Genomic DNA, 278567 nt, shown 5'->3' with positions numbered 1-278567 from the left:
GGACTCGGCCCGGGCGCGGGAGAGGCGGAGCCGGTGGCCGGAGCCAGTGGGCGGAGACGAGAACGCGAAGGTGGGGCGGGGTGGAGGAGGAAAAAGAGAAGTGTTTGTCGGGAGGGGCGGTGGAGATGCTCGTTCAGTTCGTCGCAGTTTGTTTCTCAACCACTGATTGGCAGGCCTTTTGCGGGTCTGCCCCGCGGTCTCATGCAATTGAGCGTTCGTTTCCAGTATCTGGACTTAAAACGGTTAAGCCGCCTAAAATGGCTCATGTTGGCCTCACGTGGCTCTCTGTTCCCCCCTCTCCACGTGCGCAGAGAAGGGAGGGGGGTTCTCGAGCTCCGAAGAAGGTGAAAGACGCCGTTAGAGCGTTGCTCTTGTGGTTTAGGAGGAAAACTGCCGAAACCTGCCCCGTGCATCATTTTAACCTTACTTGTAGAACACAATTTTTATGGCAGTCCGCCACTCAGGACCTTAGACCCTGGGACCTGTCCCTTAGGTGGTTCCTCAAAATATGAAGAGCGTATGTGTAGGACGGACCCACATGTCTTCGAATCACACGTCTTTGGCTCCAAAGAGCAATTAGTCCCATTTTTCAGAGATCCAATGTACCTATAAAACGAAGCTATATAAATAAGAAATCCGCAAAGGTCAACATTCAACAAAAGCAAAGGCTAAATAATCTTTTATGAGCTACTCTGTGATGAAATTTTAGAACTCCATTGGTTCCCCCAAATTATTGTTCTTCACTTGGTAAAATCAAAATAGATTATCTGTAATGACTCCCCCCACCCCCTTTTTAACCCATGAACCAAAAGATTAATTATATCCACCCTTCAAAATAAATTGTTTGCAACTAAAAGATGATATTTCTGGATTTCCAAATTATTACTGTGTGTGTTAGTCAATCAGACGTGTTGGACTCTTCGTGACCCCATGGGGTGTTGCCCACCAGGCTGCTCCATCCATGTGATTTTTGAGGCAAGAATACTGGAGTGGGTTGCCATTTCCTTCTCCAGGGGATCTTCCTGACCCAGGGACCAAACCCGGGTCTCCTGCATTGCAGGCAGACTCTACTGTCTGAGCCACCAGAGAAGCCTTAACAGTAAATACAACATTTTGCTAGTGCTTCCCTGATTGATTTTCACAATCACATAGTAATAACTGCAGAAAACTCACAAGGATAAAACTGAGGATTTCAGGTAGTTTAGGACACTGGTTTTAAAGAAAGATATTTTAAAAATAGCAAAGGTTCATGTCTTCTTGATCTGGGCTTGATTTGTATCCATGATCAGCTCCTTAGAAGAATTTTTTTAAATACCAGCTTTATTTGAAATATAATTCACACACCACAAAATGTACTGACTTAAAGTATACATTTCAATTGATTTTAGTATAGTCACAGAGTTGTACAGCCATCACCAGAAATTTCAAACATTTTCATCACTTAAACAAGAAACCCCATACCCAGTAGCAGCCACTGGGCTCCTGCCTCTTCCAGCCAACCACTACTCTGTGTTCTGTCTCCATAGATTTTCCTGTTTTGGAAACTTCATGTAAATGGAATCATGGTCCTTATGGCTGGCTTCTTTACTTGGCCTAATGTTTTCAAGGTTCATCCATGTTGTAGCATGTCTCAGTACTTTTTTTTTTTATTGCTTAAGAGCATTCCATTGTATGGCTCTTCCATATTTTGTTTATCCATTCATCAGTTTAGGGACTTTTAGGTTATTCTGCTTTTTGACTATTAAGAATAATTTTGCTATGAGCATTTATGTAAATGTTTTTGTGTAGACGTTTATTTTCAGTTCCTGTGGGTAAAATTATAGGGGCAGATGTTAACTCTTATCTTTAACCGGTTGAGAAACTGCCGAACTATTTTTACAAAGTGGTGACACCATTTTACATTTTGGCTAGCAGTGTATAAGGGCTCTAATTTCACCACATCCTTGTTATTATGTGTCTTTTTTATTATAGTTATTCTACTGGGTGTGAAGTCGGTATCTCAATGTTGATTTCCATTTGCCTTTCCTTAAGGATTCATTGGAGAAGGCAATGGCACCCCACTCCAGTACTCTTGCCTGGAAAATCACATGGATGGATTTTCTGCAGCCCGATAGGCTGCAGTCCATGGGGTCGCAAAGAGTCAAACACAACTGAGCGACTTCACTTTCACTTTTCACTTTCATGCATTAGAGAAGGAAATGGCTACCCACTCCAGTGTTCTTGCCTGGAGAATCCCTGGGATGGGGGAGCCTGGTGGGCTTCCGTCTAATGGGGTCACATGGAGTCGGAAATGACTGAAGCGACAGCAGAAGCAGCAGCAGCAACGATTAATCGTGTTGAACATCTTTTTGACCATTCTTCTGTCTCCTTTGGAGAAATTTCTAATCAGAGATTTTGTCCATTTTTGGAGTTGGGTTTCTTGTCTTTTTATTATTGAGATGTAGGAGTTCTTTATTCTAGCTACAAGTCCCTTACCAGATATATGATTTGCCAATATTTGCTCCCATTCTACAGGTTGTGGGTTTTCCCTTTCTTGATGGTGGTCTTTGGAACACAGAAGTTTTAAATTTTGTTGAAATCCATTTTATCTGTTTTCAATTTTGCTACTTGTGCTTTTGGTGTCCTAACTATGAAACCACTGAAATTTTTTTATACTACTATGGTAATTGTTTCCTTCCAAGGAGTAAGCCCAACCACTACTTACTTTAATTTCATTTCACCATGAAATTAAAAGATTACTCCTTGGAAGAAAAGTTATGACCAACCTAGACAGCATATTAAAAAGCAGAGATATTACTTTGCCAACAAAGAACCATCTAGTCAAGGTTATGGTTTTTCCAGTATTCATGTATGGATATGAGAGTTGGAATATAAAGAAAGCTGAGCGCCAAAGAATTGATGCTTTTGAACTGTGGTGTTGGAGAAGACTCTTGAGAGTCCCTTGAACTGCAAGGAGATCCAACCAGTCCATCCTAAAGGAGATCAGTCCTGAGTGTTCATTGGAAGGACTGATATTGAAGCTGAAACTCCAATACTTTGGCCACCTGATGCGAAGAGCTGTCTCATTTGAAAAGACCCTGATGCTGGGAAAGATTGAAAGCAGGAGGAGAAAGGGACGACAGAGGATGAGATAGTTGGATGGCATCACTGGCTCAACGGACATGAGTTTGGGTAAACTCTGGGAGTTGGTGATGGACAGACAGGGAGGCCTGGCATGCTGTGGTCCGTGGGATCGCAAAGAGACACGACTGAGCGACTGAACTGAACTGAACTGAACTGATAATAATCATGAAAAAATAAGATGGAGCAGATGTTGAGGTAAAAAAAAAAATGAGGTTTTCAGTTTCCGCTACCATGAAATAGAATTGGAGACACCTGGTCACAAGCTGAACAAATCCAGAGACACTGTGTGCTGTGGATCTGTGTCAGCTCTGGGTGAGATGGACCAAGAAATAGCAACACTGTGTCCTGGAGGAAGGAAACACTTGTGGCTTGATTTTCTCTATAACTACAATCATGGCCAGTAAGCATACTACCTGTTTCAGGAATTCTCAAATATTTTGTCTCCCTTCATCAATGCTGTTAAGTCTATCAGACATGGGCCTTCATTGTGTATGGGTCATATGTATGACTGATAGTTTAATACGCATGATAAGCATCTATACAGAACAAGTTTAGACTTAAGTCAATCCATGCCTAGAGATCTAGTTCTGAAACTCTCCAGTGTGATCCTAAAAGCAGCACACCAGGGGTCTGGTCTCCAGATTTCGACATTACAGGTGTACTATCTAAGGTAAATGATAACATGGGGCAATAAAATTCCACAGTTCAGTAGGGTTTGTTCACAGCACACACTCTGATACATACAATCCTCCCATCCACAAGAGAGTCACGTTTACATAATTTTTAAACGGAAATGGTATAGAAAGGGGAAATTCTATTAGTTTTGAGGCCTTTTCGGGGGTCGAGGGGAGCATAAGAAAATAGTTAATTTCTCCCCTGAAAAGAAAAAATCAGTTGCTCAGTCATATCTGACTCTGCTGCCCAATGGACTACAGCCCTCCTCCTCTGTTTATGGAATTCTCCAGGCAAGAATATTGGAGTGAGTAGTCATTCTCTTCTCCGGGCGATCTTCCCCACCCAGGGATCAAACCCAGGCCTCCCGCATTGCAGGTAGATTTCTTTATCATCTGAGCTACCTCTTACCCTAATTTCACGTAGACTCAGATCTGTGGAGATCAGTACTTAGTTGCAGCCTAATAGTTGAATATTTACTGAAGGCCTAAAGTGAGTTACAAGTTTGGTTTGGGAACATAGTTAAGAACCAGGGGAATAAGTTAGAAAGTACGTATATTGCACTACAGTTTTCTTTATTGTTTAACCTCTACTTCTTCCCCCAGTTCCTTTCTTCCTCTATCCTAACTTTGCTTTTTTCTTTTCTACTTTTCATGCTTTATGCCTACAGGTTTTAACCAAAAGTATTACTGAGCCCTCTTCTGTTTATACTTAGAGTTAAAGCTGAATTGTGAATGACAGGTACAGAGTTGGATAGTAGAAAGGTGAAGGAGTGGGGATCCATGAAAGCTGGATTAAACACATGGGATTCATGGAGGAAGTGTTCTCAAATTAGCTTCAAAATGGGGAAGAATTTCATTAGGCTTAGATGGAAGAAGAGAGGGATGAGAAGAAGGAAGTTTCTGGAAAAGAAACACAACTGAGGGCATGAAGGTTGATACTAGCTTGGTGTATCCATGAGACAGTAAGGATATTAACATGAATATAGTGGAAGACGCCCACGTAGAAAGAAAAGGAAATAATTTTTAAAAGATAGATGTGAAAGTCACTCAGTCGTGTCTGACTCTTTGCAACCCCATGGACTATACAGACCATGGAATTCTCCAGGCCAGAATACTGGAGTGGGTAGCCTATTCCTTCTCCAGGGGATCTTCCCAACTCAGGGATCAAACCCAGGTCTCCTGCATTGCAGGCGGATTCTGTACCAGCTGAGCCACAAGGGAAGCCCAAGAATACTGGAGTGGGTAGCCTGTCCCTTCTCCAGGGGATCTTCCTGACCCAGGAATCGAACTGGGGTCTCCTTCATTGCAGGTGGATTCTTTACCAGCTGAGCTATCAAGGAAGCCCCAATAGATAGATGCTTTGGTTCAAAAGAGCAGCCTGAGCACATTTTCTCTCCCCTCCCTTACAAAACACAATTTGAAAGACCAGTAAAGAATTTTTTAAGTGAATAAAGTCATAAAAGCTAAGAGAAATGAGAACAAGACAATAAACAGAAATATCTGTAAATACTGATGAACTAATGCTAAGGTGAGTAGCAGACCCCAAGTAAACCCTCCTCTTTTTGGCTCCCTGCCTATCCTTTCCTTATAACTGGTGAGCAAACTGTGCGCATGAACACAGAACTTCCTGTTAATCTCTTCTGTTTTCTGGGCAATTAACTAACAGCCTGATATATAACAGTAGAGAAAAAAAGTCAGCCTATTTCCTCTTTTTCAAATATTTTTAAAAAAGCACCCCCACATCACTGGACACACAAGGGAAATTAGCTGCATAAACTAGGGGGGAAAAAAAAAACAGACTAAGCAAAAATAAAAGCTGACCTCACAAGAAACAATTTAGGTAACAGGAAAAGATTTTTTTTTCAAACCTCCAATTAATATTCTCAGAGGTATTCTAGATGACAAAGAATACATAATGTAAAAAACAGGGCGCTATAAATAAGAAACCAATGGAAAACAAGAAAGTCAAGAACAATGACTTGGAAATTGAAAATATGGTTGCGAAACTGAAAAGTTTTCTAGAAAGAAATATCGTTAGGAAAAAAAAAGACAAACAAATAAAAAATAAAGTGAAAAATAAAGAACTAGAGGTCCAATATTGATCCAAGATCTAATCAATGGGAGTTCCAGAAAGAAAGCTCAGAGAAAGTGCAACCATAGAGGATTCCATAGAAATCATTAAGAAAATGTGCCAAAGCCATGATAGCCATGAATCTTCGGACTGAAAAAGTATACTGAAAGATGAGCAAGATAACATTAGATGTACTAAGGAAAAGAGAAGATGCAGAAGGCCCTCAGAGATGAGGGGAAATAGGTCACCTTCAAAGGAAGAACAAAAGGCTTCTTCCCTAGAGATCAGAGAAAGCATGCCCTTCCCAACACCTTGATTTCAGACTTCCAGAACTGTGAGGGAATAAATGTATGCTGTTTTACACCATCTAGTTTGTGGTAATTTGTAATAGCAGCCCTAGGAAACTAGTATACCTCCTAAAAAAGAAAAAATAATCATTAGAAGCTATAAGAATAATTAGAAAATGTCCAAATATGAATTGAACTAAAATATGGCAGATTTTTGCAGTGACAGAGAAGAGGATGTATTTGTATGGCTCTTAAGAGCACTTTATTTCAGATGGCCCAGGGACTATTACAGTGGCTCCTTTCTCCCGCTTTTTTAAAATTACATATGGACCTTTAAGAAACATATATGATGAATATATACCAAACATATGCCAAGAATATACCACTATTCAGTAAAAAAATCTATCCTAGTTTTTGGAACATGTATGTGTCACAACCTATCTTGCTTTTAGTCTCTAAAAACAGTGGATCTTAAGGAAAAAATGCACTCTTGGCAAAGTCTTTGGCTCAACATGGAGGCTACACCTGGGTGATGGGCCTGGGGTTAGGGCAGAGGATGTTCCTTCTTATTAGTAGTATTTATGTTTCTTACATAAATGGCTTCCCTGGTGGCTCAGATGGTAAAGTGTCTGCCTGCAATGCAGGAGACCTGGGTTCAATCCCTGGGTTGGGAAGATCCCCTGGAGAAGGAAATTGGCAATCCACTTCAGTACTCTTGCCAGGAAAATTCCATGGACTGAGGAGTCTGGTAGGCTACAGTCCATGGGGTCGCAAAGAGTCGGACACAACTGAGCGACTTCACTTTCTTTCACTTATGTTTCTTACACACATGAATGGCTTTGATAAAAATACCAAAAGAAAAGATAAGATGAGTCATTATAAGGATAAAAACAAGGCAAGGAAATTTAGATTAATTAGGATCTGAGAATGGCGGTAAAGATATAGATTTAGACATTTAACAGGAAAAGTCTAGAAGACTAAATGTCTGGATAAAAGATAATGAAGATAAATCAAAAGAACAGCAAAGTTTTATGGCCTGGGTGACTATAATGAATTAAATTATGTTCCTTCCAAATTCATATATGGCAGTCCTAACTCCCAGTACACTTCAGAATGTGACTGCATTTGGAGGTAAAGCCTTTAAAGATGTTTTTAAGGTTAAATGAGGTCATTATGGTAAGCCCTAATCCAATAGGACTGGTGTCCTCAAAAGGGAGAGACACAGGGATGTATGTGGATACAGAAAAGACCATATGAAGACCCAACAAGAAGGCAGCTGTCTGCCAGCCAAGGAGAGAGACCTCAAGAGAAACAACCTGTCAAAACCTTTATTTCGGACTCCTACCCTCCAGAGCAGTTAAGAAAATTAATTACCACTGTTTAAGCCACTTTAAATTTCTGTTGTTTCTGGCAAACAGCAGAGACTAAGAAAATGATGGTGCCACGACCAGAGGCAGGAAAATGGGAAGGGGTGCCAGTTTGAGACAAGAGATGTTCATTGAAGTCCCAGTGAAATATCCGAGAGTAAAAAAGCAGTAAGCAGTGGGGGACTTTGGGCTTCCTTGGTGGTTCAGCGATAAAGAATCTGCCTGCGATGCAGAAGACGCAGGAGATTTGGGTTCAGTCCCTAAATCAGGAAGGTTCCCTGAAGGAGGGCATGACAACCCATTCCCGGTATTCTTGCCTGGAGAAACCCACAGACAGAGAAGCCTAGAGGGCTACAATCCGTAGGGTTGCAGAGTTGGACACAACTGAAGTGACTGAACACAGTACAGTGGAGGACTACAATTCCTGTGAGAAAGTAGCACAGAGGTAATTGTTGAGTCCTGCCCCAAGGCCACAGGTGCGCGGCCTTACACCAAGGCCTCAGAAGTGGAGCCCAGAACCGAGGTCACCTCTGAAGCTGACTGAGCCCCTTTGTAACCTTGCCAAAAGCACCTAAGAATAACTTAACAAGCTTCTTGGCTCCCAACGCTATAACGTCCCAACCAGTCAACTAACGCCAACCTTCCAGCAGGAATTTTCTTTGTCTTGAGACTGTAAAAATTGGCTGTTAACCCATGAAAAATGTCGATTCTCCCGGGTCTGTCAGGAGTGGTCAGCTCGCTGTGCTCGCAGTGCCCACTTAATCTCTGCTCTTCGTTCTTAATCAGCTCACTCCCTTCTGAAATGCTCTGTATCTGGAAATTCTTTTCCAATCCCGCGCTCAGGCTGCCTCAACAGTAATGGCTCTAGGAAAGTGGATGTGACCTTGAAAAAATAAAGAACTTAGGGAGTCAGGGACTGGGGAAGGGGAGTATCCAGTGAAGGGACGGCAGGAAGAACCAAAGGCAATAAAAAGAGAAGGTTGTTGTTCAGTTGCTTAGTTGTGTCCGACTCTGCCACCCCCACAGACTGCAGCACACCAGGCTTCCCTGTCCTTCACTATTTCCCAACAGAAAAAGAGAAGGAACTGCTAGCAAACAGAACGGAAGCCAAGGAAGAGAGCATTTGAGGGTAGGAGTAATTGTTTTCTAAAAATGCAATACAGAGGTCAAGAGAATGAGGAACCAGAAAAGAGTCATGGATTTAGCTGAAAAGAGGTCATTGTTGATCTTTAAGTGAACAGTTTCAGTGTAGCTGTGGGGAAAGAAAGCGGACTGCCAAGTATGCAGTGGGTGAGAGCGTGGACAAGAGAGAAAAGAACCCCAGGGCACATATCCCAAGTTTAGGGGTTAGATTGCCCTAGGGAGGAACAGTGAGGGGGGAGTGGGGATTGATCTCCCACAGAAACCTGTCACACAGTTCAAGATAAAAGGGGAAAGGAACCAATGAAGCAGGAAAACCAGAGAAAGAAGCCTGTGCAGAAGTGAAGTCCTCTAGGGTTGCATTGACAGGGTGTGAGCACTGTGGATGAATTTATTTCAGAAATGAATGTGGATTAGACATCCAGGGAGCTAGGAGGGAAGACGGCTGTGAAGATTTACGGGAAATAAGAATTAGAATAGTTTTAGGAGCTTGAGGGTTACTGGGAAGTCAATGACTAGCCACTCCCTTGAGTGGAGAGGGAGCTTGAGGAAAGAAAGTCTGTTAAAAGATTACAAATTTAGTGGATGTCAAAAAGAAATCAGTAAAACATCCCAAGTAATAGTAATACCCAGTGACTAACAGGAGCTTGAGCATTTAGAAGAATAAAGAAGAGCTGCTTGGAGCAGCTTATGTAATCCATGTGTGTGACCTCAAGAAGCTCCTTCCTCAATCATTTTCTGTTATTGCATTGCCATTTCCAGTGTTCTGGAATTCTATGCCACAAGCTAAAGGTCATTTATGTAATCCGAAGCTGGGAAGACTCTCTGCTAGGGAGAATTTTAGTACAAAGTCAACTCTTCTCTGCTACAAGTGAAATATCTAAATGGTCTGCAAAAGCATTACATGGTTAAAAGCTTTGGAGAGGAATATTTTGCTAAGCAAGATTAATCATGACCTCTTTGTATTATAGAAGAAAGAAAGAAATGAGAGTTGCAAGGAAGATATGAGTCACTCTGCAACTTGGTAGCTGGCCTTCATTCAGCAATGTCATCAGATCTCAGGCTCCTTCCCTCTGTCGGCCAGCCCTTATTCTTGTTGATTCATGAGCACAAGATGGTTCCCACAGCTCCTAACATCACAAGCACCTTCGAAGCCAGAAAACAAAGGATAGGGTAAAAGCCTTTATCCTCCTGGGGCTGCCCTTATCAGGGGAATAAAATGATATTTCCCAGTAGCCCTGCAGTAGATGTCCCCTTAAATCTCATTGCCCACACAAATGGGTCATATACCTGTGCATAAAACAAAACAACTATCTATCTACCCTGAGGAGAGTTCAAGATGGAGAACAGGACACTAGCCCTAGATAGTTAAGATACACATTAAGGAGTAATGTCAATGAGCCCAGATTTTTGCATCTTCCTACACATAGAAAAGCACTAAAATCAAGAACTTGAAACGCCTGCTTTTTTGTGATTAGCAGTCATCTTTTGCTGTTTGACTACATGGGTTTGTTTTTTTTTTGGCGGGGGAAGGTGTTTGTTTCCCAAAAAAATGTCCTATATACCCTGGCTCCTTCTTTACTTCTCTGGAACATTGATCAGAGCTATCTGAGAAGCTGTCTCCTGAGCACTAGTCTTCAGGAATTTTTTTTTTTTTTTTTTTTTTCTGAAGTGCAACCCCATGGACTGTAGCCTGCCAGGCTCCTCCAGCCATGGGATTTTCCAAGCAAGAATACTGGAGTGGGTTGCCATTTCCTTCTCCAAGTCTTCAGGAAGGTCCCTGACTAACACAGAAATTGAAACTTTTAGGTTGTATGTTTTTCTGCAGTAAACTCCTGGCTAGTCTTAGGTGTAACGGGTGCTGACAAAAGGACACAGCATACCCATGTTTGGCTTAGCCCATAGTGACTCATCCCATAGGGCTGGGTACATGCCCCACAACAAGAGCAGGGTGGGCACCAAAAAAATAAAAAATGAAAAAGGGAAGAGGCCTGTTGGGTAGGCAAGCCTATACACATATATGTTTGGTCTTAATGCAGCATCACATTTTGTGTAATGTTTTCTAAATTGGTTTTTTGGGGGGGCTCATTTGGGGTGTTTTGTTTTGTTACTGTTTAAATCTTTCACTACTTGGACTGCATTTTATTCTGTGGCTATGGATGTGGGTACAGGTATAGTGCAGATGGGTATTTTTTCTTATAAGGAAATACATATTTGCATTTTTGTTGTAGTGGTTATCTTAGAATATAATTATAGTTGATTTACAATGTTATGTTAGTTTCAGATGTACAGCAAAGTTATTCATATATATGTATCTATCTATATACATATATATATGCTCTTTTTCAGATTCTATTCCCTTATAGGTTATTACAAAATATTGAGTATAGTTCCCTATACTATTAGTAGGTCCTTGTTGATTATCTACTTTATATATAGTAGTGTATAAATGTTAGTCCCAAACTTCAATTTAGTGGTACCTTTATAAGTATACATTTATATAATACACTTAATCTTCTATTCTTTCTTTAGACAGGACCAATTGACCCCATACTATCAGCACTGATAAAATTAGCGTATTAACAATTTCTTCCCTCTTTCTGATCTTTTCAGTATTTATTTTTATGTTTTTAAATATAGTTTCTCCACTACTTTTGATTGATCAAATAAAAAAATTATTTTATTCCTGGCTATTAAATGATTGAATCAACACAACTTAATGACCTCTCTCTCTCTGTCACTTTTCATCTCCCAACTATTTTTCATTACAGTATATATTTCCTGTATTGTCAGATAGGGACTGGGATGAATGTAGGCACTTGGGACTTCTAGTGACGCACAAGGGAAATTTTTCTTGCTTGGGAAATTGGTAAGAAGATGGCTTTTCACTTTGATAATGGAACTAGACATATGGCCTATTCATGAAGGAGGGACAAACTTCTGCCCCAGATTTCACCTGTGTCAGTCTTTTGATATAAAGTCAGAAAAAATTGTTACAACTGGGCTACCATTTCATAATAAATCAGGCATAAAAGCTTAGTAATTAATTTAGTCTCTAGTTAAATCAGAAGTAGATTACAGTCACAGGGTATATCTTTATAAGGACTCTTTCCTTAATTAAGAAGCCCCGTCAAGATTATTTGATTATTAAAAAATTCTGATTGGTATCCTTTAACTAGATTTTTGAGGGAATTTAATATGTAATGTGGAATGGAAAATAAAAAGGGCAACTGTTTTTTTTTTAAAAGCCAACAAAATCTAAAACCAGTGCTTTTGTGACTTCCTAATAGCATCATCTGTTTTACTTCTGTTAAATCTGGAGCTGCTACTGTTTTACCATATTTGGTAAATAAAAGAAAACTATCTTGCTTTAAAGTATTTCTTTTTTTAAAAACTTTTTTCCAATAATAAATATATTGCTAATTAATGCCTATCTTGCACATTAATTTATATTCTGCACTTTGTTGATTTAAATATCCAATTTTCTTATTCCATTAAAACACACACACATAAACTGACTGAAAGACTCAGCTTGTTTCTTTCCTTGTTCTTTATCTCATGTATCAACATTGTACTGGTTCTTTTTTCTCTCCTAATCTCAAGGTCCACTTCACCTCAGTTTAGGCTTAATTCTCAAGACAGGTGTTACCTTTTTAATAGCAATGGACTCCTGGATGGAGGATTTACCTACCTACCATTCAGGTAGCACAGAGAGTTGGACTTGCTTTTCTCTTTTGCTTCTGGATTAGCACTCCATTCTCTAATGCTTAAAGGATTAGATGCAGTCCTTTCAAGCAAAACAGACTGATTCACTTTGTGAAGCACTAGGAGCTGAGATCAAGGTACACTGTATATTTGGGATTACACTGTGTACTGTGTTAATGGGGTTTACAATTGTCCACTCTATGTGTGGAGATGGGGGAGACAGGACTTTATCATGAATAAATGACATCTCTGATGTTATAATTGAGAAAGATGATATTCTGCCTCATTCACCATCAAATCTTTTCCCTGAGTCTCTAACATGCATAATCAGTTTTTCTTTTTACCTACATTCCTTCCTCTGAATAGCTTCAGCATATGGTTTTTTAGCAAACACCCAAAGGCCAGTACATTCTCTTGAGTTCTTCCACACAAAGCAGTTTCTTTCCATCTTCTTATTGATACCTGGTAGTTAATCCTTTGATAAGGGACAAAATGTTTTAGTGCTTAGTTGGAGATAAAGATGGAGCTGGAGCCATTTAGAATGCCTGCTTCAAGGGGCAAACAGAAGGCAGAGTTGGTGAAAGGTCTTGAGTAGTGACAATTAAAAGCCCAGAAGGAGGAATTTCCCTAGTGGTCCAGTGGCTAAGACTCCAGGCTCCCAACGCAGGGGGCCAGGTTCGATCCCTCATCAAGGAACTAGATCCTGCATGCCGCAAGGAAGATCAAAGGGATCGTGTGCAGAAGCTAAGACCTGGTACAGCAAAATAAATAAATATTAAAAAAAGAAAAAAAAAAAAGCTCAGGAGGAAAGGGAAGAAAAAAGGAGCAAAAGTGTCATGAAGCATTGCAAATTGTTCAGTTAAAAAAAATACCATAGGCAGAGAGATAAAAAACATGGGTGTTGAATCTAGGTAGAGGGTATACAGGCTTTCATACTGCTAGTCTTTCCATCTTCATGTACAGCTGCAATTTTTAAAAATGAAAAGAGCATAAGAAATCTGTGGATAGATTTATGTATGTTTGAAAGATTTCTTTCAAAAATATTGGGAGGTATTCAAATATTTTGTGAAAATAAAATTACAACTGAAAAGCTATGATTCAGTGTTCATAGTCATACCTAATGGAATGCAGATCATATTGAGACTTACTGAATTTTTCCACTTGAATTTTTTCCCTAGGTACCTAGGTGTTTATTTAAACTAAGAGAAAAAGGGCATGTCTTCTCACAATACATATTTGGATCTTTAAATAACAATTGTGACAAACAGCAGAAAGAATTAAGGAATGCAGTAGTTGATAACTGTTCAAAACATCAACATTTTGGATTGTACATCAAGAAATGTCTCAAACACTTTTTGAAATAGCCAATACCAGAGGCATGCTTTCCATAGGCATGGGAATGCAGTTTAGAAAAAAGAAAAAATAAACCATGCAGGACTACTCAATTTCATTAAAATCACTGAGCAAGAAAAGCAACACTGGGAACTTCCCTGGTGGTGCAGTGGTTAAGAATCTACCTGCTAAGGTAGGGGACAGGGGCTCAATCCCTTGTCCAGGAAAATCCCACATGCCTCGGAGCAGGTCAGCCCCTGCACCACAATTTCCGAGCCTGTGTACTGCAGCTACTGAAGCCCATGAACCCAAGAGCCATGCAATACAACTACTGAAGCCTGCTTGCCTAGAGCCTGTGCTCCACCACAAGAGTAGGCCCTGCTAACCACAACTAGAGAAAGCCGGCGTGAAGCAACGAAGACCCAGTGCAACCAAAAAAAGAAAAGCAACATCGAACTCCACATACTAATTTCACACGATGTGTACACAGCACCTTGACTTCCATTGGAGAGAAAAACTAAGACGCTCCTCTATTTTTGGTGAACATGGTAAACTTAGATGACTTTCCCCCCTGGATTTTACCTAGGAGTGAACTTTTAAATTTTTAATCTGAAAGAAGGCAGGTGGGGCACTTGTATACTTATATCGCCACCACTGATAGTTCTTGGATTACAGGGAGATTCGCATTTTTTTACAGCTCATACACATATACCACAGGCTGGAATTCCTGTTATGCTAGTCTTAGAGTTCTTCAACTTATTTTGTGCATCAATTTATGTAATAATTTCATTCCTATTGATCTCTAATATCATTATCCCATCACCATTTCTATACCTTCTCTATAGGGAAATTAAATCCAGTTCACAAATACTTTCAAAAACACGTGTCTAAGGTTTCCAAAATACCTGAATTAGATCTAAAATGCCAGGTCTCTCTGATGATTTGCTGTTGTGTCTTAGTGTCCGGCTGGTAGAACTTGGAGAGCTCCCATGTGTATGATCATGATCAGGCAACTCAAGATGGATGTTCTGTTCTCCCCTACATTACCTGTCAACCAGTGCCTGCTTCACCTACATTCTACCCATGACTGACCATTCTACATACTTGTCCTGGCCGCAGCTAGTGACTTCTTATGTTGAGATCAGAAGATCTCTACCTTGATAGCTTAACAAAGGGGCAGTGAGGGGCATGCCTCTCTGCTAGTTTCCCTGGTAACCAATGAGCCAACCCAAAGTCAATTTCCCCATAACTGCTTACTTCCTTGTCCCTCCTGGAATGAAGAGTACTGCCAGGTAGCCTTTCTCTGCTCCAGACTCCGACATCTTGGTCTGTTTTGATCTCAGTATGCATCGGGCACATGAACTTGGGTTTGACATTACCAGTTCCTGTTTTAAGAATTAAATTTTTTCCTCTTTTTATCAAAATTGGAGATCTTTTCCCCCAGTTTTTTTGTTTCTCCTCACATGTCCTATAATTTCTCAAAGAGCAATTACAATGACCCAGAGCACAAGGACCAATTCCTGCAGTATCCCTGGAATGCACTTTGTCTAGTTCCAGACACTTAAGTTCATTTAAAACATCTGCATTATTATCTGATGCTCTTACACATTTTTATTAAGTTTCCATTGCTTTTTCTTTTTTAAAACTTTGCATATTACTAAACCTTGCTTTAAAGAAAAGATGAAGAAAAACAATTGGCTATTTTCCTTGCTTATTGTTATCTCTTAGTATTTATGCTTACTTTAACAAAGCGTTAGGTAGTTAGAATAGGAAAAAGGAGTTCAAAATGGCAGTGGCTAAAAGACAAAAGAAAAAGCCCGTGAAAATGGGGGAAAGAAAAAAAAAGGAAATCCACGGACCAGAATGAGAACTTCAGGTGAAACAAACACACTTGGCTAGCCCAATTTGCACAGGGCAGGCTCAGGAGGAAGGAGACAAATGTATAAAAGGAGGAAGTCTAGAAGGATTGAGGCCTCTCCTTTGGGGTTGGCCCATCCTCATGCCTCAAGGGTGTACTGTCCTTTGTTTTTCCTAATAAAACGGAGCTGTAACACTACCGTGCGTGGACAGAACAGAGGAAATTACACACTCCCCTGACAAAAGCAACAAAGAACAGTGCTTTTCCTGTTCCTCTTTCAATTCAAATATACTTTTTAAAAGCCCTTTCCCTCAGGATGGGTTAAAGGAACTGAAGAAAGTCCTTTTCTCACCTCCAATTTTGATCCCCTCCTAGAGGAGATGCTACTGATCTGACTGGAGTTGTAAATAGTGAACAGGATGCTTTGGCCACAGGGAGAGGTCTTTAGAGCTGGCTTTTCTCTCTGACTTAGCCGGTGCCTTCAGTCATTTGCTCTTTTCCTCTCTTCTGTTTACATAAACTCTCAGGCATTCTCAGTTCCATTTGGCAGAGAGAGAGCTGTCTTGAGCCTCAAATGTGTCCCGCTGCTGAGTTTACCAGAGAGCGCTGTGAAAGCAGTTACAGGAACTACTGAAAAATGATGGGGGATCTGGTGTAGTGTGCTTTCCCGGTGGAGCAGTGGTAAAGAATCCGCCTGCAATGCAGGAGACACAGGAGATGAGGGTTCGATCCCTGGGACAGGAAGATCTCCTGCAAGAGGCAATGGCAACCCACTCCAGTATTCTTGCCTGGGAAATCCCATGAACAGAGGAGCCTGGCAGGCTATTGTCCATGAGGTGGCAGCGAGTCTGGACACACCTGAGCAAGTAGCCTGGTGCAGTGTTTTCTACATCGTATCTTGCATAGCTCCCCTGAGAACATTAAAGCGGAGCTGGCTGGGCTGAGGCAGAGTTTGATCAGTCTTGTGTCATCCGCCCAGGGCCGGCTTCCTCAGCGTGCACCCGAGTGGTCATGCGGAAGAGTCCTGGACTTGGCTTACTGCTCTGCTGTTGCCATCTTAAATTGCTCATAATTTTTTAACGAGGGGGCTCCCGTTTTCATTTTGCGCTGGGTCCCCCAAACAGGCGGCTGGCCCTGACCCAGCCTAATCACTACCTGTCCTCAACCCACCACGACTTCTAACCAAAACCTTCAGCTTCTTAAGGGGGTGAATATAACTTCTGATTTGTTCTTGGTTTTGGTTTTTTAAACACTGTTCATGTAGGCTTTTGCTGATGTTGCATTCATTTTGAAGAATGTATTGTCTTTCACCTTTCACAGAAATCTTTAAAAATTCTGAATTCCTAGGGAAACCCACATTGGTCCTTCAGATGCTCTCTTCTCTCCATTATCACTGAGATTATTCACTATCTAGATTGGAGCTTGTGTCTTTAATTTTCTTAAACACTTTAGGAGTTTTAAATCATGGGATATATTTGCTTCTTTTCATTTGTTTTTCAGTCCATTTCCCAAAAACCTGTTTCTTATCTAATCCGTAAATTCCCCAAAGAGGAAAAGATGCATTGAGCAAAATCTAGGACACAAGTAAGACATCGTGTAACTTTCTCTAATTCTCCTCCCATCTGAAGGGGCACCTGCCTTAGTTCTTTTTGAAAATAAGCCTACTTGTTGTACTTTGCTTGCCCATTTGTCCCTTCTCTTTCTCACTCATATAGAAGAAAAACTAATCAGTCAGTCTAAGAAAGAAATGGGAAATTTTACTTGAGCCAAATTTGAGGATTATAACCTGGGAAGAGCATCTCAGAAAGCAGGCGTCAACAGGTAGCCAGGGTAAAGGCAGAGATCCCCGCTCCTCAGAGAGGGCTCAGTGGAACTCCTCCCAGTAGGGATGCTCGATAAAGTGAATGTCAGCAGATCCAGCCAATCAGACCCTCTCCCAGTGAGGACAGATGCTTACATGAACTCAGATTATCCATCCAATTCTGAGGCCTGTTGTTCCTCTCAGTTTTCTAAGGGACCCAGAGTGACTGGTCAGCTGCTGAGGTGGTCTCCCATGCTCTTTCTGGATCCTACGCCTCCGTGCAACGTAATTTCACCCCCTTCTGGACCTTTTCCTTGCCACCTGTGAGAGCCTTAACAAATGCACTTCTGCTACAATCACCACCCGCTTCAGCTTCCCCTTATCTCGCAGAAGGCTTGCTCTGGCCACCTTGCTAAGCTTCCTTAGGCTTTCCTTCTGCTACAAGGGCAGAATGTCTTGGTGGCCTACCAAGGGAGAGGGGAAGGAGCAGTCACCCAGGTGCAAGCAATGAGGGGTGTGCAGTCTGTGGCTATTTAGAAAACAAAGTCCCTTAGTTGGTCTGCTTTTTTTAGAAAACAAAGTCCGCTTTGCTTAGAAAACAAAGTTGCTTAGTTGGTCTGAGTCATCCCAGGTGACTCAGTGGTGAAGAATCTGCCAGCCGATGCAGGAGACGCAAGAGATGCGAGTTCAATCCCTGCGTTGGGAAGATTCCCTGGAGTAGGAAATGGCAACCCACTCCAGTATTCTTGCCTGGGAAATCCGATAGACAGGGGAGCCTGACTGGTTACAGTCCATGAGGTTGCAGAGAGTCGGATATGACTGACTCGACTTAGCACGCACGTGTATACAAAGTTCAATATGAGAAAATTTTCATTATCTGCATTTACTTTCTGGTCATTTAATTATTTGCTTCATTTCATGATTCCTGGAAATAATGTGTTAAAAATGAGCCACTCTAAAATGCAAATCAAAACTACAATGAGATGTCACCTTACACCAATCAGAATGACCACCATCATCAAAAAGTCTACAAATAATATCTGTCCATGAGGTTTTACCTCCCGAGTTCACCTGCCTTCCCGAATGCCACAGCTGCCCCACAGCCTCACTCTTCTCCCTCACTATCTGTGACCTCCCCTGTCTCCTTTCCGGCAGCATCAAAAGAAGCACAATCCTTTTCCTACTTTCACTGTCAGATTTCTTTAGAGTCTTCTGTACTTGCTGGCTCCACGGATTCACCTCAACCCACTGCAGTGTGGCTGCTGCACCCAGCAGGCCACAGAGTCTTCTCCTGCTAAGTCCAATGGCAGCTTCTTATCAGTATTAATGGTCACTTTGGTCTATTCCTTAAATTACTTGACTTCTGACAGTTGATCAATGCTAAGTTCTTAAAATGCTTTGTCTCCAAGATACCACACTCGCCCAGCTGCTCCTGCTTCTGGCGCTGCTGATTGCCAGGCTTCCTTGCAACTCTTTTCTCCCCCTGTCTCTTAAGTTTATCTGCATACTTAGACCTTGAGCCCTTTTATCTCCCTCTCCCCAATCTCCTTAAGTGATCTTATTCACCTTCAGAGTAAGGACAGCTGGGCTCAAGGAAGCGGCATGATCTGTCCAAAGTCTTCCTGTGTGACAGCACCAGACGGTCATGTTTAACAAAAGTTCCCTGTGTGCTAGACACTGTGTTGAATGCTGGGGATACAGATTCAGATAAGACACTCTTCTTTTTGTTTGGTTTTTAGTTATCACTTTTATGTTTTTAATTGGAGGATAATTGCTTTCCAATGCTGTGTTGGTTTCTTCTGCGCAACAACGTGAATCAGCTCTAAGTATATATCTGCTTTGGAGAAGGAAATGGCAGCCCACTTCAGTACTCTTGCCTGGAAAATCCCATGGATGGAGGAGGCTGGTAGGCTACAGTCCATGGGGTCACAAAGAGTCGGACATGACTGAGCAACTTCACTTTCACTTTCACACATATATTTCCTCCCTCTTGAGCCTCCCACCCACCCCCTTCATTCCACCTCTCGCGGGTGTCACAGAGGACAGAGTTGGTAAGATGCTCTTCTTCCTCTTCCAACTTCTGCAACCTGCATGGCCCTTCCCCCCCTCCCATTCCATCTGCTCCACCCCCCACCCCACCCCCTCTCTCCTGTCTCAGTGTATCCTCCTCTCCTGTCTCAGTATCCCTCACGTGTCAGTTTAGGATGCCGCTTCACCTGGGAAGCTGTTCCTGACTACTAAGACTGGCTGGGCTCTTTCCTCCTCCTGTGGGCTTCACAGCACCCTCTACTTACTCCCTCACATTTCTCACCTTACCTGGTAATGATTTGCTTGTCTGTTTTTCCTTACTGGGCCTCCATTTCTTTTCTTTTGTTTTTTTGGAGGCCTCCATTTCTTATAGTTGTAAGATCTTTCCTCCGCTTGAGCTGAGAAGAGCAGAGCAAGCACCCTACAAGGAGCCACATCGACTTTTCCATTTTTTCAGGAGGGCCAACTGCCAGGGCAATTGATGATAAAATCTCATGGAGGGCAGCGGACTGTATCTTTGGGCACCATCCTATCCCTAATACCTAGCAAATTACCAGGCATGTGGTAATTGCTTGGAAATTGTTTGCCTTATGTAGAATGAATGAAGAAATGAATGAGCCACTTGACTTTATGCTAAATGTTGAAACAGAACTTTGAGAAATGTCCTATTTCCCAGGCAAAGAAAAGATAACAGAGGAGGAGGGTTGTTCTGTTTGATGATAGGGAAAGGGACTAGCAGACTTCTGGAAGTCCCCACCAACCCAGTGATTCTGAATTTAATATAGCCCATGGGTGGGAAAACAGGATTTTTTTTTTTTGTTATTAAAGTTCTAAAGAACATCATTTTGCATAGACATGAATGAAAATCTAGTTTGCTCAATAGGTGAGAAAATCAATGTAGCATATATAGATTGTTAGATGAAGGAGTCTTTCCAAGTTCTGCTTTCAATTAGGCTAGGGAACATTGCCATCTAGTGGATCGTAAAAAATTCTTCCTGAAATTATATGCTGTGAATTGTGGTTGCTTAGTCGCTAAATTGCGTCTGATTCTTTTGCAACCCTTTGAACTGAAGCCTGCCAGGCTCCTCTGTCCATGGAATTCTCCAGGCAAGAATACTGGATACTGGAGTGGGTTGTATTTCTTCTTCCAGAGGATATTCCTGACCCAGGCATCAAACACGCATCTCCTGCATTGCAGGCAGATTCTTTACCACGGAGCCTCCTGGGAAGATGGTATATGCCATGAATATGCTTCGCCGTGCACAATCATTCAGTCGTGTCTGACTTTTTGCGAACCCAAGGACTGTAGCCCGCCAGGCTCCTCTGTCCATGGGGATTCTCCAGGCAAGAATACTGCAGTGGGTTGCCATGGGATCTTCCCAACCCAGGGATCCAACCCAGGTCTCCCTCACTGCAGGTGGATTATTTACCATCTGAATCACCAGGGAAGCCCTGAATACTGTTTGGTAAATTACTGTGAAGAAGGTGCTAACATTCTGAAACTGAGATGAGGAAGAATCTGTCTCCAAGCTCATTCAGGTTGTTGGCAGAATTCGTTTCTTTGGGGCCGTAAAATTCATGGTGGCTTGCTTCTTAAAGGACAGCAAGAGAATGCTTCCACCTTCAAGAAAAGTCTGAGCCTCTGCTGAAGAACATCCTCCTGGTTAAGTCAAAGTTATCAGGATCACTCCCCTTTTGATTAATTTAAAGACAACTGATTTGGAACCTTAAATATACTCATAAAATCCAGTTGTCTTTGCTATATAAGATAACCTATTCAAGGGATAACTCTATAGAGGTCAAACATCATACATGGAGGCACTTTAGAATTCTACCTACCACAAGGACTTTTGTCATCTTTGGAATATTTGCTAATCTGATAGGTAAGAAATAGTTTCTCAGTGTTTTAATTTGCGTATCTCTTACTTTGAGTAGAGTTTTGTTTCATATATTCAAGCACCATTTGTATAATCTTTTTCTGGGTACTGACTCCTGTCTTTTGTCCAGTTTTTCTATTGAGTTGGTGGCTTTTTTCTCTCACAATATTTTAGAACTCTGTAAGTTAGAGAAATTAGCCCTTTATCTGTGAAACACATTACATATATTTTCTCTCAGCTTGTAGTTTGTCTTCTGTCTCCAAAAATTAATTGGTGCAAATATTTGTGGTTGTCAAGGTTTTTATAGTCAAACACCTTGCAGTATATCTATTTTTTAATCCATTTTAAGTTACTATTTTAAATCATTATTAAAAGTTTCAAATGTATGTAAGAGTAGAGAAACAGAATAACAAGCCCTCATGTAATCATCGGAGAAGGCAATGGCAACCCACTCCAGTACTCTTGCCTGGAAAATCCCACGGACAGAGGAGCCTTGTGGGCTGCAGTCCATGGGGTTGCAAAGAGTCAGACACGACTGAGTGACTTCACTTCACTCACTTCGTACTTTATCACTGGAGTATGAAATGGCAACCCACTCCAGTACTCTTGCCTGGAGAGTCCCATGGACAGAGGAGCCTGGTGGGCCAAGGTTCATGGGGTCACAGAGGGTAGGACACGACTGAAGTGACTGAGCATGTATTCATATGCACTGATGTTAACAGTTACACATTGGTAGGCCAATCTTGTCTTACAATAAAGACTCTCAACTGGGGGTATTTTGTCCCACAGGGGATATTTGACAATGTCTGGTGACATTTTTGATCATCATAACTGGGGAGTGCTCCCGGTAGCTAGAGGGTAGAGGCCAGGGACGCTGTTGAACAGCAAACAATGCAGAGGGCAGCCTCCGACAACAAAGAGTTATCTGAGTCAAAATGTCAATAGTGCCCATGTTGAGAAAGCCTGATTTGTACCTTTACTCTTCCTTCCCACAATGATTATTCCAAAGAAGAGATCCATAAGTTTCTATAAATAGCATACAGATAAAGCCATTACAGTAAAAATCACAATACTGGGACTTGTATGGAGGTCCAATGGTTAAGAATCCAAGCTTCCACTGCAAGGGTCACAGGTTCAATCCCTGGTTGGGAAACTAAGATGCCATGCAGTGCAGTCAAAACAAAACAAAACCACAAGTATTTAAAATGGATAACCAACAAGGACCTATTGTGTAGTACATGGTACTCTGCTCAATATTATTTGGCAGCCTGGATGGGACAGGAGTTTGCAGGAGAATGGATAAATGCATATATGTATGGCTGAGTCCCTTCGTTGTTCACCTGAAACTATCAGAACATTGTTAATTGATGATACCCCAATACAAAATAAGAAATTTAAAAGAAAAAAACCCCACAATATTGATATTATACCTAATACCTAAACAACATAAAATGTTCAGTTGGCATTCAGATTTCCCTTACTTTTTTTTACATTTCATTAGTTCACACAAGATTCATATATTGCCTTTATTATTATGTTTCTTTGTACTCTACAAATCCATTCTTTTGCTTTTTTTTTTTTTTCTTCTCATCTTGCCACTTAGTTGTTGAAGAAACCAGGTTATTTGTCCTGTGGCATTTCCTATACTTTGGATTTTGCTTTTGGCATCCTTATGGTGTTTCTCATATTTCTAGCCCCAGTATTTCCTTAAACTGGCAGTAGATTTCCAAATCACATTCAACTTGGGGGTAACAATAGGTGGTGCATTATCTTTAAAGAAATTTCCAGGAAAAAGTCAGTGAGTCTTTGTTTCTAACTATAACCTTGTTGATCGAGAAAATAAGTTCTGAACTCTTGACATTCTCATATTAGCAGATTTAAGAGCAGAGTCTTTAGAGTTCATCGGCAGTTTTCTCAGATGGCAGATTCACCTGGGATGATGGCCCTTCTGGGCACTTATCGAAGCCTCGAGAGTCCCATGTAATTTCCCTGTCGACAGTCAGGGCCTAAATGAGATAACCTGAGGCTTCCAATCTCCTGACAGCCTCTGAGCAAGTTGTATCTAGTCTCTTGGGGATAAAATAATAAACTCTACCCAAGGGAGATAGAAAAGACCATCTGATTCAAAACAAGGTGTTTATCCTTCTCGTTAGAGGTAAGGATTTAGTCAGAAGCAAGTTCTGAAGGAGATTAAGGGTCTTTCTGTGTGGGTGAACAGGTGTTCAGGCATCCACACACCCCAAAGTCACTGCAGTGGCAGCAGTTAGAACAACTGCTGTCCTGCAGGTTCATGTATAGAAGGAGACTTTGCTGGATGAGCTACCAAGTTTCCTGTTTACTACACGATAGAGCCGGGGATGCAAGTCTGCAGAGGCAATGGGCTGCCAGCAGCTTTCGTGACATCACTCCTCACTGCCCCCTTGCCTCGGGCAATATCATTGTAGAATTCCCCTCTGGTGTCTGGGGAGATACTTCCCAGGGAACAGCTTTCTCTGGCACCCTAGAGAACAGATTTCAGGGAAGTACCAGAGGGAATATTTCCATCAAGTTCCCTGGGTACAGCGCCCCAGGGACATCCCTGTCCCTAGCATGCCTGCTCCAACAAGGTCTAGATCTCAGCTGGGTGGCGGGGTCTGCCTTGGATGCTGTTTGTTTTAGCTGGAGGAACAGTGGCTGCTTCTTATAGTATACTCTTGAGAGCTGTCTTTACTTCCTTGGGTGCTGAAATAGAGTGTCTGAGGAATTTCCTCCTCTCTGAGATCCAGACCTTATTGGAGAGGAGGGAAGTGACAGTAGTCACGGTGATGCTGTACTGGTGGAACTCGTGGGAAAATCTTCCCTCCGGAGCTTGGCAGTGAATTTGGGGCCAAGAGGAAATAAATCGATGCCTGGCACACATTCAGACACCAGCCCTCCTTTTCAGAGTTTGCCTGTGGCATGCAGAAAAAAAATAATTGTGTTCACTTTGCAGGTTTTTGTGCTGATGAAAGTGAAATGGCACGTGTTAAATGTTTTGGGACTTACCTGGTGGTCTAGCGGTGAAGACTCCGTGCTCCCAATGCAGGGGACCTGGGTTCAGTCTCTGGTTGGGAACTAGATCCTACATGCTGCAACCAAGACTTCACATGCCACAATTAAAGATCCTGCGTGCCGCAAGGAAGATGGAAGTTCCCACATGCCGCAGCTAAGACCTCGTGCTGCCAAATAAATAAATGTTTTTTTTTAAAAAGGAATGTTTCAAAGACACCAATGTTAAGATAGGATTAAAAATTATTTGGCTTTAAGGATGCCTGTGCTTGGTTTTCAGGCTCTCCTATGATAACTTTGTTGACTTTTCTCAGGCCACTTGAAGTTTTTCCTGAGCCCAAGTTCTGTTTCTGATTTGTTGTTTGCTGAAGCACAGTCACTTGGTGGCAGATAAGGCGGCTCTAGCCTCCCACAAATGAAGGGTTCTATCTGTATTTTCCTTCAGCATCCAGGCAGTCCCTCTCAGGGACTGACCTATTTATTTACTTATTTATTTTCATTCCTTCTCCTTTAATAAATCAGAAAATACAGATGTTCAATATCCATCATGTGGCTAGTGGCCACCCAACTGAATAGCACTTAGAGATCTGAATTAATCTGTCACATTAATTAGTTGATCATTTAGCAGGCAAAGCAGGAGGGATCTAACCTAAGCTGGTGACACAGTTTTTTCAAACTCTGGGGGTTTCACAGTTTTTGCTAAAGGAAACATCATCTCCTTTGAATTAAAAGGTAAAGCAACACTAAAATGTATAAAGTAAAAGTTTCTTCACACCATCCCCAAACTAACCAATCCTCTTAGCAACTACAGATAACATCTGGGGAGGTGGGCTTCATAAGATGCTTAGGAAATAAATTCTCTTCTTGCTTCTGTAGATTTTCAACTATGGTAATCTCTAAATTTTACCTCTCATCATTTTAATATGGAAGACATTTTCCTTTCCCAGCTTTTTAGTTCTGGAAAGAAGTAACATTGTATATTTTGCTTTATATAATACTTGTTACAGACTACCTGAATATAATTTTTTATACATTTTTAAAATATATACTTAGTATTTGGGCTCTTTTCATCAGTGATGCCGTTTTAATCATCTGGCTGAATGAAGAATTTAGAAGTCAGATTTACTGTTTTGACTGACTGGCTAGAAGTCAGATTTACTGTTTTGACTGGCTGGTGTTTCAAAGTCAAATTACACAGTGGTCATCAGAATTCTTACTCTGGAAACTCAGTCATCTATTGATAGCTTTCCAATGAATGGATTGTTTCTTTATTTAGAATTTAGATTTTATGTTACATTTCACCCAAAGATAACTAGAATCATATGATATTGCTTTGTACATTTTGAGCTCTGTCAAAAGGAAATACAATGTGGTAGGGGGCAGGAGATGGGCATGCAGTGTCTGGAGGGTACACAGTTGAGAATGCATTGCTTTCAGAAAGGTGATGCTGTGTGTAGTTACCAGCTATTTCCTTCCTTCTGAGAATGATAGTTCCGTGAAAAGTTAAGAAAAGGGAAAACAGACTTGTATTAACATTGACAGCTATGATAGGTATAAACAAAAGATTCAACAAGACTCTGGTTATCTGAAGTGTACTATCCCCACAAAGAAAGTTGAGAAATTTGTAAAACGACTAAAAGTAATAACAATAATAAAAAGCTAGAGGTAATTATTATTAGGGCTTGCCGGTGGCTCAGGGGTAAAGAAGCCGCCTACAACACAGGAGACTCAAGTTCGATTCCTGGGACGGGAAGATCCCCTCGAGGAGGAAATGGCAACCCACTCCAGTATTCCTGCCTGCAAAAACTCAAGCACAGAGGAGCATGGGGGCCTACAGTCCATGGGGTTGCAAAGATTCAGACACAATTGAGCGACTAAACAACAAAAACAATTATTATTAAGGTTTTCCTGCTCCTTCAAATTGCAATGGCAGCTGTATTCCAGTGCCTAGAACAGTACTGGTACCTACTAGGCGCTCAGTCAATGGGTCTGTTGCACGATTAGGCCTTCTAGTACTACTGAAGTGAAGTGAAGTGAAAGTCGCTCAGTGGTGTCCGACCCTTTGCGACCCCACGGACTATACAGTCCATGAGATTCCCTAGGCCAGAATATTGGAGTGGGTAGCTTTTCCCTTCTCCAGGGGATCTTCTCAACCCAGGGATCGAACCCAGTTTTTCCGCATTGCGGGCGGATTCTTTACCAACTGAGCCACAAGGGAACTAGGGCACCACAATTTAGTCAACATGAAAAAGCCAAAATATAAAAGCTCTTAATACAATGAGGAGGCCGCGGAACAAGGATTTTCAGAAAAATACAATACTTTTTTTTCTCGGTGTTTACATCTAGTGGGGGCAAAAAAACCCAAAATCATTCACTTTGAACGGAAGTTGAGACCGCAGGACAGAAGCCGCGACCCAGAACCCACTCGGGCCCAAATACACGCCACGCCCACCACGCAGGCGCAGGAAGGGGCGGAGCCGAAACGGGCGGAGGCGAGAGGCAATTCGTCGGATTCCGATAGCTCCGCCCTACGTCTAGCGTCAGGCGGTTACGTGATCGTCCCCGGCCGGCGGGAAGAGTTTCAGTGTTTTCCCAGCAGCTCGCGCCCTCACTCCAGCGGCAGCCGGCAAACGTGGGTTGGCTGTCAACCCCGCGCGAGGAGCAGCGGTCACAACTTCCTGAGTTCGCTACGAGTACTGCACGCTTCCATCCGGTAAGTGTGAGAGGGGTGCCTGGAGGGGGTCCGCAGGGGTTGCTAGATGAGGCCTCTTAGGGCTGCCGCCGGCCAGAAGTCGCATACTCCTCTGATGACTGCCTGGCCAGTGTCGGGGTCGGGTGAAGAGGCGATTAAACGGTCGCGGGTGGGGGGCGGGGGCGGGGGGGGAGGTGAGACTGGACCCCGTCCGATTAGTTAGGTCGGTTTTGGCGCGCTTTCCCGTCCGCACTCGCTATTGGCTGGCGGGCGCCGTCCCCAGACGCACCCGTGGGTTGGAGGGCCCCGGCGCGTTGAACCTTCTGCCGCCTCTTTGGCGTCTGGGTCTCTGTCCCGAGGACAGATTTGCGGGGTTATGGGGCGGTTTCTGTGCAGTTGGTTGGTGTGAGGGCATCAACGTTGGTGTACCTTGTCAAGAGGAACATCATCCGTCCTCATGACCAGGAATTAACTGGTGGAAATCCATTGTTGTTGTCTAGTCGCTAAGTCACGTCCGTAACCTGCCAGGCTCCTCTGTCCATGAGATTACCCAGGCAAGAATACTGGAGTGCGTTGCCATTTCCTTCTCCAAGGGGACCTTCCCGACCCAGGGATCGAAGCCGCGTCTCCTGCATTGACAGGCTGTTATTTTACCACTGAGCCTGCATAGTGGTCCGCTAACTGGGCTCGGGGGAGAAGATCCCTGAATCCTGCGTTTGCTCGTTTAAAGAAAAAATGAAAGTGGTGACACTTGGTTTCATCATTTTATCAATAGTTTCTTGGACTCACTCCTGTGCTAGAGTTTTCAATCTAGTTGTTTAAAATAACTAGATAATAAAAAGTAAGGATGTCGGCGGGAGTGTAATGAGCAAGTTAGGAGTTAGGTTTGACCTGTGGCTTTCAACTGTTTAAATCATGACGTGTACTAAATCATTTTTTACATCGCAATTTAGGACGCATTCCTCAGCTAAATTAGAACCTTCAGGAAGCAGTATTTATTCCTCCTATGCCATACACTTTGATGTTTTAAACACCCGCTAAGTGATTTTGGAATCCCAGGCCTCGACCCGCAGTTTGAAAACCACTGCCCTGGCTCAGCCCGACCAGCATTTGCTTAACATGAAACAGACTAGAAAATAGGATGAGTCACAGCATTAGACTTTTTTTCTAAGCTTTTATGATTTCATTTGTGTGTGCTGGCACACAGCATAAAATGTATTCACATGGGATGGGTCATAGTCAAAGTTTAGAAGTCACTGCACTGAGTAAAGAAAGGCATAGCTACAGAAATCAGTGAGATCTGTATGAGAGAAGAGAGACGGCTGAGGAGTTCAAATTTGGGTTCGGAGTGAGTGGAGCCAGTGTCCTGGTTAATAAGATTGCATAACCCTTTGTCTCCTCCCTTTTCTTTGCATCCATCAGTGCCTCAGTTAATGGTGGTTAAACATTCCCTACACATGGAAATGCATAATCTTACTTGATTAGATATTAAGTCAGTATTAAGTTATTGCTGGTTACCAGAGCCAAGATTATTATAGCTTAAATCTGCCTTTGAAACAGCAAAGTTAGGATGCTGTTTTTGACCTGATCATACCTGAATGTCTGTGTTTTACTTTTCCCACTGACCATTTTTCAGATCTTTGGGAGCCCTGCATTTAATATAGAACACCATCATGTTTTGTAAATTTGCTTAGACTACATATTTTCTCATATGTAACAAAATTTTACCAGCCAGAATTATTTTGTGTGTGTGTGTGTATGTATAAAGTAAAGATATTAAGAGTCATTAGCTTTAGTCACTTGTCATTGACAGGGCTGAGTTTGGGTACAGTGAGAAAAGATTCTATCTTTTTTATCGTTATGATTTTTTAATTTTTATTTTTATGTTGTACTTTGAACAAAAAACTAAATTTCACTTTCTGATGCAGATTGTTCTGTTTTTGAATTGCTAGTCTTCTGCTGTTCATCAAGTGTGTAATGAGTCACAGCATGAAGCAGAAGCAAGAAGGACTCCAAGAGAATGTAAAGGTATGTGATGCAATCGCTTTCAGCTTTTGTAGAAAGCAGGTAGTTAGATGTTTTTGACATAATTTGGTCAAATTTAACTTGGCTATAATTTCTAAGAACCTTGACTTAACTAAATTTTGAGTCTGAGGGCAAGTAACAATAGAGGACTGTTTAAAAATGAATTATGGTTGAACATTAAGTTTTGTGATTCAGGCACATAGGATGGTTTTCCATTTATTTAGGTCTAAGTATTTTGTTGTTTTTAATGCTTTTGTAGCTGGAATCATTTCCTTAATTAAATTTTTGGTGTGGTCATTGCTGCTATATAGAAATGCAATTGACTTGTATCTTGATCTTGTTTCTTTCAGCCTTGCAGAGCTAGTTTATTAGTTGTAATAGTTTTTTTTAGTAAATTCCTTATGGTTTTCTGTATACAAGACTTTTTATTCCTTTGTTTTTACTCTTACTACATTTCATGAGATGGTTTTATTAAAATCCTTTAAGTGTATATTCAAGTTAGATCTTTGATCACAGAGACATTTTGCATTATTACCTTGCCTTAGTATCTTTCTTGCATTATTTTTCTTGAATAATAGTTTGTACTGATAATATGTGAATTTGATCCCATCATCTTCCATAAAGGGTAATAACATCTTCCAATTGTGCTTTGTATGTGTGTGTTTTTAAACTTTTTATTAGGAAAATATTAAAAAATAGTAATTTAATCTCAATTTACTTCCCCCACTTTCAGCAATTATCAGTATATCAGTTCAGTTCAGTCGCTCAGTCGTGTCTGACTCTTTGCAACCCCATGGACTATCAGCATATGGCAAGTCTTATTTCATCTCCGTCTCTATTCGCTCCTTCTTTCTTCCACTGAATTATTTTGAATCAAATCCCAGACAGATAATTTATGTAATTCCAGCAGAGTCTAACATTTAAAGAGAAGTCTAATATTTAGTAGTTATAGTACAACTATCTGGAATATAAAAGGACCTGGGTTCTGCTTGGTTCTGCCTCCAAAACTGTGATGTTGGGTGAGTTATTTAGCATCTCTGCCTCAGTTTACTCATCTGTAAAATGAGCGAGTTGGACTGAAGCTAGTCTGTAAGAGTATATTTTAGGAGTTCATAGATTCCTTGCCAGTCACACACAAAATGCTGTGTGCATGCTTGTTTTGTTGTTACTGTTTCTTGAGGGGGTTTGCAGAATATAAAATTGTTTTCTAAAAAGATTAAGACTCATTAATATATGAGAACCTTTCTGGTTGTAAAGAGCTTATTCTAAATGCAAGATCTGTATGAATAAAATGATAATAGCAATGTTACATTTGGGTGGCTGGATGCTATAAAGCTTACAGTTGTGAAAGTTAAATCTTGGAAATGGTCATTTAGTATTTCAGTCATTTATCTTAGTAGCAAGTGTTTAAATAAATTAACATCTATTATTAAAGGGTTTCAAAGTTGTATTTTCTTCTGTTTGTCTGGAGACTGTTGACTAATCTTAAATTATATCTGAAATGTTGGTGTAATATTTGTTCTCCCAGTAGCCAGCGTTTGTTCTTCAGTTCAATGGTGAGATAATAATCAGCAGTAGAAACTTTACCGTGGGAAAGGTGAGCTCTAGTCCTGTGGAGTGCAGTGTGGAATCAGTAACTTTCTCACGCTGCTCTGGTGTCATGTTCTTACTAACTTTGTTTGAGTATTCACTATTGTTTGCTATCCCATGGTGGCAGTATAACTAATGATTTTTTGCAGATATAGTAGAGAGATCTTTTAGATCAGGAAATATGCAGGAAGGTATTTACATATTACAAGGAAGGCAATTTTTTTCCCGAAACAATAGCTTGGGCATTTTGGAGTTGTAGTATGCCTCAAGCACTGACATTTTTGCTGTCTGCTAATGAATGGTCTTGAAGCAAACTGCTTCTACACTCAGGTAAAGGTTGAGGGGGAGAAGCAGGTCTTCTTACATGTGTAATATTCTTAAAATTATATTCTTGTGGTGAATTCATATAAATATGTTAGGGGATATTCACAATTTAAAGAAAGCCTAAGAGGAATCCTTTTGATTAGGGGAGAGAAATATTTTGCAGTTAAATAATTAACCCTTTCCTCCAATTTGCCCCTTTTGTGGGTTTCTGCCATGAATGTAGTGATATTTGGTACATTTCTAGTTTCTGTGTGGAAGATCTTTTTTTTTATAAGATGGAATACAGATATTTCTGGTATTCTGGAATTTCACCATATATGAAGTATTAGAACTTAAAAATGTTGTATTTTTGTTTTAACTAAACAATGACTGTATGACTGTAGCAAGAACATATGTTGAAATGGGAGAAGAGTCACTTGTTTGTGTCAAGTTTGAGTAATATGATTTATTTTTAGAATTTCTTCAAACTTTATTAGAATTTTAGGGAAATAATAACTTTGCTAGTTGATCAAACCATGTGTAATTTTATAAAATTATATACCATATCAAACATTAATGTCCTTTGGGTTGTTTTGTTTTTTTGTAAATTATAGTAGGATTAAGTTAGTAACAGTCCATATAGTAACTTAGTAACCAGATAATTTATTATGTTGACTTTCAGAGTAGTCCTGTTCCAAGAAGAACTCTGAAGATGATTCAGCCTTCTACGGCTGGATCTCTAGTTGGAAGAGAAAATGAGGTGTGTATTGTTGTATTGCTGAGCTAGAATGGGGTACAGATGATACTGCAGTTACATTAAAAACATTTCAAAGACTTACTTGGTCAGAAATACCTAAATCACTGAAATTTGGAAATAATTTAAGGATAACAATTGTATATTCCCCACAGAAATGGTTTTTGTTTTAATTTCAGTTTAGGAAGTTGAAAGTTGGTATGGATATCTGTAGTAGAACTGGGATAATAAATTATGAGTTAACCTATAGGCATAATTTTGATTTCTTTCTCCTTTTTTTTTTTTAAAGAATAAAATGTTACATTCAATCATTTACCCCTGTATGTAAATAATGAAATCATGAATGAGGGTTTCTAGACTTTTATGGGTTGAAAATCATGCCTTCCCTTGGTACTGAATTATTTAGGTAATGAAAATGAATTCAGCTAAGCCTTAGACCCAAGTCTAATCTAAAATAATTGCTGTAAATAAAATTCCTAAAATATGACTATATATTTTTGTAGAGTTTTGAATTTATAATTTCTTAAAAGAGCCAAAGATATAAAAAAGAGATATGAATACTTTAGTTTTAATTCAAAAGAGACAAAGCTATTCAGCTTTTTTGTTCATTAAACAAAATGACTGATGTACATATTTTCATTATAGTTGGTTAAAGGCTTGTCCAAACAGAAACATTGGAATGACCAGTTAATATCTAAGACTTCCAGCTCTGGAGTTGTTACTGACCCAGAACATAGTAAAAATAAAACTCTTGGAGGAGTCAGCCAAGAAGCATTTGATCTTATGATTACAGGTACAAAAAAATATGTATATATGCAGCTTTTATCTTAAAAACCTAAATTATAATAAGGGTAAATATTGTTTGTTGTTATGAATTCTGCCCACAGCTTTTTAATCTATTAAACTATTTTGCTTTAATGTTTTTGATAATTTAAAATTTCTTATGGTTGGAAATATATAAAATGTAAATTTGGACAGGTCCTACGGTTTGGTAAGATCCATATATGGGTTTAATATTAAAGGAAAGGATAGTGAATAATATGGCAGCTTTGATATTGGACATGTAAGACTTAGAAATAGTCTCTTCTCAAGAAAAGTGTCTAGAGAATGAATTTGCGGAGAGGAACTTGAAGAAAAGATACCAGGAGAATGATATAAGGGAACAAGAGGAGTGAAGATGAGTGAGAAGCATGTGCCTGTGATAATTACTGGTTTTAATGGAATGGCAGTGGAATTCAGAAAAGGAAGCTAGTGATGTTTTATAAGTATTATGGAAGGTGATTACTTCTATTCTAATAATGAGTCATTGGATATTATTACTGAGAAAAAAATCTGAGACCTAGAGAAGTTAATGGCCTCACCTGAGATTAAAGTGGTGTTTGGGCTCATTTTGAGTTGCCTGAATGACTGGGGGAAGAAATAAGTAGATAGTGGGTTTTTTAGGCAAAATAAAGAAAGGTTGATTGCATACAAATAAAGAAGTTTTAATAATAGTGTAAAATAAGCAACAGGATTTGTGATACTCATCTGATCTGGCTAAAATTAATGAAGATTGATAGGAAATAATAACTAAAGTTAAATATGGAATTAAACAAGTCAACTATACATTGTATTGCTATCATAACCACACAGAAAAAATTAATTCATTTAACTTGAACACAGAACTCTTGACTATACAACCTCAGTGGGATATACTGTGAGGACTAAAAGAACTACAAAGAAATCTTGAATTTAATTTTTGCTGTTAGTGGTATTGCTATAGTAGCAGTTATGGGGGAAATTTGAGTATATTTTAGGATTGAGCAAATGAGTAATATGTTGATATTTTTGGGTTCATGGTATGGTGAAGGGTGATACAATATGTAATGGGGAAGGAAAGGAGGAACTCTTGTGGAACTGGAATTGGAAGTGTTGGTATGAACTGATTTTTTTGTTTTTTAAAGAATCTACCTCTGCCAGTGAAAGAGCCCAGAAACAATGGCACCTAAATAACAAGAAGCACAATCACATCCAGTTCTTGGTGTGTAAACAGGATTCTCCACTACAGCTCCCTGGAGAAATGGCTGCTTCCAGGACTGGGGCAAGCTCACTATAGAGTGAGCTTGTAATCTCTTGTGTTAGAAAATCAACAACTGATGCAGAGGTTAAACGGATAAGGAGACTGCTTTAAGGGATCCCCTTGGCTAAAGTAGGGAAAGTTTGAGCATCAAAATGAATGATGACAAAAATGGATTATAATACACTGAATTAAAAAAGAGTACATGAATCCATACTGGTAATTTTCTTCGGAATTGGGAGAGGGGATGTTCTTTGACAGAATAATGCCAACTACTGAATGTAGAAGGAACTACATAAATGGAAAGTCACTACTTTTTTTATCCACCATGAAACAGATTTAAGAAATATTAGTGGAGCTAAAACTGGAGGAAAGGTTGTTAGGGAATTAGATATTAATACCACAGACTCAAAAGTTTTACTCCATAGATCATTTACTTGTTACTGATGGAAAAAAGTGTCTTTACAAGGGAGAAATCATCTTAAACGATTGAAGATAACGTCTAGGATTGTGACAAGTTAGTATGTGCTTCTTCAGAGGTACACTGGGAAGGATACAACATATTTACACAGTGTCCTTGCCAACATGTATAGCTTGAACCTAATAATGAAAATGGACAAATGCAAATTTAAGGGCAATGTAAAAATAACTGATCTGGACTTTTCACAAATGTCACTGTTAAACAACAAAAAAGTATGAAGACACATAGCAAATGCAGCAAACAACCTTTAACAATCTAGGTGAAAGTTATATGTGTATTATACTGGTGTTGGAATTGTTTTGAAAGATTGAAAATCTTCAGAATGTTTGGAAAAATAAGAGAAAAAACTGATTTGGCTTTCTAACTTTAATCTTTTTTAAAAATGGTATTACTAAGTACTGAATAAGACTAAATTTTTTTTTTAATAGACAAAAAGTTACTGGGTTTTCACAGCAGTAATGATTTCCGAAGTTGCACTGTAAAACATTCATTTATTTTAGAAAATCCATCCCCTCAATATTGGAAAGAAGTGGCGGAAAAACGGCGGAAGGCTCTCTATGAGGCCCTTAAGGAAAATGAGAAAGTATGTACTGAATATAATTTGTGACATTTTTAAACATTCTGGGATCATTTTTCTTCTGCTGTCTAAGATATTTTACTAGAGCAATGTAAACCAGATTTAATATTGGCCTAGTAAAAGTTTAATTAGGCAGAACTGTTACACAAAAAGAAGCCTGTTGTGTTGAGAGTCACTTGGACAGCACCTTTGTTGGCAACTTTGTCCTAAATGTGCTGTCAGGTGTATACTTGGAGGCATATAATTTGGTTTACAGTGTCGCAAACCTGTGAGATATTGAACTATTTTGATTTATGTCACATAGCTTCATAAAGAGATTGAACAAAAGGACAATGAAATTGCCCGCCTGAAGGAGGAGAATAAGGAACTGGCAGAAGTGGCAGAACATGTTCAGTATATGGCAGAGATGATACAGGTAAGTGTCTTAACCTTCACCTGACCCAGAGTCTTCTGTTTTCCTATCAAGTCCAGGGAGTGTGATCAGAACGTGTTTGGGCTCTAGGATCAGATCTCCCGGTTTGAGTCCTAGCCCCTGCCTAGCACCATTAAGTCAGAGTTAAGCAGGTTGTTTATCCTGTCAGGGCTCCATTTTCCTCATCTATAAAATGGGAGTAATAGTGCCTACTTTATAGGCTTCCTATGAGAATAATGAGTTATAATAGGGAAAAAATTGAGAGAACTGCCTGTATATAGTGAGAACCCAATAACTGTTAGGTGCTGTTGTTTACTATTATGAAACACAAGAACACCTGTTTTCTTGTAGAGATGTAAAAAGGAATTATATCTGAAAAATATAGGGAATTTATTATATTTCACAGGTGTCAAATTTTCAGACAGGCTTTTTTAAACATTTTTGTTGGAGTCTGGTTGATTTGTAGTGTGTTAGCTTCAGGTACACGGCAGAGTGGATCAGTTACACATACATATATACACACAGACATACAGTTTTTATTATAACTAACGCTGATGAGACATGATGGGCACTTATAAAACTGGTATTAATAGTTGGTGTACTAAATAGCTTTGGTCATCTTACCTTTTTTTAAAATTTGGAAGTAACTAATGTGTTTATAAGTATTAACCTGATGACCCTTAATTTACCAGTCTTAAAAACTAGGTCTTAAATTTATTCATGTCTGCAAAACATCATCTTATGGTTAGGAAGGAAGGTTTTCAAATCACAACTTTTCTTGTACTGAATTTCTGCCTTACATTTTAGCACCATGACAGAATAAAGTTTTCATTTGGAAGCAGTGTAGTAGCTCTCTTAACTGCAGTGGGAGTATTGGTCCAAAGCAGATGGGAAATTAGGAAACCTGGTCCTTTACTGTAGTTTGAGAAGTACTGGTTTGAGTTGTATTCTGAAAGCATCTCAGTACTTAAAAATAAGCAAATTTGTAAACACTGACTTTGCAGAAATAGGATCTAATATGGTTAGCACTTTGATATAACACTTGACTGCTTGTAAGTGAATTTAGTAGAGACATTATGAAACCTTATTACAACATTGAGGGTTCCTTATATCAGCATAGTAATAATGGACTTGGATTGTAAAGTTTTTAAAATAAATTATTGGTTTATTCTTTAAAAGAGGCTGAGTCATGAACCTCTGGATAACCTTGAATCACCGTATAGTCAGGAATTTGATCCTGAACAGGCAACTGCTGAGGATTCTGAATGAAGTAGAAGACTCAGAAATTGCTGGTACATGTGCTGAAGAAGTTGTGTCTTCCTCTACAGATGTAAAACCGAGTATATGAAATTCAGTAACTGCCAAAGTTTACCTCCACTGTAGTTCTTTGTAGCAGAGCAAATAACTTTATTATATACTTTTTTTTTTTTGCAAATAACTTTATAATGAAAACTTGTTATCAGATTCTCTTGTTTGTATCCTGGAACCCTACTATTGTATTAAAATACAAATACTATGTATTTTTAATCTGTGGTGTTTTGTGTAAATAGCATTTTTTCAGTTGTCAGACATGACTTGTGTATATGATAAATAAACTTCATTCTATTGAGTTTTGTGTGTATCTTGGAAGAATGAAGTATAAAGTCTGTGTAGAAAATTTGTCTGTTTCTGTGCTTTTTGTTTCGTTTCTGTTCTGCTAACTAGCTTGGAAGAAAACAAGGGAAAATGACTTCTCCCTCTTTAGACTGAGATAGCTGAGGTTTTCCCTCATAAACCTGGTTGCACCTCAAGCTCACTGGAGGGAAATTTGATTTCTGGACCCAAAGCCCCAGTAATAGGACCAAGTAGAAAAGAAGTGTGGACATCTAGATATCCAAAAGCTCCCCAGGTGAATCTAATTAGCCATGAAACGGCTCAACTGGCTGGTAGGATCCTACTCTTCTTGGAAGGTTAAAATGTTGGGGTGGTGTTGGTGGTCTTAGAAAAGCAGAGGGTGGAGCACATAAAGAAATGCAGGAATAACTAAGGGTTCTGAAACTTCCTGTTAACACATTTCACGTACTGGAGTAGACAAAGTGTGTATATTGAAGTAAGAGGGTGAAATGGAGGGTGTACTGTTTTGTAGTACAGGGGAAATTGAGAAGTATACCGCATTGGGATTGAGTTAAGTTCTGTGGACAGCATACAAGCAACTTGGTGTAAATTGACAATAAAGAGCAATATCAAGCTTTTAAGGATTACTTTAGGCATGTTATTCTTCTAGAACTCCAATTTTCTTATCTCTAATATTGAGGTAAAGTCCACCTCTGTGTTTGTGAGGACTAAAAATTTTAAATAATGGAAACTTATTAACCTATAGCAACATTGTCCAATAAAGGTTTTTGGGATGCTGGAACTGAGTTGTCCAGTATAGTACCCAGGTATCCTTGAGTACCAAATGTGGCTTTATGAATGAGGAACTAGCAGTTTATTTATATTTTAAAGAGCCATGTGAGGTCAGTGGCTGTGTGGCACTTTATATATTTATATAAAGCTGTCAGTGGCAGCTTTATATATTTTAGATTTGGTGTATTGGCCCAAAGAGAGAATTGAGGAAGAATAGATAAATTTTACATTGTTTTTTACCACAATAAAAATAGTTTTTAAAAAGAATTAAGGATATTCTTAATTAGAGGGAGAGGGGAATCAGAGGAGTTTAGAATGAGTGGTAAAGAGGAGAGCTAAGTAGAATAGGATGACTTGGCAAATAGAAAGTATTTCTGGAAAATGTCAAAAACGGATTGCTAGGATTTGGTAGCAGGGAGCAAAAGGGGAGGGAACTGAGGATTTTAAAATTTAATGTCAGAGCTAAAACTATTAATCTAGAAGAAAATAGGAAATTTTAGTGACCTCAGGTTTGGTAGATTTCTCCAAAAGGACACATCACTAATTATACCATAAATCGGATTGCATAAAAATAAAAAACTTCTCTTTGAAAGACTTAAGAGAATGCAAAGACAAGCCACATACTGGGAGAAAATACTTGTAAAACATACCCAACAAACGATTTCTATCTATAAAGAACTTAAAACTTATTAAGTAGACAAACTTTTCTTTACATGGAGGAAAGGTTTGGACACCTGGAGAGCATATGTACAGATGGTAAACAAGCGTGTGGAAAGATGGCATTGTTAGTCATTAGGGAAGTGCAAATTACACCAGCGAGATTCTGTTAGGTGTGCATCAGAATGGCTCAAGTTTGAGAAAACCTTCACAACACTGAGAGTTAAGGATATGAAACAATGTCGCATAAGGATATGGGACTCCGGCAATCCTGGTGGCGATATTAAATGCTACAGGTGCTGTTGAACTGTTAAACCGTTCCTTAAAAATTAAACACACATTCTGTATGATCCAGCCATTCTACTCTTAGGTATTCTTACCTGAGGGAAATGAAAGCATAAGTCCTTTATGAAGATGAGCAAATAAAGCCCTTGAGCTCAAATTGTTATCTAGCATTTGCTTCTAAGAGAATCCTTACAAGGGACATCAAAGGAAAATAACCATTTGTTAAAATTTTGGTAAGCCAGTGTAAAATCACAGCTTAGCATAAAAATGCCTCAAGGCCGGAATCTGAACCTGTTTTTCATCAGAGACCCAGCATTATTTGACTCTGAATTACAAAAGCATTTGGAATATGTAATTTCTGTGACGCAGTTTCTAAATGGGGCTTCTGATTTCCAACCCTAATCGCCTATGAACTGAGTTCTAGTTTGAGAAACAGTTACACAATCCACAAAGGGTGAAAAGGTACAGTGACTCAGCAGCAGAACACAACTTTTCCTGTTTTGAGACAATTTCCCCAGGGAACCTCATGAATCCACATGATGTGAATAAGCATCCCTAACAACATTCCTGTAATAAATAAAGATCACCGACCTAGACTTTCTCCAGGCCCCTCAGGTGAAAGCATGACACTGTTTAGTCAAAGGCATGTCTGAAAGACGAAAGTATTAAATCTCTTGATGGCTCGAATTTAAGCTAGAGGCAAATATTAGGGTAGTTACAGACACAAAAAGCTACAAGTCCTTTAAGTGCTTTTTCATAAATATTTTTTGTAACAAAGCTTTTGATGAGGCTGAACAGTATGGAAGTGTAAGTTTTCTTTTAAATATTTTCTAACAAAATACAGACGGTGAAAATCTAAGAGCCGAGCTTTAGGCTGTTCTTTGGGTATCTGTACACATAATACTCCATCTCTTTCCAGAGCTGGACCTGGTCAGCCTGATGTGCAGTAAGATTATGTCTGAAAGCCAAACACGGCCTCAGCCAAGGATGTGGCACCTTGAAGGCTGGCACTGAAACAACGCAAAGATGCATATGAGTAGGGCGACAGCGTCCACTACAAATCAACAGCATCCATCTACATCCCCTGTAGCATCTGTTGTGGCTGTGAGCTGGGTTTAGATTTGGCATTTCTGGGTACCTTAGCTAAATGTCATCAGTAACCCCTCCCCAGCAAATACACCACTGCTTCTAACAGTTACATAGGTAATGTGTCTTCCAGTGAATTCTCATTTTATAAACTTAATTTTTACGAGGTTATTTCAACAGGGGTGCTTTTCACAAGTTTGGTTCATCACAGTAATGTTGAAAACGGAGATAGAGTTTTTCAACCACCTAAAAGAAAATGCTGAAGAATAATGTTACCAGCTCTTGTTATTTATTGAAAATTTCCAGGGTAATACAGTGGGGTGCAGACAGAGGCATCAGGTAGCTGGATTCAGAGAAATTAATGCCTGTGAAAACCAATGAGGAAATATAGCACCTCTGCAAAATTCTCGGGCCATCCAGACCAATTCTCATTGGCCAATATTTCCAAGTGATATTTCAGAGAACTGCAGTGTTTAAGCTCCTGCATACAAGGCAAGTTATTGCATGTCATGACGGAGAGAACATAGCAACCCCAAAATTTAACAAGGAGGCTGCTGTTTGTTTCACTTTTCATAGTAGACTCAAGTTTGTCATCAAAAAGATTGACGAGAATAGGAATAAACTGCAAATGTTTGGCTCTTCTCTGGCTGACAGGGTTTAAGTAACACCAAGAGGCGACACTCTGGAGCAGCAGGATCTTTATTTTGGGTACCATCTCGTAATCTTGCAACAAGTGTGCTACTTCTTTCATGTACTCAGCTGCAAAATTCCCAGCAGTGGGTCCTCCTGTAAAACAAAGCATTTGCATTTCCAGAAGTATTTGATATGTCTAGTAGCTAGTAACATGAGTGCTCCTGTGTTCACACTGTTTTCCCGTCCCCCGCCACCCCAGTCTCCATGTGCTGCTCTGAAATTGAGAAAGCGTACGTTGATCCGCGTGGGGTTACATGAAGAGCACTGGGAGGTCCCTGCCTGCTCAAAGCTCTTCCCTGGTTCCTTCATCAGGCACCTGTCAGTAATGCAAGATGAATAAAGCCTGGCTGTGTTCACCTTGCAGATCTCCCTCATGGTTTCATTCCAGAGTCTTGGTCTTCAGTGCTTGAAGAAGTACCAGAACATTAGAGCAAACAGGAAAAACCAACAGACTGAGCTGCAAGGTCAGGATCTTAACGGCAAGAAAGGTTTTTCCCAAGTTGTCCATCATTATTCTGTTCTTAAGGTGTTAGCCCAACTCGTGCAGATCTGGGGCCAACCTGGTCCTTGACTCTACTCCCATCCTATACCTGGACCCCAGATCTTCCTAGTTCAAATCTTGAATTCTGAGAAGGTCATAGATAAGAAGGCACTGAGGAAGACAATTTAGATGGTGAGGAGCGTCTGGTACAGTTGTCTGGATTCTTAGCCACTGGAGTTTTGACCTCACTTGGATTTCTCTTATTTGTACTACCACAGTTTCATGGTTTGAAGAATTTTCTCTTTGATGTAAAGTGTTAGCAAAAAGCTGGCATGAGCCCTTTTTGTTGTTCCCCACATGAAATTAAAGGATTCTGACCCTTTTGTAATTAGCTAATTCTTGCCCCCAATGGTGACCATGGCTCTGTAGTGAACTGAGCCTGCCTCCTTGGTGGTTACGGTTTATCCTCCCGCACACGGGCGTCTTCCTGAGTTCCTGTCCTCTCTGGTCCTGTGCTAGTGCTTCTTAAATCATTCTGGCACCTTAGGACCCATCGGTCCTTGTAAACTCTAAATGTTTTCTCTCATGGACACCGCTCTGTTGGAAGCAGTCTATCAAAAGGCATCAAAATAATTCATTTTCCCATTTAAAAAATAATCTACCAATGACACTAACAGCTACCAACAACAGCTTCTAATTAGGAGACATGCTATTGAGGGCTGTCTATAAAATTTTTTTTACACGTCCTGACATTTATTAGGAAAAAAAAGTGAAGCAAGTTTGGATTTGACAGAACAGTGCGTCTTTAAAAATGGTTTGTGTTAGTCGCTCAGTCGTGTCCGACTCTTTGCGACCCCATGGACTGTAGCACACCAGCCGCCTCTGTCCATGGATTCTTCAGTAAAGAAAATGAGTGGGTTCGCATTCCTTTCTCTAGGAGATCTTCCCAACCCAGGATAGAACCCAGGTCTCCTGCATTGCAGGTAGATTCTTTACCATCTGAACCACAAGGGCCCTTAAATATAATTTCAACCCTTACCACTTAATTCTCTAGCCAAGTGTACATTAATAGCTGTTTTTCACTAATACACCTATTGGCTTTCCTGGTATTAATAAGTGTTTTAAGAGCCTAAAGTTCTTACTGATTTTTCTAAACTATTGCCTGTGTAATGCATTTTTTGCAACATAAAATATAAAATATCAAGTAGTTTTTCCCTGTGAAAGGGTTGACAAATGAATTCAGCATAGTCTTTGATTTTTTTTATGATATTAAAAAATTTTATAGACAATTTCAGTGTATATGTGTGTATACATAATTTTAATGAATAAAAATTAGAAAGTTCCTAATTAGTCATATAGCTGATGGCCACATTCTTTTAAAACATGAGATCCTTGAGGAGAAAGTAATTAGCAATCATCTGGTGGTACAAAGAGGAGAGACTAATAATTTAGGCAAAGGGAATGTTATTGGACTCTTAAGATGAGTGCTAGGAGACTCACTCACTGAGAGCGTTAGAACAGGCAGAAAGGCTGTGGAACACTCCATCAGTACCGCTGGTTAAATCAGTACCTGTAAAGGCCAGCAGTCCAATCCTGTAGGCAGCTTGAGCTCTCTGTTCAAGGGCTAGAGAATTATCTGTCAAAATATTGCCAAGCATCATTATTTTTTCTTTATGAAAAATACTCTCAGCTGGAGGAATGTATTCTTCCTCCTTCTTAGTGCAGAAGCCCTTAAGGGCAGCCCAGCATTTCTGGAGGCGGTGATATAGCCCCACGAAATACTGAAGAACCTGAGTCCAAAACTGCACATAATAAGCCTGAGTCTTTGCCATTGTGTGAAAAGGCCAAGGGTGCTTCAGTCACATCCCTGGCAGTAACAGAGGTGAACAGTCGAGAACTCGGGAACTCATCACTTAGCAACACTGGAATGGCAAACACAAATCCGGGCGGGGGAGCCATGCATGCCGGACTTCTGTCTTCAGCCGGGCATTGAGGCCTTCTGCACTTTGAGCTAAACCAAGCTTACATTTGCTTCTCTGGTGCGCAGAATCTCACCTCAAACTGAACCCCTCACACACACTCAGTGAGTTCCTCTCTTCATGCCTTGTTCAGGCGATGTCTACTAGGAACTTGCTCCTTCTGCTTTGACTGTTCCAACGTGTCAAACTTGCCACTCATCTTTCATAGTATTATGCCAATTTTGCTTACTTGTTACATAGAGTTTTTCTGTACATCATAGATTTTCTATGTTGATCCTGTTTTGCTGAGAAAATGGAAGCAGTCAAAAAAAGAACTTCCAGGACTTCCCTGGTCATTAAGTAGTTAAGAATCTGCCTGCTAATGCAGGGGACACAGGTTCCATCCCTGGTCCCGGAAGATTCCACATGCCCTGCGGCAACTAAGCCCACAGGCTACAACCACTGAGCCCGTGACCAGGAGTCCCAACAACGAGAAGTCTGCGCACCACAACTAGAGGACTTCATGCAGCGACAACCAAAAAAAAGGGGGGACTTACATCAGTTCTCCCCATTATATCCACCCTCTGATCTGTGTGTGTCCATATCCTCTGACTTTCCTCCTGTTATGCTCCCTCCATTTATGCAGCTTTCAACCAATCCTCCTCACTGCATTCAAGAAGATTGCTCACAATCCTTCTTTTGCCTCTAATTTTTCCATCTCAGCTGGGACCTTTGCATCATCAAGAAGCACGCTATACCTTTTCTCATTAAAAAAAATTAAAACAACTCTCTTGACCTCATAGAGCCCCTTCCTCTGGTTATTCATTTTTCTGCTCCTCTTTATACAAAAACTCTTCGAAGAGCTGCCATACTTGCCATTTGAAACATTCTTTGAACTTCTCTTAAATGTACTCCAAACTGGATTTCCACCCTATGGCTCCACTGAAATTGTTCATCAGGGTCACTGGGGACTTTCACTCTGCTGAATTCAATTCTCAGTCCTCGGCATTTGTCACTCATTGCTCCTTGGAACACTTTTCTCACTTGGTTTCTAAGATGTCATATTCCTTTAACTTTCCCCCACTGGCCATCTTCCTTTTCCTTTGCTGTCTCCCCCTCTTCCTTATGACCTCTGAATATTGGAGTGGCCTGAGGCTCAGTCCTCGTACCTCCTCTTGTTTTTTATATATACTTCTGAGATGAAATAAACCAGTCTTGGTGGCTTTAAATACCATTCACATGCTGAAGACTCCCAATTTTTTTATTTTTAACTGGATTTCTCACCTGAACTCTAAACACAAGTACTTTCAATCACCAAGATGGTATCTCCATTTCCATGCCTAAGAGGCTTCCCCAACTTAACATACCCTCAAAGCAGAATTCTTGGTCTTTCTCTCCAAACCTGCTGCTCCTCAGTTTCCCTGTCTTGGAAGATGGCATTCCATCTTTCCAGTTTTTCAGACTGAAATTTTTGGATCCACCCTTGGCTTTTGCCTGTTTCATATCTCAGTTCTAATTTATCAACAAATCCTACTGGCTATAATTTCAAGGTAGAAATTTGGATGCCTGTCCAAACTTGGGACATTCTACAAAATGTACTTGTCTGTATTCTTCAAATATAGTAAGGTGTGGAAGTTTAAGGGGTGGGGGCACAACTGTTCTAGATTAAAAGAACCTAAAGAGGAGAGTCACCATAGGATCCAGCAATCTCTCTCCTAGCCATATATTTGGAGAAAACTCTAATTTGAAAAGATATATACACCCCAGTATTCATAGCAGCACTATTTGCAATAACCAAGACATGAAATCAACCTCAATATTCATCTACAAATGAATGGATAAAGAAGATGAGGTACATATATTTAATGGAATACTACTCAGCTATAAAAAGAGTGAAATAATGCCATTTGCAACAACATGAATGGACAAAGAGATTATCATACTAAGTAAAGTCTTAGAGAGAAAGACCAGTATCATATGATAGCACTTATATGTGGAATCTAAAATATGACACAAATGAACTTATTTACAAAACAGAAGCAGGCTCACAGACATAGAAACAAACTAACTTATGGTTATCAAAGGGAGAGTTGGGAGAGGGACAAGTTAGGAATTTGGAATTAGCAGATAAACACTATTATAAATAAATGAAATAAATAAACCACAAAGTCCTACTATATAGTATTGGGAACTACAATATCTTGTAATAAACCATAATGGGAAAGAATTTTAAAAAGAATATTTTTATATCTATATGAGTCACTTTGCTCTGATTCAGAAGCTACACAATAGTGTAAATCAATTAAAAAAAGAAAAGAACCTGAAGAGGCATGACAATTAAACATGTAACCCATGGTTGACTCCTGTATCCATGTGTGTGCGTGCATGTGCGTGAGCATATGTGTATGTGTGTATATTCTATAAAGGCTACGACTGGGACAACTCAGGATACAAAGAGCCTGCATTATCCAATATGGTAGCCACTAGCCACACATGGCTACGGAGCACCTGAAATGTGACCCATCTGAATTGTGATGTGCTGTAATTGTAAAATATATACTCTATGTCAAAGTATGAGAAAAAGAATGTAAAATATTTTATTAATAATTTTTATATTGATTACAAGTTGAAAGATTTTGGATATATTAGGTTAAATAAAACATATTAATAGAATTAGCTTCCCCTGTTCTTGTTACTTCATGTGGCTACTAGAAAATCTAAAACATCAAGCATGGTCCCTTTTTAAGGCTTTTGCATTTACTGTTGTATCTGCTGGAATGTTTCTTCCCAGGGGTATCCACATATCCACATCTGTCAGTTCCTCAGATCATCCTTGAAAGTCATTTTCTCTTAGGCCTTCCCTGACCACGCTCTTTGCCACTTGTGATCTTTGCCCTATCCCATTTCCCATCTCCAGCGTTGGCCTTGGGCAATTACATTCCTTTTTTCGGTCTTTTTTTTTTTTGGCCACACTGCATGGCTTGTGGAATCTCAGTTCCTGGGCTCCTGGCAGTGGAAGCGCAGAGTCCTACCCACTGGGCCGCCAGGGCATTCCCTCCTTTTCTCTGTCTTATTGTCTTCTCTTTCCAGGATATGAGCCCTGTGAGGGCAGGAATTTTTATGTCTCACAGCAAGAGACCAGCAAAGCCAAAAAATAAATAAATAAATTTAAAATATACCAATAGCAACTTAGACAAAATGGGGCGGCACAGGAATGTGTTCCAGATGAAGGAATCAGATAAAATGTAGCTCTGTTTTTCCTCCAATTAGCATTACAACAAATCTGAGAAGTAAATATCATTCTCATGTATGGATAAAGGAATTTCAAGATAAGAATAAATTCAAGTTGAGAATGAAGTGTAGTGTGTTGTGTAAATACCAACTCAACAAGGACATGTGAAAAAAGATAGCAGACCCTGAACACGAAACTAGTAATTCAAAAATAATTTTTATTTTAACTTACATGATTGAAAGAGTGACGAATACAAATGCCACAAAACTAAAAGCACCCCTTTCAACCAAAAATAAAATGCAGAAGTGAATACAAAAGGTATAGAATTAATTATTCATGCAATACTCAAAAAAATAAAAAACCCAAACAACAAAACGGTTCTGTGACATTTGTGATTTGACTTTCTATTAAAAAAAAATCACTTCAACAATTTGACAGGGACTACAGACTATACATACTAACTGTAGGCTGTACAATGTACCTTTAAAAGGAAAGATATGCATATATATAATATTTATAAATTTACAAATTTATATATACATTGTAACTTCACAGTTGAAAGAACTTATCTACCAGGAAGCCTGATAAACAATTTACACTTTAAAAGAAATAAGAATTGTTTTTAAAGGTCTTGCTAAAATGTAAATATTTCAAATAACATCTAAATGATTATACAAGCACATTCAGAGAATAGTAGATATTCCACAGTTTAAATTACACGCACACATATTATTTTGATATCTTGGCATATCCCACCTTATATACTCTTAACAGGAAGAAGAGTTATTCAGTAAGAGCTACTGAATGGACTTGTACTTTATTTAAAGGACTTATTACCCTGATATGAAAGCAATGACAGAAACTGTTTTAACTATTTGGCCAAAGGTTCTTATCCAGTGATGAATGATTTCTCTAGGGCAGTAGCCATCATTCAGGGCATTCTTCTTCCTTACCTTACAGTAGCTTCTATAAAAGCGAAGACCACTGTTATTGATCCTCTGTTTTCACCCCACTGTTGTCGTTTACTCACCAAGTCGTGTCTGACTCTTTTTGACCCCATGGACTGTAGCCTGCCAGGCTCCTCTGACCATGGGGTTTCCCAGGCAAGAATAGTAGAATGGGTTGCCATTTCCTTCTCCAGGGGATCTTCCCAACCCAGGGATCAAATATGCATCTCCTGCCTTGATAGGTACATTCTTGACCATGAGCCTCCAGGGAAGCCCCTTTCACCCCATTAGGATTCCTCCAACTTCTATGTTCTTCTTCAAGGAGCATCATAACTTTCTGAATTAAAATCACAACTTTCTGAAAACTTCTGGTTTTGATCTGCCTTAGCAGCAAAATACTTCTATTATAAAAAGTATCATTTAAAAAATGGCTCTTATTTAAAAAAAAGCTTAAGTTTTGAGTATCTTCTTAAAAATGAGTATGGTATAATCTTAATAAGGTAATTTTTAGTGATCTACCCATCTTTTTTTTTTTTTAATCCATCTTTTTTTTACATACTGGAAACATGCCTTTGGATTTTTCACAATAGAGAAACAAAAGAAATTGTGGAGGCTTGAAAAAATGAAAATAAAAAATCTTATAATGTGTTCTTTTACCAGGTTCTACAGGCAAACTTGTATTTGAAGAAATCGTTTTATTTTTTTTTGCTTCGCATTTAAGGTAAAATTAGGTACCTAAAGGGGCCACTCAACCCTGAGAACACAACAGAGGAAAAACTGCAAAGCATATGATATTTATCAAAGTATCATGTGACTATTTCAAGCTTATTGAAGAACTTCCAAAAAAGTACAAAGATGGCTGTTTTAAAATTCCACACATACTAGATAAGACAGACTCTTCTACTAAGCTTTGTCAGCGGCAATCAATGATGTAATCTACTGAAATATACATAGCCCTATTCTATTGGCCAAAGGAAAAGTAGATAAGCACTGTGAAACTGGACTTTGGATTCCTTCCATAACATTTTAAATTTCCAGACAACCTCAACAGCTTCCAGCTAAGTCACAGCACCATCTTGATTAACAGGGCCATTTATTAAGACAGCTGTTAGGCAGAGTCAGCTTGTAATTAAAAGGCCGTGGCAACTTCACTTGCAAGACGACCTCCAACTTTTACACAGTCTCGAGGAAATTTGTCCAACTGTTCATATGCCAGCCGCCCATCTTCTCCTGGATACAGAACACCAAAAATAAATACCAGTTTGAACTTAACATTTTTGTTCATCACTCAAAATAATAAATTAATACCAGTTGGTATTAATTGATCAGTTCCTCATGCTGTGTGTGTGTGTGTGTGTGTGTGTGTATGTAACTGGTTGAGCAGATAGCCTATAAGAGAAAACTTGCTCAAACAAGGCACATGAAAGTTTTTACCGTTACCTTTGCGAGTGTCAGAAATAAACAATCATGTTACCAAAAAAACCCCAAAAAAACTCACCAAGAGATAAGAGAGTTTCTGAGGCCACATTTCTGATTTCTTCAGTATCAGACTGACACAATGTCACCAGCATTTTAATGCTTTCAGTAGCCTACAAGGAGAAAAGAGTTAAAACAGAGTTCTGACATTTAGGTGTGGGACCACATGAGACTTAGCATTTTCACAGCTGGTAGGGACTTTAAAAACCACCCAGGTCTTCCCAAACCCAGCTGAGTATCAGGATCACTCTGGGAGCTCTTATGAAAGTACAGATTCCTGATGCTACTCAGACACATCAGATTAGAACCTCCTGGATGGAGCCCAGGATGTGCACTTGTGGGAACTCTGATGAACAGGGAAGTTCCTCATTTCACAGGGGACTCCAGGCCGAGAGAAGGGAAGTGACCAGCCTGATTTTCCAGAATAGAATCCACTTCTCCTACTTCTTTCTACTGTATCTCATTCCTTCCGAAACAGCTCTAATTTAAGAATTCCTAATTTTAGTTTATGTATTAAAATAGAGGAGATGAATAAAGGTCAAGGATGGAATTCGTCTATTTGTTTCTGAGCACTCTGAATCAGGCAGTTCACAGGGCCTGGGAGACTCAGCCATGAACATGACATGGTCCTGACCCTTAAGAGTTTACAGTCCGGTGGAAAGACAGACAGTGAAATAAGTAAACTAATTATTATGATGAATGACAGGCTGAGTCAGGGTGCTGGGACCAAACACAACTGGGAGATGCAGAGTGGTCTGATCAGGGAAGTCTTCTTGGAAGAAGTGTATCTTAGAGGAGTTGGTCAAGTTTGGACATGTGGTAAAGATGTGTATGTGTGTGTGTGTATCTGTGTATGTAGGGTTTGAGGGTGTGGAGAAGGAAATATAGGGACCAAATCAAGGGGAGGCTTATAAGCCTTATTAACGGTTTTGGATATCATTCTAAGATCACGGAAAGTCATGTAAGAGGTTTAAATAGTACTTGTTTTTTAATTCTGAGCTTTCTAACCACAGAGGAGAGGACGGACTGCAGGGAGCCAGAGAGACTGGTGGGAATGTGGCTGGAATCCAGGTGACTAGAATGGGAATGAATAGGAGAGAGATTCCGGCTACCAAGGAAGTGGGATGTGCAGGATGAGGAGGCTGGCTGGAGGTGGAGGCTGAGGGCAAGGGCAGGTCACTGATGGCTCCTAGGTTTCTGGCCTGAGCTCCTGCGAAGTGGGTGTACAATCCACTCACACACCGGAGACAAGGAGAAGGGGTGAGATGGGTGGAGTCTGAGGTGACTCCCTAGGGGAGATACCTGAGAGCAAGCTGGATCAGAGGTGGAAGGGATGACATGGGCTGGAAACATGGGGAGTTATTAGCATAGGCATGACCATGGAAGGGAGGACACATAGGAGGAGAGAGCCCAGCAGAGTGTGTCCACGAGCGCCAGTGTTGAAGGCCGGTAGATAAAAGAGGGCCTGCTGTGAAGAAGATGCTCTTCCAGTGATTCTGAAGAGCTGATAATGAATAACACATTATGGTTTTCTCTCTTGGAGGAAAGTGAGGCTTATGGAGTGGTAGTGCTGGTGCTGGGCGCCGGCAGACAACAGACGGAAGCAAGCACAGGCGTTTCTATGGGTTCGGGTGGCCCAGCGAGACAGAGGGGGAACTACAACTGCATTTGAGAACCCTGACCTCTCAAGCTTGTTTCCGGTATGGTACTAGGAGAGAAAGATGTCGGTTGTCTGTTTGCTGTCATTCATTTTAAAAAATATTTTTTTTCTCTTGACACGTTAACGAGAGTTGACTGGTTGAGTCTGCACTGTTTTTTTACATCTTGCTACTTGGAGCCCTTTTCAAGAGCTGGGGGGCTGTGGATGGTTTAGAAGGAGGTCTTTGCTTCAGCACAGAGGATCCTACCCTAGGAGGGAAGAGGAATGGGGAGGAATTGCTGCTCCCAGACTGTGGACATGCTGGAGTTTAAAACTGTAGCTTTTAAACCTTCACAGCATGTATATCCACAAAAACTGGTGTCGATCACGTATCCTTAAGTCTTACTTTACATTAACTGTGTCACAGCCATCATCGCTGACCTGTCACTATCAGGACATCACCCAAATGCGCAGCAACCACTGTGGGCCTTTTTTGGCCACCTGAAGGTAACTTTTTGACCAAGTAACAAGGAAGTCAAACTTTCCCAGAACTGTTTTTCTTCACAGGTCATTAACTTTTTCTTTTGAGGTGTTAATCCCTTTCTTCATGTCCCAATAGGTCTGCAGGTCCGCGCACGCATCCAAGATTTTAGCAGATCTCAAGGTGTGGCCTTTTCATTCTTTTCTCAAGGATGATTAATCTTATATTTTGTGATTAAGGTCAGTCAGACATTAAATCTTGACTACTAAAAGGCAAGCTCCTTAAAACATTGGCAATTCTCAGCCCTCTGACACAATGAAGATGGACGAGCTGTTTAGTAAAAGAGTTTCCAGGGAAGGATTTGGAAGTTATTGGCACATTGGATTTTAGTACTTCTTCGCCAATTTTATTTATCTCTGCTGTACTTCTGTACACAATAAAAATTGATGAAATCAGCATGTCATCTCTTTTTCGGCATGAGAGACGTTTTTCTAATAGTGGCCCTGAAGCAAACTAATTCCTCTGAGTTACTGAAAAAGGGATTTGTTTTCCAAAAAGTATTGACTTTAACAAAACCAAGTCACATTTAGGTACTATTTGAAGACAAAAAGGACTCCCAATTAATGCACAGGGTAAACGAGAGGAGAAAGGCTGCTAAAGCAGGTACTTCCAAATATGGAAAGAAAGCTGTCTATGCACCTGGCTTAGTTTCAAAGCCAAAGTCAGCTCAAAGCTGACCTGCTGGGGGCTCCAAGGCTGGGCCTTACCTTCAGGCTTTTCAGGGCCAGGCAAGCTGCCTTCTGGAGCCGGAGGTCAGACTTTGTTAGGGCTTCACAGTAATAGAGCAGGGCCTGAAAGAGAAGGAAAGATGCCATGAAGACATTCTGATTTGTTTGTACTTTCAGGCTTCCCTAGTGGCTCAGTTGGTAGAGAATTTGCTTGCAATGCAGGAGACCCAGGTTCAATCCCTGGGTCGGGAAGATCTCCTGGCGAAAGGAATGGCAAACCAACTCCAGTATTCTTGCCTGGAGAATTCCATGGACAAAGGAGCCAGGCTGGCTACAGTCCATGGGATCACAAAGAGTCAGACATGACTGTGTGACTAACTTTCACTTTTTTTTTTCAGACGTATGTATCATTTTTACTTCCTGAGATAAGCTACAGGTAAAATGAGACATTTTGCACTACCTTCAGAGTGGGGGGAAAAAATCCATTAAAATTCATGCTGATTAAAAGAGCTTGATCTTTTTATCCAGTTCATTCATGCCTTCTATTCTATGACTGGCATCGCATAATTCATGGTCTCTTATGTCTTGCTCTTTCAGCGTGGGTGAGGGTATTTGGCCCAAAGAAGAGCATTTTGAGCAAACTCTCCTAAAAGACTGGAGCTTTGTAGGAAAGAACAATATGAAGTTCATGTTTTCGGGCCAAAATGTGTTAGAATGAAATGTCTTCCCAGGAGTACATCCCACCACACACTAACTTAGATAATTAGATAATGCCTTAAAAAGGTTCAGCAAACCCTTCTCTGAATCCAAGAGTGGACCCCCACAAGGACAAGAAGGGCCAACTTTTATTTTCTTTCAACTGATCTGAAAGTCGACGGGAGATGGGTTTTAGAATGACTGTTTAGGTTGTAAAGGGCTCTCAGGTTGTAAAGGGCCTGCTTGTACTAGGCCCCAAAGTACTTGAATTGCATATGCTTATTACACTTGGATGACTGCTGAATTGAAGCAGAGAGAGGTAAACTGTCTCCTCCCTAGCAACAGGAGAGATGGCTTTTAAAGTAAAAAGAAAAAAATAAAATAAAGTAAAAAGTATTCTAGCGCTTTGACCCAATAGTCTGATGACTTAACTGCAAACTATTCGTAAAACATGTGTGCGTAAACATGCATATGTATGTTCATCATAATATTTTTCAGAGTTGGAAACTACATAAATGCTCATCAATATGCAATACAAAAGTAACAGGTTATTTATATACTGAGATGCCACTAATGTATCAAATAGAATAAAGTAGACCAATATGTTCTGACATGGAAAGAAAATAACCATGATATATTACATTTAAAAAATCATTTGTGCAATAAAATAGTGTGATCTCATTTAAGAAAAAATAATTATATATGTTAGCATATACATAGAAAAGATCTGAAGGAATGTACACTAAGTTATTAATAGTTTTCTCTGGGGGCTAGACTTACAGGACCTTAACTATTTTCAGTATATTTTTATAGTTTAAATCATTTTACAGAGTGTATATCAGTAATAAGAGAAAAAGGAACTTCCCTGGTGGCCCAGTGGTTAAGAATCTGCCTTCCAATGCAGGGGATGTGGGTTCAATCCCTGCTTAGGGAACTAAGATCCCACATGCAGCAGGGCAACTGGAGAAGCCCCTGAGCCAAAACTGTTGAGCCCGGGTGCCCTCAGAGCCAGTACCCCACAATGAAAGAAGTCCGCTGCACTGCAGCTAGAGAAGGCCCATGTGCCACACAATTTTTTTTTTAATTTTAAAAAACAGGAGAAAGAAAATTATTTTTAAAAAGGAAGAGATGACAGAATATTAACAGTAAATGGCATAAAATTAGACAAGCTTCTGCCTTGCCGCCCATCATCTCACGCCCTACCTTTTCCCTGAAATGCTCGCTTCTGGAGGCAGCTGCCAGGTAAAGCGTCACCGCCTCACTCGCTCCGCGGTCCTCCCCGGTTAGGAGCAGAGCCAGCGTCCTGAGAACTTCCTCCTGCGGGGCCGGGAGGCTGCCAGGGGCAAGGTCACTCATGGCCTGGAGCAGCTTCTCGTCTCTCAGTGACTGCAGAGTCTGAACCACCGAAACTGGAGAGACAGGAGGAAACAGAAATCACTTTCTGATGGTAAAGTAGCATGCTCATTACAGATACAAGGAAGAGTCAAGGATGTACTTAATAAAAGACCCACGGATATACGAAAAATTAGCATATGAGAAAGGCGATGTTTCCGATTAGTGACAGTAGAGGAAGATTTTCTTCTTCTTTCTTTGATGCCAATTACCGCGCTGAACATGGTGTCTCGGGGTTTAAAGAACAGGACCAAGCCTGAACCTGGGTCAGGGTCAGAAGCATTTCCGCCACTAGCAAGCACTGTGCCAACCTATCTACTCCCAAGAACACACCTTGCCTCACCCTCCTGCTGCCCATTGTCAAGCGTGGGTGGAGAAACAGCACAAACTTGGGAACCAGAAGCCCGCCCCTCACAGCCTGGCTCCACTCCTGAAGAGGTTTTCACTGGAGGCAGATACCGGGTCTGTTTCTCATAACTGGAGGGCCACACGAGAAGGCAGTGACAAGCTTCTCTGCCCCTCCCCTGCGCTGGTGTCTGTTTTCTTCAGTCCCTGAAGATGAAGCCTTAGATTTCTTTTCTCGCCTCTCCCTTCTTTCTGTTCCCAATGTGTTACCCCATCCGCTTCTTTGGAACCTCACTTCTGCTTAGTATTATGAAAGTGCCACCAAAAAGGCATTATAAAATAGCATTGCCTGCAGGCTCGATCCTACAAATGGCAAATATATTCACGATAGACAAAAACTTCAGCAGGGCCTTAAATCATTTACCAGCTTCCTGTTAATGGTACACCCCTGTTGAGCGAAAAGAATGTGTTCAGCAAACCCCTGTTTCATTGTCAAAGGGCTCACTCATGGTAAAAGTCCAGGAGCCATCTAAAAGACAAATCTTAGCTCACCTGTTGACTTGGGGGAAGAAAAAGCTATCATCACTAAAAACCATGATTGAAGAGACCAAAGATCATCCCAGATTGAGCACCCCCCCCCCCCCCCCCCCCCAGTGTGAGCAAAGAACACGTCCTACCTTGCTTGGCCAGCTGGTTCAGGTAACTCTCCAGGTCACTCACGCCGTGGCTCGTAAAGTAACTGTAATACTGGAAAACAGTGATGACTTCGGAGGACAGGCTGGTGGGGAGCAGGGGCTCAGCTCGGTCCAGGATTTGGGACACCAGGGTGTGAAACACTGTTTGGAAGAGGAAGATATGAAGCAGTTTATAAGAAACACAATCAATCATTCATTCATCCCTCATTCATCTATCTTTCTATTGAGGTACACAATGGAGTGAAGTCTGGAAAGTGAGTTCAGTGGACAGCATATCTATATACCCGTGTAACTATCATTTGGATCAAGATACAGAAATCGCTGGGATGCCATTGGGTTCTCCTGTGCTCCCTCCCAGTCTACTCCAACCATAGGGAATCAAACTTCTATCAACTATCAATAATAGTCAAACTTCTATCAATACATTGGCTTTATCTGTTCTTGAACTTCATATAAATAAAACTATATAGTATGTACTTTTTGAATCTAGCTCCTTTTGTTCAAAAATTATGTGAGGTTCATCCAAATTATTGCTTGCAGCTGTAAATTTAGTCTTTTTGAAAACTGCTGTGTAATATTACCATTTATCCCTTCTCCTGTTGATGGGCATTTGAATTGTTTCCATTTTTGGCTCCTGTGAATAAAGCTGCTATGAACCTTCTTATACATGTCCTCTTAAAAAAGGAGGATAAGCTTGTATTTCTCTTGACATATTTAGGAGTGGAACTGCTGGATCACAGGGTAGGAGTATACATATTCAGTTTCTATAGAAGCTCAAGCAGTTTTTCGCAAGTGGTAATACCATTTGACGCTCCTGTGTTGGTGACTTTTTAATGAGGAAAGGATACATACTTCAATAGCAGTACAGACATATGGTCCTTTTCAAAGTCACTGCTGATATTTGGAATGAAAACATGTTCCCTGTCTTTCCTTTGATTTTTCTGAGTAGATGATGTTTTCTCTGGAGGGGAAGCCTCTCTTCTGGGCTAGCCGTGGTGGGGAGTGTTGAGGGAACCCCACCAGCACTTTCTACTTTCAACCCAAAAGACGGAAATATTTCTCTCGCTCCTGCTGCCCTGTACCTGGGTCTGCAAGCCCGGGGTAGTCTCTGTTGACGGTTCTGGCGAAGCTGGCTTCTAGCTGCTTAATCACTCTGTCCGCGGAGCTGTGGTAGACCCCAACCGGCGTGCAGCACTTGGTCCAGAAGGACAGCAAAGACAGCTTTTTGTGAAATTCCGGTATGGCTGGAACAGAAGAGCAACCCCCCATCCCACGACTCAGTGAAACAGATGCAGACGCGGACCTGGGTGGGGTGGGGCAGGCATCACCAGGGGCCTTTCTTTCTTCTTTTTTTTTTAAGACTAGTTTTTAATCAGAACTACAGGATTCCCCTGTTGTTGGCAGGTGGTCCTGAGGGCAAAGAGGAGATGAGGAGCTCATCCAGCCTGGGCACTAAAGAAAACACGCCAAAAGCAAACTGTTTGCTTTCTGTGATAGAAAACAGCAGGTCTACCCTCGGGAGAAAGTCTAATCCCCTCATCTCCTGTAACTTAGCAAATAAAACTGTACGGAATCAGAGAATCAAACCCCAGGAGATTTTCTGCAGTGGGGGAGCAGAGCAGAGGGTGACTGAAGGCGTTTTTCACTCTTCCCAGGTGGCTCTCCAACTGAAATGATTGAAGAGCCAGGCGCCACAGTCAGCATTTCACTCCAGAGGCTCTGATCAAGCCGAGGGGCCGGGGGAGGAGCGGACAGGAGCCTGAATGTCCTGCCGCATTCGCATCTCTCAGAGACCTGTCAAGGTCACCAGCTCCTAGGAGGACCGGAAGCAGGAGGCAGAAAGAACCTACAGGGAATTTCAAGCTTAACTGGAGATAATCCAGAAGATCCTAGTTTCCCACTATTTCCACTATCTGACAGGGGAAAAAAAAGACACAAATTCTTGTCTCTAGGAGCTAGTCCTGTAGGCGGACCACACAAGTTCAAAGGCATCTCTCTGTCAAGTTTTCCATTTAAAACTCTGAAAAAAAAAAAACAAAAAAAAAAAACTCTGAACCAGGGATTCTCTTGAAGGTATTTGACTCCTCGTATTTCTGCCTTTCACAGTAGGTTTGGGAGCATCTTGCCTTTGACTGTCAACTGCTATGGGGTTTGTCTCGGCCAGCTCCACCGCACAGGGGCAATCCTGATCACCTATCCCCAGGGGGAACCACACCACCAGAGGAGGAGGGGGTTCTGTGTATACACTAGAGTCTGCCTCCTGGAGGTGGAGGCCCCTCTAGAAAAAGTTAGGTGTCTGCTGCTTTGACTCCAAAGGCTGAAGCATGATGTTAATTATGACCACACTCGTGTGGCAACCTTCCTCTATTCTACAGCCCAAGAGGCTTCTCTGCCACCCTAATAAAGCCATGAATAGATGCAGGTGGGGATTGGGGTGGGGTGGGGTGGGCGGAAGGCTCGTGGTGTTATTGTTTGTAAGAACCTGGCAGTGTCACTACAGGGGCTCACCTTCAATGACAGAACTGATGTTTCCAATGTTCTCATCGCTGACGGCCGAGAGCTTCTCCATCACCTGGATTTGCCTGGAAAGCTTCTCTAAGAGATTGCTGGCCACAAATGGGGTTTTGCTTGAAAGAACAATTTGCTGATAAAACAAACAAAACCACTGGGTCAATCATTGTTGTCAATAGGGCTCATCCTCATCCTTCTGAATGAAGAGGGAATGTTAAACTCATACACATTTCTGTTCCAGGATAGTGGTCCTTATTCCAGGCCGGTTACAACATCTGATGAAATCAGACAAGTTTTTATTGCTTTCAACTTTTTCATGCCTGGGCAAATTCTAGAGTTTTCTCAGTAGTAGGGCTGCAAGGTTATTATAAAGTTGCCTTTCTGTACGTACTGTCAATCCATAAGACCTAGTTGAAACTTGAAGAGCATATTTAGGTTGCCACTGGTGTGGAAACAGAAAAAAGGTTTGTTTTACAAGTGTACTTATTTTTCATGGCCTGGATTCATATAATTGTTTTCAAGCTGAAAATTAAGAGCATGTTGTATGATAATCATAATTACAACAAAAGTTATCTCATTAATGAGTGCTTACTATGTACCAGGCATTGGTCTGGGCCTTATACATAAATTAGCTCATGTTATTTTGCACACCAACCCAGCTGTGGCTACCCAGAAGTGGGTACTTTTGGTTTTCCAGTTAACTGATGAGGAAACTGAGGTACAGAGAGGTTAAGCAACCTGTCCAAGAGCACCTTAATGGCAAGTGATTTCATTTGTGTGCAGGTCATGAGAATAAAGAAAGACCTGAGAGGAGAAAGGACAGAAATCAGTTACTGTCTGAAGGTTCTAGTCCTTTCTGTGTCTCTGTCCCCTTCACTTGGCAGGCATGGCTGCAGGATACCTGTACCTGTACCATCGTCCTGTATGGTCTCAAGCATTTGGGCTCTAAAGCAAAATGAATTTTTCAAATTCAAAAGTCAAGTGCAGCAATTATATACAAATGCCTTTCATGTAAAAAAAAATTGAGTAGAAAAGAACTGCTCTATTTTAAACATAATTACAGCTATTATAATTCTTACAGAATACCCATTTTTATCTCTTTACAATTATATACCAAATGAATAAGCAAGCTTACTGATTCAGGTTGTTTTGTTCAGTTGCTCAGCCATGTCCGACTCTATGCAACCCCATGGACTGCAACATGCCAGGCTTCCCTGGCTTTCATCATCTCCCAGAGCTTGTTCAAACTCAGGTCCTTTGAATCAGTGATGCCATCCAACCACTTGTGAATTAGAAATCAGGTTTCTACCTTGATTTCTACTTTATTCTACATCGCCTTTATTCTACACCTTTATGTCTATCTCTTTTTTCTTTTCCCTTTTTAAATTTAAAGATCTAATTGGCTTTATTAAACAATTCATGAATTGGGCGGTGTCCCATGTACCACGTAGAAACGGACTAGGTGGGACTACTCCCTCTTGTTTTTTCTAGTGTTGTTGTTCCCCACAGAAGAGTTGAATTTGTTTTAACCATGGCCTTACTGTAGACAGAAACACTGCACTGACTCTTGCATGCCCATTAGTCTTTGAGCGAACACACCTGCTTCCTTCATGGAAGAGAATTCTCCCATGTCTCATGAAGTAAACAGGGACTTTAAGCCTGAAAGGTGAACTTTAAGCCTGAAAGGTGAACAGGGAGTTTGCTTAGCAGAGTCTTGGACTCACCAAGGACAAAGGGCTGTGAACACCATCTCATTCCAATGCTTGGTGAACAGAGAATAGCTGTAAGTCAACAACAATCCTTGTTCATTTTGGTCAGAAAAAATCTGCACCATCTGCCAGACTGGTTGTCAGTACCTGGCTTGTAAATTAAACACTCAACAAAAGAGATCCACCGGGGTACTGGCCAACCTAGCACAAGAGTCATGACTGCCTACCAGCTTCCCACAGAACGTGAGTGTCTGAGGCGGCTTTGAGGGTCTCTATTCATGGAGAGGCAGATTCTTCTACATCTCGTCATGAGTGTGTTACTTAAAAATCAATGTTAACCCACTCCCAGCCTTCCAGGGTCCTTCCTCCCCACCCTGCCTCAGGCTTCCAATTGAACACATGCTCTTAGAAGCATGATTTCTCCTTTTTTTGCACTCTTCCTGCCTGACCCAGCCCCTTAAAACCATTATACATTTGCTTTCACTTTCTGTTCCTGATTCCCACACATTGAGGCAAGGTGAGAGAACAATAAGATTGGGAAAAGATCAACCACTGGGAGAGGAGGAAGCATTCATGCAGATGATTGGGGGAAAGTGCTTTGTTCGAGACAGTTGAAACCCTCCCTGCAACAAAAGAATGTCAAAATAGTTGTTCCACTGCAGACAGTGACTGCAGCCATGAAATTAAAAGAAACTTGTTCCTTGGAAGAAAAGCTATGACAAACCTAGACAGCATATTAAAAAGCAGAGACATCACTTTGCCGACAAATGTCCATCTAGTCAAAGCTATGGTTTTTCCAGTAGTGGTGTACGGATGTGAGAGAGGGATCATGAAGAAGGCTGAGCACCAAAGAACTGATACTTTCGAATTGAGGTGGTGGAGAGGACTCTTCAGAGTCCCTTGGACTGCAAGGAGATCGAACCAGTCAGTCCTAAAGGAAATGAACCCTGAATATTCATTGGAAGAATTGATGCTGAAGCTGAAGCTCTAACACTTTGGCCACCTGATGCGAACAGCCGACTCACTGGAAAAGACCCTGATGCTAGGAAAGACTGAGGGCAAGAAAAGAAGGGGGTGATAGAGGATGAGATGGTTAGGTGGCATCACTGATTCAATGGACATGAGTTTGAGCAAACTCTAGGAGAAACTGAAATAAGGGGAAGCCTGGCATGCTCCATGGAGTGGCAAAGAGTTGGACACGACTGAGCGACTGAACAACAACTGTGGCAAAATCTTAAGTGGTAAAGCAGCCTGATATGAGAAGAAAAATGAGCCCCAGGGTGTCCCAGAATGAAAATGAACTGGTAAGGCGAATGCCTGTAAAATATTCTTTCTCATCGCTTATTAGTACTTATTTGCAATCTGGGAAACTGTGGTTATATTCTGTAGCATTTTGCCTTTAGCTGTCCAGGTGATGGAAAACTAACTAATGTGTTGGGTTTATGTTAACATAAGTTCAGTAATACTGGCTTTCAAAGTCCATTCGTAGATGGCAGAATGCAAATTCCTTTTTTAAAAAAATCACAGGACTTCCCTGGTAGTTCAGTGGTTAATACTCCTCGCTTCCACTGCAGGGGGCATGAGTTCCATCCCTGGTCAGGGAACTAACATCCCATATGCTGTGAAGTGTGACCAAAAAATTAAAAGAAAAAAATCACATTACTCTCACCTATTATCAAATAATTTGAAAGCAAGAGTTCACTACATGTCACTTACTACCTGTTAAGGTCTGAAGATCTAGACTTTTTTTAAAATTTCTAAAAATTTATTTTATTTTTTCGGCCATGCTGTGAGGCATGTGGGATCTTAGTTCCATGTCCAGGATGGGATTCATGCCTTCTGCAGTGGAAGTGTATAGTCTTAACCACAGGACCACCAGGGAAGTCCCAGAGATCTAGATTTTAAGATGAAAAACCCAGGGTTGAAGGAAGATGACCATGCAATTTAGAGTTTTTGAGTTCAAATCAAAGCAGATGAGATAGGGCACGTTCAGGGAGGTTTGGCCATAGATGATTATTCTCACATTCCTGAATTCTCCTTTTCCTGGGAAAACTGAAAAAAAAGGAAGCACACATTCTTGGTGCATCAACAACCTGGGCTCTAGAAACCTGGTGCGTCGCCAGTCCTACCTGGACGAGCTGCGTGCAGTACTGGAGGTGCCTGATGATGGTAAGGTCCAGACTCTCATTCCCCGTGGTCAGCGGGAGAGGGCTTCCTGCCACACTAGTCCCAACTCCCGTGTCCTCAGTCAGGGCTTCGCTGAGATGCCCCCTGGCTTCTGGGTGAACCGATCTGTAACTGTTGAAGCAGGAAGGGGAGCGAAACGTTAGCTGTTTCTTTCTGCATGGAGACCACAGGTCAAAACTCAACATGGCTTGTGTCAGGCCCCCACAGCACCCACTGATCTTGCATTTGCCTACCTCAAAAAATTGAGATACCCTTCAAATACTACTTTATCACTAAGCCTGGTCACCAATTTGCCTAATATTAAAAAGATCCTACAAATAGATTGCTTCCAGAGTTCTCTGTTTGCTTCTCAAGCACAATGAACTATTTGTAAAGTCGTCTCACCAAGAAGTCTTCTGAAATGTGACCTCATTTGGGGGCACTTTCCTGCTCTGTTGACGGGGTGATTTGCCAAATTTCTGGGATAAAACTGTCCTCTTTATTTGTGGTTTCCCAAGAGCAATACCATTAAAATAATCAGTCAAGGCTTTTTCCTGGCCTTGAATCAACTGCCACTTGAAAAAGAGGAAGCAAAGCCACTGGGAAGAAACATGATGTTCGCAAAAAGGGGCATTTGCATCACCTTCTTCTGCCTTGCAAGTGCTGTGTAAACTCCACTGCTGAAATATTTAAAGTTGTATCATGATGGGCACTTACATTTAAAGGAAAGTGTGTTGCATTTATTATCTAATTTTATTCTTATAATGAACCTCTGCAGAGGGGAGAGAGGGAGGAAAGAGTCTCATTTCACCCATGGAAGGAATGACCAGCAGAGACGTTAACCAGAGCATCCTAGTTCACACAGCTAGGTGATTTTGGGGTTCTAGTTTCACGCTCCCTCATCTCCACAGTTTAAAAAGATCATACACTAGAGTTTAAAGGCGTTGAATGCTTTACTCTGATTCACACTGGGTTTCCAAGAGGGAAACACTCAGATTGTGGCCTGGTAGTCAACCCACATTTAAAACACACACACACACACACACTCTCTTACCCTAAATGTCTCATAACACACAGTAGGGCTGATCAAACTAGACATCTTTAATAGGAATGTTCTGTAGAATTTACAAAGGCTATGATATTTCTGTTCTTAAAATGCTTATATTAGGAAGAAAACCCTTGATCTATTATGAAATAGCTTCAGCTAACAAGTATACAAGAAGAGTTTGATTTAAGAAGCATTTCACAAATGCAATTAAGTTAGAAAATCTCAGTGTAGAATGCAGAAAGATAACTTAAACATGACATTCATTTCATAAATTCTCTTTGTTACACTCCCAGTTTGCTCAAGGGATAACTTCTATTTCTCCTTTTTCCTTCTCCTGGTTTCATTTTGGCAGAAGAAACCCTCCAGGAATAACACAACTTCAAAATATTAACACCATTCAGAGAGGTCTGTGAAGGTTGAACAGTCATAGTTTGTTGTAATTTGAAAACCTGTGCATATAACATGTCAAAAGAAAAGATGGAAGGAAATCCACCCTTTCCTTTGGGAAAGTGTGCATTTTTTTTTTCCAGCAAATTAATGGAGCTACGTTCACTGTGCTTACAGAATGGACCCCAGGCTCTAGCTCTAAGCATGTGGTTTGGTACAACAAAGCCCAGTGAAGAAAGTGATAGGATTTCATCTTTATCCTCCCTTCCCACTGCCCTGATTCATCCCCATCCTAGAGAAGGCCACATTCTCCACCCAGAGGCCTGCAGATCCACTGGCAGATATCAGTTATTAGTCATCCCTTCCTACATTCTAAGGAAAATATGTGCCATGGGTTTTAAGCCTGGCTTTGAAACAGGCACTGATGAACTTAATGAACTGCAAAGACCCAATAGCCAAAAGGAATAGAGAGATAAGGGGTTGGAAAAGAAAAATCTAACAAAATGAAGAAATTAGGAATAAGATGTAAATCAAGGAGAACCAAGTCAAGACTGATCATCCAGTAAGAGTTCTCCAGAAACATAGTATGTGGAGTTAATTTAAAATTCATTACACTGGGGCCAAGCTGTAGACACTGAAACCTACAGGATGGATATGTACACATCCATACTTATAATAAGTGTACACATGCTTGTACAAAAATTTGCCTTTCATTTATAAAAAGGAAAATTTCATTTTTCTTAAACAACACCAAAAAAGGTGAACTATATTTAAAAATTGTACAGGACAGTGAAAAGGAGCTGTAAACCAATTCAGGTAGAGAGTTTTATCTTCCTGAAGATGTGTATTAAGTCCTATCCGGTAGCAATAAAGAGCTGCTGTACCAGCAATGACAGTAGAAATAGAAGCAGATGCTGACTTCAAGACTTACCTATTTTTCTCAGTCTCAGTGTCTGAAAATACTGAGTCAGCACCTCCTCCAACATTACAAACCTCATCACCATCCTCCTCCTCCTCGTCAAAATCAGAGGTGTTCAGGAAATCAAAGCTTTCTAAAGCACTTTCAACAGTAAGACTTAAACTGGAAGACCTGCTTCGGCTTACTGCTGGCTTGCACTGCAAAGGCAGAAGGTACCAAGGAGAATATCAACATATTCAGAAGGAGAAACACAACAAAGACACCCAATGGGAGATGCGACACTTTCTTTTTTTTCAAGCTTTTATTTTTATTTTTTTGTTGGCATTAAAAGAATTCATTAAAAAAATCTTCTTATAAAAAAGTACAACCGTGGATAAAGTGACACAGTATCTGGAATTTGTTCCGAAACAATCTGGGGGGAAGGAAGCAGGTAGAGGAAGACAGGTTTGGCCATGAGTTGAGCATTGTGGAAGTATGCTGATGGCCACATTGGGATCCATTATTTGATTCTTTCTATTCCTGTTTGAAATATTTATAATAAAAAGTTTTAAAAATACTACAATCAGAAAGTCTTGGGAAACAGAATGGCTATTCTCTCTCTTCACAGGGCTCAACCCCAAATAAAGTTCAACTGGCAGACAAATCTAAAGGGTCAATACCAACTACCAACCAATCTCTTAACTCCAAGTGGCAACGTGGTCTGTGCCTTGAGACAGGGCGAGCTAACTAAGGCACCTGTCCCAAAGGATTCACAAAACAAATCCCAGAAATAGAAAACTACTCTAATGCACACTCTCTAAGTAGATTTAAACACTAATTTTACATTCACAGCATGTAATTTTCCTTTGAGCATCGAGGAGAAAATAAATGGCACGAGCATGACAAGGAGTAGCTATGCTTCCTTTACAACTTTGTCTTTGAGGGAACAACATCCATCTCTTCCCTGACTGGGCCCTGGAATTATGTGAGCAAATCCATGCTATGGCCTGGTGAATTCTGTATTTCTGGACATTAAACAGAAACATTACAAACAGGGTCATGCCCGTTGCTTTGGGCACAGAGATGGGGAGCGGTTCTTCCAAATAGTCAAAAGGATGTTGGGAGGCATTGAACGGGACAAATCCTGCAAGTAAAAGGAGCTAAATGTCCTCCATCCAGTTAGGTGGCACTCCCTGCTGACTTCGTTACACAGGGTCGGAAGGGCCTGGCAGGAGTCTGAGTCTTTTAAATCAGAGTTGTTTCATTCGCCCTCAGTGATCTCCATCCAAGAGGCAGCACCATTTAGTTTCTGATCCTCAAGGTGTTTAGCATCCTAGGAATGTGAAGGAGGAAAAAAAGAGAATGCTTTGCCAGCAGATGCTTTAATCCTGGCTGGAGACAAAGCCACTTGCCCCAGACCTTGACTCTAATGTCATTTTCCATCTCAGAGAGAAAGGAGGAGCCATTCCCAACTCAATCCTCTTCTAGGGTCTTCTTTCCTAAGCTAGACTGCAGAATCTGATCATGCACAGTATGGATGTGCTTAAATACGATCAAAAGAAAGAAAGGGGGCAGTTAAGAAATTTAGGACAGTTTTGGAACAAGAGCAGATTGAAACAAAAATCTTGAAAGAAACTGACAGCCACCAGGTTTTTAGAAGACTAATGGATGACTTGCTCAGTGCTTCCTGGTGAACTGGGCACCCTAGATGCCTGGAAATAGGGGCTGCCATCACCACTAGCTTTCTTTGAGGCATTTATTTTAGGTGGATTGTGTCTTGGCTCTTCACATTTAACACTTTTCTGCCCACTAAGCAAAGCTGGTCAACTGTGCAGATAAGCACTTGTTGAAGGGCTCAAAGACGTTTTCACTGGGATGCTAGACAAGCAGCCTCCATCCATGAGCCCTGAGCTGATGCTCTGGAGTTAAGTTTGATAGGAAGCAGATTCAGAGTGCCCTCCCTGCTGCTAAGAGGCTATACCTACAGCAGAATCAATCTGTCATAAGCAATAGAGGACGTGGACAGTCAGAGCCTGAATTCTCCTCCGCCCTGGGCAGACATGCCCTCCAGAACCAGGTCAGCATGACCGCAACTGTCAGAATAGCCTTGGGAAGGTAGTTCCAGATGCCACAGGGAAGGCCACATTTTCAAACCGTCATATCGAGGGATGCAACAGCCTTCTGCGGGCTGACTCTCCGCTTGCCCCTGGCACTGTATTTTCAAGCGAATCTTATAGAACAGGTCCCCAAAGAATTGCTCTTTCAAGAGAAAGGATCCAAGTTCTCTTCTTTATGGCACTAGACATCAGAGTGGCAAAGCAAAGAATGCAAGAAGTGGTAGTGGGTTTTAGGACAGAAGTTCCAGTTCTGTCTTCTTGTGCCATGTTTTTAAAAAATTAATCTGTATTAAATTTTATCTACCAAGTGGAGGCAGATATATTCTGGGGTAGCAATAATGACCTTATTATGGGGCTCTCCTGACCAAGAGGAAATCACCTTTCTGAATTCTCTCTTCCCACATCTATCCTGAGTGGTCTAATTGGGAACAGGAGAGAGGAAGATATCTCTAGTGGAGTCAGGGTCCTCTGGCTTCTAGATTATTTGGGGTGACTACTCTGGGATCTATTTCACTGATTTGGGCCAATGGCTGAGGAGGGAATCCTCTAGGAGGTAGTGCCCTGGGCGAGGAGAGATGCCTGTGGTCCTCACATCCTGGCTGCCCAATTCTGTCTTCAATCAGGGAAGGGCCTTCCTGCTTCCTGGAAACTCCAAGAGGGACCCTCTCCAGTAACATCTCAATGAGATATGATGCTCAAAAGGCCACCATTTGTTTCACATTTGGGATCTGAACGATGAACTCTGGGGCTGAGGGAGTCTAGATATTCTCTAGAGCTGTTAATTTAACTCCCAGTCATTCTCCTAAAGTTGATCCGTTGTCAGGAAAATAAAAATTAATACATGCCACTAGTATTAAATGGCAACCCACTCCAGTATTCTTGCCTGGGAAATCCCACGGACCGAGGAGGCCTGAGGAGTTACATACAGTCCATGGGGTTGCAAAAACTGTCAAATATGACTTAGCACCTAAACAACTAGTATTAAAAAATAAATGCCATTTGGTGGTGGTTTAGGGGCTCCCCTGGTAGATCAGTCGGTAAAGAATCCGCCTGCAATGCAGGAGACCCGGGTTCAATCCCTGGGTCGGGAAGATCCCCTGAAGAAGGAAATGGGAACCCACTCTAGTATTCTTGCTTGGAGAATCCCATGGACAGAGGAGCCTGGTGGGCTACAGTCCTTGAGGTCACAAAGAGTCAGACATGACTTAGCAACTAAACAACAACTAGTATTAAAAAATCAGTATCATTTACATATTGATTATCTACTGATCCTGTGATAGGGAAGGATTAAAAAAAAACGATAGGCTATTTTAAATAGACTGTTGGTTTAAGAGACTGTCTCCGAAACTAATCCAATTTCCCTGAAAAGGTACTTACTTTTAGAATATCATCCAGGTGCATGACTTCTTGGTTCAGATCCTGAAACTCTTTATACTGCTCTTTGTGTGGTTCTAACGCAAGGAAAAGCCCATTAAAGGCGTCCTCTAGGCTTCCATCCAGGAAAGACCTACAGCCTTCCGACTCTGCACTGACCGAGCCCTCAGACAGCAGCCTCTCCGTGGCCGCTGGCACCTCTGCCGAGGTGAGCCTCTTGACCAGCTGCTTTGTGATGTTTCCTTCAAAAGTGTCCAGCTCCACGGGCTTGAGTTCAGAGGCCTCTTGCAGAAGGGCCTCTTGCAGAAGGGCCTCTGCGACTCCCTTCTGCAGGAACAGGCGCTCCGGCCCGGCACCCGTGGCTGCTCGGCAGCCCTCAGGCTTCCCCGGCCCCTGGGTCTCTCCCTCGGGGTGGGGCCGGGGCTCTGAGCCTTCTCTCGAGGAGCTGCTGCAAGAGGCCGAGCTGGAGTCCTCCAAGCCCTCGTTCTGGGAGGACTGACTGCCTGGGGGCAGCTCTGCGGAGGTGATGGTGATTTCTGGATTTGCCGCGCAGGCACCAGGGAGAGAGTCGGCTGGGCCGGGGGCGAGGGTGCAGTCCCCGTTGGGCAGGTCGCTGAAGCTGAGGGACAGTGGCATTTTCTCCTCCGCTGCCTTCCCGTTTTCAAAGATGTCATCAGGTAGATTTGACTGTAGATAAAAGGCAAATCATTATGATTTTGGAAGAAAGGGATGCCTTTGGCCTTGGTTCATTTCCAGACAAAATGTAAGACAATTAAAATAAGAAACAGATCTTTCACGACATTAACATTGTATTTCTTGACTGTGTGTGTGTGTGTGTGTGTGTGTGTCTGCAAGCATGGCAAAACAAAACAAGCCTTTAAAAACTCTATTTCCATTGTTGAACCTACGTAAAAGTTCACTGTACTGGTCTCAGGTTTGACATTTTTAAAACGAAAAAGTTGGAGGCAGGGCAACAGTGCTTGTTTCCTAAATCTCAGGATCTCACAATATCTGGCAGCCATAGTTAAGAACACCACCGGTTTTTTTTTTTTTTTTTTTGGCAACGATCTTAAAGGGCTTTCCAGCATCCATGCTATTTCATTCAAAATATGTGATGCTTTGTTCTGCTTCAGTTCTCATAAATTATTTTTTAAAAATCTCTACCCACAAATCCCAAGCCCTGGAAAATGTTTTATTAATTCAGTAACCATGCCACAAATAATTCAAGGCCAGAAATATGTTTGCAGAGCTTCTATAAAAAGAGCAGAAAAAGACTGATGAACTAAATAACTGTGTTCCAGGGCTGCAAACCCCAGAGCTCCCAGGGTGTCTGAGAGCCCCCGGTGCTCTGCCGGACAGCCCCAGCTCTGTGATCCGTGAAGCAGAACTCAGAAGACAGAGGTCAAAATACCCAGGTAACCAAGATAATTCATTTATGCAGGCATCAACAATCTCCAAGTCATCTTTCCTGACACTGTGGTCTGCATAGTGTTGAAGTGCCAAACACTGTTCAGTGGGAAAAGTTTTCTAGTTATTTGAGATCGACTCCTTCAAAATGAATACTTTCTCTTGGATTTCAGGTTTGGTTGTTTCAGTAAATGTAAGTACCTAGTTTAATTTCATATAAAACAATGAGGGACTTTCCTGGTGGTGCAGTGCTTAGGACTTTGTGCTTCCACAGCAAGAGGCACAGGTTCGATCCCCAGTCCGGGAACTAAGAGCCCACGTGCCACATGGCATCGCCAAAAAATAAAAAAATTTAAAAACAACAACAACAATTGATCACGACAGTGCTGGGAATACACCCAGGAAACAAAAATGTTACAGCAAGTGAAGTGGGGAGCAGAGAGAATGCGGCTCCCCACTCTCCTCCAGCAGTGTCCCTGATCCCAACACCTGCAGTTTCAACCCAAACTCTCCAGGATGTGTCACTGGGACCCTCAGGTGACCTCTGCAGGCTCCATTTCTTTGTGTCTAAAACGGAGAAGGTTTTCCTGGATTACCGAAAAGTGCTCCCCAGAGTCCAGGCAGCGGGGTGGGGTGGAGGGGGGTGGAGGAAGCTGCGGGGACTGTTGGTGGGGGCCTCCAGCTCCTTCACTTCAGTTTCCTTCCTCCTCTATCTGTACCCCCCTCTCTTCCCCCGCAAACAGGCTTTATGCCTCCAAGGAGCTGATGCAAGAGGAAGCTTCTGGGGAGAGATGGTGGAAGGCTGAGTCCTGCTCCCAGCACCTCCTCCCTGGGGTCCCCTGGGCATCTCACAGAACCCCTGGTCCTCTGAGCTGTTCGGCCCAGCCTCAACTCGCCTGCAGAACACACATTCCCAGCAGCTCTGAGGAAGGCGGAGGCCCTGGCTAAGTAAGGTGGCAGGGGTGGGGGCCTGGGTGATCTCGATTCTTATTTAAATTCCAAACTCCACTTCAGCCCTTTCTCTGCAGCCTCACATTCCCAAGCCCATATTTGCTTGGACTTCGGCGGCGGCAAAGGTCGAGTTAGACCGAGCTGCCTGCTGAAGGGGCGGTACTGGCTGCCAAGAGGCTGAGCCTACAAACAGGCCCCCGAGGGCAGGCGTGATGTAACTGACCCGTGATGTGGGCGCTGGAGCTAGGGGGTGGCTGCGGCCAGACAACCTGGAACTCAGCCCTAGAAGACAGAGAAGAAAGGAAGGAGGGGGAGGAAGTGTGTTCTAGAAGGAACAACAGTCTGTGGGAGATCCTGAAAGGGAGGGTGCATGGGGAAGCGGGGCGCTGGGCAGAGAATGAAGCCTGGAGAGATGAGAGGTGGGCCTGGAGAACCTGGGCCGGAAGGGAGCTGGCTGCTCTGAGAAGACTGTTCATCAAGTTCAAAAGGCTTTATGAACATATAGTTCAAAAGGCTGTAGGAAGCCATCACATTTTTTTTCTAATCTTGCTCTTGTTTAAATGATGTGACTGAAATCACTGCCAACTCCCTTCTCACCCCTCTGACTTGCAGTGTATGAGCATGAATATACACTTGGCATTGGTAGTTTCTCTGTCAGCTGGTGCCTGTTTTATCTTTCCCATATCGTCTTCCCACCTCCCTTGGAAATTTTATTGGAGTTTAGCCTCATCCATTTTACCTGTTTTTTTTTTAACTCAATGAATAAGAGGTTATTATTATTATTATTAACCAGAAGACTTTTAACCCTTTCTTCTCTGGACATTCAAAGATTACTTTATATGTCTGTAAAGGGCAAAACATTCCATGTATGTATGTACATATATGTATGTGTATTCTCCTGCGACATAAAGGGCAACACATATCACGTAGGTAATTTATTACATCTTTGACTGAAAATTAGAGTCTCTTTTACTATGACAGTATAAGGCTAAGAACCTCTTTCAATAAAAAGAGCTCTAGGAAAATTGATTTAAATCTTTCTGACTTCCTCAAATGCCAGTTTTTGAAGGTTACAACTGTAAAGATTGATATTAGTGATACATTCGCTTAACTTGTGAATGACAACCTTATTTGACTTCATGTGTAACTGTGTTTTTTTAAATGACAATCTTGTTACCATGGATATCTTTGCCACAGTGGAGAAAAGTCACAGCACAAAAGCAGAGATCATGGGAAGGGAAGGACAAACGGCCTCTCTCACAAAGGTGCATGCAAGCCCAAATTTCCCACCCTGGGGACAGGAGACCTGTAAGTGTTAGCCAGTGAGCATAAAAGCGAAGATAAAACAAGAGGCATGCCAAAGCATACATGCCACCAGCCCCCAAAGGCAAGCACGTCACACCCGGGCAGGCCACCCACACTCACATAAAACTCTAACACGGCCTTGGGTCTCAGCCTGAGGGAGGGCAGGTCACTGAAAGAGCGGCTGCGGTGCAGCTTGGCAAAGAAAGAGTCTTGCAAGGCACTCAAGACAGACAGCCTTGGCTTGTCTGGTGAAGGATGCAACCATCTCTTCAGAAGTCAAAGCAAGATGGGGAGTTAGTGGAAAGCAGCAGGTTACTACGTTTCTGTCAGCTCTTAAGCAAGCGTTTCTGATTAAAACAAGGGGCCCTTATTTACATCTACTTCTTTAAAAAGCTGATCTCAGAGAAGGGACGGAAAAGTTGACATGCGTTGATCAAAGTAACAGGTAAGTGGGGGGGAGCAGAGCAGGGACAGAGTGGGTTGACCACTGGGCGCTGGTGGTCACGGACATCTAGGCGTGTGCTTTCCTTAGTCACCACTGGGTTAGGGTGAACTTGAAGATGACATCACAGTCGGCCCTCCCCTCTGTATCCGAGGGTTATGCATCCATGGAAAAGAAATTCCCGAAAGGTCCAAAAAGGAAAACTTCAATTTGCCAATTTGCTGGCAACTATTTACATAGCATTTACACTGTATTTACAACTATTTACGTATCATTTGCATTACATTAAGTATCATAGGTAATGTAGAGATGATCTAGCTTACAAAGGAGGATGTGAAGGTTATGTGCAAACACTCTGCCATTTCATACAAAGAACTGATTGGAGCATCCTCGGATTTTGCTATCAAAGGGGAATTCCCAGGACGAACCCCCAAGGAGACAGAGGGATGATTGCATTAGGAATTACAGAGACTCCCTAACACTGTACATTAAGCATTCCAGAGGCTGGATGCAAACACTGCCTCGGGTTCATCATCTCTCCTCCAGAAAGCACACAGAACTTACGAAGAAGGAGTGATCTTTGAAGGTGGGCGTTTCCGGGGTACCCTGGCTGTACATGGACATTCTTCTCTGGAGGGCGGCCACCTTGTTCCCAGCGCCCGAGGATGGGGTCATGTCCTCCACATCAAACGGACTGCAAAACAACAGGACCCCATGAACACGTGCTTGTGAAAATCACCCGTCGTCACCAGACTGCAGGCCAAGAAAGCACCTCGTTATACTAACGGAAATGCGAGCCAGTGGGAACTGGGCTTGTCATTTGCTGTTCAGTCACTAAGTGATGTCTGACTCTGTGACCCCTTGGATGGTAGCCGGCGAGGCTCCTCTGTCCAGGCAAGAATACTAGAGTAGGCTGCCATTCCCTTTTCCAGGAATTTTCCCAACCCAGGGATAGAACCCGTGTCTCCTGTGATGGTGGGCAGATTCTTCACCACTGAGCCACCACGGAAGCTGAAGAGCTGGGCTGGTTTTGGCCAAATCAGTCTGTCATCAAACAAACCGTGATTTTTAAAAAGTGGAGCAGAAAAAGAAGCCTAGACTCACCCAAGGGACCACAGATTATCATCACAGCTTTAAGCACAATTTATGTGCACACCTGGATACCAGTTACATCTGCTTCTTCATTCATATTAGAGACATAAACATAAAAGAATCTGCCTGTGATGCAGGAGCCACAGGAGATGTGGGTTTGATCTCTGGGTCAGGAAGATCCCCTGGAGGAGGGCATGGCAACCCACTCCAGTATTCTTGCCTGGAGAATCCCAGGGACAGAGGAACCTGGGGGGTTACAGTCCATGGAGTCGCAAAGAGTTGGTCACGAATGAAGTGACTTAACACAACACAAGATGTTGAAGAAGTCTGTAAAAATTCCTGGAGCTTTGCAAGGACAGACGCTTTAATGACACAGGAGGGTAATAGATTACTGTTTGGTTCTGAAGAAAACACTCCTGTTCATTTTAGTTCACCCAGAGCCTGCTGCGTGATTGAAAGGACAACAGTCTGTTCACAATGATGCCATTTGTCATCGCTCCATGGGTTCATCCAGCGGGAGCTTGCATTTGAGATGTCAGTCATTACAAATTATGAGGAGAGACGGGCTGGGCAAATCGTGTGGACACTGTTCCGGTGACAAGGCTACACGTCTTTGCCGCCTCCATGCCTGACCCTCTGTATCGTAAAGGGGCCCGATGTTAATATTGGACAGGCCCTCGTTACTTGGTAACAGGGACGTAAGATCAACTGTTGTGAGCAACCAGTGTTTCATAACTTATTAAGACCTTTCTCATGGGACGACTTCAGAAAACCACTTTTTATTTGGAGGATAATTGCTTTACAATGTTGTGTTGGTTTCGGCCATACAACAACGTGTATCAGCCATAAGCATATATATGTTCCCTCACTCTTGAGCCTCCCCGCCACCCCCCACCCCTCTTAGCAGAAAACTACTTTTAAGTTCCTTACTTTGATAAAAGATTTCTCTTGCCCTTTGGAAATATTCTATTTCAGCATTTAGAGTGTGGAGAGACTAAGGACATCCAAAGCTTTCCAAAGCAGTGTGTGATGTCTGAGATAAAGATGGTTAAGCAATTAAGACACCACAGCAAGCATCAGGATCTTTCTGCAGACAGACTGTCTCATACTGGACCGTATCTTTCCTTCACATCAGTTGACTCGAGAGATACATTTCTTTATATACGTTCAAGGGTTGAGAAGGAGGGATGGAGGCAGAATAAAATGTTTAAATATAGAAAGTCAAAGAGGAGAGTAGTGATATGATATTAACATGTGTGAACACCTAGCAATCCTGTTATAGAGATTCCTGGGCCCTGGGGTAGGGCCTGAGAGTCAGCATTCATGCCAAGCTCCTTGGTGATTCTGATGGTCCACACGCCACCCCGGGAACAGCACGAGCCTGTGACCCGTATTTTTATCGCGATGATATAAAAAAGGGCAACTTACTACCAGGTGATTTCCAGGTTGAGTTTGATGGTGCCAAGGTCATTGATGTCCACAGCCACCACCTGAGGTCGGGCTGCAAACAGCTCTTTGGTCTCACAGGTCACGCTGCCGACCAGGAGGTGAGTCGCCAGCCCTTTGAGTTCTGTGACCTGGTGAGAGAGGGAAGGGAGAAAGGCCTTACAGGACAGCGCTGGAAGAAGGCATCCCCTCTCCTTTGTTTTTCTGGGCCAGGGCAGGCATTTCAGAATCATATCTGAAGCTGGAGGTGGGAGTTTCCCAAGCCCGTCTCACATTTACACTGCCCGCTCTGACATGATGGTGGGTCTGGTGATGTGCCTCTAGCACAGACAGCGGTCTGGGGGGTGGATGGGCAGCAGGCAGAGGTCTCGGGGACAGGTCTCCAGGACAGACCATTCAGCTGTGGCAGCAGCAAAGACAACACACAACAGTGCTGATACCCTACCTTGATGGAAATGAACCCGACTATCAGCGGCAGGAACACCATTTCTTCTCCATCCCAGCTCTGTTTGCCGTTTACCTCTATCCTGCCTTTCAGTTTCCACCTCTGTCGGCCATACTTCATGAAAATCTAGGGAGAAGACATCAAAGAGTCCTCAGGTTCCACTGCCTTCACCCGCCTCCCCTCCCAACACCAGGATCGAAAAGGCAGGTAAAAACCGCGGCCGCTCTTCCCCTTCTCCAGCATCCTCACGCCACATCCTGACTGTGGCTTCTTCCAAAGTCTCGGGGTGGGGGTGGGTGGAGCAGAGGATCAGTGGAGAAAGACTTTCAAAAGGGAATAAGTTCTGCTTCTCTAGGACCGGGTGCGAAGGGCTTCCTTTAAAAAAAGGTTATTGTATCAAGCCCTTGAGCTCACTCAGGTCAACCAGCTCTTTCTCTCCTTAGTTCTGCTTAAGCAGAACAACCACAGGATTGATTCTGCATACTCCCCAGCCCCTTCAGAGAGACAAGGAACCAACAGCTAAAATCTATTCAGTGGCCAGAGGCAAGAAATAAAACAACCTCCTTCTGGGAAAGGGAGATGGAGCTGGACAAGGATTTTGAAACCCGACACACTCTGGGGAGAGGGTGTGCAGACCCCTTGGTCAGACAGCTTTACTGGTTAAAGGAAAATACAATTCCCCCAACCTCGCACCGAGATGAACAATTAGAGAAGGTTCTGGAGGTGACGATTAGATAAAATAATTACGGAGGTTCCCTCTTGAAGAGGAAAAAGATGAAAAGCTTTTTTTTACTTTATGGAGTATACTTTTTTAAAGAAAGATCTAGATTTCACTATTCTTCAATACTGATACCTATAAGAAGTCATAATCCTGGATTGGATCTTGGGTCAGGAAAAAAGCTGTTATTGAGTACAATATTGGGACACAGAATAATATGACTGTAGATCACATATCTAACGACACGAGCTAAGGGATCAATGCTAAGTTTGCTCATGTCAAGAACTGGACAACGTTTATATGAAAGAATGTCTTCCTGTATTTAGGAAAACAATTTAGGGGGTGAAGGGTCATGATATCTGTGCATTAATCTACCATGGTTCAGCAAAATAACAACAGCAATATTAATAATAATAAAGCAAACATGGCATAATGTTAAAAATTAGTGTCTAAATGACCCATATGTGAGAGGTCTTATACTAATCTCTAAACTGTCTTATGGGCCCAAATTTCTTTTTCAAAATACAAAAAAAAAAAAAAAAACCCCACAAATAAAAAGACAATTGAAGAAGTAAAATAATGACAACTGACTCTTGTCTCTCAAGTCCAACGCCCAGATTGACACCATACTTACTTCATATTGATCTCCAGGACAGAGGCGAGCAAAGCCAGCCAGACCTGTAAGCAAGCAGTTGGGGTCAGAGACACAGTCGATTTCCCCTCTTTACAAACCCTCACTGGCACATTTATAAAACTCAAAGTGTCAGGCCTTTGTGAAAACTCATTAATATCTTCTGGGGACCATCTGTGGGCACAGCTACTGCTGGGAATTTCATCTATCACAGCGAGAGAGGACATTCCTTGCTGGGATGATGGGAGAGGTGCTTGCAGAGAAGGCTGTTTCTTCTCTGAAGAGTCCCATTAAGTCATGAGACTGTGAGCCAGATGAATCTGCTTTCCACCAGTTCCGAGGGCGATGCCAGGGTTAAGACAGAGGTCCATGGAGGCTTCACGAAGCACCTGCTGTTACCACTCTCTGTCAGAAGATGGCAGCAACTCACCAGCGCCTCACACCTCTCTAGCCACAGAACCACTCCATTGAGGACCAGTTTCTACTAACAAGTAGAACATTAACAAGCCTCTTAAAAAGATTTACTGAAATAAGAGCAGAATTAAAGAAGCCAGTTTTCACTAATAGTTTTCTGGAGGATTAGTCTTTTATTTTTAGTACTTCTGAACCAAAGCACAATCAACTTGTTTTTATAAATCCAAATTGGCTAGATATGCCGATTCCAATAAAATCCTAAGCACTCTCTAAAAACCTCTACAGACTATTCAGAATTCATCTACTGCCTGTTTACCTACCTGGGTTATTACAGTGGCAGCCTGGTTAAAAAAGAAAACAAAACAAAAAAAACCTTAAAAAACTGATCTGATATCCTTGCTGGATAAAGGAGAGTAAAAGTGAAAATCCTTTGAATTTTTTTTTCTCCCTTTCAAAATCACCAGAAATTTTGTATTGGAAGAACTTATCCAAATGGGAGAAAGCTACTTGGTACAGATGTTTTTGAGCTTCTCAGCTCATGTTATTAAAGCAAAATATTTTTGGAATTGCTTGTATTTGCATTACACTGATACTGTGATTATCACCATAACGTGGCAATGTGGCAGCAGGTACGTAAAAACAGGCCTGGGGCTATGCTATGCTTCTTCAAGTCCTATCTGCTCATGTAAGCCTTTACAGTACTGACGGCATAACTGAAACAACTGCATTTACTGCCTAGTGAGTATCCTTTCAACCTGGCCGGGTTTCTTTTAGACTCTGGTCTGAGGCCTGCTTGGACCTTCAGTTGGGGGAAGCTTCATGTTCCTCAGCGGTTTGGGGATGACTGCAGCACTGTCCACAGAGCTTTCATGATGACCGCTCCAAAACCCACCACAGGGGTCAGCATCAGGGATGGACATGGGAGGTGGGGGGCTGAGGGGCCTTTTATCTCCACAGTGCGTCTTCCTGCCTCTTGTGGATGCTTTACTGTAAACGCGACTGACTGATGAAACAGCTCTCCCACGACCTCCTTCGGAAGTCCCAGATACTACAGTGAGCAGCCGCCCACCCTGCTCTTCCTTTGTTCAAGGGCCATTCTGGCAGGAGAATGCATCCCTTTTTTCCTAGTTCTATGAGGATCTTCTTTTCCAAAGATAAAAGGATCACACGTGTTGGCTGGCAGCACGTACACAGAGAAAAGGCCGGTTGGAAATTCATGACAATTTTAACAAAATTTAGCACTGCGGGGACCCATTCTGAAGCGAAGGAAGTCACACTTTCTACTCCAAGGAAAACAGCCAAACAGCTGAATAGCTGGGAGCTCCCATTACAGGCCTGATGGATTTATGCTGAGACATAAATAATGCAGATTTACTGGTTCCCTTGTAGATGTCCCCTCTCTTGGGCTGGACCTGCCCTGAAAGCTGCAAGGGCCAGGACAGGCTTTCGGACATAGACACTGCCTGGAACTTAATTTGAAGTAGGTAATAACTGGGAGAAGAAGTTGTTTTCGGTAACGGACCAGATCTTTTCATGTGCACATTGGTGGATGGCTCTGCACTCTTGCTCTTTAGCCTGGCACCGGAGCCTCTTTAAAAGCTGGCACCAAGGAGCCCACAACTCTCCTCCCAAGGTCCCCCCCTGCTTGCTCAGTCGCTCAGCCGGGTCCAACTCTGTGCGACCCTATGGACTGTTGCCCGCCAGGCTCCTCTGTCTAGAGGATTCTCCAGGCAAGAATACTGAAGCGGGTTGCCATACCCTCCTCCAGGGGAATCTTCCTGACTCAGGAATCAAACCCGAGTCTCTTGTGCCTCCTGCATTGGAAGGCAGGTTCTTCACCACTAGTACCACCTGGGAAGCCCAAGGTCCTCTCATTCTAACGCAAAAGTTACATCCGAGAAGCCTTTCTCTTCCCTGCTTCTGGCCCCCTTCTCAGCCCTCCCCCCAGGCTTCTATGCAGTTGGCCACATTATTGGTTAGGCAGGTTGGTTATTCCACTGAATTAGGCTGGACTGGCTCATGCATCCATTTTCTCCAGGAGACTGTGTGGAAGTCACGGCCAGGGACCGTTTACCAGGATGCAGCTGGCCAACAGCAGGAGCTCAGCGAGCACTTGATCAATTGCTTTTACCACCATCACCTACCCCGCCCCCACCAAAAGCCCCAGAGAATGATTTTGTTGTTGTGTGCTGGGGTGGGGTGAAAAGGGAAGTGGGGAAGGGTGTGGCAGGAAGAAGCTGAGTTACCAGGTCTGAGAATATTATGAAAGATCCTCACTTTATGTCACTATGTATTTGGGAGCGGTAATTTTTTCTCACCAGAATGAATAACAGATAAAGTAGCTAACTGCAAAGATGCAAGATTTCTTGGCAGCGTGAGTGGCTGGCTTCCTTTTATCAAGAGAAAGGAAGATTTTCATGGGGATATTGCCCTTGAAAGGCTTCACAGAAACAGTTCAAGTTTTCATGTTAGATTAGGAAAGTGGAAGTGAGCTTGCAGGTTTGAGTGATCCCTGAACCCAGATAGAAGCCAGGGGAGCCCATTGGGTAGGAGGAGAGGACAAAGTCAAGGGTAGTGATGGAAGAGCAGTAGCCAGCAGAAAGTTCAGTCCATCCATCATGATAACTCATCATAACGCAGATTTGTTCTTCAGCTGGGCAGCCAGTCCCCCAGTGGACGGCAGGGTCCCCACAGCATCCTCACTGACCACCAGGCCTGAGGTCCAGATCTGCTGGGTGGGGTTCCTCTTCCTCCCACACCTCTCCCGGGATGCCTGTGTGCTGGGTGGAGGATGACCATCCCATGTAGAAGAGAGCATTCTTTGAGCAATCGTTTATCATATCTGCTCAACTTTGTTCGAACTTCCCACCTCAGGAACTTCCCTGATGGTCCAGTGGTTAAGACTTTGCGCTTCTACTGCAGGGAGCATGAGTTTGACCCCTGGTTGGGGAACTAAGATCCCACATGCCATGCACTGCAGCCAAAGAAATAATAAAGTATTGTGTGACTTTGGGGGCAAGTCACTTAACTCCGCTCCCCATGGCAGAAATGGGGAAATTACCATCCCACCCCAAATTGGTGCATTTGATAACAGTGTCAGAAACAGGGGATGTATGGTACTTCCTGTGTTAACAGTGAGAAGATGGGTGTGACAGGAATTTCTCTCAGCTGTGAGACCCTGGACTATGCTAGCCTGCGTGGCTGGTGCCTCGAGAGTTGGGGGAAGGAGAGAGAAGCGTTCTCTGCGAAACGCTGACCCAGGACAGTGGTTTTCCAGAAGCAGGCTGTTGACAGAATCATCCTGAGGGTGAAAAACACACACACTCCAGGGCCCCGCCCTGACGTGCTGAGAGGGGGGCAGGGCCCGAGTGGTTTTAGAACCACTGACTCAGGTGAGGACTCAAAATGGAGAGGATGGACCGGAAATCCGGAAAAGCAAGGTGCCGCACCTCAGCAGTGACGTAAGTGTTGAGACTTCACACTGAATAACAGACTGACTGGCAGTGGGATTTGCTGGAGAGAAGAACAAAGCCGCGTGGGCAGCTGAGCGTCAAGGTCGTGTGGACCGGCAGGTATACTCATACAGAGAAGCTCTCCAGGCGTCGACCTTGACAGAAAAATCTCTCTCCTGAGATAGGTGACTCATCGGAAAATGAAGCTCTCCTGGTGAAGCCTTTTTAAAAAAGCGCCCCTTTCCTACTCCCTTGGTGGCAAAAAGTAGGCAAGAGGGTGATTAAATCCCCATTAGCGACCCAGGGGTGCAGCTGCTAAGACACCTCAGCAAAGGGAAGGCACACGGCAGCCATTTTCCCCGCGGTGAGTGGGCGAACGGCCCAGACTCAGAAGGAAGAAGGCCCTGCTGTGATGGCTGCTGGTCTGAGAGCCCTGCCGCCGCTGGGCTGTAAGCCTGACACCTGGGGGATGCTCTGTCTTCTAATACCAGAGCTTCTTTTTGTTTTGAAGATGCTAGCGGTGCAAACTGGCACTGCTTCTAGGGTAGAACTTTCTGGAGTCGGTACCAGAAAGGTGGTGGTTAAACACACAGTTCTCTGGGAACGTTAACACTAAAAAGCATTTAAAAATAAAGAACTTGGTAGGTCATTTACAGGAAAGTAGAGCATAAAGGAACGAACTTAATGACACCAAGAAGCCAAAAGACAAGTTTAGAACATGGTGGGATATTCTGTACAACAGTGGCCTCAACACAGTAAGTCAACGGTAAGAAAACAAAGCAAAACAGAGTGGGGTCTGGTTTAGATAAAAAGGAAACTAAAAAAAGATACTTGATGACCAATGATAATGTGTGAACCTACTGTGGATCCTGATTTGAACAAACCAACTATACAACTCATTTTTAAGATGACTGGGCCATTTGCCAATGGAATGGATTCATAACAAAGGCGTGCTCATTTTATTAGAAGTGATAATAGTTGGCATGTGGTGATGTAAGATGCCCTATTATTTTTTCCCCCGACAGCACCACACAGCTTGTGGGACCTTAGTTCCCTGAGCAGGGATTGAACCTGGGCCCTCAGCGCTGAGAGCACAGAGTCCCAACCACTGGACTACCAGAGAGGTCTCAAGATGTCCCTGTTCTTTAAGAGAGGCATATTGCAGTCTACAGGGGGAGACTCCCACATATGAGTTTTATTTCATCAAAGGAAAAACAAAGACAAGGAAGCAGATGAAGCAAAGGTGGCAAAACCTTGCCAATTATTAAAAGGTGATGGGTCTATGGGGGTTCCTTGTAACATTCTCTCCATGTCTGTGTATGTTTGAGATCTTGTTATAGTAAATATTGAAGTGTGTAGGCAAGGCTCAGGATGAGAAGGTTCTGGAGCATCAATAAATTAAGTGGGGAGGGCTGAGAGAGGGAGGCCTAGTATCTCTGCAAGGACAATAGGGTGTGTGATGTGGCACTTGGAGGAGCTCTGCAGAACTGACGCCTGCCTCTCTAAATAGGGGGGAGGATACCTTTCATCTTGATGGAGAACTCCCCCAGCTGCTTCTCCAGCTCCGCTTCAATGGCGCACATGTTCTAGAAAGAGCACAGGGGTCCAGTGTTAGAACTAAGCTTCTCTCAAAGCACATCATGTTCTCATAGCGGAGCACAACCACTGCTCAAACCGGAGGCATTTACTGTTTGCGATGAGTTACACAACCCTGCCCATGGAGCAATCTTGACAAAATGTTCTACCTAAGCCTAAATGAGCCTTCCAGTGTACGGGAAATTTAGAGCACAGTAGACCAAGTTAACTTATAAACAGTCAGATAGATCCAGAATGTGGGAGGTGCTAAAACAACTGGCCTGGATTCTATAAATAGGCAGTAGTACTGTGGGATACAAATTCTAGTTAAAAGAGATTAAAGAGACATAATAACCAAATGTAATGTGTTAACTCTGATTCCATCCTGATTTGAAAGTAAAGAGTTACGAAAGATATTATTGGACCAAATAAGATAAATCTGAAAATGTACAGGATGTTAGATCATTCTATAGAATGACTGGTAATTAATATTCTTAGTTGTGATAATGGTGTGTGGTTATGCAAAGAATACATGTGTTACGTAGGTTCTCATTAAAGGATCCGTGCTAAAATATTTATGGGGTGAAGTGTCACATTATTTACCACTTACTATCAAATGACTTAGTAAAAAGGGAAAAAAACGGAGCATATGCAAGAGAAGGAAAGCAAATATGGCAAAACATTAGCAACTGGTAAGTCTAAATAAAGTGATATGACGGTCAACATATTGGTCTTTAGTTTTCTGTAGGTTTGAAAATTTTCTTTACAATAATTTGGAGTCAAAAGAGCTGAGAAGTTCAACTGTACTCCAAGTGAGTGAGGCAGGGTTTCTGCTGCTGTGCCAGGAGGCCCCCGAAATGATTCTTGGGTTTGACAAGCGTCCTCTCCTCGTCTAATGTGGAGGGAACTGGGGAGGCAAAGGAGCGACACCATCTCTGCCTGTGGTTAGATATCTAACCACCCAGCCTACTTCCTCAGTGTCTGAGGACCTAAGCAACAGAGCAGCCCCAGTCAGAAGTCAAGAGGAAAAGCGCCGTGGCCGGGGGCTGCCCCCATGGAGGCCCTCCTGCAGTGTCCAGTTAAGCTCTGGATGGTGGCTCAGCCGGTAAAGAATCCACCTGCAATGTAAGAGACCCCAGTTCGATTCCTCGGTCGGGAAGATCCCCTGGAGAAGGGATAGGCTACCCACTCCAGTATTCTTGGGCTTCCCTAGTGGCTCAGACGGTAAAGACTCTGCTTGCAATGCAGGAGACCTGGGTTTGATCCCTGGGTTGGGAAGATCCCTGGGAGAACAGCATGGCAACTCACTCCAGTATTCTTGCCTGGAGAATCCCATGGACAGAGAAGCCTGGTGGGTTACAGTCCATGGGGTCCCAAAGACTCGGACACAACAGAGCGCCTAAGCACAGCACACAGCTGACCTCTGCTGTTCTGAGCAGGAAGCCCTGTGCCAGCCTCCTGCGCGCGCACCCACGCACCCCTGCCCCACACAGACACCCCGGGGCAGCATCTGCAGGCTCCTCCCCCATCACATTTTGGGGGCTTGGGCCTGTGGCCTGGGCAGATTTTTTATTTTGTATTGGGGTACAGCCGATTAACAATGTTGTGACTTTCAGGTGGCCAGGGAAGGGGTTCAGCCATACATACATGTGTATTCATTCTCCCCTAAAGTCCCCTCCCAGCCTGGCCGAGGGTTTGCTTCCATTTGGATTTTTTGTTTCCAGAGGGCTTCAGGATTGACTTGCAAGCTAGGGGTTCTGACTCTTAAACGCCAGTACCTCAAATAGCTCAGCTAAGCTGGGGAAAACTTCCTGAGGTTGAACTCTGTGCAGCTGGAAAGTTTTAAAAACAAAGTCTCAGTTTTGTAAACCAATTTTCTTCCTCTGAGCACTGGGTGTCTCTGGGAAGGAATGCATTACTGTTTCTAGAAATATATCAACGATGTTATCGTACACGTCAGGACTGTGACCAGAGTCTTTAGGAAAATTGATGGGGGCAGGGGACAGCTAGTTTAACAGTTGAGGACACCCACAGTCAGAATTGTCTTCTGTATCCCCCAGGCAGCCCTGGATGAACACTGCTGCCATTGCAAAAGGCTCCCAGAACCATCGATTCCTAAACCCTCTTTGTGATAAAATCCCTGTTTTTTTGTCGTTATGTGAAGACACAAATCCACTTGATGTCAAGTGAGGTAGGAAGCTACTGATGTCCTGGCCTTCCTTCTCCTCTTGCTGAAATTACACTACACAACAACCTTGAGTTTGTGAGCAAACATGATGTTGTGTCTTGGCACCTGACCACAGGTGGTTCTTTCTTTTTTTTCCCTTAAAGCTTTTTGTTTTATATTGGAGTATAACCAATAAACAATAATGGTGATAGTTTCAGGTAGAGAGCAAAGGGATTCAGCCATACACATACAAGTATCCATTCTCCCCCAAACTCCCTTCCCATCCAGGCTGTCACATAATATTGAGCAGGATTCCATGGGGGGGTGTTTCTGAAACACCTTAAAAAGTTTTAGGACAGGCACAGGCTGCTGCTCTGTCTTCGGTGTGTGTATTGAGAATGGCCACTGTCACTGGCAACTGCTCTTTTGATTTCAGAGATGTGTGGAAATGAGGTCTCCTGAACTAGGACTGCTCCTAAGCCAGAGATTCTTAGCCTGTGCTCCATCAACCTGGATGGGGAAAAAGAAAAAGTCATGTTGCTATCTCCACTAACCTCTAACTGAAATCTAGTATGTCTGTATATCATGAATGAAGAAAACAAGCCACAGCCGTACGACTGGGACCCGTGACTGGGACCTAGTAAAAGTCCATGTTTATGTCACATCAACTGTTGCAGGCACCTTGAGAAATCGTTTCAATACTTGGAAATTTCAATAGTTCTTGGAGCCACTGCTAAATCTTATAGTTTGATGTATTCATAAAGCAGCAGTCTTGTACTATACCACACATTTGGTTTTAAAAATATTTTGATCACTGTGCTGACAATACTGAATTAACTATATTTCAATATAATTTGTTTCCTTTGAATTTCTATGGGTTTTATTTCATGCATTCAAAAAGCATTCTCCCGAAAGGGGAACTTAGGTGAAGAAGCCCTGCTTTAGGCCATGAAAAAAGACAAAGCTGGTTCAGACAAGAGGCGGGGCTGGAGGGTTACACAGGAAATGATCCTGTGGCAAGTCATCTGAGATGTCCCTCCCATCCCAGGGCTGAGACGGATGCTCAGACCTGGGAACTGTCCATTAGACCCTCATCAGGTAGATGACTTCATTCATGACATTGGATCTCTGAACAAAGACACATGGGGCAGTGAGAAGGTTTTAATAATTCAGTCATTTCATCTCAGACACTGCTATCAGGTGACCCCTGGGGGAGCAAAGACCTCTCTGTGTCATATGTTTGTGCTCCAGAGACAGTCAGAAAGCAGGAAAGTGTGCTTCTGTTCATGACGCTTTTTCTTGCCTCCTTTAAGATAGAACGGAAATTTCTTACAATAAAATAAGCATAGGCAGGAGGTTAGTGAACCCAACATCCAGGGGGGCCATCTTAACCACAAGGTCTGTTCAGTTTGCAGGGATAAAGCTAGAATGTATTGTACACTACAGAATCTGGAAGTGCATTTCAATGAGCAGAACCAGCCCATTTGTGGCTCATTCATTTGCTGACATTTTTAACATGTTTTTGTAGTCTACTTGTACATAGACTGCACACATAAAGAAGTAGAACACTTGTCCTACGAACGGCTTCACAGCATTTAAAATCCTGTGGATTTGCACTTCTGTGAACAAGCCTATTACAACTACACTAGGAGAGGCATGCCTGACAGGTGATGCTCACAGACCAAGAAAGTCATGTGCTCTGGAGTTTACAGAAGGCACTGAATCAAAATACCACGAACGATACCACCCAAGAGCCATTTTAAAAAATTGCACTGATGGCCTCAAGAAAATGCAAGACAGACAAACAGCAAAACTTCTCCCTCTAAAGAGTAGAACGAGCTTGCAGGACGCCTGGTCCTTGGGGTGCAAGTGTGCTAAGTCCCTTCAGTCGTGTCCGACTCTTTGCGACCCCATGGACTGTAGCCCACCAGGCTCCTCTGTCCATGGGATTCTCCAATCCACTGGAGTGGGTTGCCATGCCCTCCTCCAGGGGATCTTCTCAACCCAGGGATGGAACCTGTGTCTCTTACACCTCCTGCATTGGCAGGCAGGTTCTTTACCACTAGCACTACCTGGGAAACCCAATGGTTCTTGATAATTCAATTCAGGTGAGGCCAGGTGGAGTTCAGCAGCTGAGCAGGCTGGCACATACCTCTGTGTACTCTTTGTAGCTCCGGTTGATCTCCGACAGGCTCTCGCGGGCAGCTTTGCTGGCAGGGGATGTTGCAAAGGCTTGCTTCATTTTACTGGCACCATCTTGGAGGCGTCTTTGGATACAATAAGCTTCATAGAGTTCATCTACCTGCCAGAATCAAAACAAAACAAGAACGCGATCAATATTTATCACACTTGAAGGAAGTGACACTGACCATTGCTAAAAGTTCAAGATGCTTTATGTTTCTGAACTCAAAAGGAGACTCTTGTAGCAGTGCCATCCTTTCTAGACAGACCCATCATTTTTGCTTTAGCCACTAAGATCCATTTTCTATTTCAAACCAGATTTTACTCTGAGCTTTCTTTTCAAATGGCATGAAATGAAAATGAACTTAACATTGGTGGAGTGAGTGAGATAAGGTTTAGATAATGAAGACAGGACTCTTTTACACAAGGAACAAACACTGGAAGAGTGTGCACGGTATCACACTGATGTGAAGACTTTGCATATACTGGACTATTATCATTTTATTTTAAGAGAGAGTGTGACCAGCTGATATTCACGCATCCAGATTTAGAATTCTTTTTAAAAAGAACTTGAGACTGTTTATCGAAAATGGTTTTTGTAAAGATGCGGCTCAACAAAAGACAGAAAACAATGGTAAGTTATTCTTAAAATTAGAGTGAAGCATGGTTGTCAAAACTTATCAAACTGAACATAACAACTGTGACATTTCTGGCATGTAAATTACACCACAATTAAAAACATAAATGCGAGGAATGGAAATGAACATTTCTCTGTAACACCTCTATGCCTAGGCTTTTAAATAATAATATACTCTTTGCAAGTGGTTATTGATCATACTCATTAGATAAGCCTGACAGTCACTTAGTACTTCTCAGGCAGTGATTCTCAATCAATCCAGGGTGACTGTGATATTCAAGGGACATCTGGCAACATCTGGAGACATTTTCCAATGTCACAGCTGGGAGGTGCTGCTCTCATCTAATGGGTAGAGGCCAGGGATGCTGCTAAACATCACAGAGGACAGCCACCTACAATAAAGAATTATCCCCAAATGTCAACATCCCCAAATGTCCGTGCCTACATGGAGAAAACCTAAAGTTATTCCTGATATTTATCTCTACAGTCTCTTGTAATATTTCAGTTATCAATACACCAACCTCAGTTAACTATAGGCATTTTCAAGCAGATTAAAAAGCATGATATCACTAGATGTTCTATTTTCTGGGAGATGGTTATTGACCCAGGACTACTTGAATTTTTCATTTCAGTACAAACTTTGTTCTTTCTAAAAGGAGGCTATAAGCTGTGGATTCAAAAGAAGGTGGAGATGAATATGATGCATTTCAGGGTTTAAGATTCCCCTTTTGTCCTGAAGGCAAACTTTTGGCTGATCACTAAAAAGCATTATTACTACTACCTGTTAATGGTATAATTTTCCATAGTTGCTCTCTCTATACAGATATCAGTGATGCTTAGCTGAGTACATGAATGTTAAAGAGACTGAAGATGATTCTCTTGGGTAAAGGATTCTTTGTTGCTATTCGACAATTCACTCTACTTTTCTGAGAGGAACAGTCAAAACTCTGGAAGGAACAACAGTCTTTCTTTGGGGTTGGTGGATTTGTCCCTGAATAAGAGGGAGGTATAGGACCCAAGGGATGGTGGCATATCTGCTGATAAGATCCTTTGGCTGGTGACTGGCATTGAGGGTGGTTTCCATACATTCAAACTAAGACTCACTTGGTAAGCTTGTTAAAATGTTGATGCCCAGGCCTCACTTTGAGATGCTGATTTAGTAGGTTAGGGATGGGCAAGGAGTTTGAAAATTTAAATAAACGGTGCAGACTGTCCAATGTGGCTGGTCCCCTGGAGACTTAGAAACACAGGAGCCGATACCTCTTCTAATGCAGGTCTGGCTGCTTCACCTGTGTGGCCTCCTGGGGGACTGGCCCTTCAACATCTTTTCCAAAGTCGCTGAGACTATAATCCTCTCAATAAGGAAACTTCTCACTGGACCACTGGTATAGCCCTAATGATTAGTATACGACTTTGCATTTAAAGAACAGTTTGTTCTTGTTTTCATTTATTTTTTAAATACCTTATTTTTATTTTTAATTTTTATTTTATATAGGAGTATCACTGATTAACGATGTTAGTTTCAGGTATACAGCAAAGTGATTCATTATACATGTTTATTTTCATTTAAATATTAGTCCATCCTAGCCAAATGGAGTTAACCTTTCACATAAAGGATAACTAAGCAGGGGTTTAGTTATCTTTGGGGTTGGTGGATTTAGCTGGTTGCACTCACCTAAGCAGAAACTGGCCCAGCTGTAGGTAAGAATTTGTCTTACCTCTAAGTTAGCAGTGTATGTGTGTGTGTGTATGTGTGCGTGAGAGAGTTGCTCAGTCGTGTCTGACTCTTCGTGACCCCACAGACTGTAGCCCACCAGGCTCCTCTGTCTGTGGGATTCTCCAGGCAAGAATACTGGAGTGGACTGCCATAACCTTCTCCAGAGGATCTTCCCAACCCAGGGATCAAACCCTGGTCTCCTGTATTGCAGGCAGATTCTTTACCGTTTGAGCTACAGGGAAGTCCTATAAGTTAGAACTGGCTCTCATCAAATAAATGGAGTCAATAAAATGTAACTTGTTAGGATTTGTTAAGAATCCATGCATAAGATGCCACAGATAGGGGGTTACTACCCTTTAATAACCACTAAGATTGTTATATCTTACAATGATGGCTATAAGACGAATAAATACACTTTTTCCTAATACCAATTCTGTTTTCTTGCTATTTTCCCAACTAAACAGAGTAGTTTCAAGGCACGCGTGCCACATCAATATCTTCTAATGGATGTCACTGTTTTACTTATTGAGTTGAACAGAAATAGGAGCAATTTCAGATTTACCAAGGTAATAAAAACCTTTCAAAGTAGGAATGTACAAAGGCACTATCATATGTTTACAGACATATAAATCATCATAGAATTCTAAACTGGAAAGGATTTTTAGGATCATCTAGACTGACTACGTGCAACTCCAGGCTCACTACACAGAGTGGGAAGTCAAGGTTCACCTAGATGATACAGCCCAGTGAGTATGTCGCAGAGAATGGAAGTAAAACTTCTGACTCCTAGTAGAGAGAATAGCTAAAACCTCCAGTCTCCACACTTGGAAGATGAGTGGGTGCCTCTGATGGGCACAGATGAGAACAGGAATTGCTGCTAGTGTTGATTCAGCTGCCCTCCCAAGGAAATTGTTTCTAGGCTATGCCAATATTGCCGACAGTGTCCAGAGTGACAGGGATAATCCCACTCATTGCTAGGGTGGTGGGACCATCAGTCAACTATTTGTAGGGTTCAGAGCTGGATATCAGGGACCCTAACAAACTGGAGAACACAGAGGGAAGCAGTGAGGATGAAAAGGAAATTGGAAACCAAGCCATGTGAAGAAGAGTGGAAGAAACTTAAGTGAGCATGAGAAAGATTGAGGGAGCTATACTGCAGCTGTGGTTAAGTATTTTAAAGGCCTCGATAAAGAAGATTATGGGGGTTCCTTCTTTATCAAGGAAGGATACGGAATCTTGTTGCATGTGGGACCCAAGTATAAAGTTAAGCAAGTGTGAAGATCTTTGCAGGGTCAGTCTGGTGCAATCTTATCTCTGACCAGACCACACTGAGGCTGTATCCTACACTAGTCACTGGGCACATGCACAGGAAACACTTACTAAATATCCGTTGAACTGAAGCAGAGTAAAAAATGTGCTAGATCATCAGGCTCTCCATTCTTACTTTTTTCCTCCAGCTTTACTGCCTGTTGGAGGATTTAACTGCTAATCAGGCTAGGAATCAATTGGACAAGAAGTTCTCCATGGACTAGACGCTACGTTCAGGCCAAAGGTATACTGATTAGTGACCGAGAACTGAAAAACAGGCAAAGACAAGAGGAACGTCAATTACCTTACTGATGTGAAATTCCAGGCGTCTCATGTATCTTTCGATGGTTTTAATTTGCTGGAATTAAAAGAAGAAGTTTGAAAAAGTACAGACATTTACAGTTTCACTGATTAGACATGTGTAGCTATTTATTAAAGACTTTTATTTTACAACTTTCTGTATTTATTTTTGGCTGTGCTGGGCCTTCGCTGCTGCCTGGACTTTCCCCTAGTTGCAGGAAGTGGGGGCTGTTCTCTAGTTGTGGTGCACGGGCTTCTCATTGCGGTGGCTTCTCGTTGCAGAGCATGGGATCTAGGACACCCAGGCTTCAGTAGCCGCAGTTCCCAGGCTTCACAGCACAAGCTCAACATCTGTGGTGCACAGACTTAGTTGCTCCACCGCATGTGGGATCTTTCTGGACCAGGGATCCCAGGGATGGAACTCGTGTCCCCTGCACCGGCAGGTGGATCCTTTAACCACTGAGCCACCAGGGAAGCCCTGTGTGGCTATCTTTATTATCTCATACTCAAAAACGCCAGAAATTGTTCACTAGTTCCCTTTTCCTTCTATCTCTGTTACTACTTTAAAAGATTCTCTAGTATCAACTTAGACAGTATTTTTTTAAAAATACTGAATACATACACTGAAAGATGAACTTCAGCTAGCTTTTAGAATCCTTATGCTTAACATCAAAGGAGGCCAAAAAAATAGAATTTCCTGGATTTCTGGCAGGACAGTATCATATTGGAGCATATTTAAATTCCTTCATAAAGACATTTTATCAGTTCAAAGATAAACTCAGCCCCATTTTAATGTTTCTGAAATTGGGGTGCATTTTACAACTGCTGCTGTCTGTGCCTGCTTCAAAATAATCACAGTTGGTTACGTGTCACCTCTTCCATTTGAGTTATAAATATTAAACTTAATTACCCTTTAAAATATTTGCAAACAGTGGATTCAGCATCAAAGGTCTCAAATATACAGAAAGGCATGGAAAGAGACAGCATTGCATATAACTTTAAAAAAATACGTACATTTAAAATAGGTCTAAGAGAGTTTGTCACTAAATGTAAAATACACATTCTCAGCGAAAAGAAAAAAATGCGCCATAGTTTAACTGGAATCACTCTTTTTCTTAGTGGCACATAAGATAATGATTTTCTAATCAAAGACGTCTTCCATCTGATGAAATATGATAATTCCCGTTTAGAGAGAACACAGGTATGGACCTTTAAACCCTTGGAAAATTCTTAAACTTACCAGCACACGGAGAAGCCCTGAAACCAGGTGGCATTTTTACAAATGGGACCTTAAACATATTATTGAGTCTGTAGATCATAGTGTTTACATCATCCTCATTAGATAAAAGTATGAACTCTTTCTCTAGGACCTTAACTGGATCTAAGAGGAGATCACTGACTTCTCAAAGATGAAGGGTTTTTTTCCCCAGCAACACCCCAAACACAGAACAATAACTTACCTTGTCTAGGTCATATAGCACACCCTAAAATTAAAAAAAAACAAAAAAACAGTATCCGGGTTAAAACACATTTCCCTCAAAACCATTACTGACATGAATCGAAGGGTTTTGTCTGCATTTCTGCATTATCAGTGAAATAATGATCAGCTCTAAAATGTTTTGTTGGACTTTTTACATTTGCTTTAAAAGAGTAAAAATCTGGGTTATTTTAAACACCACTAAGAATATTTTTAAGAGCTAGTATTTATTTATATTCTGTTGTCTCCAGAACCCTGCCCAGTCTCCTCGCTGCCCCCTGGGAGCTGTAAAACGTTCACTTGCTTTGAGCTCTCCTCTCTTACATAGTGAGGGGCACAGAAATTCATCTTCACTTAAAAAAAATTTTTTTTTAAATGTTAACATGAAAAATAGCAGTGATTAAAAAAAAAAGCAAAATAGCAGTGATATATGTGTTAAAAAAAGACTTGCCTTCCTGTTTAAACACATAAAAATTGATATTTAAGAAGAGTCCTTGAGAGTGGTGACGGGCTTTCCACAAATTGTCTTTAAAGCATGTTTATTCCTGGGTCACAGTATCACAGGAGCATCAGTACACTAAGCCACAGCCCCCATCAGAAGGGTTTTTATGGAACACTTGGCCCCGCTGGAAGCTCCTCCATCCACACACCATTGTTCTCCAAAGAGGAACATTTGTTGCGGTTGAGGACTGTCAAGGACATTCAAAAGCTCTGAAGGCCACTCCACAGTGAGTTCCACATAAATGGGAGCACTTTATCATTTAATATCACTAGAATGTAAAACCTCAACTTTTATGAAGAATTTAACCTCTACCCAAGCTTCTCTGTCCATGGATTTCTCCAGGCAAGAGTACTGGAGTGGCTCCCATTTCCTTCTCCAAGGGACCTTCCCAACTCAGGGATCGAACCTGGGTCTCCTGCATTGCGTGCAGATTCTTCACCAACTGAGTCACTAGGGAAGCCCCTGACCCTGCATATTTCAGGCTTTGCAGGACGACAACATACATTTTAGCACATCTTTTAAAAAAGATAACAGCTATTCATGTATATCTGGACCTTGTGTATGTAGACTTTTCCTGGGCTTTCTGATGCCTTGGGACATTAAGGCATAATATCATTTAGGACTTAACAGAATCATTTAAAATCATTAGAAACACCTCCTCAAGCAGAGAAGCCCTCACAGATTCATCAGAATAGAGGAAAGTTGTAAGAATCTCCAACAATACCATGTGTAGTTGAAATGGCTCAAGGACTCCTCCGATTTCTCCTAACAATGGCCTCTTGAGCTTCCTTCCCCTTTCTGATATCACTCACCTATTACTTTTTTAAAAACTGAGATAAAACAAAAGTTCTGGGCTCCAAATTCCAACACTAAAAATATGGTGGTGGTGTTGTTCAGTGGCTAAGTTGTGTCCGACTCTTTGTGACCCCACGAACTGCAGCACGCCAGGCTTCCCAGTTCATCACTATCTCCTGGAGGAAAATCCCAACTTTTCATTTCCTTATATTACTTGGGAGGAGCGGTATAGGGAGTTTATTTTTAAGTATTTCTTTCCTGATTACAAAGTTTGCGTGAATATGCTTGGAAACTACTGGAACATATTAAGAATAAAGCATTAAAATACACAGCCGGAAGCAGATGGTACTCTGCCCCTTGGATCTGCTTTTCTTGAAGCTTCTTCCTCATCCTATGCCTATCAGTAAGATAAGTTACTTAGCAGCGCCTCCTCTCCCACCCCAAAACCCCACTGCGTTAACATCTTAATGATGAGTACCTACCAGGCGCGAGTTCCTTCTCATATCTTTTAACTGAGTTGTCAGCTTGTCCAGCTCTGTCTGGTGACCCTCCAGATACTCACTGTGAAGATAAGAGAGATGTGATCATGAACTCCATGGCCGATGAGTGGCCTTGGTGCTGATGCTGACCTGAACAGGGGCATTAAGAACCTGGACCTTACTCCGTGGAGGGCAGAGCTGGTGAGGGAGAGGCTCTGCATTTTCCCAAACTTTCCACATTTTGAAAGCTCCAGCAGTTGCCTCTGATACTATCCAGATGGTCTAAAATGAGAACCCCATGAGGCTGGCAGTGCAGGAAAGCAAAACCAATGAAGAGGGAGGGGTGAGTACTGTGGAGTCAGTCTTGGGTCTAGGCTCACGGAATCCCATCTAAGTTCCACATGACATTGACTGTACGCATCTCACCACACACTTGGGAAGTTCTATTCTGGACAGACCATTACTATAATATACTTGGGAAGGTTTTCGAACCCTTCTTTAGCAGTCTCTAGGACAGATATGCCTATCTACCATTGTTGAAGTGAAATCCAATGCCAAGTTAAATATAAATATACTACTTTTTCAGGCTTCTTTTAATGTTTGGCTATGATGGAAACCGACAGAGTTCATTATCTTTTGGACTCAATTCATTTAAGGTTTCTTCAATTATGGTGCAATCATGCTACAGAAATAGACATTCTAAAATTATCTCACAAGACTAGCTTCTCTGACCCTCCTGAGGATTTTAGAAAGGAAAAAGGTTTCAATGTATCATTAGGTTTGATGTTCTTACTCAAGTCCATTTTTCAAAGCCCTGTAGACCTCTTCCACCCTTTTAGGCTGAGGCTCTTTGGGAGGGCTGCTGTTTTTGTGTCCTAAATTGTGCATTTTCTTCAGTTTGGCCTGAGGCTTCTTGAGAGCGGAGGAATTTTCAATGAAGGAGTTACATCTATGGAAAGAGAAAAGAAAAGCCGAAATGGTTTCAGTCTCTGGCAGCCAAAGTGATCTGATCAAAGAAATGCCTTTTAATCATCTTGGGTTTGCATTAGTGTCTTTTGGGGTAGGTAACATTCCCTTGCATATTAATAGATCTGAGCCATCCTACATTTGGTTTTGTGGTATGAGATTTAACTGCTGAAATCTGGAAGTTTGGCTGGGTAGTGGCTACCCAGAGTCAAAGCCTGGCTGTAGGTAATGTACACTCTGAATGAAAGCATGTCACATCACTGAATCCTCATGGGAAGCCGAGGACACACACTTCTAGGTAGAAATAATGAACAGGCAGAAGGATAGAATCCAGCTAGAAAGATATGTTCACCATGTGACATCACGTGTAAGCGTCTACTGAATTTGACTGGGGGCTGTCAAATTTGTCCCTGGTGGCTCATTGGTAAGGCGTCTCCCTGCCAATGCAGGAGACATGGGTTCGATCCTTGATCCAGGAAGATCCCGCATGCTGAGGAGTAACTAAGCCCATACTCCATGCCCTAGAGCCCATGCTCCACAACAAGAGAAGCCACTGCAATGAAAAGCCTGAGCACTGCAACTAAAGAACAGCCCCTGCTCGCTGCAACTAGAGAAAGCACACCAACAAAGAGTCAGCACAGCCAAACGTAGATAAATAAATAAAATTATAAAAAGAAGGCAAATTCGACTGAGATGTGAATGAATACTTCTTAAATAAAGGGTCAGAGCATGACAAAGGGCTAATTCTGTAGGCAAGCACACCTTATTTTATTGCGCTTCAAAGATACTGTGTTTTTTCACAAATTGAAGATGTGCAGCAGTCCTGTGTTGTTAGATGATGGTTAGCATTTTTTACCGATAAAGTATTTAATTACGATATGTCCATTTCTTTTTAGACATAATGTTATTATACAGTTAATAGACTACAGTGTAGTATAGACATAACCTTTATATGCGCTGGAAAACCAAAAAACTTATGTGACCCACTTTATTATGACATTTGCTTTACTGCAGTGGTCTGGAATTAAACCTGCAGTATCTCTGAGGATAGATTTTTTAAAGTTTTATTTATTATTTATTTATTTATTGACTGCACTGTGAGGCTTGCAGGATCTTAGTTCCTTGATGAGGGATCAAACCCAGGTCTCAGCAGTGAAAGCACTGAGTCCTAACCATTGGACTACCAGGGAATCCCCTTAAGCTTTATTTTATGGAATAAATTTTGTTTTGGTATAACATGAAATGCAAAATCTCTATTAGTGGCAGGCAGGCAGCCTACAGTGGTAAGATGGACACCTGATAACTTAACCCCAAACTACTGGTCTGATTAGGAAGCTAAGAGGCCAGACTACTCACTGACCCAGCTGTCAAGTGGAAAGCCATGACTTCTGGTTGCGGCAGGTGTGCCCCTTCCAGGTAAATTCTTAGTTACCCTCCTCTGCCATTACTGTGTGTATCAAAGGGGACAATGTATGTCAAAACACATAAACCCCCTAAGAATGCAAGACCTTTATCATGCCAGAAAACCTGAAGACCAACTTTATTCCATGTTACTTATTTCACTACCTGTCTTTTCTTTCTTGAGTTCCCCTAGGTTCTCTTTTAGATGAGAGGAGATACTGGGGAAAGTGAAGACTAACTTTCCCAAGCCTGTGTCTGAATGACATCTGCTCCCCAGAGTCAGTCTGCAGAGGCAGTCTTTATCCACTGCATAACTTCATACCAAAAATAATCCTCCAACTACAAATACAATGCAAATTCCCCAAATACAATGGAAATGTGCTTCAAAAAGGGGTATGGGGTGATTTCAAACTTTATTACAAAGCTACAGTAATCAAAACAGTCTGACATGGGTCAGACTGTGACCAGTGAATAGAGATCAATCAATACAATGAATACAATAGAGATCAATGAATTGATCTGGAAACAGATCAATGAATAGAGAGCCCAGAAATAAACCCTCCCATATATGGTCAATTAATTTATAACAGAGGAGTCAAGAATATACAGTGGGGGAAAGACAGTCTTTTTAATAAATAGTGCTGGAGAAACTGGACAGCTACATGCAGAAGAATGAAACTGGACCCTCTCTTACACCATATAAAAAAGTTAATTCAAAATGGATTAAAGACTTGAATGTAAGACCTGGAGCCATAAAACTCCTAAAATAAAACATAGGCAGTAAACTCCTTGACACAGGTCTTGGCTGTGACTTTTGAATCATACACCAAAAGCAAAAGCAACCAAAGCAAAAATATACAAGGAAAACTACATCAAACTAAAAAGAATGAAAAGCTTCTACAAAGCAAAGGAAACCATCAACAAAATAAAAAGGAATACTATTCAGCCATAAACAATAGTGAAATCTTGCCATTTGTGATAACATAGAAGGACCTTGAGGGCATCATACTTAAGGAATTAAGTCAGATAAATGTACAGTCTGAAAGAAAAAAGAAAAATAACAAGCTTGTAGATATAGAGAACCAGCTGGTGGCTGTCAGAGGCAGGGATTGAAGGCTAGGTAGGAAAAACAGGTGAAGGGGGTCAAAAGGTGAAAAGAAAAAAAAGAACAATTTAAATTGCCAGGAAAAGACTACCATAGATGGTGCTACAATGGATATATAAAGAACCTTTACTATTCTGTAAGAAAATATGTAAATGTCCACCCTCAAAATAGGCAATGGATGTAAATGAACTGGTTATTCCCAAAGTAAAGACAAAAGACAAGTAAACTTATGAAAACACATTTAACCTCAATTAAGGATGATCTAAAAGATTTTTAGAAAATGCTCAGTATCAGCAGATGTGTGGATAAAGGCAAATCTGTTGTTACTGGTTAGAGGATAAATGGGCTCAAACGTTTGGAGGCACTTTAGCCACAGGTATCAAAAGATCTGAAAAACATGGAGTGGGGGTGGAGTGGGGGTAGGAAGAGCTATGCACACATTGCTAGCTTGTCCTAAATCTTCAGCCATCTTCTTTGCAGGAGCAATTCTTAAATGATAGAAACTTGGGGAACATTACATCTTTTTCATGAAAGAGATTAAAATAGCACAGGTGTGTGTTTTGACCAGGCCACACGGACGTGGACCTTGTTCAGAGCATCACGGTTCGCATCCCTCTCCAGCTGTGTCCCAGGAGAGAATCACACATGACTTGCCTGGATCGCCGCTCCTGAAGGCCACTGAACCCCGCAAAGGACTGGCTCCTGATGATCCCATTGGGCCCTCCAGGCGAGAAGGACTGGGATCCTACCAACATGATTTCTGGGAGTCTGGCTGGTAGTCCTGTAAGACAGTGGAAAGATTAAGGCAAATAACAGGCAGGTTCAAACAGAAAACATGCTAGGCCTATCAAGGATAATAGGAGGTGACATGGGGTAAGGTGAGTCATGAGGCTATTAGATGCTTGTAAGACTTCTTTCCTATGACATGTTCTTTTTAACCCAAAGGGTTCAGTTCTTAGGTAAAGAAACACACGAAGACATAAATAAATATAAATTAGACACCACTATCAGTTACTTTACGGTTCCTTCAGGGATTTTTTTTTTTTAAACAAGGTTCAACTATACCTTCCAAATACACGAAAACTCTGGAATGTTTCCCTCCATTTAGGACAGCAATAACAACAGAAGAAGCACACAAATAGGCCAAGTCAAGTTTCAGGCAGGCTCTGTGTCACATTCAAAACACGGCTCAGTCTTAGGGTGGAATTCTACACTTGGAAGTCACAAGGCAAAAAACACTAGGTTTCCTGAGAGATGAACTTACTTAAACTTGTTCTCCCTTTTTCTACACTTAAGTATATTTTGAAAGATCAGATTGTGCTGCTATTGTGGCAGTGAGAAAAAAAAAGACGCGCACAGGGAGTGCTCACAAGAGTAGTGATAACCTAGATTATGATAAGAACCCATGAGAAGAGGCAAGGAAGGTAAATGGGAAAATATAGCAGAAAGCACACGCCCCATTTCAGTTACCAGCTCGCTTTTTGTAAAGACTTGGCACCGCTGACCAAGATGTGTTGTCAAAACACAACTTCAGGTGCTTCCCTGGTGGTCCAGTGGCTAAGACTCAGAGCTCCCAATGCAGGGGGCACAGGTTCAATTCCTGGTCAGGGAACTAGATCCCACGTGATGCAACTAATGGTCTCAATGCCGTAGCTAAAGATCCCGCACGTCACAATGAAGATCAAAGATCCCATGTGCCCCAATTGAGACCCAGCACAGCCAAATAAATAACAGAGAAATAAATATTTAATAAAAAAAACAAAACTTAAGCTGGACAGAAGCCTAAGATTAGTTTCCCCAAAGGACTGCCCTAGAACAGTTAGGTAATTCTATTCCTTTTATATCAGGATGAGTCAAAGCACATACCATTGTTTTAGCAGGTAACCTCAGTCCAGAGAGGGGGACAGGCCAGCAGGAGGAAAGAGACACAGCCACTGTCCAGGCTAAAGACTTCCAAAGTGGGCAGATACCAACAGCATCAATAGTTGCCCTTAAAAAACCCAGCAAACAAGCAAGCAAGGCTGAAAAATAGCAGCAGAACACCCTGGAAAAGCCAATTTCACTGAGACCGGCTCAGAGCTCTTGGAAGCAGCTCAGTCATAGGCGGAGGTCTGAATGAGTTGCTTCCCCAGAGAGAAAAGAACAAACAGCCCCTTCCCCATGAGGCTGCAGGCTCCTAAACCCCCTCCTCCCCACCCACCGAGGAGAAAGCAGCTCTGGGTTGCATGCATTCTTGCATGCACACTAGCGCTGACTCACTTGGCAAGAGGCTTTGCAGTGAGCAACAGGTTGCTCTTTGATCTGGGTGGGACAGGCATCCCACCCATTCCAGCTAGGGATGGGGGCAGGGAGGCTGAAATTTGGGAGCATTCTCCAGAATTTTTAAAGTGATGATGTAGAAGTATGCACATTCAATAATATTAATATCTAATGCATGAATGGCAGGACAAAATGTAATGCAAATAGATTCTTTCTGATTGCTTCTCTCCACCCCCAACATTCAAAAATAACCATGATTTATACATAAATCCTTAATAAGGTCCTCCTAAGTGTTCTTTGTTGCTTACTAAGAAGTCTGTCCAATTTTCATTAAAAACACCTTCTTAGGTTCATAAAGCAGGCCTGTGCTATCTTTGCATCACATGTAAATGTAGCAAATATCAAGAAAATGTAATAAATATAAAGAAAAAGTTCCAGAAAATTTAATAAATATCAGGAAAACATGTTATTTTTGTACTCAATAATTTTGTTATATAAAACATACCTTAAAGTCTCAATTTGGCAAATTTGTCAGTTTCATATCTCATTTTGTCAATTATTGTTCAGTAGGTCTGTTGCATCCTGGCAAGCTTTGGTCACAGGGAAAAGACTTAAAAGTGTGTGAAATTTTTTAACTGTGTTAATTCCTAGAGATTATGTTTTTTCAAAAAAAGATTTTTTTCTCTTACCCACTGGATCAGTAGTTGCACGGACTCCTAGGTATACTGATATAACTAATATGGACCTGAATATTGGGATTTTGAAAAGGACCACAGGTGGTTCTGATGCTCAGCCAAGAAAAGAAAAAAAGGATGATACTGAATTGGTTGAAATTTTCAAACTCAACCAAAGCAATTTGCTACAATTTCTCAAATATCCAACTTTTTAAAAAGAGTCTTAAATAAGCCTCTCTTTGGAAAGTTTAAATGTTAAATGAATTAAACATTAGAGCTGGATAGTGAAATAATTATCCCCCTTCCCTTTTTTCAGTACCAGGTAAGAAAGCTGCTGCTGCTTCTTTTAAAGAAAAGGATAGTTTTATTGCTTTGCCAGGCAAAGGGAGACACACCAGGCTTCTGCCTCAAAAAACTATGTGTCTCCAGGCACACTTCTTGAGAACGAAAATGTCTGTCTTGGATTCTGAGTTTGTAAATTGCTTCAGGATGTCCTCAGATGCTTTTCATTACAGTTACTTGTTGAATAGATGCCCGCTGGGAACAGGAAGAGGGGTAAGCGGTTTTGTGAATATTCTGTTTTGCCTATCTGGTCTGCGAAATGATCATTATCTATAAGAGAAGAATTTGGTTGATAGCTGGCTTAGGCTGAGATCCCTATCCTGCCATCAGCTCCACTAGAGGCTGACTCACTGACTGCCTAAGGAGAGTCATAAAATAAGTTTGAGGGCTTCTGCACAAAGTTAGGCTCTTGAGAAAAAGGAGTAGGTTGAGAAAGGGAAGAGCTGGAGGGATGATGGGTAAGGGTGCACAAAGCACCCCCTGCCCATAACTCTGAAGTGGGGGTGACTATTGGCTACTAGTCTTCCAGCAGCCTCAGCCATTCCCCAGTGATTAGATACTCTGTAACTCTGCTATCATCTTTTTGATGACACCACTCCCACCTCCTGGAGCCTTAAGTCCTCAAGCTGCTCAGAGGCTTCCTAGACTCACAGACCTGCTTTCTTCCAGCAAAACTATCCCTAAAGCCACGTACTCATTTTCAGACTTTAAGGACTTGAAACTGGTTTCTTGTCATTTGCATTTTACTAGCAGATACTTCTTTGAACCAATGCCTTCCCCTAAAGAAAGGGCTGATATACTAATATCAATAGAATTGCATTATCACTGCTAATAGCGGTGTTGGAAGACAACTGGTAGTATCTTCTATTTAATATGTAAAATACATTTATCCTTCAATATGTCACATCTACTCTTTGCTATCTCCTGTGTAGAAATACTCAACTTCACAAAAAGTTATATACTGGGAAGTTAATGACAGTCAACTATGTAATAGGGGAAAAGTGGAAATGATATAAATATTAATCATTATAGGAATGATTACTACATTATGGCATAACCTGAGCAGTTATAACAATATGCCCACACAGAAAGACCCTTCTCCCTCAGGACAAACTGGAGGAGAGTATGATACCAAGAATGCTGAAAATAAAATATAAAATTATGTACATGAATCGAAAAGTTCTGAAAGTATACACAGACAGCTCATGGAGAGGTGGGATTGAGTGGCAGTCAGAAACATTTTAATTTTTCTATGTTGTTTGAATTTTTGTAAAGGAAATGGATTTAAGTATGATTGAGATGATGCAGAATACTTTTTTGAAACTGCAGACATTTAGAGTTGTCTAGAGTTGGGACTAGAGAAGAGAGAGATCTCACATACAAGAACATGTAAGACAACTTTGATGGGTAACACCTCTATTTATACAGTTGTTTACATCTGTAAGTCCTGCAAAGGAGAAATATGATTTCTGAGATATAAGGTATTAGGTTTCATAAATTCTCATTACACCTGAATAATTCAGATTCCTCAATGAAGTTCCCTTGATGAGCTTTGAGTTACAGACTAACTTCTTTATTTTCATCTGAAGGACTTCTAGAGATGGGATTGGACTCCTGGTAGGAGGTACTATACCCAGTACATATTGCTAAGACTCACCAAATACCATGCCTAATAAGCAAGAAATTCCACATAAAATAACCTCTTCTTGGGCTGCTGCTACTTGAAAGTTTCCAGCTTTATAGCTCTAGAAACTAGACATGTTTCTAGTCTTCAAGTTACTGACTTCTCACCTGGTCTTTCTGAAAATGCCAGCAGAACTAACATTCATTTATGTGCATTAAATCCTAGCAAGGTCTTGAACCTTAGGCAAACAGTGAAGCTGCTATGGTTTGTTCCCTACTTTGCTTTGTCCCAGGTGGCCCAGGCTGTTACACCATGTGGCCACCCCTGCCCCACAATTCCCATCACCCCTGGGAAGCACTGACTCTTTCTGGGGGAATCCCAAGCACCTTGACTAAGAGTTGAATGAACCCTACCATTCTGAGCTGAGGCTCCTAGCACAGAAACCAGAAAGCCACAATTGTTTCTCTTCTTGACTTTTCATACAGTGAAAACCTCTGCCTTCTCCCTGGCTATGCAGTGCTAAGATCCAAGTGAACATACAACAGAGTCTTTTGATATAAAATGAGTACAGGATTTCACGTGTTCTGATATGACACGGTGATATAAGTACACTGGGTCTCAGTGGGTGTGATGAGCCACCAGCTAGCCTAGTTTGTTTAAATGAGTTCCTAGTTTGTTTAAATGAGAAGGTAGCTTATCAAATCACCAGGCAATCTGGGAAGAGCACCGAGTCTGGAGATGGCAGAGTCTGGGGAGGGTGGTGTGAGGCAGATAAAAATGATCAAGGGATCAAGAGGTTCCCCCTTCACCCCACTAGATTTCTTGCCTTGTTTGGACCAGAAATAAAAGGTCCAATACGAGGACAGTTCAGAGGGGGAACTAGCCAGTGCCCTGGAGAACTCAGAGATAACCTGATTCTTAAGAATAAATGAATGAATGACAGAGGTCAACCTTGGAGAGTTGCTTGGAGGATAGGGCAATTTAGGGCATCCATCACAGAGCAGGGCTCTGCAGCAGATTCTAACACGCAGCTCCTGACAGTGCTTCTGGTAGAAATAGCAAAAATGGAAGAAAAATGCTTTGAAAGTTCAGTCCAGGTGACAGCTCCATTTCCCCTTACATTTTTATAAACTGGTATTCTGGTTTATACTTTCTTGTGAATTTGATTAGCCTGAGTTAGCAAGCTTCTCTCCCCAGGTGTGAACAATTCCTTTTGGGGACCCTCAAGGTTAGGTGAGACAGGATGAGCTCCTTTCGTCACCTCTCAGGCACGAATCTTCAAATGAATGAGTTCACAGTAGATGTGTTAGAGGCATTGATTAACCATAGCTGGACAAAGCAACCAGTCAGGTAGAAAGAATGTTATCATTGATCAAGTTAAGTATACTGAGACTCATGAAAGGAAATAGGAATCATTAGGTTATTTTTAGTTTTCCCAAGCATAAAAGCACTCTGCTGCATTAGGATAATACAGAGAAGTAAAAAGAAGTTAGGGCAGGGATGGGGAGTAAAGAATCATATAGTTTCTATCCACCCAAAGACAACCACCAGCAGAATTTTGGTGCATGCAATTTTCTTCAACGCAATAATTTTGAGCATAGCGCATACTAAATTGTGTATGCTGCTTTTTCTATCATATTCTTCTTTTTAGAACTATGTTTTATGGTTTATAATTGGCTTTTCTCTTCAACCACTTTTAAGAAGGTACTTAGGAGCTTCCCTGTGGCTCAGACAGTAAAGAATCTGCCTACAGTGCAGGAGACCTCAGTTCAATCCCTGGGTTGGGAAGATCGCCTGGAGAAAGAAATGACACCCACTCCAGTATTCTTGACTGGAGAATTCCATGGACAGAGGAGCCTGGTGGGCCATAATTCATGGGGTTGCAAAGAATTGGACGTGACTGAGTGACTAACACACACTAGGTCGACCCACAATCCAGGTGCTCCTTTGGATGATAAAAGGGATCCATTCAGACTGCATTACGTTGCTGCTGTTTAGTCGTTACGTTGTGTCCAGCTCTTTGTGACTAAATGGACTGTAGAATATCTAGCCAAGCTCCGAAGTCCACGGAATTTCCCAGGTAAGAATACTGGAGTGGGTTGTCATTTCCTTCTCCAGGAGATCTTCTCCACCGAGGGGTTGAACCTGTGTCTTCTGCATTGGCAGGCAGATTCTTTACCACTGAACCATCAAGGAAGACCCAGTCTATATTATAGATGCCTTTTATTTTTTATTTTAAGATACAGTCAAAGGCAAACTATATCCTTGCAAGAATGATTTCTCTATGGGAAACAAAGGAATAGATTATCATTCGTACATGCTGGAGTTGCAGGACATCAAGTGTTATGGAATTTAAAAAACAGCCACACAACAGCTGGACATCACTCTCTTCACCCTGGAAGAGTAAGGTTTTTATGGTCTGTTTCCTTTCTTTTTCATTTAGCTGAATTCTCCAATATACAACACAAACAGGTAATTCTGGAAGATCCCCACTATTGACAGAACATATAAGAGACATCTGTGATTTCAGAACAAAGTAAGAATTTCTTAGTTCTCACTGAAGCATTTCTCATGGGGGGAGAATGTTAACTTAGAAATCAACAGTTGCATAGCTACAAAGCTACACCATCTCCCCCTTAGACTGAGACTAATCTTCTGTGATAAGGCAACAGCCAGTAGGTCAGCTGGCAGGTTGCTGGGGTGACAGGCAGGCAAAAGTAGACAATTCTACAATTAACTTGAGCGTTGGCTTGGTGCTAGGGATGGGACCAGGCATACGATCATGAGACAACTTTGCACAGGGATGTGTGTGTGTGTGTGTGGAAGTGTTCAAAAAACTGCTGTGATGATTGCCGGACAACTGTATACGTTTCCTGAAACTCACACTATATACCTAAGATGAATTAAATTTATGGTACATGAATTTTACATCAATAAAGCTGTTGGAAAATCTCTATCAGTTTCCAGAAAAAGTCATCACTCCTTCTGCAAGAGGAAATGCCAAGGAATCAGGACTTGAAAAGGAAAAGCTCAATTAAGAAGCAGCACCTGAGAGCTGACTATTTTCACGTTTTGATCCTTTTCCCTATAGGCATCACATAAGACGCAGCATTCTGGCCCCGCTGTGCTTTCTGACTCATTTCTGCATGCCCGCGTTGTGTTCCTCCACTGCCCGCTCCTAACAATGCCATCCTGTTTATGCTCCCCCACTTATTGGTCAAGAGCAAAAGTATAATTCAGCTGTCTGAAAGAGGCATGTGGGCCAGATGTGAATAGCCTGCTATGCTAAATGATTATTTAAGATGAATCCTAAAAATAGGTGTCTGTGTATTATATGGTTGCAAGGTACCTATTACAGAACAGTTGACTAATCTTAAAAAAAAAAAAAAGTGGATATATTTAAGTCATTGGCTTTTTTTTTTTGTAGTGTTTTGTCTTAAAATAAGTCAAGGCAAGGCTAATATTTGCTTCTCAGTTGTCAGCTTCTGTTTACTAACAAATGATAAATACAAGCATGAGATATTACACTGATTAACTGAGACAAATGATGTGAATGGATGAAAAAGCTTATAGAACAACTTTGATGTCAACTTTGATCCCTTGGTTAAGGTGTTGGATGCCTGGAAAGTTTCTATTTTTGCCTTTGTAACTGGTAAGTGGTTGGTAAGGAGGTACTGTGAGGCTATGCAAATATCTTGTTTCTTAAACCTAGAAGTTTTAGCAACCATTGATGATTTTTGCCCAAATCAATTATCAATATGATGGTGGCAAAATGGTATGCTTTGAACTCAGTCATTGTTTTGTACTGTAAGAGCTTTCTTGGATCCTTTTGTTTTTATTCACTGTCAGGTCTGTTGGGATGGTCTCATGGATTCTTATTTTATTCAGTGGGTTTGATCCATTACTACTGTTTGATACAAAAGTCAACTGTTTCCTGAAGCATTTTCTGAGCAAATCAACCAGCTCAACCAGAGGAATCTTGGCGCGTGAGCCACAAAATTTCCAGTATTTTTGGTTGCACTTTTATCTTATCTATTTATTTATTGTTTTCAAAGTTTAGTGTTTATTTAACTGATTTTTTAAATTACTTTTTATTGGTGTGTAGTTGAATTGATTTATAGTTGATTTACAATGTTGCGTTTCAGGTACGTAGCAAAGTGAATCAGTTATACATATATATATGTATACACATATATGTAATATATTCACTCTTTTTTAGATTCTATTCCCATGTAGGTCATTTCAAAGTACTGAGTTCAGTTTTCTGTGCTATACAGTAGGTTCTTATTAGTTATCTATTTTAAATATCAGTTCAGTTCAGTTACTCAGTCGTGTACGACTCTTTGCGATCCCATGGACCTCAGCACGCCAGGCCTCCCTGTCCATCACCAACTCCCAGAGTTTACCCAAACTCATGTCCACTGAGTCGGTGATGCCATCCAGCCATCTCATTCTCTGTCATTCCCTTCTCCTGCCTTCAATCTTTCCCAGCATCAGGGTCTTTTCAAATGAGCCAGCTCTTCGCATCAGGTGGCCAAAGTATTGGAGTTTCAGCTTCAACATCAGTCCTTTCGGAGAACACTCAGAACTGATCTCCTTTAGGATGAACTGGTTGGATTTCCTTGCAGTCCAAGGGACTCTCAAGAGTCTTCTCCAACACCACAGTGCAAAAGCATCAATTCTTCAGTGCTCAGCTTTCTTTATAGTTCAACTCTCACATCCCTACATGACCACTGGAAAAACCATCGCCTTGACTAGACAGACCTTTGTTAGCAACGTAATGTCTCTGCTCCTTAACATGCTGTCTAGGTTGGTAGTAACTTTTATGTCCAGGTTCTTGGCTGGTCATACTTTTATATACAGTAGTATGTATATGTCAGTTCTAATCTCCCAATTCACCCCTCCTCCTCTTTCCCCCTCGGTAATCATAAGTTTGCTTTGTACATCCGTGACTCTATTTCTGATAAAACGTCCAATTATTGATGGGAATTAACATACTCAGGGACTCAGTGTTTTATAATTATTTCCCTGAATGTTTCATCTCTTTTAACAAGCTACAGACTTCTTAAGCATAGATACCGTCTGTCTGTACCAACTTCTTTGATGCTCAGGGTAGGATAGAAAAGCATTGTCTCTGGAGCCAGGTAACCCAGGTTTCACTCAAGTTCTCTCTGAGCTCCAATTTTTCTTGTCAATAAAATGAGGATAATAAGACCTTAGTTACCAAAGCTGTTGCAAGGAGAAAATGAGATAACATAGGTAAAAATCTTAGTGTGGAATAATGGTTTCTTTTCTACTATCAATATCTAGAATGAGCCCTTAGAAGATACATCTGACTTTTATCCATCAAATAGAATGCACTAATTATAATACCATACATACTTTTTAGGTATTAGTTGCCTGGTGTGTCCAACTCTTTGCAACTCCATGGACTGTTGCTCACCAGGCTCCCTCTGCCCGTGAAATTCTCCAGGCAAGAACACTGGAGTGGGTTGCCATTCCCTTCTCTAGGGGATCTTTCTGACTCAGGGATCGAATCTGGGTCTCCTGCACTGCAGGGGGCTTCTTTACTGACTGAGCCACCATGGAAGCCAAAAGAGATATATAAAAATAAAGTAATTTGATATTACTGCTCCTCTCTTTCTTTCTCTTTTATTCCCCCATCAAACCAATGAGAGCAGAGCACTGTGAAGCTATTTTCAGCGTCTTGCAGAACCATTTGAAGAGTAAAGAAGAAACGTTAATTGCATGTCTACTCACTGGAAGGAACAGTCAGTTGTAAGAACTTCTATATAATTGACACCATTTCAGCCTGAGGAAAATGAAAACTCCATCTCTTCTTCCATTCTGGTGGATTAAATAAACGCAGAGAGAAGCAGCTGGCCTCAAGATAATTAGAAGAGAAATGATTCAGGACCTAAAACTCACTTAAATGTCAAGGGAGGTTGAATGGATTTTGACTAATGTTGTCATAACTCATTTTAAAATGCAAAGTCTAAAACACTCAGAGACCCTCATTTGGTGCAAAGTAGACATCAAAACAGGACCAACTGTTTCCTGGTTCGAAGGAGAAAACATTTTGTGCTTAAATGAAGCTTGAAGCTATTAGCAATAAGAAGTCAATTTACTAATTAAAAGAAAAAAAAAACAACAGTAAAAATCATGCACATCAAAAGGGGAAATTTCTTGGAAACACTGTCCTCGTAGACAGCTTGGCTGATCCTGCAGAGAAAAAAATCCACCCACCGCAAACCCTCATTATTTGATCATCAGATTCAAAAACAACGTTCCAGCATGAAGGAAATGGCCCCATGCCTGGTGTTATCAGCTCCTCTAGGCTTTTCTTGCACGTAGCCTGTTTACCCCTAGAGCTTGGCAACTCATTTCTAGCTAATGGTGGCTGTTGCTTCTTTACTTCAAAATAGCATCAAGATGGTACTAACATCTTCTGCTGTTATTTGACTTTACTAAAATTACCATTTTTTACAGGTTTTTTTTTTTTTTTAATTGGCTTTCCTTTTTAAAGCAGTTTTAGGATCAGAGCAAAATTGAGCAGAAGGTACAGAAATTTTCTATATACTCCCTGCCCCTATGTATGCACAGTCTCCCCTACTATCAACCCCCACCAGAGTGCTACATTTGCTACAGTCAATGAACCTACACTGTCACATCACCGTCATCCAAAGTCTGTAATTTTCATTAGGAGCCACTCTTGGTCTTATACATCCTATGAGTTTGGGAATATGTGTAATGACTTGTCCACCATTAGAGCATAGGGAAGCAAAATTTCCCATCTCTGAATGTGTCTATTTTCCGTGTGGATTAATTTAAGCTTATTATCTTAGGAAATGGAAGACTCAAGAGGTTTGAAATTACAATTTTTTGTACTTTATTTTTAGAGCAGTTTTACTTTTTATTTATTATTTATTTTTTAGCATGTGGAACTTCCTTGACTAGGGATTGAACCTGTACCCCATACAGAGGAAGCTTGGAGTCCTAGTCACTGAACCACCAGAGAAATCTCTAAATCACCATTTTTTTTGTAAGCTCATAGTTTTTATTATTTTCACTAGAACGGAGCTACATCTTTGGCCATCTTAAAGAGAAAAAGCCCTTTCTCTTTAGAAGAATGTCCCCAACAGTGTGCTGGGAAGCATAAGCATGCACCATGCATGGTTCCTTTGCCTGGCATGTGTGTCTAAAACGCATTCGTTCACGGGCATGAGAGTCAGGTAGAATATGGAACTGAACCTTATAATTAAGCTACATGATATAGCTCATCTCAGAGAAAGGAGAATGAATTATCTTAAAGCTTTTTAGATATGGCCTACACAATCAAACAAATAGATTTTTCTTATGATCAATTAATTTATTTCTGGCCATCAGAGCAACTAAGTGGAATTATTGGAGGGTTACTGACAATTATGTGATGGCATGCATGCTTAAGTTGCTAAGGAGTGTCTGACTCTGTGATCCCATGGATTGCAGCACACCAGGCTCCTCTGTCCAAGGTCTCTTGCAGACAAGAATACTGGAGTTGGTTGCCATTTCCTCCTCCAGGGGGTCTTCCCGACCCAGGGATTGAACCTGTGTCTTCTGCATTGGCAGGTTGATTCTTTACCACTGAGCCACCTTACAGCTGAAGACCTCAACTCAATTATGGTAATGCCATAGGATCACAGCTTTCGTTTGCACTAGGAGGTGACAGTTAAGCCTTGCAAAGGTAAAGCAATGGACTTAAAGCTAAGGCAGTCTTTTCAAACTCAAGTTACATTCGTCATTTTATTCCTGTTGTTATGACAACACTTTTAAAAGCAGTACTTCAAATGCTTAGCATTCAGGCATCTTATTATAGACTTGAATATAATACACGAGGGTATGAAGCGCAGCTCACAGGGGTTTTGAAGGAGCCGAGATGCACAGTTAGAACACCTGGATACCTTCTCAGCTTTGGCCCCTGAAGCTCCTTCACACAGCTTTTTTATGTAAAAAAATAGCGAGGGCTCATCCAGAGGAGGGAAGATGAAAGAATTTACGTGGGAAGATATGCATTATTATTCACAGTCTCTATTCTGATTCTCTTGATTACAGCCTGCGTCATGCAGTTTTTAGAAGTCTGTAAGTGATGGTGTGTTCTGATCAACTTCAAGAGCTTATTATTAGTTATTGGAGTGATGTTTATATAACTGTAACTCTATAGAAAAAGTTCTCATAACACAGACTTACTATGAAAATTAATAATCTATAATGGGAGAGTGGTATTTAGTGTGAATCTGTAACAGGAAGCAATGACCTGTTGTGTCTGCACTACAGTCCGGCAAAAGCAGAGAAATGTTTGTTAAACCTTACATTCTAATTTTTTAAATTGAAGCACAGGTGATTTACAATATTGTGTTAGTTTCAGATGTACACCAAAGTGATTCAGTCATATTCTTTTTTCAGCTTGTTATCCATTATAGGTTATTACAGGATAAATGGAAATAGTTCCTTGTGTTGTACAGAAAGCCCTTATTGCTTATCTGTTTAACATGTAATAGAAAAATACAGACTGCTTCATAAAGTTGCACGTGATCCTTGCACAGGGGCCGTGCTAACCTCACTCTTGTTCCAATTTTAGTATACGTGCTGCTGAGGCTTTTAAAGCAACATACAAAGAAAAAGATGTTTTTACCAAGGAAATGAGCCAATTCAATGTTGGCACTTTCCGATCATTCTGTGTTGGATTGGCAAAAAAGTTGGTCCCTAAGATCTTATGGAAAAACCTGAACAAATTTTTTTGCCAACCCAATATTAATCGGGAGAATTTTATCTCTACTGTTAATTCTCCCTGCATTGCAGTAAACTTTTTCTGATAATGTGACCTTGGTCTCCCTAAACCTGTGGTGTTCTGTCTGAAGCCATGTGAATTATTACTGAACAAAGCAGAGGTGAAAAAAGGAAGATGCAAATAACATTTCAGAAGAAACCAGTGTCAGAGAGTTACTCTGTGGCTCAACTAGAATAAGGCTGTTTGTGAAAGTGCCATCACATGCCAGCAGTTTCAAAGCTGCGTGGTTTCCCAGAGGCCCGCACACATGTTCTCTGCATGGTAATTTTAGCAAATTAAACTGCTATAAAGGGGATAGTGGGTTCATTACTGGTCCTTGCTCCTGCATACCAAGAAGGTGGTCATATGAACAACATCTGCTGAGTTATTTTTGGTTGCCAAAACCAAATAATTTATAACCAGAATGCAAAGCAGTTAGGTATAGCCATGTGCAAATGCCTAGATTATCAACAAAGCAGAATTATGTTCCTTTTTATGATACATTAAGAGGGTAAAATAATTTCTTACTGTTCTTTGCTCCAACCAGAGGATATGAAGCTATAAAAACAGGAATGAAGCAAAAAGTCCATTTAATCCTTAAAGTACAGTTTAGTTGCAAAGAAAGAACAAATGCTTATGGATCCCACACTGGACCCATCAACATATGGCAGACTCCCAACAGCAAAGACAAAAGAATACATTACAGGCCTATTTGTACACATGTGAAATGCCGTATTACTTGGATTCTGAGCCCAAAGGCACCATCAGGACACTTCCCCTCACAGAGGCCCACGTAACTCCAAAAAATCACACCAAGCTCCCACTCAGCTAGCAAGTTAATCTCCACTCTTAGCTGTCTGTAATCCTTTGCCCATTCATGTCCTTCGCCAATCCACCTAGAGGGGAGTCAGATCCCTTTTTCAAGAGCAGGAAAAAGAGGGGTTGGAAGACTTTCCCCAAGACAACCTGTCTCCCCCACCACACCCATTCCATCACTTGACTCACCAGTTTCAACCCTATTCTGGGCCCTCCCCTCTGAATTTACTCCATCCTCTGGTCACATTGGAATTGTTCAGAGCTATTTTTTATTTTCTGGGACTCAAATCTCACTCTGAAATGCTTGGTCTTCTCTCGGCTCTGGGTTTTAAATTTTGTCTCTAGTTCACTAGCAAGAAAATGGTTTTCATTCATTTTCTTGGGTCCTACCCCCTGTCTCCATACACCCTGTCCCTCTGGCCAGTCTGGGAGAAATAAAGTAGGTTAAGATCTTCATAGGGCTTCAGACTCCCTGCTGAGCAAATCATTTATTCATGGGAAAAAAAGGAGGAGAAAGGACAAAATACTCAAGAGATGTACTGTTGGGAGTCTGCCATATATTGATGGGTCCAGTGTGGGATCCATAAGCATTTGTTCTTTCTTTGCAACCAAACTGTACTTTAAGGATTAAATGGACTTTTTGCTTGAGTATCTTGTCCTTTCTCCTCCTTATACATCTAGATGCAATGTGTAGACCTTGTCTTGATTGTGATGACAAACCTACTGAAAAAAGTCATTTTTGAGATACTTGGGACATTTTAACATGGATTAGGCTTCAGATCACACTAAGAAAATATTACTTATTTTGCTAGATGTGAAATGGAATTAGGATCATGCAGAAATATGTCTACACTTTTGAGATGCCCACGGAAGTTTGTAGGAGTGAAATGGCATATGGTTTAGATTTGCTTTAAGATGTTTTAACAACAATAACAAGAGAGATAGATGAAGCAAGTGTGGAAAATTCTTGACAATCATTGCACTGGGTGATGAGTTTTTAGGAATATGTTTTTCCATTTGCTTTATTTATGTGCACATTTGAACATTTTACTTTTTTTTTTTTATTAGTTGGAGGCTAATTAATTCACAACATTGCAGTGGGTTTTGTCATACATTGACATGAATCAGCCAACATTTGAACATTTTAATGTGTCAACTGTTCCAGCGCTGATACAAGAAAGCAATCCCAAATAGTGAATGGGTGTCAGGGCCCACATCTAGCGTGAAGCAGTCAAGTATTGTGTCAGAAACTACTTCTTAGCCTTTAGCCCCTTTATGGAACACTTCAGAACACAGGGAATGTAAGAATGGGGGATGTATCATGAATGCAATACATGATGATCTCTGTCCTCCTTGAATCTCAGGGCAGATAAAGAGGAAGTCAGAGAGGGGGGAAATTTGTCTATTTTCTCTAGAAGGAGAAGGAGATTTGGTTTAGCCTGTTTGCTTGGTGGGTCAACCCAATCCCACTTCAAAGCAAACAAGAAGCCTATAATTTGACCACACTGGAGGTCAAATTAACTGGCTTTAATAAGTTCCAGACCCACCTAACTTTCCACTCCTCCCAGATCAACATCTGTGTAAACACAGAAACCCCAAACTGGGACCACCTCTCTTGGCCATGGAGCAGGTCAACAGGGAACAGAGCTGTGGGGTCAGGGGGGCCTCGGATTTCGCCTCTGTCCTCTGGCTGGCCGGGAGAAGCGTGTGGGAATAGCCTGAGGCTTTCACCATGGACAGGCCACAGAGGGGTCTGAGGTGTCAGGACTTGAGGAACAAGTGCAGGCTCTGAGCAAACTGGCAGCGCTGAGCCTGGGAGCATTAGTCATCCAAAAATGAAAAGATGAAATAATCTCTGTATAGGGAAGTACAGTTCTCCAGTCAATTGACAGAGGCCTTCTCCACCACAGAGGTAGATATAGTGGCTCAGATGGCAAAGAATCTGCCTGTAATGCAGGAGACCCAGGTTTGATCCCTGTATCGGGAAGATCCCCAGGAAAAGGGAATGGCAACCAACTCCAGTATTCATGCCTAGAGAATTCCACTGACAGAAGAGCCTGGTGGGCTACAGTCCATGGGTCGCAAAGAGTCGGACATGACTGAGCGACTCACACTTTCACTTTCTCCACCATATAGGGCTTCTAAAGAATGCAGTACTGATGTCAAAGTTAAGAGAACTTAGAACAGGTGACCCTTTGGGGAATAAAAATAAAGAGAACAGTGCCTCTTTTGGTGGCCACAGAGCCATCTGAATCTCTACTATCATCTAGTGAGGGGATTCACAATAACATTTCAAATCCGCGGATTGGTCCTTTCCAAATGCTTTGACATCTATACTCTGACAACCATGTAAATAAGGTAGGGCAACTGTCATGATTCCCACTGCCTAGGTAAGGAGACTGATCTGTAGACAACTGTACTAACAAGACTGTTGGCAGAACTGGATCTAGAATCAGAGTGTCTACCTATCTCTACTTTCCTTTAGCTGAGAAAGCAGAATTCCTCCTCCAGTTTTCTTTGCCTTCTTATTCTTTAAATTTGGCCATGACAGGCTTGCAGGATTTTAGTTCCCCAACCCTCAGCAGTGAAAGCTTGGAGTCCTAACCACCAGACCACCAGGGAATTCCCTTTTTTGCCTGTTTCTTAATATGACTTGCCATCACATTGGAGAGAAGGGTCACCAGCATTCAGAACACCCTGTGACCTCACAGACGTCATTAATTAGCACTGATCAGGTGCTCAGAGGGCTCAAGAACAACTGACCTTTGTTTCACTGTTACTCTTATTTTTTACTTTCTTATTCCATAACCATTCCCCATGAGCTTCTTAGGTGGCTCAGTGGGTAAAGAACACACCTGCCAATGCAGAAGGTGCAGGAGACTCGGCTCAATGCCTGGATTGGGAGGATCTCCTGGAGGAGGGCATGGCAACCCACTCCAGCATTCTCGCCTGGAAAATTTCATAGGCAGAGAAGCCCGGTGGGCTACAGTCCAGGGGGTCGTAAAGAGTCAGACACAACTGAGCGGCTGAGCGCTCGTGAATTCATTCACTCAACCATTTGCCACAATAAGATGCTCATTATAACACAGTATGACAATAATAACAGCAGTTTAGAGTCAACAAATACAAGTAGGTAATCCTTGCTATTCAGGAGTAACAAATCCATGACTAAATCCAGAAAGTCATGTTCACTGTTAGAAACTGAGTTACTGGGCTTATTTGAAGATATTTACCACATTAAAATAAATATTTAACCTATATTTTGGCCTCTACACCTTCCTATGGATATAACTATCAATAACCTCTAGAAAGAGCATAATACAGTTTAGAGAGTCTCAAAACTGGCTGCATATTAGAATTACCTGGAGAGCTTTTTAATAATGTGATTGTCTGAGCCTCATCCCCAGTGGTTTTAATTTAATTGATCTGGGTAGAGCCTTGCCAGAGATACATAAAATCTTCCCAGGGTTTCATTTTTTTTTCTCTGCACACTGTAAGCCATAATCTTGATCACATCTACCTCCTATTCTTTCAATGCACAAAAAATTGAGTTATTAATGTTCTTTAGTTGCTTGATTCCAACTCTGATACAAAAAAATATTTGGAAAAGGCATTGCTAGTCTTCACCAGAAACACAGGACAAAACTGCATCACTTCTCTAATGGCAAAAAAGGAATGGCTCTGGGTATCCTAGGGTTTAAAAGAAAAACTGTCCACTGTGTGAAGATTCAAAAGTAACTCCCTATCAGGACTGGAACTCATGGTCATCTAATCTTCTGTTTCCCAATTGTGATGACAAAATATAGGCCTTCCATGTCAGGGCTGTGGAGACCAAAGAATTCAACCTGCCTGGCAGAAACACTTTATATTGTGCAGCCTTGATGAGTTGCCTGACCTCTCCAGACCATAATTACCTCATCTGTAAAAGTGGGAAAAGAAACAAACTCCCAGTTTGCTGTGAAAATTAAATACGCTAATGAATTCAAGTGCTTAGAACAGTGAAGAGCAGGCACTATTCTGATCGTTACTGTGATGAGGATGTATTACCAAGTTGTCTCCAGTTTAATGAGATCTAGATGATGACATCTTGTGCATTTCCCAGAGAAAACTGGGAGGCTGATTTCATGAGTTTTATAATTTACCTAGGAGCTCATTTATAAGTACTGTACATTCTCAAGTCTCTTGAAAGTGGAATTAGCTGAGCTAGGCTTCAATTAGAGACTATGTAATATCTGCAGAGGTGATGAAAAACAAGTTGATTCCCCCTAAATTAAAAAAAAAAATGCAGTTGGTATTAAATACGGCACAAGATCCTAGGATACTTTACCACCAAGCAGGCGTCTGTAAGAGTTGATTTTCTACAGTATGATTTGCGAGCCTTTCAGTGGACACCCTCCAGATAACCAGCTGCTCTGAACATTTTTCTCTTCTAAAGGATGTCATTCACATTGTGTTTCTCAAACCTCATCTCAAGACTTTGCAATTGAAAGTACAGAGAACGTTAAATGTGGGTGTTCAGTACAATCCAATGGGATGGGCAGAATTTGGAATGTGAACTGGGCAATGTCTTTAAAAAAAATGACATGCATTCATGTAAGAATGTATCTTGATCCCTAGGAGGGACAAAATTTTTCTCTGCACCAAAAATATATCATTCAGCAGTATGGGTTTATTGTTTCCGAGTCGGCAGTGCGGGTGTTTCAGCCCCAAGAGCAGATGCCCTCCAACTGTTCAGCCTGGGGTATGAGGGTGAAGAGAAAAGGGGGCAATAGCATGGACAGGTGGCTGGACACAGCCAGTCATTGCACCCCCTACCCTTCTGCTGCCTTCCAGAGCTGGATTTCAGACCATGCTGTGTGCCACAATTAATGTTCTCAGCAGGGAAGGGCAGTGTCAAATTTATCAGTTATGTTTCTGTTAGGACTTTCAGAGTCAAGGAAAATGGTTTAGGTGGGAGCATTTGTCTTAGTAAATGAGAGTACACTTAAACTTAACACGTGTATATATAGGTTACATATTTCCTGAGAGTCAACTCAGAGATGATGTCATGCCATCATAGCTCTAATTAAAAGAGGGTCTTAGGTGAGACAGAGATTGCTGCAGTCAGTGTCTTTGTAAGCAACAGAGAGAAGCAGCAAGTAAGAACAATGAAGCAGCAGGATCCAGAAGCTCAAACACACTGTGTTCACATATAGACACCTCAAGTTTATGATGTGTGGTTAGACCATCAGTCTGCAGTCACACAATTGGTGTGAATGTCCTCTTTGGAACAATGAGCTCTGCTCAGTTTCTTCGTCTCTAAACACTTACATCATTAAGTTATTGTGATAATTAAGGGAAATCAAGCCTGTAAAGTATAATGCAGAGTACGTACTCAGTAAAATGGATGTCTGCTACTACCACCACCACCATCATCATCACTGTCATCATTATAATCAAGGTCAAGGATAAAAAGACATATGGCCTCACCTAAACAATGAAAGTTTCATGTTTTCATGCCCTGCTTCATTTTGCTAATCGAGTTGGTCTTGCTAAAACCCAAGATCTCAAGTGCTGAAATCTGGTGCTGTAATAAGATTATCGTGAAGTTGCAACTCAATTGTCTCAGTTGGGCTCCCCTGTGAGGGCGTGTGGGGAAGGGAGCAGTCATCCTCAATCTTCTGTTAACCTTGTCTGAAGACAAAAATCTGATCACGGCATGTAACTTGACCTTAGAAAAGTTGAATCTTTCTTGTCCCCCCAAACAGAGCAACTGAAGGCCAAAAATGCATATTTCTTTTTCTCTTCATGGAGTTTACTTTGATTGTTCCTTTTGGATCTTTAGGAGAATGTGATGGAGGGATAAGAGAATAAGAGCGAAGGTCAACGTGCAGTGCTGACTTCTGAACCTCACTGCAGTGTTCTGGTTAACAAGCTCAATTTCACCTCGTCTAAGCTCCCACATAAGACATTTCTTTTACAATTCGTTGCTGGGGTAATCTGCCCTTCGAGGAATTGCTTCATGTCTATCTTCTTGATAATAGTAACTTTAGTGATAACCTAGTATATACTTGTTTTGGTTTGGCTACAGGGAGGTTCAGAGCAAAACTTGCTGCTCAATCATAGCATAAACATTCATTCTTTAAAGTTAGAATATTGATTTTTCTGAGTTCCTCCTTTTAATACTTATTCTCTTTTTAATTGTATGATATTATAACCTGTCTCAAATTTTTGAAAAGTTATGAAGAATAATTTTTTTTAAAATAAATGTTAACCAAATCTAGTCAAAGCTATGATTTTTCCAGCAATCACATTTGGATGTGAGAGCTGGACCATAAAAAAGGCTGAGCACTGAAGAACTGATGCTTTCAAATTGTGGTGCTGGAGAAGACTCTTGAGAGTCCCTTGGACTGCAAGGAGATCAAACTAGTCAATCCTAAAGGAAATCAATCCTGACTATTCACTGGAAGGACTGATGCTGAAGCTGAAACTCCAGTACTCTACTCCAGTACTCTGGCCACCTGATGTGAAGAACCGATTCATTGGAAGAGACCCTGATGCTGGGAAATGTTGAAGGCAAAAAGTGAAGGGGGCGGCAGAGGGTCAGATGGTTAGACAGCATCACTGACTCAATGGACATGAATTTGAGAAAACTCTGGGAGATAGTGGAGGACAGGGGAGCCTGGCATGCTGCAATCCATGGGGTCACAAAGAGTCCAACGTGACTTAATGACTGAACAACATCAACAAAAACCAAATCTTATTTTTCTCCCAATTACCATAGATGAATTCAAAGAGGCTTTAACAGCTCTTGCTTGCTTTAACCTATGGCTTGGCAAAAGTCATGAGCATATTTCCGTCTCTGTCCACTCACTGCCCCATAATTTGTTCCAGCTGCTTGTTTCAGTTTTAGTTTTTGGAAGACAGTAGATCTCAGAGGTTCTGGACAATGTGGAAACTAGCAATCATTATTATAAATCCCCTCTAAATCTTGATAAACAAAATAATCATCATTCCCACTGAATTATTCCCACGAAGGAAATTTTACTCAGGCTAACATAGGGCCCATGAAGACAATTTCTCTTGCATTGATTTAAAAAATGGGCACTTCTGGAAAAGATTACACAGGAGTTAAGACAGTGAATCAAAGCTTTTGTTCTGAAAATTATATTCAAATGTTGTCAGTCCAAATCTGAGAACTCTATTTGTGATGCAAATCAAAGGCAAAAAATACTTCTGTTTAACAAACCAATGCAATTTTTCACATCACACACTAGTTACCAGTTTTAAGTCTTCTCTGAGAACAGAGGGATAGAAGGGTGAAACATGCATGGATTAACCAAATCTGACACCATCCATTTTCTTCAACTGCAGGTAATTACCCTGCATAATCCTCCTATGCATAAATTTAAACTGCATGAATTAACAATGATCTTGTTTTCCTACATTCAGTAATTAAGACAAAATTGATCAAGAGACACTTTACATGTGGGTATGGATTAGACAATGGTCCTTCTAAAAGAGAAAGAATGACTCCTTTTTTCTCTCAAGTTGGGCTTCCCAGGTGGCTCAGGGGTAAAGAATCCACCTGCCAAACAGGAGATGGGGGTTCAATCCCTGGGTCAGGAAGATCCCCTGAAAAAGGAAATGACAACCCACTCCAGTATTCTTGCCAGGAAAATTCCATGGACAAAGGAGCTTGGCAGGCTACAGTCCATGGGGTCACAAAGATTTGGACATGACTTAGTGATAGAACAACAAAATTGCTTTTTCTCCATTACCCTCCCCTTTGTGGGATTTTCAGATCTCTGAGGCATTGTAAGGGACAATGCTGGTAACGGGGAGGGGGAACGCTTACCACTGACACTGTCATTTGTCAGAACGGATCGTTTACCCAGTAGAAAAGTGTCTGTTTCCTCGTGATCAGGTACCTCTCAGTGCAGGCACAATGCCTACTTAGCTGGACTGATGAATCTTTTGGCTGGATAATGTGAAAAAACTTTTCGGTGATTACAGCAGAATCCTGAGGTGTCTCATTAATGCCTTGGTATCAACTAAGAATCTCAACCTGAAAACCACGTGGACCATCTGACTACCAAGAAACTAAGCCAAGTGATCTGGGAACCACAAGCCAGCTAAGTTCTGTGGAGGAACTCAGGCTTATGGAACAGGCTACTAACTGGCCATCATGGGAACTCTGAATTTGGGGTTTTTGTATATTTACATCCACAGCTACAATCCAGACTTGATACCAGGCTACCCGGATTTAAAACTGAACTCTGCCTTTACTAATTTTGCTGAATGTCAGTTCTCTCATCTATAATACAGATGATAAAATTTTACATTGGGGTCATTGTGAGAATTCAGGGATTGAATGCATGTGCCTGGCATATTGGAAATGCTATTAAATGATAGCTATTATTATTAATATTACATAAAACATTTTAATTTAGATTCAACGCTTTGCTATGGAAGAGGGGCTTTATGTCAACATCCAATATGAGATACAAGTGAACACATCTATAATTCAGAAATTGGGTTTGTTATTTTTTAAATTACAAAGACTTCAGACTCCCCTGTGTCTACATTCAGGATTGCATAATTTACTCAAAGAGAAAAGAGAATCTACAAGCAAGATCTGTGTGCAGTGTGCTCTGTTGTTCAGGGACTAGCCCACCAGACTCCTCTGTCTATGGAATTTTCCAGGCAAGAACACTGAAGTGAGTTGCTATTTCCTACCCCAGGGGATCTTCCTGACCCAGGGATCGAACCTACACCTCCTGCATCTCCTGCATTGCGGGTAGAGTCTTTACCACTGAGCCACCAGGGAGGCCCCACGTGCATGGTCTACCTGCATCTATTTCCCCCTAGCTGGACTGTAAAGGAGAGATACTCATTCCTTAAACTAAGACTACACGTTCTCTCAATACTGTTTCAGTACCTCTAGCTTGATCACTGTATATTCACATACATGAAAGCTCCCTGAGCTAACGCAGCCCCTCAGCCTTTTCTGGCTCTGGCTGTTTTCTTCCATTAGTGGCGAAACAGCCATTTTGCAACATTCAGAGCCAAAACAAATTACATCTGGAAAATACCTTAATGTGAAGAAACACACTTTGAGGATCTAAAAAAATAATAATAATAAATAACCCTTTAAAAAGTAACAGCACATGTCATTTCCGTCCTGTTTTAGCCCGAAGACTATTTGACAGAATTCAAAGGGCAACCTTTCTCAGGGATGTCATGGGAGCCTGCAAAGGGAGCAGTTCCTGACCTTTCTTGTGTCATTATCGGGACAGGTTTCCACTTGCAAAATACGGCATCAAACTGAGAGCATTAGTCAGGTAAGAAGAGAAAACAGTTGTGCTTCAGGCTCTCAATGAATTAGGCTTCAAGCAGGCCATATTTTGGTGCCTGAAGGTGTGGGCAGGCAGAACAAATTATCCATCCCTCTCTCCAGCTTAACACTGATTTTGCTACAGAGGTGAACGGAATGGATATTCTGGAGTGGCAGACCCCGAAGGAGAGTGAGAAAGCCTAGGCACTAACCCAACCTCTTAGATATACTAGCACCGTGATTTTGCACAAGCCAGTTAATCCTTTTGTTTTGTTTCCTAATTGGTGAAACCAGGGACATTAATGTTAGTCCTGCCTACATCATGGGGTTCTCTGGTTTAATAGGACAATGGGTGTGCTGGAAGTTGTTGAAAACTGCAAAAACCCACAGTAATAGAAGGTGCTATTTAGACTAATGCATTATTAATATTATGTACTATTTCCAGGGGACACCTTGAACCTCAGAAGTATACTTTAGGTATCAAGGAAGGAGGCATGTGGAAAAAAGAAGTGGTAAGAGCTGTCAGCCTGCAGGCGAGGAAGGGCTTGCCAGGGTGGCTAGCTGTACTTGATCGTGGGTTTGTCCGGCTATGTTTCATCTCTTTTTCTCCATCTCCTAAGTGGGTCTCTCATTTGACAACACTCTCTAAAGTAAAGACTTGCGGTACTTCTACTGGCCACACTGAGACAACTCTACTTTCAAAAGAAATTACTGGGAGTCTTGCTTATTCACCTGTTGAATTAGCCAGTGTGAAATTCTGTCTCAAGGCTACCAATTCCCCTTTCCCTAACTCCTCCCCCAACAAAGCAACCTCAAACTGTTTGCTTCCAATACCTATTTTAAGAATGGGTTTCTCTGGTCAATATTCAATAGGAGGAAAGGTGGGCTTTAGATCTGGTTATTCTACTACTGACAACTGTCATGCTATTTACCTCACAGTGAAGAAATGTGAAATGTGATAGGAATAACAAAAAATTGTGGTTTTAATTGACCTTATTTCTGCATCAGATAGTATGGACTAAAACAACAACAGTGAGTCAGGAGCTGGGAAGGGCTCTGCTGCAGTCAGACAGTGGCTGGACATGGAGTAGTAGGGACCAGAGAAGCTGGGGGCTGGCCAGGTGTCTCTCTTTCTTCCCAGGCCTTTCCCTGAGGTCGGTTAGTTTGGGCTTCCTCACAGCATGGCAGCCTCAGGATCGTCAGATAGCTTACATGGTGGCTGATAGCTTCAAGAGCTAGTGAGAAGCTGAGTTATCTTTTGTGAACTAGCCTTGGAAGTCAATTCTCTATGAGTCAAGAGAGCCATGATTTTGAGGGAAGGGAACAAAAACCTCATTTCTCAATGGCAAGAGTATCAAAGTCACTATGTAGAAAGGGCCTTATAGGGTGGGAGATGCTGTTGAGGCCATCTTTGGAAAACACAGTTTGCCATATAGACTATCTATATGTCAATAATTATCCCTGATACTGATACTTATGTATAATCTCTCCTTAATACCACCCTGCCAACAATAGCTAACAGATCAGTTAGTCACTTCTAATTTAGTAAAACGGGCAACTATTCTGAGGCCTTCTCCTCCTCTCCTCCTTGTGCCTTAATGACTTAATAACACTTGTTAAATTTCCTAAATATCTCAGGCATCCAATTCTGTCCTGCCATGTCCACATGCCTCCGTCCCTCAGGGTGCAGTGCATATACACTGTAGCTCTCCAGGCTCCCCATGCCTTCTCGTGGCAGCTGCAAAGGCTATCTGTGATTGGCACTGGATGCCATTCTAAGCCCCATCTTGGTGACTTTCAGTAATGAAGCCTGGAAGTGGAAAACTACATTTCCCAGAATCCCCTGTAGCTCAGATTCTGCACATGATGCAGGTGGCCTCCACCAGTGTGCTTGCCACAAGATTTGAAGGGGAGGCTGTGGTATTAAGCTTCCTATGGCCACTGTAATGAATTACTATAAATTCAGTGGCGTAAGGTGACACACAATTATTATCTTACAGTTCAGAAGGCCAGAGGTTTGAAATGGCTCTCACCGGGCTAAAATCAAGGTGTCAGTGCAGGTGTGTTCCCTTCTTAAGACCCTAGGGAAGAACCCAGTTCCCTGGCTTTTCTAGCTTCTAGAAGCCACCTACATTTCTTCTCTTGGTGCTTCTTGCTCCACTTTCAAAGTCAGCAATGCTGCATCTCTCTGGGCCTTCTTCCACAGTCACATGACCACAGCTGGGAAAGGTTCTCTGCTTTTAAGGGCTGATGAGATTAGTCTGGGCCCAGGTGGAGCATCCAGGATAATCCCAAGGAGCTTGACTTTAGATCTTTCCAAAGGTCCTTCTGTCATGGAAGGTAACATCTTCATTTACAGGTTTGGAGGGATTAGGCCATGGATATCTTTGAGGGGGGCGGCACATTATTTTGCCTACTATGCTGTACTTCCACCTCTTCTGTTGTCACCACTGGCAATCACCTTCATGGACTACCTGGTTTTTCTGTGGTGGCTTCCTGGCTGGCTGTTTCCTGACCGTGGCAGTGACGGCTTTCTTCTGGAGAGAGCAGCTTCCTAAATCATCAGGTAGTGTCTTCACGATTGACCAGGCAGTGACTCCATTACAACACGACTTTCAAAGTTGTTCCAGAAAGCTCGACATACAGTGTGTATCCCTGGCCTTCCTGACCCAACAATTTTGTAAGTCATTTTATTTTACCTTCTTTCTGCTGAGTGGATTCTGTTGTCTGCAACAGAAGCCCGATCCACATTCTCAGTGCTATATCCCTGTGTATGTCTATTTTTCTCTTGTCTAAGCTCCACGTATTTCTGATGGTGAACCATCACCAAGACAACTAAACTGTATTATAATTTTGGAAGATATGGTTCATTTCAAAGTGGCTAAAATGCTGCTAAATAACTTTATAAGAGAAAAGTACGGCATTGCCATTCAAGGGTTACTGGTAGTTATCCTGGAATATTTATTTGGGGTAATTGACCTTGAACCTCTGTATCTCAGCAGGGGGGACATTAATTAGAAGGTGGACTGTCACAGTTAAGGCCAAGACCAAGTCTCTCCAGGCCTTCTTACACAGCAAAAAGTAGGGAAAGTAAATGCTGTCCCAGGAATAATCTCTTGGGAATTTACACTTGGTCCAGGAAACTGTCACTCTGGATTTATTCCCCCTGCTAGGGGAAGGAAAAACCATGTGCTCTTTGTGTTCATCTGTGTTGCTTTTGTTATTTGTAAGGTACCTTCCCCCCAACCCCGCCCTTGCCTCTCTTCCAAAAGTCCTCCTAGAAGACAAGGACAGAAGGGGACAAGCTTGAAGAGAATGGAGTCATTGTTCCTTCAGTTCCTTCCTGAACAATCTGCTTGAGGAGAAAGAGATCACTTCCAGTGCTAGAGGTGAAAGCCACAGCATTCAACCCCAAAGACAAGTGACTTACACAAGAAAGAGTTCTAAGGCATTGTTCTGTACATAGGTTGTTTTTCGGGATGGTCATCACCAGCCTGGTTCTAATACCATTGCCGTTATTAATAGCCTTATTTCATAATTGTGCCCATCTGACCTTTGCCAGGCACACTGCTTTGCTGTCCTGATCTACCTTCATCTTGATCTTAAATCTAGGTCACAGGCAGTGAGTTCACACTGGATGCCTATGACTTTTGAGGCAGCACGTAAGCCCTGAGGATCTAGGAGTGAACAAAACAGGCCCTCTGTGCCCTCAGAGCACTCACAATCTTCCTAGTCTTCTTATCTGGAGAGTCTTCTCTTCTCCCTTCCATTTATCTATAATCTTACCAAAGGCACATGGATGAAATCCTCACTGACTACTCCAGTCACAGCCTTCCTCGCCTTCCTCTGACCTCCCTTAGCCCCTTTTCTAGGGTGACCAAACCAGAATCCTTCTGAGTAAAAGGGGTGCTATTAATATTTATTGCTTATGCTGAGACAATAGATGTCAGGAGGGCAAACCAAGACATGCGGCCAGCACTCTGTCCAACACAGCTGGGTTCCTCCTCCTTCTCTACCAGACTGTGCACTTCCTAGAAGGTATAATCAGTATCTTACACTTTTATATTGAATGAAAAATTTAATTCTGGCCAGATCCCAGTGCTCCCTTAAATTACAGAACACTGTAATTTAGGACTTGGACTTACAATCCGTCTCAGAAATACAAATGATTATTCATCACTTTATTATACTTATTATATATGTTTATCACTTTACTATATTTGAATGCTAAATGGTGTGAAAAACATTCCCTTTGTCTAAGACACTGCCATCCTCCATCTGGCGGAGAGCTCATTTTGAGCTTATGAAACACAGAAACATTGCACCTCATTTGCTCTCACTGTTGAAAAGAAATCTAATTTTCTTTTTTAATTAGTGTGATGGACGTGTGAAAACATTCATCTCCTCCACGCAGTGCTCATCAGTGTCATGTAAACGATGGGCACAAGAAAATAAATCGCAGTGGTTTCTTTTCTTGGTGGTGTCCAGGGAGGGCACCCAGCATCGGGCCATGTGTAAAATGATCTTTTCTAGGTAACTGGCCACATTCGAGAAAAACATCTATTATTTTGAGGGAATATTTCCAACTAAAGTGGGATAAGTACACTGTAACCAAAAAAACCCCCACAACCCACCACCCCCCAACAATAACAACAAACCTTGGCCATTCCCCCAGTGAGGAACTTGGTGGCTTCAGAGAGGAGATAGGAAGAGGGAGGAGGACGTGTGGGTGTTTCGGTATTAATTCATTCAAGATCTGTGCATTCAGTGCTTTTGTCTCGTGGATTTGGCTGGAAGGCCTCCATGTGCACAATGGGGGAGGTTTTCATTTTCAGGGGGAAAATGTGCGGAGAAACCGTCTATAAGGATATGATTTCGAAAGTGGAGGGGAATGAAGCCAAAGAGGGTTCCCTCCAGAGGAAAAGGCGCATAGTCATAATCGCTCTCCTTTTCTGAACAGATCTTTCTAATAATCACACTATGGGGTGTTTACATGACAACGGCTTCACGGAGCCACCCCGTGTCTAGGTTTGCCTTTGGGGAACCAATTATGTGCTGCTGGCCTATCTGTACCTCCTCTCCCCACCCCCACCCCCAATTCCCTTGCTTCATTGTCTCTTTTCAGCTAGTATTCTTTTCTGGTTGAATGGCCACTAACACAAGCTGTCTATCTCCTCCAAGTCGGTGGAGTTGGGCTTGGCAGATGAAAATAACCTTGGTAAAGGAGCCGTTCAGAAGCACGAGGCCCAGGCCATGGCCACCAGGGCGGAGGAGGTCCACGTGGAAGGTCAAATATCTGCCACTGCCCGGAGGAGAACCCACTGTATAAACAAAACAATACTTTCACTTCTACCACCACTTCCTCCCAAGAAAAGGAAGAAACTGAGTTTAGACCTCTGACTTCTTTTCAGAAGAGAAACAAGACAGCCTTTTATCTTTTTCCCCAACTCGCTGAACACAATGAGCAATAAAGGAAAACACTGATTTGCAAACACTTCAACCCCAGGGACGGCTGTTCACCCAACTCTGCCATTTAATATGAAAAGTGCAGGCTGCGCCGTTCACCCTACAGAACAGCCTCTGGCTGTGCTTTAGTCTCCTGACGCCGAGGGGTGAGTCAATAATACATGAATCAACCCAAAATCCAGCAGAGCAGGGACTCGGTATAGTCACAGCTGGGCACGTGGTTGGTATCACAGCTGGGCTGTGGGGGTTTACCACACTAGGGATGTATCCACTCAGCAACCTCAGGCTTAGGGTAGGACACCCGACTGTCATCAGGAGGGCCCCAAGTCAACGGACTTCAATACTAAAGAGTAGAATTTTGAAGTGACACCCAGAGACATAAATATCTCCTTCCCAGGCCCCTTGGTTTCTCCAGGTCACCCTTGAAGAGGGATCTATGTGTCCCTTTTCTGCTGGAAATAAATTGACTTTGCAGTCAACAGAAAGAAGAGAGGCACTGCCGGCATTTGTGTTCGAGTACACAGAATTCTAGGCAAGTCAAGTCCCCAGTGCAGGCTTTTAGTTTTTCCTCACTCTAGCTTGGGATTTCTTTATATTTATACTGAAGATAAAATAGTCAAAACCAAAATCTCACACTGGACTGGCAGAGGAAGAGAGAAGTGGCACCCACTGGGGGCCTTTCAGAAAAGCAACATATGCAGTACGTTTTTATTTAAACAGATCTCCACTCTTCAGGTTTTCAGATGTTTGGATGCAGCAGATTTTTGGACAGACAAATGCATCAGCTTCCTGGGGAACAGCCAGGATTTGGCAGCATCTCTACAGCAGGGGGAGCTGGGCACAAGACACTGACCGTGAGGGCTGGGCTAGGAGGGGTGGGGAAGAGCAGGGAGACCCTTTCCTCTAGTGGCTCTTCCCCTGAGTAGACACACCCCTGCAATTTGTTAGCAGCAGGTTAGCCACTGGCTGCTTCCTAATTAACCACTGGAGAGTAGCCTGATGATGTTCATTCTTGAAGAGTTCACAGCTGACATCCCCTGCTTGGAACAGAAGCTACAACAGTCTGATGGAAACACAAAGGAGGCAGGCAGTGGGGGTGAGAGGGAAAAATCAGAGGCTGTTCTGAAAGGGCTGTAGAAGCAAGAGGAAGAGGGGAAGTAAATGAGCATGAATATACTAAACTGGGGGTGGCTAGGACTAGAGGAACATACTCGGAGCCAGGTAGATGTGATAGGAAACAAAAAGGAAGAAGTGATCACGTGTCAGATAACAAAGGGGCAAAGGCTCAGAGGAGATGCCCAGTCTCATACAGAGCACAAGTACAGTCTCTTTAGGAGTCGGGGACGATTGGTCACAGTCCTAGAACTTGGCAGTGAGTGGAGAGCAAGTGAGGAGGGAGGAGAAAAGACAGATCCAGACTGGTTTCCAAGACAATCATGGTTGTTTCCCCCGGCCCCCAAGCTTAGACGTTTCCTCTCTGTCACTCACTCGAGCAACACGTTGGTATCTTCAGGATAAGGACCCTCGACGCTGCCAACATCCCCTCTGCACCACCCCGCCCCTCCCCCAACAGAAGTCCGCCCGGTTATCTCGCTTTTCCACTTGCTCTCTTGCTCCCGAGGGAGCTGTCACTTCGCACGAGCGACCGGCCCAGCGCTTCTCCCACCTTAACATCTGGATGGCTTCCGCTCGTCTCATTGCCAACAGCAGCTACCTTCTCCTAGACTGAGGCTCCCTATGCGCTCCCACCATCCTGGGGGAGTGGGACAGGAGGTTACGGTCTCGTGGTAACAGAGGTGCAGATGCTTCTTTTTCCTAGACCATCCCCCAAGCCACAGAAACTTGCGCCGGTGCTCCGTCCTCAGGTGCATCGATACCCCATACCCCTTCGTTTTTCTAGACGCTGGTTGGCATCAGTGCCACACATTTCCCCTTCTTGCTCCCCGCCCAGTTCTCATTCCCCCAGCTCACACGGCCGGTTTGGAATCCAGACTCGGAGGGATGACGCTGGTCCGTAGCCAAACTGAATCCGGGCAGCCTGGGGGCAAGTTAGCATCCCAGAGGCTGTAATCCCAGATGCGAGCTGGACTCCCCGTGGGCGCTGACAGTGCCGGAAGTCGCTCGGCCGCAACCAGTATCTTAGGACCTGCATCCCGAAGCGCTCGCACCAAGCCCCCTCCCCGGACTCCTAATGTCCAGCCAGGCACGTCCTCGCCCCAGAAACAACGCTCCAGTCCCCGGGCACGGCCGCGGGCCCCTCACCACCTTCTGGGCCGGTCCTTCCACGTTCCTGGGCATCCCTCCGTTCTGCCTTCAAAAGTGCTTGTGCCCCCTTACTGCCCAGCAACTTAGCGTCTCTATCCTGTGGGCATCAGAGACCCGAACGCTCCCAGGCGGAGGAAACCAAGGACGCCCCCGTCCCAGGGGCTCCTTAACAGGCGATACTCATTCAAGCCGACGACACCCTCGCCACAGAGACCTCACCCGGACTGTCAGTAAGATCAGCAGCAAAAAAAGAACAAATAAAAAGGTGCACATACCTAAAGAAGGCTCCTTGTCATGACAGGGGGACACTTGAGGTCTCCGGCTTAGAATAACAGCCTCCGTGCCAATGCAATGCCCGGGGCCGCCCGCACCTCGGCTCTGCAGACAGCCTGAGCGCGCTCACTCGGGGAAAGGGACAAAGGGTCGCGGGACGCGCTCGGGTCCCGCGTCCAGGCCCCGGCGCCGGCGGCCGACCTCCCGCCTCAGCTCGCGGCAGCCAGCGGCGGCGCGGGCTGAAGTTGCGGGGCCGGCTGCGCGCGGGGCGGGCGCGGCGGCGGCCGCGCGGGGGGCGGGGGGCGGGGAGCGCGGGGGCGGGGCGGGCGCGGGGCCCGCGGCGTCGCCGGGGCGGGGCGGGGGAGCCAGCTGCTTGACAGTTACTCCAGCCCAGCTCCAAAGGCTGCGCTTTGCTGTCGGCGGCCAGCTGATCGCCGCCACGCCGAGGTCCTTGGCACGGGCCGGCGTCACCGCTTTGGAGTTATCCCTGGAATTCGCGCAGGGGACCGAGGGCTTTGGAACAGCCGAGCCAGCAAAGGCTCTTTCAGCTAACCTTTTGGAATTCGAAGAGAGGCTGTGCATCGAAACAATGCGCTGGGGCGACATCGGTGACGTGTGCGTGCGTGAGTGTGTGTGTGCATGTGTGTGTCTGTGTGTGTGAAGTTGGTTGCCCCTGGCAAGTGTCGTGTTGGAAAGCCCCCTTGACGTTTGCTTTGTGTGGGCTCTCGGCTAGAGCTTGTTTGAGCAGCGAGATCTCATAACAATGGGGAGAGACAGAATTGTCTTGTTTTGTTTTGGCAGATTAGAACTATACATAATCTGTTTTCTTTAGGAAAGTGTGGAGCTGACAGGCAAAGACATTCCATGGAAATAGTCTTTGGAATGGAAACTGTCCAATCCTGGGAGTGTACAAGGACCCAGAGACAAGGTATCTGCCTCTTCTTAAATAGGGAATCTCTTATGAAGTCTCAGTTTCCTTATCTGTAAAGTCATCATCCTGAATGAACTGTGTACCTAGAGTATGTTAAATAGAATGGTGCATCCCTATTCCCAACTTGGGTGAGACTCAATGAGTTTAGATGTGGACCAAAAGAGAACATCTGAGGACACAGTGTCCTTACCCAGTGGTGATAACAAGACTGCATCATCACACCTGGATTCTGAGACAAACCATAGTCTAACTGGCTACATCATAGCTGACCTAAGGATTCAACAGGAGGAGCAGGGTGTACTTGAAGCCTAGAAAGGGCACCCAAGAGCAAGCTCTGGTCACCAGGTCACTGCCTTGGACTATGGAGGAGAGCCTGAGCAGTGAGTGCCTTGACAGGCTGCACGCTTCAAGACAGCTGGATTTTTCCACACACCCACCTCCCTCTGTCCTTCTTCCAACTGACTAAATAGTTCCTAACAGCACTCATTTTTCCCAAAGAGACTTTCCTTCAGGAGAGAAAATGTGTTGACCACATGATACGAACATTCCAGTCTTCCTGGCAAGTTATTCCTCGTATGTGCTCAATAATTGGTATTCTGGCCAACATGTGTCCCTAGTGAGTTAGCTTGACTTGACATAATCCTTAGGATGCTGAAAGCTACCGTTCATTGCTTTCCTTCTTATACCCTAGACTCTGGAGCAGATGGGCTTCCCTGGTGGCTCAGCTGGTAAAGAATCCATTTGCAATGTAGGATTGGGTTCAGTCCCTGGGTTAGGAAGATCCCCTGGAGAAGGGAACGGCTACCCACTCCTGTATTCTGACCTGGAGAATTCCATGGACTGTAAAGTCCATGGGGTCACAAAGAGTCAGACATGATTGAGCGACTTTCACTGAAGCAGATACTTTACAAGCACTGTATCATTTGTTCCTGACTATAAGTTTGCATATTAAAAAGCAGAGACATTACTTTGCTGACAAAGGTCCGCCTAGTCAAAGTTATGGTTTTTCCAGTAGTCATGTATGGATGTGAGAGTTGGACAATAAAGATAGCTGAGCACTGAAGAACTGATGCTTTTGAACTGTGGTGTTGGAGAAGACTCTTGAGATTCCCTTGGATTGCAAGGAGATCAAACCAGTCAATCCTCAAAGAAATAAGTCCTGAATATTCACTGGAAGGACTGATGTTGAAGCTGAAACTCCAATACTTTGGCCACTTGATTCGAAGAACTTCTTGGAAAAGACCCTGATGCTGGGAAAGATTGAAGGCGGGAGGAGAAGGGGACGACAGAAGATGAGACGGTTGGATGGCATCACCGACTTGATGGACATGAGTTTGAGCAAGCTCTGGGAGTTGGTGATGGACAGGGAGGCCTGGTGTGCTGCAGTCCATGGGGTTACAAAGTCAGACATGACTGAGCGACTGAACTGACTGATAAGTCTGTAGTAGGTATTAATGCTCCCATTTCATGGATGGGAAAACCAAGATTCAAGGGAGTTACTGTGACTTGTCCAAGGTGACACAATTGAATAAACTTTAGATACTTGTGCAAAAGCTGGATTTTGACACTTGCGAACTTGGATGATGGTGGCCCTGCCATCCTGTCTGTCATATATCCTTGTTCCCTTCAGCCTGGACCTGGCTTCATCCCTGTTGTATCCTTGTTGATACTTGACAGCTGAGCCCAGTTTTGCAGATATTTCCTTATTCTACCTCCTTTCTCTTTCACCTATTTGGTGACCCCCCCAGTCCTTTCCAGCCTCAATAAATTTGAGAGTCACAAAGGTCCAAACAGCTCCACAATTCCTACAGCATTTCTTGGCCTCTTGAGAGTTACTACAATGGCCATAAATAAAACTGCTATTGAAACATTCATTCATAAAATAAGTATTTGTGGAGATCTGAGAAAAGGACGGGGGGGGGGGTGGGGGGAGCGCGGGAGAAAGAATGCTCTCCTCATGCCCCACTCAAATAGTTTACAACCTAAATGGTGATAACCCAATTAAGTGTGGGAACTGAATGACATTGTTTAAGACAATGGTGAAACAGACCACAAGGACAGGTAGGATTAAATCAGAAGATAAACTCTTCCCTCCTCCCACCAGAGTAAGCAAAACCAGCAGGGGGGAGAGGATGGAACCTGGATATCCTTCTTAAAAGATAATTAGAATTAGGACAAGCGAAAAGTGATTCTAAAGGTAGGTTGAGGCACTTTACAGAGGCCTAAATGGAGGTCTAAATACACATAAACATCTTAGATGGGTATTCAAGGCCCTGCAGTGGGGGTCTCATCTATTCATTCAGAGCTTTAAGTCATGTTCTTGTGCTAAAGATTCCCAGTTTTCCCGCGCTGCAACTACTGAGCTCACGTGGTGTGATGAAAGATCCTGCATGCCCCAACGAAGAACCAGTGAGTCACAACTAAGACCCGACACAACCCAAAGTAATCAATATTAAAAAAAAAAAAAAGATTCCCAGATTTACATTTCCAACTCAGAACTCTCCTCTAAGGTCCGCTATCTGAGCACCCATAAATTCTTGTTAATTTCTTGCTGGCCAATTCTTGATTCTCTTCCTCATAAACCAAAACTGATCCTCCCCTATTCTTAACCATCTTAGTTAAAAATAGAATAAATGGCACCAATATCCAACCCATTGCTAGAGGGCCAGAAATGAGGAAGTCATTACTGATGCCTCTTTTTTCTTGCTTCTCACACTCAATTCACCAACAAAACCTGTTGCTCTGTCTCTGACAGTTCTCATTCTTGGTTACCTCTCTCTAGCTCTACTACCACCATCATTCTCTGAGACCCTTCATCTCTAGCCTGTATCACTTTATCTCAACTCCACTTTGCCCCTCCCTAGGATCCATTCTTCACTGTGGTGGGACAACTTTAAGATGGTCCTTACTGATTCCCACCCCCTTAGTATTCACACCCTCATGTAATCCCTTCCCCATGAATGTGAACCTAGTGACTTACTTCTAACTAATAGAATATGGCAAATGGGCTGAGATATCACTTCCATGATCAGATGATAAAAGATTTTGATATCTATCTTGCTAGTTGAATCTGTCCCTTTCGGGCTTTGATAAGGCAAGCTGCCATGTTGGAGGCTCTCATATGACAAGGAACCTAGGTCCTCAGTTCAGTAGCTCACAGAAATGGAATCTTGCCATCATATTAGCTCAAAAGTGGATCTCTCCTCAGTCAAGCCTTCAGATGAGACCCTAACCCTAGAAAACACAGTGATTGCAGCCTGAAGCTAACCTCGAACTCCTGACTCACAGAAACTGTGAAATAATAAGCATGTGGTGTTTTAAACTGCTGAATTTGTGACAATTTGTTATGTAGCAATAGATAACTAATACAGAAAGAGTAATCTTTAAAAATAAAAATTATGTTGTAGTCGCTATCCTGCTTAAAATGCTGCCTTCATTCCTCACTTATTATAAAATAAAATCCAAAATCCATGACAATGCTTACAAATCCTGGTGAGCCAATCCTTTTCAGCCTTACTTACGTCTCCAGCCTCTCTCTTACTAAGCTCAGGTCACTAAGGTCACAGGGGCCTTCTTTCAGTTCCCTAAATGTGCCAAATCACTCCTCAGAGAGGTCTTCCCTGATCACCCACATCTTTAAGTATATTCTTCCCCTCAATTCTTCTTTTTTAATGCACTGTGTCTTTTACAGCACCAGTTGTAAACTGAAATGATTCTCTTTACCTTTTTAGTTGTCCTTGGTCTCTTTTTCATCGAACTGTGAAATCATAGGGCTTCTCAGGTGGTGCATGCAGTGTGAGATCATAAGGGCAGAGACTGTTTCTGTCTTATATATCATGGTATCCCCAGCACAGAGCAGGAGCTTAAAAACTAATTAGTGAATGAAAGACGAATAACTCTGCCTTTCTGGAGCACACCTGGACTCTTACCTTGATCTTTTTACTTCCTTCGTCAGCCCCACCCCCAGCTGATCTCCATGCCCATAGCCCATTTCCTAACAGCCACAACTATTCATTAAGATCCAGTTTCAGTACTGTAGTCTGTATCTGTTTCCCCCAGATCTCTTACCTCTTTCTCTACATTCTCACTTCAGAACTTTCATAGCATCTTAGATCTTAACATCTCCTGAGATGCTGGGCAACCGCCACTTTGTTTTATGGTTAATTATGTAGAGTCTAGTGGTTCTAAACATTTCTCCATTTACCTCATTCTAGAGAAAGAAGCCTGGAAAGAAGTACTGTTATGCAGGGAAAGTCTTGGGAGAAATAAGACCTACTACAGATTAGCATCACTAGCATTAGTAGTCTATTACAAATCAGATTAGATTATAATAGACTACCTAGGAAAAATCTAGGGAGAAGAACAGGTTCTAACACCCACCCTGAAGAGAAGTAGATTTCTGTTTCCCCACTATATTAGTCTGCTAGGACTGTCATAACAAATACCATATACTGGGTGGGCTTAGACAACAGAAATGTGTTTTCTCACTGTTCTGGAGGCTGGAAGCCCAAGATCAAAGTTCTGGCTGATTTAATTTCTGGTGAGGGCTCTCTAATTCTGTCTTGAAAACTTGACCACTTGAAGCATTCAGAGATACACTAGTGTAGCCCTGGGAACCTCATCCAGGAAAACAGTGAAGCCCAGAGCTTGTTAGGCATCTGTGGTGGGGATATTATAGAAATCTCCTTTAGTGTGAGACTTGGTTGTACTTTCACACCAATGGAAAGAAATGACTTTTCCCAAAGCAGTCAACAGTTTAACACAAATCCCGTAGCCCACCCCTAGTCCCCATCCATGTATCAATTTTAATTTAACAGCCCAAGGGACAAATGATGGAGAAGGAAATGGCAGCCCACTCCAGTATTCTTGCCTGGAGAATCACATGGACAGAGGAGCTTGGTGGGCTGTAGTCCATGGGGTCGCAAAGAGTCGGACACAACTGAAATGACTTAGCAGCAGGGACAAATGAGGGCTTCCCAGGGAGTGCTAGTGGTAAAGAATCTGCTTGCCAATGTAGGAGACACAAGAGCCATGGATTCGATCCTTGGGGCGGGAAGATCCCCTGGAGAAGGAAATGGCAACCCACTCCAGTATTCTTGCCTGGAAAACTCCATGGACAGAGGAGCCTGGTGGGCTAGTTCAGAGAGTCACACAGTCAGACATGACTGAAGCAACTTAGCAGCAGCAGCAGTAGCGAAAAATGATAGCTATTATTTCAATAAACTATTATTTCAACTCAAGTGCCAGGCACTCTGCTAAGGGCAGGAACCACAGAAATAAACAGGAAAGTCATGGAACCCATCTTGAGGAGCCTGGTTGTAAGGACAGCTGTAAATAACTGAGGTGGGTGTTACGAAAGAGGAAGTAGCATGGGTGCTATGGGAACTGTGATTATTTTTGGTGCCATAAAACAGGGTGTTTGAACTTCAGCAGCACTGAAAAGGGTCTTTTCTGAAAACTGAGTTTCATTGTTCTCCCCTCATGGGCATTTTTAAGGCCAGATTTTGTTTAGGGGACAGAATTGGCCATGCCAGCCAGGCTGACTGTTCTTTGCACCACCAATCAATCTTAGTAAATGCACAATTCATTAGAAGAAAGCAGAAGAGCATCTGAAGTGCAGCCAATTGTTTCCTGATTTAGAGCGTCAGATATTTAATGCCGGGTTCAGAACATGTCCGAAGACCCACTGCCATTATGAAGTGAAGTGAGTGCTCTAACTGCAAGGTGCCAGAGATCTGCTTTTACCTAGGGACCTCTATCCATTTGTATTTCTCTATGTATTCCTTCTGCCTGCGATGCTCGTGTATTCGGGCTTTTACTCTCTGTCTAGTTAACTAGTCCTGGAGAGAAGTAGCCAGATCCAGCTAAGATCGAATCTTTCTTCAGAACTATGATGTTTACTATCCAGGTGGATAGCATATCTAATATCCTGATTCTGCAATTCCTTCTCTACTCTTATGACCTTCCTCCATAGGCATTCGGTCACCCAACTGCATGGCCAAATCATGACTGGGAATGCTACCATGAGAAAGGAAGGTGCTAAAACTCCTCTCTCCTACTTTACCCTCCACCTTGCTCACATCTACTAATGTTTCACTTGTCGCTATAACCAATCTTTCTCTATTTCCTTTATTTGTTTTTTTATAATTAAATTTATTTTTAATGGAAGGATAATGAATCAACATGAATCAGCCACAGATATACCTATGTCCCCTCCCTCTTGAAGCTCCCACCCACTTCGCTCCCTCCCACCCCTCTAGGTTGTTACAGAGCCCTGGTCTGAGTTGCCTGAGCCACACAGCAAATTCCCATCGGCTATCTATTTTACATATGGTAATGTATATGCTTCCGTGTTACTCTCCTCATACATCCCGCCCGCGCCTTCCTCCTCCCCTCCTTTATTTCTATTTTTCTAGTTTATGGAGTGCATAAGAATCACTCTGGGATGGAGTTTAAAATGCAGATTTTGATTTTTTAATTCAGTCGTTTGAACGAGCACGCTGACGATTCTGCTACAGTTGTCTGAGAACGCTCTTTGGGACGCTCGGGTCTGGGTAAGGTCCCAACAGGTGCCCGGCCCTCGTGGCACCACTGTGTGTTTCCAGAAGCCTTTCAGCTGCATCCCCGTCTCTCCGCAGTACCCAGTCTAAGCCTTGGCTCTTCCTATCATGACGGAGTCCTGGAAACAGCCTTACAAAAAGTGTTCTGAGTTACAAAAAGACTTTGAGTTGAAACACATGAGTTGTAAGCTCAGGACAAATCTCGACTCTTGTGATCTCGGGGGCCTTACTTGTCAAATGAAGGATTTGGACCCCTTGATCACCAAGCTTCCTTGGGCTATAATATTTGATATTTTCTACTTCTATCTTTTTGCTTGGGCCATTTCCACTGCCTGTAAACTTTCTGCTGAGAATTGCCCATCATGTTTTCTTTTACCTCTGAGGTTTGTCTCTAAAAACCCTGCCGAGCTAGAAAGCCTGGTTCAAATACTGCCTCCTTTCCCGATGACTTCCTTGGCCCTCCAAACTCTGCCTGTATCCTCCTGCAAGTCCCTTGTGTGTCCCCTGAATACAACCCTGTCACACATCTTCCTTGCAGCCTAAATATTTGGTACACATCTCCTCATCAGTTTATAAACTCCTTGATGTCGGGAACTATGCTTACTACCACTTACAGCATTGTAACTTCTATATTAAAGAGCGTAGAGAATCATCAGTAACTATCAACTATGTTTGGAACGAGAGCACATAGTGCCCCTGCTATCTTCTGCCACCTTATCCCCTGGAAAAAGTACGTTAACAAGCCTGTATTTTTTGACATTAGAGCTGGACCTACAGAAGTACGTTCCAACCTAATAAATGACAGCTGAGTCTTGCTCGCTGCTCTCTGAACTGCTGAGAGCAGAACCCCATTCTCCTTTGCCCACGTCTGGTTCTGATGATAAGGTTCTCAAGGGAGCAGGCGTCTCATGCTGCTGTTTTCTTACCATTGTCACACATATCTGCTTGCACAATGGGAAACTAGTTGGGCCAACACCCTCAGCAGTTTAGTATGTCCCAGGAGTGGATGCCTCAGGGGGTCTGAAATCAGGCCTATGCATTCAGGCAAATGATCCAATCTTAAACCCCGCCTTCACCCCCACTTCTAGCTTCTGCACCAAGTGACCTGGAAGTTGCATGGGTAAAAGATAGTCAGCAAAATGTTCAAGGCTGACAGGAAATAAAATACGTCCCACATGTAGCAAACAACCCCCTCCTGTCCAGCAACTTGAGATTGGATTTCTCATATATTACTGTTATATTACAAGGAGTGGTCATTTTCTGCAATAATTAATTTATAAAAATCACTTCCCAATTTTTTGATCTCAAGCCCTATTACACAATAATGTAATCTAGACCAGCCATTTAATAGTTTATATATATACACATACACACAAGTTTATATGTATATATAAACTTGGAGGGCATTATGCTAAGTGAAAAACATCAGACAGAGAAAGACAAATACTGCATATCGCTTACATGTGGAATCTAAAATACACAACAAACTAGTGAATATAATGGAAAAGAAGCAGACTCATAGAGAACAAACCAGTGGTTACCAGTGGGGAGGGTAAGAGGAGAGGGAAACATGGTTAAAAGGTATAAACTGTTAGGTATAAAATATGCTACAAGCATATAATACGGGGAATATAGCAAATATTTTCAATAACTATAAATGAAACATAACATTTAAAAATTATGAATCATTATATTGTACACCTGTAACATATAATATTGTATATCAACTATACTTCAATTCTTAAAAAAACAAATATTTATTTATATAACATAACCAAAATTCTCTTGTATTTTTAAAAATTGTTAAGGACCTTAGGGAACCCCCTGAAAGAGTCTTGGGAAACCTGAGGGCTCCTCAGACTATACTTTGAGAACCTCTGTTCTACACTGACAAACATTTTGGTAGAACGTTAACTTTACAAACTCCTATAGCTCCGAACCCAGTAAGGCTGAAGGTAATTAGTATAAATTTAATTTAACAAATACTGTTGCACAAAGATATTAAAAGAAGTATAAAATAATGCAGAATGAATGCAGAAGTGACTGGAAACTATCACTACGCACGTATACACACAGTGCTAGGTACTTGGCATGTAGGCTTTTCTTAAGGTTTTAAATTGACTTTCACTTCATAATGAATCTTTTCCCTTTTTCTCCCATTATCAGGGGAAACATAAAGGAAGACATTTGTCTGTACAGTTCTCCAAGGTGATTTATTTATATTGTGTCCCCTGGGGCCCCCTGGGGCTTGCAGATTGTCTCACACAGCCCCTTCCTGTTCTTTCTCCACCTTTATCACTCCTGCTGTCCGCCCTGGCGCTCCCCATGGAGGGACCACATCAACATCCAGTGATGTCCAGTAGGGTTTGGTCAATGGGGAGCCCCAAAAGAGATTAGAAGAGGGGAAAGGAGTGAGGTGAGGATGTTAATTCTGAGGTTCCTCCCTTTGAGGTCACATTGGGCTGGCTGTACCCTTTCACAAAAGATGACTGCTCCCCCCCAACCCCAGGCAGCCTTTCTATATAGTTCTCTCTCCTTGCAGGTTCTAGAAACCTCTTCCTCTCCCATCCTTTGGAGCCAGGTGGTGTTGGCTTCATTCTGCCCTCTGGTTCCCCAACACTCTACTGATTCAGACCTCCGTAAGTCATCTCTTTGTAAATAAACCTCCTTGGAATTATTCTCATGTGAGCCAGCCATCCATTTCCTAATACTCCCTTAAGTGATGCACATTAATAATAGCCTATTGACTACTGAAAAAAAGTTTTAAATATGCTTTTAGCCAGTAATTCATATTTTTAAAAATATTTTTTATGTAGCCCCTTTAATATTTTTCATTTCTCTTTCAATTTTAGGCAAGATCTGTTGTTACACATAATCCTGTTCAATTTCTTTTCTTCTTACTGTCCCCCAGCAATGCCAAATCTTTCTAAAGGCTGGTCCCTCTGTAATGCATGAAATAGAGATCGTTAACTTCAGGAGGTGATTTTAGGAGGAATTACGGACCTAGAAACCATTTTACTTAAAATCTTTTCACTGTTTGCTAATCTTCACCATCTTCATGGACATTATTCTGGAGTCCAATTCACATCGGAAACAGGTCTCTGAGGTTAACTGGCTGTCGCTATCATTTAAGCAAAGCCCGAGTGAGCTGAAGGGAGGATCAAGGTGGCTTAGAACACAAGGGAAAGGTTCTGAAGCCACGACTGAGATTCCTCCTAGCTGTTCACTCTTCTCTGCAGCCGCTCAGTTCATATTCCTGCTCCTGGGGCTGAGAGTCCAGCTGCATATTTAAAAGGCTGGTGTCTCCTCTCTGAGGCCTGGAAACCATTAGCTCTCCCTCCTAGCTTCGGCATCCAGTGCCTCTTTCCTTCCTAAATCACCCTTTCCCAGCCTCCACCTCCCTGATCGATCGAGATACTGGATACAAGCTCCAACCCCGTGGGCCCCGCACAGTTTCGCTTTGCAGATGGGAAAGTGGAAATCTGACTCCTGCGGCATGGCTTGCTCGACCCACAAAGCCTTCTTTGGTAGCAGGGACCAGGCCTGGCCCCACTTCCCCTCTTTCCTTCTCTGCTCACACACAATCCATGTCCCTGGCAGCTTCGGATAGGAGCCGTGACAACGGGCCGGGGCACAGTCACCCTCCATAATTAGCCAGGCAGGCAGCGTTGCTATAATATCACAGCGTTGACAGAGCTCTCACACCTATTAAATTATTCACGCCACTGAAGTGTCATCGGCTGTCACGTTCAAAATAGGTCATTCTTGCTCAGGCTGCTGGAGGTGAAAATTTCACAGCGATGGCAACACATCCAAGTGCCTTGGTTTCAGCCAATCTCCAAAGTAAGGGGCTGCTCCAAACAAACCTCTATTAAATTATTTTTCATTGAATCGCAGTTATGCTTTCATGAGCGGCAGCAGGAAGCGGCTGGAACAGCTGTCTGCTGGCAGGCACGGGAACTGGGGCGGGGGTGGGGTGGGGTGGGGGGTGGAGGCTTCGTTTCAGCCTCTTCCTTCACTGACCTGTCCTCAATGAGCCTCGGGGGGCTGCTTGAGGAATATAAATCTGAACACCTGCTCTTGTTTGCTCCCTGTACCCAAGACGGCGGTAAAGTCCGAATGGGGATGTACGCTTCGGGCATCGGCAGGGTTTAGAAGAACGAATGCACACAGGCCTCTCTGAGAAGTGCCTCTCAGCTCTGGGTGCCACATTCAAAGAGTAATTCAAGTTCAACAGCTGTGGGGCGTGCGTCCCTGCGTTTCAGATCCTAATTTGCAGACATTTGGGTCTCTTCAGCACTTAGAATACACTTGGCCTCTTGTCGACATAGATATACTAGTCAACTCAAGTGCCTGGTGGTGCAATACAAACATTTGACTGGCTATTGCAGGGTCTGGTGAATTACTGGCACGTGAATATGTTCTTTTAATGGTTTTCAAGAATACAAAAGATTGTCTTACAGGAGGAAGAACAATTTTCCTCTAGGATTAAAGAGAAGTGATTGAAGATGCAGCTCGTGGGGCTTGAGTTAAAATACAAACGAATGTGCTGATTGCTGGTTCTTGACTGTTAAATGGATGTGTGACTGACAGAGACTGATAATCTCCTTTGGGAAGGGGGAGAAAGGCAGGGAGTTTAGCAATGGGATTGACCCTTGCCTGTCTCCTATTAGGAGAATACGCAGAAAAACCTCTAAAGAGGTCTCTTTCAGCTGAGATGCCATGGACATACAGTCTTGGAGCAAAAGGGCAAGAAATGCACGCATCTTAACACGGTGAACCTAGCACCAAATGCAGGCATGCCATGTGAAGAAGGGGAATTCACAGATGCATTTCCATAGTCATTCTGTATCTCATAACAGTGCTCCCAAAGATATGAAGCCCTCTTCTCCAAATATTCACCTGCCAGAAGCCTGTCCAGATGACCCACCCTTCCCCCCACCCCCATCTTTCCTTTAATTTCCCTTAAGTGTTTGTGCACAATTTGTATTGCATTTTCCAGCTCCTAGTTTTATGGAATAGCCCATGCAGGTGATAAAGCTCAATCTCCATAAGCTGGAGATAAATCTATGAATAATTCTCACTTATGTATATGCTGCTTTATCATTAACATTTCAACAGATATTTCCTAGTGCCCACTATACTGGGTACTTGGAGAGGGACTTCATGAAGTCATCCACTGTTTATAGTTCAACTATCCCCAAGTGGATTCCTGCTTCCCCATCAGGGCAATACTGCCTCCACCCCAAGCCTACTTCTCCAGCAGCCTTCCTCACCTCAATAAAGAGCAGCCCATCCTTCCAGAAGCCTGGATCAGAGTCTTGGAGTCATCCTCGGTGCCTTCCCCAGCTCCCCACCCCCTTCCGCCTCCAGAATTCAATCACTATCAGACCTGGTAAGCTCCACCAATTCTCTTCTGGACTGTTGCCATCTTCTCCTAACTGGCTCCCCTGCTTTTGCCCTTTATGCCATTTTTATTTCCCAGACAGAAGTCAGACAATGCTTTTGAGAGGTAAATCGGATTATGTCACTCTGCTCAACCTTCACCAGTGGTTCCCCATCTCCCATAGAGCTAAAACCCAAATGCTTACAATGGCCTGTAAGGCTATACAAGAGCTGGATCCATCCCCCTAACCCAGCCCCCAGGAACCTCTTGGATCAAATCTTCTACTGCTCTCAGTCTTGCTCATGTTGTGCTGCAGCCACACTGGCCTTCTGACTCTTGCTGGAACCTTCTCCTTCTGATATCCAGGTCAGCCTTGCAGTCCCTTCAAGCCTCTGGGCATTTGCCAGAATAGCCTTCTCTGACCATCATGCTCTATTCTTCTCATCCTGCACTTACTTTTACTCCATAACACGTCTCTCCATCTGACACATCGTGTTTTTACTTGTTTGTTTACTGTCTGGCTCCCTCCACCACCAGCAGCACATCACCAGGGCTGGGGCTTTGTCATGGTCACTGCTGATCCCCAGAGCTGAGTAGAGCTGAATCTAGCCCATGGTAGACTATCAACAGATAGTCTTTAATGAATGAAAAAATAATCCATCTTCTATCCCTATATAGTTCATAAGCTCCTGACGGGGGTGCCTCTGCTAATTATGCTACTCTTTTTTAGAGGAGCTTCAGTAAGCGCTAACCTCAAAATATTTATTCAGAGATTCTAAAACTGATTTCCAACTAGGCAGACATTGGTAGGAAAAATTCCCAGATCTAACTCTTAAACATCCTGTTATGGAGAAAACAGTCCTTTTAAGATTGTGTCAGATACGCCCAGAATCAGCTCCCTGGAATCGTTTCTATCTCACATGAGAATTCAGTTCCCTGCTGTTAAGTTTACATAGCTCAAGAAAAAGCAACCATTTTGCAGACTTTCAGGAACTGCCTGTTCTTTCCTGTTTCTTGGTATAGCTATTCCTGATTTTTTTTAAATGTGGAAATATATATATATGTTAATATAATGCATGTGATGTAAGATTTACCATCTTAATCATTTTTAAGTGTATAGTTTAGTAGTGTTAAGTTCATTCACATTGCTGTGGAACCAGTCTCCAGGACTCTTTTCATCTTATAAAGTTGAAGCGATACTCATTAAACAACAACTTCCCACTTCCTCCTCTGCCACCCCATTTTAATTTTATTTATTATTTTCCACCCCCTGCCAATCACCATGCCATTTTTTTGTCTCTATGAATTTGACAACTCTAGACACCTCATATTCATGATTATACAGTGATTTGTCTTTTTGTGACCAGCTTATTTCACTAAGTTTAATGTCCCCAAGGTTCATCCAGATTAGAGCATGCTAGAATTCTCTTCCTTTTAAAGGCTGAATAATATTCCATTGTATGTACATGCCATATTTTGTTGACCCATTTATCTGCTGATGGACACTGGTGTTGTTCTACCTTTCGACTACTGTGGATAATGCTATGAACATGGATGTACAACTATCTCTTCAAGACCTTGCTTTCAGTTCTTTTGGGTACAAGGCCAGAGGTGGAATTGCTAGATCATATATTAACTCTTCCTGTAATTTTTTGAGGAATTGCACCTGCTTTCCAGAGTGGCTGCACCATTTTACAGTCTCATGGACAGTGCATAATTGCTCCCGAACTCTTTTTAATAGTAATGTACTTTTCCCCTCCAGCAAGTTAGAACTGCTCAGAGATGTCTAATAGTGCTGAACATTCCAGCTCCTCTCAATGCTTAGCAACTAGGAGCCAAGTGGCCCTACCAAACGTGCAAGGGTGTGTGGGGTGGTGTTTTTCACCCTCTCCTTCATGCCTGTTTTGAAAAGGCTTCCTTGTCCTTGAATTAACATGCGGGCTGTGTGGACACCGGCGGGTCTGTCTTACAGAAGAGGGCATTGGGCAAGAACCAGCACTGTTTTGAGGATGATCAAAGTTCTGCTAATCCCGTGTAATCTCCTAATGTAAAGGGGATTGTATTTCCAATTTGTGGTTTCTTTGAATGATGCCCCAGGGTCTGGCACTATCACTCCTTGATGAATTGGGAGACTTGGGGTGACAAGTGTGGAAAAGCCAAGAAGATGGCATTGAGTCACGCTCGTGCGTCAATCATCTCTTACAAGGAGGTCCAAGGATTTCAGATCTCAGGGACAAAGAACCCAAAGAGTCAGATGAAGAGGAGAGTGCCTTGAGGTGATGCAGCGGTGTAAGTGGGAGGGGCCCTGGACACCTCCTGACTGTTACCTTCTTTCGCCTAACTTATCCACGGGCTGGGAGAATAGGGCCTTAGTCCTCTGTCTCTCTCCTTACCTGATGGATGCTCCTGTCTCTACCCTCTCCCACCCAGCATGTTCTGTGTTTGGTTTTGTCTTAAGCTATCAATTTTTCATCATCCTACCAGTTGATGTTACAGAGCAATGTAATTTGAGGGACATGTGTTCTCATAAAAAGAATATTTAAGAGGGAACAAATCTCCTCTTAAAAGGGTTTTAAAAATGATAGGACTCTCTCAGCAGACATGAAAAGGGGAAGAGCTGGTGGGAGAGATGGTTAAGAAACTCTCAATGACCTTAAGAGGCAAAATGATGGAACCTGATGACCTAAACAAGAGGTCAGCAGGCTTTTTCTGTAAAGAGTCAGAAAGTAGATCTTTTAGGCTTTGGGAGCCAAGAGGTAAAAAAATGAGGAAATTGTTTACTTACATATAACAAGAGAGGAAACAAAATCTCACATTTTATATGGGCAAAATTAAAAATATAATAATTGGGCACTTTTTAATGGTAATATCAGTCCACTAAGCGACTTCCCTGGTGGCTCACATGGTAAAGAATCTGCCTGCAATGCAAGAGACCCAGGTTCTATCCCTGGGTCAGGATGATTCCCTGGAGAAGGGAATGGCAATCCACTCCAACATTCTTGTCTGGAAAATTCCATGGACAGAGGAGCCTGGGGGCTACAGTCCATGGGGTCACAAAGAGTCAGTCATGACTGAGTAACTAACACACATACACAGGCTACTAAGGAGAAGAACGGACTTCTTTTTCTTTGTGATAATATCTTGCTTAACTGAAGTTGAAGGTCAACGTTCCTGATCATCAAATTGATTGCAAATGCTCGTCTGTAAAAACCACTGCCATCTTGCAGGCTGGGCAGAAACAGGCAGTGGGCTGTGTCTGGCCTGCAGGCCATGGTTTGCCAACCCCTGCTCAGGTCAAAGGGTGGGTAATAAGCTACTGACTTGCTATGTGCAGTTTTCAACGTTTCCCAGTAGCTTATAAAGGCATAAACATCTGCCTTTTGGGTGTATCATTAATGTTAGGAAGACAAGCAGGGCTTTTCCTGTCTTCTGCACTGTAGTTCATAACATAAATGACAAGATATGTTGCCTTTTCTCAGACAGAAGACAATGCTTCTGAGCCAGCAGCGGTTGTCTTTCCAGGAGTGGGGAGGATCTGGGTTGACCACTTTTCAGTCTGCCTTCCTACACCTGGGGCCATTTGCAGCCTGACCAGTCCTGTCCCCTTGTCCTAACTCTTTTTGAGTGGTACTCAATAAAGATTTGGTGATTAATTCACAGTGGGTAAGTCCTATTGATGTATTTTCTATTCCATGAAGTATAATTATTAATATTAAACATTGAACTAATGTTTGTCTTCCTGTAAACACATGGGCTTCCGAGGTGGTTCAGTGGTAAAGGATTCATCCGCCAGTACAGGAGACACAGGAGACATGAGTTCAATTCCTGGGTCAGGAAGTTCCCCTGGAGGAGGAAATGGCAAGCCACTCCAGTAGTCTTGCCTGGAAAATCCTATGGATAGAAGGAGCCTGGTGGGCTACAGTCCATGGGGTCGCAAAGAATCGGACACGACTGAGCATGCACTTAATTTATACACAAACAGATGACTATGCTTTTCTCCAGGAGGTTTTACCATTGAAAAATATCTTTAAACAGCAATGGAAGTAAAAACAAAGCAAAACACCACTAGAGGAAATGTTGTAGAGGCTTTGTTTAGAATCTTAATTACCATCCTAAAATGCTCTTAACATATACATAATGCAAGTTTCAATAAGCATTATCTTTAAATTAGAAATGGTTTAACAAATATAGAAAGCCCAGCCTTTATCAAGTTACTCTTTGAAAAGTACTCTGTAAAGTGGTGATGGGGAGGCAGTAACTGGGGTATGTTTACTGCAGATAAATATTTACCCTGGAGAAAGGGCCTGTGTATTGTAAAGATAATGTTGAAGATATGATTCTTCACCTCCTGCATTCCTGACTGAGGCAAAGGGGACTCTTTCCACAAGAAAACTGCCATAGCTTATTTTAAAACTCTAAGAATTTTTAGAGGGAGACCAGATTGGTTAGTCACCACCCCCCAAAAAATCATGTACTTATTCTGGTGAAGGAGTTATTCTGAGCCCTGCCTTGGTCACATGGTGGAGGTCAGATAGCAAGCAGTCAGGCTTGTTAATTCATGAGCCAGAGGCACCTCTCTATTCCCAGGGAAGCATTTGTCGTGAGCAGTCTCCATAGCTCTGCTCTCGTCAGCTTGTGTCTTTGTTGATCATAGGCCAAGAGTAGAAGAGGGAGATCGTATAGACTTGGGAGACTGGGACAGCTGAGAAAATCACAATGAAAAACTAACTGACATTAAGTTAGTAATGTAACTAACCAGTAAGCCCTTACTGGTTTCCCATGATCTCAGACATTATCTCCATTAAGTGATTTGAGGGGCAGGTGACCACCATCCCCCATCATCATCATCACTTTAATGATCATCATCTCCAAGTGGAAGAAGGGAAGTGAAACCTCTGAGGGGTTAGGTAACTTGCCTAAAGTCAAACTGCTATTACGTTGACTTAGGTCTTCTGAGTACAGATATTTGGTTCTTTCAGCCCTGCTACCTTCCCTCAGTTTGGAAATCTGAGTGGTTAAAAAAAAAAATCAAGAATTTATAAACATGGGTTGCTCTAGAATTTTTGTGTGTGAAGTACTCAGTACAGCCCTGTGTCCAGAAAAGGGGTCTGTCCTTCTGTGGAAACTGTGTGCTGAGCAAGCATATGGTTTTTCACTCAGATTGTAGAGTGCAGATTATTCAAAATAGCAATGTTTTCTGAAAAAGTTTTGTATCTTGCTTTATATTAAGACTCTAAATTATCATTTATTTTTTAGTCTTTAGAGATGCTACTAGAGATTAATAGAGGGCTGAGAAATGTCTCTTCTTGATAACCTTTGGCATGTAAACCAGAAGTTGAAGGGAAAGAAGTTGTTTTTCATAATATTTCAGTCCATATAATTTATCTCAAAGTGGTGAAAGGTGCCTTCTACAAATTGTATCTGCGTATTTGATTCTTTGACACACTTTTCTTCACATGCCATTCTATCAGTTCACTGTGCTGTTATAAATAGCAAAGAAAATCCCACCATAGAACATGCTTTCATATGTACTCCCTCTCAGAGTTTCCCAAATGCTAATTTAGAGAGAAAAAAAGTTATCTTCAACTGCTCAGCCAGCTGACTCAATCTGTGCTCTGAAAGTCAAATTATTTTCTTCCTGTTTCTCAGCTCATTATTTCTTACACTGAATGGACAGTTTAGAATGATGTCAGGAGGCAGAAGAGACCAGCTGGTGTCCTCCTGTTGATGTTTGAGTTGTATAGTGTAAATATTTAAACTTTTAACCAATGATCCAAAGACTAAGAAGCAAAGATCTGCAGTGAAAAGAGGGTACCACAACTTTGTCACTTTTCAGAAAGCAGGAACTTGTTCTTTCTTCTCTTTATTTTATTTAGAAATAATTATTTCACAGGGTTAAGCCTCCTAATACAGCAGAAGATCTTTTTCTCTGTTTACCAGGTTATCTATTAATGACAATCTTTACAAAGCTTGACTCAGTGTTTTCTCTCTCCCTCAGTTGGAACTGATTCAAAATTGGGAAAGGACTATGTCAAGGCTGTATATTGTTACCCTGTCTATTTAACTTATATGCAGAGTACATCATGCGAAATTCAGGGCTGGATGAATCACAAGCTGGAATCAAGATTGCTGGGGGAAATATCAACAACCTCAGATAGGCAGATGACACTACTCTTATGACAGAAAAAAGAGGAAATAAAAAGCCTCTTGATAAGAGTGAAAGAGGACAGCCAAAAAGCTGGCTTAAATCTTAACATTCAGAAAACTAGGATCATAGCATCCAATCCCATTCACTTCATGGCAAATAGATGGGGAAACAATGGAAACAGTGACAGATTTTATTTTCTTGGGCTCCAAAATCACTGCAGATGGTGACTGCAACTACAAAATTTAAAAACTCTTGCTCCTTGGAAGAATAGCTATGACAAACCTAGACAGCATATTACTTTGCTGCCAAAGGTCCACATAGTCAAAGTTAGATGGTTGGATGGCTTCACTGACTCAATGGACATGAGTTTGAGCAAGCTCTGGGAGATGGTAAAGGACAGGGAAGCTTGGTGTGCTGTAGTCCATGGGGTCACAAAGAGTTGGACACAACTGAGTGACTAAACAACAACAAATGGTTTTTCTAGTAATCCTGTACAGATGTGAGACCGTAAAGAAGGATGAGTGCCAAAGAATTGATGCTTTTGAATTGTGATGCTGGAGAGGACTCTTGAGAGCACCTTGGACAATAAGGAGATCAAACCAGTTAATCCTAAGGGAAATCAATCCTGAATATTCATTGGAAGGACTGATGCTGAAGCTGAAACTCCAATACTTTGGCTACCTCATGCGAAGAGCCGACTCGTTGGAAAAGACCCTCATGCTGGGAAAGATTGAGGGCATGAGGAGAAGGGGGTGACAGAGGATGAGATGGTTGGATGGCATCAGCGACTTAATGGACATGAGTTTGAGCAAGCTCTGGGAGTTGGTGATAGACAGGGAAGCCTGGTGTGCTGCAGTTCATGGGGTTGCAAAGAGTCAGATACAATTTAGCAAATGAACAACAGTTGGGAAAACAGACAAGTCACCCTGCCAAAAGTTCAAATTTTCCTTACTTTTACAGTTTAACACCTAAAATTTTTACTTTGTATCCATAATTGATCTTAAATGTCTTCTGCCTGAAGCCTCTGTTTAGCAAGTTAAGGCATGAAAAGCGTAAGCTATGGAAAGTCCACAGTCAAAGAATGACAATAGTATAAATTATCATGAATTTGCCTTCTGGAGTGAAACTGGCCATTATACCTGCTTTGTGATTGTTATCCCAGGATATATGTAAAAATATTTCTCTTAAAAATATCTAAAAGTGATCAAGTAAATTGTTCTGTTTTTCTTGAAGGGAAATTCTTGCTAAATGATGAGATAGGCTTTGTGTACACAGCACAAAGTGAAGTGGTTTTTCAGTGGTTTGTCTATCAACAGGGATCGAACACTTCAGATTCTTGCCAAATCCCTTCACTATGGATTGTACACATGCTGCGGAATCATGATCCTTCTAGTCAGTCAGGCACATCCACATTTCAGTTCCCCAGAAACCAGCCTCCAACTCCAATTCAGCCTGGAACATTCTGTCAAGGAAGTACATGCATGTTCAATACCCTACCAGGCCCTGCAGTAGGGTATTTTCATTTTCTTCTTTCTATTTTTGCTTGCCAGGACCAGTCACTATTATTTTTCCTTCTTCCCTGTCCTTCAGGTACTTGAAATATTCATTTCAACTTGACTCAACTAATACCTTTTCAGCCTTTAAAATCTCTTCTAAAACCAACTGAATTGCAAACATTTTCATTCAATGTCATCACTGTTTGGTAAACAATTCATAGACAAAATTGAGCCATCTAAAAATAAATGAGAAGTGGAATAAGCTGATACTTGCTAAGCAAAGGAAAACACGTGAGGCATAGGTAACTGGATATATCACATCTCTTTGTAAAAAATATGTTGACTTCAGGAGTGAAGTAATTCTTATCAAGAAGCAAGGGCAATTCTCCCAATTTATTTCACTGCTTTGGTCATAACAGCTAACATTTCTTTTTTCTTTTTTAACTGTTTTTCCCCACACAAACAAAAATATATTTGTATTTCAACTCAAGTCCTACAGGAGGTATACTCAAGGCTATCTCATACAGTTCCTGAAAAGACTTTCCTGGCTGCTCATAAAATTATTAAATGAGCATTTTAAATACTTTATTTGTGACACTGGGCCCCTTTTTGGCTTTGGCCTGATCTAAGTAGGTCACCCAGAGGTCACTAGGGGCCATAAATCAAGGGGTGGACTGGTGGCTAAGAAGCCTGCATAGCTTTCGTGCAAAGTGCTATTTTAGTTTGTGCCCCTGAAATGACACCATCTCTTTGGCACCAGCCAAAGCAAGCTTCCTAGACATCTCTGGGAAGGGAATGTTTTGTAGTAATCCAAGGCATAGGTCACACAGGCATGAATTATTGTGGGGAGGTCTGTGTCTGCTCCTGCCTCTGTGACTAATAAAGTAGGGAAAATGACTTCCAACCGAAGCCATTTCTCCAGGAGTCCCAGAATAGAAATTGATCCAAGTGATCTAGCAAACTGCAAAAGCAAAGAGTGATCAACTTTTTTCAACCCAGGAAACTATGGCAGCCTCTTCTTCAATCCCTTACTTGGGTTTCATTTGAGAACCCCAGATATGAATATTTTTGAAAAAGAACTAACATAGCCAAATTACAATTGTAACTATGAAATGTAGCATAATCAAACAAAAAAAGTCTAACTCTGTTTAGCCAAGGCACATACATTTTATGTTCTCTTTCTCAACACTTTTACCATAGATGGTTTGACTAAACCAGCCTGAACTTTCAGAATCTATTGGTTTTGTACATAAACTTAATTTAATCTATTCTTCATTCCTTCCTTCCTTCTTCCTTCTCTTCTTTCAATTTTGGAAAGGGAAAATGTAATTCAGTAAACAATATCAAAACATGCCAGATTACAACAGGTTGCATAACTGTTAACTTATTAAAAAAAAAATCTACCTTGGCTTCATAAGCAATTTACAAAGAAAGACAAAGTGGGCATCTATTCTACTTACAATTCTCTTTTTGACAAACTTTTTGTAATTTTCTTGCTCTCTATGAGCTGAAGTTACTTTTGAAAGGGAAAAAGAAAACAAAACAAAACAATGCTGGCTAATTGGCTTGGGGAAAGGAGACAGCTTTGGTTCAAAACTGTGTAGCATTTTTTTTCCTAAGCATCTCTTGATCTATTTAAGACCGACAAGCAGCTATCAGTCAAGTGGACTCCCTTCTGCCAGTTTATCTCCATCTGGGAGCATTCTCCTTTGGGGAGTTTGAAACAACCTCCCTAGATACTGTAATCCTATGCTGTGCTTCACTGTACCAGAACATCTGAAGGTCTGGCAAGCGCATTGCAGGTTCCAGCGGTCTTTCCAGAAGCAAGACCCTAGCAGGCATGTAAGTGTCCAGGAAATATATAAGTCTGAGAAATACTTTGCGCAGATGATTGTGAACTGGTGGTGGTTTTATTATTCTCATCACGGCACTTGACAACAGAGAGGAGCAAACAAAGGCAGGGAAAGCTTGTGGTTCTCAGGAAAGAAGAACTGCAACTTTGACTTCTGCCCAAGAGTAATTTTGGCTGCTGAGCTACTGGTAGACCACCACCTGAGGAAATGTTTCTTCGCACACATGAATCCTGTCCTGTTCTTGAAAGCTGGCCAAAGGCCTCCACTGTGCACGACACTTGTTTTTTCTATTATTATTATCACCATCATAATTGTTACAGTTATCATTACTATTATTATCCATCCAGTTCTTTCTACTAACATACACCAGACTGCCTGTCAAGAGGCACAGTAACAAAACAGATGAAAGCCCTTTAATTTGATATGTTTGAAACGATAATGAGAAAGGAGCTCTCTAATTCCAATTATTGGCTTTTCAATAGCACGGTAATCAAATCAATCATTCTCCCAGCAAAGAATACAGTCTACCTGATAGGAACCATTTTCTAGATAGCATGATGATGTTTGGAAAGCCAACCTGTGTGTGAGTGTGTGTGTGTGTGTGTGTGTGTGTGTGTGTGTAACAGAGAAAGAGAAAGAGGGAAGGAGAGAGAGAAACAAATACTGAGGTTTCTAGTGGGTAGGTGGGTGACTGCTGCTCTCTCTCATTAATCAGATGCAACTTTCTCCTAGAACAAGAGCAAAGTTACACACCAATGCTTCTTAATTCCATGAACTTTAACATTTTCTTTAATCACAGAAGACAATAGCTGAAGCAAACAGAATTTCAGAAAAGCAGTTAAAAACATATTGTGAGCACAACTCATGTTTTTTCTTTCCAGATCTTTCTGTGGTCCATAAATTTAAATGAATTATATATACTTTCAACCAAGTGGACCAAAATCCTAAATTTGTGTTTCTTTAGGAGGAAAGGGTCCTTTAAAAGTGTATCCATTACCAGGAAATACAGTTGCCTTAGTAACGAGCTCCTAGGCCTCCTCCTTCTTTTACGTTAGAGGAAACTCATTGGATCAAAAGCTTTCTGCTTTCTTAGGCGTGTTTAAGTGAGCTAAAAGCATGGAGGAAACCTCCAGGCAGCTTGAATTCCTCTAGGTAGATGCCACTGTGCAGAAAAGATGACATAATAGAATGCTGGAGCTTTTCAAATGAGATCTGAGCGAATATGTAATCAACCCTCTTATTGTCGGTGAAAAATGAGGCTCAGCAAGGTTAAGTGACTTGCCTAAGCGCCTACAGCTGCAAAACAGCAGGGACAGGACCACAGTCCAGGCTCCCAGCCACTTGTCCGGGGGTGCTTCCACTCTATGGTAACTCTGAAAAGAAAGTGAAAGTGAAGTCGCTGTCGTGTCCGACTCTTTGAGACCCCATGGACTGTAGCCTACCAGGCTCCTCCGTCCATGGGATTTCCCAGGCAAGAATACTGGAGTGGGGTGCCATTGCCTTCTCCAGGAGATCTTCCCGACCCAGGGATTGAAGCCGGGTCTCCCGCATTGTAGGCAGATGCTTTACCGTCTGAGCCACCAGGGAAGTCATAACTCTGAAAAGTGGTTTATAAACCAATTTTTCTGTAATAAGTCCTATTTTGAATATACTTGGAGAAGGGAACAGCACCCCACTCCAATCTTCTTGCCTGGGGAATTCCATGGACAGAGGAACCTGAAGGGCTAATCAGACACTAGATTAACCAGACATGAAGAAAAAATTCTGTACAGAATTCCTTTTATACATCGCTTTCTGACCTATTCTAGGAACCCCTTTTTGTGAATACAGAGTAGGAATTAGTGTTAACTGAGTGCTTACCATGTTTGAGGCACTGTTCTAAGCATCCTCTTAAATATTAATAATATTTAATCCATATACCACCCTAGGAAGTTTGTAGTCCATTTTACAGTGAGTAAACTTGAGACACAGAGAGGTGGAGTAACCAGCTTAAAATCACAGAGTAAATTAAGTGGCAAAGCTCAGGCAGTGTAGCCTGGAGACGAAGCTCTTAACTAATATCCTGCAGGGAGCTTACTTAAAATGAAGGAACTATGCAGACAAGCTCTCAATGAATAGGCAAATATGATCCATGACTCCAAAAGCTGAATAAAAATACACTAGATACTGGAATTTTAAGGATTCTCTCTCTAATCTGCATAGATTAAGTTAAATGAGAAAAATCAGTCTGAAAAAGTATAAAGTATATCACCTATGAAGCACCATACAAATATTATGAATCTATTATGAAGGTAATCTGCACAACCCAAAGGTATTATTGTTCTATTTCCCCACTGAGAAAACAGAGGTTTAGTTTAGCAATTACCTTGTTTAATTCACATAGGTAATAAGAAGCAAAATGAGAATTTGAATCGGAATCTTGTCTGACTCCCAACTTGACTCTTTACTGTGCCTGTTGAGGTTAAAATTATCACCTTGATAATCATGACTGCTTGGGAGAAAGATCTTATAGGCTCCTCAATTCCTGCTTTGTTGAGGTCTTAATTTTCAGAGTGCTCACATGCTCAGTTGTGTCTGACTCTTTGTGACTCCATGGACTATAACCTTCTGGCTCCTCTGTTCATGAAATTTTTCAGGCAAGAATATTGGAATTGGTTGTCATTTCCTACTCTGGGGCTCTTCCCAACTCAGGGATCGAACCTGTGTCTCTTGCCTCTCCTATACTGGTAGGCAGATTCTTTACCACTGTGTCACCTGGGAAGCCCTTCAGAGAGGGGTCACTTAATCTATCAGTTCAGTTCAGTCATTCAGTCATATCCGACACTTTGAGACTCCAGGGACTGCAGCATGCCAGGCTTCCCTGTCCATCACCAACTCCCAGAGCTTACTCCAGGAGTAAGCTCATGTCCATTGAGTTGGTGATGACATCCAACCATTTCATCCTCTGTTGTCTGCTTCTCCTCCCGCTTTCAATCTTTCCCAGCATCAGGGTCTTTTCAAATGAGTCAGTTCATTGCATCAGATGGCCAAAGTAATTTACAGTGCGGTGGTTGCATCTGTCTATAGGTGGCGCTCTTTAGCACTGTAGCCATTGGTAAAAGAAAAATCCCTCTGAGGCAAGGGAGAAATTGTGGCCCGGTGTTTTGAAGGTTGAGTAGATAACTACCAAATTGTCCCATTTAGGCTTATCTTCCTAGTTGTAAACATGTTCTAATTCCTGAAGGGAGTGAATATCTAAGTATGTATACACAGAGAAAGCATCTGTAAGTAGAAGTGAAAGCTGAGGAATGGAGCCTAAGAGCAAGCTTCAAGTCAGAGCAGCTCTACCTGTCATCCAAGTAAAGCAACAGTCCGAGAATGTGGCAAACAGCAAGAAAGCTCAGGGAGATATTCTTTAAGCTGTCTTAAATTGTGATTAAAAAAAAAAACAACAACAAACCAATTATGGTTTTAAATATTTCTGATGCTACAACAAAGTAATGTAAAGACAGACATCAATAATGGTTGCATCCTAGATGATTAGATTACTATGTTATACTCTTTCATTTGTCTTCAATAACTTGGGTAACTGCAAAAACTTTTACCAGAGCTCCTTTAAAAAATTACTTGATAGGGTAATACCAGATATGGTTCTTGTGAATAAAAATGAATTTATGAGGTCCCTGAATCCAGATAACCATCAATTTTGACAGTTCCAAATTCTTGAAAAGCTCTTGCCTGCAAGCCCAATCTCATAAGCAGCATTTGAACAAGGAATCTGTAGATTACAAGGTTAGCCATTTCAATTTGCAACCTTTAATGTCAAATTCCACCACACAGGTCTACCTGGGGAAACCCAGGCAGCGCAGTGGATGTCAGAAGCTAGTGAGGCTGCTACCTCCCAGCCTAGGAGAGGAAAAGGGAGAGGCAACCGAGAGAGCTGGGGTGCCAGGATGCCAGGAGGAGTGAAAGAGGGAAAGATCCAAAGGCAGAGAGAGGAGAGGGGGCCGCGGGCAGTGCAGGGCAAAGCAGCATGGCACCGTGGAGGACGTTCCCTGGTCCAGGAGTCCAGCCTCGCCTGCTGTGTGCTGAGCAGGGAGACAGACTTCCGTCCTTGATGGTGTTAGACAAGAGATCACAGAAGAGGGACGAGGGGAATAGCAGTACTATTTTCTACCCTAAACTGAACCTTTTGCCATGACTTAAAAAAAAAAAAAAAGGCATCTGGAAGACCCATTGAATTCCCTTGTCCCCAGTTTTCCGCTGCACTCCTGGGGTGTCATCCCATCCGGGATGCTGTCAAAGTCCTCCAGTTCCTTACCCAAGTCGGTTCAAAGTTTCCAACAGTGTCAGAGCTAAGCAAAGTCGATCAGAAAGGCTCCTGCCAGAAAGATATGTTTACCTTCACCAAAAACATCATCCTCTTCGTCCATCAGCAGCTCCTCGGGGTCCAGGTACTGCATCTTGGAGACAGCGGTCCGCGTGTGCAGCCGGCACGCAGCCCCGGCAGCCACACTGGCCCCAGGGCGGTTTCCCTTCCCCAGGTTGCCTAAGCGCCCCAAGAGGGCAGCTTCCGCCTCAGCCCTTGAGAAAGCAGCTTCATTCATATGAATAGGCTTCGAGAACCTTTTGAAGAGTGCATTCCAGGTGGGGTGATTTTCACCACTGACAAGAAAGAATTTTCTCTCTCTTTTTTTTTTGGAAGTGGGTTGTAGATCCGGTTGAAGCTGAACACAGATAACACTTCAAGTCCAAGGGCAATTAATTCTATTTTCTAGCAAACACTTTCATATTTTCTTAAAGAGGAAGGTAGGCTTTTAACTTTCCAACTTGTGAATTTGAACACAATGGGTAGTGTTGAAAGAGAGGGGGTTCACATTTCTCTTCTTTCAGTTTTGCTTCAGTGACAATTTATCTGGAAGGACAGCAAGCCTCTCTGTTAGACCCAGGCAGGCGTTTGGAGGCACACAGATTTTCTTTTACTCAGTAATAGTCGCATTTTTCTTTTTTGCAACAAACCCTTTGCATTTGAGGCTGAGAAACTTTCCAAAACTTACACCAAATTTAATGCACATGTAGACTCTTTTTGACTCAGTTCATCTTTGGTCAATAAATAGGTAAACCGTTTGGATCCAAAAACTTCCATTTAATAATACTGACTCAGTCTGATAATTCAGACTTACCACTAAAGCAGAAAGTAGAAAATGTAACTCAGAAGGCAGTTCCTCCCAGAAAGAGGAGTAACCACTGAGTCACGTGAGTACCAGTGGTTGGCATCACCATATGGAAACACCCAAAGTGTGCTAAATTCTATACTGCTGTTCAAACACAAATCTGAGCGAACTGCATCTTCACTAGAACTTTCTCAGCCCTCTCCCCTCAGGTGTCAGAAGCTTGGAAAATGCAAATAGAGACAATGGTGGGGAGTTATTGGCCCAACGTGTTTATTTCTGGCAATTCTGTTTACTGAGTAGGGTTTTTAAAATATGTATATATATATTAACAGACTGTTTTCTAGAGCAGTTTTAGGTTCATAGCAAAATTGAGAGGAAGTAATAACAATTTCCCATAATCCCCTGCTTCCCCCATACATAACCCCCCTCATTATCAAACCCCACCCCACCTCCACCGCTCCCCATCTCCCCCTCCCTCCCAGAGTGGTATGTTTGTTACAACTGATGAACCTACACTGACACATCATTATCACCCAGAGTCCAAGCTTTACAAGAGCCCAAGGTTTATTCTTGGTGTTGTATACACTATGGGCTTGGACAAATATATAATGATATGTATCCACCATTATAGTCTCACACAAAGTAGCTTTTCTGCCCTAAAAATCCTCTTGCTTTGCCTATTTATCCCTCCTTACCACAACCCCTGGCAACCACTGATCTTTTTACTGTCTCCATAGTTCTGCCTGTTCCAGAATGTCACAGCTGGAATCATACAAAATGTAGACTTTTCAAATTGGCTTCTTTCACCTCGTTGCTGTTGTTCAGTCACTAAGTGGTGTCTGACTCTTTGCGACCCCGTGAACTGCAGCACAACAGGCTTGCCTGTCCTACACTATGTCCCTGAGTCTGCTCAAACTCATGTCCATTGAGTCGATGATGCCATCCAACCATCTCATTCTCTGACGCCCCCTTCTCATCTTGCCCTCAATCTTTCCCAGCATCAGGGTCTTTTCCAATGAGTCTGCTCTTCACATCAGGTGGCCAAAGTATTGGAGCTTCAGCATCAGTCCTTCCAATGAATATTCAGGATTGATTTCCTTTAGGATTGACTGGTTGGATCTCCTTGCTGTCTAAGGGACTCTCAAGAGTCTTCTCCAGCACCACAATACGAAAGCATCAATTCTTTGGCACTCAGCCTTCTTTATGGTCCAACTCTCACATCTGTACAGGACTACTGGAAAAACCATAGCTTTGACTATATGGACCTTTGTTGGCAAAGTGATATCTCTGCTTTTTAATATGCTGTCTATGTTTGTCATAGTAGTATGCATTAAGTTTCCTCCTTGTCTTTTCATGGCTTGATAGCTCCTTTCTTCTTGAAAGCGAAAGTGAAAGTCACTCAGTCTTGTCCAACTCTTTGCGACCCTATGGACTATACAGTCCATGGAATTCTCCAGGCCAGAATACTAGAGTAGGTATCTCCAAGGGATTTTCCTAACCCAGAGATTGAACCCAGGTCTCCAGCATTACAGGTGGATTCTTTATCAGCTGAGCCACCAGGGAAGTCCAAGAATATTAGAGTGAGTAGCCTATCCCTTCTCCAGTGGATCTTCTTGACTCAGGAATCGAATTGGAGTCTCCTGCATTGCAGGCAGATTCTTTACCAGCTGAGCTACCAGGGAATCCCTCCTTTCTTAAGACTGAATAATATTCCATTGTTGATGTAACACAGCTTATTTATCTATTCACCTACAGAAAGATACCTTGGTTGCTTCCAAGTTTGGGCAATTATGAACAAAGCCGATATAAATATCTATGTGCAGGTTTTTGTGTGGACATAAGTTTTCAACTCCTTTGAGTGCATAAAGAGGAGTGGGATTACTTACTGTATGGTAAAAGTGACTTCCCAGTGGTGCTAGTGGTAAAGAACCCGCCTGCCTATGCAGGAGACATAAGAGACTCGAGTTTGATACCCGGGTCAGGAAGATCCCTTGGAGAAGGAAATGGCAACCCACTCCAGTACCCTTGCCTGGAGGATCCCACGGACTGAGGAGCCTGGCAGGCTCTGTAGGGGTGCAAAGAGTCAGACACGACTTAGCATAGCAGAGCACTATGGTAAAAGTGTATTAAGTTTTGTATGAAACTGCCAATTGTCTTCCAAAGTGGCTGTACCATTTTGGATCCCCATCACGAAACAGTTGCTAAAGAAAGTTCTCATTGCTGCATATCCTTTGAGCACCAGCAGTGGGCTTCCCCCCATGCTGGCTGCCATAGGGTTTTCAAAGAGAGTATGTAGTCTGGGGCCTGTAGGAACCCCTAACTGAGCTCAACCAAGGCTGGGACCATCCTTGGGGAAAGTTTGGAAACAGTGTTTTGGGATGCACAACGACTAGGGGTATGGTTGATATTTAATGTCTTGGTAACCTTTCTGCAATGCATGGGATAGTGGCTTGAGAGGAAGGACTGTCCAGCCCTAAATGCCAATAGTGCCCCTCCCACTTTGAGAAATACCCTGAGAGGCAGATAGCTGGAGTTGAAGTCTTTCTCTAGATCACCTCTGCTCCCTTTCTTTCTAACCCTTCCATCACATCCCCCACCCCAATTCCCATTCAAATGACTTTTCTGGTCAAGGATTGTGATTAATTACTTAAATTATATTAATAGGCTTGAATTGGAAGATGGTGAAGTCACTATGGAATACAGTATGGGGGTTCCTCAAAAAATTAAAAAATAGAATTACCATATGATTCAGCAAGCCCAATCCTGGGCATACACCACTCCCCACCCCCCTTCCAAATCTGAAAGCAAGATCTTGAATTGATGCTTGTGTTGCCATGTTCATTTCAGCACTATTCACAATAGCCATGATATGAAAGTAATCTAAAGGTCCATTAATGGATGAATGGATTACAAAAATGTGGCATATACATACAATGGAATATTATTCACCCTTAAAAAAGAAGGAAATCCTGTTATAGGCTATAAAATGGATGAAACTTGAGGACATTTTGCTAAACGAAATAAGTCAATCACAAAAATACAAGTACCATGGTTCCCCTTATTCAATGTACCTAAAGGAGTCAAATTCATAGAACAGCAAGCAAAATGGTAGGTGCCAGGGGCTGGGGGGAGAGGAAAATGGGAAGTTGTTCAATGGATGTAGTTTCAGTCATGCAAGATGAAAAAGTTCTAGAGATCTGTTGCACAATGGTGTGCATATTGTGGACTTAAAATGTGGACTTAAAAACTGTTAAGAGGGTAAACTTATGTCATGTGTGTTTTTTCTTAACTATATCCAAAAAAATGGTCCCAAATGTAGGAAATCTGCATGTAAACCAGGGCTCCATTTATTGTGACTGGGATGAGAGGACAGGTTTGTTTTGATGATTACTACATTTCTCACCCATTGTCCTATGTCCTTTAATCTGCACAACCTCACAAGGTGGATGCTATTTTCTCATTTTACTAAGAGCACATAGCTAAGCGAGTGGCAGCCTGGACTAACTCTAAAGCTCATTCCACTGCCTATCATCTAAACAGCTTTATGGAGTGACTGACAATGATCTGGGTCACCAAGGCATCTGTGTGGCTCTTGGGGACCTGCATCACCTTCATTTTCTCCCACCTCAGAACCACCAGGTTACCATAGCAACCCTGGGGTTCCCCAGCCATTCTACTTCAGCAAGTTGAGCATAATCTCTCTAAGCCCATCTCCTCATCTTCAGATGGAGAAAATAATATCTCCTTGTTATGGGTTTAACTGTGTCCTCCCCTCCCACCCACAACCAATATCCATATGTTAAAGTTCTTAACCCCAGTACCTCAGAATTGTGACCTTATTTGAAAATAGGATAATTGCAAATGTAACTGGTGAAAATGAGGTCATACTTGAATTGGATGGCCCCCCTAAAAATCCAACTGTTCTTATAAAAAGGGGGGAGAGAGACCATGTGAAGGTGAAGGCAGAGATCTAGAAGTCAAGGAATGCCAGAGACTGCCAGCAAACCACCAGGAGCTATGGAACAGGCTCTCCCTACCCCCCTCAGAAGGAAGCAGCCCTGATGACACCTTGATCTCAGACTTCTAGCCTCCAAAACTATGAAACAATAAATTTCAGTTATGTAAGGCACCCAGCTTGGGGTGCTTTGTCATGGCAGCCCTAGCAAGCTAACACACTTCCTCATTTGGCTTGTTTTGAGGATTACAAAGGGTAATTCATGTAAAGAAACTGTCATAACACATGGCACACCACACATACCCAGTTGTAATTATCCAACTTAAATCTCTCACAGGGCAGCTTAGGGCCATTCCTCTGGTTGAGGCCTCAGTGGGGATGGAAAGTGAGGAGCCACCATGTTCAGTACAAAATCTCAATAGCCCTTTGGACAGGCTCCTCAATCTTTCCTTCTCCAGTTCAGACATTTGAAAAAGACAGCTAACAATCTCAAAGAACAAGCCACACAAGCCACTGAGAATGCCTTGAGAGCACTGTGTTAGAACATGCTCCTTGTTCCCAAAGTTCATGCTTACCTTAGAGAGAGAAGGTGTATATGCATAAGGTGTTGGCTAAGGAGGAAAATGAATGAATGGCCTACAGATGCATGCAGCCATACAAATCCATTTCAAAAACATCATGTTGACTAAGAAAGCCTCATAAAAATATAAATATGAATCTACTTATATAAATGACAAAAATGGCAAAATGAAAAAATATATAATAGCTAAACTGACAAAAAACAGATTAACAGGAGAAGAGGCATACAGATTTTATTAATATTTGTATAATGCCTGGGGGATTCATAAGAAAAAACTTAAAATCCCAAAGAAGTGGTTAGATTTGGGGGCTATATACTATTTTAACAAAGAGTGATAAGTTGTGGAGAAGCAACTAGAAGAAGGAAGACCAGACAAAGGAAGGCAAGGAGGTTGGAGCTCCTAGGGGAGGTGAACTGTGAGAAAGAGACTAGGAAACGTATGGTTGATATGTGTGTGTGCATGCATAGTCGCTCAGCTGTGTCCAACTCTTTACAGCCCTTTGGACTATAGCCCACCAGGCTCCTCCGTCTATAGGATTTCTCAGGCAAGAGCACCAGGGTGGGTTGCTATTTCCCCCTCCAGGGGAACCTTTCCTACTCAGAGATCGAACTGGCGTCTCCTGTGTCTCCTGCATTGCAGGCAGATTCTTTACCCGTGGACTGCTTAATAAGATATGCTATGCAGGCTCATCTCATCTCTGGTGATAAAAGTGACCTCCAGTTAATGAAGAGTCATTTTCTTTTTCCTGCTATAGAAGAGGGGAACACCTTTACAAAGGGAAATTTATGCCCTGTTTTTAGGCAGAATGGGAGAAAGCTCTGCTTTCTGTGTCTGCTATTTCTGAATTGCCTTCAGCTAAAAATATTTTTTTTGAGGGTTTCCCAGGTGGTGTTGGGGCTTCCTTGGTGGCTCAGATGATAGAGAATCGGCCTCCAATGCAGGACACCTGGGTTTGATCTCTGAGTTGGGAAGATGCCCTGGAGAAGGGCACGGCAACCCAGTCCAGTATTCTTGCCTGGAGAATCCCATGGACAGAGGAGCCTGGCAGGCTACAGTCCATAAAGTCACAAAGAGTCGGACATGACTGAAGCGACTTAACACATACATATGCAGAAATAATCCTCATGCCAATGTGGCGTATTTTGGAGCAACATATTTTGATCCCCTTCAAGTCCATCCTGGAAAAAAAGACTGAGGCTCGGGAAACTCGGTGTTCAGGGCTGGTCAATTTACTGAGGTTTAGGTTATAGAGGGTGGCTTTGACTAAACAGTGAGAAGTGAGTCTGGAACAACCACCAAATGACCTTGCAATTCAGTGAATGAGGCAAACAGCTCTGATAATTGGATTTGAGGAAGAGAACGAAAGTGAGGATGAAGCTTACTTTCATAGTGTGAATCCTATGAGCCAACTATTTTAATCAAGTCTGATGTGTGACAGCCTGGGCTCAGTTTAACAACAGAACTCGGAGCATTGGCAAAGCTTTTATACTCTGAGCAGTTCTTATCTACCTTGTGCTGTACTAGGTATGCAAATATCAAGGTCTTGTCCTTGCTTTGAGACACTCTACTTGCCCATTCCTGTGTTCATTCATTTACTCCTTCATTCATTATTTCATTCATCCACTCCTTCATTCATTATTTCATTCATCCATTTATCTATTTGAAAAACTGATAATGAACACCTACTATATTTTAGGCACAGTGGGAAACATTCAAGTAAGTGCATAAATGATTATGTGTGTGTTGTGCTGAACATGTGAAAATCAACATGGTATAAGATATTATTTTGTAGTATAAGAATTTAAGTTATAACGATTGGCTATTTACTAAACATTTCTGCCTGATTTGCTGTTTTAGAACAAAATGACCATATGTGAAGTGCTTAAAGGAGGAAGTCACACTGATGGGAAAATGTCATCATCCAATGTGGGCTTTCATTTCAATACAGGATGAGCTTCATAATCTTCTCTCTGTACCCATTTCTGGAGAATCTCCACTCCTCCAGAAGGTATTTCTAAATACCTAATTTTCAGGTACAAAAACTTCAGAGCAGGGAGGAATCTGAAATAATTAGGTGTCTTAGAAACAGAAAGGAGAACAAAGTAAGAGAGAGGAATTGAAACTGTGAGGAGAGTTTGGAATCAAGAAAGAAAAAGAAGGTGAAAGAAACCACAGAGCCAGAAATAATCTTCTCTTTGGGTAATTTTGTAAAAATGCGCATAAAATGTGCCTAACTGCAGGATGCCATGGACAAGGAGCTGGACTAAAGAAACATGATTTTAATGACAGTCCTATTTTCAGGTTGCAAGAGAGCATACCCACCTCGTTGGATGACATTCCTCCCAGAGGCTTCGAAGTCTTCCTGTTCACCTTTCCCAGTTTTAGGGGTATCTCTCAACTGTCCATCCTAAAGGAGATCAGTCCTGGGTGTTCATTGGAAGGACTGATGCTGAAGCTGAAACTCCAATACTTTGGCCACCTCATGCGAAGAGTTGACTCACTGGAAAAGACCCTGATGCTGGGGGGATTGGGGGCAGGAGGAGAAGGGGACGACAGAGGATGAGATGGCTGGATGGCATCACCGACTCGATGGGCATGAGTTTGAGTAAACTCCGGGAGTTGGTGATGGACAGGGAGACTTGGCGTGCTGAGATTCATGGGGTCACAAAAAGTCAGACACGACTGAGTGACTGAACTGAATTGAACTCAGCTGTAGGAGCCACACTCAAGGTTGCTTACTACAGGTGCTGGGAAAGCCTGAAGGACAGGCTGAATGAAATTCTGGATGGATTTGCCTTCCCCAGCTCTGATGTAGCCTTGAAAACCAGGAGCCTACCATACAGTGAAAACCAGTAGACTGGCAGTCATTGGAGTGGTTAGGGAATGGGCTTCGAGCTTTTTTAAAGCCCCTTTCACAGAAAATTGTCATGATTTGATCTGTCTGTTGGGTCCCTGGAAGACCCCATTTACAAGACTGTCTTTAATTAATGTGAGTCAGAGTTGCCCCGAGTGAACAGCTTCTTTCCTGGGTCTGTTTGCTGAAAACAATTAGAGACAACTGGGTAATAATTAAGCAGCCCAGGGTGGTGGAAAGAACTGTGGGAAAACAGTAGGTGAACCAAAATCTTAAGGAAAAAAAAAAAAAAAAGCTGAGGAAAGAAATGGCTATAGGGGACTTGAAAAGCTCTGATGTATTCCTGGGAATCCAGAAGCCCAAATATATGTAGGGCTCAATACATGACCAGACTGTGCACATGCTCAGAAAAGACCTCCCAAAGGCCATAAACAGTCACCCCTGTCTTATCTTGAGGCTCGGAAGAAGCAGGAAGGAAATGTTAAGGCAAAGTTATAAGGTGCCTAGATGAGAGTTTGAGAGTATGTCCCAGCTTACACACAGAGTCACCTGGCAAAAGCTAAGACTCAACTGGTTTCAAGTATCTAAAAAAATCTCTGTCCAACATTAGCTGACTGCTAAGTAACTAAGCAGAGATTTCAGTGGCTACAAATAACAAAGAATACAGACTTTACAGAACTAGTTCAGAAAAGTCATTAAACAACAATAAAACCCTTAGGGGACTTCCCTGGTGACTAAGACTCTGCTCTCCCAATGAAGAAAGCCCAGGTCCAAGCCCTGGTCAGGGAACTAGAACCCACATACTGCAACTAAGACCTGGTGCACCCAAATACATAAAAAAAAAAAAAAAACCCTAGGGAAGGGGGAGAATCTGATTGCCAGAGTTCCCATATAATATTAATTAAATTGTCCAGTTTTCAATAAAAAATCGAGACATGCAAAGAAATAAGAAATTATGAGCCATCCATGTAAAACAAAACAAAACCTATCAACAGAAACTTACTAATACTAGGTATTAGACTTACTAGGACAAAGACTTTAAATCATCTATTCAAAATGCATTTAAAGAACTAAAGGAAATTAAACATGGGAAGAAAGTCTCACAATGGAAAATATCAACAAGAAGATAGAGATTATCTGAGGAAAACAAAAACACTAACTCAAAAAACATATATGTACCTACATGTTCATTGCTGTGCTATTTATAATAGTCGAGATATGGGAACAACTTTAATGTCCATCAATGGACAAATGGATAAAGAACATATGGTTTACATACACAATGGAATACTACTCACCCATAAAAAGAATGAAATCTTGCCATTTTCAAGAACGTGGATGAGCCTAGAGGGTGTATTATTTAAGTGAAACAAGTCAAGCAGAGAAAGACAAATACTGTATGATTTCACTTAAATGAAAACTAAATTTCACTTATATGGAATCTAAAGACCAAAACAAATGAACAAACAAAATAAAACAGAAACAGACTTATAGATACAGGGAACAAACTAGTGATTGCCAGAGGTGGGCAGCTGGAGTGGGGGGAATGGGCAAAATAGGTGAAGGGGATTAAGAGGCACACACTTCCAGTTATAAAAATAAATAAGTCATGGGGGTGTAATATACAGAATAGGAAATACACTCAGTAATATCATAATAACTTAAAATGGTGACAGATGATAACTAGATTTATTGTGGTGATCATCTCATAATGTATATAAATGTCAGCTATGTTATATACCTGAAATTAACACATTGTATATCAATTGTTCCTCAATAAAAAAGAAAATATGTGTGCACATAGTTTTTCTAACAGAGAAATGTGATAGAATGATCAGAAAAGAACTTCAAATATAAAAATAATTACATTTTTAAGAAGGGAAATTGTCCCAAACTTGGGCTGAAGTAGAACTTTGTTGTGTGGTAGCAACAGCAGCCAGAGAAGGCAATGGCACCCCACTCCAGTACTCTTGCCTGGAAAATCCCATGGATGGAGGAGCCTGGTAGGCTGCAGTCCATGGGGTCGCTAAGAGTCGGACACGACTGAGCGACTTCACTTTCACTTTTCACTTTCCTGCATTGGAGAAGGAAACGGCAACCCACTCCAGTGTTCTTGCCTGGAGAATCCCAAGGATGGCGGAGCCTGGTGGGCTGCCATCTATGGGGTCGCACAGAGTTGGACACGACTGAAGCGACTTAGCAGCTGCAGCAGCAGCAGCAGGAACAGCAGCACCTTCTGGGATGTATCTAACATTTCTAATAAAATGTGCCATCGGTTTCCTGATAGATTTTCATGAGATAAGTATACTTCTGGGACTAGTGTGGTGGCGCAGTTGATAAGACACCTGTCAATGAAGGGGACATGGGTTTGATCTGTGGTCTGGAAGGATCCCATATACCCAGAACAACTAACTAAACCCGTGCACACAACAACTGAGCCCGCGCTCTAAAGTCTGTGTTCCGCAACAAGAGAAGCCAGTGCCCTGAGAAGCCTGTGCACTGCAACTAGAGAAAAGCCCTGGGGCACCAACAAAGACCCAGCACAGCCATAAATAAATAAATAAAAATTAAAAAAGAGTCCTTCTAGAATATTGATTTATTCTACCTGCCTAACTTATATACTGAGCTAAGACACTAATGACCTTAAACTAGAAATTCTTTTTAAAAAGTCTAATCGGCTATATACCAATACAAAACATTTTTGGTGTTAAAAAAATAAAAAGTCTAGTATATTAATGATCATCTAAATTACACGGCTGTATATAAATCGGAGAAGGCAATGGCACCCCGCTCCAGTACTCTTGCCTGGAAAATCCCATAGACTGAGGAGCCTGGTAGGCTGCAGTCCCTGGGGTCGCGAAGAGTCAGACATGACTGAGCGACTTCACTTTCACTTTTCACTTTTATGCATTGGAGAAGGAAATGGCAACCCACTCCAGTGTTCTTGCCTGGAGAATCCCAGGGATGGGGTCGCACAGAGTCGGACACGACTGAAGTGACTTAGCAGTAGCATATAAATGACATCATTTGTAACTTTTAAAACTAATAACATCTTTTAGATATACGAAGGTATACAGTTTTCTGAAATGTACTTTGGGTTTTCTAGACAGTTAAAGATGCTGGTGCATGTCCTGCCATGAGTAGAGCAGGCCTCGAGGACCCAGGAAAGCTATGCAATCTGGAGCGCATGGTGTCTGGGCATCTGCAGAGGGAGGGTCCGGGAGCTCCATTCATTTGCATGTACTGTATTTGTGGGCTATGACCCATTCAGCATCTCCTGACTGATTTCTTTTTAGCCTCAGAATTTCTTCTCCCCCGGGATAGCAACAAAAGTAAGGAGCTGAAATTTGGGACTTGCTGTATTCTGATTTTGGCCAAATGTGTTTGAAAACTCTTCCCAGTGTGGCTTCCCTTTAATAGATATGTCTCCATGACCCCTGATTATACAGAGGACAGAAAAACAATCTGGGGAAAGAGTTCTTTCAAAAACCACACTGAAGGAAGGAAGGAAGGAAGAGGAAAGAAAAGGAAAGCATGACGCTAAGGGAAGAATATTTTTCTTTGGGGAGGAAAGTACCTCCAGATTGTATCCTTTTTTTTTTTTTAAAGGTTCTGTGGGAGGATATCCAAAACACTCCTTGATTTGAAATGTCAGCCTTCCTGAATTTCAGAAATATGGCTCTGGGTGCTCTATGAACACTGCAGGGCAGAAGCAGGCACTGGATGAGCCTTCGGCACACTGAAACTGATTTCCAGGTTCCTGACTCACCTTAGATGAGCTTCAGACCTGCTTTGGAAGCCACCCAGAAAGACCTAAATGAACTGAACCATTTGGATGGAGAAAATAGAGAATCATGGACGAAAAAAAAAACACTCTTCCTCCTTTGTTTCCTAGCAGGCTCCTTCTTCCTTTAGAGTTTTGTTTTGAAGTGTAAATCACAAGAGGGTCAGTGAAAACAACGCCTGGTAAACAGAAAGACAATGCAATGCCGACTGTCTACTGAATGAGAATGCAGTTCTGCGCAGGAGGGACAACGTTCCCATTTTCTAACTCGTTTTCATTGACTCTGCTAAAGTCTTTGACTGTGTGGATCACAACAAACTGGAAGATTCTTAAAGAGATGGGAATACCAGACCACTTTATGTGCCTCCTGAGAAAACTGCATGCAAGTTAAGAAGCAACAGAACTGGACAGGGAACAACTGACTGGTTCCAAATGGGGAAAGGAGTACGTCAAGGCTGTATATTGTCACCCTGCTTATTTAACTTATATGCAGAGTACATCATGACAAATGCTGGGCTGGATGAAGCACAAGCTGGAATCAAGATTGCCAGGAGAAATATCAATAACTTCAGATATGCAGATGACACCATCCTAATGGCAGAAATCCAAGAGGAACTAAAGAGCCTCTTGGTGAAGGTGAGAGAGGAGAGTGAAAAAGCTGGCTTAAAACTCAACATTCAAAAAACTAAGATCATGGCATCTGGTCCCATTACTTCATGGCAAATAGATGGGGAAAACAATGGAAACTGTGACAGACTTTATTTTCTTGGGCTCCAAAATCACTGCACTTGGTGACTGCAGCCACAAAATATGAAGACACTTGCTCCTTGGAAGAAAAACCTAGACACTGTGTTAAAAAGCAGAGACATCACTGTGCTAATAAAGCTTCGTATAATCAAAGCCATGCTTTTTCCAGTAGTCATGTACGGATGTGAGAGTTGGACCATAAAGAAGGCTGAGCATTGAAGAATTTATGTTTTTGAACTGTGGTGTTGGAGAAGACTCTTGAGAGTCCCTTGGACAGCAAGGAGATCAAACCAGTCAATCCTAAAGGGAATCAATCCTGAATATACATTGGAAGGACCAATGTTGAAGCTGAAGCTCCAATAACTTGGCCACCTGATGAGAACAGCCAACTCATCGGAAAAGACCCTGATGCTGGGAAAGACTGAAGGCAGGAGGAGAAGGAGATGACAGAGGATGAGATGATAGGACGGCATCACTGACTCAATGGACATGAGTTTTGAGCAAGTTCCGGGAGATGGTGAAGGACAGGGAAGCCTGGCGTGCTGCAGGCCGTGGGGTCGCCTCCAATAACAACAACGAACTCTTTTTCCAATGTCCCCAGTCTATCAACTTGACAGTGGTTTCAAAGCTTTTCCCTCTAAAGAAGTGGGGTAGCACCAGCTGCTTCCCTCCCTGAAAACAGTGTGCCCAAAACATACCACTGAGTTGGTAGAGAAAGAGGGTGATTCAATGCTGGCGCTTTATAGTTCACTGAGTCGCTTTAAACTTCAGTTGAAAAAATGGGGCTACAATTTTGTCTCTTGCCTCTAACTAAAAGAAAAAGCTAGCTGAAAGAGAAGGAGAAGATGGAAAGAGAGAGGAAGAGGGAGGATAAGAGGGAGGATGAGAGGGAGGAAGATGAGGAAGGAAGAGAAGAAAGAGAGAGAAAAGATAAAAGGAAGAGAAGAGGTGGGGAAGGAGAGGAGGAGGGGGAGGAGGAGGGGGAGGAGGAGCAGAAGAAAAAGTCATTGTGACTCTAAATGCAATACATGACCATGGCCATAACCTGGAGCAGTGAGGGGATGAGCTGAGCTTCCTTGTCAGAGCAGCTCTCTCTGTCTCTCTCAAATTATTGCACACGGGAATTTGTAGCTATCAATCAACATGCACATTTCAAAAAAATTTCCTCTTTAATTGTGAGTTCAGGTTGACCATGGAGAAATTTTGTTATGACCAAGGCGCCTTTATTTTGAGGCACTGGGCTCCCCTTTCCTCTCCTCTCCATCCTACTCCCTCTGGTTCCTGCTCTCGGATTCTTCTTCAGCTGAGAGGTGTTAAAAAAAACAATCTATGATTTGTTTCATCTCTTCACGATTGTGTCAATCTCTCTTACCTACCTCTTCAAAGTAAGACCATTTTTTTTTCTTTTCCTAGTGCTATATTGGGTGTGACAACAGGCTGAAAATGCCACCCATCCTCTCTCAGACCACAAACAGAGCTGAATCAGTGAGCCTATACTAATAAACAAGGGCGTAGACCAGAGGAGGAGACCAAGACGTGATGAGCCCAGAGGAGGAAAAAGAAAGCAAGAAGAAAAAAGCACTGCAGCTTCTAGTGCAAGGTGAGCAGAAAGCAGCCAGCCCTTCAAAAAACAGGAATCAAAAGCCAAAACACAGGCCTCATGAAACTGTCATGAGCGGGGAGGTTCTAAAAGTCATTTTCTACTGCAGGTTTTAAAGACATCTTCCTTCCATTATCTTGAGCTGCCCAAGAGCTATAAACCAAAATCCCTAAAAGTTCAGCCTTAGTATGGGGGAAGGGTCTCAGTGGAAAGGGTCTCCGAGCTCCTCAGATAACCTTCCAGTCAGGTTTTGTGAAGTAGTTCGGTTGTGCCAGCCTTCTAGTCATTCCATTAGTGAAGAAGCAAGCAAATTTGGAGAAAATGGGTCAGGGTAAATAAATGGATGTGAGTGGGTAGGCTTTGTCCTGTGTAGACGTGGCAGAAACAGTATAAATGTCAACTTCCTGTCTACTAATATCATGACAACCTGGAGTGGTGGTGGGGTGACAGGGAGCTGCTTCCTGAGCCACCTTGAGGTGGCAGCAAGGCCCCCAGAGGTCAGAACCAGGTTAGCGAGAGTTGAGGACAGTCACCTTTGCCCTCGGTGGGGGCAGGGGGGTTGCAGCACCAGTCCACCCCATGGAAGGGTAGCCACTGGGAAAATTAAAATCTCAGCCAATGGGTGAGATAATTTCTCATATAATTTCATCCAAAATTTCATCGTTTTAACGAAGTACAAAAAAAAACCAAGAGGAGGTGTCAAGGACTGCGTGTGGTGGGGTAGAGGGAGTGGAGGGGGAAGTTCTGTTTCTTGACCTAGATGTGACCTGGTGGCAAAACCTGCGCATGCAACCAGCTGCCTGGTTCGTACACAGGACTCGGTTGTTACTTTCAGAATCCTATACTTGTCCCTGATGTTCCTACGGGACAGGGTGCTGAGCCGAGCACCACGTGTTCCTGGAATAGCACCTGGTAGTGTAGGTTAAAGTGTCTGCCTGCAACACGGGAGACGTGGGTTTGATCCCTGGGCCGGGAAGATCCCCTGGAGAAGGAAAAGGCAACCCACTCCAGTATTCTTGCCCGGAGAATCCCATGGACGGAGGAGCCTGATGGGCTACAGTCCACGGGGTCGCAAAGAGTCGGACACGACTGAGCGACTTCATTTCACTTCACTTCACTTCAGTGTTTCTTTCACTGGACTGTCTCTAATAAAAGCTTTTTGCAAAAGTATGAACTAATATTGATGACATATTATCTGGTAATACTAATTCTGTTAGGCTCCTGTTCGGACCAGGGGAGAGGAGGGGAGGGGATAATGTGTGTGATAATGTGTGAGGGGAGAGATAATGTGTGTTTAAAAGGAAGGTTCTTTCTCTTTTCTTCCTCCCTCCCTTCTCACACACGATCCTTTCCTCACCCTCGGGAAAATTTGGGCCCTGTTTTAGCTTTTGCACCTCCCTAGGATCTTGTGGTTTTCTTTATGGTGATAATTCTAATGCCAGTGAAGGCATGTTTCTCCTAAGGAATTGAGGAGTGTCTGTCACTTGTTCTTCCGAGTTTTCGATGAGGTAATTAAGAGAGTTCAGTATGACTGCCCTCAAGTTATTGATGGGAAGATTTAGGACAAAGGACCTAGGTCCTTAGGCAGCAGGGCACACGTGATGGGCAGAGTTGCTAGTGCAAGTCAAAACACTTTCAAAGAGCAGGTGAGTCAAGACTGGGGAAGCCGTGCCAGAGAAGTTTTCAAGGGATGACTGAACCGTTCCACAAACATGAAAATATATTCAAGTAAAGAAAAAAAAAAAAAAAAAAACCCACTGTGGAGATATCTCACAGGCAAATGGGACAGAGTTGGGTGAATAGAGTTGGTTTCATTGGGGCTGATTTCTCAGAAATCTTTCATTTGCTATGCTAACCTGTGATGTGTCATAGTACATAGCACAAGCATACAACTCTACACAACAAGCATAGAAGCTGCAGGATCTAGGTCATATATTCATTTTTTATCTAGTCTGTTCTGCTAGACTGGGAGATTCCCAGAGGGCAAAGGTCAATAAGAACTTGGCATCTTCATTTCAAGCCTAGTAAGAACCAGTGTTCCGCAGACATTTTCTAAATGAATGAGTAAAGGATTCCCTGAAGTTCTCTGATCTCACTGAGATCAGAGATTTTAGAAGGTTCCTATCAACGTGTGGGAGGACCCCTGGGAGAGTAGCAGGTGAGCACTGCGTGTTAGGATGGTTGGGGACAAAGCTCTGCCCATGAGCGAACTTTACCTCTTCCCAATACAGGGTGGAAGCACATGAGACCTGATCTGGTTTTGAACGTTTGGAAGAACCTGTGTTGCCTTCCAGGTACTGCAGACCCTGTGCCCTGGTGACAAGAGGGACTGATTTTTCTCATGTAATTAGCTAATCCATGCACTTTACTGTTAAATACATGTCTTACACAATGGTATCTGTCAACCACTGGAGGAGACATCTTCAGATTTTATCGACAAAGCTAAGACTTCCATAAAAGGATCCCCTTCATGGTGTTTGATAAGGAATTCCAAAGCAAGGTGTTTATAATAAATATTCCTCCACCACTTTACCTACAGGCTTCTGCCCCTGTAGTTCTTTTTCTTGGTTCCTCTCTTCTTTTTAAACCATAAAATAAAACTATATAAAAGACTCTTAGTAGAAATATTAAAAACTGGTATAAGGGTAATTTCGTGGGAATGTTATGAAATTCTGGTGAGAAAAAGTTCAGACCTTCCTTCCTTCCTTCCTTCTTCTGGATAAGATTTTCACTGGCCCCTACCTAACACACAGACTACTCTGCTTCAGTAGTAATATTTAGTTCCCTTTTCTTTGTACTCACTGGGATAGATGGCACATGTGAACGGAACTTGTGGTAAAAATAACCTTGCCACAGAAGACTCCACCCCTGCTTACCTTCCGCTGGATCTAGTGGTAAATATGTAGTGGTGGTAAGTGGGGAGTTTCCTGGATTCTCAGTGTGCATTGCCCCACCACTGTCTCCAGTAGAAAGAGCTAGAATGAAAAACGTATGCCTCTTTTGAAATGCAGTGAAGCAACACTGAATTCAGAAATACGATGACTACATTTTCTGTACTGTATTGCATTCTTTTGCACAATATGAAAGAACACAACATGAGAAACCAACAAAGAAGGAAATAGAACCTCTGAGGTTGTTGCTGGGCAGGCTGCAAGGAAAAGAGCAGAAAATTAAATGCCCCACCTAGCTAACATCCTCTCGTGGGTGTTATTTCTGTCTCCAAGGCTCTGAAACTTGCCTCTTGTCCATTATTCTTTCCCATCATCCATCCATTCATCTGTCCATCTATCCATCCATCCATCCACCCAAGATTCATTTGGTACCCTGCCATTCTAGCTGCCGGAAACACAGACTATCAGTGACATGCTGGTAAAGTTAGAGAATGAGCTTCTGGGCGGGGTGAGGGGGGGCTGATGGGCAATATTTGTTGATTTTCACAGTGGAAATACTCCTACTGTGACTGATTTCAAGTTACCAACATGGATGGCATCACTGAACACAAAGCTGGGAAGTGACACACAGTAGCAAACCATTATATTGCGTTTTAATCCTACAGATACAATAGATGCAAAAACTTCACTAGTTAAATGGGGGTAACTAGGAAGTCATAAGTTTTGGGTAATTGTTAAGTTTGTTGTCAACTTATTCAATCGTACATTTATGTAACTTAACTTTATATAACAGCTGTTATAACAATCAGCTCACAACATTTCTAAAAATTTAACAGTTGACTTTTGCTAGCAGGCATGAGTTGACTCTAGCACGACACTGGACAGAGAAACGTAATGTTGGCCATCTGCTCTGTGAGAGCCTTTTTTGGTCTGGGAAAGAAGATGTACACATATGTAAATAATCAGTAACCCTATACTTGGTGTGGTGTCACAGCAGGGGAAAATGCTGGGTATTAGAATTAGTGGGGAAGTACAGTGAGACACTCCCCGCTACCCGGAATAAAATTACCTTGAGGAGAGGGTGGTGACCTGAATTCAACACAAGCACCAGAATACACAGAGTGGGGTTGGTTTGAACTCAGCATGTGGCTCTTTCTTTTTCAACAATATTTTCTATTTCTACTCAGTGTCTTCAGACCTAAACACCCTGGCACAATTGTTATCCTTGGCAGGGTGTTGACTGGGCAATGGAAAACAAGCCGAGACACCCCAGCAGGGCGGGTGAGTACTGGGGTGATCAAGGACCCCTTACCAAGTGATCAGGTAAAAGGAGTCATCTGTTGAACTGTGCAGGCCCTGTCTTCAGCAGCGACATCTCATGGCAACAAAATGAACAGCATAAATTGGATTGATGACATCTTCCAATTCCCACAATTCCTGGCATTGATAGCAAAATTTATGCCCTTTGGAAGGAGAAAGTCCCTGAGATTTTTAGACAGTTTGGTGGCTGGCCAGAATTTAAGGGGTTTCCTCCTAATGTGGCATATGTGGACTTAAGTAAATAGTTGAAAATAAAAAAAGCAATTATGAGCTGTGACCATCTATATTCTGATTTGGAGAGCAGGTTATAGGTGACAATCTGCCACATGTGTGTATGTGCATTTAGAGAAAAAGATGTTGGGCAAAATGTTAACAAGTGATTCCCTCTGGATGACAAGTTCTGCAGAGAGGGTTTACTTTTGCCTGCACAATTTAATAATTTCATGGTTTTTTTTTTTTTTTTTTTTTTTGCAAAAATTAATCAGTAGCTCAGTGGGTAAAGAATCTGCTTGAAGTGCAAGAGACCTGGATTTGATCCCTGGGTCAGGAAGATCCCGTGGAGAAGGAAATGGCAACCCACTCCAGTATTCTTGCCTGGAGAATCCTATGGACGGAGGAGCCTGGTGGGCTACAGTCCATGGGGTCGTAAGAGTAGGACACAATTTAGTGACTAAAGAGAGAGAGAGAAAGGCAAGTGAGGTTAAAGATGGAAATCTAAATCACAACCATAATTCCAACAGCTGGAAATAACCACAGTTGGTATTTTGGTGTGTGACCTTCTAGACCTTCTCCTATGCATGGTGTTTTCCTTTGTCACCTCTCATCAGCCTTAGGATAGTCTGTCTCTATTTCCTGACCTGCACTTCTGAGCACTAAGGGCCAAAACAGTTCATACTGTTATTGTAAATTTTTTAAGACAGTAAGCCCTCCATCTCAGCTCACACATTTTTTAAAGATATATCTCTACTCAAGAGGGAGGAGATAAATTTATACACATAGCTGATTCACGTGGTACAGCAGAAACTAACAGAACATTGTAAAGCAATTATATGCCAATTTAAAAAATAACAAAATAATAAAAAGATTTATCTCTAATCAGCCCCTTTTCATTCCCCACAGCTATTTCAAAGTTTAAGTCATTCTTTGAATTTTATTTCCTATTTCAGAGAAAATACAGACCATCTGTACATTAAATAAGTATTTTTCACACAATGTATACTATTCTGTAATTTTATAAATCTTTTTCCTCTTACAATAGATGATGAATATTTCTTGCATGACTGCAAATAGTCTCCTACAATGAGATTTTATAATATTTTTGAAAGTTAAAAAAATATTTTTCTTATTTTAAAAGCAGCACATGCTCATGGTAGAAAAATTGGAAAGTACAGCTAAAAGGAAGAAAAATGAAATAGCTATAACCCCATCTCTGAGATGTAACCAATGGCCATAATTTTATATACGTCTATTTTATTAAAATATGTTCAGTCACTACAAGAATATGTTGTACAGCACAGGGAATATAGCCAATATTTTATAACTTTAAATGGAGTATAATCTATAAAAATATTGAATCACTATGTTGTATACCTGAAATTAATATAGTATTGTAAGTCAACTATGCCTCATTTAAATACATATATATGTAAAACTACAAGAAAAAATAGGTTCTGTTAGGTATCATTCTATATCATCTTTGATATATGAACCTTATTGAATTCTCATAACACATTGTAGAGTTGCTATTATGATGATAATCTCCATTTTCTAGATCAGGCGACCCAGGTTCTAAGAATTAAGTGTACTATCCAAATTTGCATCTCGGTAAGCAATAGATTTGGGATTTGGATGGAGGCAGTCTGCCTCTGGAGGCGGAATTCCTAACAACTCATCTACAGAGCTCTAAGCTTATAGAGAACATCTTCCCATGTTAAATATTTAATGAGAAATATTACTTTAATATTAGCATGGAAACATATACATTACCATATGTAAAACAGATAGCCAATGGGAATTTGATGTGTGACACAGGGAGTTCAAACCGGGTGCTCCTTGACAGCCTGTAGGGGTGTGGGAGATAGGAGGGAGGCTCAAGAGGAAGGGGACATATGTATACCTATGGCTGATTCATTTTGATGTGTGGTGGAAACCAATACAATATTGGGAAGCAATTATCCTTCAATTAAAAATAAATAAATTTTGAAAAAAGTGTTACTTTCTATGTCACCCTGATAGAGATCTACCATACCCCACAATAAGACAAATACTGAGTTTTGTTTACACATGGTTGTTTTAAGACTTTCATTTTCCATTCATAGTTACATGTGGGATTACTTTTATGCTGTGGATAAATTCTCAATTCAGCTTCTTCCAAATAGTTAACCAGCCCTCCAAGTTTTAGTCATTGAGTAACCTTTCTCCAGTGATTTAACTGCTACCTTTGTTCTTCTTCTTGCTTTCCCTGGAAACTTGTTTTATTTAGTATCTGCTATCTCTCCTGGATCTTGAAAATCTGAACTAGCTTTGAGTTTTCTGTATGTTAACTTGGTGAATTGATTGCTATACTTGTTCATTCAATGATACTCATATGGAATACAACAGTAAATAAGATTTTAAACATCTCTTGAGGCTTAAAGTCTAGTTTTATTAAGTGCCAGGCAATGTTCTTAATGATTTAGAAATATCTCATCTGATCCTTATAACAAGGCAATAAGATAGGTACTATTTTTTAGTCTCCAGTTTTCATATGAAAATATGAAGAAGTTAAGTAGCTTGCCCCAAGTCTCTTAGCTGGTAAGTAGGGGATTGGGGTAAGTCAATAGTCAATTTCCATTTAATGCAATAAATGTCATTTATCATGGGGAAGTACAGGGTTCTGTGAGAGCTCTTAGCAAGGGCCATGAGGGTCAGGAAAGTCTTTCAGAGAAAGAGACACCCAAATGACTCCTAAAGAATGAGGAGTAGACTGAACAGAGACTCCTGATGGGAACTGTGAGTGGGGAGTGGGAGTAGAAATAGTTAAGCTGGACAGAGCCACAGTATAAAGTCCTAGAAAAGAGAGCAATAGAGAATGTTATGTACTAGAAACTGAAAGAAATGATGTGTGGTTGGGACAGAGGGTGGGGTAGGGTGGGAGGGAGGTGAAAGGTCCTGGGGTTGGAAGGGTCAACAGAAGTACATCATCTTGTGAGTCCCTTTACGGAAATGTTAACTGCAATTAAATATCAGAGGAGACAGAGAAAGGTTTTAAGCAGGAGAAAGGTTAGCTGCTGGGTAGAGGATGGATGTCAAGGAGGGCAAGAGTGTGGGCAGAGTCAAGTGTTTAAGGGGTTCTTGCAACAATCTAGGTGAGAAATGATGTTGCTTGTAGAGCAGTAGAAATGAGATGAAGAGAAACAAACAGGTGGAGTCAGATGTTTCCTCCAAAGGAGTTTGACTGAACAAGCAGTGAAAAGAAGGGGATTCAGTGATTACAATCTGGCCCTTGACTTAACCTAGTAATTCTCCCATATTACCATCTACGGCTTTGGTTTAAATGCAGATAATAAACAGACTAGACTTCCCTGGTGGCTCAGTGGTAAAGAATCTGCCTGCCAATAGAGGAGACACAGGTTTGATCCCTGGATTGAGAAGATCCCCTGGTGAAGGAAATGGCAACCCACTCCAGTATTCTTGCCTGGGAAATTCCATGGTCAGAGGAGCCTGGAGGGCTACAGTACATGGGGTTGCAAAAGAGTCAGACATGACTTAGCAACTAAATAACAAATAACAACAAGACTTAATATGCAGAGGAGAAAAGATAACTTATCTAGAGTCTAATCACAACCTGACATCCTCCTTCACCACTCACTAAACCCTTCTTGAGGGAGATCCGCAAAGTTTATAGTTGTGGCAAATGTTAAGTACATTATCTCTAGTGGTGGGATTGAAAGTGAAAGTGAAGTTGGTCAGTCGTGTCTGACTCTTCACGACCCTAAGGACTGCAGCCCACCAGACTCCTCAGTCCGTGGAATTTTCCAGGCAAGAGTACTGGAGTGGGTTGCCATTTCCTTCTCCAGGGGATCTTCCTGACCCAGGGATTGAACATGGGTCTCTCACGGGGCAGGCAGACACTTTACTGTCTGAGCCACCAACCTGGGTCTAGTGGTAGGATTAGGCAAATTAAAAAAAAATTTTGCAGCTTTATTGACATAAGTTTTGTGTACCATAAAATGTACCCATTTGGAGTATTTGGTTGAATGGTTTTGGGTATATTCAGAGTTGTGCAACCATTACCACAACCTAATTTTAGAACACATTCAATCTCTCAAAAAGAAACCCTGTACCAGTAAGTAGTCACTCCCTATTCAAGTTTTTGCACTTCACCCAGCCCCAGGCAACCATTTAGCCACTTTCTGTAGAAATAGCGAGATTTTTCGATTCTGGACATCTCACATAAATACCGTCATATAATATGCAGTCTTCTGTGGTTTGCTTCTTTCACTTAGTATCATGTCTTCAAGGTGCATTCTTGTTAAAACACGTAACAGTACTTCATTCCCTCTAATGGTTGAATGACATTCCATTGTATGAATATACCACGTTCAGTTTATATGTTCATTAGTTAGTAGGCATTTGAGTTTATTCTACCTTTTGGCTATTAAGAAGATTGCAGCTATGAACACTGACTGTACACCTTTTTGTGTGGAACTGTGTTTTCCAAAGCTACCACACCATTTTATATTCCTACCTGCAACGTGTGACAGTTTCAGCATCTTTGCATCTTCTTTAATACTTGCTATTATCTGTCTTCACATCCCAGTGGGTGTAAAGTGGTATCTCACTGCAGTTGTGGTTTGCATTTCCCTAACAACAAATGATGTTGGGCAATTTTTCATTGGCTATTTGTAGATATTCTTTAGGTAAATGTCTAGACAAATTCTTGGCCTATTTTAAAAACTGGGTTATTTATCTTTGTAAGCATTCTTTACATATTCCAGACACAAGCCCCTTATGAGATGTGTGATTTGCAAGTATTTTCTCCTATTCTGTGGGTTATATTTTCTTGATGGTGTCCTTTGATACAGAAAATTTTATATTTTTATGTAATTAAATTTTTTCATTTGTTTGTTTACCTGTGCTTTATAAGAAACCATTGCCTAATCCTTTAGTCATTAAAGGATTTAAATCCTTTAATGTCATTAAAATTTGTTCCTACGATTTCTGCTGGGAAATCTGTAGTTTTAGCTCTTACATTTAGGCTAAGGTCCAAATTGAGTTAGTTTCTGCATATTGTGTAAGCAAAAAGTCCAACATCTTTCTTTTGCATGTGGTTATTCAGCACCATTTGTTGAAAAATTCCCCATCTGAATTGTCTTGGCATGCATAGTTTTATTCTTTATACTTTCTTTCCCCAAATTATCGAAAGACAGAAAGAAAGAACATCAAATCCACAATTCTCCTCCTTTTAATAGAAAAAGCAGTAGCTCATTAGAAATAGCATATGATCCAAACATTTCAGTTGAGTTGGATTTAGCTGGGGATCCTTTCTGACATAGGATGAAGTCATTCCTTTATCTTTTCCCCCCTGTGAAAACAGCCAGTCTCCTCTCAAGTCCTACTGTTTTAGAGTTTATGAGAGCAGAACTAAGCAACACTGAATTTTGGCGTACAAGTAAAGTGAAGCTTCTTAAAAATAGCTAATAATTTCCTTAAGGATGTTATGTGTTAGATACCTGGGAGAAGTTACTCTTGTGCTGGGGTAGGAAATAAATGTAGTTTAGCTCCAAGAGTTATTTGATTATAATGCCAATTTAAAAATCTTGTCAAGGTTTATGGAGAAGCACATAATGTTTGGTATTTATACATTTGCCAAATGAAACTCTAAAATGCTTAACTCCCTCAGAGGACATTGCTGGTAGTATTGTCAACTGTATCAATCTTTGGTGAAAGTTATCTTGGTAACAGGTTAACACTGTTAATGGTTTCACCCAGAGAGATCTTTTGGAAAAAAACTTAAGGAAATACTCTAGGAATAGAAAAACTACATATAAAGATATTTTGCTATAGGCAAAAATGGAAAATATCTCAATGCCCAAGAAGCAGAGGAGGGATAAATAAACTAGGTTATACAGTGAAATAAAACCCTAAATAATAACTGTGGTCTGGTAGTCACATGAATGCATATACTAAATAATGTTGAAGTGAGCAAAACAGAATTTGCACATACCCCTTAATTGAAATGGTCTAAGGATGGATGATGCTGACAAAGCTTAAAATTAATATATTAAAATCCATTTGATCTTTTTGCACAGAAAAAAGGCTACTTGAATGTAAAATGGAAGTAAAATTCTTTTTGAAAGCCCAAATAAGCAACTTTTATAAGCATAAAGTAAAATAAAACAAAATAAATCTTTTTCTTAGTTATTTCCCAGTTCGTCAAATCCTTATTTTGATAACTAGGAAAAAAGAAAAACACGTTGGAAAGAAGAAAGTAAAGATTTCTCAGAATTTAGCTATTGAGAATTCTCATTCCTGAGAAATGCAATCCATGCCTTAATGAAGCATTATTTCTTTGATGTTGATGAATTACATTAAAAATGTGTCTGCATAGAGTTTGGGGTGAGAAAGAGTGAGGTTTCAGTTGGGGAGGTATGCTAATTTACTGGGGCTGCTATAGCAAAATACTAAAACCACAGAAATGGATTCTCTCCTGGTTCTGGAGTCTGAAGTCAAGGTGTCGGCAGGACTCTGAGGGGAGCCTGTTCCATGCTTGCTCCCAGCTTCTGGGGACTCCTGTCAGTCCTTGGCATTCCCTGGCTTGCAGGCACATCATTTCAATCTCTGCCTCTGTCATCACATGGCACTCTCTCCCTGTGTCTCTGTTTCTTCTAAAAGGGTATGGATTACAGGCCCATCTCACTCCAGTATAACCTCATTTTAACAAATCACACTTATAATAACCCCATTTCCAAATATGGCTATCATGTGAGGTACTGTGTTAGGACTTCAATCTTTTGGGGAAGACAAAGTGAGTGATAGTTGCTCAGTCATGCCTGACTCTTTGCGACCCTGTGGACTATAGCCTGCCAGGCTTCTCTGTTCGTGGAATTCTCCAGGCAAGATTACTGGAGTGGGTTGCCATTTCCTTCTCCAGGGGATCTTCCCAACCCAGGGATCCTGCATTGCAGGAGAGTCTTTACCATCTGAGCCACCAGGGAAGCCTACTATTAAAAGACATTTCTAAGTATGAAGACAGGTCAACTTAAAAAGTATCAGCAGATACATGCTTGACTTTATCTTATAATCTATAGACAATACATTAGAATATGTAATGAATCCATACACCTTTTCCAAAGGAATACCCAAGACAGAAGGGAGGACAAAATTCAACCCTTAACAGTTGGCCTTGGAAATAATTTAACTAATATATTATTCGGATTCATTCCAGAATGTTCTCAGAACAAAATCTAGGTCCACGACAGGTCCTAGGAGTATCCACTTAGGAAAAGTAGTTGATAATGGGGGATTAACTCAACATTCAGAAAACTAAGATCATGGCATCCAGTCCCATCACTTGGCAAATGGAAATAGTGACAGACTTTATTTCTGGGGCCTCCAAAAATCACTGCAGATGGTGACTGCAGCCATGAAATTAAAAGGCGTTTGCTCCTTGGAAGAAAAGCTATGACCAACCTAGACAGCATTTTAAAAAGCAGAGACATTACCAACAAAGGTCCGTCTAGTCAAAGCTATGGTTTTACCAGTGGTCATGTATGGATGTGAGAGTCGGACTGTGAAGAAAGCTCAGTGCCAAAGAATTGATGCTTTTGAACTGTGGTGTTGGAGAAGACTCTTGAGAGTCCCTTGGACTTCAAGGAGATCCAACCAGTCCATCCTAAAGGAAATTAGTCCTGAATATTCATTGGAAAGACTGATGCTGAAGCTGAAACTCCAATACTTTGCCCACCTGATGTGAAGAACTGACTCATCTGAAAAGACCCTGATGCTGGGAAAGATTGAAGGCGGGAGGAGAAGGGGATGACAGAGGATGAGATGGCTGGATGGCCTCACTAACACGGTGGATGTGAGTTTGAGAAAGCTCTGGGAGTTGCTGATAGACATGGAAGCCTGGCCTGCTGCAGTCCATGGGGTCGCAAAGAGTCAGACATGACTGAGTGACTGAACTGAACTGAATGGGGGATTGGTCCTATGAGAGTAGGATGGATTGCTCTAATAAACTGCTGACTATTCTTTCTGAGAGGGTGGCCTCACTTCTGGCTGACCAAGGAAATAAATGGTTAAGCCTGATGCATGAAGACAGATGGAGGCTATCGCAGGGGAGCTTCTCTTCCCTTGATTCTGTATTTCCACATAGAGGAACACACAGTAGAGAAATGGCCCTGTCCTCATCCCTCCCTCATTCAGTCTTCTCAGTGGAGGAGGAGAGACTGGGCTGATTGGTGAATTTGGAAGATGGCTCTGAGCATGCTCCAACCATCCTCTTTGTCTCCTCTTTAGGGCCAGCTGCCTCTGTGTCCTCTGCTCATCCACACACTAAACTGTCCTATGACAGTGTCCCATGGGGGAGGCTAGCAGTTGTCCAGTGCTGCTTATGACCGGGTGGGTAAGTCTGCCCAGTTCTGGGGAGGAGGGTGGATGGAGATTAACCCATCACTTGGCCAAGAGATCTAAGCCACACCGTCCAAACTGGTCTTTATCTACATTGGAAATGTGTCTGCATTTTCTGTAATACAGGTGTTATTTTGATTTTCTTCTGCCTATTTTCTCTATCTAAGTTTCATATGGTTCCAAATTCGGGGTAGGGGGGAAAGATGCCTCTCTAGGTTTCTTGCACCTCCAGAAAAGGATGCACTTAGCTCATTTGCAGATACTCCCTCTGCGCCAAGATACCAGATGTCACAGACATAAAGGAGGAATATGGAGGATGCCTGTTGTTAACCTCCATCTCCCAAGCTCTTCCTCCTTTCAGTCATGAGTGAGGGGCAGGATGTGCTAAAGCCCTGAAAGGGGCAGTGGTGAGAATAAGAGAATGCTTTGTCCATTTCTAACTGCTTTTGTGCCCATTTATCAACCAGCAAACATTTTAGGAGAGTCTGCTCTGGGCAAGGTGCCATCCTAGTCCTCACTGGGAACACAAAGAACCGTAAGGCAAACAAAGTCCATCCTCAATAGATTTACAGTCTTGTTGGAGAAACAAGGCACATAAAAAAGACAAGTTACAAAACAAGACAGGATGTGGTCAGTGCCAGTGAGTTTTACAGGCAGTGAAAGAGCCATGAAAATTCAGAGGACGAAGAACACTGTGGAACACTTTTAACTGATAAGAAACTGGGGAGACTTGTAGGAGAAGAGAGTATTCCAGGCCAGGCGAACTGTGTGTGAAAAGATAGAATGTTCAAGATATTTTAGTAAGCAATTGGAGCAAGGTTTAAGGAGTCCCTGCTCTGTGAAGCCAGGGGATGAGGTGGATACAGGATAACATGGTTGTCCAGAGAGTGGGCTCTGAAGCCAAGTATGTAGACTGGAACTCCAGCTTGGACTCATCGGGCAGCTCTAGGCCAAGTCATTAAAGTCTACAAGCTTCAATTTCCCCCTCTGTGTGCTAGGTCCTGAGGTTACAACACTTAAGTAACAAAAGTCTTACTTAATATTTTGGGCTTACTGTACGACAGGGGTGCTATTTTAAGAACTTTATGTGTTAATTTGTTTAATCCACAGAGTAACCCAGGAAAGTGGGTGCTTTCATTATCCTTGTTTTATAAATGAAGAGGGCGTCCCTGGTGGCTCATATGGTAAAGAATCTGCCTGCAATGCAGGAGACCGGGTTCAATCCCTGGGTCGGGAAGATCCCTGGAGAAGGGAAAGGCTACCCACTCCAGTTTTCTTGCCTGGAGAATTCCATGGACAGAGGAGTCTGGCAGGTTACAGTCCATAAGGTTGCAAAGAGTTGGACACAATTGGCAACTAGCACTACCACTATAAATGAAGAAAGTGTGGTCCAAGAGGTGAATCTCCTTGCTCTAGGTCTTACAGCCCACAAGGAGCAGAGGCTGGATGCCCACCCAAGCAGTCTGGTGCCAGAACCCATGCTCTTAACTCATTGTGTGAACTGGCCTTTGAGGTGGAGGGTTCTCAAAGGGTGTGGCAGGGTGATATGCAATGGCATAGTGTGGTAATGACCTTGAACACCAGATAAGGAAAGTAAGAATATCTTGCAACTGGAATTCTTTTCCATCTACTGTTTTGCTGGTTAAATAAGTTGCTTTGGACTTATAATTATAGGTTCCACGTGGCCACTGAAGGCCTTGCAGGAGAGACAAATAAAAAAACTATTTTAGGATTGTTCTTTCTATGACATAAATTGTGGTTTGGTGGGGAGAGAGTTTGGAGGTAGCGGGCACTAATTATAAGGGATGATAAGGCCTGGATCTAGGGCAGGGGCTGTGGGAATAAAAACTGAGGGACCTATTTGAAAGATGCTAAAAGGAAGAATATTAGCATCATTTAACAATGCTTAATATACTAGTCTGTCATAATATTTATGACAGATACAGAGTTGTGGTTTTTAAATGACTTTGCAATCTCTAATTAATTAATCTATTTAACATGCCAAGAGACATCGTTAATTTTTAAAGGAGGCAGTTGATCTCAAGAAAGCATACTTTTCTTTCATAGTCCATCTTTTTATTTGATTTTCATGGTATTATACATTGTCTGAGAGAGGTAAGAGAAAAGAGACTTCATGTTTGTTTACTGTGCTAAGTTTTGAGGCTACTTAAAGAATAGCATTTAAGAAGGGGTAACCTAGAGCTAAAACAGGAGATTGTCAATGGGTTGTGTAAAAATGTGACAATTCTTCTGGCCACATTAGTTCTATGAAAACCTCACAATTTAGAAAATGAAGTACATCTGTTAATCTTCAAGAGCAATATTAGAAAAGTCAATAGCTGCATTTGCTTGATGTTTTAGGATTCAGTGGTCTGGAAATGAAAGAATGGTTCATAATACCTTTGTTCTCTTTGAGGCCAGGTGGGAGAGAATTTGAGCTCCAAATTCCACTGGGGCAGGAATATCTAGTCCTCCAACATTTAACCCTTCCTTGGTTGGCTATGGAGACCTCAGCAGAGGAGGCCAGAAGGTTTTGTGGGTTAGGACATGAACATCTTTGGGGGGAACCATCATTCTGCCTACCTTGGAGGGAGAAATCTTTAGGTCATTCAGTCCAATTAAGACGGGGAATGCTTTTACAAATTATCTGCAGATCAGTGATTTTTCTTTCTTTATTATTATTTTTTTAAATATTTATTCATTTATTTTGCTGCACCAGATCTTAGTTGCAGCATGTGGGATCTAGTTACCTGACCAGGGATCGAACCTGGGCCCCCTGCATTGGGAGCTCAGAGTCTTAACCACTGGGCCAGCAGGGAAGTCCCAGATCAGTGAGTTTTCAAGACTGCTTTATTGTAAAATAAAACATAAAGAAAAAAATGCAAAACAAATATATAGCTAATGAATTAGTATAAGGCAAATACCACTGTAACTTCTACTGAGGTCTAGAACTTAAACTTTGATGGCCACTGCCCAAACCCCTTCCTCCATATGCCCCTTCCCTACTCTAATCAGTAACCTTCAAAATTACTCATTACAATTCCAGATAAATTAATTTTCCTCTGTCTTGCAAGAGTTTCAAACTTTAGAAATTTGTAGGATCTCTGATTATCACAACTGAATAAACTGAGTACTTGGAAACTTTTACACAATCAACTGCAGCATGAAGCAAAATGATTGCCTCATGTAGAGAAACAGAATGGGATTAGGTGAAAGGCACAATAAGCAATATTTTTTCCTCCCTTGGCTCTGGTACAATTTCTTCTCTCTAGCTATGGACAAGAAATAGAGTCTGTGAAGTCATGCTTCCCATCTCAAGTTCTCCGTGCTTTTGAGCATCAAGATCTTAGCCTGGGACCCCTGAGGCATCAATTAGCACATAAAAGTCAAATGGACAGATTGCCATCAAGCTTTCTGCATGACCCATGCTAAGGCATCTTACAAAGCTCCTTATATAATGGTAACAATAATAATACAATTAAAGTATACATATGATTGACTGAATGATTCTTTCTGGGAATAAAGCACTCAGCAGGGCAATTTCTTGGGGGAGTGGGAGTGTTTTTCACACTTGAGCGACGGAAGTAAGTTACCACTGGGGAAATCACAAACTGGATATTTCATTATCATTATACAAAATCTGTGTGGAGTTTTATTGTCTTATCACCCTTATTAATATGGCATTAAGTTTACCAAATTACCTAACTCTAGCCCCAAATATTTTGTTTAATACTGTGTTTTTGATTCCTGTATCAGACAGCTGGGATGCCATGTGCTGGGGCCCTGTCGAGTTGGGAAATTATACATTTGATGATTATGAAATTGGGCTTGATTGATTTAATCACCGTAATCACTGGCATTGTGCAAATATGCAACCGGGAGGTTTTCATTCTGACAATTATGTACGATGAAGTCATGTTACACAGGAGGCTCATCCCTGTGTTTATTTCTGTCTAAATGGGAAGGAGGATGGAGAACTAGGCATGATCCAGGGTACAGCACTGCTGGGTGAGTCCGCATCCTACAGCCCAGGAAAGATAAGTTCAAGTAACCAGCTTGATGAAGTCACTGCACTGTACCTGGCTCCCTCTGGATTTGGGATGCAAAGATTTTGTATCTAATTCAGTATGTGCGTATGCCATTACCTCTCAAGGAGGATTAAAGGGCAGAGTATCTGGCACATGGTAGGAGCTCCCTGAGGTCTGCTTCTTTCCCCATGATGAGTCCTTTGGGGGGAGTCCAGGGGTGGAGCTACTCCAGACCATCATCCTCCCCTGTAACCACCTGTTACCCTGAACACCCTAGGGAGAAGCCGGCTGGAGGGGCGTGAGTGCTTTCCTCCCTCCTGGCACTAGAGACGGTTCAAGTTATTGACCAAAGGAGTCATTGGGAAGTGGTACAGATTCTGGGGAGCAAGTCAGTCTTTGAGAAAGGCTTTGAGGAAAGCCAGCAAAGCCGAAGCCAGTCTCATCATTATCAATCTCAGAGCTCTGGCTGGGAAAGAAACATGCTGCAGCTCGGGAAATTGGCTCATTTTCACCATGTTCTGGGGAGTGATTTGGAAGGAGGCTGTGTGTGGGAGGGTGGAAGTGGGCACTGAGAAGAGAGGAGGATGCGGGGGGGGGGGGGGGGGAATCCTGGGACTAAGATATTGCCCAAGGGCAGGATAAAGGACAAAGACACCTTGTCCACTGCCACCACACACAGAATCACAGTGGAAGGGAGGAGGACTCTGAAGACCATTTGCTCCAACCCCTTCATCTTGCTGCCGAGGGACTGAGCCTGGTGGGAGTGATGAGGATCACACAGCTGACAGGAAGTCAGGTGGTCCTTACAACACAGGTCTCCCAACATGTCTTGTATACGTTTCCCAGGTGACTTGCTGCACTTACAAATTCGTTTACAACATCTAATTGGCCCCTCACTGCAACAAAAGATCCTGCGTGCTGCACCAAAGACCCGAGGCAGCCAAATAAATAAATATTAAAAACACATATAATTGGCCCCTCTTCTAACTGGCATAAAGCTTCCATTAGGGCAAAACTTTGAGGCATGAATTAAAGAATATACTACTTATTTTCCTGTGAGCTAATATGAGATCTAATTTATCCTAAAGGTAGCTCTGTAGGTAGGTATTTTCATTATTTTCTTTTATGGGTGAAGATAATTGAGGATTCAGAGAAGGTACGTGATTCAGAGATTAAATGTCAGGCCTTTGAATTGGAACCCAGGTCCTCAGAGTCCCCCAAGCCCCACGTCTCAGCTGTAAGACCCCAGTCCTGTGACACGCAGTGAACTTTCATACATCACACCTTGATCCCGTGCATCCAAGGTTGACTTCAGTTGCCAATTCTGTATCAAGGATTTGTATTCAGCGATCAAGCAGTAGCTTAAGAATTCTGAGGTACTACTGGCGCCAAGACGGAAGGTGAGCCCTGTCTCGCTTGGGGGGAGCATTTCTGGGGTATTTTCAGTGTTTGCTCCTGATAAGGTCACTCCTTGCTGAGCAGAAGCACTTTTTATACCCAGCCTCCAGCCAGACGACCTGTGGATTAGAACCTCAGCTTGTAATAAATCCTTGTGCTTGTGGCTATATCAGTGGTTCTCAGCTGGGGCGATGGTGCTCCTCCAGTGTCTGGAAATATTTTTCATGGTCAAAAAATGGCAGGTGGGGAATGGAAGGCTGCTACCGGCCTTTAATGAGAACAGGGTAAGGATGCTGCAAAATCAAGCAGGACTGGGGTGAGGCAAGTGAAGCACCTAGGATGCACGATTTAAGGAGGTACTTACTCTGAGAGTCATGCAAATGATGGGCCAATATTTGCAGGTTCCTGAAAGCAAGTGTCTCCTTAAATTGTGTGCCCCAGATGTCCCATTTGCTGCACCCCAGTCCCCGGCCTGCCGTAAATAGCCTATGATGCACAAGACAGCCTCCAGCAACGCAGAGTTAGCCAGCTAACCTGCCGTAGCGCCTAGGGTAAGAAACCCGAACTACATCAGGGTATCGGTTGCCTGAACAATACTGAATAGGGTTACACCTTTCAGAGACAGTGCCTTTGACTCCTGGCTGCTTCTGGAGGTGGTCAGTTACATCAGCTCACTGCTTTTCTTTCTCTTCAACCAGTTTTCCATCATCAGACAAATTGTATACAGCGCTTGTGAGAGAACATAGGTGTTCCAGGGCAACAGCTCTCAAATTTCAGCTTGCATCAGCACCACCTAGAGCTTGTTAAACCACAGACCTCTGGGCCCCACCCTAGTGTCTCTGATTCAGTAAGCCTGGGGTAGGGCCAGCTGGAAATGTCATTTTTGCACGTGCTCTCAGGTGATACTGTTACTGCTGGTCCATTGACCACAGTGAGGACCATTATTCTAGGGCCTGACTATGCAGAGTTGTCCAGGGACCTGGGGGTATCTGATCACCTGGGAGAAATGCAGACGCTCTGGCCCTCCCCTGTTGAGCTGCTGTGGGTAAGAGTCTGAATTTGCAAGTTAACAGATCCCTAGGTGATTCACGTGCACATTGAACTCTGAGGCGCTGGCCTCAGAAGCAGTGGTTCTCCATTCTGGTTGCGCACTAGAAAAACCAGAGGAAGCTCTTTGACTTACTGAGTGAAGAAACTTTATTCACTATTCTTCATGGGAGGGGCAGTTTTGAATCACTAGGTGAAGGGGTGGCGGGGGTAGGGGTGGGGCTGAGGCCCAGCGTACACTTGAACTGTCAAGGCGCCTGCTAAGCCACCAGGCTGCAGTCTAAGGTGGACGGATAGGTCCAGGACCAGTGCGAGGATGGGTTTCCCTGACGAGGTTCCCTGTGACCTGCCCTGCCCTGCTCCCCAACTTCACCTCCTTTCACTCTCTCTCCTACTTGCTCAGCCAGGCATCCGGCCACTGCCCCTCCCCTATTTCTGTTCTTCCACCCTTCTGAGCTCACTCATCTCAGGACATTCCTACTTCAGGCTTCCCTTCCTGGACAGACTTCCCCAGAGTCCCCTCCCACCAATCCCAGACAGCTCCCGGCTCCACTCTTTCTCTCCCACTGCCCTGTGTGATCTTCTTCAAGGACTTGTTACCCTTATTGTGTGAGATTATCTATTGATTACATGTTTATCATCTGCCTCCTCCACCAGAGCAAGACAGAACTGCTTCACAGAGTAGGTGCTCAGTAAGTATTTGTGGGATAAACAAAATGAATTCATTTGGGCATAGTTTTAAGGCTCAGAGCTCACATGCCTTTTCTAAGAGAGGTAAGAGATCTTTGAAGTTCCTGGGTAGGAAGTTTGGGAAAAGAGGAGAGCTGAGGCAGGCAAAGCATGGAAGCTGCAGGGGAAAGAGGCCCTGCTGTTAGTGAGAGCAGCAGGAACCACGAAAAACAGAAACACCTAATCTGGATGTTTACCTTGTGAGGGATGTCTTGGAAATCCCTTACTCCTCTCCTCTGAAGTTTTCAGTAGAGTCTACATCACCCAATAATAACTTTGGAGGGGAGAAGATTATTTTGTTGTTGCTGTTGTTTAGCTGCTAAGGACTATTTAGGGGAAACTGAAAGTGATTCTGAATTCTGCGTACGGAGTGTCACAGGGCTTAGAATGGAGGGACGGGTTTCAGGAAGTGAGAACAAAGACCGAGAGCTAGTAACTGGGCCACTCCTCAAACACAAAGCCCTGCCCTTTCTCCCACGACAGGTAAATGGGACCCTCTTGCGGAGGAGCCCAAGAATGTATTTAACTTAAAGCTATAACAGTAATCTGTGGGGAACCACACATCTCTCAGGGTATAGCTTCCAGGCCCACGTGTACACCACCCCCGGGTGTGGAGAGAGAGCAGAGACTGGTGAGCCCCTGTGGCTGTGTTTTTAAAGAATGGTGGGGTGGAGAGAAGGGTAGAAATTCTGAAGGTGGGAAATATTGGGCTGATCGTCAGGAGGGACAAAAAGGTAGATTTTAATTGAGTCTCTGGTATTGTTGTATGGTGGTTAGGAGCCCACACTCTGCAGTCAGATGACCTGTGTTTGAATTCTGGCATCATTATCAATGAGCTGTGTGACCTTGGGTAAATAGCATAAATTCTTGAAGTACCAGCTTCCCCATTGGAAAATGGAGATAATAATAGTAACCACCTCATGCTACTGTGAAAACCAGATGAGATAATCCATGTAAAGCTCCTAAAACGGTGCCGGGAACATGCCCAAGTCTACCTGTGACTGTATTACTGTTGTTTTGCAGTTGTTACTGTCGCCATTGCTGTGGTTGTGGTTGTTGAAGAAAACACTAAAATGAATTACTAAAGGAACGATTCACTGAGACTTAGAAGAAGCAGCAAAGACCACGAGCAAGGGGAGCATTCACCATGCTTAGCCACAGTTTCAGCACAGACTCTTTCCATTCAGAGCAGACACTGGCCAGAAGCAATGACGCGGGTTCACTAACAACAAGCCAGCCTGACATCACTGCTTGATTTGCCAGGGCGACTTAGATCAGAGGGATCAGGGTGACCTGTTGCATCTGGATTCGGCAAGTCGCTCACGAACGTGTTCAGCATATCCCAATGGACAAGATGGGGGTGTGTGCTGGACGAGGGGATGATGGAGCCAGTTATAACTGACTGGCTGATGCCTACCTGGCAGGAGCTCTGGCAGCCTATGTGGCTCTCTTTTGTCTCTTTCAAAATTTTAATCAATGGTTTAGCATGGGTATTTTGCAACTTTATTTTTGGCAGCATTATTTTTCATCTTAAGCATTGTTAAGAGAAAGCCCTGGATACAATACAGATGAAAGGAGAGTTGCTCTGATGAAAGGGTCAGATGACAGTGGGGAGGGTGCCCTTCATCTCCTGAAGGAGCTGTGGAAGATTTAGGGCTCTGTGGTTTGAAAACTGAGCTAGAAGGAGCTATAGAAGCCACACTTGACAGATTTGCAGGTAAGAACACTGAAAAGCCTGAGAGTGCTGGGTTCCCAAGGCATAGGAGACAATATGATAAACTGCCCGAGAGCTTGGCCTTTAAATACAGCAAATATGGATATGACTCTGAACAAGTTACCCAAGCCAAGTCACAAATTCTTCAACTATAAAATGAGAGTAATTGTGTCTACCTCCTAGGGTTATTTGTGAGATTCAAGTGGAAAAATGGCCATAAGAGCTTTTGACATATTATTCTTTTTAATACTATTATTATCATTAATTATCTTTACTTGATGAAACCAAATTCAGCAAAATGACATTTAACAGGGTAAAAATACAATCTTATAATTGAATCCTACAAAGATATGCAGAAACACAGAGATGGAGTTCATTAGAAGTTCATGTAGGAAAAAAAACACACAGGTATTTTTGTTGCCAATGAAACTCAACGTAAAAGTCAACCAAGAATCGGCTTGCTCAATATGACAGGAACAGGAAAAGAGCACATAAACTGTAGAATTTAGAACATTTCCATCTTCCTTGCGCCCAGTCAGTTCCTGTCCCCATCCCCATGCTGAGAGTCACACTCTCTCAGGGAAATAAAAGAATTGGACTTTTCAGAGAAGGTTGGTAAAGTCTCTATACACAAATCACAATGTTTGAGGATAGTTAGAGGATTTAGGATATTTACCTTGAAGAAGAGAAATCTCAGAGGAGGGTTAACAGGGGAGAGGCTCCCAGGTATCTGAGTAGGGCTCAGGGATTTAACAATGACTCAAAGGAAGAACTAGATGGTGGAAGCTTCAGAGAGGTAGATTTCAGCTCCATATAATGAAACACCAAGAACAAAGATGTTTGTCCAGCAAAACAATGAACTGCCTGGGAGATAACAAATTCCCTGTCCTGTGCTGTGTGAGTGACTTGGCGGGGTATATTACAGAAGGAACTCATGGGTGGTTAGACTGGATACATTTTTAAAGCCCTTTCAACCTTGAAAACTGTTTTACTAATGAATTTTGAAATGCTGAGTAATGACTTTATCTTAAGGGTGGCGACAAGGATAGGATCTCTTTATTGGAAACGTCTGTTAATATGAAGCCTGGACCAGTACTCAGGCTGCAAGTGGGCTTGTCCAACTGTTGAGGGAAATAGGCATTTTTCAGCTCTTTTGATTGTCTTAAAGTAAAAATTTGAGAATAATTAATAGAAAGAGAAGGAGCAAGAAAAGAAGGAAGGAAGGGAAGGAAGAGGGAGGGAGAAAGGGAGATATCTGTCAAAATACATTCACTTGATATGAATAGACATCTCCTCAAATAAGATATCTAAATAGCCAATTAGCACATGGAAAGATGCTCAACATCATTATTCATCAGGAAACGAAAAGCCAAACTACAGTAAGATGCCACTCCACACCCACTAGGATGGCTATGTCAAAAAGATAAACAATATCAAGTGTTGAGTAGGATGTGGAGAAACTGGAATCCATACATCACTGGTGGGAATAATGGTGCTGCAGTTTTAGAAAACAGTTTGGCAGTTCCTCAAATGTTATGGTTCAGTTCAGTTCAGTTCAGTCACTCAGTCATGTATGCTAAGAGCCAGCAATTCTATTTCTAGGTATATACTCAAGAGAAACGAAAACACATGTCCATGCAAAAGCTTGTTCCTAGTAGCATTATTAATAATAGCCAAAAATGAAAACAACTTAAATGTCCACCAGCTGATGAATGGATAAACACAATGTGGTTATTCATGTGAAAGTGAAAGTCAGACTCTGCGACCCCATGGACAGTAGCCTGCCAGGCTCTTCTGTCCATGGAATTCTCTAGGCAAGCATACTGGAGTGGGTAGCCGTTCCCTTCTCCAGGAAATCTTCCCAACCCAGGGATAAAACCCAGGTTTTCCCGCATTGTGGGCAGATTCTTTACCATCTGAGTCACCAGGTTATTTGTGTAGTGCAAGAATTCAACAATGAAAAAGAATGAAAACTGATACACGCTACAGCATGGATGTACTTAGGAAACCTTATACTAAGTGAAAGAAGCCTATCACAAGAGACTATATATCGCACGATTCTACTGCTGAAATATCCAGAATAATAAGCCAGTTTACAGAGATAAAAAGTAGATTGGTGGTTGCTAGGGACTGTGGGAAAAGGAAAAATAGATAGTGACCGCTAACAGTGGTTCCTTTGGGGATGATAAAATACTCTAAAATTGATTGTGGTGATGGTTGTACAGCTCTGAACATACTAAAAAGATTAAATTGTACACTTTAATTAGGTGAATTGTATGGCATGTGAATTATATCTCAATAAAGCTGTTATATAGATATACATATCATACAGGTAATGTGAGTGTACATATATATGTGTGTGTGTATATATATATATATCCATTTTGAAATTCTACAGAACTATTAACTGTTAACTGTAATAGTGCAACTAAACCTTAAGCACTTAGAAATATTTACACCAAGTATAACAAAGAATGGAAAATGTCCATTAATAAAAAACTCTTCTAAATAAAATAAATATGTATAAAGAAAAAGATGAATTATCCTCTAATTAAAAACTAGAAAAGGAAAAGATGAATAGCACAGTAAAAAAAAAACTGGGTAAAGACAGTGTTTAAGAGAAGTATAAATGAACAGTAAACTCAGAAATGCATCAAACTCATTAACATCTAAAGAGATGCCAATGGAAGCATTTATTGGTCTAGTATTTCTGGAGAGCAAATTGGAAACACGCTAAAAGAATCTCAAAAATACTAATCCCTGTTGATAATTTTACATTTAGAAATATAATAAGGAAATAATCAAAGAATATATACAAACATACTATTATGGCATCATTTGCAATGGAAAAAAATTGTGAAACACCAAATGTATGACAATAAGAAAATAGTTACATACCTTATGGTTCTTCCATATGTTGAAATACCATGCAGTCATTTAAATTTTGTTTTTGAAGAAGAATATATTATACTAGAAAATGCTTACAATTATAAGAAAAACACCCACTGCAAATAGAGTGGGATACCAATTTTGTGGGGAAAAATAGCTACACATACAGAAAAAATATACCAAGCATGGAATGGATTACCAATGTTTTCTATTTTTTGCTAGAAACTTCTCTGATCATTCTAAAAGGTCTACAGTGAACATGTATTCCTTTTCTGTATTTCTTTTCTTTTGGTGACATCACATGTGGGATCTTAGTTCCCCCACCAGAGATCAAACCCACACCTTCTGCACTGGAAGCTCAGTCTTAATCACTGGACTGCAAGGGACGTCCCTGTGTATTTTTTTAAATCACAATAAAGATAAGTATTTAATTTAAAAAATTTGGAACATCAGGCAAACCATTTTAATCCTCATTTAAGAGCAAGGTCTGTCTCGAACATTAGAGGCAACTGATAGCAAATTTTTATCTCCAAAAGTAAAGCACTATAGATTCACATTTTATTGTTCAAATATGAGAAAAATCAGCGAAATCATATGTAATAAATATTTTCTAGTTTTGATGAAAATCTTACTGATGGAAGAAAATAGTGAGTGGTGGAAGGGTAACTACTGTTCCTGCTGAAAGGCTGCCCTGAGTTTTTGGTGGTTTCTAGAAATATCTTTCTTTTTGAAAGCCTAATTATTCAGCATGTACATGTATTGAGAACTAAAGTCATCAGTGTCTCAAAAAAAAGTTAGAAGTGTTTATTCAACTGCATACAAATCTTCTGTCCCCATCCCTGTTTATAATCTAAAGCTGCATAATCAACAGTGGATTCTGGGTACCAGCTTGAATGTCAGTCAAAACTCCATCGACATATGGTCAGTCAGGGCTGCTTGTTTATTTTGAAATAAACTCACGAAAGAAACGCAACATTCAGCCTATGAAGCTATGAGAGTTAAAGCTTCCCTACAACAACCAGAGAGAGGTTTTGATATCTCATTAGGATAAATAAGAAAATCCTTTAAGGTGAAAAATGCTTTAAAACAACTGATTTCCCAAATATGAATCTAGTATGAATGAGTCTTTTCCCTTCTACATTCTATTTGTAGACTCTCCAGATGAATACATAGATAAATAAATAACACATATATAAAAACACCAGGCCAATATGTTATAGTTCCAGAGCTATTTTTGTTAAGCCGAAGGTCACCACCTGTATGTATGGTTTTAGGCACATCTCTTAACTTTTCTGAGTCTGAATTTCCATGTTTTCAATATGAGGATGCTTTTAAATTTTAAAATTATGTAATTCAGTGAAGCCACCACTTTTATTCATACACTACACATAAATACATGCACACTTCACATGAATATATAAATACATAACATTTTAAGTAATTAATTTAGAGTCAGAGTCTCATTTATACCAAAGATCTTCTCTGAAGATAAAAGACAACTGGCTCAACCAATGACCATGAAAAAATGCCCCCTTCCCTCCCCAGCTTCCAAGCATCTTCTCATACCACATAACACAGTGTCTGAAAGTCTACCTTCAGAGATGTATTATTCAGGAGTAAGTCTGATTCATTTGTTGTCAGTAATGTTGTATGGTGAATGAAGGCTAGGAGCATGTGCTCTGGGTTCAAATCCTAAATTCGAATTCCTCGTGTGACTTGGGCAGGCTATTTAAACACTCATTTTTCAGTGTTCTCATTCATAAAATGGGGTAAATATCAGTACCTTTCTCAGGGGGTTATCATAAGAATTAGGTCATAACAATTATGACATATGTAAATTCCTTATAGATGGTCCTAATTTCTCCTGGTGGGAGAATTTCAGAGCCATGTGAGCATCTCAGGGCAAGATGTGAAAAGCCCCCAGGATGGAAATGGTGGTGGAACAAAGCTGCCATTACATCACATGCCGGAAACATTTGCTTGAGACTTAAGTGTACTCTATTGAGATTGACATATTTTGGGATAAAGGTTTAATATGGTTTTCTCCATTTCATGAACAGAAGATGCAGGAGACTCAGGTTTGATTCCTGGGTCAGGAACATCCTCTGGAGAAGTAAATGGCAACCTACTCCAGTATTCTTGCCAGGAAAATTCCAAGGATAGAGGAGTCTGGTGGGCTACAGTCCATGGTGGGGGGGGGGGGGGGTGGCGTGGTCAGGGACATCCATACACCTTTGGCATGTCACCAAGAGTGAGCAAAATCAGGACACCTGGCTATCTTAATTGTGATCCAATAATATAATGTTTTACAAATGTATGCATCTATAAAAAGGATTTTAAAAAAATACATGAATTATGTACCTCCCTGATGTGAAAGTAAGATTATGGCTAAGCTATGGTTTTCCTCCCTTTCCCACTCTTGTGATAGCCACAAGTGCAACCATGGTTTGTGAATTAGGGAGGCAGTTGGTCCCTCCCACCTGTAGGGTAAAGGGTGGATAAGGAGCAATGTGCACAGGTACATGAGGGATACAGGCAAGGGTGTCACGGAATCATGGCGGGGGTAGGGCCACTGATGCCTCATTCTATTCCATTAGCCCGCCTCCCTTCCCCCAGCAGCTCAGAAGCTTGCCTTGGCAAGCTGAGGCTGGGCTCGGGGGAGGTAAGGGAGGTGAGTCAGTATCAGATCAGAGAAGCAGGGCGACAGTGGCGGCCACTAGCAGAGCGGGGAACGGGCACCCATCCTTTCTCTGGTTCTCTGAATGAGCACATTCATTCATTGTCCCAGGCTTCCATCTCAAATTCCTCTGCTTTGCTTCTCTGTGGGATAGTTTCTCCACCTCTGTATGAGATACAAAAACAGGGGTGGGTCTCAAATAGTTGAAATTCTTTTCTCTTTGCCACTGCTTTTGCTCTCCTCCATTTGAACAAAAGGGTGCAGAGTTTGGATGAAGACCAACAGGGTTATAAAGAATTTTATCTTTGGATAAAGCTTTCAATAGCTGCTTTCTGTGTCCTGAGAGCTGAGTTGCCTCGTGAGTAAGTAAAAGGCACTTATCAATCCAAACAAATATTTTCCCAGGTTTCCCTTCCCCATGGAGCCACACTGGATTCTAAAATAAAAACTGTCAGCATAAATTCTTGTTTATCCAGCATACTTCTGCCCCTCTAAAGCAGAAGGAATTCTGAAGTTAGGAAGGAAGGAGATAAGGTTGAATGACAAAGTATGAAATACAATGGAGGGGAGAACTCTCCCTTCATCTCTGTGGAATATTTCCTTGTCTTTGGCCCCAGGCTAGGTCTGTACTGAGCCTGCTCTGGCTGCAGAACTGGAAGAAGGAATCCATATTGAGTAGGCCCAGCGTCTCCTGGCCTGTCCCCAAATTCAAATTTAGCCTTGCATCACCTGCAGCCTGGTCTGTTCGGCTTTAGCGGAAAATATCATAGACTCTGGCTTCCCTGGTGGTTCAGTGGTAAAGTACCAATGCTGGAGACATGGGTTTGATCTTTGGTCTGGGAAGATACCCTGCAGAAGGAAATGGCAACCCACTCCAGTATTCTTGCCTGGAGAACCCCATAGACAGAGGAACCAGGTATGCTACCGTCCATGAGGTCATAAAAGAGTTCGACACACATGACTGAGCAACTGAACGACCACCTTAGGCTGTGGAACCATATTGCTTGGGGTCTAACTCCTGTCTCTACCACTTTATATCTGTGCAACCTTGAGCAAGTCACTTAGCCTCTCTGTGCCATAGCTTTGTCATCTATAAAATAGAGTTCATAATAGTAACTACCTCAGAGGGTAGTTGCAAGGATTTGATGAGGTAATACTTGTAGAATGTTTATGAAGTTTTCTGGTACCTAGTAACTGCTCTGTATGTGGTGCTTACTTTGCTGTAAGCCTACAGAAGCATGGAGAACGGGCATTAGTGAAACAGAGAGCTTGGCACATGGTCCCTGGGCTGGACTTCACCTGTTTGATTTACAAGGAATGAACTGATGAAAAATGACCCCAATCAGAGTATGTGCCTCAGTGTCAAACTTTCAAAGATTAATGTCTTTACTACTGCTGACTTCTAAAAGATTTTTTTCTCCCTCTCTTTCCTTTTTTAGTAACAAAGGAAAAACATATTTGTGGTTAAAATTCTAAAACATAGAAGATGAAAACCAAAAGTTTTCTTCCACAAAACCAATTTTCCAAAGGACTGTTAATAATTATTGGCTTTGTTCAAAAATAAGTAAACTAAATACAAAGAGTAATAGTTTTGTTTGGTTGTTGCTACTTCAGGATCCAAATTCTTTTAGTTCTGCAGAATGAATTCACACAGAATGAATTATTCAGTAGTTAGTGTGACTAACATGGCCCATGTGAACAAATTTAGTCATTTACTAAGGGGTTTTTTTTTAGCACCATTTCTAAGTGACTCAACTTTCCTTGTTACTATTGTCTTAGTAAGATTTATTCTTGCTTGGTGTTGCATTTTGCTAATTACACATTTCTGAGATCAAGCAAGCTTATAACACACAAACTAAATATTTAAAAAAAGTTTCTTAGTGTCTAAATCTCTTCATACATTAAAGAACATTCAATGTCAATGACTTGCTTACTGTGTGACTTCTGAAGAATCCAAAAACAGTATTTGGTCAATGTCCCTGTCATTCTCTACATATAAAATGGATGCCATACATTAGTTTGTCAGATGGTCATAATAAGGACTTTATATGTGTGAAATACCTCCGTTTAAAATTAGGAGATTGTATTTCTGCAAATTGTTAAACTGGATTTCATCAGAATTAAAAAGTCTGCCCCTTAAAAGACACTGTTAAGAGAATAAAAAGACATGCCACAGGCTGAGAGAAAAATCTTTGCAAAGCATGTATCTGTTAAAGGACTTACTTTGCTGTTCACTCACTAAGTCATGTCCAGCTCTTTCCAACCCCATTGATTACAGCATGCTAGGCTTCCCTGTCCTTCACTGTCTCCCAAAGTTTGCTCAAACTCATGTTCATTAAGCTGGTGATGTCATACAACCATCTCATCCTCTGTCACCCCCTTCTCATCCTGCCCTCAATGTCTCCTAGCATCACGTTCTTTTCCAATGAGTCGACACTTTGCATCAGGGGGCCAAAGTATTGGAGCATCAGGCCTTCCAATGACATTCAGGATTGATCTCCTTTAGGACTGACTGGTTTGATCCCTCTGCTGTCAAAGGGACTCTCAAGAGTCTTTTTTAGCAACACAGTTCGAAAGCATCAATTCTTCAGCGCTCAGCCTTCTTTATGGTCCAACTCTCACATTTGTACATGACTCCAAGCCAGGCTTCAGCAATACGTGAACCATGAACTTCCAGATGTTCAAGTTGGTTTTAGAAAAGGCAGAGGAACCAGAGATCAAATTGCCAACATCCGCTGGATCATCGAAAAAGCAAGAGAATTCCAGAAAAATATCTATTTCTCCTTTATTGACTATACCAAAGCCTTTGACTGTGTAGATCACAATAAACTGTGGAAAATTCTGAAAGAGATGGGAATACCAGACCACCTGACCTGCCTCTTGAGAAACCTATATGCAGGTCAGGAAGCAACAGTTAGAACTGGACATGGAACAACAGACTGGTTCCAAACAGGAAAAGGAGTACATCAAGGCTGTATATATCACCCTGCTTATTTAACTTATATGCAGAGTACATCATGAGAAACGCTGGGCTGGAAGAAGCACAAGCTGGAATCAAGATTGCTGGGAGAAATATCAATAACCTCAGATATGCAGATGACACCACCCTTATGGCAGAGAGTGAAGAGGAACTAAAAAGCCTCTTGATGAAAATGAAAGAAGAGAGTGAAATGTTGGCTTAAAGCTCAACATTCAGAAAACTAAGATCATGGCATCTGGTCCCATCACTTCATGGGAAATAGGGAAATAGTGGAAACAGTGTCAGACTTTATTTTGGGGGGCTCCAAAATCATTGCAGATGGTGATTGCAGCCATGAAATTAAAAGACACTTACTCCTTGGAAGGAAAGTTATGACCAACCTGGATAGCATATTAAAAAGTAGAGACATTACTTTGCCAACAAAGATCCGTCTGGTCAGGTCAAGGCTATGTTTTTTCCAGTAGTCATGTATGGATGTGAGAGTTGGACTGTGAAGAAAGCTGAGGGCTGAAGAATTGATGCTTTTGAACTGTGGTGTTGACGAAGACTCTTGAGAGTCCCTTGGACTTCAAGGAGATCCAACCAGTCCATCCTAAAGATCAGTCCCAGGTGTTCACTGGAAGGACTGATGCTGAAGCTGAAACTCCAATACTTTGGCCACCTCATGCGAAGAGTTGACTCATTGGAAAAGACCCTGATGCTGGGAGGAATTGGGGGCAGGAGGAGAAGGGGACGACAGAAGATGAGATGGCTGGATGGCATCACCGACTCAATGGATATGAGTTTAAGCAAACTCCAGGAGTTGGTGATGGACAGGGAGGCCTGGTATGCTGCGATTCATGAGGTCGCAAAGAGTCAGACACGACTGAGTGACTGAACTGAACTGAAATGGAAAAACCATAGATTTGACTATATGGAACTTTGTCAGCAAAGTGATGTCTCTGCTTTTTTATATGCTCTCTAGGTCTGTCAAAACTTTTCTTCTAAGGAGCAAGCAACTTTTAATTTCATGACTGCAGTCAACATCCTCATTGATTTTGGAGCACCGAAAAATAAATAAATGTCTACCTTTTGTTCAAATCCCCCTGTTTTCTTACACATACAACTGGTCCAAACTCTGATATATTGGACAAATTACTCACAACTTTCTAATCTATCAAATTTGGGAATAATTTTATAATGGTTTCTACCTTAAAGAGTTATTGGGAGGACTAAATGAGACAAACATTTAAACACTTGGCGCTTATCTGACTTCATTATAAATGCTCAATAAAACATAGGCTTCACTTATTGTTATATTTACATGAACTCATCTCTGACTTAGGAAATAAAATCAGCCCCAAGATCTTAGCTCAGAGACTCTGTAGTAACAGAGGAAGAGAGGGCATCCTGGCCCTCCACTTGGCCCTGGTACCCTAGCTCCCCAAGGAGACAGGTTGACAGAAATTCTTCTTGATGTCTTGTACATCCTACTGCAGCTGCTGAGACTAGTCTCGGAGACTTGAGGAAGCCCTGCCAACCACTCTGCCACCTAAGTTGATCAATTAAATGGACACTAATCTGAATGAAATGAAAAAGCAGTGGTCTTGGCATCTCCTCCTCTGGTAGGGCTTCCCATGCATGACACATAAGACTGGCATCACTTTCTTTGTGGTGAGCAATTCCACACCAAAAGGACCTTACTCTTTTCCAGTTGGACGTGGGGAATTGGCTTAAAACCATGAGGAAACACCACTATCTGAGCTGGTATCATCCTCTCAATATTTTCAACAGGGACGTCAATTCCATGGACAAGTTAATTTTCAGTAAACTTGGCTAGGCTGATTTAAAAGGATAGAAGGCAACTTTACTGGGAGAAAAGGGGTCAGTTACCAACTGGAATTCAAGAGCTTCTTCTCTTCTAACACTGCTAGAAAATGGCCAAGAAAGGCAGCTGTAGGTAAACTGGATCCTGAAAAGCAGGAGGTGGGACCAGGGGTTCCACAGGGCAAGTAATTAAAAATAAAACACCGAAATGAAAGAGAAGGCTGTAAGTGAGCAAAATCTCTTGACAATAACAAGTTGTTGACTGGCCCTGAATAGCTCAGCGGGACCACATTGTCCCAGGAAATCCTAACCCAAGTGGATTATAAACCTGAGAAAGGACGCAGTTGCTCAGGACACCCAGCCCTGACATGTTCCCCTGCTGGTGATAAAAGGGCCATTGACGAGAAGACTTTGTGTCCCCCCAGCCCCACCGCTGCCACACACACACATTTCCCATTAGAGATGACTAAGGAAGGAGAAGTAGGGGATTCTGGGACCACAAGGTCCCTGCTTAACATAAATCGAATTACTGTTCCTGGGTCCTAGAAAGAGAAGCATCTGGACTGAGGCAGAAGGTAAGTCACCCTGGGAAACTTCTGTTTTATTTCCCATGATTGCAAGTAGTAGTTAATATTGATAGAACTCATGATATAATCAATGTTCAACGGCTGTAGAAAGACTGGAATAATGTACTAAAGTCATGTAAAATATAAGAATCTGCCTGCCAATGGAGGAGATGTGGTTCAATCCCTAGGTCAGGAAGAGCCTCTGAAGAAGGAAGTGGCAATCCATTCCAGTATTCCTGCCTGGGAAATCCCATGGACAGAGGAGCCTGGCAGGCTACAGTCCATGTGGTCACAAAAAGAGTCAGACATGACTTAGTGACTAAACAACAGATTATAAAGTCCTGTATTTAAGTCAAGATTTCAATTGCATGAACAAAGAATGGGGAAAATCTTGATTATATTTCAACATGATAAAAACTGAGGGAAGCACTGTCCAACCTTCTTCCATGGAATTTTCTATCAGAAGATTCATAGTGTACATTGCGTGATATTAATTATACTTTTCTAACACTTGTTATATGATGGGCATTGTTGTAAGGCTTCAGGTATATTCATTCATTTAATCCTCCATGGTAGGTACTATTTTTATCGTCCTAGTCTCTTTATGGGGAAGCTGAAGGGCAGAGTGAAGTAACTTGATCAAGGTCGCACAGCTAACAGAACTGGGATTTAAACCACTCTTGGCTGCTATGTCACAATGCCTCTCCGAGGATTTATAAGTAAAGAAATTGGCCTTACTTTGAATTAGAATTCCACATACTTTGAGCACTGAACACTTTTTTTTAAGGTGCCCCAGTTGTATCTCGTAGATTAGTATTTTTTGAAACAAGCAGGGAATTTGTGCTAAGATTAGTTGACGCCAGTGAAGACCAACAACATGGTATAGTTGCCTCCAAAATGAAATACATGCCAAAAAAGATGATTTTTTCCCCAGAGATGTAGTTGTTTGACTGTGTGTTCTGTGCTTATCCAGTCTTACCTAGAACATTCTGCTCAGAGTTGGGCATCAAGTTTTCCCATAAACCAAAGATGACCAAGAGTCACCTGAGCATCACTGTTAGATGAGAGACAGCAGATGTGGCTGGGGGACTGTAGTCTGGAGTAGGGCTGAGAGGAAGATATTAACTTCTTTAAGTATCTGAAGGGTTTCTGGGTATTCCTTTAAGGACAGAAATAGGATTAACAGGGAAAAGTAATATAGAAGCAGTTTTCTACTCAGAGGGAAGAATTTTTTAGACTATGAAAGTGAAAGTGAAGTCGCTCAGTCGTGTCCGACTCTTTGTGACCCAGGGGACTGTAGCCCACCAGGCTCCTCCGTCCACTGGATTTTCCAGGCAAGAGTACTGGAGTGGGTTGACATTTCCTTCTCCAGGGGATCTTCCTGGAGAAAGATCCATGGATCGAACCTGAGTCTCTCGAATTGTAGGCAGATGCTTTTACCATCTGAGCCACATAACAGGCTTCTTATGAAGTTTCCGGGATGGCCAAGCAGGAGTCAAGGCTGACTGATATGGCCACGGAGACAGCTGGGGTATGGCGGAAAGAGTGTGGTCGGAGGACCATAGTTATAGGACTGACATTTCAGCCAGTCTCGGTTTCCCATCAGTCAAATGGAGGTAAAGACATATATTTCATAGCATTCTGTAAGTTGGGAGGGTGGAAAGAGGTTGAAAGATGGAGTGACTGATGGGTGGTATCATATGGGAAATTGTCTTGAAGATGCAATGGAAGTATAAAGTACATATTATCAGATAAACTATTCTAGAGGTCACAGAACAGAGAGGTTCCCAGAACAAATTAAAAGGTTCAAATCACATATTTGATTCAATCATTTAAAAACACAAAAGAGATGCAAAGGGGGGTAAGGTTGAGTCTCATCAGTATGCTAACAATAGGGTTACAAGTGGAGTGGAGGGACTGTATGGTGTAAAGCCTGGGATGAGCAATGTTCACAAAACAAAGACACACCAAATTGCCAACAAACTGATTTTGTCCCCAGGGACAAGTGCCCTTGTCCTTTGGTGCCAAGTGGAGCATACACATGGCTTCCCTGGTGGCTCAGATGGTAAAGAATCCTCCAGCAGTGTGGGTGATCCAGGTTCAATCCATGGTCGGGAGGATCCCCTGGAGAAGGGAAAGGCTACCCACTCCAATATTCTTGCCTGGAGAATCCCCATGGACAGAGGAGCCTAGTAGGCTATTAGTTGTTTAGTCGTGTCTGGGTCTTTGCGAGCCCATGGACTGTAGCCTACCAAGCTCCTCTGTCCATGGGGATTCTCCAGGTGAGAATACTGAAATGGGTCACCATGCCCTCCTCCAGGGCATCTTCCCAACCCAGGGATCAAACCCAGGTCTTCTGCACTGCAGGTGGATTCTTTACCATCTCAGCCACCAAGGAAGCCCCATAGCACACATGCCATGGGATAAATCAGAAAGCCCTGGAGGTGTGTCAATGTCTTCCTACTCAGAGCATCACACCTAAATAGAACATTCTATCCTTCTCCATACTGATAATGTTGATTAATATACTAACCAGCCCTAAACTGTCTTGTCATCAACAGATGGTTCCTGTTTTTCCCTTACACTCATCCAAAGGCCCTTGCTACAAACTCTGAAATTGAGTTTTAGAAGAAGCATCAAAGAATCTCAAAAACAGATGGTATCTGACACCTACCAGATTCTACCCGAGGACAGAATTAGAATTTTCAGGATTCTTTTAGTTATGAAGTAGAGTTTAACCCAAGATCACACAATAAGAACTAATTACCTAGGGCTGAAATAATGAACTTGATTGTGCTTAATGTTTCATTGTGAATTACTCCTTAAGACATCTTGATCTCTCAGCTGAACACTGAACACATTTTCACTTGGAGACTTGTCCTAACTGATCCCTCAGGTTTCAGAAAACTTTCTATAAAGGCTCTTCTGATAAGCTGTAAAGAAAACCCAAACAATAATGACGCTTCATAAAAGATGTCATATATTGATTGATCTACTTAGAAAAGTAGTTAAATGCTATGCAAGGTATACTTTCTGCTTTTTAAACTAATTTTTGTGATATAGTTAACTGTATAGGTAATATCTCTTTTTGTACTTATATAAATATTTATAAAATAAGACAAGTACCTCACAAAATATACTATATCAGAAATAAAATTTTCAGTCTTGGTTTTTTCTGTATATTTTTTCATAATGAAAGGGTTGCCTTATCTAAAAATTAATGATATTTGTGGTCAGACTGTATTACGCTGTTTTTTAGACTATGTCTCAATGTACTCAAAAGATAATGGTCTTCCGGACCTGTCAGAGGATATGATGAAATCAACTTTAACAGGTGGATAATTACACAAACATCACAAACAATGCTTCTGCTAAGAAAGCACAAAAGATAAATCAACAAATTAAGAATGCAACACCAAAAGAGGAACACTGACACTGCAAAGACAATAGAGCAGATGAAAAGATGGGACGTCTGGATGTACAGAGCTTCACGTAGCTTCATGGTCTGGAGAAGCCAATAGGGAGTCACAGCTCTGGAGCTTCTGAAAAGACTGGACTGAATGGACTCATGTTGATACAGGTGAATTGTTTAAAAGATGCTATTTCCATACTGTTTACTATAATAATGATGAACTATAATAACACATCTGTATGATACGTTAGAGTGGAAGAATTGAATATTCTGAGTGACTTGTAATGTGCATTTGTTGCCTTGCTGAGAAGACAAAGCTACGCTATAGAAGAAAAAAACCAAATAGGATGGATGCAACTTGTAAGATGTGCCAAGTAAACATAGGTAGTAAGAAGAACATGAGTTTGTTAAATGTAGATAGAAAAGAATGAATAAGCCAGGAAAATCCTAATATTCATGAAGTAATAAATATACATGAGACATATGAAGCACTAACAAAAAAATTCCAAATACTCAGGATACAAAATACACAAACTCAATGTTCATAAGGCCTTCATTTGGCCAACACTGATGTCAGCCATCAATGCCTATGCATTCTCTTTCCATGAACTACAAATAAAACTTATGGTTCTTCAGTAAGCTAATTAATGACCTAATTAACGAGAAGGGCATACTTGTTCCCATTCCCGTGTTTCTCTGACAGTATATATCACTAGCTCTAGGTATTTTTTGCCTGTGGACCCCTTTGCTCTAACCTCAGTGGCAGTTTTCACAAACCAAAGTATCAGTGGTGAAGGCTGATGTGTGTAGGAGAGAGAAAGACTGTGTGAGAGAGAGAAAGAACAGATGAATTTTGCACACCCTAGGATTCAAGTGCCATTCAGGTCCTTTCATCCCATTTACACCATGTATTGTGCTATTACCACTTGCTTCTCCCTGTGTATTTTAAATTTACTTAATAACCCATATCATTTGAGCATTTTAATCTGATCTGTGAGCCATTCTGCTGTGTGACCTCTGGGATAGCTTGCCTGGTAGTATACTAGGAGGTACACACTACATCAAGGCAATTTTCCACAAGGCAGATGAAATCCAGGATTCTGGAACCTTAAGAGCTGTTACAGTCATGTCCCCCAGCTAGGTTCCCATGGGACAACTATTCAGCATCTGAGGGCTATCCATGGAATCCCCCCTGGGGATTTAGGCCCATGGGATTCATAACAAAATCTTAATCCAAGTGTTTTGGGCCACTTGGAGTGATGAAAAGTTCTTCTGGTTAGATTATGTGTTCACCAAAACTGAGTAAGTGGCATCCTCATCACTCAAACTCGTAACAAAATTATAGCTCAAAAGATCAAGGGGGAAAAAGAAATAGCATCCTGGAGACAACGGGTCAAGAGAAGAGTTATATGAACTAGCCTAATCTCAGTCTAGACCTTCCTGTGTACCTCTAGGTATACCTGATTTCTGAGATGAGGAAGGATTCCACAGAGAAAGCTCACTTATGGACTCAGGGTTCCAATTCCTTTTTTTGTTCACCATCACACACAAAAAAGCTTTCACCTTTGTGGTGAAATCTCTGGTCCTTAGCACCAAGGCCTGGGCTGTGGGGGGTGGGGGAGGTTTGGGGGGCCAGGGAGGGGGAGGGGTGGCAAGACAGAGAGCCAAGCACTCCACCTGGTGGTCAGAAGGTTGTGTTAACAAGTTTTTGCCAAAAACTGGTTGCATTTTTTTGTGTGTTCAGTGGCTAAGTCCTGAATGACTTTGCGACCCCATGGACTGTAGCCCACCAGGTTCCTCTTGGGATTTCCCAAGCAAGGATGCTGGCGTGGGTTGCCATTTCCTTCCCCAAGGGATCTTCCTGACCCAAGGATTCTTTAGCTCTGAGCCACTGGGGAAGTTGCACTAAGCATTATTTAAGCAATTGATAATGATTGTCCTCTCAATGGCTCTGCAAATGGTCACAAGGTAGGACACTATAGAAGGAGACCTTTTCTTTGGAAGTCAGATGGCCTGGGTGACCTCTAAAGTCCACTCTAAATCCTAGTTCTTATAAAGCTTTCCTGACTTGTGTCACAAATGCAAAAGACATTTGTACGATTCCAATATGCATGAATTTCCATTTCCGTGATTTCGTTAAGTAACACCAGTCTCTCAGTTACACGGTTCCCATTTCAGCTCCTGCAGTATATTAACCAGGAGCGACGGTACAGATACAAACTTCACTTAGAGCCTTCAGCCCACAAGTCACTTACAGAAATGACAGATCTACACCAGGGTCCATGATTAGTCACGTCAGTTTGCACAGACAGCGAAGTGTGTAGTTTTGTTGCCTCCTTATCGCTCAGTGATAAAACCATGTGACGATTTTACTGAAATGGATAATGGAAAGAGGGAACCGGCCAACAAATAGAGAGATAAAAGTGATAATGAAATTATCAATTATAAATTAAATTATAAGTGAATTATAAATGAAATTCCAACTGAATGTAAGGGGAGTTACAGAAATAATAACTGTGAGAATACTGACACCGAAATACTGGAGAGACTCTAGACCCGTGGTCAGGAAAACGTACTGAATCAATGAAGGAGGGGATGAGGATGCCCTAACAGAAGTGACACCGGCAAAAACATCTCATTAAAAAACTCTCAGGTATATTTTACGACACTGAAAGCACAAAGGACAAAATGTTGGAAGCTGATGCATATTTAGAAAGGAATATGACCATTTGCCAAGGTACAGAAGATGCTTGCTCCATACTGTACATTATACAGAAGTCAAGCACAGTTTAAACTACTTTTGATGTTTTTCACAAAGAAATAAAAACACTTTAATCCTCAATATTTCTAATGTTTAAATCACACTTGACTAAATAAATATTAGTTTTACAATGTTTTCATTTTCCTCCTTATAACTGGCAGTAGGAGAGTTTTGAATGTTTTGACAAACATTTTTAGTTTATGGAACAACATTTATTTTCCTATTGATTATTAAGATAACTTTGTATGATTTCAGCTCACGCAGTCATCTTTAGGGTCCTGCATAACCATTCAAAGTGAGCACTGTCTGCAATCTTTAAAGCGGGGTTACAAACTCAAATGACATCTAGAGCCAGGAAGGTCAGGCAAATGAGGGAAGCAGGAAGGTAAGAGTCGATACGTGACCACAAATTCCCCTGCCTTTGTGGGAAATGGTGGAGACTGTGTCCTAGAGAGCTTTATCCTGTCTAAGAAAGGCAGCCTCTGCTCAACTCTATGGAGAGCCGAGCCAGGAGAAATGCTGGCCAGGGTTGCCAGATCTGATTCTTCAACTGCTGCCTGAAATCTGGATGTGAAACCACACAATTTTTCAACAAAGACAGTATTTCAAACGTTCAATGTTCTGTGAACCAAAGAAACAAATGGATCTAGGTGACAGCCTTTATTTTAAAAGCCTGAAATAGAGCCAGGTCGGATGGCAGATAGCGGTCAGAGGTTTAGGACTAGGAAGGCTGGGAAGTCAGATGGTAAAGAACTGTTAATGCTTCCTCCCACCTCTTTGGTTTATCTGTGGGCAGAATGAATCTGAGACTGTCACATCTCTGGAAGACAGTTCACTACCTGAACGCACGTGGGGCACCTGAAATGCAGAATGCATTGTTATCACGTCCATGAGGTGTCGTGAAGAAGAAAGATCCTGAAAGGATAGGAAGTAGGAAGTACTGCTGGGTATGTGAAATAGAAAGCACATAAAATAGATGGCTGGGGACCTCCCCAGTGGAGGGCTGCAGGGAGGGGGAGCCTAGGGGGACCACCACGAGAGAAGGCGGAGCGACTGTCAGGAGTGAGCAGTCAGGCACAGAGGCAAACTTCAATGGCCTCACTGTGCGTTTCCCCCCAGTTCTACTTCATATTTATTAGGTCATACCCTGAGCCCCTGAACTGCTTCTGTTTGCCCGTAGACTTGGCAAACTATGTCTCAGATTTTTTTTAATAAGACTAGAAATTGTCAAATTGATTTTTATAACCATCCTTAGATACTTGAGGGAGATTAACCATCTGGAATTTCTATTCAGACAAGTAACAGCAACTTCAGCTCAGACAATTGAGGACTCTAAGTTGGAAGAAATCCTAGAGGCCACTTTGCCAAACCCTCAACCAAAGCAGGAATTTCCCTTTAAAACCCTTGGCCAGAGATCAGCAGCAGGCTTCTGCCTGCAACACTCCCCCAAACTTGCTTCACCTTCAGTAAATCCGATCTGCAGCCTCACATACATACTTCTGACATGCAAGAACAAGACAGATGCTAAGAGTTTGACCACCTACTTGCTCAGAGAACAGGACATTTGCAAATGGAGGGTTTGAGGATAACAGAGTACAACTGCAAACAGTAGATCTGGAAGGCAAATGTGATTATTCATGTAATATATCATTTTCAGTTTGACAAGAATATCCACCTGATGAGGAATCATCATGAGAGCTGAAACCAATTTTTGGTGAAGACTGAGCATATATAAACAAGGCCACTGCATTTTGGGAGTCATTTTCTTTGTGTTTTGACTCTATACCAAAGCACTGATTCTTTTTAGAAATGCTTTATTGATAGTGTTACAGAGAATTTAGGAAAAACATGCATAATCCTATACATCAATATACTTTTCCTTTTACATCTTTCTTCCTAATCAACTCTTGCTCGAATACACACATAGTTTTACACAACTGTCATGAAAAGGTTCATATTATTTGATTTTGAGGAAGACACTATCACTTTGTTCCTAAGTACTCATTTCCCTCTTCTTTCTTGTTAATAAAACCCTGATCTTGCCTCTAAATGGCAACGTGCCTGGTCCCAGGTGATGAATCAAGTTTGGTAACCAACTGTGATCATCCTGTTCCTCACTTTCCTTTACAGTTAGGGGGTGACCTGTGAACCAAATTTGACCAAAGTGACATAGGAAATTCCTGTTGGGAGTTCTAGGAACATTCTCGCTTTCATCATAAAATGGAATTCCCTTACCCCTTCTTCTTACATCTATCAAAGACACCATGGCTAGAGCTTTGACAACCATTTTGTGACCAAGAAGAAAAGCTCAGGGGACTCACAGAGATGTTGGTTTTGAAGCAACACTGAAACTGAACTTCTCAGTTTATGAGAAAAATAAACTCTATTTGAGTCACTGTCTATTATAGCTGAATATAATTCTAGTTGATTAAAACATTTTGCTTTTACTTAATTCTTAGTCTTTGCGAGAGGTCATAACATTTAATTTTGTTGATATGTAATTTAAAAGAGGATGTTTTATCATTGAGTAGTTTGCTTTTAGTTATTTGATGTTACAGACAATGCTTCAGTAAGCACTTTGGGCATTTAGAGTTTTGTTTTTATCAATAATGCATTAAAGGTTATGAGTATCTTAATGGTTCTTAAATTGTTTTGCAAAATTGCTTTTCTGAAGGATTATATAAATGTACAATACCTCCAAGTATATAAACAAATTAATTTCACCATAATTTCATCAGCAGTGGGTCTTACCATTATTTTTTGGCTGAAGTTTTTAGGTATAGGATGCTACTTCAAGTGTGCTTTAATTAACAGCTCGGTTTTAATAGAAAGTTCGTGATTTGTATAAAAGAGCTGAGAAGTAGGCCAAAGCTCTCTGTGAATATGCAGGCTTTTGGCCACCCTTTCTGGATCACCTCTTCTTTTTATTATGAGGGCTGTGCTGGAGAGCAGGATCCCAGCCTTATCCAGCCTCTCAGCTCTGCTGTTTGTCTTCCCTCTGAAGTGATGTTTAGCCTGGACATGCACAGAGACCTTCTCTGGCATTGATTGTGGCCACTGGGAAGGCCAGGGCCCCAGCAGCAGAATCTGCTGAAGAGGCAAAGTGAAAGTCCAAATGAGTCCATGAAGACAGAGGAGAACAGTTCCGGAGAAGAACCGTTTGGCAGGACCCCTCGATGTCGGCAGTGACAAAGAGGGTTGGGCAAAGGGTCGCAGCCCATGGAAAGGCAGGCAACCATGGAAAGGGAGGGCTCTGGTCAGCCAGGCCTGGTCTGGGCAACTGGCAATCCCTAAAGCCTAACCCACGCCTTTGTACGGTTTGTCATCCTCTAGACTCTGCCCAAGGAGGATGAGCTAAGCAAGCCCGGGAATGGTTGCAGGGCCAAAGCATCACACAACCCAGGGGATGCTGCTCACACAGATGACAACACACCAGGCACCCTCTGCTCAGCCCAGTTACAGCTCCCAAGTGTGACGAGGATGACATGACTGCAGTGGGCTCACCTCCCAACATCACTTCTCTGTTTAAAATACCATCCTCGGCTCCCCTTGTCCCTACAGTTCAAATCCTGAGCATTACGTCCTTCATGACGTGGCCCTACGGCCACGGACATGGCCCTACGGACCCCCCAGCTCTGTACATCTTTTCCCTCTTCCCCATCACTTTTCCTGCTTCCTTTAACATGGGCAGTCCAACCACGCTGATACCTTGACATTCCCAGACAACGCCACTTACTTTCAATACCCAGCCTGGAGGTTGCCTTCTCTGGGAAGTCTTTCCCTCAGTGCTCCAGGGAAGAGCAAGCCACTCCCTCCCTTGGGAAGCATCCCCGTGTCACCCCGACACGTTGCAGGGGCACAAGCTTCTGTTCTAGCACTTACGCTATTGTAGGGAGTTTACTTCACTGTTGTACTGTCAGGTCCCTGTAAGGCAGAGCCCTCAAACTTGCCAACTCTGCGTCTCTAGCACACAGCATAATGCACAACTCCAGGTGGTGCACAACAAATGTTTACTAAATTAGTGACATTTTTCAGGTCTAGCTGGTTTTGGAATAAAAGGTATTCTTCAGTCGCAATCATATATATGCTCAAGAGGCAACAAATGTCCCTTCTTACTCTTACTGTTCCAATTGCGGGGTCACTAGCAAGGTTGAATTCCCATGGTTTTCAAAGTTGGCTACTCTTTGGACTCCCCTGTGGAGCTTATAAAACTCCCCAAAATCACAGCACAATTAATTTTTGTGGAGGGAGGTGGGCATTTGTGCTTTAAGGACGGCCCTCTCCCCCAGGTGATTCTAATATACAGCCTCTAGCAGAGAACCACTAGTTTAAATAATCCTGAATAGTTAGTTAAAAAAAGCTTTTCTTGTGTGCCACCATGTTGTATAAGCACTGTGTTAGGCATCTGGCAGTGGGGTGTGGTGGGAGCTGGTGTTTGCCCCTAAGGGTAGCCTCAGAATTTTTATATTAGTCACGGTATTTGCCCTGAAGAAAGTGCATTCCTTACAGTTGCAAGAGACAATGGAAAATGGTCTAAGATGGTATGTAAATTGTATGGTTTAGTTTAGGGTTTCACAACAGTGATGTTTTGGGTTAGATAATTCTTTGTTGTGGGGGGCTGTCCTCTGCATCATTGGATAAATTTAGAAACATCTTTGGGGCTGTATTCACTAGATCTACACCCCTGTCTCCATCACCATTCTTAAAAAAACAATAATGTGTTCAAACACGGCCAAATGTTCTCTGGGACTAAACTCAGGCCTTGTTGAGAACCACTGATGTTGATTTAGGCGTTGCATTTGAACAAGGCCCCAATGACTTGTATGCACATTAAAGAGAAATAAGCACTATCCTAGAGCATTGGTCCCCAAAGTGTGGCCTCCAGGTAGCAGCGTCACCTGGGTATTTGTTGGAAATCTATATTCTTGGGTCCCACCCTAGATGTTCGGGTTTCCCTTATGGTTCAGTTGGTAAAGAATCTGCCTGCGATGCAGGAGACCTGGGTTGGGAAGATCCCCTGGAGAAAGAAAAGATACCCACTCCAGTATTCTGGCCTGGAGAACTCATGGACTGTACAGTCCATGGGGTCGCAAAGAGTTAGACACGGCTGAGTGACTTTCACTTCACCCTAGATGTACTGACTCTCAAACTCTGTTTTAATAAGTCTGCTAGGTGATGTTCATGCACATTCATTTTTAGGTACACTACTAAATGATCCAAAGAGGAATGGAAGATTGAATGCTTTGGAGCAATCAGAAAATTCTCAGGAGCAGAGCTTGATTTGCGGGAGGCAGGAGGGTACTACAGGTGAAGGAAACCGCATTAGACAAAGATTTTCAGATGCAAATTAGCCTTTACTCTGAAACTGCCAAATTCCTCATTATCTCCTTTGATTTTTTTTTCTTAACTTCCTCAATCTGTTTGCTTTCTTGAATTTTGGATTTAAAACTATTTCTTGGGCAATTTACGCACTATGATATGTTTATCAACTCACTCAAGTAATTCTTTGAGAATCTCAACAAAACAAATGATCACTTGTAAAAAAACAGGAATGTGTTTTTGAAAAGTTGTGCATAATCAAATATTTACGTTCAGACATCTATACAAATCATTATATATTTATATAGGTAGTCCTCAGTCACAGGGATTTTGTATTGTGGACTATTTTTATAAAGTTAATAACAATCTCCTTAACTGATACTTTTAGTGGATTTCTATGGCAGATCTAATAACCCAAATCTACCTTCAAACCTGCAGCTAGGCTGAGATTTCTAAATAAAAAAATCTAACCCCTTTATTCCTTTACTTAAAATCTTTCAGTGATTCTTTATGGCCTCAGGACAAAGTCCAAACTCCTTACTATTTTTTATAGGACCTTTCACTACCTAAACTTACCTATTATTCTAGTTTCATGTATAGATTAAATTATGGGCAAAAAAATCCAAATGAACAAATATAAAAAATGTAGATAGAGACAGGCTATCTGCTGATGTTGGTTTAGTGATCCGTATTATTGTGCAATGGGAATGCTAATCAGCCCAAGTTTGCCCAGGCAAGGCGGTTTATGATGATTGACAGTGGCCTGTGACCAGACTGAGCACTGTGGAACTTTATATGTAGTCATGTTTTTTTTGACTGTAGAACTTTTATTACTTCTTCCACTTGATTCAACCTATAGAGCATTTTGGGGTAAGAGTATATAAGGGTGCACACACACACATATCTAATACACACACACACACACACACACACGGGCTTGCCTGGTGGCTCAACGGGAAAGAATCTGCCTGCAATGCAGGAAAGAAAGCCCCTCAGTCATGCTAACTCTTTGCGACCCCATGGACTGTAGTATGCCAGGCTCCTCGGTCCATGGAATTCTCCAGGCCAGAATGCTGGAACGGGTAGCTGTTTCCTTCTCCAGGGGATCGTCCCACCCCAGGGATCGAACCCAGGTCTCCCGCATTGTGGGCGGAGTTTTTACCAGCTGAGCCACCAGGGAAGCTAAAGAATACTGGAGTGGATAGCCATCCCTTCTCACGAGTACCTTTCCGACCCAAGAATCGAACCAGGGTCTCCTGCACTGCAGGTGGATTCAGGAGATGCGGGTTTAATCACTGGGTCGGGAAGATCCGCTGGAGGAGGGCTTAGCAACCCACTCCAGTATTCTTGCCTGGAGACACCCATGGATAGAGGAGCCTGGAGGGCTACAGTCCTTAGTGCCGCAAAGAGTAGGACAGGACTGAAGCGACTGAGTACACACACACACATCTATGTATGCAAATATATATATATATATACATATACACACACAACCATTTATGTACCCATACACACACACATGCTTGCTTCAGGTTCCAGTATGGCTGCACATGGCCCTGAATCAGACTATCCCACCCTCCTATTTGATCTAGGAGACCTGATGAAGGCTGATCAGGGATCCTTGGGGACAGTGACCGGCATGGTGGGGACAGAAGGCTGGCTGCCTGGCTCAGACTTCTAGCTCTAAGTGAACTTCGAAACCCCTCACCCCACCCCTCACCTCCACACCCCTCTGTCTTCAGGTCCAGCCTCCCAGTCATCTGTATAACCCAAACACTATGGTTTCTCCCCACTCTAGTCACGCAGAGAAGGTTCTTACCAGTGTCTTTTTGCTGAGCTAACTTCCACTTTCACTTTACTTTTGATTAGAGGTTGCTTCCTCTAGAAACCCTTTCCTGACTCCCAGAGCCTGCAAGACTAGTTAGGTGTCCTTCCTGTGGGCTCCATAGCACCCTGCACTGCCCACGTGCGCCTCACTCGTGGCTCCCCAGTATAAATGTTCACGCGTCTCTCTCCCGCACTGGACTGTCTGGTCCTCAAGGGAAGGGCTGCCTCCTCATACCCAGGGTGCCTGACACAGAGTAAATGCCCCATGAGCCATTTATTAAATGAATAACTAAATGAATGAATACCTGGGTTGAGGGGCTTTGACTCGACAATAAATACCACACTTTTTCCCCTCAAATTAAAATTACCTAGCAAAAATGCTGGGCTACATTATTTGTTCTAAACACAGCCAACCTTTGGTTTCTTCCCGTGCTCTTTTCTTCTCTGTTCTTTGTAGTGCTCTGAGTCCCTCTGTGGGGGAACAGCAGGCATCACCCAGGAACCTGGCGCTGAGCCTGCTGCACTGAAGTCCTGGCAGCGCATGCCTCCTGTGCCAGCAGCAAAGAAACGCTGGCCCTAAACACCCTCGTGGCCGTGCTGATGCCAGAGACAGACCCAGGAGTCAAAGAGACAAAGAACATGCTTTCTATACCTGCACTGGGCACTGTTTACCATTTTTGTAGAGGAGAACCAGTACAACACATTCAGGAAAGGGCTACTGACCTCGATTTTTTCAAATATAATTAAGGATATTCCCTAGTGATGCTTACCTAGAATTCAATTCATTTGGAGCATGTGCAGGTGGGCAGGGGTAGGGGAATTGGATGAAGGGGGTAAAGAGGTACAAACTTAATGGAGAAACAGACATAGAGAACAGACTTGTGGACATGGGGAGAGAGGAGGGAAGGGTGCTACTCTTTTTTATGGAAAGAGTAACACAGAAACTCACATCACCATATGTAAAATAGACAGTCAACAGGAATTTGCTGTATGGCTCAGGAAACTCAAACAGGGGCTCTGTATTAACCTAGGGGGGTGGGATGGGGAGGGAGATGGGAAGGAGCTTCAAAACGGGGGGATATATCTATACCTATGGCTGATTCATGCTGAGGTTTGACAGAAAACAGCAAAATTCTGTAAAGCAATTATCCTTCAATAAAAAATAAATTAATTTTAAAAAGGGGGTACAAACTTCTAGATATAAGATACACCATGATAAACACAATTAACACTGCTGCACATTATATATGAAAGTTAAGGCAGGAAATCCCAAGTTCTCACCCTGAGGAAAAAATGGTTTTTTTTTTAAATTTAATTTGGTATCTATATGAGATGATGAATGGTCACTAAACTTGTAATCATTTCATGATGTATGTAAGTCAAATCATTACTGTGTACATCATAAATTTATACAGTGTTAGATGTCAATTATATCTCAATAAAACCAGAAGGAAAAAATTTTGAGCATATGTTCATGTATACACATATATACATGTAAACCCAGTATACATATGTGTATCTATATATACTTATACACATATTTATGCATCTATGTCTGTAATGCATACATGTGTATATATGCATATATAACAGCATAAAGATATCTATATGTGCATATATTATATATATATATACAAAGACCATGTACATATTTGTAGTCTTGTAAAATTTTAATAATTTAGGTCAGAAGTCAGCTAACTTTTAATGGAAGGGTCAGATTGGCTTTGTGGGCCACACCATCCTCTGATAAAACTATTCAACTCTACCACTGTACTGTGAAAACAGTCATGGACAGTATGTAAACATATAAGCTTGGCTGTATTCCAAAAAAAAAATTATTTAAAAACATGAGTGGGCTGATATAGTTTGCCAACCCTCTTAAGCTAGAGATGTGATTGAAAAACTTAGTAAATGGCATATAATACAAAATTACCTAAGGTTTTGATAGTCATATAATGTAGTTTTATGAGATATATTCATATTGAATACTATGACAAAGCACAAATTCTATGGATGAGAATATAAGATGTGTCCTCTGGTTAGTAGAGTTTAAGTCAATAAAAATTATGAGAAAAAACAACTCCCTTTTATAAAAGGATTTATCCAAAGCACATACATTCTCCATTTTCATCTTTAATCATTATAATCATGTTGCTCAGCATCACTACTTTAAAATGCTCTGTGAATCATCCATATTTCCTCAACCATTCAGAAAGCTCTCAGGAAATGGATGTTTTAAAATTTCATACATTTTCCATCAAAACAAAAAGCATGTTTTGAAATTCCTGAAAGAACCTGCAACAGCAACAGTGTCCTTTAAAGACAACCTAATCTTTCTGACACATGAGATTTTACTCCTTTCTGGACCACATTTAATCTTTGCCACCCAAACTCCTGACCAGAATAAAAGCTAGACCCTCAGCTTCACCCAGCACAGTATCAATCAGGAATACCACATGGAGTAGTGATGGTGGTCGCAGGAACCATCTTTATGCCTGGGGTGAACGAACGTCCCGGCAGGAAACAACTGGGTGCTGTCCAATACAAGAAAGATGAAACAGGTGTCCTGAAGTGAGGTGTGTGGTTAATGCATTTATAGCTAGCATTGACTTTTGCAATTTACCAAAGATCCAGGCGCAAAAGGGACTGAAGACAAGTTCACATGGATTGCTGCTCCTGTGAATTTTTCTAGGGTCGAGACATGAACATTCAGAACTCTGCCATTTATTGTTTTCACTGAGCAGACTAAACTGTAGAGAGGCAAGACTGGTGAGTCACTTCTTGACCTTTGATGCAGACCTGAACCTTTAAAATGTTAGAGTATGCATTTCTAAAACACAATACTGATCATTTCACAATTGAGAAAGAAAATTCATGGAATATATCAATATTTTGACTTCAGATTTTGAGAGTATCACTGTGTAAGAGGTATTTCAGTATTTATTTTTACAGAACTCTTCCCTCCACTCTTAGTCTACATAAACTGAGTCTTTCAGAATCAACATACCATAGTTACTCTCACTGCCTTTAAAGGCACTACTACCTTTTATTCCAAGTCTAACTTGTTTATACCTTCAGTAGAAGGCATTCTTTCTCCATTCTCAGAATTTTTTAGTTTTGATGCTCATTTGTTCAAATAGTATTTTTGAGTTCACATTTAATGTTAAAAATGTTCTAATACATCTGATCTAAGGGCAATTATGGCCACTTTCCATTATTCTTTATATATATGTGTGTGTGTGTGTGTGTGTGTGTGTGTGTGTGTGTGTGTGTGTATTTGGCTTTACCATTCTTAGTTGAGGCAGCACAGGGTCTTTAGTTGCAGCCTGTAGGATCTAGTTCCCTAACCAGGGATTGAACCTGAGCCCCCTGCATTGGGAGCACAGAGTCTTAGCCACCGGACCACCAGGGAAGTCTATCCCCTATTCTTTCATCTGCTAGGTCACTGTGAGAATAGAGAACAAATAAAAGCAGCAGCAGTTGTATTTTATAAATTCTAAGTAGACAGTAATGCATTTCTTGGGATTCTGAGTAACACACAGAGAAAAGGAGTAACTGAGTAGAACCAAGACAAGGGAAATCAGGGTCGTGATGTGTCCACTGTTCAACCTCCCATGACTTTAGACAGTTTCTGAATATCTCAAAAAAGCAATATATCTGTCAAATAGCTAAAACCACAATGATATCCAGACCCCATGAAAAGCAAGTTGGGAATTAAAATGGCATGGCTGATAGGATGTGGCTGTTGAATGATGGAGATGAGAAAGAAAGAATGAAGTAGCTGGTGAGCACAGACAGGCTTTAGACAACCAAAGTCATGTAATTGAACACCACATAATCAGTGGCAAGCAAAAGGTCTCTTTCTGTCTCACAATACCTGCCTCTTGTCCTAGCCCAATATTTCCATAGCAGTTCTGTTTGGATGGAATAATAGCTTCTCCTCTAGAAAAGGCAGAGGAACCAGAGATCAAATTGCCAATATCCACTGGATCATCAAAAAAGCAAGAGTTCAGAAAAGCATCTATTTCTGCTTTATTGACTATGCCAAAGCCTTTGACTGTGTGGATCACAATAAACAGTGGAAAATTCTGAAAGAGATGGGAATACCAGACCACCTGACCTGCCTCTTAAGAAACCTGTATGCACACACTGAGGAATCCAGATCTGAAAGAGACACGTGCACCCCAATGTTCATCGCAGCACTGTTTATAATAGCTAGGACATGGAAGCAACCTAGATGTCCATCAGCAGATGAATGGATAAGGAAGCTGTGGTACATTTACACCATGGAATATTACTCAGCCGTTAAAAAGAATTCATTTGAATCAGTTCTAATGAGATGGATGAAACTGGAGCCCATTATACAGGGTGAGGTGAGCCAGAAAGATAAAGAACATTACAGTATACTAACGCATATATGGGGAATTTAGAAAGATGGTAACGATGGCCCTATATGCAGGGCAGAAGAAGAGACGCAGAAGTACGGAACAGACTTTTGAACTCTGTGGGAGAAGGGGAGGGTGGGATGTTTCGAAAGAACAGTATGTATATTATCTGTGGTGAAACAGACCACCAGCCCAGGTGGGAGGCATGAGTCAAGAGCTCGGGCCTGTTGGGCTGGGGGGATCCAGAGGAATCGGGTGGAGAGGGAGGTGGGATGGGAGACCGGGATGGGGAATTCGTGTAGCTCTATGGCTGATTCATATCAATGTATGACAAAACCCACTGAAAAATAAAAAAATAAATTAAAAAAAAAAAAAAAAGAAACCTGTATGCAGGTCAGGAAGCAACAGTTAGAACTGGACATGGAACAACAGACTGGTTCCAAATAGGAAAAGGAGTACGTCAAGGCGGTATATCGTCACCCTGCTTATTTAACTTATATGCAGAGTACATCATGAGAAACGCTGGGCTGGAAAAAGCACAAGCTGGAATCGAGACTGCCGGGAGAAATATCAATAACCTCAGATATGCAGATGACACCACCCTTACGGCAGAAAGTGAAGAGGAACTAAAATGCCTCGTGATGAAAGTGAAAGAGGAGAGTGAAAAAGTTGGCTTAAAGCTCAACATTCAGAAAACTAAGAACATGGCATCTGGTTCCATCACCTCATGGGACATAGATAGGGAGACTGTGGAAACAGTGTCAGACTTTATTTTGGGGGGCTTCAAAATCACTGCAGATGGTGACTGCAGCCATGAAATTAAAAGATGCTTACTCCTTGGAAGGAAAGTTATGACCAACCTAGATAGCATATTAAAAAGCAGAGACATTACTTTGCCAACAAAGGCCCGTCTGGTCAAGGCTATGGTTTTTCCAGTGGTCATGTATGGATGTGAGAGTTGGACTACGAAGAAAGCTGAGTGCCGAAAAATTGATGTTTTTGAACTGTGGTGTTGGCGAAGACTCTTGAGAGTCCCTTGGACTGCAAGGAGAGCCAACCAGTCCATCCTAAAGGAGATCAGTCCTAGGTGTTCACTGGAAGGACTGATGCTGAAGCTGAAACTCCAGTACTTTGGCCACCTCATGCGAAGAGTTGACTTGTTGGAAAAGACCCTGATGCTGGGAGGGATTGGGGGCAGGAGGACAAGGGGACAACAGAGGATGAGAAGGCTGGATGGCATCACCAACTCGATGGGCATGAGTTTGAGTAAACTCTGGGAGCTGGTGATGGACAGGGAGGCCTGGCATGCTGCGATTCATGGGCTTGCAAAGAGTCGGACATGACTAAGAGATTGAACTGAACTGAACTGAACCCATAACCTACTCTGCTCTGCGCCCTACCCAGTGGAGGCCAAAAATTAAGCGAAGCCTTTTTAAAGTTTGCATGGGCTGTTTCTGGAGAGAAGCCACACCCACTTTCTGTTTGGCATTTTGTGTGTGTGAGAATCTTCTGTCTTAAGAGAAGACAAATGTTTTCCAGTTCCTTTCATAAGGTGCTTTAGTATTCTCACATTTTAATTTCCTCCTTTGGATTGGTATAATTATCATTCAAATCTGTTATACTCCAGAAATAAGCTAATACCCCAAATATATTCAAACAGCCTACACACACACACACACACACACACACACACACACACACTCTGCTGTCATCCACTCCATTACATCCTACATCATGGTGTTCATTTGGGAACTCTTCCATCCGTCCTTAGCCCTTGCTGACAGCTTTGCACCAAGACAACTTCCCTGTTTATTTCCCAACCTGGTGGTGCTAATAGAGCCTGGAGTGCCTACTCCTGCACCTGCTCCTTCACATGGTTCTGTTCACCGGATCCACCTCAGTCAAAGCAGGTATTAGCTCACAGTGTTTGTGGACCAGATTATAAATCAACCCATTAGACAAAACTCCTCATTCATCTGTAAAGTGTCATAGGGTCACCAACCTGCATAGTTCATCATAGAATTTATACAACAATCATACTTTGTGCTCTCATTTTCCTATCTGTGCATTTGAAAAATATGCACAAATAACCAACTTCTAATCTTCCATTTGAAAGAAGCATAAGAAATCCATGTCTCATCTTAATCAATGAAAAAAAATCCTTAACCATGAACAGAAAGTCAGAAAACACAACCTCTGATAAGAGAGGATAAAGAAAACATGCTGGACCAACTTAGCTTCCGGTGAATGTGATGCGGGACTTAAAAATTTCCAAGGGGGATTTTCCCCCATCTTAAAGTTTTTATTGAATTTGTTGCAATATTGCTTCTGTTCTGTGTTTTGTTTTTTTGGCCATGAGGCATGTAGGATCTTAGCTCTCTGACCAGGGATCAAACCCGCACCTCCTGCATTGGAAAATGAAGTCTTGACCACTAGAACCACCAGGGAAGTCCCCCAAGGGGGATTTAAAAAATAAAATCTCTATTAATGTGATTTTTTTTAACCAATAATATATAATTATAATTAATATAATAATAATAAATAAAAGATATGCCATAATAAAGCTCAGTTCTTCACCTACTTCTCCTCTTAAAATTGATATTTTCTTTGTGGTTAGTGAACGCTGGGATCCCAGCCCTTACAGCACAATGTGCTGCTCCTACCAGTATGACTCGCTAAGCTGGTGCATGAACTCACCAGCTTGTATGTCTGTATCCCCTGAAAATCCTACGTTGAAATCCTAACTCCTCAGTGAGGTGGTGTTAGAAGGTGGGGCCTTTGGGAGGTGCTTAGGTCATGAACAGGATCAGTATCCTTATAAAAGAAACCCCAGGGAGACCCTCATCCCTTTTTCCATTTGAGAACACAAGAGGACACACTACCTATGAACCAGGAAGTGGCCTAAACCAGTACTGAATCTGCCAGCATCCTAACTGTGAGAAATGAATTTCTGTCCAGGAAGATCCCCTGGGGAAGGAAATGGAAAACCACTCCAGTATTTTTGCCTGGAGAATGCCATGGACAGAGGAGCCTGGTGGGCTACAGTCCATAGGGTCGCACAGGGTCAGACACGACTGAAGCGACTTAGCACACCAATAAACCACCCAGTCTACAGCATTTTGTCTTAGTAGCCTGAACTAAGACACTTATTAAAATATTTCAAATGATAAAAGCAACAGAATTTCAGAAAGTGAACAAAAGGAAACTTTATAATTCCATGCCCAACACAAAACTGCTTTACATTTTGTATCTCCCCTTCCAGACTTTTAACATTTTGAATCTTTACTTTAAAACATTTCTATTAAACAAACACAAGAGCCAATTATAGAAACCATCACAAAAAATTATAAAAGGAAAACAATTAGAATAATCTCTAATCCTTCTCCCCAGAGAGGAACACTGTTAATATGTATAAATGTAGTTTTCTCTTCATACGTTAATGTATATTTTAAAATGGCTTATTTTTCAATGCTCTTATGACTCTGTTCTACCTTTATTCATTTGTTCATTCATTCAAAAAACATTTATTGAGCACCTACTATGTATCAGTCAGTACTTCCTGGGGTAAAAATGAACTACGACAGTGCCATAGCCCCTTGTGGTACGCATGAGGTTTATATCCTAAAAAAGATAGATCTGAAAAAAATTACTAGTTTCTCTTTGAGGGCAAAATCGTTGTCTATTGGCCTTAAAGCTTCATCGCCCTTTCAAACCTCTCCCACTGTCTCGCCCCCACAAATACCAATCTCCTTTTACTGTGGTGCATTCATAAGCCTGCGTCACAATTCAAGCGAGAGTGCCCTGGAACTCTCCATTCCTGTTTGTACATTTCACCCCCATGTCCTTCAAGGGCAGATGAGTCACTGAGTGTGGAGACAGTTCTATAGAGCACAGACTGTATCACCAAGTGGTCTTGCAAAAGCTTCTGGTAATACTTACAGAGGTGTGAGAGTCCTGAGAATTCTACAGACAGGAAGGAGAGGGGTTTGGAAGAGGAAGTCAGAGGGAACTGGTGGTCACAGCACAGCTATCTAAGAAGCTGGGCTAAGAAAGAGGAAGCATTCTCCTTTTTTGGCTTCCAGGCAGCACTCTCCTTTGGGGAAAAACAAACAAATTTTGTGGTGGCTGAAAGCCTAGAGGAACCAGAAGCCATATGCTGTGTGGCGCTGCTGCCCAGGCCCCACGGCCCTGGAACGGGATGTTGCGGGAGTCTCCCCGCCAGGTTCAGAGTGAGCCTCTTGCTCAACCAGACGCTGGGTGGGGTTCTCCGAGCCAAGGTCCAGGGGCAATTATTAGATTAGCTTCACACAACTTGCTACTCTGATTTGTCTGTGGACTCTTTTTTTAAAAATGTCTTCCTAATATTGCTTGGGAAAATGGCCAGTATCCTGACCCTCTCAATAAGAAGAAGATAAAACGATTGAATGCATGATGAGGGTGTTCTGTGTTTGCATGGTCAGCTGGACCTTATATGGTCCACCTAGTCATGGTCTGTACCCCAGAGGACTTCGTTTTCTTCATAAGGTTTGACTTTCCCTTTCTGTAGAAGGACTAAGCCCAGAGGACCTTCTGATCCATTTTCGCATCCTCAGCACTGACATGTGGTTTGCTTTTTGATACAAACCGTGACTCGTGCTTGTTCACCCTTGGATGTCCTTCTCTACCCTTGGCTGAGCCCTGCCACCCCTACCTACCGCCCCCTTCCCCGCCACACTCTGGCCCTACTGCCACCTGCTTTCAGATCCACCACTCCTTTATGTGCTACTCGGTCTCCCTGCCTTCACCTCCCTGCCTTCCAGTCCCCCTTCACCACCGTGGCCTCTGCCATTCTCCATGACTCTTGATGACACTGTCACAGTTGCTCAGAACTTCCAGGCAACTCTTGCTCTCCAGACTAGAGGACATGGTTCCAGCTGCTCTGCGGGGCCTTCGGGAGCCTTCATGATCCTACTTCCTGTTACTCACACGTTCCTTGTCTTCTTGTTGCTGGGCCTGCTTGCCACTCTCTGGACATATCATGCACCCCAGGACCTTTGCTCTTCCTTTATCCCAGTCAAGCCTTCCCCAGCCTGTCATGCCTGCTTCTCTGTGAAAGTCCCAACCATCCACTGAAGGCCCACTGGAAATGTCAGTCTCTCTATGAAGCCTTGGCCCATCTTCCTGAGCAGAAGTGACCCTCCCTCTCTTCCCCTTTCAGGTCCCACCAGGACTTTATTCATTCCCAGTGCAGGGCACCGTGCCTGCTGTTGGGGTACCAGGTAGATAAGACATGGCCTTTGTCCTGAGGACCTTCTGGATGCTCTGTCTACTGATGTGCAGATAAGCAGAGAGGTACAATGATAAAGACCAGGCATAAGCCCTCAATCATGACCTGACTGTCTTACCCTTCATAATACACAATTACAAGATAACACACATCTCTACTATCTGGTGAGTTGCTAGTCTGGTAAATTCCCAATGGCAAAGATCAGGTTTTAGGTTCCTTTGTCTTCTCTAGAACAGGGTCCTCTAGGATACACAGCTCACATTCCATGAGGGTCAGTTTAATGGAAGTAAAAGATAAAAATTCTGTGTGTAGTGATTTACAGGCATTAAGGCACTTTTCACAAGCCTGTCTAATTGACTCCTCCAGGACAGTAGTCCCTAGTGTGGCTACTTCCAAAAAATATTTTTCCCCAGGCCCCACCCCCAGAGACATTGATGTAATTACTTGGTGTGGGCCCAGGCATTGACATTTGGAAACAACAGTCTTCTGGGGCTGCTACCAGGCAGCTAGGATGGAGAAGCTCTGCTTTCCAAGTGGAGCAGGTGCAACCTCCTCTTGGTTTGTGGGTTGGTGGAAGCAGAGAGAGGTTAAATAATTTGCTTGAGCTCATGTAGCTTGTTAAGGATGGAATCGGGACACTGTTTCAGGATGGCTTCCCCCCAGGGAAAAGCAGCACAAATAGTGAAAACAGATCTCTGATTAATGTGCTGGGGCTTAGTGTAGAAAGTTGAGCGTGTGCTGGCTTCCTGGGGGAAGACAGGTCAGCAGCAGCAGCAACTCCAAGGGCAACTGCAGCTTACTAGGGTCAACGTCAAAGGCAAGAGAAGACCTGCTTTCTTGTAGCCGGTCAGACAAAATGCCACATTCTTTACCATGTGCCTCTTTGCCTATCAATCTTTATCGTGATTAATGTTTTCCCTGAATTCACTTGCCCTCGTCCAGTGACTCAGTCCCAGATACTACAGCCTGAGGTGCTAATTTGGTTGATTAAAAAGAGGGAACTCTTAGAAGTCATTTTATGACTCTGCAGGCCAAATTTCCCCAGAAACATTCACTTCTGCGATTGCAGGGTTCATGAAAATCCCCAGGAATTAATAGGAAGTTGTTCCTCAGTTTTAACTTTCACTGACCTTTGTTCAAAACCATGAAACCAGAAGAAGGGTAAGAAACCACAAAACTAGCCCCTCAGTTGTACATAAGTTGAATGCCAAAGTTTGTAAATCAATTGTTTGGAATGCATAATAGACTTTCTTGCAGAAATCATCTTTAAAACCAGTGGTAAAATTCCCAAGCTCTCCCATAAAGTTTATCTTAGGCAGAAGATAACAAAGATTATTAACAGAGAGGAGAATTCCAGAAATTCTCCATGATTATTTTCTGGGAATGAAGCAGAATAAAGAAGAGCAATAATCCCTGAGGCGGGGGAGGCGCTCAGTGTCTCCAAGCAAGTGAGAAGTTCAGAGGACACAGTCTTTCACTTTTCAAGGCTGGATGAAGATGCCAGTAGAAATGATGATTACACAGTTTATTATTTTATGTTGGGAACTGAGGGCACACACATATACATATACATGCATGGATATGTGTATACATACAACCTTCCCACACTTACATATGTGCACATGCACACACATGTCTATACACATACATGCTTGCACACAGATACACTAACATGGATTTGGGAGTCAAAGAATCTCACACAGAGGAACAGTTTCCCAGTATCCAGCCTTTGAGTCTTTGGGTGATTCTGAGAATGAGGCAGGGTGGCCAGGGCCCTGTGGATCACTGCCCCATGACTTAGGATCTTTTATCTGAACTCTTGAAGAAAATACCATATAATCATTGAGCCACATTTTTACCCTGCTCTTCTGCAAAGTAAAATGATATCAGGAAACTTGGGTTGATCTCTGTTACACTATAAAGCATGAGGTTAATTGCACAGTATTATTCTGTATCACATCGACAATCTGAGCAGAGCTTTTTTCCTTAGGATAGGATGTACAAGCACATTGCATTTTCATATTTTGCCTTACTTAACAAAGCACAGGTCAAAGCATGTCACATGAGAAAAGTTCTTAACTATAAAACCAAATTGTATGCCCCTATCTCATATCCCATAGAAAAAACTAACTCAAAAGAGACCACAGACTCAAACATTAACCAAAAAACATAAAACTCTTAGAAGAAAACTTAGGAGTAATTCTTTGTGACCTGGGATTAGGTAATGGTTTCTTAGATATGACACTGAAAGCAAAAGTGACAAGAGGAAAAGTGGTTAAATTGGATTTCATCAAAGTAAAAAACTTTTGTGCTTCAAAGGACATTTTTATGAAAATGAGAAGATGATCCTACAGAGTGGGAGAAAATATTTGCAAATCACCATTTTGACAAGCAAGTTGTTTCTAGAATAAATAAAGAACTCTTGCAGTTAACAGTAAGATACAAACAACCTAATTTTTAAAGTGGGATAAAAATTTGATTACATAGTTCTCCAAAGAAGATATACAAATGGCCAATGAAAAGATGATATGAAAATATGCTTAAAGCCACATGTCACTAGAGAAATGCAAATCAAACCCACAATGAGATACTAGTTACGCCCACTAGAATAGTTAACTAAAAAAGACAGACGTATAACAAGTGTATATGAGGATGTGGAGAAGTTGGAACCCTCATACATACCTTGCTGATGGGAGTGTAAAATGCTGAACCACTGGGAAAAACAATTTGGTAGTTCCTTAAAAAGTTAAATAGAATTACCATATGATTCATCAGTTCTGCTTCAAAAGAAATGAAAACATATATACACACAAAGACTTATACAAAAATACTCATTAGCAGAAGTTTTCAAAGTGAAAACAACTGAAATGTCCATCAATTTCAAAATGGATAAACACGAGGTAACCTATTTTTGCAATAGAATATTATTTGGTCATAAAAAGGAAGTCTTGACACATGCTAAAACACAGGTGAACTTGACAACATCATGCTAAGTGAAACAAGTCAGACACATATTGTATGATTCCATTTATATGAAACGTCCAGAATATGCAAATCCATAGAGACAGATAGTAGATCAGTGGCTTTCTGGGGCTAAGGGAGGGGAAGAAGGAGGGAGAGATGGGGAGTGGTTTTCTTTCTGGGGTGACAAAAATAGTCTGCGATTAGTGGCGATGGCCCTATAACTTGGTGACTATAGTAAAGAATCGCTGGATTGTACATTTTAAAAGGACGAATTTTGTGATATGTGAGTAATATCTCAATAAAAGTGTTAAAAGAAACCCAGAATGCACGATCCCTATATCCATAGAGGGGGAGATCCAGAACCACCAGTTACTCTCTTATCAAGGAAGGATGGTCTGATGAAGAAGCACTGCCTTGTCAGTCACTGAAAAACTGATTGATTTCTCTCCTTTTGTTCACAGAGGTGAGCATGGGCAGACAGCTCTCTGCACAGAGTGAGATGTTCATCAGGATATGCAAAAATAGCATCCCACCTACTAAATATCTGTCATCTATGTTCAGATTGCTTTTTCATTTTCTCTCATTTTTTGGAAAATGAAATCATTAAATAAGTACAGTTCCCCACTAGGAAGCTCTAACTTTGGATTGGATATGACTCAGGTCATATTTTCTGAAAACTCAATGATTTTTCTTCTGGAAGAGTATTTCTTTAATGGTGGTCTGAAGACAGTAGGTGGTCCTTGACCAGCCAGTAAATCAAGCATCTATAGCTCCCTTGTTGACAGGGTAGGGCAGGAAGGATGAATGAGGACACAGTGGGGTGGGAATGGTGGTGAACAGGGTGGGAAGCATCTTCCTTGACCAGAAAGGGCAGCCGCTTTCTACGAAAACTGGATTGTTTTAAAATGTAAAATCTTCATTTTTTAAAATGCTGGTAACCAAACTTTAGAAAAATTAAATAACTTCTGCAGGCCAAACAAAGCATTTGTGGGCTGAGTTCCAGTCACAGACTATAAGAGTGTGACCTAGGCTATAGGTGGTCTCTGCCATGGTTCTTTTCTACAATTAGCACCAATATTTCAAATCAGTAAGTGAGTGTTGATAGGGTACTTGGAGTTCATCTAGTTTAACCTCTCACTTCATGTTAAAATCCCTTCTCTGAAACAGATGGTCTCCCTGAATTTAAGTAAGTTAATAATTCAAACCAAAAATGTGCAGTTTCTTTGTTAGCTTCTTATTTAAAATACTGTGGGATAGGATTAGGTAAGGATGGAGGTAGAGGTGGGTTGAGGGGAGCAGGCCTAAGATAGAGGGCTGGAAGGGGTCTCAATGTTGATTTTTTAAATGCTTCTCTTATTGCTAATTGTAAGACAGACACACTTTATTTTATTGGACTTTGTAGATACTAGCTTTTTTTTTGTTAACAAATTGAAGGTTTACAGCAACTCTGCATCAAGCAAGTCTATCATTGATATTTTTCCAATGGGATTTGCTCAGTTTGTGTCTCTGTCACATTATGGTAATTCTTGCAATATTTCAAACTTTTTCATCGTTATTTTTACATTTGTTATGGTGATGTGTGATCAGTGATCTTTGATATGACTACTGCAAAAGGATTATGACTCAATAAAGGCTCAGATGATGATTAGCATTTTTTTTAGCAATCAAGTATTTATAAAGTATGCATATCTTTTTAGACAAACATTAATGCATACTTACTAGACTATGATAAAAACATTTGTATGACTCTTTACTGATATATTTGCTTTATTGTAGTGGTCTGGAACTGAACCCACAATATCTCTGAGGTGTATAGATAGATAGATAGATAGATAGATAGATAGATGTTTATATACATATATCTACATCTGTATGTAGATAGATAATTTCTTCCCTGGTGGCTCAGATGGTAAAGAGTCTGCCTGCAATGTGAGGGACCTGGGTTTGATCCCTGGGTCAGGAAGATCCCCTGGAGAAGGGAATGGCAAAACACTCCAGTATTCTTGCCTGGAGAATCTCATAGACAGAGGAGCCTGGCAGGTTACTGTGCGTAGGGTCTCAAAGAGTTGGACACGACTGAGTGACTAACATTTTAACTTTCATGCCTATATATGTATATTTTTAAACTCTAATTTATTAAAATGAATCAGTACATTTTGGTACTTAGGTTTCCCAGAATTCCCAGAAGGAAACAGAACATTGACCATGAAGTGGACCTGAGAACTATTGTTTGCCTACTCCCTCATTTTATAGTCAACAGAACTATGATCCGTTAGGTTTAAATTATTTCCTTAAAGACATGTCAGACGTGACCGAATCCTAGTGTAATTAATATTTCCTTCAATGAATCAAGTTGTAACTAGGATCCAAACAAAACTATGATCACTTTGAAATTTCCTGTAAACTTTGGTACCTGACTTTCTCAATAGCACTCATTTTTTAAGATATATGAAGATTTTTTTAAAGCCGATATTTATTTGACTTTCTGAGCTACCCTTAATGGAATAATGAGGTAACTAACAAAAGTTATCTGTTAAGTAGAGCCAACTAGAGATAACTCATGATTCCAAAGACAGGGTGAACATGAAACACAGATAATCCCCACATCACTTTTGACTAGATCTGATCTTCCTAACAAAACCCTCCTGAAAGCTGCTGAGAAACGTTGAATTAATTTGTGTTTCACTTCCTTTATGTGTCCTCTGAAAGAGATTTGGCAGATAGTGGGGAGGGCAAGGAGTAAAAATGAAGGACTCAAAGAACCCCAAAGTTTAGTCAATCCATCCCTAAATAATTGAAAATTGTGTGTAACTTGGCACAAAATGCTGTGTTGAATTCTTTTGGTCACTTAAAGGGACAAAGAAAAATGGGGCAAAGCAAGCGTGTGGAGAGGGGCCTGTGGGATCATGCACTTGGCTTGCGTTGTTCGTTGGGGTTTTTTTGTTTTTGTTTTTTCTCTCTTGGTACAGCACCTACACACGAATTTGACAAACCAAAATAGGAATAGGAACATAGGCAGTCACAGTGACCTCTGATTAAATGTAGAGAGAGTTATGAGTCACATTAAAAGTCAACAAAAGCCCCAGTTCCGGTATTCATCAGGATTTTTTGCTGCATTTATACTTGGTCCTTCTCTTTAATTATATAGAGTTGTCCTCAATGTACTGAAATGATAGACTGGAGCACAATTACTTCAACAGGGGATCAGAGCTTTTGAAAGTCATTATTCATGTTAGTCAAATGCTAAATTTCAGCCTGTCTGTCTTCTAAATGCAGTTAGGAACCTTCTAAACCTTTTGTGTGAAGCCAGGAGGGAAAACAGTCTGGCAAATTCTGACAAGCATCTCTTCCAGAGCACATTTGTACTCTGTTAAGAAGCTTGAGCCAACTGCTGCTGGGTTGTCATGGCAACAGACATATACACCATTTACACATCAGCTTCTGAAATGAGCACAAAATAACAAAACCTTCCCGATAAGATGGGATGGGAAGTGAAGGGCGACATCATTGGTGCGGCCTAACTAGACATGTTCTGTCTTCTAAAGGGCTCTAGTGGGCATGCTGCCCTCTTAGATTGTGTCATATTTACAAGCCAGTGGAAAATTCATAGGATCTTCCCTACTCTGTGTTAACTTCAGGACAATTCAATCAGTTGCTTTCACCAAATTCCCATTTCCTTTTCAAGCCCTGCTTACTAATTGATGTCAAACATTATTATAGTAATTGTCGGGGGTGGGGGGCGGGGGAAAGAAGTGCCTGTTTTGCTTATTCCTCCAGGAAATAAATTTCCCTAATTTTCCATGGAGGTACTCTTATATATAGGCACTCATATATAGGAGATGGAACTAGATGAGGAGGTGGTCTGTCATAGACCTACAGAAAATGAAGTTAATTGTAGTGTGAAAGCCTTCTCTTGAAAATGCAGCTTAAAAATAAATAATAAATAGCTATTCACTCCAGTACTTCCTGAGGCATATGGCATCACGAATGGAATGGAACCACATGAAATAAATTCACAATGGTGAAAAATTTAGACGAAGAGGAAGCTGGATCCCTGAAGGTAAATCTTAGTGATTTAAAGTTGAGAATAAGGAGGGACTGTATCCCCTCCATTAGCCTTGAAGGGAAACCACAGGAGCTCTATTCATGAAAAGTAAAATTAGCTGTATGTTCAATTTTCATGACATTTGCTATTGCAATCAGCATTCCACAGCATGACTTAATTGCTGCTGAAACACCTAAGAGGAAAGTGAAGAAAGGAAAATAAAGCATTTGATCATTGAATGACTGGTCATGAATCCAGGAACATTCAGTGACTAGAGGCGGAGTGAGTTTCGCATGCAATACATGACTAAAAGTTCCATTTCTAGTGGTAATAAAGGCCCTTCAATGCCATCACTCTTCTCCTTTCTGTAATGATGAATACTCATCAAATGAGCTCTGACCTTAAAATGTCAAACTATCTCCTTTCAGTTGTACTTCTCTATCTTGTAATATAAAAATTATTTACTGACTCCAATTTTTAAATTCTGATTCTTTAAAATTCACATGAAACAGACATTCTACTACTATATTTGAATGTATCAAACATATTTAATCTCCAGTCTAGGGTAGAGGTATAGTCAAAGCTACGATTTTCCAGTAGTCATGTATAGATGTGAGAGTGGACCATAAAGAAAGCTGAGTGCCAAAGAATTGATGCTTTTGAATTGTGGTGCAGAAGACTCTTGAGGGTCCCTTGGACTGCAAGGAGATTAAACCAGTCAATCCTAAAAGAAATCAATCCTGAATATTCATTGGAAGGACTGATGCCAAAGCTCCAATACTTTGGTCACCTGATGCTAAGTGGCAACTCATTGGAAAAGACCCTGATGCTAGGAAAAGATTGAAGGCAGGAGTAGAAGCGGGTGACAGAAGATGAGATGGTTGGATGGTTTAGCATCATGGACTCAATAGACATGAGTTTGAGCAAACTCCAGGAGATAGTAAAGGACAGGGAAACCTGGCATGCTGCAGTTCATGGGGTTGCAAAGAGCTGAATATGACTTAGGGACTGAACGACAACAAGGATTGTCAGGGCTTTGGGCACAGAAAGTGGGGGTGGGAAACCGAGGAAAAGATGAATATATTTATATGTCATTCATGAACTTTTATATGGGTGCCAGAAACTTACACCAAAGTAGCCACAAAATAGGAATCAAATGAACATAAAACCATGTTTACTACTAGAAACCAAAATTTTTGAATTTATGATGAGAGAGGGATGGAGAGAAGATGGAAAAGCTTGTCTGGTCATTCCCTTCCCCTTCCCTGCATTCCTGAGCTTGGGCTTTGGTGACTCCGTGACTGGAGGATATTTATTTAATAGTTGGTTTCACCCTACTGGGTACTTCCTTTCCTTTTGGTCATCTTGTAATACATGCCAACGCTCTCCCTCTCCTTTCTTTTTACCCTGAAAAAAATACAATGAATGCATACAGAATTATTGGTTCTGAAAAAAAAACCCAAGATGCAGACACAAGTGTGTGGTGGTGTTTAGTTACTGCTTTTTCTCTGCAGACCACTATGTGGTAGAGGGCAATTATAATTGATTTAGCCAGAAAAGCTATTACTTGGAGAAGTGGAAAGAATAACCCATATTGATAACAAAGACAGTAACGATGGGTAGAACTCAGATTTACAACATGTAAACTCAGGAATGCACTTCATTCTCTTCCTGACTCAAGCATCATTTCTTTCTGTGGACATATGCTGAGCACCTACCAGGAACCAAAAGTTGCCAAGCACAAAATTACAAAGAGAAATAAAATCGTTATTTGTCCTCAATGAGCTAAAAAATCTAATAGGAAAGAAAGAAATGTAATTCCATTGCTGTAAAAGGGGAAACAAAGCTGTAAAATATACATAAACCCTGAGAAAATTCCAAAGGTGAGAGAAATATAAACGTTCTTTTTAAAAAAATTGAGTTGAACAATCCTTGAATAACAATTGTGTTTAGTGACAAGGACCCATAACAGAAATTTAGATTTGCCAGTAAGTTAAAAGTTGATCATTATACAAAATTACTTAAAAAGAAGCTATGCTTTTTTAGAAAAATTATATGAGTGGATGGTGTATTAGGTCCATTTTGTTGTTGTTGAGTCGCTAAGTCATGTCCATCTCTTTGCGACCCCATGGACTGTAGCCTGCCACACTTCTCTGTACATGGAACTTCCCAGGCAAGAATACTAGAGTGGGTTGCCATTTCCTTCTGCGTGCTTCTTTCTATTAATTTCTGAATGGTCTATACTGAATTTAGAAAAACTATAAAGTGGCACCACCTGGTGGTCACTACCCAAGGTGTTTGAATTAGCCTTGTTATTTCAAATGTAACCAGCTCGTTAATGCTTTACATTGAAATAGCAAACTGATATATGTTCCCAGAAAATCAGAAACAAAACGTTAATAATTCTAGCTGAAGCAAAATCAGTAATGTACAGAATAATCTACCACCAAAAAAGAAAGTTTGTACATAGTACTCATTGGACAGTATTGGATTCCCACTGTATAATAAGCATTTCTTATTGTTACTTTTTCTGCAGTTTTTTTTAAAGCAGGTATTCTTCTACACAGAACTTTCCTTCATCGTCCCCAGCATTGATTATACTCCCAGCATTTTGGCCAACAAACACTATTGGTTGAAAATTTGTCCTATAATTTTCACATTCTAGTTTGGGCTGATTGCTTCCTCATGATGTGGTTTAATTTGTTCGTCTATTCCTTGTAGCCTAATAAACTAGTAGTTTATAAGATCTAGATTAGATGAGATCTTGATTATATACCAATTCAGGTTTTTTTTTTTTTTTTCAGTAAGACTACTTGTAGGTGATGCTATATGCTTCCTATTTGCCTCAAAACTGCAGACACCAATAATCACTAGCTGTGATGTTAAGATCAATTGGTGGAATCCTGTGATGTCAGTTGGACCCCTCCATTACAAAATTTACCCTCCAAAATTTCCCATTAATAGTTTACACAGTCACTGATGATTATTGTCTCTATCTATTATTTCATGAGAATTTCAAAATTTTATAAATTCTGTTATTTCTTCTACATTCATTAGCTGAGATTCCCTCATCATCTATTTACTTACTGAAGTATAGTTCATACAGAGAAGAAAGTACAAATGTGTAGTTTACTTCTTTCAAACTTATTTTTAGGATAATAAATTAGTGTTCCAGAAACCTTCAGAGGTTGTAAATGTTTGTGTGTGTTTCATTAAGAACTTAAGATTGTTGCATATTTAATGTATTTCAACTAATAGCAGACATTATTCTTTTCGAGGCCGAAACTGTACCACCTTTGACCAATGTGTTTATTTTTAACACAAATACTCTGGTAGGTAGCAACGTTGTTAAGCTGTTACACTCTCAGGAGAAATTCTTACCACTTTCAAGGAGGTGGATTTGACAATATGTATCAGGAGCGCTGGGCTTCCCAGGTGACTTGGTGGTAAAGAATCCACCTGCCAATGCAAGACACAAGAGGCTTGGGTTCCATCCCTGGGTCAGGAAGATCTCCTGGAGCAGGAATGGCAACTCACTCTAGTGTGATTGCCTGGGAAATCCCATGGACAGAGGAGCCTGGCTGGCTACCGTCCACGGGGTCAAAAAAGAGTCTGACACAACTTAGTAACTAAATGACAACAAGAGCCTTGAAGATATTTATAGTCTTTGATATATGCTCTACTATCACACTTAAATCTTTTCTATGAAAATAGGCAGGTGTTGGTAATATTTGTACAAAGATAGTAATTCTAGCGAACAATTAGAAAGCAATGTCAATAGGTTTTGATATAGTTATATGATGAAATATTATAGCTACTATGTGAAAAATCTAGTTTTGGAGGAACTTTTATTATCATGGGGACATTTTTATGATCCTATATTAATTCAAAGAAGTAGACTACCAAATCTTATCTACATAATATTATCCCAATTAATTTATACAACTATGTACGTAAATAAAAGTCTAGGAAGATATACTTCAAACTGTTAATGAGCGTTATATCTAGATGGTGTATTACAGAATTTTTAATGTCTCCTTTGCACTTTTTTATTTTACAAACAATCTTCAATAATATGTATCACAGAATGTATATGCACGCTAAGTCGCTTCAGTCATGTCCAATTCTTTTTGACCCTGGATGTGTAGCCCACCAGGTTCCTTTATCAATGGGATTCTCCACACAAGAAAACTGGAGTGGGTTGCCATGACCTTCTCCAGGGGATCTTCCCGACCTAGGGATAAAACTTGAGTCTTCTGCATTGGCAGGGGCTTCTTTACCACTAACACACCTGGGAAGCCCACGTATCACAGTAGATCTTATTCAAAAGCTAGTATTGAAATTTGCTTGTGGGTAATGCTGACTTATTTTTTCAGTAATAAACCACCAAAGTAAATGTCTTTTTCTGTATTAGTAGAAATTGTGCAAAAGAGAAGGTACATTTTTTTTTCTGAACCAAAAAGTTCATTCTGACTTAAAGAATGAAAATAGAATTGAGTTGAATTTGAAACAAAACACAGAGGTGATGTGCTATAAGCCTGGTGTACTGCAGTCCATGGGGTCACAAAGAGTTGGACACGACTGAGCAACTGAACTGAACTGATTGAAGATCTGATCATTGCAATTAATTATGCTTCTCCAAAAGTCAATTTCTCCTGTGCTATCCAATGAGTCAATTTGATATTCTCGCTTGATTCTTAATGTGAATGAGAGCATCGGCATAGATTAAGATGGATGTGTCTGCCATTTGTAACGGGTTTCCACAGGACATCTCCTCCCACCAGTTCCCTTCCTGACACTGACAGTTTCTAATTTTTGACACCCTAATGTCAAGTTGTCTCACAACCTCTGGTCCAAACCACTTATTAAGCCCTTAATTTCTGCTTTTCCTTCTTATTACCAAAAATTACTTATGAAAGCATTCAATGTCGAAAAGTTAGATAACCCTGAAGAGCTAAAAGAAAATAAAAATTCACAAATCATTCTGTCAAAACACTTTAACCACATTGCATAAATCCTATTTCCTGGACCTGTGAGCTCTTTGGGGATAAGATTCTTATCAAGTTTATCCTTTGTTTCCCTTGTCCCTAGAAAGTGCTCATTTCCTGGGTGTTTACTAATGGTGAAGGAAGGTGAAGAGGAGGAAGAAGAGAGGGGAAAAGGAAAGCATTTCTGGTCAGGCAACTACATGGAAAAAGGCCTGGTTGGAGGGATAAGCTCTGGTATTAAGAGAGGCTGAGGGGACACAGCCCTGCCTGATAAGAGGGATCAGGTGGAAAGTTATGGAAGAAAGTTTGTAGCAAATATGGCAAGACTGTGAAGGGTCCCAGCAGTTGACTGGAGAGTTTGTCTATAGCATGAGTTGGTAAGGGAGCAGACAAAAATCTATCTTACTACATGAAACAGCCCTGCATTCCTTTATTCTTTGAATCAAATAACTGATTTATAATGAAAGTTGGTGGCAAGAGGACCTACATATTAGACTTTTAAAAATGCTCTATAGCTATACAGAAATAAACCCATAAATTTAATGAGATTAGATACTTTTTACCTAGAGGAGGGTATGGCCACCCACTCCAGTATTCTTGCCTAGAGAATCCCCCTGGACAGAGGAGCCGGCGGGCTGCAGTCCATGGGGTCTCGAGGAGTTGGACACAACTGAGCAACTGATCGCAGTACAGCACAGATACTTTCTGAGGCACAAGTTACATGGAATAAAGTTCATCCTTTTTAGTGTCTAGTTCTATGAGTTTTGACAAATGCATATGTAGTATAACCCACATCACCATCAAGATTTAGAAGAGCTCCATCATGAAAAAAAGTTTCCCTCAGACCTCTTTGCAGTCAACCTCTCTATCCAGCCTTGGCAACCAAAGGTTTGTCTTCTGTCCTTATCATTTTGCTTTTCCCAGAATGTCATGTGAGTTGAATCATCCAGTGTGTAGCCTTTGGAGTCTAGGTTCTTTCATGTAATACATTTGAGGATAATCCATGTGGTTGCATGTATCTGTCCTTTTTTCTATTGCTGAGTAGTATCTCCATGTATAAAGGTACCACACGTTTGTTTAATCATCCATAATTTAAGGGCAATAGATTTCTTTTTAATATAACACAAATACTGTACCTTTGATCAGCCCAAATAAGATTTCTAAGTTTTAGAGATCTATTCACTAATTGTCAAAGACACCTGAAGACAGGAAAAAGAGAAAATCCAAGTACAGTATAATTTTGGAACTGAGTGTCACTGTCCAGTAGACTCATTTTCAGAGCAGTCAGAGAGAGGAAGAATGATTGAAGGTCTTCAGTACTGTGCCCTGGAGTGGCCTGACCCACCACAATGTTCCTCAAGGACACGGAAAGCTATTTTCTGAGCTTCTAGCTGCATATTTGAAAAATGAAGTTGCTATCCTTTTTAGGTTTACAACATCCTTGGAGACCAAGGGTGACTCTAGGTTAAATATCATTAGGTGAGTGATGAGACGTGTGATCATAATGGAGGGAAGAAGAACCAAGAAAGAAAGAGAAGACAGGCGGGGGAGGAAGGGAGTGGACAGGGAGGGTGGAGGTGTGTCTGGCTCTCCACTGAACTGGCATGGGAGGTCCTCTCTACCTCATGCCCCCTGCCCCCACCCACTGGTTCTGGTGCTCAAATGGGTGGTGGGAGTTCTGAGAATCTGATCTAAGATATAGCCAAAGGAGAAATGGATCATTTAAAGGCTTCTACTTATTTAGTGGTTTGATTCTCCTAGACAAAGAATTCAAAAAAATGGCATGCGTGGTAAGTCACTTCAGTCGTGTCCGACTCTTTGTGACCCCATGGACCAGAGCCCCCCAGGCTCCTCTGTCCGTGGGATTCTCCAGGCAAGGATACTGGAGTGGATTGCTATGCCCTCCTGCAGGGGATCTTCCTGACCCAGTGTTCAAACTCACCTCTCTTACATCTCCTGCATTGGCAGGCAGGTTCTTTACCACTAGTGCAATAGTGTTTAAATTTTCTGCTATTTGCAGATAATACCTTGGGTTTATATAGAAACTTCCTATTGAACAACAGTGGTCTGGGAGGCCAGAACTGGGGGAGGACACTGGCTTCCCTGGTAGCTCAGACAGAAAAGCGTCTGTCTACAATGCGGGAGACCCGGGTTCAATCCCTGGGTTGGGAAGATCCGCTGGAGAAGGAAATGGCAACCCACTCCAGTATTCACACCTGGAAAATCTCATAGACCAAGGACCTGGCAGGCTACAGTCCACAGGGTCGTAAAGGGATGGACATGACTGAGCAACTTCACTTTCACTTTCCAAAAAATTATAGAAAACAAAAAGAAAGCTCATTCTATTCCCCTCATTTCCACTCTGGGAATACTTGTGCCTTAAAAGGAGGGAAATGTAAAAGGTCTTTGGAATTTAAACTGAATTTCTAAAGACAAAGAAATTATCCTTTTACTCTTTTCAGAATATAATTGATTAAAATAAAACTTAGTTGCTGGAATTAGGAAGACCACATGTTTGTCTAAAGAAAATGCACACAGGGTTTAAAAAGATATACTTCCTATGATGTGATGAACACGAATATTTCAACAAGGCTTTGGAAACACGGATTTTGGACTTTAAGGAGCCATCACTCCCCCCACACCGGCCCTCCAGTGAGTCACTTTCGTTCAAGAAGAGTAAGAAGTAGATTTTACTAGAAGTCAAGAATCAGAGCCATGGGAGACTGAAACTTGGGCTTGAATGGGAAGACTGGGATATATTGATGAGCTTCTTTCTGACTCTAAGTGATGTTTTCTTTGTCCTTTATCACAAGGTATTTTGAAGTCAAATTCTAAGCATATTCATGAATGAAAGAAACTGAAGAAATTGCCTGGGATTAAGAGTTACAAAGACTTGGTTTCTGAGTCACAGGTGAGCCATTTTTGAAAGGACTGTGTTCAGAAAGACAGTTTCATAAATGAATGCTATGTATAGGTAAAATTAAAGGTAAAAAAAGTATAAAATGCTACATAAGAGGTTTTTTTTAATTTCCTAGTGCTGTATGGTTAATCAAGGGCTATTGTGTGTGGAAGAGAGGGAAGTTGCTTCCACTGCTTGTATTTGGCTGTTAGTGCACTTTTATTAGATATTTATATGGCTGTGCATTTCACCACAAGTTGAATGGAGGGCTGAGTTCCATTATTTCAAGTCTCACAGGTTCATATTTATGAAATTCACACAAAGATAAGCTAAAGTCGACCTTGCTTAGCAGATAGAAATGAAGGCCTGAAGGGTAGATTGAAGAGATTGATCTTTTAGAGCACTTTGGAAGATCAATATGCAAACAATGACAACACTAATTATAAATCCTTCTTGTTTCTCCTGAAAAACAAGAAACCTCAGAATTTCTGGAGACATGAATTTTGTTACTCTATTTTGAATTGCTGTAAATTTCTCTTTTTACTGTCCATTTTTAAAAGGGAAAAAAATCAATGTATACTTTTAAAGAAACCATTTGTATGAATTTAGAGGATGAATTCCCCAGCAATTTCTTCATTGTGGCATCTTGGATGTTTCAGTTGTGGTATGTGAACTCTTAATTGAGATTTATGGGATGAAGTCCCCTGACCAGGGATTGAACTTTGAACCTGGGCCCCCAGGAATGGGATCTCGAAGTCCTAGCCATTGGACAACCAGGAAGTCCCCTCCCCATCAATTTCTTTGACTTGGTGACCCTTGGTATTATGTAGATTACAGTTGTCTTAAGTGAAAGATCTTGACAATTTTAGAGAGAGTAAACAGAGGAATATAAAGAAATATAAAGAATATAAAGAAAGACTATAAATAAAGCTGAGCACCGAAGAATAGATGCTTTTGAACTGTGGTGTTGGAGAAGACTCTTGAGAGTCCCTTGGACTGCTAGGAGAAACCAATCAATCCTAAAGGAGATCAGTCCTGAGTGTTCACTGGAAGGACTAATGCTGAAGCTGAAACTCCAATACTTTGGCCACCTGATGCGAAGAACTGACTTATTGGAAAAGACCCTGATGCTGGGAAAGATTGAAGGAAGGAGGAGAAGGGGACGACAGAGGATGAGATGGTTGGATGGCATCATTGACTCCATGGACATGAGTCTGAGCAAGCTCCAGGAGTTGGACAGAGAAGCCTGGCATGCTGCAGTCCATGGAGTTGCAAAGAGTTGGACATGACTGAGTGACTGAACTGAACTGACTGAGGCTCGGGATGGCCACGTCACAAATGGCAGACTAGGAGCGGAGCCCCTTCTGAGTACGGAAAAGGTCATCTTCCTGTGAGCATAGGAACGGCCTTGAACAGAGTTTCTGCGGGGGAGGAAAGGGGCCCTTGAGTGCTGGCCACCACAACCTGGTGTGATTTTAGGTCTCACTCTGCTCTGTTCTATGCTTCAAAGAGCCACCTGGGAAGGCACAGTGGTCAGAAACCACCGCCAGGGAAACTCACTAAACAGGTGGGAAGAGGCAAGTTCCCTGGGTCAAGGGGTCTCTAAACAGGGCTGGGGCCCTGGAGGCAGTGGAGCTTCCGGTTGTGGAGGGGAGGCTGGGGGTGGTCGGCTTTCACTTGCTTTTGGAGAAGCAAAGTGGGGACACTGTCTGGCCAAGACAAGCCCTAGCTCTGAGCCTAAGGGGGCTGGGTGTTCAGGTTTCTTTCTGAGTGGTCCTCACCACCCCTGTCTGGCCTAGAAAAGAATCCAGGGACTCAGGGTAGATATTTCATAGATTTTAACGTTTGGTCGGCGTTTCCCCTCTGTATATTTCTCAATCACCTCTACATTTAGCACAGCACGGGAAGACAACAAATACCTCTCCGACTGCAGTCAGACCTCAGCAGCCCTGCAATCCACCTTCAGGAGACTCCCAGAGCTGTGTGCATTAAAACTGGACCCACATTCTGAGATGTGGGGAAGCATGGTAAGATGGATTTTTCTGAATAGACAGTGCAGGAAGCTGGGAAAATGACTAGATTGAGAGCTGATTTGGGACTGAGCCCTGGAGACAAAGATTCTCGCCATGAAAACCACTTCGGACCTGTAGAGAAATGACTTTGAATCTTGGCTCTGTTCTGCCACTCAGTAGCCCTTCAATTTCTCTGAGCCTCAAAGTCCTCGCCTGCTAAGGACCCACCTCGAAGGGTTGGGATCAGGAGTAAATGAAAGAATGACTCATCGAGTGCCTGGCACAGTGCCGGGAAGTGCTGATAAGTGAGGAGTGGCCGGAAGAGGGTTTGGTTTGATGTGGGAAGAGGAAAGGTGAGACTTGGACTGTGTCTAGGGACTGAGAGGCCATCATTTCCTAACACAACCTGAGGCAGGAGAATCCTGGAAGCAGTTACCTCGGAAGAGGTGTGGTAAGAAGGGGTGCACAAAAAATCAAGTGCAAACATCTGGCTCGGGCAAAAAAGAAAGAATATTAACTGCATGGTGAGGGTGAGTGGTCTGACTGATGTCTCCCAGACGATGAGAGGCAAGACCCGAAAACAAATCCCAAGTCCTTGGTGGGGACACTCACATCCGCCCTCCACATTACCTTCTCAAGATGATACAGAAATGGAGACCACATTAAGAGTAAAGGGTGGGGGAAAAAAAATGTAGTCTCTCCCTGAAGATTATGCTGCTCATCTTAAAACCAGGCAACTTCATTTTAGCTGTGGAGGAGGCAGAAGGAAGTTGATGTCTAGTCCTTTGAGAGAGTGATAACGATGTGTGGGCTGCTCAGTTAAAAGCTAGACTAAAAGCCTAAAGCTAAACTGCACGATTTCCTGAAGAAATCAACGGGTTCTTTCACTCTTTTCCTTCTGTGTGTGGGATGTTATTATTTTAGAAGCGAAAGGCAGAATTTTAACTCGCATTAGGGAAAGAAAATGGAGGGAGAAAGAATGTGCCAGTCAGAGATCTTCAGCCCCAGCAGGACTCCTGGCTCCTGTGCGACTGTGTCCGAGCTTGTCAAGGCCAGTAGGGCCTCCACAGAGAACCGGCTTCCCTCGCTCCCATTCTGGTTCTCACCTCCCCTTGCCTCTGCTCCTCTGTGTCGGCCTGGATTTAGGTCTCACATTGAGAAAAACAGCCCCTGACTTGTGTATGGGTTCTGCAATCACATTCAGTCTCACAGAAAAAAAGGCAGGGTTGATACCTTCTGAACCAGAATCATTTACTGCAGTTAGTTAAAAGGTAAATAAAGTATCCCTGAGTAGTTCCTACTAATACTCCCAGAGCACAGACAAGACACGTCAGGACTCCGGAGAGGTTCCTTGTCCCTAATTTGCCTAGAGCTTCTGGAGACGGGAACAGAGCTAGGAGGACCATGGAGACCTCAGGGGCTGTCCACTACGGTAACCACTGTTTGCCCAGGCTTTTTGGTGATCAGAGATTTTATCACCTGCACACGATTATACCTTATAAAAATACATCCAATAATAGATCTTACTCTGCAGTGAAGATGCACAAATGTGCATGCAACAACACGGATGAATCTTGAATGTATTAGGCTAAACGAAAGACGCCAGACTCAGAAGGCTACAGATTCCATGTAGAAAACATTCTGAAAAAGATAAAACTATCAGAACAGAAAACAGACCACTGGTTGATGCAGGCTTGGGTTGACTACAAGGGAGCATGAGGGAACGTCTGAGGTGGTGGAACTTTTCCTATCTTGATTGTTGTGGTAGTTACACTATAGTTGTTTACCAACACACACACATGCATGCGTGCTGAGTTGCTTCAGTCGTGTCCGACTCGGTGCTATCTCCTGGACTGCAGCCCACCAGGCTCCTCTGTCTGTGGGATTCTCCAGGCAAGAATACTGGAGTGGGTTGCTGTGCCCTCCTGCAGGGGATCTTCCTGACCCAGGAATCAAACTGGCATCTCTTACATCTAACCTGCATTGGCAGGCAGGTTCTTAACCACTAGCGCCACCTGGGAAACCCAAGACTATACACTAAAAAAATGGATGTAAATTAAACCTCAAAAAACTTGATTAATTTTTTTTAAAGAACCATTAACAAAGATTAAAAGACATATATATATATTGAAGTATTTAGAGTGAAGTGTATGGATGTCTGTAACTAACTTTAAAAGCATTTTTTTTTTTTTAATTTTTGGCTGTGCTACAGGCCTTGTGGGATCTTAGTTTCCCAGCCACAGATTGAACACAGGTCCGAACCAGTGATAGCATGGAAACCTAACCACTGGACAGCCAGAAAATTCCCTGAAAGCACTGAAAATAAGATTTATTGATGGATTGATAGAGAGATGGATATATGGATAGGTATAAGATAAATATAGTAAAATATTAGTGGTAGAATCTAAATGGTAGTTATTTGGATAGTCCCACTATAGTTCTTTCAACCTTTCTGTATGTAAAAATTGTGCTTATGAAACCTTGGAAAACATTTAAAAATACATCTAACACATTCCTTCATCATCTGTACCACTTAGAGGGTGCTTTCAGGCCCACAAAATTGCTTTCATAGTTTCTGACAGCTCAAAGAAGCATCTTTTCTCTCCCTTTGAAACCATCCTGACAGAAGTAAAGCTTCCTCTTGGTCCACAGGGGGGAATCTCCTGAGATTATTTGCAGGCTCATTTGCATGTATTTGCTATCCTCCCGTTAACACAATATTAGCAAGTAAGTCCTTTATGGCTTTTTGTCACTTGCTTGAACACTGAAGAATTGACTTAATTTGACTCTATTCATACAAAAACCTCAGGGAACAAAGCTCTGGGCAGCAGCAATTCAGATGGCTAGCAAATATCCCAGACTCTGTTTTTCTTGATCTTGCCTAACTCTTTTTGGGGGGAGGCTCTGGTTTAAGATGCCTCTTTCCATTACATTCTATGTTGAAGATCCATGCTAATCTACCCAGCCATAAGCACAAGGGCATCCTAGTATCTTGCAAACCAGGTACCAACCTGTGATGGGATAAGGAATGGTTGGACTTGTGTTCAGATCACCCTTCATTGTGGTGGGGGATGAAAAGATTTACCCTTTATAGAGTGTGTAGGGATACTTTTCTGAGAGTAGATACACAAACCCACTCCTGATTACCCTGACCTTTTAAATACTCCACATTATCATCTGAGTACAGACAGTGCAGCGCAGCATGGCTGAAAAGTCAGAGACAACCAGGTTATGTGAAAATTAAGTGGACTGTGCAGTCCCTATCCAATTCAATCCACTTTTATAATTATGATAATTTTTAAGGTATATTTCAGTGAATCAGATTAGATACATTCAAAATGCCCAAACTCTGCAGGCCTCCATTTGAATTTGGCTGTATCGATCCAGTCTAAAGATTATTTATGGATACTGACTGTCAGAAAAGTACTCAAGTTATGTTGTTAAATGAAACAAGCAAGTTGCAGAACGGAGCTTATGAAAATAACATATTGATCATATTTCAGAAAAAGAAATGGGAGCACTGTGCTGTATGATGAGGGGGCTGGGAATTCTAGATGACTTTCCCCCGCTCTCTTACATGTTTGTTTGTTTTTTTTTTTTAAAGAAGATTTACTTATATATGGCTGTGCTGGGTCTTCGGTGCTGCACCCAGGCTTTCTCTTGTTGCGGTGAGTGGGGGCTACTCTTCGTCGCAGTGTGTAGGTTCTCACTGCAGTGGCTTCTCCTGTTGCCGAGCAGAAGCTCTAGGCACTTGGGCTTCATTAGTTGTGTCCTGCGGCATGTGGAATCTTCCTGGACCAGGGACCAAATCCATGCCCCCTGCATTGGCAGGCAGATTCTTCACCACTGAGCCACCAGGGAAGCCCTCTTATGTGTTTTTGTATTGTGTGGTTATTATACAACAAAGATGTAATAGTTTTGTATCAGATCAAAACAAACTAAAGACGTTTATTTTTTAGAGCTAGTGCACACTCATCGTGTCTTTACGACTGGGGTCTGTGTCTGTACCCAAACATACAAACGCATTCCTACACAGTTAAACGATGTCTTGGATCTTGATATAGAAAAACTTGTACTCACACAGTGGCTTATTTTTAGGCTAAGATGGTTTCTATCCCCTAAGACTCTTCCCCTACCTCACCTACCCCAACCTAATACACTGGCTTAATGCTATGGAGAAAGTTTGCAGTTTTGGTAATTTTCTGCTTCCAACCAGAGTCCAAGATGTTATTCCAGTGATTAACTTTTGGGTTCTTTAGATCTGTCCACCAACAACCAATCTGAGGATTAAAGGCTTTAAGACCCGCCATCAAGCTCCGAGTCCTCTAATCCCACTGCTGTTTACATTTTTTTAATTTTGGTTCAGTTCAGTTCAATCACTCAGTCGTGTCTGACTCTTTGTGACCCCATGAATCGCAGCACGCCAGGCCTCCCTGTCCATAGTTGTATTCAAATGCGTTGCTTCTTCCTCTCCTTCCTCTTTTCCTCCACACCCTCTCTTTTGTCCACCCTTGGCTGGAGACAGCTAAAATATCTGTCCAGGTCAATGTACATAAAAAGAGAGCACTTTCTCAATCAACAGAACCCCCTTGAGTTATTCAAAGTGTCCCCTGTTCTCAGGTTTCCAGTCCTTTTTCTCCTGGACAGTATAAGCTGGAACGGGGCATTTGGCGGTGGCACTCCAGACTCAATTGTTCAGGCAGGAAGGACGAGGATTGGGCTCCCATAGAAATAACTAATCGTCTGGATGGTGAGAAAATAGGTAATGTCATGTTTGAAGCGATGTAACTAATTCTTACACCAGTATGATGAATATTACTAGGCTCCCTACAACAAAATACAGTCAAATTCTCAGTAACTAGAGAAAAGCTGGTAAACAGGATGTGGAACTGGGGAGAAACTCAGGCCCTGGGGGACTGGCCTACCTGCTGTCTGGGTTGAGGCTGTTCATGTGCAACTTTAAGAGGTGGCTAGATCGAAACCTGGGCTTCCCTGGTGGCTCAGTGGTAAAGAATCTGCCTGCCAATGCAGGAGACTTTGGTTCAATCCCTGGGTTGGGAAGATACCCTGGAGGAGGAAATGGCAGCTCACTCCAGTATTCTTGCCTGGGAAATCCCAAGGACAGAGGAGCCTGGCTGGGAACTACAGTTAATGGGGTTGCAAAGAGTCAGACTGAATATGTAGCACGCATGCAGACTGAAACCTAGGATAATACATGATCTGTGGATCATAGAAATGTTCTTGAAGGCTTCTTTACTTGCTTTTTTTATACTTGGGGTGACCTCTTGCTCACCTTCTCCCAAGTCTTTAAGCTTATAGCTTTCAAGGAAACAGAAATCAAGAAAGGAACTCATGGGGTATAAGGCAGGACAGAGCCACCATGGAAAACAGTATGACGTTTCCTTTGAAAACTTAAAACAGAGCTGCCATATGATTCAGTGATCCCACTCCTGGACATGTATCCAGAGGAAACTCTAATTCCAAAAGATACATCCACCCCAATGTTCACAGAAACACTATGTACAATAGCCAAGACATGGAAGAAACCTAAATGTATACTGACAGATGAGTGGATAAAGGAGATGTGGTACATATATACAATGGAATATTAGCCACAAAAAAGAACTAAATAATGCCATTTGCAGCAACATAGATTGACCTTGAGATTAACATACTAAGTGAAGTAAGTCTAACAGAGAAAGAAAAATGAAACAAAATCACTATATGTGGAATCTAAAAAAATGATGCAAATGAACATACAAAGCAGAAACAGAAAACAAACGTATGGTTACTAAAGGGGAAAGCAGGGGCTACATAGGGGGATAAACTAGGAGTTTGAGATTAGCAGATACAAACTATGTATAAAATAAACAAGTTTCTGCTTTATAACACAGAGAACTATATTCAATATCTCATAGTAAGCTATAATGGAAAAGAATATGAAATATATATATATATATATGTTCAGTTCAGTTCAGTCACTCAGTTGTGTCCAACTCTTTGCGACCCCATGGACTGTAGCATGCCAGGCTTCCCTGTCCATCACCAACTCAGAGCTTGCTCAAACTCATATCCATCGAGTTCGTGATGCCATCCAACCATCTCATCCTCTGTCGTCCCCTTCTCCTGCCTTCAATCTTTCCCAGCATCAGAGTCTTTACCAATGAGTCAGTTCTTCGCATCAGGTAGCCAAAGTATTGGAGTTTCTGCTTCAGCATCAGTCCTCCCAATGAGTATTCAGGACTGATCTCCTTTAGGATGGACTGGTTGGATCTCCTTTCAGTCCAAGGGACTCTCAAGAGTCTTCTCCAACACCACAGTTCAAAAGCATCAATTCTTCAGCGCTCAGCTTTCTTTATAGTCCAATTCTCACATACATACATATATATATACACACACACACACACATATCCATATATATCCAACTCTCACATCTATACACACACATACACACACAAACATACATGTGTAACTGAATCACTCTGCTGGACATCAGAAACTAACCCAATTTTGTAAATCAACTATACTTCAATTTTAAAAAAAGAACCAAGAAGACCACCTGAATCAGCAACAGGACCACAACAAATCTGACATTTGGGAGCAAGTCTAGTGACATCAAAACAAGGGCAACCAAATCAGGAAAGGCAACAATATGGCCTCTTCTCTGGTCTAGGATGCTTGGGTGTCTGTATCCAGGCTGAAAAGCTCAATCTACAGCCATATGGCTTCCCCAAGCTGGTGAAAAATCCTGAGGGTGAGGAGCCCTGGGGAGAAATGTGAGAGTCGTTCCATCCCGACAGCACGTCTGCCGACCCTCCCCAGATAACAGGTGAGCCAGGAAAGCCGATAGTCAGCCAGACTGCTCTGTAAGCCGATGCTGGGTCTTCGACAAGCACTAGTCATCTGCCAAGTGGGCGGCCCTGCGTGGAGGCAGGCGGCTGGGAAAGGTGCTCTGCATACTGCTCCATCCACAGGCCCCTCGGGGGCCTGCCCAGCACCAACCGTGGCCTCCGTTTCATCTGGTGACACAGAGGCATTTAGAAAAGACTCCAAGACCTTCTTATGAACAAGACTGCCTTCCAAAGCCACACTGCATAAGGAATAACCAGCTGGGTTCTTCTTACCTCGGGGTGTGGGAGAGCCGCCAATCCAGGAGAGCCCTCCTTCACACTCACACCTGCACTCCCAACCACTGTCCAGAGACAGGTCTGTGGAGCTCAGACTGCTGCCTATCGGTCCCCTTCATGCCCCATCACGATCAAGAAAACCATCACACCGAGTCAGGGAAAGGGCCAAACCAGACAACCAGACAGCCACGTCACATTAACACTGGGAAGGAAGTGACCAGTGGTATCTTGGGGACAGCAGCATTCCTGACTCCCAAACGTCTATCAGCTGTGTCACTGTTGTCCTTTCAGGGACAAGAGAACCCATCTCCATTCTTTCCCCCGGGCCCGCAGAGAGTGTCACCTGTAGCCTCCTCCATCGACGCTCTCCCCAGACGCGGCGCAAAGCAGTTAGTTCCCCTTGGCCTGTGCCACCTGCGTGCATTTACTTGTACTGCACACTGCCTGGGGATGCACCGCGGGCGGAAGACACCCTGGCTTCCCAGATCAGGAGTTAGCTGCACCCCCAGGAGCCAGAGTGGTTTTCCCCTGGCAGGACTGAGTTGCCTCCTGCCTCGCATAGTGCAAGCTGGCCAGAGAAGGAGGTGAAGTGGTGTGATGTTAGGAGCTGAGGAAGAGGGGGGCTGCCTTCTCCAGCATGGCATTTCCCTCCAGTCCAGAGCGTGGCGGGGCCCATGGCAGCCCCTTCACCCTGCGCCAAATGTCACCACTACCCCCCTCTCGGACCCCCAAGAGCTACCGCCGCCACGTCAAGCACTGTGCTAGGCACTTGACATACTTTACGTCTTTTAATTTTCCCAATAACACTGCAAGGTTGGTGTCATTATAACAACCATTTTGGGCTTAAGGAAGTGGACATTCTGAGAAGTAGAGGGACTGGTCCACAATAGCTAAAATGTAGCAGAGGGATGTGACCTCCCTGTTACCAATGTTTATACACTTCCCAGGTCTTCTCTCCTTTCACCATCTCTCAACTTTAGCAGACTCAAGGAAAGTCAGGGTCACTCTTATCTGTGCCCACCCCTCATGACCAGACCCTGCGCTGACACTGTCATCATTCAGAAAGCTGGGTGCCAGTTTTGTTCTATCTAGATCCCTTTGTACCTGGGGAGGGCTCAGGTAAGCAGCTTGATAAGGTTTTCAGGATGTCAGATAAGCACCTCCTCAAGATAACTGCCCACCATCACATCTTTGGGTCTTTCTCTGTCAGTATCTTTTACTTTTATTTTTTTCTTTAGACACTTGATTTAATTGATGGCTTCTTTTAAAATTCAAATATCCCTAGGAAGGACATTACAGCTCATACATTGGTTTCATTATTTTCCACCCCGCACAACTATAGACTGTAAATCATGTAAATATCTCATTACAGACTCTGGCAGTGAGAAGAAGAAGTGAGAGAGACTAGGGGAAATTGCTCTTTGGGGGTCACTGCTTCAATATGAATATATGTTTGATTGAATTCAAACATTTTCAAGTACACTAGGTGCCAGAAGTTTTGCTAAGGGTTACAGGCTTTAGAGGAGCACATTAAGAATTGTGTTCTACCTGGGAGATGTGAATACAAACTATGTATTAAATCATATTAGGGAATCATCATTCATTTTATTAGGCAGTTACGTAGAAAAAGGCCCTTAGTTTTTAGAGATGCTCTTACTAAAATATTTAGAGTTGAGATGTCATAAAGTCTGCAATTTATTTTAAACTATTTCAGCAGGAAAACAGATGAAGCAAATGTGGCAAAATGTTAATGACTGTTAAATTAGATGATGGGTATATGAGATTCATTATATTATTTTCTCTACTTTCCTGAACATCTGAAAAATTTTCACGGTAAAAAGTAAAAAAGAAAAACAAAGCTTTCCAGAAGCACAAAATCAAAGTTCGATTGCAAGGATGACAAATGGTTTTGTAGCAAGCAGAATTCTAATCTGGCCCAATGATTCCTGCCCCTGGTGTATGTGCTCTGTATAATTTCCTTATGTAGAGTGTGGGCAAGGTTTGTGAATATGATGAGGTTTTACTTCATGATTAGGTTTCAGTATATGGCAAAGATTTAAAAATTTACACATGTAATTAACGTCCCAGATCAGTTGATTTTGAACTAAGCAAAAGGGAAGTTGCCCTGGGGGGCCTGGCCTAATCAGACGATTCCTTTGAAGGCGAGGTTACAAGCAGCAACAGACACTCTCTAGTTGGCCTTACGGAAGCAGAACCGCCACGCTGTGGAGAGGTCCCTGTGGCAGGGAATAATGGGTAGAGAACAGTGGATAAGCCTTTGCTCATCCCTCAGTCTCAAAACCACAGGGAACTGAATTCTGCAAACAACCACTGAACTCAGAGGAAGACCCTGAGTTTCAGAAGAGACTGTGACCTTGGCTAACACCCTGACTGCAGCATTGGGAGACCCTCAGCAAAAGACACAGCTAATTCATAACCAATCTCCTGACTCACGGAAACTGAGATAATAAATGTATGTGGTTTTCAGACAATAAGCTTGTGATGATTTGTTGTGAAGCAATAGAAAAAGCAAATTCACATTTCAACTGTTGTGGCAAGTCTAACTGATTACAAATAGCACCATTACGTTGGAAAGGATTCTAAGACTGGGCATAGCCTCCTTGGGGGGCGGGGGGAAGACATAGAGAAAGTTGCAGTTGATTAGCAATGTCTGCACGGGCATGAAAGGGGTGAGTTGTACCATGTGTATCACTTATTGCCATTCAAGGTTGCTTGTTGTATTTAAGGAAAAAAGAGTTATTTTCTGTTTTTTTCCCTCAATGACAGGAAAACCCCAAGCGGCAACAATGCCAGGGTCTCCTAGGGTCACCAAGTTAGAGGGGATGTTAACCTGTGAGGAAGGCCTCAGAGAAAAAGGACCGAAAAGTTATCCAACACAGATCCTAGCAACTGATAAACAACGTCTAGGATGAGCCTTGCAGGCTGGTGTTTGCAGTGAAGGCTTCTCCATTGTTCCTTCCCTCTTCACTGTCTCCACTCTTTCTCCTTTCCATGGCCTCTAATTCTCTGCCTTCAGACATGCTAAAGGGTCCCATGAGCTGGATCCTGCTGCTATTTCTAACTCACTCTGACCCTAATACAGCAGGTCAGAATCCCTCCTTCCTCAGACACATACGCCAAAGAAGTCAGAACTAGCTTGCTGAATGCTGAGCTTGGATTAAACACTTATTAACACATCATTGTTTCATATTAAATCCATGCAGACATCGTATCACAGTACCCAGATGTTAGTTTCATAATTTAAGTGAAGTTGGTACAATGAAGCAGGCCGTTCTCCCAAGTTATTGTTTTTAGAGGGAAGGCTTGATCCCTGGGTCAGTACATAACAATGCAGATCACACTCTATCCTTTTTCGGTGGCACATCCCACAGCAAAGATGTCCTAATCTAAGGGACCACAAAAACTGGAATTTAAAATCAAGGAGATGCAGATATAGTGGGGGAAGGAGAGAGTGGGACAAATAGAGAAAGTAGCATCGACATATATACACTACCGTGTGTAAAGTAGATAGCTGGTGAGAAGTTGCTATATAACATAGGGAGCCCAGTTTCGTGCTCTGTGATGACCTGGAAGGGTGATATGGCGAGAGGGAGGGAGGCTCAGGAGGGAGGTGATATATGTATAATTATGGCTGAATTGCGTTGTTGTATGGCAGAAACCAACACAACACTGTAAAGTGTTCCTGCCAATTAAGGAATAAATTTAAATAAATAAATAAAATCAAGGTAGGTGCAACTGAAAGAAGAACATGAATAAGGTGAAGACTGAAAAAATTAGCTTTTTCAATTACATTAAAGAAAGATTTTGCAGGTGCAATTCCTTGTATCCAGGTGCCATTTGGAATCCAACCAGCCCAGCTTGCCCTCCTAAGCTAGTAGATGGTCTTTATTTATGTTCCTAAACCACTCATTCATCATAATTGAACTGTCTTTTCCAGGGGCTTTTAACACATAAGAAAGGATCGCCAACATATAACTAGGCTTAAACACACGATGTGATGGGCCTTTAATGAGAACAACATCCAGCGCTTAAACCAGGGCTTGCTGGTCCACAGCGGTCACATTTTGCATTAGAGCATGCTCTTAGCTATATTTGCAATTTATAGAATTAACTTCCAATGTTTATACTTGAGAGTTTTCACTTAGAAAATAGTACTTTTTTTTTAAATAGTACTTTTCTTTTGCTTTTCTTGAAAAAAAAATGGGAAATCTGACAACCTGTCAGCACCCCCCATTCCTCATGCGAGCAATCTGATGGCACTGAATGGTGGGTGCCCTCCTAGACGAGTGCTTTCCCGTGTACCACAGTCTCCACCATGCCCTACTGCCTCCTCAGACTGAGGCCAAGTGGCAGTTATAATTTACCATCAAGGTTTCACTATTGTTTTTCCTACAGCAGAGATAAGAAGAGAATGAGCTATTCCTCATCACTATGACAACAGCCCTTTCATTCATTACCTTAGCAACCAGGCCCCTCTAACCATTTGAATTTGCTGACATCTGAGTTAAATACACCTTTCCAGCAATAGACATATACCAATTTGTTACTTACTGATTGACAGTGGTTTTGACACATACATCCTCAGAATGCTTTCTCTTTCTCAGATTACTTCAATACTAAACTCTCCCTTTTGATTACCTCACACCAGTCAGAATGGCCACCATCGAAAAGTCTACAAACAATAAATGCTGGAGAGGAGAAAAGGGAACCCTCCCACACTATTGGTGGAAATGTAATCTGGTACAGTCACTACAGAAAACCATACAGAGGCTTCTTGAAAAAACTAAAATAGAGCTACCACATGATCCAGCAATTCTACTCTTAAGCATATATCCAGAAAGATGAAAACTTTAATTTGAAAACACACATGTACCCCAATGTTCATGGCAGCACTATTTACAACAACCAAGACTTGGAAGCAACCGAAATACCCGTCAACATAGGAATGAAAAAGAAGATGTGGTACACACACAATATTATTCAGTCATAAAAAAGGAATGAAACATTGTCCATGGACGGACATAGAGATTGTCAGACTAAGTGAAGTAAGTCAGACAAAGAAAGACAAATATAATATCACTTATACATGCAATCTAAGAAAATAATACCAGTCAACTTATTTACAAAAGAGAAACAGACTCAGAGATACGGAAAACAAATTTATGATTACTAAAGGGGAGAAGGGAAGGAGAGGGATAAACTAGGAGTATGCAATTAATAGATACATACCACTATATATAAAATAAACAACAAGAGCCTACTGTATAGCAGAGGGAATTACAGTCAATATCTTGTAATAACCTATGATGGAAAAGAATCTGAAGTTGTATCACTGAAACTAACATAATACTGTAAGTCATTAATAAATAATAAATCCATGAATTAAATTAAACATTGCTTTTGGTTAGAGTTCCTCTAACTCAAGGGAACTCTTAGTATGAGTTTGATCATTTAAGAAACATATGATTGGGTCCTTACAGGAAATGTGACTTGCTGATCCCTGAGTTCCACGCATTCTAATTACACCACAGATACCTGTTTGATTCAGACATTGTGTTTTCCCCCTACTGTAAAAAACAAAAGTCCCGACCCACACAACCCCTTGGTTAGTATTCATATTTGCATTTTCTATCAAGGTGAAGAAATATAGAAAAGAAGCCCTCGCTTGTTACTTGAAACAAAGCGTGTTTAGTTACCTCTCATGAGGACAGAGCTGCTAGAAGGACACAGGAACAGAGAGGAGTGGGTGAAAATTAAGAAAAGACCATTGGGAGAGGAGGCAGGGCATGAAGGGGAAGGTGCAGGGGGCCGCTCGGAGTCCATTAGCAGGAGGTGCCCAAAGGTGTGTCTTGAGGAAGGGGTGGAGGGGGATGGTAGGGAGGAGAGGGGAGCGGGCAGCATCCGGACACTCACGGTTGAGCTGCCGCCTCCGGATCCGGTCCCTCCATGGCCTGTTTCTGATCCAGTGCAGTCGTGATGGTAACACCATGGTCCCAAAGTGAGGGTCTAACACCTCCTCATGGCTGGAGAACAAAAGTGCTCGCAGCGATACAGGAAGTCAAGGCCAGACGTACAAAAAAAAAAATTTTTTTTTTGAGCCCTGTTCTCTTTTTATATCCGAGGCTTCCGTTGACTTCTTTTATCTTGTAACTGGCCTTTTTTTCCCTTCCCTTAACTCCCGACTGGCCCGAAGGCAGCTGCTGCGCTGGGCTCCCCGGCTCCGGCCCCCTGTGCCATGTTTTATGCATGAAGATGATGGGCCGGTAATTTATTCGCGCTGAGATCGCAGGGCTCCTGTGTCTGCCCCACGTCAGAGGCTGGGGGAGGGCAGGTGTATCTGTCTGCAGGAAGAATGGCCTGAAATGGGGATCCCTCTCTGCAGGCGGGATTGAAGATCTGAGCTTGGCTGCCAGGACACGGGGCAGAGCGGCTGGAGCCCCAGTCAGGCAGTGCTGCTCTCCTTTTAAGGCACATGATTTATCTGCTCCTGGGTCTTCAGTGCCTAGGCTAGTGCCTGGCACAGTTTGCAAACAATAAATACTTGTTGACTAAATGAAGGTTCAGTGGTAACCAACATCAGGGCTTCACTGTGCCCACATGAATCCTTTATGTTCCCTGGCCTGCTACATTCACTATCCTCTAAATGCTCATTTGAACTTTCTCACCCATCCCATTACCCACACTTTCGTCTCCACCTGAGACCACACTCCCTCCTCACCTACCCATTCATGCTTCAAAATCTCATTTTCCTGGGAAGCTTTCCTGCACCCACACTGATGGGGCTAGCCCCCACACAGCTGTGCCTCTACACTCAGCATGCCTGGAAGGCCCTTCTGTGTTAGGACTTTTGTTTGTTTTCTGGTTTGTCTTAAGGTGCATGTCCAAACAGCGCATCAGCTACTTGGTGGCAAAGACTGTGTGTTCCTGTCCTGAGCCTGCAGTGGTCTGCGTGGGAAATTGGTGGCACTGAGGCATGGCTGGGGCAGCCTGAGCCTGCCTCCCCAAACCTCCACCAGCCCATCCTCAAGCCACACTAAATAAACACACAGTCTAACAAAATGCGTTGTATTGGCTATAATAACAGCCTCAATTTGTGAGTCCGGGGTGCCGCATCTGGCAGGGGAAGCGCTGTCTATGATTGATCGCTTACTCTGTTCAAGCTCCTCAGTGTGTGATGTCAGATCGCTCCAGACAGCAATTATTGATCAAAGCCTCAGGAATAGTCTTGCTAGAAGGTCAGGGCTGGAAAAAGTGATATTCAAGTTACCAAACTTAGCCCAAGATAATCCATAAGCCTGCTGAAGTCAGAAACTCTGCCCTCTGTCCTTTGTGTCCCTCCCGGTGCCACTGAGGCAAACCTGCTGGGGACTGGGGGGAGGGTGTGTCATGATTGCTACTAACCAGAGGTGTGCTTTAGTCCCTGTTCCTTGTTTCCTTCATCTTAAAATAGATATAAGCTGCATACCCCATGGGGTTGTCAAGATGAAATGAGATGAAGGTAAGCTAACTCTAGGGGTGGGTAGACTATGGGACTGCTCCTTGTCCAACAAGCATTACGCCTGGTGGTGAAGGGAATATGTTCCAGAGCCACACTGCCTGCTTAGTAGCATCATGGCTTTAACCTCACTGTACCTCAGTTTCTTCATCTGTAAAATGGGGCTAAAAAGAACTGCTGCCTTAGGGTCATGCTGATGATTTAATGAATTAATACAAGCAAAGAGCTTTAGATTTAGCTTCAAGGAATTGCTCCATGTCATGACAGGCTATTGGTCATTAGCCATACAAGTTTGTGAAAGTTAGCAAATTCCATGGGTCTCTGTTGCCTTACCTGCAAAAGGAGGTGGTCTCAGATACATTCTGTCAGGAGTCCTGGGTTTAATTTTCTATTGCTGCTATAACTAATTGTTTTTGTTTAGTTCCTAAGTCATGTTCTACTTTTTCGTGACTCCATAGACTCTAGCCCACGAGGCTCCTCTGTCCATGGAATTCTCCAGGCAAGAATATTGGAGTGGGTTGCCATTTCCTTCTCCAGGGGGATCTTCCCAATGCAGGAACTGAATCCACATATCCTGCATTGGCAAGCAGATTCTTTACCACCGAGCCACCTGGGAAGCCTCACTAAAACTACCACATGTTTCTTGGCATAAAGCAACATAAATTTGTTTTCTTATAGCTCTCAAAGTTGAAGTCTGAAAGGAGTCTAATAGGACTAAGATTGAGATTTCCACAAGATTGCATATCTTCTTGGGACTCTAGGAGAGGACAGTTTCTTTGCCTTGTCCAGCTTCTAGAAGATTCCTTGAGTCCATTTCCAGGTTATCTTTCTTAGTGTGAGGGACCACGACCTAAACCTTTCTACCAAATGTAGTGACTTGGCAATTGTGGGTCACACTGAGTTTTGCCGATCCAGACAAATCGCCGCTGGACCTGAGTCCTCACCGATTTGTCTATATCCTAAGCTTCACTTTCTGAAGCAGGGGGAAGGCAGACACCAAGATGAGGACCAAGCCTGTGGAAGTTTTATTGACTCTTGCCAACTGGACATAATTCCCTAGAGTGACACACTCAGCACAAGAGAGCCGTTTGCTTGAGAGACCTAGGATGGCTATTCTAACAGTTCTGTTTGGTCTTACTTGTACAACTGCTAATTGCAACACAATTTTCTGCTCTTCATGTCACTCACCATAAAGCAAATCAGGTAGCTGCCAGCTAGGCAAATTAGAGATGAGGGGAAACTCGGGGAGGCTCTTGGGGTGCTGTGGTCACACTCCCTCCTGTCACTCTCTTTCACCATGTGGCTCCTGCACGTCTGTGTCCACAATGAACTTGAATGTGGAGAATGTGATACAAAATGAAGCGCCACCCCACCCTTTCTTTTTGCAATCAGGATCAGATCTTTCCTCCTCATTAGTCCACACATTTCCCAAACTTCTGCTGCATGAGTCAATGCTTTTCCAATGTACATAATTTACAACAGCAGATGAGGGGAACAGTGGACCAGAGGGGGCGGAAAGTACAGTCAGGTCTAAGATGAGAGGCAGCTGAAAACTTTGCATTTCCTCATCTCTAGTGAATTGAAATACAAATTTTGCCAGTTTACTCTTTACCATCATGGTGAGCCTTGGAGGTGGGGTGAAACTGGAAATGGAAGCCTCGCCTCCATCTCTTGTTATCATTCTTTCTGGTCAGGCTGGCAATGTTGAAGACCCCTGGCTCACACCATATGGTTCCCTTCCCTGACTCTTCGAGCTTTATCTGTTCTTTTATCAAGTACACACTCATAAATGCCTGGGAGTAAATGGTCTGTGGAGTGTTATTCTCCCAAGTGACATTTGCATTTGTGTGAAGCGTAGAATATCAATTTTTACTCTTCTCTGGGCTTTTGGTGCTATTAAATTTTCATAAGTTGCAGAATTTCATGGCAGAATCAGAGTCTGCTAGGAGCAGTATGTTAAAAAGAATATGGAGAAAAGCATAATTATGTGATCCTTGCTGCTACCTTTTTCCTTCAACTCATTTTCAATAAATGGAAGCTAAGTGTTATGTTCAGGAGAAAGAGCACCAGCATTTCTAGTTCTACATTAAAACTGTCCTGGGGAGAAACAGACCTTCAATTACTCAGTGGAGAATGGAAATTGCTAAGCCAAGGCACATTGTGCTCCTTTTAAAGAAAGCCATTAAGGAAAACTTGGTATTATTTTAAAATAAAAGCTTATTAAACACCAGGAGGAAATGACAGCACAGCACCTGATTTATTTCTCTCCTGTCACAAACATACCCAAAAGGGAAATAGGGTTTTGTGTTTTATTTTTTGGAAACTGAAAAGCGATTGAGAGCCGAGTTCTAGTTATGTGGCTATCGGGCTGTTTATCTATCTGCACTGACTGAGTACTTACCAAGAAACAGACTTTGGGTTGCATGCTTTAATTGGCTATGTTATTTTATTTAATTCCCCCTATATTCTTATTAATGAGTAGTGTTACTAATCCCATGTTATAGATAAATGAATGAAGGCTAAAGAGTAGTTACTCCAAATAGCAATTATCTGATACAGTATTTTACAGATATTAATTTCAGATCACTGTCACCATAATCCTGTACCCATTTCACAGAAGGTGAAACTGGGCAGAGAGAAGTTTAATAATTTGCAGGGCTCACACAGCAGCAGGTGACTGAGATGAGATTTGAATTCAGGTAGCCTGGCTCTGTGCCTAACCACAAGCTATATTAACTCAAATTAAACAATTTAAAAAAAAATGCAGTGAAACTATACACTATGCTCTACATACTCAGTGCTTCTGAAATTTGGCAATACCATTCTGTGTTTGAAAGATGTCCCATGTAGCCTTGGCAAAGGCAATTCTTGAATGATAATGAATTAGAACATCTGACAGCTATTAGAGAATTGTCCTAGACAACCTCACATTCAAAAGCCTCACTTTAGAGACAATGAAACCGAGGCTCAGGGAGGACTGGGGACATATCCAAGTTTGCACAGCAGGTTGATGGATTTGGGCCAAGTCTTAACGCACCTCACCCCCAATCTCAGTTCAGTGTTCTTTCCACTGCTGCTGAGGTCAGATTTCACAGGAGTTTTTAGAGCTAGGACATTTTTGGCGGCTGGTTTTGGTGGAGGAGAGACAGACCCATTGTGAGTTGGATGATGAAAGAGCACGCAGTGCCTGCATTCTATCTGCTCTCTTGCTGGCAGACACAGCCCATCCCTTCCCCTCTCCCCGCCCCCTTCCTCGCTCTCAAACTACTTCTCTGCAGCACTTCCTGTCTCAGTGAGCAGCCCCACCTTCCAGCCATTGCCCCCATCAGAGGCGCAGGTGATCCTCCTAGTATCCTAAGCCTCCTGCCCACATTCAAACCAACAGCTGATCTGAGAGACTCTACCTCCTTGTCCCCTCCCAGATCTTTCCTCTAGCTGTGCTCACAGCCACCATCCTGGCCCAGACCATCATCCTGTCACATTAGCTGCCTTGACAACCCCTCATCAGTGTCTTCCTGTTCCACTTTTGCCACCCACCCCAATCCACATGCTCACTAAAGCCAGAGTCAACTTCTGAAAATGCAGGTCTGACCATACACAGCCACCACATAAGCCCCTTTAGTAATGTACTTTCTCTCAGGATAAAACCCACTTTCCTTACTTATTTCCACACTAACTTACTTCCACACTAACTACTCCCAAGGCAGTGGAGAAGAGGGGATGTATAATGAAGATGTTAAACCAATGGAGTTGGTTTAACCTTACTTCCACACTAACTACACGCACAGCAGTGAAGAAGGGATGCATAATGAAGATGTTAAACCAATAGAGTTGATGATTGATTTACTGGAAGAGAGAAAGAAAGGAACCATTCAGGAGGTAACATCCAGGGTCCAATTTGAAGCACTCACCACTTGGGCACACAAGAGAGAAAGTACCCATGCACTGAGTTTAAGCTTCAGAAGGCAGAGACTCAGACAACGCCCAAAGAAACATATACAAGAAAAACTGTGAGGGATGCTGGGTGTGAGCTTGTTAATTGAGCTATTCAGTGTCTCTCCCAAGAGCCCTTGACATTTACAAACACTGTGAGGTCTTGTGGAAGAGACTTGTTTTCTTCTGTGATCAAGGGCCCAGATACTTTAAGTTGGAAAATAATTTATTATGCAAGTGGTGCCTGAGTGACGTCAGTGGACCTGAGTTGCCTTTACGTGGACAAGAACAAGGTCCACTTTCCCGTCTGATTCCATCAGCCCAAGCGGCCTCAATTTAGGCAGAAGAAAAACGTTAGAGCAGTGATCTCTGTGACTTTTATGGTGGCTTCCTCTGGGGAGACTCAAGATGCAGATACTTCCTCATTATATTTAGTTTTAGAAAATTCAACTCTTCTTTGATCTTAATGTCATTGGATATGGATCCTTCCCAGACTTGTCACATGACAGGGTGGGGGGTGAAAGAGTCCATGATTCAAGGGCAGCTTCTCTGCTTTTACCTTAAGAAACCATAGAGTCAGAATCTTCTAGAATCCTAGAGCTGGAGCAATCTCAGTAATCACTGCCCCACTCTTTCAATTCACGGAAGAGGCAGAGACTCAAAGGGGACAGATGTCAGTGGCAAAAAAACCACTTGGTTCTTGAGGCTATATTCATATTCAGCTGTTCTGCTTCATGGGTCAGGGCTCTTCCCACATTCACAAGCCATTACAAAGACATCTTGGGATATCTGGGGTTTTCAGAAATGTTTTAAATATTGTATTTTATGTGATATCAAGGACTATATTTTTAAATTATGCTACAAAACTAGATTTGTAAAGTTTCATACATGTTGTTCCCAAAGGGATATTTATCTAACTGGAGTAATATGTATTTTTATGTATCTTTAGGCTGGAGTGGGGAGAGATTAAAAGGAGATAAAGAAAAAAAAAGGGTCAGGGAATCTTCTCTCTCTAAAGTTTCTGGTTCCTAAACTTGTGGGAATCTATCTAGCCTGCTTGAGGGAAGTCTGCCAAGGAGCCTGGGGGTCTCTTCCTTACCAGGTTCATCTAATTCGGATTTTCCAATATTGCTTTTATGTTTTGTTTTTCCGGCTGTGAGGCACATGGGATTTTTGTTCCTTGACCAGGGCTCAAACCTGCACCCCCTGCATTGGGAGGTGAAATCTTATCCACTGGAGACCACCAGGGAAGCCCCTAATTTGGATTTTAAATCTGTGTTAGGTACCGGGAACACAAAGATGCATAATATGTGGCTTTGGCCTGGAGACCTTAAAATTCAGCCTGGATTGTAGACGGATGCACAAAGAACTCTGTTACCAAATCCGATGTCACTGGGGTTAGAGCAGCAGCATCAGGTCAGCTGGGAACCGGGATGTCTGAGAACCGGATCTGAAGAGGAAGCGGAAGAGGAAACCCAAGGCAGTTGAGCGATGCCTTGAAAGACGGGCCATATCAAGTGGTAAAGAGGACTGAGAATAAAGGCAACACAGGCTGAAGACTCACAGGAGCAAAGTCTGTGGGAGGAAATGACAAGGAACTTGAGAATGAGGTGAAAGGAGGAGGGAAGGAGGGAGAGGACAGCGTGGCCCGAAAAGGCAGGGAAGGACAAGCCTTCTAGTCGTGGGCAGGAAGGTGAATTTGTTCTGGCCTCCGAGGGCCTCCCTCACCAACTGGCTGATCAGCGCCCTCGCCTTCGGGAGCCCTCAGTTCTCAGGCTTCCTCCCTCCGCCGCAGCTGGTCCTATGAGGAAGTAGCCAAGATGCTCGCTTAGACCACAGGGCGTTGCCATGTGAGGGAGTCGGAGGAAGGCGATGCTCCAGACACCAGCAGCTGCCCACTTGGAGCCTCAGAGAGTTGGGAGCACCTCTGGTGGATCCATCTTGTTCCTGCATGTGGTGCTGAGGTTGGGAGCTGGAGAGGCCCAGGAGATGTCTCCAGAAACTACTCACACTACCTAAGCAAAATCTCAACAGAAAGATGGATGCAAATCAGAGAGAAGCATGTTCAAGTACAGAGGAAGAAAAACTAGCAAGGAAATGAAACATGTAGATTATCCAGCCAGAACATACTCAAAAGTGAAATACACTTAAACTACAAAAAGATAAGCATCTACTGAGTGCTTGCTATGTACCACACACTGTGCTAAATGTTTGGGGGGCATTATCCCCCATACAGGGGGTAAGCCAAAATCTAACCAGAATGTTGCTAGGTGAGAGTAAAATCTGAACCAAGTGAGTGAGTTAGTTGACTGATACTACTGGTTAGTGTCACTGAGTTCAGATAACCAATGCATTCTGGCTTGCCAGAGACTTTTCCAGGTGAAGCACTAAAAGCTGTACATTCTGGGAAGTCCTCCAGTCCTGAGGAAAGCAAGATGGTTGGCCATGCTCTGGCAGGTGACAATGGCCCAGAGCTTCTCTTTCCTCTCTTTAGAGGTTTTTCTCTACAAAGGACCAGACATCTATCTCACTGGGGCCCCTTCTCTCCTGGACAGTGCTGGATGAATGTTAGCCAACCCCAACTGTTCAGAGTTCTTCCTGCCTCTCCCGTGCTTCCGTCCTGTATCTAACGCCGCAGGTTCATCGTGAGATGCTGAAGTAGAACTGTAGACTGTCTTCCCTCCTGCAAGGCACCTTCCTGCTCTGTAGGGTGGAAACCTACAAGTATCCTGCATTGAGAGATCCTCACATGACTTAGAGTTGGCAAAGCCGGTCTTTGATGTGAGTCTTAAAGGAGAAAGTGGGCAAAGCAAGCTGTTCGCCTTGTAGAGGGAGTGTAGACCTTTGGGCCAGTGCAATGGCTTTAATTCTGCTAAAACCAGTGGGGGCAGGGCAGGTTGAAACTCAGAAGCTCCCTGATCATGGCAGAGGCATGGTGCTTCTATGACCCTGCTGACTACAGCTCCCAGTTCTTTTGAGAAGTTCAGGCTAGGTTGTGTACCTTCAGCCCCTTAGTGATTTTATGAGCTATCATAACTCTCCTTTAGCATAACTTAGCCAGAAGATCCTGTAATTTTCAAAGGAACACAGACTGATACAGACAGTAAGACGCCATCACCAACAGCTTAATATTTGTTTTCTGGATGCTGCTCTGGAAAGAATTCTGAGGTCTCGGCCAGGCTCAGTGAGCAAGGCTGAGCTGATGGACTGGGGATCCCTGTCATGATACCAGAGGGGGGACAACTGTAGTTTGGTCACCTGTGGTTAAGACTACTGACAAAACCAGATCTTTTTTGTTTTACAACCACATGGTCATTTTAAAGGTATCTTCTGCTAAGGTGTTGATTTTGTGAGTTTAACTCTGGAGATTAGAAATTTTAGACAGATTTCTTTAACCTTAATTTTAGAAGTATAAGCTACAATTGTCTTTAATAAGATACAATTGTCTTTAATAAGCTACAAGGGTTGAATACTTGTTGACATAAGTTCTTAATGAATGTAAATGCTCTGTTGAAAATCTCTTGCTCAGCAAAAATAAAGATGAAAAACTATTTACATTCTAGAGGGTATTATGTATTCACCATATAGATCTATCTATCTATATATATATTACACTATGTATAAATTACATTTAAGGAGTATCATAGAATGGCTAAAGAGAAGGAATGAAGATCTTACTCAAATTTAAATATCTATTTCTTATAACCATTTACTATTTTTTTTACAATTCAGTAGTTTAGAATAAAACTTTGCTTAATCCTGTATAGAGGTTGTAATACTTGCTTCAAAGAGGAAATTGTATTTGCTCCCTTGGCCATAGAGTGAAAGTGTTTTGTTGCTCAGTTTAACTCTTTTGCAATCCCATGGACTATAGCCCTCCAGGCACCTCTGTCCGTGGGATTCTCCAGACGAATACTGCAGCGGGGCAGCTGTGAGTGTGGCCGGGGGGGAGGCTTCGGCTGTGGGAGGTGGTGACACAGAGGTGATGCCACGACCACCAAGTTGAGCAGAGAGTTGTGACAGCATTGTTGGTGGGGTTCTGCCTTTGGTTTACTGGGTGGGGGCCGGGTGCTGCTGGCCCCTCTTCTAAAGTACAATGTAAAAGGGACATTGTGTATATGCAGTGTTTGTCTGGCTGTTTTATTTTTTGTCTGGCTTTTTTATTTTTAAATTTTTTGTGTGTCTGTTTTTCTTAGCAGTTATTAAATCTGTATGCACAGAATTTTAAACCTCAGACATATGTATATCCACTGATGGGCATTATTACCATGTCGTGTAAAGGGTCGGTTGTGTCACGCAACACTCAGAATGTTGTGTTTAGCCTTGTTTTTAAAGAGTTATGTTTTTTTTCAGTCATTTTTTCAAGGGAAACTAAATGATCTAGTTGGAGCAAAAAAACCCCCAGAATACTGGAGTGGGTAACCATCCCATTCTCCAAGGGATCGAACCCAAGTCTCCCACATTGCAGGCAGATTCTTTACCGTCTGAGCCACCAGGGAAGCCCATAGAATATGACTACTAAAGGAAACTGGATCTTCTCACTTCAAATATAAATGAAGTTATCAGCCTTGCATTATATTCTGTCCCACTGTAGACACTGTTCTCCTGTTAGACAGTGAGCACTCTGGCTGACTCTTCTTGTGTCTGTTCAGTTCAATAACTCAATGATGTCTGACTCTGTGATCCCATGGACTGCAACACACCAGGCTTCCCTTCCATTGCCAACTCCCAGAGCCTGCCCAAACTCACATTCATCAAATCAGTGATGCCATCCAACCATCTCATCCTCTGTTGTCCCCTTCTCCTGCCTTCAATCTTTGCCAGCACCAGGGTCTTTCCCAAGGAGTCAGTTCTTCGAATCAGGTGGCCAAAGTATTGGAGCTTCAGCTTCAGCATCAGTCCTTGCAATGAATATTCAGGACTGATTTCCTTTAGGATTGACTGGTTGGATCTCTTTGAAGTCCAAGGGACTCTTAAGAGTCTTCTCCAACACCACAATTCAAAAGCATCAATTTTTTGGCACTCAGCTTTCTTTATGGTCCATACATGACTACTGGAAAAACCATAGCTTTGACAGGACAGACCTTTATCAGCAATGTCTCTGGTTTTTAATATGCTGTCTAGGTTTGTCATAGCTTTTCTTTCAAAGAGCAAGTGTCTCTTAATTTCATGGCTGCAGTCACCATCTGCAGTGATTTTGGAGCCCAAGTAAAGAAAGTCTGTCACTGTTTCCATTCTTTCCCTATCTTGTGTCTGTAGAAAGCAGTAATCAAGCCACTTGGATGTAGTCTAATCACAACACACAGCATGGTTTCTCTGATGGGTCTTAAGAGTTTGGGGTTCCTCCTTGGTTCTTGCTTGTATCCCCTCCACCTGAAAAGGCTTGTCTCTTGTCGGGGAATTTTCTCTCCCAGGGAGATTTGTACTCTGACTCAGAGGGCCCAGAGATGAGGCTGGAATAAGGGTGTTACCAGTTGTGCAGCTGCTAGCATCACATCACCTGGCCTTTGCCTGTTCTGACCCTGGACTCTGATCCAGATGGAACTCCTGTACAACCAACCTGGGGCACAGAACCAGAAAAAGAATTTTTGGAGTTGAAAAGGCCTGGAGACAAATTTCAGTCTTTTTCTCATTTCCGCAAGAGCAGGTGTCCTCCTTCATAGTCTCAGTTGCAAGCGATAGAAATCCACTATAAACACAATCCGAGTGTTTTTTTTTTTTTAAGTGAGGGGAGAGCATTTATAATAAGATGATACAGCAAATGCTTCGAGCAGGTGTCTGAAGAGAGGACCGCCACCAGGAACCTGGGCAACCGTCAGTCAGACACTGCCTGGCCTTCGCTTGCTCTCAGGAGTCATGAACTCTCCCTGGGCTTCTGAGTGCTCATCTACCCTCCCGGCCTCATGCACAGCAAGTGGGTCAGGAGTCAAACCAGAGGACTGAATCCCGACTGCACCCTTTCAAGCCGTGTGACCTTGGATAAGCTACTAAACCACTTGAGACTGAAGTGTCTCGACCCTGGCTGAGAACGACGACAGCTCCAACCCCGCAAGGTTGTGGTGAGGATCAGATGAGCTCAGCCGTGTGAAAACAGTGCCAGTGTCTCATATTTATTAGCTATTAATCTGGTACATCCTCTTGTTTTCTTTCTGTGGATTGGTTTTCTCCACTTCACTGGGCCCATGTCCAAGCTCAAGTTCACTCCATCCCTGGCCAGGCCAACAGCCAGACATCACAGGAGCCTATCAGTCCCCAGACCAAAGTCTCAGGAGAAAGAGTCTCCCTGGCTGGACTGTGGTCATGAAGACAGTGGAACTCAGCTGTGGAAGGTGGCACTGTGTGTGTGTGTGTGTGTGTGTGTGTGTGTGTGTGTGTGTGTGTGTGTGCACACTCAGGGGTGGATGGATGGGATTGGAGGGGTGTAGTTCTCAAAGAAAGAAAGGGTCTCTTCATGGGCCAGTTAATCCTCCCCAAAGGATGAGCCCAGAAACCCTGCATTTTGTAAGCTTCTGTGATGACTGATACACACTGCTGGAGCCCATGCCAGATACCTCGCATCCTTTCAACATATGTGTGTGTTGTCCACCCTGCCCAAGGCTTCTGTGTGCTTTGGCTCCTAAATGGTCACAAGTGTAAAGGACCAGAAGGGGCTGGGAGTTCTCTCTTTCTCCAGGGTGGTCCATAAACAGGAAGTGTCAACTGCTAGTGAGGGAGTCTGAAAGCCCAGCAGCCTTGCCTTGGAGTGGGGACACACCCTGAGGTATAATTCATCCCTCTGAGCTCCCCTGGGGGGTCAGGCTGAGAAGGGGACTTGGCCTGAGATGGTCCTTTTCTTGGGTTCTTCCTCCTCTCTGTCTGTCATCCCCAGCTTCCTGGCTTCCCTGGGAACATCTCCTTAGTAAATCACTTACACATGAATCCTGCTCTCAGGGCCTGTTTCTGGAGCTCAATTTAAAACAATCCCATGGATCAAAAAATGAGTCTGAACTCATTTGTGAGCCATTAATCGATGTTAACTGGTGTCCACGGGAAATGCGTCCTCTCCATCCTCCGAGGTTTGGTTTCGTTTCTCACCCCTGCATTCTTCAGTGGGTCCCACCCACTGAGAGCGGCTGCTGGGGAGCCCAGCCTCTCTGCCTTCAGAAAATGATCTTCTTTCAAAGAAAACAAGGAGGACAGCCACACCACTCCTTAAAAAAAAAAAAAGAAAGAAAGAAAAGGAGGTTGGTCTAGTATGTGACCTGATCTTCTTTGCTGGCCCCCTTCCCTCGCCAGCTGGGAGAGCAGTTTTAACTTTCAGAAAAATAGACTCTTCCTGCCAAGTCCAGCTGCCTGTCTGAAAGCTAAACATGGGGAGGCCGGCAACTGGAGGCAGGATAAGAGATGACATTTCTAGGACAAGCTGCCACCTTAGCTGATTCTCACAAAGTAATACTCCTGATGCCTGTTGTGGGGGTGGCTACTGCTGGTTAGGAGGACAGGCAGTGTGAGTGGATTTCAATGAGAAGTGATCTTAGGCGAAGAGATCACACAGGGCTGGCTGTGTCCTTGAAGCCAACCAAGGCACTCCTTTGGGCCAGTCTCAATGCCGGGCAGATGAGACAGTCCCTGGTGTGGCAGAATTGGGCTGTCTCTTCTCCCTAACTTCAATTCAAAATATTCTGGTCACCTCAGCTTGGCACTGAAGACTAAAATCCCTATTCACCTCTTTGGGTGAAGCCTGTCTCTGGTTGAAATGTAAACCTTTTGAGAGAGAGAATACATTTCCCTGTTGCATTTACCAGGACTTTTGCGGTTGCAAGGGACAGAAATCTGACTTGAAATGACATAAACATAAAGTAGAGTTTAATTGACTCAGGAATCTACCCTGATTACAGAGCCGATTAAACCAAGCTTTAGAGGGCTTTGCTAGTGGCTCAGGGGTAAAGAATCCACTTGCCAATGCAGGGGACGCAGGTTTGATCCCTGGGCTGAGAAGATCCCCTGGAGAAGGAAATGACAACCCACTCTGGTATTCTTGCCTGGGAAAACCCATGGACAGAGGATCCTGGAAGGTCTCAAAAGAGCCAGACACGATTCAGGGACTAAACAACAATCAGGGTAGACTGTAAGCACAGATGAGCCAGATGCCAAAATAATATCATCAGAAATCTATTTTTCTATTTGTCAGCTTTGCTTTCCTCTGTGTTGGCTTCATTCTCAGATGGCCTCAGCAGCTCCCTCCTACTCTCTTAGCAACCCCTGTCACCCCAGCCCAAATTTCAGAACTGCTCCTCATTGGCTTAAAGTGAGTCATGTAAGCCCCGAGAACCAACTGCTGTAACTCTGACGGATAAGCCTTAGCCATGTGCCGATGGTTAGGGTGGGGAAGAGGGTTCAGCCCCACTCAGAGTAGGAGAGGGTGGTTCAGTAAACTTCAGTAAACTTGATCTTACCAAGAGAACAAGAAATGGGTAATACAAAGACAAAAGCAACACCATCTACCACACTTACGATCAGTTTTCATACTTCCGAGCATAATAGCAAGCAGGGAGCAGCTCCCTACAGGGTGAGACAGGGCAGGGGCTGTGAAGACAAGTCTAGAGTAAAGGGCAGCATGGTGGGAAACCAGACAGGCATGCGGGGCACGCTTTAGGGCTCCTTGAGGACACACGGGACAACCAGGGGCTCTGAGATTTTAACGGTACACTCTTAGAGGCTGAGGAAATGTCAAGACCACACAGAAAGTAGCAGTGGAGATGCAAGTAGCTTGACAGGTAAATGGGCAGGCGGCCAGCACTGGAGCTCACAACTCAGATCAATAGGCTTCCCCTGAGGAACATGCTCCCCTTTATTTGCAAAAGATGATATGACTGTGGATGAAGTGAACACATAATTGATTGTCTAAACATGGACCTTTTAGAAGGAAGAGGGCACTCTTAATAATTACACCAGGAAGACTGTAATAAATTAAGACTGGCTCGGGAGAACTAGGGCACAGGGTCACCCTAACTGGAGCTACTAACGGTAGAGCTTGGCTTTATTCTAATAGTGATGATGGATATGCATGGATTCATCCACAGCCCCTCAGCGCCATCGCTCTATTATGGGTTGCAGGATAACCAGTGGGGGATGCATCCACTGGCCTTCATCTTTGCAGCCCTGTTCTCTACCCAACCAGACACACGGTACAGTGAGAGGACAAAAGACACAATTTAAATAATTAAAATTAAAATTAAACCAGTGATTAACCAAGCAAGGCAGTATGTCAGGCTGGTTAATGGATTTCACTTTGAGGTTTAGATCTCAGTTGTGTGGCTTAGCCAAGGCTCTGGGGGGCTCGATTCCTGATCTGTAAAATGGAGACAAGGGCACACACTGAGCTTCTCTTTGTTTTCCGGGGGAGCACTAATCTTTCTGTGGATTATTTAATTTGGTTATCATCACAAACTTACAAGGCGGGTACTATTGTTATCTCCATTTGGCAGACCAAGGCGCTGAAGCCCAGGGAGCTTAAGAACTTACTCCAGGTCACACAATTAATAAATATGTATCTTGTGGTGGTTTGGGTGATTAAATGAGACAAAGCTTATTAAAAACTTAGGATATTGATTGAATGCCAAGAGAAAGCCCTGGATACATGTTAGCCCTTCATGATGATAATTTAATATTTCAGTATTATTGTTATCTTACGTTTGTAATTTGGGAGGCACTAATCTGGATCATATTTCTAACCAACCATATCCTAAGAGGACATTATTGTTGATGCGAACCATCTCTGAGAGACCCAAGAATCTGAAACATCCAGGCACTTCGTGCTGCAGCTGGGAAAAGAAAATATTCGCATGCATCCTTAAACCCAGACAGTTATTTAAAAAAATAAAGCAAGTATCCTCGGTGGACAGAAGGCAGCAGATTGGGGTGGGGAGGGAGAGAGAATAGTTGTTTAATCATCTGTCCCATACCTCCTAAAAGGAGGCTTGTGTGCTAGGAATGCATAATCAGGCAACACAGGCCATTCTGCCCCCAAGAGCTGCTCACTGTCTCCAGAAAAGCCATTAGCATTGCAAAGGACCTGTTTAACAGGCACCCAGGGAGAAACCTACATATTTGTCTCCAATCCTTGCAAAGGTCCTGTGGCCAGATGAGATCATCTGAGCCACCTCCCTCAACCCCCGAATCATGCCCAGGCAGAGGGCAGAGGAGAAACACTCAGCCACTGAGAGATGCCACCGGCCTGTCGTCCATCTACCAGAGAAGCAACGCCTGGGGGGTTAGGACCAGGGCTTCATACACAGGAACACTCCTGTTCAAGTTTCTGGATCGAACGGATGGTGTGACCTTGGGCAAGTTAGTTAACTAGCTCTTTGAGACTTGGTTTCCAAGTTGGTAAAATAGGGATAATAGAACCTTCCTCATATATTGAAAGAAACAATGTATTTAAATTGTTATGTTGTACATCTGAACCTAATATAATATTGTAAGTTATTGATAGTATACCTCAGTCAAAGAAAAAGCAGTGTATATTGCATGCTTAGCAGAGTGCCTGACACCTAGTAGAGTTTCATAAAGGTTAACTATTGTTAATATTAAGTATTCATTGAAAACATTACTGTGTTAGGAAGTGTGAAGACAGAAATATAAAGACTGTGACCTCTACGGCTTATGGACACAAACGGGGAGATAAGACTAACCACATAGGGCTTCCTTGGTGGGCCAGTGGTTAAGAATTCACCTTGCAATGCACGGGACGTGGGTTTGATCCCTTGTCAGGGAACTAAGATCCCGCAGGCTGCAGAGCAACGAAGACAGAGCACTGCAACTACTGAAGCCTGTGCACCCCAGAGCCCCTGTGACAATTACAGAGCCCATGGGCCGCAACGAGAAATCCCACTTGATTAAATGAGGATCCTGCATGCTGCAGCTAAGACCCGAGAAAGCCAAATAAATTGAAAAAAAAAAAAAAGAAAAAAAAAGACTAGCTACATAAAATTATTGGCCATCCAGTGGGTGCTCAATTGTGTGGTGTGACAGGGGTTCAGAGAAGAGAGAGATGGGTGTAGAGAGGTGTAGGCTGGACATACCTAGGAGGGAAGTGATGAGGATGGTTGGAGTCTTGACACATGCAGAGATAGAAAAAGCTCAACGAAAGCTAGAATGGGCCTGGAAGAGAGGCATGCCAAGTAAAGAGGCAGGTGGCACCCCAGAAGGAAACAGGATCTGCTGTCCCCTCACCTGACCCACCCCAGCTGAGAGCCAGAATCTAGTCTCAATGGTGAGGATGATCCATCACAGGAGTCACATGTCCACCACTCACCACTCAAGGGTTCAGATCATGCACCTCTAAGAACCAGCATACTCTGGGATGCCAGCCAAGTATGGGTTTCTCTACAGCAACATTGCATACAGATGACATTGCAAATTTCTGATATGAATCGCTCCTTCATTTCCAATTGATGAAATTGATGAAAACTCTTAAGTGTGATGATAAGATTGAACTGTTTGGGCTTTCACTGTTTTCTGGCTTTCCAGTTCCTATCTCCTCTGTGTCTGAAGTTCTTCTACTGGGGGCTAGATTCAGGTAATTGTTAAAACTATCTAGTCACTCGTCAAAGAAAATTCTTTGTTTTAGCATTGCATTGTAAGGTCAGAGTATTTTGCAATTATATTCCTAAAGAGTTCTTGCTTTCTCTAATCAGCTTAGACTGAATTTTATCCGGGAAGGATTTTTTCCTTTATTTGCCCAGTTTTGCAGCACTTCTTAATCAGAGCACTCTGTCTCCCATTTGCCTCTTTTCTCTCCTAGTCAGTGATGGGAGATGAGAATGAGTCTTGGTATTTTGTCCTCTTGATGAGAAAAGTAAATTCCAGATGGGATTCAAGCTCCAAATGGTCGTCTTTTGGGGCAGGAACCCAAGTGCCATGTTTCCTGAGTGATGATGTTGAATAATAAGCTCTCTGGCTTCACAAATACTTTATAAAAAGTATACAGTAATACCCTAATATTAATGATAATTATTACTGGACATGTGTCATATTCAGGATTCACTGTAAGTTCCACAGAGTTGCACCTGAGTTCCTGGGCACTTAAGCTGGTAGGGTCAGAGTAGCTGGGACCCAGTGTTGGAATAAATGCTGTGGTCACCGTGTCCCAAATGTCTAGCTGAACTTTGTACTTAATAATATTTGTCTACCCAGAGGGTAGACAACCCCCTCCAGTATTCCTGCCTGGAGAATTCCCATGGACAGAGGAGCCTGGCAGGCTACAGTCCATAGTGTTGCAAAGGGTCAGACGTGACTGAGCATGAACATATGCACCCAGAGGGAAATAGAATGTTTGTTCCTGACCCATGAAGCCATTGATATTTTAATTTTTTTCCCCAGGGAAATATTAGCCTGAGGATCTGGAACCATTGCTTTATATCCTGGCTTTATAAGAATTTTGCTTGACCTATTTTTTTGTGAATGCAAATTAACCCTGGTCCTAGAATTTTTTCATGCAAAAGTGATAAATGAATGTTTTTAACTGCTGCATAGTTTCCATTCGCCTCAGTCAATTATAGCTACTCAAATGATCAGCTCTGGAAATGCTGATTTGGTCCTTTTTTTTTCTTAATCCCCACACAGGGCTCTTAGCTCCCTGAGTAGGGATCAAACCTGTGCTCCCCCGAAATGGAAGCACAGAGTCCTAACCACTGGACCTCCAGGCAATTCCCTGTAAATGAGTTTTAATGGATACAAGAACTTCACAGCTCCAGCTTGTTTAGGTCCACACCTCTGAAAGGAAAAGTTCCCTTCTTTCTTCTTTTAGCTGGATTATTGGGCAGATCCATCATTCTTTATCAGATTATCAGTTACACATGACGCCCTTTCAGCAGGACAGTGTTTCAGTTGTGTGATAGTTGTGATGACACAAAACAGTACAATCCTCCCATCTTGGTGTTTAATTTTGTAAATGGAAGATTAAAACATCCTCCCAAAGACTGAGGCTGAGGAGGACACTAAGAATCTAATCCTTACAAGATGAGATTGCAAAGTTAAAAGAATCTACTCTTGGGTGTGCCCATTAAGGAGGAAATGGCTCAGCCACAAAGTTCTTTCTTGTGCTTGCTTGGCCCAAAGATGCAGAATTTGAAAAGAAGGGCTGGACAGGAATGGGCGGGGGACGACGATAACGGACAAGAAGAGACACTCTATTAACCAATAAAGCAAAGTTTGAACTTTACTGTTGGCAAGTTAGGACACTATGCTTTCCTTCTTAAAACTTGAGACCACTTTTTCCAAAAATAAACATTTGTCCCTTGATGAACAGGGCTTCCCTGGCGGTTCAGTGGTAAAGAATCCACCTGTAAGGCAGGAAACACAGGTTTGATCTCTGGGTTGGGAAGATCCCCGGCAGAAGGAAAGGGTAACCCACTCCAGCATTCTTGCCTGGGAAATCCCATGAACAGAGGAGCCTGGCGGGCTACAGTCCAAGGGGTGGCAAGAGTCAGACACGATTTAGCCACTAAACAGCAACAACCCTTAATACACGGTGGGTTTGATCCAAGATCTAAGAGCAGCGGTCCCCAAACTTTGGGCACCAGGGACTGGTTTCATGGAAAATGATTCTTCCACAGACTAGGGCTGAGGCGGGGTGGGGGTGGGGTTGATGGTTCCGGGGAAGATTTAAGCTCATTACATTTATCGTGCACATTATTTCTATTATTATTATATTGTGATATATAATGATAATTACAACTCACCATAATGCAGAATAAGTGGGCGCCCTGCGTTTGTCTTCCTGCGACTAGAGTCCCACCTGGAGGCAATGGGGAGCGGCTGTAAATACCGACGAAGCTTCCCTCCCTGGCCCACCGCGCGCCTTCTGCTGTCCCTTCCCGACAGGACAGGGACCTGTGTGGGTCCACGGCCCGGGGGTTGGGGACCATGGTCTAAGAGGGCTGGCTAAGAGGGCCCACCCTGCCCCGGACACGGCGCGGGGCGGCCCATCGGCGCAGCCAGCAGGTCTGCAGGTCCCGCAGCGGTGAAGGCCGGGGCTGACTGCACCTCGATGCCCTTGAGGAATAACTGAGTGAATATTTCAGACCCGAGGAAACAGGAGGCGTGGTCCTCGGTCAGTTTCTGCGGTGGAAAAGGGTCCCCTCGCTGGTGGGTGAAGGATGCAGGGGGTTTAACCCGTCTCCCCCCTAAACAGAAGCCTGGAATTGTGTCCCCCCACCGCCCAGGGGCCTTCCTGTAAGGATCTGATGCCTCAGGTGTTTTCCCACGACACAGGGCGACGCCATGTTTCCCGCACAACGTTGCCTCCGGCTCCGCCGTTCCCGGACTTCAGCCAGCGCTGGGGTCGAACCTTCAGTCCGCCAGCCGGTGGCGCGGGGGCCGGGCGACAGGTGCCCGGTGCCCAGCGGGGGAGCCGGGGACGTCGAGGGCGAGCTGCCGAGGGACGGCCGAACCCCTCTCTTCCCACAAACACCAGCGGAAGAGGATTCTTGAAAGAGTGACAGCTTGAGGTACTCTGAAGCCCCCTCGGAGCCCGCGACTCAGGCCGCATCCCGAAACCGGCCGCAGAGAGCGGTCTCGCGCGCCGCGGGCTTTGGACGCGCTCCTCTTCCGCCACCTATCGGTGACCGCGGCTCATTGCAGTTTCCAAAGCTAACCTCGACTCCCCTATGAAGAGGACCGATGCAGGATGAGGACCAAGCTAGGAAAACTGGAACCATTCAAGGCACATTTTTCTGCCTTCGGATTAATATAGATTTAATGGCACCCCCTCCAGTACTCTTGCCTGGAAAATCCCATGGACGGAGGAGCCTGGTAGGCTGCAGTCCATGGGGTCGCGAAGAGTCAGACATGACTGAGCGACTTCACTTTCACTTTTATGCATTGGAGAAGGAAATGGCAACCCACTCCAGTGTTCTTGTCTGGAGGATCCCAGGGATGGGGTCGCACAGAGTCGGACACGACTGAGTCGGACACGACTGAAGTGACTTAGCAGTATTGAGTCCTCAAGGAGGAAATACATATTCTTAAAATCTAGATGGTCTATGGTACTGGGTAAATTAACTCTGATTTTCAGCTACCAAAATAATCATATATAGGGGTAAGAGGTAGGCAGAGTTTCATCTTCTTTCTTACAATTAGGTTAATGCTTTAGAATACATATGTGTATTACGTGTTCTTTGTTGTTGCTGTTTTTTCAGAAAAAATGAAGGGATGTTAGAGAAATAGTATAATAATACTTGCAAGCAAGAAAGTGTGTAATGTGTGCAGAATTAACGTTAGAGAGCTCCGTGGGGAACGAACTAGTGCAAGCATAGCATGAGAGATTGTCCATGTGTTGTAGGGTTCTGTTCCTTAGCTGGCAGATTGATGAGGTGCTATCAAAAGCCAAACTGTTCATATCCTTCAAGTCAGTAATCCAACTTCAAGAATTCTGCCCCAAGAAAAGAATCCAAAAATGTGAAAAAAGTAAAATGGATGAGAGTCTTCATAAGATTAGATAATGTTCAGCAAGAGAAGAGTTAGTTCTTGTTCATTCAGAATATGGACTATTGCAGACATTAAAATTATTTTAACACATAGCAAAATAAAAAATGTATACCCAAGAAAATAGAAATATTGAATAAAACTGGAAGAAATATTTAAAATAGTAGAACTGAGTTAGAGGGTGGATTTAGAGTCTACCATACTATGTACACTAATGCTTGTTTTCCTAATTACATGATAAATACAGGGATGGTTTCTTGTTAATACATTTAAACTACACAAAAGTATATAATCAAGAAATGAAGGATCCTGTTACCTGCCTTCTCCTAGCTTGTCTGCTCTCTGTAATAGACTGATGTAAAGCTCTCCAAATCTTCGTTAGAGTCACACACACACACACACACACACACACACACACACACACACACACACGTATTCATGTACACATTACTATATGTAGTGGGATTTTTTTTTAGAAATTTTTTTTTGGCCACGTGACTTGTGGGATCTTTAATCCCTGACCAGGGATCAAACCCGTACCCCCTGCAGTGAAGCACGGAGTTCTAACCCCTAGACAACCAGGGAATTCCCTCTAGTGCTATTTTAACATAAAACTCATAATATTGTATTCTTTGCAAGTTGATTCTTTTTAAAATCTGTATCCTGTCTTTCTGAATCAATAATATATCTTTACCTCATTGTTTTTAACCACTATTAGTATGATTTACTCTGATACATTTAATTATGTCACAATTGATAGATACTTGTTTCTTCTCATTTTTAAAATGTTAAATAATTTTGCAAATATGCCCTCTTGTAAACTTATCCTGATATACCTTATTAATGAATTTAAACTTCTTCTAATTCATTCATTGGCCACTTGTATATACTGAGAAAATTTCCTATTCATATTTCCTGCAAGTTTTTCTCTTTCATTGTTTACATTTTAATAATTTATTTGTCGGGGTTCTTTATGAATTTTAGATTTTTATTGGGATTTAACTGAATTTAGAGATTTGTACAACATAAAATATTTCCATCCTGAGAATACTACACTTCCCCATTTGTTCTAGTTTTCTTTTATATCCCTTGACAAAATATTACTGTTTTCTTTAGATCTTATTCACTTCTTGTTGGAATTTATATTACATAAGGAAGACATTTTCAATGGCTATTTATAGAACTGAAATCATTTTAAAATAATATAGTTCCCAGCTCCAGTTGAAATCACAGCAATTTCTTAAAGCTATAATGATCTGTCAAATGACTCAAAGAAGTATAATTATTCGCCTACAATTTACTTGTAAACAAGGTACATCAATTAACAGGTTTTTTTCATATCTTAACACACATCCATTCTTTGGCAAGTTACTTATTACCTGGCAGTAAACAAGGAGGCCAGGTGGATATCCAGCCTCGTGCAGCTGGATCATCAAGGAAAATAAGTCTAGTTACTTAATGGTCCTTCAAAATCTTTATGTGTTTAAACTGTGACGTCTTCAGGACAGGATGTCTCTGCCACGTCTGCTGTATCCTTTCTTCTGCACCTCCACCTGCATCAGGCCAGGTCTCAGCATTCCCTCACTAGAATGTCTCAGATCCTTAACAGATGTTGAAATTAAGTTGTCGATAGTAAATTTTTTCAAAAGCAAATTGGAGTATGATAAACTGATCTTAAAATTCTGAAGAGAAGATGTACAAGAATAGGCCTGAATGTGTTTTTCTGGCTTAGTGTTTACTTACTGAGAAGGCTGTTTTCAATTATCTTTGAGTTGAATTTATGTATTTATTCTTTTAGTTATGTCATTCTTTTATACATGTTGAGGCTTTTATTATGTGCATATACAAATTTTTATAGCTTCCTGATTCACTAAAACTTGTAACATTATGAGGTAGTCATTCTTGTCTGATGTTAAGAAACTTACGCTACCTTTTTTATGAGAATTTTTATGGTATGTATTTCCTCTGTTTTTTTCTTTCAAGCTTTTAATATACTTGTCTTTTAAGTATATGTCTTGTTAGCAGTGTTTTTTCGAATCCAATCTGTCAATCTGTCTTTTAATGACAGCATTTAATTCATTTACATTTAATGCAATTATTGATATAATCTACTATCTTGATTTTTGCTTTTGATTGTCCCATTTATGTTATTTTTTCTTTAATTGATTTCTTTCACAGGTAATTTTTTAAATGATTTCATTTTTCCTTTATGACATTTGTGGTTACGCATTCTTTTATAGTTCCTTAAGTGATTACCCTAATTACCCCAGAGATTACAAAATGTCTTCTTATCAAGTGCGTGTCAGTTATTAATTTATTGGCTCTCAACTTCAAGTCCACTCTTTATTGCCAGCTATGCAAAAAAGAATTATTTCTCCTTTGCTAAGCTTCCCTGGTGGCTCAATGGTAAAGAATCACCTGCTAGTGCAGGATATGCGGGTTCTATCCCTGGGTCGGGAAGATACTCTAGAGAAGGAAATGGCAACCCTCTCCAATATTCTTGCCTGGAAATTCCCATGGACAGAGGAACCTGGCAGGCTATACAGTCCATTGGGTCACAAAAGTCTGGACGCAACTTAGCAACGAAACGACAGCTAGTATGAAGTTAAGCTTTGTCTGTAGAGGGCACTAGAGGAGCACTAGAGGAGGAATTGGTTTCTTTTTTTTTTTTTTTTTTAATTTTATTTTATTAGTTGGAGGCCAATTACTTCACAACATTTCAGTGGGTTTTGTCATACATTGACACGAATCAGCCATTGAGTTACACGTATTCCCCATCCCGATCCCCCCTCCCACCTCCCTCTCCACCCGACTCCTCTGGGTCCTCCCAGTGCACCAGGCCCGAGCACTCGTCTCATGCATCCCACCTGGGCTAGTGATCTGATTCACCACCTGAAATATGAGATGAGCAACAGCTCCCAGCTGCTAGCTGCTACCCTGGTACCCTGTAAAGTGTCTTTAGGATTGTGCAGTCTGCAAGTCACCTCCGTAAAGACGGCTTTCCCAGCATCCCCTTGAATGGTTCTGAGCTTGTTTCAAGGCATTGTTTCAAGGCTTGTTAGCCTTTCTTGGCAGGAACAGATACCTATCCATTCAGTTCAGTTCAGTTCAGTTGCTCAGTCGTGTCTTGACTCTTTGGGATCCCATGAACTGCAGCATGCCAGGCCTCCCTGTCCATCACCAACTCCTGGAGTCCACCCAAACCCATGTCCATTGAGTCGGTGATGCCATCCAACCATCTCATCCTCTGTTGTTCCCTTCCCCTCCTGCCCTCTCCACAGCATAAAGAAAACCAGCCCCTAATGCCAAGATTACCTCTGTGGGTTTCCATTTTCTCCTGATGTTGATAGCAGTGGAGATGGTGGAAAGTGGTTATACTCTGGGTATATTTTGAAAGTAAAGGTGATGGGATCTGCTGATGCAGTGGATGTTAGGGCAAAGTATAAAGAATGATTTCATAGTTTGGAAGTCATGGAAATGAGATCTGAGATATGAGAGAGGGAAAGAGGGCAGGTAGGGTAGAAAAATGACAAAAGGGGGTGATGTGGACACAGGTAGAAAAGAATTGAAGATGACTAAGAAGATAAGTGAGGACATGCAGGGTCAATGGACTAAAGGTCTT

The 278567-nt window shown here is 42.2% G+C and overlaps 3 protein-coding genes and 1 non-coding gene across 11 annotated transcripts; 1 reads left to right on the top strand and 3 right to left on the bottom strand.

The window, feature by feature from the left end:
- The first annotated feature begins 26860 nt into the window (after positions 1–26860).
- On the top strand, positions 26861–36789 carry GMNN (geminin DNA replication inhibitor). Of its 3 annotated transcripts, none has more exons than XM_065912884.1 (8): positions 26861–27003; positions 28935–29010; positions 29741–29818; positions 31583–31660; positions 32300–32447; positions 34692–34774; positions 35073–35183; positions 36360–36789. In XM_065912884.1, exons 2-8 carry the CDS (start codon positions 28960–28962, stop codon positions 36447–36449), a joined length of 639 nt encoding a protein of 212 aa, XP_065768956.1. In that variant the 5' UTR covers positions 26861–27003; positions 28935–28959; the 3' UTR covers positions 36450–36789. The 3 variants fall into 3 exon arrangements, with proteins under 3 accessions (XP_065768956.1, XP_065768957.1, XP_065768958.1); XM_065912885.1 differs by having other exon boundaries at positions 28911–29010; XM_065912886.1 differs by lacking the exon at positions 29741–29818.
- A 2644-nt stretch (positions 36790–39433) lies between these two features.
- ARMH2 (armadillo like helical domain containing 2) lies at positions 39434–43071 on the bottom strand. The gene is made up of 2 exons (XM_065913140.1): positions 42338–43071; positions 39434–40379 (listed from the first exon to the last, which is right to left on the bottom strand). Exons 1-2 carry the CDS (start codon positions 42597–42599, stop codon positions 39952–39954), a joined length of 690 nt encoding a protein of 229 aa, XP_065769212.1. The 5' UTR covers positions 42600–43071; the 3' UTR covers positions 39434–39951.
- A 3024-nt stretch (positions 43072–46095) lies between these two features.
- RIPOR2 (RHO family interacting cell polarization regulator 2) lies at positions 46096–253992 on the bottom strand. Of its 6 annotated transcripts, none has more exons than XM_065913071.1 (22): positions 253963–253992; positions 96134–96260; positions 92801–92956; positions 92011–92089; positions 90215–90238; positions 88759–88812; positions 84764–84913; positions 80392–80455; positions 75007–75050; positions 73655–73780; positions 73192–73340; positions 71236–71365; positions 66570–67253; positions 63109–63293; positions 60706–60874; positions 56865–57000; positions 55439–55600; positions 54339–54497; positions 53128–53333; positions 51268–51351; positions 48403–48493; positions 46096–48134 (listed from the first exon to the last, which is right to left on the bottom strand). In XM_065913071.1, exons 2-22 carry the CDS (start codon positions 96232–96234, stop codon positions 48034–48036), a joined length of 3054 nt encoding a protein of 1017 aa, XP_065769143.1. In that variant the 5' UTR covers positions 96235–96260; positions 253963–253992; the 3' UTR covers positions 46096–48033. The 6 variants fall into 6 exon arrangements, with proteins under 6 accessions (XP_065769143.1, XP_065769142.1, XP_065769146.1 ...); XM_065913070.1 differs by lacking the exon at positions 253963–253992 and adding an exon at positions 154076–154165; XM_065913074.1 differs by lacking the exon at positions 253963–253992 and adding an exon at positions 127323–127446.
- On the bottom strand, positions 108916–109024 carry LOC136152013 (U6 spliceosomal RNA). The gene has a single exon (XR_010660171.1). It is a non-coding gene; the product is annotated as a U6 spliceosomal RNA (small nuclear RNA).
- Positions 253993–278567: the final 24575 nt, after the last annotated feature.

The sequence above is a fragment of the Muntiacus reevesi genome, chromosome 20 (genome assembly GCF_963930625.1).
Source record: "Muntiacus reevesi chromosome 20, mMunRee1.1, whole genome shotgun sequence".
Taxonomy (NCBI): domain Eukaryota; kingdom Metazoa; phylum Chordata; class Mammalia; order Artiodactyla; family Cervidae; genus Muntiacus; species Muntiacus reevesi.
This window is presented reverse-complemented; position numbering and strand designations above follow the sequence as displayed.

Bases quoted from the DNA above. Each gene is read 5' to 3' on its own strand.
- GMNN (XM_065912884.1), top strand. From the start codon at position 28,960: ATGAGTCACAGCATGAAGCAGAAGCAAGAAGGACTCCAAGAGAATGTA. The intron at 29,819-31,582 runs GCAAGTCTTATT...GTTGACTTTCAG, and splicing joins CCATGGACTATCAGCATATG to AGTAGTCCTGTTCCAAGAAG. The intron at 32,448-34,691 runs GTACAAAAAAAT...CATTTATTTTAG, and splicing joins ATTTGATCTTATGATTACAG to AAAATCCATCCCCTCAATAT.
- ARMH2 (XM_065913140.1), bottom strand. From the start codon at position 42,599: ATGGCAAAGACTCAGGCTTATTATGTGCAGTTTTGGACTCAGGTTCTT. The intron at 40,380-42,337 runs GTACTGATTTAA...TTTGTTTTACAG, and splicing joins TGGACTGCTGGCCTTTACAG to GAGGACCCACTGCTGGGAAT.
- RIPOR2 (XM_065913070.1), bottom strand. From the start codon at position 154,136: ATGCAGTACCTGGACCCCGAGGAGCTGCTGATGGACGAAGAGGATGAT. The intron at 60,875-63,108 runs GTAAGTCTTGAA...CTGCTTCAACAG, and splicing joins ACTGAGACTGAGAAAAATAG to TTACAGATCGGTTCACCCAG. The intron at 48,135-48,402 runs GTGAGTTTTTTT...TTCTGTATCCAG, and splicing joins AGAAACTCTCTTATCTCTTG to GAGAAGATGGGCGGCTGGCA.